Source organism: Trichosurus vulpecula, chromosome 1 (assembly GCF_011100635.1).
Source record: "Trichosurus vulpecula isolate mTriVul1 chromosome 1, mTriVul1.pri, whole genome shotgun sequence".
Taxonomy (NCBI): Eukaryota; Metazoa; Chordata; class Mammalia; order Diprotodontia; family Phalangeridae; genus Trichosurus; species Trichosurus vulpecula.
The window spans coordinates 517,780,475-518,068,832 of record NC_050573.1 but is presented as its reverse complement, the minus strand read 5'-3'; the positions used below and the strand labels follow the sequence as shown (position 1 = coordinate 518,068,832).

The 288,358-nt window shown below is 38.7% G+C and overlaps 2 protein-coding genes and 1 pseudogene across 2 annotated transcripts; 2 read left to right on the top strand and 1 right to left on the bottom strand.

The window, feature by feature from the left end:
* The first annotated feature begins 54,512 nt into the window (after positions 1-54,512).
* TRPM6 (transient receptor potential cation channel subfamily M member 6) lies at positions 54,513-221,595 on the top strand. Its single transcript, XM_036748486.1, has 40 exons — positions 54,513-54,586; positions 55,221-55,248; positions 64,663-64,742; positions 68,082-68,120; positions 78,339-78,519; positions 92,158-92,371; positions 99,771-99,895; positions 102,074-102,245; positions 107,255-107,429; positions 108,263-108,386; positions 111,480-111,552; positions 111,695-111,795; positions 119,112-119,246; positions 121,263-121,316; positions 124,186-124,326; positions 127,492-127,626; positions 130,996-131,276; positions 132,788-133,016; positions 137,382-137,534; positions 143,851-143,994; positions 148,184-148,312; positions 153,592-153,843; positions 157,375-157,549; positions 157,754-157,868; positions 164,457-164,656; positions 169,924-170,056; positions 173,802-174,940; positions 175,147-175,259; positions 177,899-178,019; positions 182,781-182,866; positions 185,361-185,410; positions 187,982-188,007; positions 190,556-190,606; positions 197,290-197,355; positions 202,194-202,480; positions 203,030-203,112; positions 204,211-204,416; positions 212,323-212,374; positions 217,978-218,084; positions 221,462-221,595. The coding sequence occupies exons 1-40, from the start codon at positions 54,513-54,515 to the stop codon at positions 221,593-221,595; spliced, it is 6,183 nt and encodes a 2,060-aa protein (XP_036604381.1).
* Positions 66,644-67,140, top strand: LOC118849509 (annotated as a pseudogene).
* Positions 221,596-257,892: 36,297 nt separating the features above from the next.
* LOC118834201 (ATP synthase subunit delta, mitochondrial-like) lies at positions 257,893-258,458 on the bottom strand. Its single transcript, XM_036741648.1, has one exon. The coding sequence runs from the start codon at positions 258,456-258,458 to the stop codon at positions 257,925-257,927; it is 534 nt and encodes a 177-aa protein (XP_036597543.1). The 3' UTR covers positions 257,893-257,924.
* Between the last annotated feature and the right edge of the window lie 29,900 nt (positions 258,459-288,358).

Below are 288,358 nucleotides of genomic sequence, written 5' to 3'. Positions count from 1 at the left end.
TTATAAAATTTCATAATATATTTATATATTTATTATTTTATTATAATTTTATAAAATTATAACATGAATTTTATTTATAACTTCTCTAACAATTATATACTATATAATTATTTATAATTTTATAAAATTATAAGATGAAATAGAATATAAATAGAAAATGATTTCATAAAATTATAAAATTTTATAAAATGAGGCAAGTAATAAAGGAAGTAGAAGACATGTCATTGCCCTCACTAAAATGTAAGAGGTAAGATACCATAAAGGGCTTGGAATGGGGCAGAATTCTGGGTGCCTTTTGGATGGCTTTAATCTCATTCATTTTTTTTCCCTGAGTAGGCAAAAAATTATCTGAAGCAGCATCTCTATAACTCTTCTTATTCTAGTCAATGTCTGTCCCCATCACTACCTCTTATCTTCCACTTACAATAAGAGTTAAACTTTATACAGCATTTTAAGGTTAACAAAAGTGCTATACATATATTACCTGATGACAGGATTAAAAGACAGATGCTGTTATTATTCTCATTTCACAAATGAGAGTTGAGGCTAATGACTTTTCTAGGGTCATACAACTAATAAATGTCAGAGGCGAGGAGAATTCAAGTCTCTGCCTTCAAATCTGGCATTGTTAGCACCTGTCTTTGTAGGTTCCCCCAGCTCAGACAGTATCCGATATCTTTAAGAGTCTAGTTTCCCAATTAGATTGTAAGATCCTTGAGGACAAACCAGGGCTATGTCATAGAATCCTAGCTCTAGAACTGAAAGGCACCTCAGTGGCCATCTAGTCCAGTTCCCCTCATTTTACAGAAGAGGAAACTGAGACCCATGGAGTTTAAGTAACTTGCTCACAAGCAGTGAGTGTCAGAGTGTTCTCTGACTTAAGAATTGATCCTTTTCCCCCACATACCATCCTTAGATTTCCAGTGACTTTCACATCACAGGTATTAAAAAATATTTTTGCTGTTCACTTGATTATCAGCACATAGAACCTTTGTGGGGTATGGATAGTTGAGGTTAGAGATGGGGGATTTGAGAGAAGGAAGTCAAGTATTCCAGCAGTTCTTCTTCCCTCACCCCTGAAACCTTGATAAAATAAATGCACATAAAGATAAGTGAACAAATAAACACACAACTACCTTTAGCTGAATAGAATTTGTATGTGTAAGAGCTAAATGTCTAGGGAGGTGGCAAGGGTAGAGAGAACATTAGAATGATGAGCCAGTTAGGGCTTGTTCAGAGAGGGGTCATGGAGGAGATAAATTTAGAACATCATTGAAGGAACTTGGCACAGTCTTGCACACAGTATAGTAGGCCATCAGTAAATATTTGTTGACTTGATTTGAAGGAGGAAGGAGAAATGATTAGGACTCAGCTGGAAAGGCATTTACAGTGGAAGGGAAGGCCTGAAGACAGAAGAATTAGAGCAGAGAGCATGGGTTGGGCACCAGAACTCTTAGGTCAATTGACGGTTAACTTTGAAGGTCACAATCTAGACTTATTTTTATGTGCTAGGTAATTCTGAGAAGGGGAGTGACATAGTCTTTAATTCTAGTGACAGTCTATAACTTCAACACTATGACAGTGCTGAGGATGGCTATATTGCCCTGCCTAAGACGAATAAGTTAGAAATAGAAAGGCTAGCATAAAAGTATCTGTTGCAGTAGACCAACAGCAAAGGGGTAAGATCTTGGACTGGGACATTGGTTGTGGAAATGGAGAAGAGGGTTGGAGAAATACTATGGGGATGTGGTAGAATGCGATAAAGTGGTACACAGAAGAAGCAAAGAATCATCATTCTACTGCTTAACATTCCCCCCACCCCCCAGACTCCCTAGACCTCACCTTTTACATTTGCATGCATAATATATGCATTCTTCCGTTTGACATTAGAATATCTCTGTGATCTGACCCCAATTTGCTACCCCACCTTCTATCACTTGCTGCTTCCTAACATAAATCCTTTCTTCCAGGCATGCTGGTCATATCCCTGTACCCCTATAGAACACCAGACTCATTCTTTTTAAAAAATGATTATTAATTTTTATTGATGTTTTCTGTTTCTTACATCACCATAGTATCCCATGTATCTCTCTCAACTCCCTCCCAAAGAGCCATCTCATATGATAAATATTTGTATTTTTTTTTGAGAGGGGAAAAAAATCAGCACACTTGATTAACTGACAAAATCTGAAAACACGTACAAAACGTGTAACACGCATATCTCTACCTCCACTTAGGGGTATGTTGGGTTGTCTTCTCATATCATTTTATTCTAATCCCACTTGCTCTTTATACTTTTGTTACATTTACTTTTGATTTTTTGGGTGTCGCTGGTTTTTCCATTTACATTATTGTAGCTATTTCTTTTGTTGTTGCTCAGTCATTTCAGTCTTGTTCCACTCTTTGTGACCCTGTTTGGGGTTTTCTTGGTGAAGATACTGGAGTGGTTTGCCATTTCCTGCTCCAGCTCATTTTACAGGTGAGGAAACTGAGGCAAACAGGGTGACGTGGCTTACCCAGGGTCACACAACTAGTTAAGTGTCTGAGGCCAGATTTGAACTCCCAAAGATGAGTCTTCCTGATTCCAGGCCCAGCACTCTATCTGCTCCACCACCTAACTGCTTCATTCTGCATCAACTCATATAGATCTTTCCATGCTTCTGTGTATTCATTATACACATCATTTCTTACAGCACAGTAATATTCCATTATATTCACATACCACAAGTTTAGCCATTCCCCAGTTGATGAGTATCTACTTTATTTCCCATTCTTAGCTATCACAAAAAGTGCCGCAATAAATATTTTAGAGTATATGGAGGCTTTTTTTTTCTCCCTTATCAATGGCTTCCTTGGGAGATAAGCCCAGTAACGAAGTCTCTGGTTCAAAGGGTTGTGGGCATTTTAGTCACTCTCTTTGTTTAATTCCAAATTGCTCTTCAAAATGGTTGTATCATTTCGCAGTTCCACCAACAATATGTTAGTGTGACAGCAAGCTCATTCTTGACACAATTTCTATTCTTGATTATTTTCTCCTTGTTAGCAATGCCTCTTCCTTGCTCTGTATCCAAATCTTACCCAACCTCAAAGTCCAGTTTAATTTCCACTTGGTCTGCCGCTCTCCCTTCTCATGGGTCCTATAGAAGTCATCGTCTCTCTCCCTTGGGGACTCAGTAAGATGGTGCTTATACCACCTCCCTCTCTACCAAGGGGACTAACTGTTCTTGACTCATGAACTTGGTGACTGAGTTCAGTCTTTCGGGAAAGAGCATGGCCTGTAATAAGAGAGGTCAGGGCCATTTTCTCACATTCTGTGGCTCTTGATACTTTCACCCTAGAGCGCACAGCACAAGGGATTGGGAAGATAATAAGCATTTATATAGTGCCTAATATGTGTCAGGTACTATGCTAAGTGCTCTCCATTGGATCTTCTTAACAACCCCACTTTATATTTGAGGAAACTGAGGCAAACAGCAGTTAAGTGACTTATTCAAGATCACACAGCTGGTATCTGAAGTCATATTTGAAATAAGGCTTTGCTGACTCCAGCCTCAGAGTTCTATCCATGGTGCCACTAGAAATTATCAGGAAGAACCACTTAGAGTTTAAGTTTTGGTTCATGTTTAGGGTCTAAATATTAGAGTCTTAAATATATAATGCAGGTCAATTATAGGACAATCTTTCCACAAAACAAAATTTTAATACACATAATCCCCTTAAGTGCATATTGACAGAAAACTTATGAAGTAGCAGCAGTACCATAACTACTATTATACTCTCCCTGGAGCAGTGGTGGGATTCAAATAAATTAACAACTGATTCTCCACAGAACCAAGCCAAGGGGCCGCCCCCCCACCCCAACAACGGGTTCCCTGAATTCAACCTAAAATTTGGTACCAGTTCTATAGAACTGGTGTGAACTAGTGGAATCCCACCACTGCCCTGGAGGTAGATTATTGAAACATCAGGCATCATATAATTCGTAGCTCTGACAAAAAGGCATCATACCTAGAGCTCTTCACTGTCTAAGCAATTCTTTCCAGATCCAAGTCTTCTGGCAATCTGGGCCAGGGACTGAGCTTCTTGATGTCAGTGGTGATCTTTTTGGATATAGACTCTCCCCTCGCTGACAATCAGCTCTGAACAAAGGACCTGGGACTTCCAATCCCTCAAACTCGGAAGGCTGCTTCCAAGACTGAAACGTGTCCTTCTTGAAATCGTTATTTGATCACCTATGTCCAGAGAAGGAATGTAAAACAAAGGGCTCACCTAGGGCTCTGAAGTTGAATCTTAGGTTGGCCCACGAAGAACATGTTCTTTAGTTTCCTTAGGTCCTTGCCAAGGGCCTTTCCCTTACTCTGTCATGGGAAGTCTTATGAGAGGGAGAGCCCCTTCCCACATAGTATTGTCCAAGGAAGAGTGAATCAAAAACTTTCCCTTTAAAATCAAATAGCCCCTCTCTCACCATTAACACAGGGATAAGAGACCAATAAGAGGATTGTTTTTTTCATCCCAAAGTACCCTAGTTCTCCTGTACTAAGTCACCACACATCTAGAAGGAAATAGGGTAGTTCTGAGAATACTTGAAGGAATGAGTTACAATTCCCATTATGCATGTATACACATCTTGTCTCCCTAAGTAACTCTTAGAATCTCTTAGAAGGGAAGGACCAGATCTAATATTCATTATTTCTTAATGCTTCTCAGTCTAGACTGACATGCATCATGAACATTCAATGTTTATTCGATGAATGAATTAATGAATAAAACCAAAGGTAGTAGCCATGCCTTGTGGTCTCAGCCAAGTGGAGGTTGGAGGCTGGTTTATCTCTTGAACTCTCGAGTTCTGGAACTCTGAGTGAAGTCAATCATGTCTCTGAACTTAGTTCTTCTGGTGGGGGGGAGGGGTGGGGGGGAAGGAGGGGCCAGCGACCCAAGGCAGATATGAAAAGGAGAAGATCAAAACTTTAAAGCTCCTATGCTGATTGGAGTATTATTGGGCTGTGAATAGCCCCTTCACTTCCAGTCTGGTGGAGTCAGGAAGACCCAGTCTTTAAAAAAAGAAGAAAGAAAGAAAAGAAAAAGGAAATTAATGAGTTATAGGCTTAGATGCTAAGTTCAGGACAGTTGTAGGTGAAAGGAGAAAATAGGGGGCTGAGTGGTAAAAAAGAAGTACTTAGAGATAAGAGTGATAACAAGACATTGTTTAGAAGGAATGTCAACACACAGTTATAAAGTCTAAGATGTTTAACCTTTTATGGTTATAGGAATTCTCAAAAAGTTAAAAGTTCTCCATTGCCCTTAATAAAATCAAGAAAAATCATTTCTCGTACTAGATTCACAGAATAGCTTTTTAGCTAAAACTTTAAAAAAAATGATCTCACAAGCCTATTTCCAATAATTATATTGGAAGGCAATAATATATTTCCACAGTCCTGAACCCTAACAGCTAGGTGGCCTGTCAAGAATAGTGTACTGGGCTTGGAGTCAGGAAGAACTGAGTTCAAATTTAGCTTCAGACACTTACACTAGTGACTTGAGGTGGAGAGAGGTCTCTGAAGCAGACAACTCTCTCTGCCTCAATTTCCTGTAAAATGGGAATAAAAGTACTTTCCTTCCGAGGTTATTTTGAGGATCAAATGAGATAATATTTATAAAAACATTTAGGACGGTGCCTGACACATAACAGGCATTTAATAAATGCTTGTTTCCTTCCTTGCTAGTTAGAAGGTTGCAACTTCTACAATATCACAAAGTATATAAAAGTGCTGAATTCAGTGACAGCATCTGGATTCAAATCTTGAACTAGTCATGTACTACTTGTGTAATCTTGGCCAAATCAATTAACCTCACTGGGTCTCAGTGTCCCCTTTTAATCTGAAGATACTGGAGGTAACTTCTAAATCTACGATCGTATATAAATATCCTTTTCTAATTTCAAAGAACTCAAAACACTGGTCAAATTGATTCAGTAGATACACTGTGAAAACAAAGTTTAAAGCTTTGTCTTTTCAGAGCTGTTAGCTTTAAAAAAATCTGCTATGCCTTTTGATTCAGACAGTATCACATTCTGAAAGTGCTGATTACAGAGGCAGCAAAGTGCTTTCTCAGCGTTTCCCTCGAAGAACTCGAAAAGAGATATTTTATTGGCTAAGTCTTGAAGCAACATGTCTGACTCTAACCTTTGTGCTCCTCCTCTGATAACAGCCTGTTTATGAAGCCTATGGGACCAAAGCAGAGTCACAGGTTTCAGAGGTCTTTAAGTTCTAACCTTTCTCAGATTAGCAAATCTTTCCTGGTTCTTTGAAAGCTTCCCTCACCTCATTCCAAGATTTTCATTTTGTTCTATTTTAATTGGTTCCTGAGGCACTGTGGCTTAATGGCTAGAAAGCAGGCCTTGAATCCAGGAAGACAAGTTCAAATTCTGCTTTGATACATACTGGCTGCATGACATGGACAAGTCAACTTCTTTGTGATCTGATATTATAAATTTCAGAGAAGGTTCTTACCTGAACTGGTTTCTTCTCAAAAGAGTTTCTTCCCTCAAGAATCCCCAATACTAATGAAATCACAGTTCTTATCCCTTGATCAAGGTATAAGAAGAGAACAGATAAGCGTTTACAAATAATACTCTACAGCTGACCATATCTTTCTTTTTTTTTAAAGTCAATTGGGGTTAAATGACTTTTCCAGGGTCACATAGCTAGTAAGTGTCTGAGGCCATATTTGAAGTCAGGTCCTCTTGACTCCAGGGCTGGTTCTCTATCCACGGCACCTAGCTGCCCTCAGCAGACTATCTTGATCATTACACAGCTGATTGAAAGGTACAAAGAACACAAGATCTCACTGTGTTAAATATTCGTTAACTATTTTTTTTATTTGATTAAGCTAAGCAAAATGTCATTTCAAAGACTGTCCTCCACCAAGATGACTCCTGTGTGATAAAATCATACAAAATTCCTTAAAAGATCTAACAGTTTGATGACCTTTGGTTATTGTCAAGGAAAGCACAAAATCGGAAGAGGTACGCTCAGCAAAGGTGTTTGCTACTGTTGCTGAGAATGTCTTGTGCACTTTCCAAAGGGATATCCCAACTTATTTTAAATTTATGGTCCTGAATTACCTAGTGCACATCAAGATTGTTACTTGCTCAGTATTACACAACTAGTATATGTCAGAAATAGAATTTGAACCCAGGCCTGCCTGAATCCAAAGGTAGTCTGTCTCTCTCTCTCTCTCTTCTTTCCCTCTTTTCTTTCTACTTCCCTCCTTCTCTTTTCCTCCCTTCTCTCTTTTCCACAACCTAGAGTTACCCCCACATCACAATGGGGCCTTCAGTAAACACACAGACACATCTCACATACACATGAAGTTATGCTATAGGGAACTCCTGGATGAGAAAACGCCATCTAACAATGCCAGTCAGCACCTTCTCTCCAACTTAGTCTTAATTGTCAGGAGTACTGTGACTTGCCCAGGGTTGACACAGCCAGTATGTGTCAAAGGCAAGACTTGAACCCAGATCTTTCTGACTCTAATGACAATTCTTTAAACACCATGCTATACTGCCTCACTCCTTTCATCAAGGGTACCTTCAGACTTTGAGTGGATTATTCTCAAAGATTTTTGTACTGACATGAGAGTAGAGTAGGTAGGAGAAATGAAGAATTTACGTAAGACCTAGTCCCTACTCCCATGGAGTTTACAGACTAACACAGGGATAAGAAGCTTAATAAGTATAACAAGAATATGAGGCAAATGTATTAGAAAGGTACAAAATATTACCATATGAGAATCAGAAGGGGGAAGTATCATTTCCAATAGAGGATAGCAGGGAAGGCCTGGAATTTGACTTGGTCTTTAAAGGATAGGTAAGAATTTTATGGAGACCAGGTATCAGTGAATGAATGAATGATAAAGCATTTATTAAGCACTTAGTATGTGCAGAAAAACTAACGCAAATAAAAAAAGTAAAACAGTCCCTGCTCTCAAGGGGCTCATATTCTAAAGGGGGAGATAATATTTTGGAGGTTTCAGCATCAAGTCAGCTGGAAGTCTGATGGTCCGTAGGGTGCAGAGGCAAAGCAGATCGCAGTGCATTGTCTTTAATGTTTTTCCATTAATAAAATCATCTTGGCTTCTGATATTAAACTATCTGACAGTGCCAAGGACTTTGGCGATGAGAACTTTCTTTTCTGTGTGTTTAGTTATAGGACTGCTGAGAAAGTAGGGTTACAGCCCGGAGGAAGTTGTCAGGTCTCCTCTTTACAAAGGGTTGCTTCCTCTGACTACGGCTTTGGGACCAGGCTGGAAACAAAGCCAGTGTTCCATGGGGTACTGCAGTTTGTTCATGGTTGGTGTTGGTGGTCATGGGTACATTGGGCCCTTTCTACACAAGAGTTGTTGACCTCAGCAACAGCTGCTAGGGCTAAACTGTAATCAGTGCCAGTGGTCTTGGAGGCACTGCTTCTCCTGGGGTGTTTGAGCTCAGAGTCATGGACTGTCTCTACCAGTGAGTTCCTGGATGGGCTAGAAGCCATTGAGTTCCTTTTCACTAATCAGGGCCACTAGCTTCAGTCAAATCCAGTGATGAGGAAAAGGATAAGATAAAAATCCTTCATCATGTGTTGGGATTAGGGTGATCTTTCTTTTATTCAGATAACTTTTGTTTGTTTCTTCTAAGGGTTGCAAATAATTCTGTAATAGCTATCTACTTAAAAAATAGCTTACTCACATAAGTAGAGAACTCCACTACAGGGCACTGTTACAATATTAATCCTGAATGTTCATAAGACAGCAGAAGACTTGGTGTTGTATACTTCTAGATCCTAATTATGGGCAAGCATTTAAACTTTCTGAGCCTCTATTTCTTTATCTTCAAAATGAGAGAGTTTAAAACCAACAGCCATATGAAAGATTAATAACTAATTAAATAACTAATAATCATAGAATGTAAACTAAAATAACTCTGAGGTATCACCTCACACCCCACAAAGATTGCCGAGGATGGAAATAAAGGATGACGGTGACTTGGGAAAACAGGCCAGGTTGTTATTTGGTTCAAGAATCTGGAGAGCCATTTGGCATTCTTCTACAAATAAAAATAATATAAAATGAACCACAACAACCACCTAAAATGCCCCACATCTGTTGACCCAAAGATGCCATTGCTCATAGTCAAAGATAGAAAGGATGGTCATATAATCATATATATGTGTGTGTGTATGTATGTATGTATATGTGTGTGTATATATATGTATATATATGTATAAACACATATATTACAGCAATTTTTGTGCTGGTGGCAAAAAAATGGAAAGAAAGTAGGTGCTCATTGATTGGGGATTGACTAAACACACTGTGATAAATGAATGACGACTGTGGAATATGAATGAATATTTCTGCACTTTAGTACATAACGAATATGAAAATTCCAGAGAAGCATGGGAGATCTTGTATTTAGTGCAGAGTAAAGCAAACAAAACTAGGAAAATAATATACATAATATACATAGTCACTACAGCAGTGTGAATGAAGAATGACAGTGACACTTTGTATTTACGATGACCAATCTTGACCCTAAGGAAGAGATGAGAAAAATGTACCTTCCTTCTTTTTCGGAGAGGTGGCAGACTAACTAGTGGAATGATGCATACGCTCTCAGTCAATGGCATTACTGAACTTTGTTGTGTGCCTTTTGAGATCTTTGTTACATACGACTAATATGGAAATACGTTTTACATGATTGCACATATATGACCATATCAGGGAGGGGGGAGGTGAGGGAGAGCGGGAGAAAATGTAGAACTCAAAAACTTTTTAAAATTAATGTTTAAAATTGTTTTTCCATGTAATTGGGGAAAAGTCAAATTTTAAAATGTCTGTTACAATGGAAGGATATATATATATACTACATTTATATGTATGTATATTACACATATATATGTATATATATTACACATATGTATATATATACTACATATACAAACATATATACAAAGATATATATGTATATACACACACACACACACACATAAACTAAGGGTGGTGGGAGGAAGACATTAAGGAGCAAATAGGAAGGTGATGTAAAAACAAAAGGTAATACTATCTAACATTTATGCAGCATTTTGAAGTTTGCAAAGTACTTTATTATATATAATAATATATTATGTTATATTATTATGTTATGTTATGCTGTGCTATACTATATATTATTATATATTATATTGTATTGTACTGTACTGTATTGCATTGCATTGTGTATTATATTATATTGTATTATATTATGTTGTATTGTATTGTACTGTATTGCATTGCATTGCATTATATTATATATCATATCATATCATATCATATCATATCATGTCACAAAACATTGTGAAAGAGGTGCCATTAGCCCCATTTTACAGATGAGGGAACTGAAGCTGAGAGAGAGGTTAAGTGACTTTCTAAAACCTTTTTTTTCCTTAAGAGGGGTTTGGCTATAAAGTTTCTCTAACAGCTCCACATCATACTTCTGGCTTATGGATAAAGAGACATCCTTGCACTTCAAGAAAATGGTGGTGAGAGCTACAAAGGCATGTAGGAAATTCCTGTCCATTTATGGTCTATTCTGGCCCATTAAAGGTTGGGCTTTGGTGGCATGCAGTCTCTTAAGGTTATAAGCACGATGACCGGGTCTGGGAGGTGGTATGATCCTGCCATTTTTTTTAGCACAAACATTGGCTCAGTAAACCCGTTGGGATTGATGTGTGTAATGAGAAGACCCTAATGTTGAGGTGCATTCATTCGTTTACTCAGCGAGTGTTTATTAAGTGCCTCATGTGAGCCAGGCACCACATTAGGCACTCAGAATACAAGGACAATAATAACATTATAGTTCCTACGATCTAGGCTCTCCTACCAATTCACTCTCTGGGCTCAGGCCATTTGTTGCTTTAGTTCTTTATCTTTTAGTACCTTGGTAGTACTAGGATTTCTTTAAAGAAATTGCTGGCTATTGTCTTGTCTCTTCAAAAAAAGAAGTATTTTCAGCCCTTTGCTAGAAATGCCCTTGGTGATTCCAAGGATTTGTAAAAATAGCGGTTAGTGGTTATGCTCGGTGGATAGGAGGTGAAACTGGTCATTTGTACTTTAGAATAAGGGAATGTGAATAGAAAGTTAGGGTAAAGATTTTTTTTCTTTCTCCCAATTCTTGCAACAATTAAAAAAAAGACAAAGGCTCTCTTTTCTAAAGATCATAGAGAATAAAATTAAGTATAAATCAAATTTGCTCATTATTTTCAGATGATTAGAATTTTGGACATTTTATAATTAGCGTTAAAAAAATCCTTTAAATTAAGCAAATTTATATTTATAAGAGATGTTTTCCTAGAAAGGCAGCATGGAGTAGTGGATACAGGCCTGAACTTGTAGAGTGGAAAGACTGAGGTTCATATCTTTACTTATGTAGTTAACTGTATGACATTGGGCATATCATTTAACCTCTTGAGCCTCAGTTTTGTCATCTGTAAAATGGGGTAACATTTACACCACCTTCTTGACAGAATTTTTGTCACATTTTGTCAATTCTCTGCCAGGAGGTAGGTAGTACTCTTCTTCATTCTTGGTCCCCTGGAGTCATGAATTGTTATTACACCCATCTGAGTATTCAAATAACAAGTATTTATTAAGCTCCTAGGTACAAAACACTATGCTGGACGCAAAGGAGAATGAAACAGTCTCAGACCTCAGATAGACTGCATCCTATCAATACAAGTAACTAAACTTGCTCAGCAACTGTTTACATTTAGTATTTCAACACCTAGAAGTCACAAAATTTTTCTATTCCTCCAAGCTTTAATCAGAATCCATAATTTGCTCACTAATTTCTATTTAATTTAAATTTTGCTTTTTATAATATGGCAAACATCAGCAAACGTGAATATTTTCCCATACAAAGAACAAAAAGAGGATCTCACAAGAAGGCATGAATCTCTACGACATACACCTTATTAAAAAAAAGTGACTAGGAGCATAGCGGAGAAAGCATCGACTTGGAGACAGGAAAATGAGTTTAAATCTGATCTCAGACACTTACTAGTGTGTGAGCCTGGGTAAGTTACCTGACCTCTGTGTGCCTCAGTTCCCTCATCTGTAAAATGGAGATATAATAAAACCTACTTCCCAGCATGGTGATGATTAAATGAGGTAATATTTGCAAAAAAAAATTGCAAAGCTTAAAGCACTATAGCCATGTTAGCTTTTATTATTTTTAAATATTTCAAATTTAGCATCTTATTTCTAATATCACACACCCTGTCTGTGTCTCCATTCTGAACTTCTTTCTGCTATTGTATGTGTATATCTTTAATGGTTCGTTGGTTTTCTTTTCTTTCTTTTCTTTTTTTTTCTATTACTATTCCCCTACTTCCCCAATAATTCTCCCCACCACACCCCACAAAAAATACTAACATTAAAAGTCCTTCTTTTTGATAAATAGAGTCAAGCCAAACAGATCCTATTTGGATTAAACGTCCAGTGCTGGGCATTGCACTCCAGGACCAAGAGGGTTCTGAGGCTGGGGGATGGGCAGAGCAAGGTGCTGTGTGGTCATCCAGAGGTCTTAAATTGAATCTACACAAGCCAGCGAGTATGATCCATTTGTCCAATCGTGGGAAGCCTCTGAACCCAGCAACTCTGACCAGAGTGATCGTGTTGGAAGTGGGGAGTCCTGGCTGCCTGCCAAGTCAATGGAGTGTAATGTCTGTTTTCTAAGTCAGGTTTTCAAAGCACTTCCCTCACAATTGCCCTATGAGATAGCATATTGTTATCTCCACTTTACAGATGAAGAAAGTGAGGCTCTCAGTTAAGTGACATGCCTAAAGACACATAGCTAGCAAGTCTCAGTCCCATGATTTAAATGCAGGCTGGGGGGAATTGGGGTGAGGGTAGGGTCTAAGGCACTGGCCACTGGGAGTTTCTGTTGTCAAGGTCAGATCAGAACCAGAGCAAGACCTGATGCGAAGTGCATAACCCTTATAGCCCTAGCCTTCTTGTTTCTTATTTCATCCTCTCTTCGTCTCCCCTATTCTCCCCCATCTCACTTCCACCAGGATTGGCCCAGAAGTGTGGGATGAGACTGGGCCTATTAGTGGGGAGTAAGAAGAAGGGCTTCAATACCTGTCATAATTAGAGGACATAGTCTCAGGTACTAGACTGAGAAATATTCCCTTTTCTGCCATCTTTAAAAACTACCTTTAAACCCTGTCAATCTCTCTTTGAGAAAAATACTGTCACTTTCATTTGATACATGGAGATTATGATTTTTTACATTGCTCAGACAAGAATCAGTGGTATTTGATCGCCTAACTTATTGACAAACAGGAGAGGCAGTATGGCGTAGTGGGTAGAGGCTTGGGGGCAAGACCAGTTGTGTTCAGTTCAGCCTCTGGTACATACTGACTGCATGATCCTGGCCAAGTCCCTTAACTAGTCAGGGCCCCCAGGCAATTCTCTAAGGTTCTAAGCTGCACAACCACTGCATATCCGCGCTGGCATAGGGAGATCCATCGAGGTGCTCTCTACACCGTTGAAATCACACATCTGGGCAAAGCAACAACAGTGACAAAACCTTGGCATCCAGAAGCTGTGTTCAAATCCTGCATCTGACTAATGCTAGCTGTGCTGCCATTTGCCTCTCTGTATCTCAGCCAACTTTTTAGAGACTTTACGTTCCAGGAAAGTTTCCTGGCTTCATCAGTGTAGGATGTTTTTCCATACCGTTTTCTCTACATAGAAGAAATCACACATCTAGGGGCAGCTAGGTGGCGCAGTGAGTAGAGCACCGGCCCTGGAGTCAGGAGGACCTGAATTCAAATCCGACCTCAGACACTTGACACATGTACTAGCTGTGTGACCTTGGGCAAGTGACTTAGCCCCAATTGCCCTGCCAAAAAAACAAAAAAACCAAACAAAAAACAGAAATCACACATCTAGGCCAAAAATCAAGTGAAATAGTCTGTATTTGTGCAGCCCTAAGTAATCAAAATGTTACCTGTGGCCCAGGGTAAGGGTGCTTCCCAGAAATAAAAATTTTGGACGTGGTTTGTATCTAGGATCTCCCCAAAATAGATTAATGAGGTCCTTTCTAGAAAAACTATTCAGTATATAAAATGGATATATAGTACAGTTCTATCTTCCACCACCAAAGAAATGCTTAGAACATAAAAGACTCCTAAGCGTACATGAATATATGTGTCACCATAACAATAACAGTAATAAAAATACAAATAGCTGCTATTTATATATTACTTTAAAGTTTACAATATACTTTGCCAATATTGTCTTTTTTTATCCTCACAACCACCCTGGGAAGTGGGGGCTATTATTATCCCTATTTTACAAATGAGGAAACTGAGGTAAACAGCAGTTAAGTGACTTGGCCAGGGTCACACAGCTAGGAAATGCTTGAGGCTGGATTTGAACTCAGGTCCTCCTGACTCCAGGGCTGCTGCTCTACTCACTGCATCACCTAGCTGCCCCCATTTCACTTCATTTCAAGCCTGCGCTGTCTGAGCAATTCAAAAGGTCCAGACTTACTGGCAAGGCAGGCATTGGCTATTTGGTCCATTCAGGTTCAGGATGGACCTATCAATGGTTATCTTCTCTAAGAAGCAGTGTGCGGGAATCATATTCCACCAGAGAGCCAGAACCAACTCAGGAACCTAAGAACTCTTGAACTCCCAAGGTCAAGGCTGGCAGCACCCATCTCTGCTGCAGGTTGTAGGCCTGTGTTCAGGGAAGAAACACTGAGCAGAAGAAATGCTTTGAGGAGACTTGAGGTCTAGGCTCAGGCCATCCTAGGCAAGCAATATGCCAGGAACTCTGTGATTGTAGCTGTCATTGACACTGGAGGGGAAAAATATTTTTTTTCTCCTGTCACTGGAAGTCCAAGGGAGAAGTTGACAAAAATCCCAGAATACACCAGAGAATTGGAGACCCTCATAGCTCTCTTATAACCTATTGGGGTGGGAGGAGGAGAAAGGAAGATTGCCTTTCAAGTGAGTTCATCTCTAATGACACTCTGGCTAATCCTCTTTGATACCACCCCAGTCAGAGATACCAAGGCACTACTGTTCAGGAGTTTCTGATTTGTGCATATGAGTCCTTAGCAAGGGACCAGGCCCATGACCAGCTCCATGGGAACTTCTCTAATCCACTCCTGCTACAAAAATTTCACTTTTTTTTTTTTATTTTTGGTCAAAGCAAGGATTTTCACCAGGTATAGCTTTACTGGGGGCATGGCTGATCTCTGCTGAAGTTGGGTCACTATAATACCAAACTTGAGGTCTGGTTCTATAAGGGTCCTCCTTCCCCCACACTCTAACTCCTCAAGCCTTTGAGAATTATGATTCTCAAGAGTCTCGTCTGTGTCTCAGCTTCCAGAGAAAGAAAAAGAGGGAAAGTATAGAAGAGATTGGAGATAGTTGTCACAACCAATTCTTAAATCCACTTTGGAGAAGTAGATGTAGCTTTCATTCTATAGCGACAAAGGCAACAGCCTGGAAATCTTTAGCGACAACAATTCCAGACTAGGTGTTTGGAGACAGGTTTTTGTCTTGACTCCTCTACTAACTAGCTGTGTAACTTTGGCTACAACTCCTGACCTTTCTGGGCGTCAAGTTTCCTAATCTGTAAAATGAGAGGGTCTGAACTCTGATCTCTAAAGCTCCATTTATCTGTGACTTTTAATAAGCAGTAGCAGGCCAAGTATGGCAAGCAATTAGCAGGTGCACCCTTGCGCCATGCAGGAATTTAATGGGACAGCTGAGTGCTGGCCTGTGGCTGTCCCTGCCATGACGTGGGTGGACCGCCCTTGTTTTATTATTAATAATGATAGCAACAATAATAACCGCACCCTTTGTTTGCTGAGTGTTTTCTAGTTATATTGCACTGCCGAGAGATCTGGAATCTTCCAGTGCATCTTTTAGACCCCTTGCTTCAATGAGCCTTTAGGTTGGAGGGAAGAATGTCTTCAGAGTGGATGGGGGAGGGATTTCAGGCCTCCACCCCTTTGCTTTTTAGATCTTCATTTTCTAATTCATCATCCAATGGAGGGCCCTGGAGACAAATAAAACAAACCAAGCCAAACCTTGAAACGTGAGTTCACAGTCAGAAAATTTACTTGACATCAAATTGAACTATGGAGTTATATGCTTCACCTGCCTATGAAGTTGGATTGGTCCCAGATCCAACTGGGTGGGGCTGAGCTACAGGTAGGGGTTTAAGTGGCCCCAGATGTGAGGATTGGCATTGGGCAGGGAGCCAGGCAAATCACTGAGTGTCTCAAGAGGCAGGCATTACTTTTTTTTTTCCTCCCTTTGAGAATGTGTCTCTGGTATAGCCTGCCAGAATAAAATTAAGTTGTGTTAGGCAATCCTTGCTTTGCAAAAGTCTTAAAAGGTTTTCATTGTTATGTCTGACTCTTTGTGACCCCATTTGGGGTTTTCTTTGCCAAGATACTGGAGTGGTTTATCATTTCCTTCTCCGGCTCATTTTACAGATGACGAACCCAAGGCAAAGAGCATTGAGTGACTTGCCCAGGGTCACACAGCTACTAAGCATCTGAGCTTGAATTTGAACTCAGGTCTTCCTGACTCCAGGAAGTACTGTATCCACTGTGCTATGTAGCTACTTATAGGAAATGATACAGTCCCTTCCAGTTTTGGAAGCTGCCATTCTTGGGCTTCTTGAGACAAATTGTTATTACAGAGCTTGAATACATCTCCTGATCCTACCAAGATCATAATCCAGGAATTATTTCCTCCTATTGAAGTTATACTGAGAAATGAATGTGGTGTGAAGGAAGGAGAACCAGAACGCTATACAAAATTGGTGCAGTTATTGCACAAGGAAAGAGTCGTGACTGAGATGACCAACCTTGGCTTGGGACATGAGAGGAGGAAGCATCTCCTCTTTTTTCCCCCAGCAGAAAGGTGGGGAACTCTCTCATGACAGAGAAACAGAAGACTAGAGGTGCAGAATAAGGTATATACTTTTAGACATGGGTGGATTTGTTTTTGGATAATTATTTATTACAAGGAAAGACTTATTTAGTGTGTGTGTGTCTGGGGAGGAGTTGGTGGGTATGCTAGTGATGCAAAAAAAAAAGATGAAAGAAAAGAGTATGAAAGAAACATTTTTAAAGTATATAGAAAAGAGGAGAGTGGGGCTTGGAAACTGAGAGATACAAGTTGGGGCAGCTAGGTGGTACAGCGGATAAAATACTGGGTCTGGAGTCAGGACTAGACCTAAGTTCAAATCCAGCCTCAGACGCTTAGTAGCTGTGTGACCTTGGGCAAGTCAGTTAACCTCTGATCACCTCCATTTTCTCAACTATAAAATAAGGATAATAACGGGATAATACCTCCCAGGACTACTGCAAAGTGCTCGGCACACAGCAGGTTCTTAATAAATGCTATAGCGGAATAAGTGATGCAAGGTCATTATTGTGGTTACTTTTACTTAACTGTTGTTGCAAAAGAAAGTTCATATGGTGCTGGGGGAATGTATTAATGATTGTGCTATAAAAAACAAAAGATCACTAAACCTTATTTAAAAAAAATAAATTACCCACTATTCCTTCTGAAAATGTATCTGTAGGAATAGGAGTGAAAATTATTTTAGTCAATATACTAAAGAAACTGATGGATTGGATTTAAAGGTAAAGGCTCTAAGTACGAGTCAATCAGTGCCTTCAGTGAAAGAGAAGCTCCCTATGAGTTTTGTTTTTAAGATGACCTTTGTCGTGGAATGTATTCTCCTGACTATGATAAATGGGGGCAGGGATGGGAGTGGAGACTAAATATACAGAGAGTGATGTCACTAAGTTTAGAGAATTGAAGCAGCAGCCTGAACAATACTTACTAGAAGTGATGAATTCTGCCTAGAGTCCTGGCACCTTCTCTTCTAGGTTGTACTGTATGCTCAGACTTGCAGGGATGGGCTGGTAAATGTTTAATTCCAAAAAAAGTACTAATGACATGCTTTTAAGTTTAATCTGCATCACATCAACATTTTCTTCATCATTTTCTTAAGTTTAGACATTCAAGAAAACAACAAAGGGAGCCCTAATGTGGAGCATTTGTCAATTTCTGATGTAAATGTTTACAACAATATTTAACAATCAGATCTCTGGAGCCTGTAGATGATTACTCCAACATGTTCCTGGAAGGTTTCTCTCTCTTCACTTTTTGATTTGGACATTTCTAGTTTCTTTTCCCTCAGACTTTTGGGTACGTGACTATCTTCTATGCCATCACCTTGAAATTCCACCTGAAGGAAGTTTTCCACTTCTCTTAGCACTCCGAGGAAACCAGAATGCTCCAATCCAGTGGTTCTCGAGCTTTTTTTGCTCAGGGCACACTTTGCAATGAGGAATGGGGCATCCTATGGAAACTCACAGATGCCATTTTAAGTGGAAGTTCCACACATTTTGAGGAGGCTGCATGCACGTGAAAGAGGTGTATCATTTACGTCCATTGAGAACAACAGCTCTAGTCTGTTGACTCTCATCCTGTGGGCTGGGAGCTCTAGCTAGGCTCTGTAGAACTATTCCCAAGGGACCTCAAATCAATACACCCACTGTGGTCTCCATCAGTCTGTTAAAGACTTCACAGTCTTAGAGAATTGCCTCAGGCTTTGAGGAGTTAAGTGACTCTCCCAGGATCAGAGAGGCAGCCTATATCAGAAGCAGGAATTGAACCCCAATCTCTCTACTAATAATATTATTGTAATCTCTAACATATATCTCTTTAAAGTTTGCAGAACGATTGACATCTATTGCCTTTTTAAATCCTTGAAACAGTTTGGTGTGGTAGATGTCATTATCCCCAATTTTTACACATGAATAAACTATCTTCTTACATCTTACTGAAGGATACTCTCAAGAACTTCGGAATTGATTTGTGACATGGGAGACATCGGCACAGAACCACTCGGCATGGCATGCCCACATCAGAGAAGGTGCTGTGCTCTATGAGCAAAGCAGAATTGAAACAGCTCAAAGGAAACGCAGGATGTGCAAGTTAGGAGTATCCACTCCAAATGTTCACAAGGACTATTTGTGCCCAACCTGTGGTAGAGCATTCTGAGCTCGAGCTTGTATTGGCCTGATCAGCCACAGTCAGACATGTTGAATCTTGACTCTAGAATACTGATATCATTTTGGTCCTCTTTGAGAACAAAGGACAACAACCAACCAACTCCATGGCCGCGTAGTCTTCCAGTGACACTGGTGTCCTGCTGTTCCATGAACAGGACACTCCATCTTTTGGCTCTGGGCATTTTCTCTGGCTGTCCCCTATTCCTGGACTGCTCTCCCTCCTCATTTCCTTTTACTGGCTTCCCTGGCTTTAAGCCCCAAATAAAATGCCTCCTTCCACAGGAAGCCTTCCTCAACCTCTCTTAAATCTAATGCCTTCCCCAGTTAATCATTTCCTACTTATCCAGTAGACAGCTTGTTTTGTATATATTGGTTTGTGTATTGTCTCTCCCATTAGATAGTGAGCTCCTTGAGGGCAGGGAATGTATTTTGTCTCTTTGTAACCCCAGAGCTTAGCACAGTGCCTGGCATGTAGTAGGCACTTAATACATGTTTTATTGGCTGATTGGCTGGAGCTGAGAGATTGGGACTTTCCCAAGGTCACATAGTTAATAAGACTCTGAGGTCTGATTCTACCATCAAATTTCCTGACCACATAATACTGATCTATAAGAAGCACAAATTAAAATATCATTTTTTGGAGGAAAGATCTCAATCCTTCAGTCAGGATATTAAGTCCTCTTCTGAGCTTTCATTCTAATATGGATGTGAATCTGCCTTCTCAAAAACTACATCAGCAGAGAGAAAGGTCTAGTTGCCTACCAAGATGGAAAAGATTAGAGTATAAGCCTCTGTGCTCATCATTAGACAGTAACCTCACCAAGTGCGGGGACATTCACCAAAGGTAACATTGGCATATAATTTCTCCTAACTTTCCAATAGAGCAGGGCATTCTTAGTATGATAAGAAATCCTCTTTTTAGGGAATTGGCTCTGTTTTTTTTTTTATTTTAAATACATTCCAGGTACTTAGACATCTTTTTTTAAGAACAATTTATCCCTTTTTTCAAGGTGGAGAAAACAATAGTAAATATATGACTATCTCTTGGTATCAATCAATCAATAAACATTTATTAAGCACCTACTATGTGCAGGGCATTGTGCTAAACTCTGGTAATATACAAAGCAAAGCAAAAGGCAATCCCTGACCTCAAGGAGCTTAAAAGGAGGCAACATGCAAATAAATATATACAAAGCAAGCTATATATAAGATAAATAGGAAATAATTAAAATAGGGAAGGCACTAGAATTATAGGGGTTGGGAGAAGTTTCCTGTAAAAAATGGGATTTTAGTTTGGACTTAGAAGAAGCCAGCTAAGTCAGTAAGCAGAGTTGAGGAGGGAGAGCTTTCCAGATATTAAGGGCAGCCAGAAAAAAAATGCCTGGAACAGAGAGATGGAGTGTCTTGTTTGTTGAACACCTAGACTGAAAGGTCCGTATCGTGGTAAGGTATAAGACGACTGGAAAGTTAGGAGGGAATTAAGTTATAAAGGACTTTGATTGACAAACATTTTGTATTTGTTCCTGGCGGTGATAGGGAATCATTAGAGTTTATTGAGTAGAGGGGTGATATGATTGGACCTATGCTTTAGGAAAACCATTTTGGTACCCGGAGGACAGATTGAAGTAGGGAAAGACTCAAGGCTGGCACACTCATCAGGTGATGGCGGCTGGCACGAGAGACGTGGCCGTGTCAGAGGGGAGAAGGAGATATATTAGAGAGATATTCAAAAGGCGAAAATTGACAAGCCTTGGCAGCAGAGTGGATATAGGGGGTGAGCGATATAGCGAGGAATCCAGGGTGACTCCTAGCTCTCAAGCCTGAGAGTCTGGGAGGATGGTATTGCCCTGTACAGTAATAGGGAAGGGGTGGGGAGGGTTTAGGGAGAAAGTGAATGAGTTCTGTTTTGGACAGAGAAGATTTCTACTGAACATCTAGTTCCAGATGTCAGAAAGGCAGTTGGAGATCTGAGACTGGAGGTCAGCAGAGGCAGGATAGGCAGATTTGAGAATCATCAGCAGAGATGGTATTGAAATCAATGGGAGCTGATGGGATCATCAAGGGAAAATCATATAGAAGGAGAAGAGAAAAGGGCCCTGGATAGAACCCTGACAGTCACCAATAGTTAAAGGTCATGATCTGGGGGAGGATCCAGCAAAAAAAAAAAAATCAGAAAAGGATCAGTCAGATAGGCTAAAAAAAAAAAAGGAGAAAGAAAACCAGGAGAAAGTGGTGTGAGGAAAACCTAGAGAGACATGAACATCAAGGAGGAGAATGACCAACAGTGTCAAAGGAGAATGAGAATTGGGAAAAGGCTATTGGATCTAGCAATGGAGAGATTTTGGTATTATCACAGTAGAGCACTGGCCTTGGCATCAAGAAGACCTTAAAGCCTAATCACATTATCTAAAACTCAGTTTTCTCATCTGTAAAATGTAAAAATAGCTATAGCACTTACCTAGAGGTTCCAGTGAAGCAGTTCATGTAAGTGCTATGAAAATGCCAGTTATTTGTCTTCTTTGTGATCTTAGAGCGAGAGACTGCTCTGCCTGTCACTTGGCTGGGGACACCTATTTCTAACAGATATTGTCTTTTTAGTTGTTGTTCAGTCACGTCCATCTCTGTGACCCTTTGGACCATATTGTCCATGGAGTTTTTCTTGGAAAAGATAATGGAATGGCTTGCCATTTCCTCCTCCAGTGGATTAAGGTAAATAGAGGTTAAATAACTTGCCCGTGGTCCCACAGCTAGTAAGTGTCTGAGGTCACATTTGAACTCAGGTCTTTCTGATTCCAGGCCCAGTGCTCCATTCACTGAACCACCTAGCCACCTCCAGATGTTGTCCTATAGAGCACCAAAGCAGCATGCCAAAAAATCAGCCACAGCTTTCAGTTCTCCCTAAGTCATTGGTGTTTCTTGTCCCTGAGATCCATTTAGAAATATGAAAAAAAAAGCCAATTTTTATTTTTAACCTTCCCCCCATCCTTAACCCTAGTACTTCCTTTTCTTGCTGTACATCCTGGCTACAGCAAGCAGACGTTACATTGTCCGTAACTACTTCCAGAGATGTACTGGTAAATATTTAACCCCTGACACTTTTTTTGGGTGGGGATGGGGGGGATGTACACAGGACACACTTTTTAGTTTAAACTGCATTATTAACATTTTGTCTATCACTTCCTTAAGTTTAGACAATCAACAAAAGAGCAAGTGAAGCCTTGTTTCGTATCGTTTGCTGATTTCTAAGGTCTAAATGCTCATACTGAAAATATAACAATTGGTTCTCTAGAACCAGTACTAGCTGGCTTTAGCATGCCTCTAACTGCTTTCCTTCCTTTTAAAAAACAAAAACAAAGATTTCGTTTTGTGCCCTAGAAATATTGCCCCTATGGCAGTATAATCTTTTTAAATTTTGCTTTTCCCTCAAATTTACCTTTAATATTTTTCCAATTAATGAGTGTTTATTTTCTTTCCCTCCTAGCACCTCCACCCCCCAGCTGAACAATTTTTAAAAAGAATAAATCCTTTATAATAAATATACATAGTTAAACAAAACACATTTCCAGATAGGCAATGTTTAATACTGTATCTTATTCTGCATTTTAAGTACATCACCTCTTGGGCAGGAAGTGAAGCAGCATGTGCTTTACCTTCCTTCCTCTGAAATTGTGGTTTGCCCCTTTTTGATTTTGCAAACTTGTCAACCTTGGTAGCTCCAGTGGACAAAAAAAGAAAATTTTATAATGTAGGAGTAGGCTGATTGTAATCAGTGAATATTCATTTTATATAAATATTAGATAATATAACAAATTCTGGGACAATGTCCCTGAAAGATTACAAAAAAAATCCTGAAGGTGAGTGAAAATAAATTGTTTTCTTTGTAGAGAGAAGTGTTTTAACTTGTAGAATTTGAACTAAATGATTGGGTATCTAATTCCATTAAGGCCAGGACCAGATAGAAAAGTTTGATGACTAAAACAATAGCCATCATAGTATAGGAGTACTGAAGTTCATCATTCATTGCCTATGTAGACCTTAAACTGATTTGTATAATGTGCAGCCCAAGCCTTTTAAATCTCCTTCACTTGTGGAAGTCCTCCTAGGCTTTTAATAATTTCCACTGCCTTTCTCAGAACCTTTCATTCTATTCCCTCAGCCCCATCCCCCACCCTCAACTTTCCTTCAAGTGAAAGTGAAGTTAGTCCATTGAAAGTGAGTACAATTTATTAGATTCAGATCAGTTCAACCAGCACCTGCAAACACAAAGATAAAGAGGCTCCTGACTTCAGAGTTTCTTTTCTACTTGGGAAACAGAAAAGAAAATACATAATTTGAGGGGGGTGGGAATACCTATGACTAGGGGAATAAAGGCAGGCTTCCTGTAGGAGGTGGCTTAAACTGAGTCTTGAGGGAATCAAAAATTTATATGAGTCAGAGGTGTAAAGAAAGAATAAGATTCTTTCAATATATCCCATGTGCCTGGGATTTTTTTTTAGTCCTCTTTTTCAAGTGGAGGAAAGAAGAATAAATATATAACTCTTCCTTGGTACTATCAGAAGAGATAAAAACATACTATTCTGCAGCAGCATTTTTTTGATGATGCAAATGTTTCCGTCTAAAATCCTTTTATGGATATCTTTTCTTTTTACATAATTTTGATTTTGAAATTTATTTTTCTCTCTTCCCCTGCCTAGTGAACTATCCTTGTAAATTCCAAGATTGTGATGGAGCCAGCTAGAACGGTCTATGGAAAGCTGATGGTTACATGTTCCGTGTGATCATTTTCACCTCAGAAATAGGCAAATGTTACAAAGCAGGCTTGACTTGTCATTCTATTGATTGTCTAGACTTAAGAAAATGATGGGGAAAATATTAATAAAGTAATGTTAATTGAACTTCAAAGTGTCATTCCCCCCATACACTCCATGCCAGTTGTTGAGCGTTTGCCAGCCCACCCTTGCGTGTAACAACAACAACAAAAAATTAAAAGACAAAAAGCAACTTGATAAAATTGACCAACACATGAGTGTCACGACATCCAATGTTCCACATTGAAACGCAATTGTTTTCATTCTAAAAAATTTCTGAACTGAAACACTAAATAAAATAAGCATTTCCACATACATAGTGTAAGAGGAGAGGATTGCACATGAAATTATGAATATCTCCCATTGTTTTTCTATTAAAATACACAACAAATTTAACTTATAATTTTCAAGGCTCTTTTGCCTGTCTGAAATTCCTTCTGATCTTCCTTTTTTTGGAACCTTATCCCTACTCACCTCCTTTCTCTCTCCCCCTCCATCCTCCCTCGTTGAAAAGAAAAGCAAAACAAAACCCTTGTAACAAACGTACAGAGTAAGCGAAGCAAATACTCGTACACAAGTACGAGAGTATCTTAGTCTTTGATGCAAATATGTTCAACAATGTTCTCTCTTCTTATTGCTAAAAAATAACGTTTTATCATCTCCCCCTCCCTTTTCCCTTTCCCTTTTCATATTCAACAAACTTCTATTCGTATTCAAAAGAAAAAAACACCAAAACCAAAAACACCTGAGGATGTTTATCCCACTGTATATAGCCCAGGAATTAGATATCATTATTCATTGGGTCCTCTTATGACTGGAAATGATTATCAGCAACAGAAAGTTTTGTAAAAGTTTTCAAGATGTTTATCTAAAAATCGATGAACAAACGTATTGAGGATTTACTGTTCACAAAGGGCTTTATGCTAGATTCTAGGGATACAAATACAATGAAACAATCCCTTGTCTTAGAGAGTTTATTTCCAAAGGGAAATAAGTGTATATGTTTGTGTGTATATGTATGTGTATATATATTGTGTCTGTGTATGTGTATATGCATATACATGGAATATATTCTATAGATAGTTAAGGTCTAAGGTAGTTAAGGACATGGTAGTTTGGGGGAGGGGACAGGAAAGTCTTTTGCAGAAGGTGGTGCTTGAACTGAGTCTTGAAGGAAGAGAAGTATTCTATGAGGTGGGCATGCATTCCAAGCATAAGGGTGGGTGGGGGAATCGGGGAAAGAAAGGGAAAACCAGTTTGTCCAGACCTCAGCATAGAAGGGGAAATAATATATTGGAAATAAAGACAAATAAAAGAAATGAGAATTTGGGTTTTATAAAAATACAATAACATTTCAACTCCAGAAAATTCAACAGTATTTGGGTTAGCATCATGGCGTCAGGAAGCTTTTTAGTAATCTCCTGCCACTCTTGGAAGACCTGGGTTTAGACTGTGTGAGGACTAGGACAATTGGAACCAAATCATCATAGAAACAACTTTTATTAAAGGTAATGAAGATTTAAGGGGGAAGTTCATGCACTGAGCAGCAGATGGAAGCCCTGGGCAAAGACTATATATGTACAAAGTGGCCACCCATACAGAACCCCTCCTCATGTCACTGGCTTGCTCCCAATGAAGGCTTCAAAGAATCCATGATATCCCTTTTATTCAGACTGCCCTTAGGTTTGCTACCTAGAGAGTCCCATTGGTTTTGCAGGCAACTGTCAAAAATAAGACAGTGCTGTTGGTCATTCACTGCCTGATGGAGTAGGTGCTGCATAACATATTACTCTGCTGATCAGCCTTAAAAAGGAGTAGCTATTAGAGCTGAAACCACGAGAGAGGCCCATTGTTCACCTTATCTTTCAGGATAAAGTCTGACAAATTTCCTGTCTCCTGTAACTTCCAGTACCACTGGTTCGATGGCAGTGACCATAGGTGCTTCTGGAACAATTAGAGTGTAAGTAGGAGGGGGAAGGGGAAGGGAGAGGGTTTATAGGAGAGAAGAAAAATACAAGAAAAAAGGAAGAGGAAGAGAGAAAGGAGATTTGAGAAGAGAAAAAGGTATTTTTAAAAAACTGAATTGCATTTGACCAAATACTACGAGATCCTACTGAATGACCATTGATATCCTGTCTCTTCATTTCGAACAGTCATAAGGAGTGGTGTAGTATATAGAATACTGGGTCAAGGAAAATTGAGTTCAGATTTGTCCTCAGATACTTAGTAGCTGGGTGACCCTAGGCAAGTCACTTAACCCTGTTTGCCTCAGTTTCCTTATCTGTAAAATAAGCTGAGGAAGAAAATGGCAAACCAAAAAACCCAAATGGGGTCATGAAGAGTCAAATACAACTGAACAACAAAACCAGAAATGGTCAACAAATCGAGTCCCTAACTGTGTAATCTAGCACAGTGCTTCTTAAACTATCGATCTTGACCCCATATGGATTTGCAAAGAACTGGCAACAGCAAAAGGTTTCTGAATGTGCCATGCCCAAGAATTAATTAAAAATCAAAAGCGTGATGAATCGGAGATGTTTCTTGGCAGCACTCTCCCGTGTTGCATCATGCAACTTCACTGCAACCTTGGTTTTGAACACAAAGCATTGGCACTTTTCAACATGCATGCCCTCAAGCCATGCAACTCCAATGAATGTTGCAGAAATGGGAAAAGTGGTCAGGTGTGTAAAAAGTTTAAGAAGCCCTGTTTTGGCACACCTTTTCTAATCTCATCAAATTCTCACCCTCTGCATTTACATTATGGTAACTCCCTTCCTGGGATTACCATTTTAAGAAGGTATCCATGCTTCATCTCACTTGCCCATACACACTTGGACTCTCTTTGGAATTCCATGCATTATCCTTACCAGCATTGCCCATCAGGTGCCTTTTCTCTCCACTTTCTCATTCCACCTCCCCCTTTACTTGTCTTTTTCCATTGTGGAGGAAAAACAACCCAGTTATGGAAATGTGTGTATGTGTATGTGTTTTTTATTAAATACATCATTCTAATGCAAACTAAATATGCTAAACGTGACTGAATACCCTATTCTGCATGAGCCTGAATGATAGAACCAGACTCAAGTACCTCAGTTAATCAGTTAGTCAATAAATATTTAAGTACCTACTACAAGCTGGTGCTGGAGATAGAAGCACAAGTTTTATAAAAAAAAGGCAGTCCCAGCTCTTGAAGGAACTAACCTTCTGATGGGGGAAACACACAAAAGAAAGCTAAAAGGCAGGGGGGTTGGGGAAGGGGGAGGGGGAAGAAGGAGTCAGGCCAATTGGTTTGAAACCATTGTGTATTCAGGAGGGTGATGTGAAAAAATCTGGGAAGGAAGGCCAGTGCCAAACTGTGAAAGGCTTTAAATACCATTCTAAGGAATTGCATTTTATCCTAGAAGCAATATTATTAAACAGGGGATTATAAAATGGAGAAACTATTAGCTCATAGTACTGATTCTGGCACCTGTGTGGAAGATGATTTGGATCAGTTGATCAACAGACATTTATTAAGTGCCTACTATGTGCCAGGCACTGTGCTAAACCCTGGAGAGGGGAAAGCCTGGAGGTAAACTGCAATTAGGGGGAGATTACAATAACCTCAGTGAAAGGTGATAAGGACTTGAACTAGGACAATGACCCTGTGAGCCATCAGACTGAGAAGCAGTTGAAAGACAGGTAGTAGAAGAACGAGGTCCCAACAGCATCACAGCCTCTGAGGATGGAGAGTGCTTCTAGGAGTACAGGATGGGGTCAGCTTGCAAAGGTTGTAGATGGGTCAAGAGAGAGAGAGCTCCCAAGTGGCCATTGGATTTGACAATTAAGCAATCAGATGTAACCTTGGAGAGAGCAGTTTCAGTAGAGTGGTGAGGTCCCAAGGCCAGGCTACCAGGGGGTTGCAAGGTTAGCTTGAGGTGAGAATATAGAGTAGGGAAATCAGGGACCTGGGGCGAGCTTAAGCAAGTCCCTGCTTTCCAGCCGCCATCTTGGCTCCACCCCAAGTAGGGAAATCAGGAAAAGCTTCTACGTAGATCATTTTTTTTCTAGGACTTTGGTTTTGAAAGGGAGAAGAAATATGAGATGATAGCTTTAAGAGATGACAACACCAAGTGGATTTTTAAAAGGAATTTGAAGGAGTGATCTGGGATTGTTCATAGGCAACTAGGAAGGAGCTGGAAGTGACAAAAGAAGCTAGGTGGTGAAGTGGATAGAGAGCTGGACGTGGAGTCAGAATCTAGCCTCAGATATTTACTAGCTGTGTGACCTTGGGCAAATCATTTTATCTCAGTTTCTTCAACAATATAATGGGGATGGTAATAGAACCTACCTCTCAGGGTTGTTCCAAAGATCAAATGAAACTATATTTGTAAGAAGCCTGGCACATAATAGGTGCTATGTACATATATATATATACACATATATATTATATATATACACATATAAATATAAAGTGCTAGCTATTATTATTAGATATTATATTAGATATTTTAGATATTATTATTATTATTATTATTTGACAAGGTGAGATTGAAGATGAGAGACATGAAATGATTAACTAGGCAGGGCCTGGGTTTCTGGGTACACATAGTGGGGCTGATCTCGCCAATAGGGGCCGCTTCATTAGAGATGGGAACATACAAGGAGAGAATAGATGATGATATAGAAGAGTATTGAGAAAAAAAATCTCTTGTAACAAATTAACATAGTCAATTAAAATAAATCTGTGCATTGGCCATGTCCAAAAATGCGTGTCAATTTTTTTCATCTTCAGTCCATCCCCTTTCTCTCAGGAGGTGGCTATGTGCTTCATCATAGGTCCTTTGGAAACATGGTTGGTCATTGCATTAATCAGAGTTCTTAAGTCTCTCAAAGTTGCTTTTTCCTTTCTTTACAGTGTTGTTGTCTTATATAAATTGTCTGGCTCGCTTTACTCTACATGAGGTAATACTACCCAGGATTCTCTGAAGTTGTCTCTTTGGTCATTTCTTATGGTGCCATAATATCCCATTGCATTTGTGTGTGACAATTCATTCATTCATTCCCCAACTAGATGGACCCTCCTTTATATTTTAGTTAGTTTCTTTGTTTTTTCTTTTTAATTTCCCCTTCAGGATGAGGAAGTTTGTTTTGCTTGCCACTATTTCCTCCCTTTTAACCCCTCCCCTTTCCCTATCCCAACTAGTTTCCTTGATTTTGATTTATTTCTGCGCCAAACTGTCTGTGGATGTGTATTCAACCCTCCTTTTGTCTGTTTCACATAAGTGTGAGGTTCATATGATGTCCTTCACCCCTTTCTCCCTGTTTATTTTCTCTACTTCTCACCAATGTTAATTATGAGGAATAATAAATTCCATCCTCTTCTTCCTTTTTATACCAGTGTATTCCTTTTACCCTCCATTCTCTTTCCCCTGTTAAAACACTCAGTAGGGTACCAATCTACCCCCAGGTCCTCTGTTTTTCTCTTTAACTCCTGTTGAAAATATCAAGGTTCTTAGGGTCACTTGTTTCTTCTCACCCACAAAAATGTCAACATTACATTATCAGCCCTTTCCAATTGCTCAAATAAATTTAGTTTTTTAGGTTTCTCTGAACTCTTCTTTGTATTTCAAAGTTCCCATTCAGCTGTGGTATTTTCATCAGGATTGTATGGAAGTCCTTTATTTGATTAAAGGTCCTCTCTCCCTCCCCCACCCCATAGGATAATATTAAGCTTTATAGAGTAAGTTATTCTTGCTTGTAAGCATATATTTTGCCATTTGGAATATTATAAACAATGAGCTATTTGGATTAAAAGGAAGAAAGACAAAAACCAAATTACCGGCATCAAAAATAAAATAATTTACAAGTGAAGAAGAAATAAAGGATATTGTTAGAAATTGTTTTGCTCAACAAAACTGGCAACTTAAAGGAAATAAATGAATAATTACAAAAATATAAATGCTCAAATTAACAGAACAAGAAATAGAAAATTTGGACAATCAAATTTCGGAGGAAGAAATTGAGCAAGCCATAAATGAATTTAAGGGGACAAAAATCCTAGGACCAGATGGATTCACAAGTAAATTCTATCAAACATTCAAAGAAAAATTACTTCTGATATTATATAAACTACAAATTGTTGTGGTTTGTCCTTCATTTCAATAGCTCCAATGACATCGAAAGAATGATGTTTTGACTTTTCCCATGAATTGGATTTAAGTGAGACAGAACTAAATAACAAAAGAAGGAATTCTACCAAATTCTTTCTAGGACACAGATATAATCTATTGATTTTATTTTTTTTGCTACTTTATTTTTTATTTGCACTTAATGCTGTTTTTCCCCAATTACATCTAAAGATAATTTTCAACATTCATTTTTGTAAGGTTTTGAATTCCAATTTTTCTCCCTCCTTCCCTTCGCCACCTAAGACAGAAAGCACTATGATATAGGTTATATATGTACAATCATGCTAAACATATTTCCATGTTAGTCATGTTGTGAAAGAAGAATCAGAACAAAAAGGAAAAACCATGAGAAAGAAAAAACAAAAAAAAAATGTAAAAAAGTGAAAATAGTATACTTCAATCTGCATTCAGACTCCATAATTCTTTCTTTGGATGTAGATAGCATTTTCCATCACCAGTCTTTTGGAATTGTCTTGGATCATTGTATTACTGAGAAGAGTTAGGTCTATCATAATTGATAATCTTGTAATATTACTGTTACTGTGTACAATGTTTTTCTGTTCTGCTTACCTCACTCAGCATCAGTTCATGTGAATGTTTCCAGGTTTTTCTGAAATCTGCCTGCTCATCATTTTGTTTTTGTTTTTATTTAAATAACATTTTATTTTTTCCCCAATTACATAAGAAAAAAATTTTAGCGTTCATTTTTACAAGATTTTGAGTTCCAAATTTTTTTTTCTTCCTCCCTCCCCTCTTCTGAAAATGGTAGGCAGTTTGATATAGTTTATACAAGTGCTATCATACAAGGCATATTTCCATATTCATTCAAAATATGCTTTGATTTTCATTCTGAGTCCATCAGTTCTTCTGCATATGGATAGCATTTTCCTTCATGAGTCCTTTGTACTTGTCTTAAATTGTTGTGTTGCTGAGAAGAGCTAAGTCATTCATAGTTGATCATCACACTATGTTGCTGATACTGTGTACAATGTTTTCCTCGTTCTGCTTATTTCACCTTGCATCAATTTGTACAAGACTTTTCAGGTTTTTCTGAAATGTGCCTGTTCATCATTTCTTATTACATAATAGTATTCCATTACTTTGATATTCCACAACTTGTTCAACTATTCCTCAACTGGTGGGCATCCCCTCCATTTCCAATATTTTGCTACTATGAAAAGGGCTGCTATAAATATTTTTGCACAATAGGTCATTTTCTTTTTTTCGATGACCTCTTTGGGATACAGAACTAATAGTGGTATTGCTGGATCAAAGGGTATGTAGAATTTGGTTACCCTTTGGGCATAGTTCCAAATTGCTCTCCTAAGTGATTGGATCAGTTCACAACACCACCAACAGTGCATTAGTGTCCCAATTTTTCCAGATCCTCTCCAACATTTATCATTTTCCTTTTTTGTTATATTAACCATTGTGATAGATATAAGGTGGTACCTCAGAGTTGTTTTAATTTGCATTCCTCCAATCAAAAGTAATTTAGAGCACTTTTTCATATGCCTATAGATATATTTGATTTCTTCATCTGAAAACTGTCTGTTCATATCCTTTGACCATTTATCAATTGGGGAATGGATTATATTCTCATAATTTTAACTTGGTTCTCTATATATTTGAGAAATGAGGCCTTTATCAGAGACACTTACTGTAAAGACTGTTTCCCAGATTTGTGCTTTCCTTCTAATATTGGTTGCATTGGTTTTGTTTGTACAAAGGGTTTTCAATTTAATATGATCAAAATTATTTATTCTACATTTTGTGATGCTCTCTGTCTCTTGTTTGGTTATGAATTCTTCCCCTTCCCATAGATCTGAGAGGTAGACTATTCCTTGCTCTTCTAATTTGATTGCTTCATTGTCTATGGTATCTTTTAGCAAGATGTAGTTTCCTTCTTTATCTCTTTTAATTAGGTCTAATTTTGCTTTTGTTTTGTCTGAGATCATAATTGCTACCCCTGGGTTTTTTTTACTTCAGCTGAAGCATAATAGATTCTGCTCTAGCACCTTACCTTTACTCTGTGTATGTCTCTCTGCTTCAAATGTATTTCTTGTAAGCAACATATTGTAGAATTCTAGTTTCTGATCTACTCTGCTATCTGCTTCCATTTTATGGGAGAGTTCATCCAATTCATATTCATAGTTATGATTACTACCTGTATATTTCTCTCCATCCTATTCTTCCTCCTGTTTGTCCTCTCTCTCCTTTCACCCTTTTCTACCTCACCAGTGTTTTGCTTCTGTCTACCACTCCTCTGATCTGCCCTCTATTATGTCTGTCTCTCCTGCCCCTCACCTTTACTTAGTCTCCTCCCCTCCTACTTCCTTGGTGGGTAAGATAGATTTCTATATTCAACTGACTGTGTGCATTCCCTCTTTGAGCCAATACTGATGAGAGTAAGGTTCAAGTGATGCACATTGTCCATCGTCCCATCTTCCCCTCTACTATAATTTCTTACCTCTTTATTTGAGATAATTTACCCCATTCTACCTCTCCCTTCCTTCTGTACCCCTTGTAATCCTCTTTCTCATCCCTTAATTTTTTTTGTCATTCCCTCAAATTCACCTTATGCCTGTATCCCCTGTCTATGCATATCCCTTCTATCTGTACTGTTAGTGATATAATTTTTAAGAGTTATAAGTATCCTTTTCCTGCATAAGGATGTAAACAGTTTAACTTTACTGAGTCTCTTATGTTTTTGTTTCCCTTTTTACCTGTATGTGCTTTTCTTGGGTTTTGATATTGGAGGTCAAATTTTTGGTTTAGTTCTGATCTTCTCCTCATGGAGGCTTGAAATCCTTCTATTTTGTTGAATGACCATTTTCCCCCTTGGTATATTATGCTTAATTTTGCTGGCTAAGTGGCTTTTGGTTATAATCCTAAATCCTTTGCCCTCTAGAATATCATATTCCATGACCTCCAATCCTTTAAGGTTGCAGCTGCCAAGTCCTGTGTGATCCTGATTGTGACTCCCTGATACTTGAATTATTTCTTTCTGGCCACTTGTAATATTTTTTTCCTTCACCTGATAGTTCTGAAATTTAGCTATTATGTTCCTTTGGGTTTTTACTTTGGGTTCTCTTTCCTGAGGTGATCAGTGGATTCTTTCAATGCCTATTTTGCCTCCTGGTTCCAGGACATCAGGGCTCTGCTCCCAGGGTGAAAGGGGCACTGTCTTTGGCTTCTTGTGCTAGTGGTTGCAGGCTCTGGCAGTTTACCTGGTGCTGCACCGATGTTACCCTGGGGCTCACGATGGACCCTTGTGTCTGGTGCTGGAGTGATGTCGGGGTTGGCTGGCACTGCAGGAGGTTTTAGGGGTCTGGTTGCTTACCTGGTGCTGAGCTGGGGTACTAGTGGTGGTGTCTGGCATGTGCTGAGGCCTGGTGGGGTGTTTCCCAGAGACTACACTGAAGCACATGGGGTCAGGCCTCTGGCAATTTCCTGTTTGCCTGGGACTATGCTGAAGCATGTGGAGGTCTGGATGCTGGAGGCTGCCTATTTGCCTGGGGCTGCACTGAAGCTTGATGGGCATTTGCTGGCTGGAGGCTGCCTGTTTGCTTAGGCACCTGTAGGGTAGGTATTTACCTATTTGCCCAGGGCTGTTCTGAAGTAAGTGGAGGCCAGGCTGCTAGAGGATGCCTGTTTGCCCAGGGCTACATTGAGTCATGTGGTGGTTCTCGGAGTCCCCTGGCTGTGCTAAGGCATGTGGGGGGGCAGGGTGTGGTCTTGGTATTGTTGGTGTTTGACTGCTCCAGCACACTCAGGATCTCCCGATGGTTTGCTGAGGTGAGACTTGCTGCTGGCTTGTTGGGATGTCTCCTGCCCTGGGCTGTACTCCCCTTTTACCTAAATGAGATGGATCTTTCTTGCTGATCCTCCCAGTTTCTTGGGCAAAAAGACTGTTTTATCCCTTCCTTTTGCTGGTTTTGCTGTTCCAGGCTTTGTTTTGGGGTTCTATTTTATGATTGTTTGGAGGTGAGTATGGGAGTATTGCAGTGGTTTACTTCTTACTCTTATCATCTTGGCTTCTAGAAGTCCCACAATTCCCTGCTCATCATTTCTTATAGCACAATAGTATTCCATTACATTCATATACCACAACTTGTTCAGCCATTCCCTAATTGATGGGTATCTCCACAATTTCCAATTCTTTGTTACCACAAAAAGAGGTGCTATAAATATTTTAATACATGTGGGTTCTTTTCCCTTTTTTATGATTTCTTTGGGATACAAGTGGTATTGCTGGGTCAAAGGGTATGTACAGTTTTATAGCCCTTTGGGCATAGTTCTAAATTGTTCTCCAGAATGGTTGGATCAGGTCACAACTCCACCAGCAATGTATTAGTGTACCAGTTTTCCCACATCCCCTCCAACATTTATCATTTGCCTTTTCTGTCATATTAGCCAATCAGATAGGGGTGAGGTGTTACCTCAGAGTTGTTTTAATCTTCATTTTTCTAATCAATAGTGATTTAGTGCATTTTCATATGACTACAGATAGCTTTAATTTCTTCCAGATATAGTCTTAATATATAAAACAGGGAGAATCCAAAAAATTAAAATTATAGACTAATATCCCTAATGAACATTGATAATTTTTTTAAAATAAAACATTAGCAAATATTTAGCAAGGAGGCTAAAACAACACAATACAAAGACTATACACTATGACCAGGAATTCAAGGTTGGTTTAATATTAGGAAAACCACAAGCTGAAATAGCCATATTAATGGCAAAATTAAAAAGTTGTTGATAAAATACAACTATTTCTGTTAAAAATGTAAGAAAACATAGGAATAAATTAGTCTTTCCTTAAAATGATTTACTGTATATATCTAAAACCTAAACCTAACTATTGTACATATCAGAAATAAACCAGAATCCTTTCCAATGTAGTCAAGGGTGAAGCAAAGATATCCATTGTCATTACTTCTTTTTTGACATTGCACTAGAAATTCTGGCTGTAGCAATAAGGCAAGAAAAAAAAGTTGAAGGAATATGCATGAGCAAAGAAGAAACAAAATAATCCCTTTTTAATAGATGATATGATGGCATACTTACCCTAAAGAGTCTGCTAAAGAGTAAGTGAAGCAATCCCTTCAGTAAGCTTTCATGATATAAAATAAACCCACTAAAATCATTATTATTTATGTATAGTAGTATTAAAACCCAGCAGGATGATATAAAAAGAGGAATTGCATTTAAAATAACTACAGAAAAATCCCCACCCTTTGGGCATGGGATTTGGTGGTGGTTCCCCCCTCCCCTGGCTTTTTTGTTTTGTTTTCTCCAAATAAACCTAACCTTTAAAGTTAAAAAAGAAAAATAAAAAAAAAAACTACAGAGCATATAAAATACTTGTGAATCTACTCTCCAAGATGCTCAAAAGAACTAGTGTTCCAAAGGTCTTGTCTTAAATAGCTTAAAATTGTACTGAGATCTTTGGGACACCCTATATAAATACAACTACAAACCATTGTTTACGGAAATAAAGACAGAGCTAAATAATTGGGAAAATATTAATTGTTTGTGGGTAGAATGAGTCAATGTAATAAAAAATGCCAATACTATCTAAATTAATTTACTTATTCAATGCCATGCCATACAAACTACCAAAAGATTACTTTATCTGATTAGAAAAAAATAATGAAGAAATGCATGTGGAGGCAAAGAAGTTCAAGAATCTCAAAGGAAATAGTAAAAGTGGGAAGGAAGATGGATTAGCAGTACCAGATCTCAAAGTATACTACAAGGCAGTAAATCTCAAAATAATTTGGTCCTAGTTAAAAAGTGGAGAGATTTATCAGTGCAACAGATTAGTTACATAACATACAAAAGCAAATGTATTAGTAGCCTAGTATTTGATTTAAAAAAAAAAACCAACAAAAACCTACTACTGGAATAAGGACTCACTATTTGATAAAAAAACTGCTAGGAAAATTGACAAGTGGTATGGAAGGAAAGACTTGGGCCAATGCCTCACATGATATACTAAGATTAACTCCAAATGGATACATTTAGGTATATATAAAAGGCCATATCATAAAAAAAAATTAGAAGAAAAGACGGAAAAAAATACTTATCAGTTCTATGGATAGAAGAAAAGACCGTGACCAAATAAAGGATGGAGAGTATCACAAGATAAAATGGATTATTTTGACTATTTAAAATAAGAAAGCTTTTGATAAAACATTCAATAAAACTAATATTAAAAGGGAAACATTTAACTGGGAAAAAATCTTTGCAGCAAGTTTTTCTGATAAAGATCTTATTTCCAATATACATGAGGAATGGAATCAAAATAATTAGAATAAGAACCATTGCTAAACGGTCCAAGGATATGAACAGGCAGTTCTCAGAGGAAGAAACCCAGGCTATCTATAACTATATGAAAAAATGCTCCAAATCAAAGAAATGTGACTTAAAGCAAATGTGAATTTTGTCTCATATCTATGTGATGAGCAAAGATGGTAACAAAGAAAAATGACAAATGTTGGAGGGGATATGGGAAAATAGTCACATTTATGCATAGGTGGTGGACCTGTGGAAGAGTACCACCATTCTGGAAAGCAATTTGGAGCTCTACTACTGCTAGGCCTATATACAAAAGAGGTTAAAAAACTAGGAAAGGGTAATATATATATATATATATATATATATATACACACACACACACACACATATATATATATATACATACACACACACACACACACACACATATATATATATATATATACATACACACACACACACACACATATATATATATATTTCTAACAGCTCTTTTTGTAGTGGCAAAAAAACCCTGTAACCTAAAGAGATACCCAACAATTGAGGAATGGCTGAATAAGTTATGGTAGCTAAATGTAAAGGAGCAATACTGTACTTTAAGAAATGAAGATAATTTGAAAGAAACATGGAAATACTTATATGAAGTGATGTAAAGTGAAACAAGCATAATCAGAAGAATAATTTATACTATAGCAGAAGCTTTATCAAAATAAACAATTTTGAAGAATTTTATAAAGTAGTAAAGAATGAAATGGGCAAAAGTGGAGCAATTTATATAACAATGACAATGTAAAGACTAGTTTTGAAAACTGTAAGGCCACTGATTAGTGTAATGACCACCCATGAATCCAGAAGAATTATGATAAAACATATTATTTATCTCTCGACAGAAAACTGATGAGATAAATCCATAGATAGCATATATAAGTATAGATAAATATTTATTTGTACATGTACATACATATATGTACACATTTGTATACAGCTAAGGGGGGGATTGATTTCTTTTTTTGGTTAACTATACATATAAGGAATTTCTTCCTCCCCCCCTTCAATGGTGTAGGGGGTGGGAGAGAGAGAAAATGAATTTTTGTTAATTAAAAACACTTTAAAATAATATTGGGGGCTACAGGTGTAGACTGTTGCATATACTTCACACAAGGATTCCAATGACTGAATTATTTGTCTCAGACCTGTTTTCTAGATCAATTTTATCTTAATATCAAGTATCTCTTATTTTCTTCTATTTTTGATTTTATTTATTTACTTTTGATTTTATTACAACATTTTTTACTCTTTCATGGAGTCACTGACTTCTCTTTGATTGATTTCTTGTATTCAGTTAGTCTAGTACTTGTGTAAGATTCACCACTTACTCTTCCGAGCTAGGTGTTCTTAGCCTGAAGTCTGTGAATTTTTTTTTTTGTTTTGGATCTGATAACTGTATTTCAATATAATCGGTTTCCTTTGTAATCTGTGTTTTGTTTTATGCCTTTAAAATATTATTCTGAGAAGTGGCCCATAGGCTTCAACAGATTGTCAAAGGGTCCATGACACAAAAAAGGTTGCTACTGTTAGATGATATCTATTCTTCCAAATCTGGGACCATGTCCAGCACCAGCCAGCAGAGGGCCCTGCAATCTTCCCGGATCAGCTGCTCAACCCCTACCCTGTTGTTGGGGTGCACAGTTCCTGAAGCTGAGGCTGCTACCCCAAGGCTGTTGTTTTTTGATTTGGGTGGTATATGCCTGGAGATATCTGCACTTCGATCAGACCAGACCGCCACCCCAGGAAGTCAGGTCTTTCCTAATGTCCTTCCAAGTTGTCTTAGGCCGGACAACTGCTTTACCATGACTTTTAATTATTTCTTCCACTATAAAGTTTACTTTGAGGCATTCTTTTATTTATTTATTTTGTGGGGGAATTTGGAATAGCCAGGTAATTTCCCATCTTATTCCGCCATCTTCTCAGAATCCCCTCATGTAGTTCTCGTGAAAAATCAATTTTCTTCTTTGAGACTGATCTTGTAGTAATGGAGTTACTTTCTACTTCTAGGATGGATTTTGGGGCATCCCTAGGACTACAATAATTTTTATACTGGTTGATGTCTTCTTTGTTTTACTTACATCTCCAGCTTTAACTCCTGAATTAGGACTTTGTACAAAGGCCAAGCTCCAATCCCTGCTGCAATATGGGGTGGGATGGTTGGCTCTCCTTAATCTTACCCTGAGTCACCCGGGTTCGTCTACCTCCCAGGGTTAGATCCCCTTTGATTTTTGAGGTTCAAGATACCAGACTTTCAGGGCCCTCTATTGTATCTCAGGGCAGAGCACTAGGGATCTGGGGGTACTCCTCGTTTCCAAGGTTCCTTCTGTCAGTTTCTGACCACCATGGTAATTTCTGACCACCTTGGGGATTTGCTGGAGGAACATTCTGATCTGTTTGCCTCAGGACACAGTACCTTGCAGGCTATATTTGTGTCTTCCTTATCTTTCGACATTCTTGGAGGTTATTGACTTGTTTATCTGTTTTGGTCCTGGTTTTGCTGATGGCCTCCTTTCCCATTGCTGGTTAGTGAATGGCTTACTTTTCTGAGCAGCTCTGGTGTGGAAGAAGTCACTTATTGTAATTTTAAATTCATAATTATTATTCAGTCATCTGTGATTATTCAGGTTTTTGCTCTAGTAAGTGGGAGTTGTGTGGTCTGGCTCAAATATTGGATGTCATCATGTCCAGAAGCCCCAGTTCCTGTGATTCTGAACCCTCAGATGCCAAGGTACAAACACTGTCCTCTAGCCCCAATTGCCCACTTCATCTCAAGTCTCAATAGAAGATGGAAGGAGTGAGGAAGGAAAATAAATATTTAGGATCAAAAGAAATATGTTCATCATACAGCTAAAATTCCAGAGGGCATTGCAGAAGGGATGGTCAGATCTGGAGTAGAACAAAACAGTGAATAAACCCCTGACTTGTAGCATTTGCTGATTTCTGAGGTATAAATGCTCATACTGAACATGCATCAGTACAATCCTGATTTCACCTTATTTTTTTATCTGATCTCACTATTACACTTCTGGCTCTCTCCACACCATTCTGCTTGCTTTCAGCCTCCACTTTTGTCTTTCCTTCTCACTCCCCTACACCCTAGACTTTCCAATTCTACTTCTGGGAATAGAAATTAAATCAATACTAGCATTCCTGATGAGGAAATCCCAATCAATTGCCCTATTGCTCCAATAACAACAACAACCACCACTCGCATTTATATAACATTTTTAACTTTGTAAAGGTCTTTACAAATATCTCATTTTATCCTCATGACGACTCTGGGAGATAGGTGCTATTGTGATCACCTTTTTTTTGCAGGCAAATAGAGATTAAATGACCTGCCCAGGGACATGCAGCTAATAAGTATCCCAGGCCAGATTCAGAATCAGTTCTTCCTGACTCCAAGTCCAGTGTCCTTAGTCACTGCACTATTTCTAATTACCATGATTTTTTACTTCCCTGTCCAAAATATCTCATCCCTGGACACCATTTGTGTGTGTGTGTGTGTGTGTGTGTGTGTGTGGTCTTCCACCATTAGAATGTAAGCTCCTTGAGAGCAAGGGTTGTCTTGCTTACTTGTATTTATACCTCATTCATTCATTCAAGATAATGGAGGTATTTGGAAGAATAAAGTTAATGTGTGTTTACAGGTAGAAAGAATAACAGGGTAACTTATGTAATGTCACAGAAGAGCTTGAAGAGACAAGTGTGTGAGCTAAGTGGGCAGAAGCCAGGGATGGGCAAACTGGATGGACTCCCTAAAATTTTTTAACTCAGGTAGGTGGCAGAATAGGAGTGTCTACTAGTTTTATTCACAACAACAATAATAACACAAGTACCAACCTGCCTGAGTGATTGTGAAGGCCAGCTCTGCAACATGTTAGGATACACCCATAATAACTGACCAGGCCATTTATCATGACTCTCCTGTACTCTGTGCAGAAGTGTAAATTATACAATTCAATAATTCACTTCGTAAGATCAAAGATTTGTGTCTCAGAGAAGGGAACATGCATTTATACAGTGCTTGGGAGGTAGGTACTGTTATTACAATTGTGGAAACTGAGGCAAAGAGAAGTTAAGTAATTTACCCTGGAGTCACAGAGCTAGTAAGTATGTGAGGTAAAATTTGAATTCAGGTCTTCTGACTCCAGGCCCAACCCACCGTACATTGCCTTACCCAGCAGCCTCAAGGGAGCTTAGAGGTCATCTTGTCTAACTCTTCCCCCACCCTGCCTCATTTACAGATAAGGAAACTGACTTTTAGTGCTATCCAGGAAGTAAAGTAAAATATCTTTCCCATCCAATGCCTTTGAGTCACTGATGAGAAATTGGTTTTCATTTTCACTGGTATATGATAAATTTGGTTTCCACAATATTGTAAGAGGAGAACTTTATTATCTCCATAACGAAGAAACTTTGAAATGATTTTAAGAGGCATTTTTAAAAAGTAAAAAGATAGGATTAAAAAAGCTTAAATGTAAATTTTTTTTGCAGCATGAAGATCAGTTTGCCTTTGCCACTATCATCTGCAAATATAGTTATGAAAAATGAAACTTCCAACCTGGTAGAATTTCTTTCTTTTTGGTGGCAATCAGGGCTAAGTGGCCAGGGCCCAGAGCCACACAGCTAACAAGTATCTGAGGCTGGAATTGAACTCAGGTCCTTTTAACTCCAAGGCTGGTGCTCTATCTACTACACCACCTAGCTGACCTGTAAATTTTTTTCAAAAATGATAAAAATAGTAATTTTGCTAGTACTATACTTCTGCTCAGAAACTGCCTCAGAATAGAATTTGACCTGCATTTAGACTGAGGGAAAAACAGAGTTAAATTCAGCAAACATTTATTATGTACCTATTATGAGCAATCAGTGACCATTATTAATCCACTATATTCCAAGCATTGTGCTGGGGTCTGAGAATACAAAGAGAAATGAGGCAATCTGTTCCCTCAAGGAGTTTGCATTCTATGGGAGGCAGGGTGGGGAAAGAACTTGTGTCCACATACATTTTAGGGGCAAAGGAGCCCAGGAGAACACAGCAGATCCATAGTGCTGTTTGGGTAGGGCACAGTGAAAAGCAGTATTTGGTCATTTGTATCTCTTACTTTTGAAGAGAGACCTTTGCAGTTTCCCTCCTCATTAGTTTGTAATACCTGAAGGTAAACAGAAGTAAGTTGATGTGGATGGTATCTAAGGCAGCCTCAGGCCAAGTGGAGAATCTGGGAAGACAGAGGAAGGAGTGGACAGAGAAGATTGGTGATGACGTCTGAGACCCTGCCTGACTAGGACCAAGTTTCTATTTAAGGAACCGTGTTGTGCGGGTTCGTAATCTGGAGTTCTTAACTGTGGGTAGATTTCAGGGGAAGTGTGAAACTGAATGGGAGGGAAAATAACATCTTTATTTTCATTAACTGCCAACTGAAATTTAGCATTTCTTTAACTTATTAAGGTAGGCAATGAATGTGATTCTGGGGTCTCACAGGCTTCACCAGACTGCCGAAGGGATCCATGACACAAAAAAAGGTTAAGAACTCTTGGCCAGGGTCAGGTACCAGGAAAGACAAGAATTAGAAGAGCGATTGCTGGAGAAAGTCCCGAAGGCGGGGGTGCCCTGGGAAGAGCTCAGGGAGGTATAAGAGGGGAATGGGAGGGACAGTGAGGAGTCATGGCTCATGAAGCTCAGAAGAGCCGAAAGGAAATATGAAAGAAAAGGTACTGTTCTCCATGCGTGTGAAGACAAGTCCCAGGAGAAGGAAACTGGCTGCAGGTGGAGAAAGCCCTGGAGGTTGGAATCCCTGTTAAGCGGCGATTGCTGTTTTCTCCACTGGGAGGAGGAGGCTTGGAGAGACGTGGCAAGCGTCCAGTCTGGCAGGACTTCCCGGCCCTGCGCATCACACCAACCTCTGGAGAAACTTGGATTGCCCTGACGCGATGAGGTTTCAGCTCGAGGTAATCCCAGACACTTGGAGATCTAGTGCGAGCTGGGCGGAGGGCGGACTTGGGGAGAGTTGGCTTTGCATCGCCGGCAGCTTTACGTCGGGGCGCTACTCTGATTGCGAGTCGCTAGACCAGAGGAGACGCTCTTCTTTTCCTAACACTCCTGCTCAGCCCGGAGTCTTTCAGCGAGTGGCTGCAAAGCTCGGGGAGGGAAGGGGAGAAGGGGGAAGGCCCGGGGTCTCGAGTCTCCACCCCGAGATCTTTTAGCTTGGGTCCAGGAAGCGCTTTTGAAACCAGATGCTTGGATTGAGAGAAGACTCTTAAGGAATTGGAAGTGTCTCTGCTACGCTCGCGATCGTGGGCTGTAAATTTTAAGTTAGGCAGGTGCTCACTTATATCAAGAAGTACTAATTATAAGGATGATAATGATGAAATTTTGCTTGTTTGGAATTCAAAATTCGATTCAATTTCATATTTATTTGGCTTTGAGTTAACCAGAATGGAGCAGAGATCCCCCGATTTGGAGTCATAGTACGTGGGTTCGAATTCCACGATTTGAGTGCGCTAATTGTACCCTCAGCCCTCTGGGTTTCCTTTCCCTCCTCCCAACACACTTAGAATAGTAACACTAAATCTTAAAGAGTTTACTTTATTAAAGTCCGGAAATGTACCATGGAATGAATGCTCTGCTGTTAACAAACTGTCACCAGGGGCAAGTCACTTAACCTCTCTGGGCCTCCAGTTTCTACTAGAGCACCCTCCTTGTATGTGTGTGTGTGTGTGTGTGTGTGTGTGTGTGTGTGTGTGTGTTCCCATTGTAAAGCTAACCACAACAAAAGATTTTGCGGTTGGATGAATTTCTTAAGAGGTCAATTAAAGCAATAATCCATAATTAATCCATTATCCAATTAAATTGATAAGGTGTGCTCCTGAAGTCTGGAAATCCAGCCCCAGAAATGCAAGCATTTTCCCCTTGAGTTATGTATGTATACATGCATTTCTGTGTGCATATATGTACATATGATAATAGCGCACACATTTAATACTTTATGTATACAATACTTTATACATGTGTGTAACTACATATTTTTGCACCTGTGATTTCTTCAATGGAGGGAGCTCCCCTTCCAGAAACTCCCTCTACCCCTGAATACTTTGAACTACTATGCATCTTAGGGAGTTGCATGAGGTCACTAGGAGGTTTTAAGTGATTTGCTTAGGTTTACACAGCCAGCCAGAATATATCAGAAGAACTAGGCTATCTTGACTCCTGAATTTCTACTTAATATCCCCAGCTGTCGCTCACAAGACTATATATTTTCATATTGATGTTCATGTAAATATTGATGATGTATTCAAGAGAGATTCCCTAGAGATAGGGAATTAGGGTTTACTTTGTTTTCTGCCTCCTTCCTCCTGTGTGAAATATATGCTGAGATGTGTGTTTGGGGGGGATAGTTGAGATTTCTCTAGAATTGATCAGGGTTTGCTCACGTGACTTGGATGGAATGAGAGTCACCCCTCCCCCACTTTATTATTTGCTCTGCCATTGCTTCCTTAAGTTCCCCTCAACTTCTCTGACTTCATGGCTAATAGACCTCTTGAGCTGTCATCTGACCTTCTGACTTAATCTACAGAATCTGGGACAACACCATCTGTCTTTTCTTTTCACTTCGTCCCTTGTCTTCCCAGCTTTTTTTGCAAGTGGCCTGGGGCTGCCTTTAGATACCATCCAAATCAACTTAATTCTGTTCACCCATATATAAAAGCATGATCTTCATGGTATTTTTTCCGCAAGATTAAGAATAATTTTTTTTTTTGTATTTGTGGGGCTGGATTTCCAGGTTGCATGACCATACCTTATCAATTATGCTTTAATTAGGTTATGGATTAAATATGGATTATTGCTTTAATTGACCTCTGAAGAAATGTGTCCAGCTACCAAGGGACTGTCTTGCTTTTCTGCTTTTATTCCCAGGGCTTGATACATAGTAAATAATTAATAAATTTTTTTTATCCATTCATTCACTGCAGTATAATTGCCTTTGTCCAATCACAGGCACTATTTTCCAAGTAATTTTCTTAACTGGAATCTTTGCTAGGTCTCACAGATTTCATTCGATTTTTATCTTAATTGAGTTAGTGCTACAAGCCATCCATGAAATCTTTTTTTTAAAAGGCATATTTTATATTGCACATACTGTGTGCCAGACACTGGGCTAAATGCTTTGCAAATACTGTCATTTGATTCTCACAGCAATCCTTTGTGGTGTAGGTACTGTTATTATTTCTATTTTACAGTTGAGGAAACTGAGGCAAACAGAAGTGAAGTCACATATTTATTAAGTGTCCGAGATCAAATTTGAACTCAGGTCTTCCAGACTCCACACCCAACAATCTATCCAGTGAACCCATTTAACTGTCACTGTCCATAAAATATCAAAAAGATTCAGAAGTAGACCTCAGTTTTGCTGGGAAGTTACTTCTATGGAGGATTTATGGAGAGATGTGGAGAAAAAACGGTTAAGTATGAGAAAATGTAGGTGGGTTGGAATCTGCATTGATGGAGAAGTTAGCCACAAGAATAAAACATGAAGTCAGCTTTTTAAAAAAAAATAACCTTACCTAAAAATTAAAAAAAAAACACCAAAAACTCAACTACCTCAAAAGCTGCCAATCAATGCCATATTTTATCTTTATATGTAGTATTATTCATAAACCTCACTTCCTTCCTAGAAGTCATAGTCCTCCAAGACAACTCCAAAGGACTCATGATGGAAAAAGCTAGCTACATCCAGAGAAAAAAACTGTGGAATCTGAATGCAGATTGAGGCAAACTATTTGTTCTTTCTCTTTTTTTTTCCTCTTTTTTTCTCGGGTTTGTTTCTTCTCTCTCATGTTTCATTCCATTGGTCATAAATCGTCTTTGCAACTTGACTATTGTGTAAATAAGTTTAATGCGAAGGTTTATGTAGAATCTATATCCGACTGCATGCTGTCTTGGGGGGGAGGGGGGAGGGGAAGGAAGGGGAGAAAATTTGAAACTCAAGAACTTGTAAAACTAAGTGTTGTAAACTAAAAAATCTAATTAAAAAGAAGTCATAGTCCTTCCAATAACACATAATTAAGCTTCTAGGGTCTAATATAAGATTTTATAGAACATTCAGAGAGTAAATGGTTCAGGACAAATTCCAAAAAGGATCAGCCCTGAAAAAATTTAATTTGTAAACCAACTCACTCTAGTCCTCTCCAATTTGCAGTAATATAAAGACACTATAGCACCCAGGTCAGTCTTGAGAAAGCTCAGAGAGAGTGTGACTAGAAAGGTAAGGAACATTCATAGGGAGCCAGGATGAGATATTTCTTTTTCCTCTAAATGGCTAACTCTCATGCCTAGACAGAGGTGAGACTTGCAGCATTATGGTGTGTGTCTGTGATTACTGCCTTTTGATGACTGGACTTTCTTTTCTGCTTGTTTTTAAAATAATTTTTTTTACATTTATGTATAAAAATGTGAGTGTATAAATGTAAAACCTTATCTATAGTTCCAAATGTATTTTCTTCCTACCCTACTCCAGAAGGCTATTTCTTATAATAAAGTATGGAGAAAGGAAAAAAAATGAATTCCACAAAACAGAATTTAAAAATCTGTTTTCATATGTGATATTCCAGACCTATGCCCCAGCTTTTTATCTTGAAGCCCACGCCATACCTGGAATTCACATTGGAAGTACCCACCCACTCTGTAACCTCTCCCTCTGATTGGATGGTTCTTCCCAGAAAGGGAGGTAGTTAAAGAGGGTGCCCAGGCATTCAGGATTTTCTCTACGAATCTTCCACCTTTCTGTTTTCCTTTTTTCATCTTCCTTTTATATGTTGTCTTCCTCCATTAGATTGTAAGCTCCTTGATGACAGATAGTCTTTCTATTTCTATTTGTAACTTATCACAGTGACTGGCACATAGTATAATGCTTCATGACCTGAACTGACATTGTTCCCCCATCATGGCAAAGAATTGAGGTAGATGTCTTCCCATATCTCTTTTTGGGGCCAAGCTTGATTATTATATTTTTTGCAGCATGTAGTTTTGATTATTTTGTTGTTTTCTTCATTTACGTCGTTTCAGTCTGTGTTTACTGTTTTCCTGGTTTTGCTTATTTCACTTTGCATCAGTTCATAAGTCTTACCATGCTAGACTGTATTTGTCATGTTTATTATATAGCAGATCAATATTCCATTTCATTCATATTTCACAATTTGTTTAGCCATTCCCCAATCTGTGGGCATTTAGATGACTTTCACATTTCTCTGACTTGAAATTTGGAGGGTTTTTTCATTAATGATTTTGGTGTACAAGAAGTTGGCACTATCTGAAGTGAACCATTAAAAAATCATAGCAACATCAAAGAAGTACTGGTTTGATAAGATCCCAGATTTAGAGGAATCTTAGAGGCCATCAAGTCCAACTAGTGAAGAGAAAAGTGATTGGAAATTTGTTAAATGGAATACATTTCATATAATGTATTTATTGTATGTATTGGGGCAGCTAGGTGGTGAAGACACATCTTTTTCAAATCCAGCCTCAGACACGTACTAGTTGTGGGACCGTGGGTAAGTCACTTAACTCTGTTTGCTTCAGTTCCCTCATCTGCAAAATGAGTTGGAGAAGGAAATGGCAAAGCACTCTAGTATCTTTGCCAAGAAAATCCTGAATGAATTGGTGGAGAGTTTTTCATGACAGAAACAACTGAACAAACTTATAACCTGGTTCCAGGTACCTATTTTTCTAGGCGTATTATACTTTACTCCTCTTCATATATCCTATGGTCTAGTCAAACTGCCTGTTTTTGCTTTTCCTTACACAAGGACACTTTATCTCTGTTTCTCTACCTTGGCACAGACTGTCTCTCATATCTGGTCTTCCCCTCCAAGACTGAATTTTTTTTTTTTTGACTAGGTAAAAGAGGCCATTCTTTGCCTCATTTCTTACCTAGCCTTAATCATTGAATGGGTATTTTTTTTTTTCAGACAAACTGTGACCTGGGAAAGACTCTAGCTTAAAAAAGCCATGGTCTACCACTGCATTTGGGGCCATTTCCAGTCGTTCTGTTCTGTTTCTTGCAACTGGGCCCAGATGGCTCTGGAAGAGAGAGTGAGGCTGGTTACTTTGCACAGCCCTGCCTCACTTAAATCCAACTCACTTGTAAGTCATGACAGCACCTTCCAGATGTCATGATCCTCTTCCAGAAGGAAGGACAAACAATAACAAATGATTTTCCCTCATATCTGGACTGCACTCTCTTCATCTCTGCCTAGTAGAATCCTTTGTTTTCTTCAAAGCTTAAATCAAGTTCTGCCTCCCTCATACCCAGGCCTTTCTTAATCCCCTCCCTGCAATAACTACTCCCTTCTCCTTCACCAAATTACTGAGTATTTATTTTGTAAATGCATTATTTCCCTGATGGAATGCTGGCTCCTTGAGGAACTTTTATCTTTGTAATTTCTGTGCTTAGCTTGTACTAAGCACTTAAAAATGAATTTTGATTAATTGATGGCTAGAAATTACCTTTGGGATCGAATGTGAAAGTATCTTTTTAAGGCCTTTCATGGGTGGGGACCAGCTTCCTTGTCTGCAAAAAACAAAGAAATCAGTCTAGTTAATCCTTAAAATCCCTTTCATCTCTATATAAATGCAAAGGAAAGGAAAAGGGAGTCCTTTGAACCCATTTCTAGGAGAAGTAGGTAGGCACGCTATGTGTTCTCTTGCTTCCTTCTAGGTCTGGTTTTGTTGAGTAATTTGGAAATTTAGATGGGTTGGTTGAAGTAGTAGGATGATTGAGGTGGAAAAAGTTTTAGAAATTCCATCTTGGAGGTAAAACCAGGGAAGCACAGAGCTCAGCTAGGGTTTGGCTGGCTCTAGGCAAACTCTTCTCTCCCCTTTGGTGATGCCAACAATATGGAGTTAATTCATTGTTATGCTGGAATGAATGTTATCTAGGCTAAACTCTGTTCCTTACACTCAAACCAAGCCAATAGAGAAGTTAAAAGGACCATTCATTGGAATATAGGAGTATATATTTTTTCAATGAAAAATATTCTTTGTGTTGGGAATTTAACTGTATTATTAATTAGGGTTATGTTTATTATAATTAATTAGAGCAAGCCCTAAAGTGAATCTTTTTAAACCTGGGGCAGGGAACTTAAAAAAAACACCAACTTTGGTAATTGCATTTCAGTATAATTTATTTCTTTGGTAATTTTGTATGTCTTATTTTATGCATTTAAAGCTATTATTCTGAAAAGGAGTCTCTAGGTGTCACCAGATTACCAAATAGATCTATGACGCAGAAACAGTTAAGACTTATCTACTTTAAGATTATAAATTGTAGGAAAGTTGCTGACTTGGATTGAGTAAGAGAATTTTCTAATCCAGGCTGGGGGTTCCCTCATCAAGGAAGTCACAAATCCCACCCCTATCCATTCCTAGACATTAGGGAGTGAGGCATTCCTAATGCATTGAGTAGATAGGACTTAAGGTACTGCAGCCCAATTTGACCATAGGCAAGTCGCTTGCCTCTAGGTGTCCCGGGCAACTAACTCTTTAAAAAGATTATAAATTGTAGAACAGTTGCAGAATTGCATTGAGACAGGTAATTTTCTCACTGAGGGTTCCCTATATCAATGAACTCTAGGTCCTGTTTAAAAAAAAAAAAAGATTAGCTTAGCAAGAAGTGTGGTGTTAACTAAGAAAGAAACCTGAATTTGAAGACCGAGGTTCAGTTAGCCTAGTGAAGTGTGGTAAGTCTCTAAGCCTCTGCTTCCTCATATGTAAAAAGGGGATGATTACAGCTGTATTATGTAGGTCATAGGGCTGTTGTGAGTTTTGGGGTTTTTTTTGGTGGTTGTTTGTTGCTGTGTAAACCTTAAAGCTCTTTTTAGCTGTCCGTTGTTCACTGGGATTGATCTTTGTCAGGCTTTTTCTAGGAAAGAGGAGGCACAGAAGTAGCCCACCTGACTCTGGAAACACAGCTTGCTGAGCTTGGCATCATGGGCAAATGCCCATGGGTAGTACCCTACCCACTTTTCAGGGGCAGTACAAACTGTTTTCACTTTATCTCTCTGGAGAGCTGAGTATTTTTATTTCTGAATAATATCCTCACTGCATAGATTTTTCTTTTTAATTGGGCCTGTGGTGTTTTTTTGTTTTGTTTTGTTTTTTGGTATAGGGAACTCTCTGGGAAAAATTTCCCTGTGTCAAAGCATATCTTCAACTGCTCTGTAACTCATAGTCTGAGAGAGCTGCCTGGGGGGGGCGCACTTTGGGGTTAAGTGACTTGCCCAGTGTTAGAAGCAGGACTTTAACTGAGGTCCTGTCACATGAGCTATGCCTGGCCATCTCATTCCCTAGTTCGCAGGGACCCCAATAAGGACCGGGCCTGTGATTTCATTGACATGGGGAGCTCCCAGATGAAGAAACTACCTCTACCAGTGCAAGCTGGTACCTTCTCTGCAATTTATAGTCTCAAAGAGTTGCCTTGAGCACTGAGACTTCGACGGACTTGTTCATGGTAGAACAAAATGTCTTCCCGATTCTAAGGATAGCTTCTCTCTCCATGAATCCCTCACTGTCTCTAGAGGCAGCTAGTAGAAAAGTGGACAGAGTGCTGGGCCTGGAGCCAAAAAGACTTGAGTTCAAATATAGCTTGAGAAACTTCCCGGCTGTGTGATCCTGGACGAGTCACTTAAATTACATGTCTCAGTTTCCTCTGTTGCAAAATGGGAACGATATTATAACCTATTGGTTATTGTGAAGATCAAATGAGATAACATTTGTAAAAGTCCTTAGCACAGTGCCTGGCACATGCTATATTAAAAATGCTTGTTCTCTTCCCTAATTCATAATACGCATAAAATCCCATCATGTTTGTTTCAGAACTCCGCCGTTTCAGATTTAGCCCTGTGTCTCAAAGTGTCCAACAATAGAATGGAGTTAAGAACTCTAGAGTCGTATTTTTACTTCAAAGATCTGTGACTTTCTTTTTTTTTTTCCTCTCTTTTTTTTGAAGCAGGGAAGACATGGCAATTGGGGTTAAGTGACTTGCCCAAGGTCACACAGCTAGTAAGTGTGTCAAGTGTCTGAGGCAGGATTTGAACTCAAGTCCTCCTCACTCCAGAGCTGGTGCTCTACTCACTGAGCCACCTAGCTGCCCCGTGAGTTTTTTTTTTTTGTTAGTATGAGTACTTCCTCCATGGATTGTAATCATATGACTAAGGAGATTGGAAGATATCTTAGAAACCACTTAGTCCAATTCCCTCACTTTAGCATTGAGGAAACAGAAGCTTGGAGAATTGAAGTGACTTGCCCAAGGTCATGACAGTAGTTATCGACTGGACAAGGATTCACACCCACATATGTACCCTCCCTTCAGATCCAGCCCTCCTTGCATGGTGCCAGGCTGCTTGCCCTCAAGGGTTATTACTGCAATGGAAAATCTTATTCACTCTCTTCCCCTCCCCAACATCCAAACTGGTCATGAACTTCTTTAACTTGGTGAAGCTAGTCTTTTTTTTAAATACATTTTAGTTCAAATATGACCTCAAACACTTAGCAGCTGTGTGACTCTGGGCAAGTCACTTAACTCTGTTTATCTCAGTTTAAAAAAAAAATAAAAAGAGGAAGAGAAAAAAAAATCAAAGTAATATGTTGCAAAAAAAAATCTGAAAATAGAGGTCATGTTGCTTACCTGTGGACCTCTCACCTCTGCAAAGGAATTGTGGGGAGGGTGGGGTCTCTTTTCCTAGCTCTTCTTTGAAGCCATATTTGTTTTTTGGTTGCTGTGCTTCCCATTTATGTTGTTGTAGTCAATGTCTTTATTGTTTTCTTGGCTCTGCTAATTTAAGTCTGCATTGGTTCATCTAAGTCTTTCCAAAATCTCTCTATTCATCATATTTGTTATTTCTTACAGCCCAGTCATATTCTATTATATTCATGCATCACAGTATGTTTAGCTATTCCCCATGTGGCACAGTAGATAGAGTACCAAGCCTGGAGTCAGGAAGACTCATTTTCCTGAGTTCAAATATGACCTCAAACACTTAGCAGCTGTGTGACTCTGGGCAAGTCACTTAACTCTGTTTACCTCAGTTTCTTATCTGGAAAATGAGCTAGAGATGGAAATGGCAAACCGCTCTAGCATCTTTGCCATGAAAACCCCAAATGGGGTCACAAAAAGTCAGAGACAACCGAAACGACTTAACAACAAAAATTCCCCAAACAGTGGGTATGTACTTTGTTTTAAGGTCTTTGCTGCCATCAGAGATGCTGCTATCAATATTTTTGTGTTTATGTAGACTTGCTTTTTATCAGTGATCTCCTTGGGGATCATTAGGTTGCTCTTCTGATGATGTGAGACCTAAAGCTCATCAAAGGGTTCCAAGCCTTTCCACCTTGAATCTGCCAAAACATACTCTTTACTGGTGTCACATTTGAGAACCCAGGATTACCTATCTACTACAGTGAAGCATAGGAGTAGAGAGAGCCATAGTTTGAGGCATGTCCAGTGTGGGAATTTGTTTTGTTAGACTATGCATGTTTATGAGGTTTTAGTTGCTTTTGTTCAATGGCGGGGGAGGGAGGGGGTTTGAAGGGGAGGAAAAGCAGCGGGAGGGACAGATTATAAGTGCATTAAAAACAAATAGATGAATTTTAGAAATGAGACATTGAAATAGGAATTGAGGAATAATAATCATAACCACCCAGAACTATTCAGCATTCAAAGAGAGCCTTCCTGACGACAATCCTGTGAGGCAGGTAGTCCAGGCATTATTATCTCAGTGTTATAAATGAGAAAGCTGAGACCCGAAGAGGAAAATTGGCTTGTAAGTCATGTGGCTAGCAAAGGCTTGTCAGTATTAGAGCCAAGATATAAACTCTATTTTTTTTTATCCAAGCCTGGCATACTGACCTTCATTCTGAAGTACTAATTATCTCCATGAGAAATCCAGGACCTGGATCTTGGGAATAAAGATGATGAGAGGCATACAGGCCTTTGTATTTACTTATTTTGTAATGTAAAACATAAAAATGTAAAAACATTTTGTGTATGCTCTTATGACATCACATTAATTTTTTTAACATATCCTTTCCACCTTCTATAATCAGTGAATCTTCTTTTGTAACAAAAAATTAAAAGAGAGAAAAAGAAAGCAATTCAGCAAAACCAGCTAAGCCATCAGTTGTGGCTGACAGTATGTGCAGTCTTCCACGCTGGTAGAACCCCACCTTGTGTAGAACTTGTCTCTCTTTCTGTCTCTCTCTGTCTCTGTCTCTGGCTGTCTGTCTGTCTCTCTCTGTCTCTCTCTGTCTCTCTCTCTGTCTCTCTCTCTGTCTCTCTCCATCCATCCATTTATTTATTGCCTTGCCCACTTTTTGATAGAGAAGAAAGGCAATGAATAGCTCAGATAGGACACTAACAACACATTTCTATTTTTTCTCTGAGGGTAGTTTGAGCTGTATGGTTCAGCAGGAAATTTTCCTTTCCTGCCTCACTGATTTTGAATTCACTTGAGGAAGAAAAGACTGAATCTAGGAACAGGTCTCTAAGACAAAGGCTAGAATGTATTTTGAATAGTCAGGCAGGCCAGGCTGATGAGTTGTGGAGTTTGCTTCTCCAGAAATCCAAAAGAACTGTCTCTAAACAGAAGGGACCTGGGAGGATGCCTTAGGTTCAGTTTTTTTTTCTTTTTTCCCACTCTGTCTAGAGTAAAAGGGTCTGCTTATGTATTTTCTCTCCCCAGTTTTATATATTTATATATATGTATATATATATATATATACACACACACATACATATATATATTTTTTTCCCCAAATCCATTAAGCAAAGAAGGCTTTTGCATGACTGATAGCAATGAAAACCACCCACCTCATGATGTGAGTGATACTGAGGTTCTGCCTACAAACATAGACTGCCACCCGCCATCCTCAAAACCCCCTCACTTTGATTCAGCCATCCTTGCTACATCTCCTGTCTTTAGTGGCTAACCTTGAGAAAGCTGTCTACAATAGCTGTCTCTACTTCCTTTCTTCTGACTTTCTTTTCAACTCTGTAGTCTGGTTTCTAACCCCCATCATTCAACTGAAACTGCTCTCTAAAGTTACTAATGATTTAATTGACAAGTTCAATGGCCTTTTCTCACTCTTCATATTGACCTTGACCTCTCTGCAGTCTTCGACACTGCCTTTGCTACTCCTTTCTTGATTCTCCTCCTAACTATCTGACCAGTGCTTTTCAGTTTCTTTTATTGGATTCTCAGGTCAGTCCCACTAACCTCAAGGCTCTTTCCTGGTCCCTTTTCTCTTCTGTCTCTACTATTTCTCTTAGTGATCTCATTGGTTCTCATGGTTTCGATTATCATTTCTACCCAGATGACTCTCAGATCTGCTTGCCCAGCCTTTAACCTCTCTTGTGAGCTGCAGTTTCACATATCCAACTGCCTGTTTAACTGTGTTGAACTGGATGTCGTATAGACATGAAGGTTCCTGTTAGGGGGTATGCTGTCGATGTCTGGAAAGTCAAGAGGCATTTGGAGGAACTTACTACTGAGAGAAGGGGACAAGCATGGTGGAGGAACAGAGTGGCTGGTTTTTTTTTGGATGTTAAATACCGAAATATTTATTTAAAATGGACAATTTTAATATTTAAAACTGCATGCTAGAACTTTTTTTAACAACTGGCATCAAGAGGTTACGTTGTGGTAGAGGCATGGGTTGGACTCTGATGGGCAACTCTACGAGGTCTGAAAAATTCGCTTTCTTCTATGAGAATCATCATTATTATTCCAAGAGCTATAGCAGAGAAGCCAAAGCAAAAACCAATTGATCGCAGCAAGAATTTTTCAGAAACATAGCCACCAGCAGCAAGTATGAAAATAATTAATCCAGTTATAACCATTATTCCTCCGATATAGAGAATGATGAGGGGTTTTTGGTATTTGGTCCAGAAAATTACATCTTGCCTTCTCCGTTGAAGACTGACTGGTGGAGCAGCACAGTTGTCCGTAGCTTCCTTTGGACTTTGTGTTCCTAAGAACCACATGAGCGTTTTGCCTGGTTTACTTTCTGGAGATGACTCCATGAGAGGAGACTCAGCTGTGAGGGAAGCTCAATGGTAAGACTGTAGCGGAGGCCTGGTGTTGATGTCTTGAAAGGTCTGAAAAGAGACAAAGATTAAGGTTTCACGTCAGGAAATGTCTGATCATTAGAACTATCAAAAAGTCAAATAGACTTGGCTCTAGAGGCAGTCTGGAGGCAGGCTTCAAGCACAGGCTAGATGACTAAACAATTCATTAGTCAATTAACAAGCATTTATTAAGGTCCTAGTATGTGCTGGATAACAGTCTCTGCCCTCCTGGAGCTTATATTCTATTGCAGAAAACGAATGTATGTATGTAAATGTGTTTGTATAATAGAAACAAAGTACATGCAGGGTGATTTCTAGGAGGAAACACTGGTGGAGAGCAGGAAAACATAGAGAAAATGTTTGTTTGAGTTGATAGGTGAAACAAACTAGGAATTCTAAGAAGTGGAGGACAACAGAGAGTAGGGGTCAGCCTGTATAAAGGAACAGAGACATAGAGGGGATGTTCTGAGTGAGCAAGAAGACCAATTTGATAAGAATGTAGAGAGCTTGTGATAAACTTAGAAAGGTAGGCTGGGGCCAGATTGTGCCAGACTTTAAATGCCACATAGAGCAGTTTGTAGTTGATTCTTTAGAATCAAATTTGATCCATATTGCCTAATAGGGAGCCACTGGAGGAGTTTATTGAGCAGGTGAGTGAAATGGTCATCCCTGTGTTTTAGGCAGGGGTGTGCTTGGTAAATGTTTAACAACCAGCTCACCAAAAAAAAAAATGAATAAATAAATAAAGGCAACGAAGTGGTCTTACCTTCAGGAAGGAAAGATAATATGCTAATAACTAAGTAACAAATGATATAGGACGGACAAATTGGATACAATCTCTGAGGGAAGACATTAGCATTTTACAGATGACTTTCAGAAAATAAGGGTAAGGCTAAACCTTGAACATAAACAGCACCCCCCCCCCCCCACCTATTTGAGTTTTGTAAAAATGGGTCTTTTTTCCACACGTGGTATTTTTATAGGACAAAGTGGACCTGTGTCCTACATCTTTTCTCTCTATAGGAAATAGAAGGCACTGTCCATCCACAACGGATTTATTTATAAAATAGGTCCACCTGGTGTTCTTAAGATCTTTGGCCTGGATCAGTTGTTAACATTTGTGACTACTGTCAACCTCTGCTGTAGCTTTATAAACAAACAACCCACAGCAGGTTTTTGTCCTCATCTTGGTTGTTACACACAGGCTGGCTTACTCTTTGACCTGATGGTAAACAAGTGAACATTGTTGGATTAAGAAAGATAAGTAGGAGAAAGCCCTAAAATTCAGATCTTGGCACTATTTGGAATTCTCAGACCAATATCTAAGGCAAATATAAACTAATTTAAGCTTTTAACTGTTAAGATGTTAAACAATCGGGAACAGAATTCATAGGTAAATACTAAGCAGTACAAGACTGGACCCTTCCGTCTGGCTAGTTTGCTGGAGAGTTCCTTAGCTTTTATAACCAGTGACTTTAAGAAAGAAAGAAAACATCTTTGTCACAGGGACTCCCTCTTTATCTTTTTCACAGTTTGACAAGTACTATTATCATTCTAGCGAATTGAATACAGTGAGTTTTATGAGAAATACTCTTGATAGAATATCAGCTCTTTGAGGGCAGGGAATTTTTCAGTTTTTTCTTTGTATCCCCAGCACCTAGAGCTGCACATGGCACATAGGTGGTGAGTAGGCTCTTAATAAATGCTTGTTGATATCTATGTCAATCTATATAAATCTCTTATCTATCAATCTATCATCTGTCTATCTAATATGTCTATGACATGGGGCATCCCATTTACCCAGTGGAAAAACTTTTCTGTAGTCTACAATTTCTTTTTATAGATAGATACGTAGAACATTTATTAAAAGTGCTTACTATGGGGGCAGCTAGGTGGCGCAGTAAGTAGAGCACCCACCCTGGAGTCAGGAGGACCTGAGTTCAAACCTGTCCTCAGACACTTGACACACTTGCTAACTGCGTGACCTTGGGCAAGTCACATAACCCCAATTGCCCTGCCTTCTCCCCTCAAAAAAAAAAGTGCTTACTATGAGCCAGAAACTGTGCCAAGAGCTAGACATACAAAGCTAGGCAAATAAGACAGTCCTTGCCTACAGGAAGATTACCCTGTTGAGGAATTAGCCCAAGTTAGATTTTTTTAACTCTCATTCAGGTTCTGAACTAAAGGATGTTGTTTTTTATTAATTTTTTTTCATATTCAAGAGTATTTTTCTTTTCAGAGCTTAATGCCCTATAAAGATTTTTTTCAGCTTGTAGTTTGTATTTCATCTTTTGAAAGCCACTTGTTTATACTCTCTGGCCAGGTGGCATAGTGGAGTGTTAGACTTGGAGTCTGGAAGACTTGAATTCAAATCCTACCTCAGACACTTACTGGTTGTGTGACACTGTCACTTAACTGCTCTCAGCCTCAGTTTCTTCATCTGTCAAATGGGAATGATAACAGCCTCTCCCTCTGAGCATTGTCATGAAGAAAATAATTTTTTTTAATGGAAGGGCAGGGCAATTGGGGTTAAGTGACTTGCCCAAGGACAAACAGCTCATAAGTGTGTCAAGTGTCTGAGGCAGGATTTGAACTCAGCTCCTCCTGACTCTAGGGCTGGTGCTCTACTCACTGCGCCACCTAGCTGCCCCAAATAATTTCTTTCTATATCTTACTTTGTAAAACTTAAAGCACTACATAAATCCTAGTTACTGTTATTATTGTTTAGAGAATGACTTAATCTGATAGATTAACATCAATTCACTATAGATTTTAGATATCTTGACTTTTATTAGAGTTGTTTAATGAGAAACTTTCCCCAATCTATATTTTTCCTTTTAATTCTAGTTACATTGATTTTATTTATGGACAACTTTTAAATTTAGATGATTGAGATAGTCTATTTTGTCTTTCTTAATCTGTGTAGTTTATCATTCTTCACCATCCATGTACATTAAAGATACAACCTTGTGTTTTTCTCTTAATTTTTAATGGTGTGTCTTTTAGATTTAGATCATTAATCAGTTTTCTGAAATTTATTTGACATAATGCACTTAACTAAATCTGTTTTCTGCCAAAATGTTTCCTAGTTTTCACAATAGTTGTCTTCTAAAGAGAGAGACCCAGTAATTTCTTGCATCATTGATCAAGGGTATTTGCTAACAGGTATTTTTAATCCAATTAATTGATTCCAGTGTCATAGTCAAAGTGGAACCTAAAAGAAAGTTGATCTTACACACATTTGATAATGCATAATAGCTTTTGTGCTTCATAACATCAGACATATATGGCACAGTTTAGTACACTAATGCAGAGTTGTCAATCATGGAGCCTTACAGGCTGCATGGTGGACTGAACCAGATTAAAATACAATTGGAAAATATTTAACAAAATAAATAAAAATACATTAAAAACAAATGTAATATTAGTATCTGATTTTTCTTTTTAAAAATTATTTTTATTTCATTAAATATTTCCCGATTATTTTATACATCTTTTAAACATTCATTTAAAAAAATTTGAGTTCCAAATTCTCTCCCTCCCTCTTACCCCTTTCTCACCCATTGAGTATGTGGTTTTCTAAATAAAAATATGTGTGTGTATTTATATATACATATATGTACATATGTGTGTGTACGTAGAAACACAAAAAGATGCCCACAGGGATCCTGAGGATGGTCTAGTTGTCCCCATTTCTATTGGAATTTGATACCACACTTTTCTAAAAGACCTGTGAACTTGTCCAAAGAGAAAGATGATGATTCATCTGTACTTGCCCATTCCATCCAACTATTGTCCATTTTTTCCAAAAATTTACCAAAGAGGGTCCCCCTAGCACCCTAGGGGCCTTCTTTTAGTTCTCTTGATGTTTCGTGGATGGCTTTCACTGTTCTCTCCCCCTCACTCTTGTTATATGATTTGCCTACATTTTCATCAGTCATACTCTGATGATATTCCTTATACTTCTGTGTCATTATCTGCTTGTAACGTGTTATCGTCTGCTTCTGCCCACCTTATAACCACTTATATGTGATGCACCATGCATTGCTCTTTGGGTGATACTCAGCTTTATTTTGTTGGAGTCTGCAGTATTTCAGATGTTGTAGTCATATGCTATCAGCAGAAGAATATCAGTGTTAAAGAGAGTGCATTTGGTTTAGAAAGAAGCGTGGACTTATTAAATGAAGTGCACAATTACCCAAAGGGGGTCCAATCTTCTCTCATCCTTTTCAACTCTGGACTCAACTAATTTTTTATTTTCAATGCCTGTCCAAAGTAATGGACCAACTGGATGCATTGTTTATCCAGTTGCAAATCATAATCTGGACCAGGGGTGGGGAATCTGCAGCTTTAAGGCCTCATGTGGCCCTCTAGTTCCTCAAGTATGGCCCTTTGGCTGAATCTACACTTCACAGAACAAATCCTGTTAATAAAAGGATTTGTTCTGTAAAACTTGGACTCAGTCAATCAAAAGGCCACACTTGAGGACCTAGAAGGGCACATGTGGCCTCCAGGCCACAGGTTCCCCACCCCTGGTCTAGACTTCAGGTGTTCTTTTTAGAAAATTAACTTTAAAAATTCTGAATTTAATGAACATGTCCAAAATTGTATGTCTTGTTTTATACTTTGAGTATATCATCCAGCAGTCAGCATACTTCGCTCTCTCTGGAATACTGGTTGGTTACTACATTGATCAGAGTTTTTAAATCCTTCAAAGTTGTTTTTCTTTATAATATTATTATCATCAGAGAAGCTGGTCTCCTGCTTCTGGACTAGGAGCTTTTTAAATCCTCTTGTTTCTCCCTTAGTAAGTGGTTGGCCCAACCTCTTTTGAATGGTTATAGATCTTATTTATGAGGCTCTGTGGCATTCTGGGTTTTCACACAATCTACATATACAAAGTCATCTATAAAACAGGAGCATCTGGAGGGCCTCACCAACTCTAAGGATTCCTTCTTCCATTTGGACTCTGCACTGGACCTTCTTCATGACAATGGTGGAAACCTTTGGCTAGTCTATTTCTTCTCTTATACCTTGACTTATATTAATATACTTAGGTCATTAACAAAATTATCTTTGTTGTTACATCTTACAAGGAATCATGTTGGATTTTGGCAAGTATGGTAGCCACTTGTTGGAGGAGAACCTTTAGGATTGTGTTTTATGCGACTGAAACAGATACTTTGTTGTAGTTAGCATAAAATAAGCATAGTGAGCCCTTTATCTCTACTGTTCTTTCAAGTGTGTAGATGTTCAGATGTGGTCTGCTGTGGAATACAGCCTCTAAACATGTGGAATCTCTCCAGACCTGAAAACAAGCAACCCATGAGATAACCCAGATCTTCCTTTCCTCCAAATATCTGTCCTAGTTCCCTCCTTCCATATTTCTCAAAGAGTTATCTCTACTCTTTCCTTTCACTCCCTATTTCTTTAAGATCACAAAGCACCTAGATAAGGCAAGATAAGGCCCTCCGAGTTTAACTGACTTGAAACTAATCCTAGACCTCCAGACTCCAACTACAATGGTCTTTTCATTGTATCATGCTGTTTTCCTTCCTTTCTTTCTACTTCCTACCTCTCCACTCCCTTCCTCTCCACCAAATTGATGTTTTAACTTCAGAGTGATTTTGGTCTAAACCAAAGCATTTGAATGAAAAGGAAAAAAATCAACAACTGAGTTGTCTTTGTAGTCTTTCCTGCATTCTGATTGTGTTTATTTACCATGGGTTGGTACCTCCTTAAAACATGTTTGATAAGTGGAGAAAAAGAGATCTCTTTACTTGAAATTCGCTATAGGACTGTTGCAATAAAGGCCTTCCTTAACTAGTTGGAGGAGCTTCTTGTAAGCTTCCTTACAAGATTCCATATATAAATGTATATGCATAGACACAAATATATGTATATATGTATGGATATACACATTTTTTTTTCATGGTACAAGATCTGGTAGGTCACTGCTTAATTAGTCCTGTTCAGTACACTTCGGGGTCTCCACGAAGACTGATACTTTTGTAATACTTAATGAAGTCCTGATTGTCTTTAAAAGAAAGAATTTCTGTTAATTAATTGATACGTTTTGGTTTGACACAGCAGACCTGCCCCCTACAAACTCACGATCACCTTTAAAGTCTAATCCCTGAGGATTATAAAGCAAAACTATTTAAAAGAGTGAATGCTATTAATAGTACATACCAGTTTTTACTTTCCTAGTTGGCTGTTACAGGAAAGGGTGTGTATTTTCATCTGAGCAATTTAATGTCAACATTATTTAATGTGTTTGACCTGATATTAGTTGCTGTTTAATGTTGTCTGCTTTTACGTAGTGGTAGTCAGTGTGTTGTCTTTTGGTTTGTTGTTTTTTTTTTGTCCATTCTGTATCACTTCATGTTAGTCATTCCATGTTCTTCAGAATTCTACACACTCATAATTCCTTAGAACACTAAGCCCATTCAATTCATATTCCTTAGTTTCCTCGGCCATGCTCCAATCATGGGATACATAGTGTGTTTTAAACTTTTTTGCCATTACAAATTGTGTTGCTATGACTTTTTGTACAGGTAAGTCTTTTCGTTCTGTCCTCAGTCAAAAACTATCAAGTGCCTATGGTGTGCCGTATACTATGATGGTCCAAAGACAGTATTAGAACATTTGATTATTCAACATCTTTGGGTTATAAATCCAGTCGTGGCATCGCTGGTTCAAAGGCTCTGAACAAATTAATAGTAAATGTCTATTTTGAGAAAGCAATATTGCCAATGATTAACATTTTCTTCTTCTTCTGGCAAGAAAATGGGCTACTGAAGTGTCATGTCACTGATACTCCCTTAAAAATGTGGAGAACTCAGCAACTATAAAAGTCTGCTTAAAAAATTCTGCATTTCATGGGTATTTTGTGTTTTCTGCAGGGAGTATTGCTAAATGTTACTTGCCATGAATGCTGTTCAGTAGCAACTTAATCAAGGGTCCCTTGAAAGTTAAAGACTTACTTTTATGAGCTTTATTTCTTAATTAATCGGTATTTAGAAATTTTTTCCTTGGGCTTGCTCTTGGGTCAAGTGGACCAGATTGGGTATTTGTAATATTTTGGAAACATTCAAGACCCCAAAAAGCCAAATCTGACATTTTCTTCTCCTAACCCAAATGTGGTTTCCCCTTTCTACGGAGTTATTTTGTCTCAAACTGAGAGAGAATTCATCTATAATTGGAGAGGCCAATCAATATGAATTTATATCCTGAGGGAAAACGAGTACCAAATGTGTGGGTTTCCATGGAAAATACAAATGTAAGATTTGGATGCCATTTTGGGATTCCAGCTAATTCCATCCTGCCTAGATGATAGTAGAGGCCTAATAAATACTTGTCAATTGATTGATTTCAATGGTAGGGCTCATCCAGATTGTGAGGTTTACTTCGGAGCAGGCCTGCTTAGTGCTGGACTGTGCTAATATAGAAAATCTTTTTTGCAAACGGGGAAGGGGCAGGCAAAATATCTATGGCACTCACATCAGGCACTTTCTGCTCTGAATTTTTCCCTGTTACCTGAACCACCTTGCCTTTTTTTTTTTTGAAACTTCCATGCCTCTTGATTGTACGGCTAGGCCTTTCCAGATTCCCTGACTGTAGAAATAGGAAATTAATCAGACATACTTGAGTCAGAACCCTCTCCTTATTCAATAAATCCCCAGAGTGCCTTATTACCAGCTGAGTTATTGACATGTTCTGAGTCAGACAGGATGAAGGATCCAGATTATCATATATATGTGTATATATATGTATATGTGTGTGTGTGCATATATATGTATATACACATGTACATACATATGTATGTATGTATACACATATATACGTACACACATATATGTATATGTATGTGTGTGTATATATATACATATATATATATTTATATTTATATTTATATTCTAGGAGGAATCACTGAAGATCAGCAGAAGGTTGTTGTGCCAAGGAAGGCAGAAAGTGCTCTCTTAAGGATGTAGAGATTTCCCCTCTCATTCTCTTCCTTCCCTCTCCCTTGCCCCCTATCCTTTTCCTTCTGCCGTGGCTCTGAAGGTCTCCCTGGTTGTGTTTCTCCCCTTCCAAATCTTAATCTGGGATGTTTTAACTTGGGACAAGGAGTTTTCTTTGTATGAACTACATGTGTACCATATTAAAGGATCTTTTTATATTACTGGCCTATTTGACTCTTGGGAAAATGAATGAATGAATGACAGAATAGCTATTTAAGTGCTTTCCTCCAAATGCTGGGATAGATTGAGATGGGGACTCTCTCTTTCTCTGTGTTTACATATGTATGCATGTATATATGTATATACATATAGTTATATATGTGTACATGTATGTGTATATGTATATATGTATTACACACACATACTTTTACACATATCTTTTATTTAGGCATTATTGAGTTTTACCAACTTTTGTTGCCTCTTCCCACACTCTGTACTTTTCTAAGCTTTCTAGAAAATTCCTTGTCAATATATAATTTTATGACTTGGAAACTTTTCAGTTTAATAAAACTCCACATCCAAATAAGCTCCATAAGAGTGTATTTCAAGGTATAGAACTGATCTTTTGGTATCCTTAAGACACTCACTTATTTCTTTATATACCTTGTGTAGCTTGTGCCAAAGTATTCTCATCACTTAAGGTGAGATCATTGTTCAATTAACTTTATTTACAATTTAAAAAAAAAAGTATTTTCTTTCCCACAATTACTTGTAAAAAAGTTTTTTTTTAAATTCTTTTAAAAAATTTAGAGTTCCAAATTCTATCCGTTTGTCCCTCTTCTCCCCCTCCCTGAGATGATAAACAATCTAATATAGGTTGTACCTGTATAATTGTGTAAACACATGTTCAATTAACTTTAAAAAATTCTAATTTATTAATTCTTGGAATATGTTTTGTTTTGATACGAGACACTTCTCGTTCAACACTCAGACAAACCTTCCCACAAAATTCATTTCTTGAACACATTTATGGAGAACCCCTAATGGAATGAGTGTGACTATATACCATGGTAGTAGTTTAATCACTATTGATGGAGCAGAATGTGTTTTGATTTTGATAGTCTGCCACCAACATTGTCCATTGTATTTGAGTAGGGTTGTAGCTGCTCTGCATTGTGTTTATTTACATTGAATTTGTTATTCTTTCGGCTCTGATGTCTTCACTCTGTATCACTTCCTACACATCTTCTGATGTTTTTTTGATATTCATAGTACTGTTTCCAGCATTTTGTTGTCACAGATAGTGTTGCTGTAGATGTTTCTACGTGTGTAGGGCTTTCCTTGTTGTCATTACCACCTCTTTTGGGCCATGCCAGGACCTAGATGAGCTATTACCGCTATTTAAAAAAATCTACTCCCGTGTCTGTCTGGCCCCCTCAGAACTTCTTTGCTTGGTCTGGAGTTTGCTTATTTGTGTTTTTATTTTGTTTTATTATTCGTGCTTTGTTCTAAAGCTTGAAAATGAAAGTCTACAGGGTTTGCAGACTATGTTAACTGCTCCTGTGGCTATTGGTGGGTCAGTGTTTGGTGCAAATCTGGACAGGGAGGAGCTCTCCCCACATCTAGATAGTTGGCCTATTGATGATCCAGGTCACATGATCTCTTTCAGCAACCCATTCATTAGTGGAATCTCTAGGTGAAAAGACGTGAACTGTTTTATACCTTTTCTTTCACAATTCGAAATGTTTATCAGACTGGTTATATTACGTCATATATACTGGTTACTCATATGAACTACCAGCACTGAATTAACATGCTTGTCTTTCTACAGGTAACTTTGCATAATGAATTAGTTGAATACTGTTAGTTTTTCATCTGGTTATACAACCACTTCCCTATTAATAGCAGTCAGTTAGAGCTGCTTACTTTAAATGTTGTAGAAACCTGTAAACGCTCAGCTTTCAGTTGTTTGGCTTTAGTATTTTAATTGGTGTTGATGTGGTTCAATGTATTTCAGGATTTTTTACCTTTCTGATCCATTGATACCATGCTACATTTTCACTCCCACAGAATGAGACTAATAGTTATTTTTCTCTTTAGTCTCAGAAATCCTGGATTGAAGGAGTCTTCGAAAAACGGGAATGTACCCGAATTATACCCAGCTCAAAAGATCCTCACAGGTATGATGTTTAATTATAATTTTTATATGTGAATAACCCAAACATACTATTTAGGACATTAAACAGCAAAGATGGAGACTCATTTGAGAACTTAGCTGTGTTTGTCTTGAATATTCAGAAATATTTCTGGAGAATTTAGCCAGGGGGGAACATATTTGAAATTTTGTGTAAAGTCATCCTCTAAAGAAGGTGTACTTTATCTTACCTTAAGCACTGACCCAAAGAAAATAGATTGAATCTTCTCTGTATATTTTTCCTCTGGCTACTAGAATCTTTGTTTCTATTTCAATTCTATTTTTCTCCCTTAATAATAAGAAATTATCCCAATTATTGGGGCAGGCAGGTGGCACAGTAGATAGAGCACCAGGCCTGGAGTCAGGATAACTGAATTCAAATGTGGCCTTAGATACTTACTAGCTGTGTGACCTTGGGCAAGTCGCTTAACCTTGTTTGCCTTGGTTTCCAGGTCTGTAAATAAGCTGAAGGAGGAAATGTCAAACCACTCTAGTATCTTTGCTAAGAAAACCCCAAATGGGGTCACAGTGAAAATGACTAAACAGCAACAGTGTCATGCTCAAACAGACAGTCACTGTAAAAGCATGGTGTTGGGGGACGGAATGTCAGCCTCTGGGACGCTACAGAGTTTGGGTAGTCTACCAGGAATGTTGTTTCTTGAAAAATTGAGAAGAAACTTTATTTTTCTTAAAACAACAACAACAATGCAACAGTAGATAGAGAGTGTAGTCCAGTGTTTTGCCTATGACTACCACTATATTTTTAGATTCATTCGGCTTTTTGGGCAGATATTCCATTGTATTCTCTTTGAGTATTATGTTACTATGGCTCAGTGCAAATAGAACTTTTTCTTATCTTCTTGAGTAGATAGTTGAGGGTGTCTTCTTAGTTACATATTTACTGGTCACACCCAGTGACAGCAAGTTCATTTTACTTAGCCTCCAAAAAAGTTTCCAAAGTAACTCCTTTCATCTCCCAGTAGTTTATGGGATGCTTACAACTCTGAAAAGAAGACTGGAGTCTTGTGACTCCTTCTCTTCCTATAAAATGTGAGATTGCTGTCGTAGAACCTTGACCATTGACAAGAAGGTTTAAAATGATGTAAATTACACATCTTCAGCCCTAACAGGTCAGAAAGTATTATGTTGCATGCATGGTTCAGTATAGGCGACAGTTTTTATGAAAAGGCGATTATTAACTTCTTAGGATCCCACAAGCACACATACACAGACACGGAAACAAACAGATTAACAAGAGTTGGAGCTTAATATGATTTACTGTCCTGGAGTTAGGAAGATCTGATTTCAAATCTGGCCTCAGATACTTACTAGCTGTGGGACCCTGAGCAAGTTACTTAACCCTGTTTGCCTCAGTTTCCTCATCTGTAAAATGAGCTGGAGAAGGAAATGGCAAACTACTCCAGTATCTCTGCCAAGAGATCCCCCAAAGGAGTTCACAAAGTCTGATGTGCCTGAAACGACTGAATAACAAAAACAATCTCACAAAACACGAGTCAATTAATATAAACACTTCTCCCACCTCAACTCTTTACCTGGTAAGCATTAGTCAGCTTAATGATGAGACATGATAAATGAAATCTAAAGATAGTCCCAAGTTCTGCTTTTTGGGGCATCCAGGTGCTGCAATGAGCACTGGGCCTGGAGTCAGGAAGATCTGAGTTCAAAGTGACCTCAGGTACTTGCTAGTGGTATTACCCTAGGCAAATCACTTAACCCTTGTTTGCCTCAGTTTCTTCATTTGTAATATTATGCTACTACTACTAATGATGATGGTAATTACATAATAGTATACACTATTAATAATAATAATAGTAGCACTTTCTAGCCCGGGCTCTGTCTAGAGCAGCACCCGCCACCGCAGCTGAGATGTTGATGCCCAAGAAGAACCGAATTGCCATCTATGAATTCCTTTTTAGGGAGGGAGTAATGGTAGCCAAGAAGGATGTCCACATGCCAAAGCCCCCCGAGCTGGCAGACAAGAATGTGCCCAATCTTCATGTCATGAAACCATGCAGTCTCTAAAGTCTCGTGGCTATGTTAAGGAGCAGTTTGCATGGAGGCATTTCTACTGGTACCTCACCGATGAGGGCATTCAGTACCTCCGGGATTACCTTCACCTGCCCCTTGAGATTGTGCCTGCCACACTCTGAAGAAGTCGTCCTGAGACAGGAAGGCCAAGGCCCAAAGGTCTGGAGGGCCAGCGACCTGCCCGGCTCACTCGGGGTGAAGCTGACAGAGACACATACAGACAAAGTGCTGCTCCCCCTGGTGCTGACAAGAAGGCTGAGGCTGGAGCTGGGTCAGCAACAGAATTCCACTTTAGAGGTGGATTTGGTCGTGGACATGGTCAACCCCCTCAATAGAGACTGTAGAGATATGTTTCATATTGAACAAAATATGGGAAAAAACAAAAAAAAAACAAACCAAAAAAAAAAATAATAGTACCTACCTTCCAGGGTTGTTGTCAGAATCAAATAAAATAAAGATTGTAAAGCATTTAGCACAGCACCTGACACATAGTAAACACTATATAAATGTTATCTACTATTGTTGATGTTAACTTTGACCTCCTTCTTCAGCAAACCTATTCATACATGATAATGAGAAAATCTAAGTGATTTCATTTTCATAAGATTGTGTGATTGACCTTTGTAGTCACTTGGTCAAACCTTTTCATTTTGCAGATGAAGAAACAGACCCAGGGAGAGGAAGTGACTTAGCAAGGTAGTGGAGGAAATGTAGGAGAATGGGGGGATTTGAAACCAGATCCCATATATTTTTACTGAAACAACCTGCCTCTCCTCTTTATCCTTTCTTTTCTTTTTTTTCACCTTTTGGTTGAGATTGAATGGAGAAACATCTAAAAAGTCAGGCAGTTATCCATGTACAGCCTGGACAAAGGTTTCCGAATAAACTGTAATCCCTTGTATCAGATCTCTGGTGTCTGGCATTTTTTTTTTTTTTTTTGGCCACTGTTCTTTGTTAGTTGAGATTTCTTTCTTTAGAATTCTATTTGCAAGCTAGTTAGAGTAAGCTTCAGGAAGGAACATGTGATTTTCAATTGAGTTGTGGTATGATGTTTTCCTGTATTCTTATCCTCTGAAGATAGGTAAATCAGTCTTTGATGGGTATATTGATACTATTAACTAGAATATGAGATAAATTCTTTACACACCACACAACAGAGAGTTTACTGTGTATGTGTTCCTAAGGAAAAAACATTTGTACCTATCTGAAAGCTTCATTGGTCTTAAAATTTATGGATAATTAATTAACGCTGTTTTCATCTGTTTTTTTTTTTTAGATGCACTACAGAATGTCAAGTGTGCCAGAATTTAATAAGGTAAGATTAAAATAAGGAATAAGGAATCACCATGTGACTTGGGATAAGTCATTTTAACTTGTTCCTCTGGTAGTGAGTGTTTGGTAGGTGCTAGGTGATGCCATAGTGCACAGAGCACCAGGCCTGGAGTCAGGAAGACTCATCATCCTGAGTTCAAACCCATCCTCAACACTCACTAGCTGTGTGACCCCAGGCAAGTCACTTAACCCTGTTTACCTCAGTTTCCTCATCTGTAAAAATGAGTTGGAGAAGGAAATGGCAAACCACTCCAGCCTCTTTGCCAAGAAAACCCCAAATGGGGTCATGAAGAGTTGAAAATGACTGAAAAACAACTAAACAACAACAAATGTGTTTAACAAATTGTCACAGGGTAAGTGTAAAGTGGGTTTGCCTTGTGCATGTTATCCTTCTTCCCCTACTGATGGAGCACATAGCTTTTTTAAAGAAAGAGAAGCTTTGGGGGAAGGAAGCATTGTTCAGATGAAGAATTAGTTAAGAATGGCCAACAACAATCTTCCTCAAGAGACCTCTACTTATAGATTTCCTTTTAAAAGATCAGATTTGCAAAGTATCTGTTTGAACCATGAGGAATTTTTTTAGGCATAAAACTATATTAGCTTCTAGCTGAAGAGAATGACAAATTACACAAGGAAAGAATGCTTATGAAGATTTCTGATGTTATTGGTAGTATTCTTTTTAAATTAAACATTTTTTAATTAAAAATTTTTTTCAATTGGCAAAAATCTGCCTTCTCTCCTCCCTTCACAATGGAAAAGGAAGAAAAACACTCCCCTTGTTACAAACCTACATATTTATTTAATTTTTTTTTTGAGTTTTAAGTTCTCCTACACTTACCATCCTCTTCCCCATCCATCAAGAAGGCAAGGAACATGATACCCATTATATACGTGAAGTCATGCAAAACATATTTCCATGTTAGCTGAAAAATAAATTTCTACATTGGCCATTGTCAATAAGAAGAGACTCATTCTGTACTTTGAGTTGTTCATCTCTGTGTAATGAGGAGGGTGTTTTTTGTTTGTTGTATTTTTTGTTCAGTTGTGCCTGATCTCCGTGACCCAATTTTGGAGGGTTTTTTTGGCAAAGATATTGGAGTGGTTTGTCATTTCCTTCTCTAGCTCATTTTAGAGATGAAGAACTGAGGCAAACAGGGTTGTGATTTGCCCAAGGCCACATAGTTAGTAAGTACCTGAGGCCTGATTTGAACTTATGAACATGGGTCTTTCTGATTCCAAGCCCAGTGTTCTATCCATTGGGTCACCTAGCTGCCCAATGAGAAGGGTAGTTAGTCCTCTGGTATCCTGGTTGGTCATTATGCTGATCGGTGTTTTTAAGTCTTTCAAAAGTCATCCACTGTGATTTTTTTCCCCTGGATTTCCTGACCAGGACTTGGTTTGATTCTAACATTCTGTCTGGTGCATTTTCTAAATCTGCTTGGAGGTGTGTAGTTTTTTTTTGGGGGGGGGTGGGGAGCAGGAGGGAAACTCTCTATACTTATTCTTGCTCTAGAATGGGAAAACGACACTTCTCAAGTTCTGGGCATTATTTAAAATTAATACTATGTATTGCACCAGTGTTAGTTTTTTTATGTTAACGTTTTTGTGGATAAAATATCCAGAATTCACAGGCTAGAACTAACAAGAATAATTTGCAAAAGGGAACGTACCACCTAGAGTTATAGAAGGGAGTAAAATGTAGGTTAAAAAAGGATGTCATTGTTTGTCCTTTCTCTAACCTACTTTGCAGTGTCCCTTACTCCATGAGAAGCCCTTTAAAACAAAGTAAAACAAATTAAACAAAACCAACAAGATAGCCTCATCTGAAAGTGCATGCAACATTCCACATATGTAGCACCCTCTCCCAAATCTTTCTTAAAAAATATTAATGAACAGTAATCTATTTTCTCACCCTTCCAACCTCCTTACAATATTTAAAAAAGGTGAAAAGAAAAATAAATTTCTTATAACAAATGTGAATAATCAAAACAACTTTTCTAATTGGATGTACACGAACTTCTAGGTCTATTGATATAGATATGTGTGTGTATAATTTTGTATGCCAAACCTATCACCTTTTCTATTCAGGAAGGAGATAGTATGTCTCATTATCAGTCCTTTATAGAATCATGGATGGCCACTGTATTGATCATAGTTTTTACTTCTTTCAAAATTGTTTTTATGGTGCTGTTACTATATGAAATGCATATGACTATATTCATCGCTAATAAATTTAATCTCATTAGACTCAGCTCCATGAAGCCTTTTTGAATTCCAATTCTGTCATCTGACTTTTTAACTATCACTTCTAGATCTGTGGGTTTAGCAAATCTGATAAGTAGGCTATCTGTGCCACATTGATAAAATGAGAAACAAAATAAGAACAAAGACAGACCATTGTAGCACTCGAAAGAAGACAGTCCTCATCATCAATCCATTAATTGCCAGTCTTTAGGCCTGATCATTCAACTACTTCTAAATCTGACTAACTGTATTAATATTCAGTTCACATCTTTCTGTCTTGTCCACAAAGATTTCAAAGGAGACTGTCAATTGCTTTGCTAAAATCCACATATACTGTACTAAGATAAAAGAATCTCAGTGCCAAAAAGAATATCAGAGACTATCTAGTCTTTTCCCTTAAAAAGTATCTTCTCTACAAAATACCCAATAAGTGGTCACCTAGGTGTTGTTTGAAGTGAGGGGCAATCCACTACCTCTGACTAGTTAAGATGTTTTTCTTTTGTCAAGCTTAAATCTGATTTATTCTTTCTTTGCAGCTTTCACACTTGGCATGTTTCTACCTTCTAAGCCCAAGTAGAACAAGGGAAATCTCTTTTCCAAATGACAGGCCTTCAAATACTTGAAGAAAGTTCTCTCATGTCTCCTCTGTCTTCTTTTCTTTAGATCAAACATTTACAGGTTCCATGACATGATCACAAGTCTTTTTACATTCTTTTTTTTTTTTTTTTGAAGGGGGAAGGCAGGGCAATTGGGGTTAAGTGACTTGCCCAAGGTCACACAGCTAGTAAGTGTGTCAAGTGTCTGAGGCCGGATTTGAACTCAGGTCCTCCTGACTCCAGGGCTGGTGCTCTACTTACTGCGCCACCTAGCTGCCCCACTCACAAGTCTTTGTAGTATCCTCTGGGTGCTCTCCCTACTGTCAAGGTCCTTCCCAAAATGGGGTACCAGAGAATTGAACACAGTACTCTAGATGAGGTCTGATAGAAGAACATGGTAGAACAATCCTTTAATTTTGCGCATCATGCTTCCCTTAATATAATCTAACATCGCTTTAGTTGTGTTTTTTTTGGGGGAGGGATAAGGACTCCTTTATCGTAGCTGACTCATAAGAATTTGTAATCCACTAAATTCCCTCTAGATCTTTCCCAGAAATCAGTGGATAGAGTACTAGATTTATTAGAGTCAGGAAGACTGGATTCTTTCAAATCTCAGGTATTTACTAGCTCAGGGCAGTTTATTTTAACTCAGGGCAATTCACTCAAATCTCTCTTAGCCTCATTGACCTCAGCTGTAAAATTGGTATAATAATAGCACTTACCTCATGGAGTTTTCATAAGGATCAAATGAGGTAACATATAGACAGTACTTTAAAAACCTTCATGTGCTACATAAATGTGATGATGATAATTTACTGCTGTGTAGCTGAATTTCTCTAATTTCATTCTACTGAAGTTATTTTTTTTAATCCAAGTGAAAACTTTACATTTAATCTCATTAAATTTTATCTTTTTAGGTTTAGCCTAATGAAAATTTTTTTGGATGAAAAATAATTTCTTAAGCACTTTGTTTATGGGAAGCACTGAACCAAACACCAGAGTTATAAATAGAAAAAAAAGGGAGTTCCTGCCATCTTGAAGGTTACCTCCTTTTTAACATTCTTTAAAAATATTTTTATTGATGTCTTTTGTTTTTAGTTTGCCTATGCTTCCCCTTTTAGCCTTTCAGAGATCCATCCCTTATGACAAAGAATTTAAAACAAAAGAGGAAGAAAAGAATTTAACAAAGCCAATCTGTCTGTCTATCTATCTGTCTATCTATCTATCTATCTATCTATCTATCTATCTATCTATCTATCTATCTGTCTATCTTTCTTTCTATGTATCTATCTGTCTGTCTTTCTATCTATCCATCTATCTAATCAATTTTTCTGTCTATCTTTCTGACTCTATCTTTCTATCTCTGTCTGTCTGTCTTTCTGTCTGTCTATCTATCTATCTATCAGTGTTTCTACTGATGTTTCACACCCATGAATTCACGCCTCTGAAAGAAAAGTCTCCTATCTCTTCTTTGGGACCCAATTTATTCTTCACAATTTCATAACATCGACTTTTGAATGTTTTGTGTTTCTTCTTTCCATTTATCCGTAGTCATTCTGTATATTGTTTCCCTGGTTCTGTATACTTCACTTTGTATTGATTCATGTAGATCTTTCCATGCTTCTCTGTACTAATTATGTTCAACATTTTATATCACAGTAGTAGTCTGTTATATTTATGTACCATGTTTTGTGTAGCCATTCTCCAATCAATGAACATCTACATTGTTTGCAGTTCTTGGCTATTACAAAAAGTATTGCTGTTAACATTTTGGTGTATATGGAGTCTTTCTTTTCTTCAGCAACCTTCTTGGGAACATACACCTTGCAATGGGATTGCGTCAAAGAGTATGGACGTTTTAGTCATTTTAATTCAGTAATTTCAAATTGCTTTCCAGAAAGGAGAGCATGTATCAGTTCACCAGCTAATTCACCAGTTCCACCAACAGTGCATTAATTTGCCTGCTATTCTATAACCTTTCCAACAGAGAAGACTATTCCCTTTTGTCATCTTTGCCACTTAGCTGGGTGGGAGGTGAAACCTCAGATTTATTTTGGGTTATATTTTTATCGCTAATGATTTGAAGCATTCTTTCGTATGATTGTTAATAGTTTGGAATTCTTATTTTGAGAACTCTTTGTTCATATCTTTTGACCACTCTTTTTTGGGAATGGCCTTTGGTCATATGTGTTTCTGCTAAGGGGATATTTTTGAATCCTGTTTCTGTCATCTGCAAATTTGATAAGCATGTCACATACATCTTTATCTGAATCACTGATAAAAATGTTTATTTTTAACATTCTTTTTTTACATTTTGTGTTTCCAAATTTTTTCCTTCCCTTTAGCTCTTTTCCCGCCCACCAAGAAGGCAAACAATATGATATCAATTATTCATGTGAAGTTATGCAAAACATTTCCATATTAGCCATGTTGCAAAAAAAAACAAAAAACAAAAAAAAAAAAAAACAAGAGGCAGCTAGGTGGCATAGTGTATAGAGCACAGGCCCTGGAGTCAGGAGGACCTAAGTTCAAATCTTACTAGCTATGTGATCCTGGGCAACTCACTTAACCCTGATTGCCTTGCCAAAAGAAAAAAAGAAAAATAAAGTGAAAAAAGTATGCTTAAGTCTGCACTTAGAATTCATTAGTTCTCTGGTGGTAGGCAGAACTCATTTTGATGAAAAATGTTTAGAAAAAAAATTTTCAACCATCAAGGGCTACTTTCTGTGTTTTGTCATTCAATTAGTTCTAAATCTACCAATCATATTTTGCCATCTCGCCCATAGGAATGGTATGAAAGATCCTGACAAAATTTTTGCCAAAGACCAGGACAGTTATATCTGCAGCATTTTCTGACAATCTAGTAACCTTATCAGAAAAGAAAATCAACTTAGTTTGGCACTGGCTGTTCTTTGATCTTTATCTTAAAATATATATTTTATTGATACCCTTTGTCTTCATGTCACAGTCATTTTCCTCCCTCCACCATGTTGAACCCTCCCATGAGAGAAAGAAAAATAATTAAGTTTAAACATTTGATCGTGTCTAATAATTATTACCTATTACGGATCAAACCATGCTGCCTCTTGGGTATCGCCATTTTCATTTCTACAGGAATACTAGCCATATTTATAGTAATTTGTCCTAGAACCTTATAAGATATTAAATTCAAGTTCACTGGCCTGTGGTTTGAAGATGCCACTCTTATGTCCGTTTTTTTCCAGTTTTTGTCAAGTGTGTCATCTCTCCCTTTCTCCGTTATCTTTCAAAGATCGATATCTACCAATTCTTTCAAGATGCTGGGGCCTAGTGACTTGAACTTAGCAGAAAAGTTAGGTGAAATAAGTAGAATGCACATGGCATTCTTCTAATCCAACAGTCTTGAGAGTGGCATAAAAGGAAATGAAGTTAGCCAAACTGTACTTGTCCCTGTTGAACCTACACTGGCTCGTGGTAATCACCACTTCCCTTTCTGTCAACTCAGACCCACCCAAGAAGATATAAATCAGAGCAGGCAATTACTTTTAAGGGTAAATACGAGAAGACTAGTCAGGCACAGTCAAGCTTAGCATGACTTGAGGTTTAGGATAAAGATTACAGACAGCTTTGTTAGCTGTGTTGAGGTAAAGAGGAAGATTAAAAAAAAATCCCTTTGTTGACATTTTCGACAGTAAAATTTTGCCAGATATTAAAGTTAAGCTCAATGACTATAATAGTTTAAACCCCCCCCTTTTTTTTTTTTTTGAAAATCATGAGACCATTTGCTTGCCTCTGGCCCAGACATTCTGACATTTTCCACATTTCTCAGACATAACCAATTAGAAATCACAATTGCAAAGTATTTATAGTACCCCAAGAGAGATTTCCTTCAGTGTTTTTTTTTAAACTTCTTCAGGAGAGTTAAGTGCTTTCCTCCTCTTTATATTATATCCCTTTTAGTTTTCTTATTTAGTATTTCCCAATCTGAAGACCATTCTCCTTGATAGAGGAGTGCCCTGGTGGCATGATGGATAGAGCACTGACTGGGCCTGGAATCAAGAAGATCTGAGTTCAAATTTGACTTCAGACACTCATTGGCCATGTGACTCTGGGCGGGTCACTTAACTGCTACCTGCCTCAGTGTCCCCATTTGTAAGATGGAGCTGATAGTAGCATCTATCCCTCAGGGTTGTTGTGAGACCCAAATGAGACAACATGTGAGAAGTGTTTAGCGTTGCCTGACACATAGTGGGTACTTATTGAATGCTTATTTCCTCCCTAGAAAAACAAAACAAAACAAACCAGAAACAAAATAGGAGGTGTCCATTGTAGAGAAGCTGGCTGCCAAAGGAGAAATGACATAATTTGTCATCATTGTGTCAGCAGTCCTCAGGAAGCAATCCTTAGCTAAGTGCCTGGCATATAGTATATGGCACTATATAAGGGCTTATTCTCTTCACTTCATCCAGCCTCTATTAAATAAACACTTTCTCCTTGACCTCAACCTGGCTAACTAAACTTTTTGTAATATTCCTTCCCAACCTCATGTCATTGTAAACTTTGTTGTTCTGGGCTAGTCTTTTAAAATTTCACCCCTACTGAGATTCATCCTTAGCAGCATTTAACTGCCCTTGTTTTAACTTTATTTTTTAATTTTATATATATTTTATTTATTTTAAATATACTTTATGCAAACTCCTCTGTCATTCATAGCCTTTTACAACTGGCTGTAGCTGATCAAAGTGGCTGTTTCTTTTCTTTTCTTTTCTTTCTTCCTTCCTTCCTTCCTTCTTTTCTTTCTTTCTTCCTTCCTTCCTTCCTTCCTTCCTTCCTTCCTTTCTTTCTTTCTTTCTCTTTCCCTTCCTTCCTTCTTTTCTTTCTGTTCCTTCTTTCCTTTTCCTTCCTTTCTTTCTTTTCCTTCCCTCCCTCTGTTCCTCCCTTCCTCCCTCCCTTTCTCTTTCTTTCTTTCTTTTCCTTCCTTCCTTCTTTCCTTTCTGTTCCTTCCTTCCTTCTTTCCATTTCTTCCTTCCTTTTCCTTCCTTTCTGTTCCTTTCTTCCTTCTTTCCTTTCTATTCCTTCCTTTTCCTTTCTTTCTGTTCCTTCCTTTCTTTCTTTTCCTTCCTTTCCTTCCTTCCTCCCTCCCACCCTCCCTTCCTTCCCCCCTTCTTTCCTCCCCCTCTCCCTCCCTCCCTCCCTTCCCTCCCCTTTTCTGCTGTATATGACAGATTACATTGCATCCTCCATCTCTGTGTCTTTGTACAAGCTGTTCCCCATGCCTGGAATGCTCCCTCTCCTTACCTGTCTCTTGGAATCCCTTTGTTGTTGTTGTTCAGTTGTTTGAGTTCTATCCAGCTCTTGGTGACCCCATTTGTGCTTTTCTTGGCAAAGATACTAGAGTGGTTTGCCATTTCCTCCTCCAGCTCATTTTCCAGATGAATAAACTAAGGCAAACAGGGTTGAGCGACTTGCCCAAGATCACACAGCTAGTAGGTGTCTGGAGCCAGATTTGAACTCAGGAAGATGAGTCTTCCTGATTCCAGGCCTGGTGCTCATAGCTTGCCTCAGGTGCCCTTTTCTACATGAAGGCTCTCCTGATCCACCTACCTGTTAGGGCTGCCTTTCACAAAATAACCTTGTACTTTTTTGCATATATTTTGCACCTACTTATTTTATATCCACTTATATATGGATACAAGATACGTACATGAGGTCTCTCCTGGTAGACTAGAAGCTTCTTGAGGGCAAGGACTGTTTCATTTGTCTTTGTATTGCAAGTGCCTAACACAATAGCTGGAACATAATAAGTGTTTAATAAATGCTTGCCTTGAGTCTTACAAAGCTCTTTCCTCATGAATTAAGTCCTGTGAGGAAAGTATTTCCAGAATTATTTCTCTCTTTTTAATAGTGACGAAACTGAAGCTCAGAGAGATGAAAAGTTAGCCCAAGGCCACCTAACTAGTCAGTCCCAGAGGTCAAATTGAGCCCTTCTCATTCAGAATCCAGTGCTCTCTCCACTACACTATGTTGCCTGGACCTCACCATCTTTATCTCAACAGCCAATGTTGCTGTTCCATGGTAACGGAAGAGGTTAAAGGAAAACATATGACCGAATCAATGTGAGAGGTGCTTTATATAGTCTGATAACTAGAATAATAGAACTCTGTAGAATTTTAAACAGTATTTACCTTCAGGTAATCACAGTTGGCTTTTATGTCCTGAAATATCAGGCCTCTAAGATAACAAGATTTTGAATCATAAAATTCCCTTAGTTTTTATCTATTGATTTTAGTTTGCGCTTTAATTTTGAATCAACATTCAAAGTTCAAAGTTGCCATGACTTATTTGCCCTTTCCTTTGGCTTATTTAATATAAATTCTCTCATGTTATTCTCATGCACATCCACAGTCTATGGCTTTCCATTTTCTGATAATGTAATTTAATTTTCCATAATTTCTTTCTGGGCAGCTAAGTGGTGCAGTGAATAAGAGCACTGCACCTGGAGTGAGAAAGACCAGGATTCAAATCTGACCTCAGGTGCTTACTAGCTGTGTGACCTTGGGCAAGTCATTTAACCTCTGCCCTCATAAAATTGGGGTAAAAAACACAACAGAACTCCAGTATCTTTGCCAAGAAAACCCTGTGGACAGTTGGTCCACAGGGTCATGAAGAGTCAGACATGACTAAGCACCACCAACAAACTTCTTCCTGGTTGTGTATATGTGTGTGTGTATGTATATACATATATATATGTAGATATTTATCATGTAAAAATGAGACATCCACTCTTCTGGTATACATTTTTATTCTATTTATGGATTATTTATTATCCTCCCCGACTTTAGTTCTACAGATGACTAGAACTATCTAGATCTAGATCTGTGTCCTTAATTCCTTCATTAAGGACTCTGATTTATTTAGCCAGTCCCCTTATTTATTTAGTCATCAGGGTTGTTTTTCTCTTAGTACCTTATCTTCTAGTATTACTCATTAATAGATAAAGAAATGTCCTCCTATTTTTATTTAATCAAGATTTAATACTTATAAAACAGTGAAGGTGGAAGGAATAGATCTGGAGTATCAATTTAAATCTTAAAAATAAAAAAAAATAAAAAAATAAAAAAACAAAACAAAAAAAATCTTAAGAATCATTGAGTTTTAGAGTACTGTGGGACCTTGTAGGTATTCTAGTAGAGCACCTTCATTTTACAGTTGAGGGTACAGGCCTCGAGCTTAAATGGTTTATCTAGTTAGTCGTAAAACTCTAGGTAGTTGATTTTATCAATATTCACTGTGCATCATCCATAAAATATAAGTAAAATTTGGAAAAAATTGCATAATGTGTTATCACTGATTCTATATAATACAATTTGCTTTAATTTTAGGTGCTATTGTGGACGATTGATTGGAGACCACCATGGGATGGCGTATCACGGGGCTGCCTCTTCAACTACGGAGGGCCATGAAGAGGAAGAATGGTCTGTGGAAAAACACACAAAGAAAAGTCCTACAGATACCTTTGGCACTATTAACTTCCAAGATGGAGAACATAGCTACCATGCCAAGGTTTGTTAATAATACTAAGATTTTAGTCAGCTTGAATCAAGAGTAACCTTATTTATTTATTTATTTTTTTAGTACTCTAACACAAAGAGAAAGGTTGATTATAAAAAGGATAGTTACAGGTAGATTTTTAGGAGGCATGTTTAGAGATGGTATCTATCCTACTTCAAGTGATCCCTGATATAGTAAGGAGCAGAATCTCCTCTTTTGTACCTAAGAATATCTAAGGTCAGCCCTCCCTCACTTGGATCAAAGTCAACCACAAGTCACGTGATCATTTCCTAGATGCCATGGTCCTCTTCGAAAACAAAGGACAAACATAATCCAAGGTACAGTGAGCTCTCCCAGATGTGAAGTGGGAGAGCTCATTGCCTCATGGCTAGATGCTTTTATTTAGACAAGCTTGTCTCTAATGAAGGAGAGTTCCTTGCACCCATTTGATTGGGGGACAAAAGATCTTTCTTTTCTAAAGTTCTGCAGGAAATCTTCTGTGGAAGAATAGAGTAGTGGCTGAAGTATAAGTATTAGAATTTCCAGTCATTTCTAAGCAATCCAGTTCAAGGATCACTTATTAAGTGTGGACTGCATGCTTCTTGGTGCTAATGATGAGGGTTTGGGGTGAGAGGTGCTCGACACCCCAAAGTACTGACACACCGGGTCCTGCCAAAAGAATTCAACTCAAGCTTTCTCAGCCAAGGGAAAAGATAAAGTTTATTAAGAGTTAGCCAAGTAGGCCTGCCCCAAGAGATCCCACCCCTTGCGATGCCTGTAAGGAAAGAGGGCCAGATCAATCTGAGCTAGATTGGACCTGACCCCCTTCATGGAGGCAAGATGGAGATTATATACACAAAGGTTGTGGGAGGGATTGAGGGGTGGTCTGGGGTGACCAGAGGAGGGGTTTAGGGAGGGTCTTGAGGGGAAGTCTAAGGAGATTAAGGTGGGGTAATGGGATTAAGGGTGGGAAGTAGCTGATATCAAGGGTGGGGAAGTAGCTGGACAATAAAGGGCAAGGCTAGGTAGAGATTTGAGCCTAATGATAATGTGAGGCTTGTGGCCTTAGGGGAAGGCCAGATCCAGTTGGACGATTCAAGGACAGTTCAAGGGGGCTCCCAGAGACTGTATTCCAGATTCAAGGGGGTTCCCAGAGACTGTGCCCTCATCATTCCACCCTCAAACAAATAGGACCCAAATTCTTTTGGAGTCAGGGACGAAGATCTCAGCTTCTGAAACTGCTTCCTGCTGGCAAGGGGTGTAGAGCTGGCTTGATGGGTCCAGTTCAAGGGGTACACAGTCATCTGGAAGTTGATGGCTTGGAGCCTGGAGGAGACAAACCTGGCAAGGAGGTTAAGCAAACAACAAAACAGACAGTACAGGAGTACAGAGAAAGGACAATATCCCTGGTGGGAATTAAAGATGACTATTTCATACCTAGCTCCCCTAATCACTTGGTCTGTGTACCACACTGCTTCGGGGTTCAGGAGTGTGTAGCACATCCAAATTAGGTCAGGGGTGTCTAAGAGCAAGGTTTGATATGTGGTGAGCCTGTGGTTAGCCAGCCACTGGTGGCCATCTGCTTCCAGTATGATCTGAACTCTATGTGGAGTCAGAACTTCCAGGGGCTGGCCAAGTGTAAGTTTAGAGGCTTCCTCAATTAGAGTGGCTGTAGCAGCTATGGCCCTGAGGCATGCAGGCCATCCAGTAGCCACAGAGTCTAACTGCTTTGAAAAATAGGCAACAGGTCTGGGGTTGGGTCCTAAAGCCTGGGCTGGGACTCCCAAGGCCTGTCCTCTCCTTTCATCAACATAGAGAGTGAAAGGTTTTTCTAGATTGGGTAGAGCTAATGCTGGAGTGGTGGTCAGTTTAGTTTTCAAAGTCCCAGAAGCTTGTGCTAGGTAGGGGCCCCACTCTAGAGGGAGTGAGTCAGGGCCTTGAGTAGCAATTAATGGTTGCAGTCCCTCCCAAGCCTTGGACTTAATTGGATATTGAAGGCTATGGAGGGGAACTATGGCTAGGGTGTCAGAAGTAGCTTGCCCAGGAATTCCCTGATCCCAAACAATTGGCTCAACCTTCTCCCACACCTCTGAGGGAACATGGGGAGGTCTGGTAAACAGAGGGAAAAGGGAGTTAAGAGGTTTAACTATAGAAAACTGGCTTCCCAATTTCACCATCAGGTCCCTTCCCAAGGGGGCAGGGCCAGAGAAGGAGTGTTCAGACAACAGATCCTTGATGCCCATGACCTGATGGGTCGAGGGGCATGTGGGGCCAGAGCCACAAGTTAAAGCAAGAGAACATAGCCGTGATAAAGTGGGTAACCTTACCTTCTGCCTCGATTTTGCCCAGGGCTCCGCGAGAGAGGTGGAGAAAGTGGGAGCACAGCCAAGCCCCAGGCTTTCCCCTCCTTCTGAGTCTTGAGAAGACTGGAGGACAGGGTACTGGGAGGAGGCTCTACCACTTTTCCAGCCTTGGGGACAGTCCTTCCTCCAATGCCCCTCCTGGTTACATGCTGGGCATGGTCCTGGGGGCCTGGATCCTGGAGGCTTCTTCCAGGGGGGCACCCTAGAGGGGCACTCCTTAGACCAGTGACCCTCCTTGTGGCATTGAAAGCAGGTTTCCCCACTGCCCAAGCCAATGGGCTTCCAAGGGGTCTCCCTGGAGGGGTGCTCCTTGGGTCTTTTCCTGGCCATGGCAACAGCCAAGAATTGAGCATGTTCTCTGTCTCTAGCTCTTTCTCTGCGTTTTCTTTCCTCTGCTGCAACCAGGTCTCTATTGTTGAAGACACCAAGGGCCAAACCCAGTAATTGGGCCTGAGGTGTTTGGGGTCCCATTGCCAATTTCTGCAGTTTCCTCCTAATATCTGGGGCAGACTGATTAATGAAATACATGTTAAGTATTGCCACCCCTTCAATAGAATCAGGATCCAAATTTGTATACTTCTTAATAGCTTCTACTAGCCGGGCTTGGAAAAGGGCAAGGTTTCCTTTTTCTCCCTGAGTAATCTCCCTAATTTTTTGAAAATTTATTTGCTTTTGAAATGCAGTTCTTAGGCCTTCTAACAGGCAAATTACCATATGGTCTCTCTTTTCTCTATCCTTACTCCTTTGATAATTCCATCCTGGGTCACTAGTGGGAACAGCAGCTGTTCCTGGGGGATATTTTATGGGGTTATTGCTAACCAAACTGTCCCCAAATTTTTGAGTGTGTTCCCATATTCTCCTCTTCTCTTCAGTGGTACAACAGGTAGAGAAAAGAATATGCAAATCACACCAAGAAAGTTCAAATTGTAGGGACAGATCCCTAAAACCCTCAGTAAACTTAGTGGGATCTTCTGAGTATCTCCCCAGTTTTTCTTTAATTTGGATGAGATCTGAAATGGAGAATGGAACATGCACTCTCCTTGTCCCAGCAGGGGAGGCAGGCATTTCCCTCAGGGGAAAAAGCCTTGAAGGCGCTGTGGGACCTGGAGCTTGGGGCTGAGGTAGATTAGACTGCAAGGCCAGGGCATCTGCCTGGCAGGGGAGATCAGCTAGTACCTGAGGAGCGATAGAGGTCAGAGGGGAAGACACCCCAGAGACCCAAGTGAGTTCTACCTCAGAGAGAGGGGCTAGGGGAGGAGATATTGCCGTGTGGGCAGGGCCCGAGGCTGGAACCTGAGTAGGGATTGCCTTGGGGGTAGGGCCCATGGTGATAGATGTTGCAGGGTCTGCAGCAGAGGCAGGCCATGAGGCCAAAACCTGAGTAGGGGTCCCTTCGGCTGGAAATTCCTTCCTCCTTAGTAAAAGAGAAGTTAGGAGTAATTGTCGGGAGACAAACAAAATAAAACAAGAAAACAAAATATACAGAAGGTACCTGAAACTTTCCCAAATTCCCAGCGCCGAAACAACTGAAAAGATCTGGCACATGCTTCCGGATGGGACATCTGTCCATGTCCTCCATGCCTCAGAAGCCATGTTTAGGTTCATGGCCTCCGACATGACCACTGGACCGAGAACCACCTGATAGTGTCAGGTTGAACAGGACAACTGCCTGGCTGTCCGACCCACTGGGACCACTGGACTGAGAACCACCTGATAGCGTCAGGCCTGAGAAGCACCTCCAAAATGCTTGGAGAGTGAGGAGGGGGATTGGGAGAAGGGGAGGCTCACATACCTTCAGTCTTGGCTAGAGAAGAACTTGAGATTAGCAGTTCTTCCTGGTTCAGGGAACCATAAATGATGAGGGTTTGGGGTGAGAGGTGCTTGACACCCCAAAGTACTGACACACCGGGTCCTGCTGAAAGAATTCGACTCAAGCTTTCTCAGCCAAGGGAAAAGATAGTTTATTAAGAGTTAGCCAAATAGGCCTGCCCCAAGAGATCCCACCCCTTGCGACGCCTGTAAGGAAAGAGGGCCAGATCAATCTGAGCTAGATTGGACCTGACCCCCTTCATGGAGGCAAGATGGAGATTATATACACAAAGGTTGTGGGAGGGATTGAGGGGTGGTCTGGGGTGACCAGAGGAGGGGTTTAGGGAGGGTCTTGAGGGGAAGTCTAAGGAGATTAAGGTGGGGTAATGGGATTAAGGGTGGGAAGTAGCTGATATCAAGGGTGGGGAAGTAGCTGGACAATAAAGGGCGAGGCTAGGTAGAGATTTGAGCCTAATGATAATGTGAGGCTTGTGGCCTTAGGGGAAGGCCAGATCCAGTTGGACGATTCAAGGACAGTTCAAGGGGGCTCCCAGAGACTGTATTCCAGATTCAAGGGGGTTCCCAGAGACTGTGCCCTCATCACTAAGAATACAAAGAAGAAAGGTGATGTGGTTCCTCCCCTCATGGAGATTATAGTCTTCTAAGGGGATTAAGGCATGTACACAGATAAGTATAATACAAGATAGAATGTGATGGGGCAAAGGAGATCCAGACAAAGTGACCTAGCAAAATTTATTAGGATGGATATGGATCAAGGATATCTTCTTTTTTTTTCTTTGGAGGGGAGAAGGCAGGACAATTTGGGGTTAAGTGACAAGGATAGCTTCATAGAGGAAGAAACACATGACCTGAGTCAGAGGAAGATAAAGAAGGAAATGGATTGCAGGAATCCATGGGGGTGATCTTCGTAAAAGCATAGAGACAAGAGATCCTTTCAACTTTAAGCAATAGGTGGAGTCCAGTTTGCCTGGAATGTAGAAAGTGTGATTATGGAAATAAAAACAATAGAGTGGAAAGGAAAACCGGGAGTCAGGGGTGTGGAAAGTTGTTGAGGAAGGAAGGAGACTGATATGGAAATCAGTAGATGTCACTGCAGAAAGGATCTGAACAGTAAAATAACATGAGGTGATATGTTCTTAAAAGAAGGAGTGGTTGCTGAGTTATGATGACATGAATGAATGAAGAAAGCATTTATCCTATGTGCCTACTATGTGCAAAGCATGATGCTAATCTTTGGGGATATAAACAGATAAGTAAACTAAGTACCTGCTCGAGGGACTCACATTCTAATTGGGGAACTAACCCATATGGAAAGTTCCAGAGGCAAAGCAGATGATAATGTCTTATAAATGTCACTTCTGCTGATAAAATCATTTTGGTTTCTGATGTTGAATCATCTGAGAGTGCCAGGCACTTTGGTGGCAACAGCTTTCTTTTCTGGGTCTTTTAGCAGCTGTGACCCTAGCACCTGCAAAAGCAGTTGCCAGGTTGCATGTGTCCACAGGGGTTGCTTACCACGGTGATGATTGTGGGCACTAATATGGAAGCATTGTTGTTCTTGGGCTCAGGGTCCCTGGCTGTTTCCATCAGAGTCAAAGGCAAGATGGTCATCATGGTGGTGGTGATTCAATATGCCTGGCATATGCTGCCTCCTGTCTCTTTCTCAGGATGTTTTGGAGGGAGGGGTCTCTGTAAGTAAGACTGTAACAATCAGTCTGCTGACTTTTCTTTCAGTTTGTGTATTTGGGGAGTGGGAGGACATTGTTGAGACACCATTTGGATAGGGATTATTCAATTATTTAAAAATATTCTTCTGAGGATGGGTCTGTAGTCTTCACTAGACTGCTAAAGAAGTCCATGATACACAAAAAGTTAAGAACCCCTGGCATAGATAAAGAACCCAGAAGCAGAAGGGATGGTAGAGAGAAAGAACGGAATTTCAGTTTCCTGGAAAGTATTTTAAAATAGTTGTTGGGCTTTGAGAGCAGTAATTCAATAATTTAGGTCACCCCACTGGAATATAGAGTTGACATTAAAGAAAAATTTCCTCGAAGGTAAAAAGGACTTGTTGAGATCAGCGGGAAGTACCTATCAAAAATGAACTAGGAAATGAACTAAGATAAGAAAGTGAATTAAATCACAGCTTCTAAATCTCATAATTGGAGTGATATCAAATGCTCCCTTGAGCTCGAAGAATCTTTAATTCATTGTAAGCATTTAAAGTCTTGTAAATTGTAAAAAGCTGATTTATAGTTACATTTTATTTTATAATTTGCAAAAATCATTTTTTCTCTCTCCAAGCCTTTAATGTTAAAAAAAGAAAAACAAACCCATTGTAATAAATATGCATAATCAAGCAAAACAAATTTCCACATTGCTCATGTCCAAAAATATATGTGTTGTTCTGTTCTCTAAGTCTACCATCACTTTTCTGTCAGGAAGTAGGTAGCATGCTTCATTATCAGTCCTGTTAGTCATCGTATTGATCGATTTTCTTAAAACTCTCAAAATGTTTTTAAAATCAGCATTGATTTTTTAAACTATAAAAAGAGATGGAAAACTTTAATTCTTATCTATCTGTTTTACTGATTTTGCGCATTATCTGTGACACTTAAAAAAACCCCAAACCAACTAGTAAATTGCTATATCTACTACCATTGGCTATATGGTTATAGACGATAAACTCATTTTCAATATTAGGCTCAGCTGACTGTTATGAATAAGCTATTTCATCTGCTGTGCAGATTATATAAGTCATTCTAAAATGAATTTTTGGAATCTATGTTCTATTCTTGTATTTGGAAACAAAACAAAACAAAATACCAGAAACAATGATCCAGAATAAGATTCTCAGATTTGAAAGGTAGCTCAAGTGCTATCTAGATGCCATACCTGAACATGAAGCCCCTCTATAACACAGCTAGGAAGTAATCTTCTAGCTTTTTCTGCAAGATCTCTAATGAGAGGGAACCCACTGTATCTTGGGGCAACCCATTCTAATTCTGGACAGCTCTAATTTGCCACAAAATTTTTCCTTACATTAAACCTAAATTTATCTTTCTGCAACTTTACTCGGCTCCTACTGTTGCCCTCAGGGGCCAAGCAGAAGCCTAATTTTTTATCCACTGGGAAGCCCTTCACATATTTGAAAACCAAAGATTATGTCCCCATTAAGTGTTTGTTTCTCCAGGCTAAACATCTGTAGTTCATTCAGCTGACCTTCATGTAGTATGATCCTAGACTATTTTCCATCCTGATAACTCTTCTGTGGATGCTTTCCAATTGACCAATGCCCTTCCTAAAATGGAATGACTGGGAATTAACATAGTAGTCCAGATGTGAACTAGGCAAGGCAGGGTGCATTGGTAATCTAACCATTTAGCCAATTAACACCAATAAGCTTCTACAAAATGATGTTTAATTTGAAGATATAGCAACAAAAGAAGGACAAACACGTTCCTCAACATCTGAGGACATTCTCTTATAACAACTTGGTCTTCGTGGAGATTAAGCTCAGCCTTGATCTATTTTTAAAAAATTTAACAGGATTGGTCCCACTGAATTTCATGTCCAAATTTGGCATGGCCCCTGGATGAATCTAAGTCTCAGCTGCTGCGCTGGATCTCAAAGGTTTTTCCTGGGGCCTTGATTCTGGACTGGCTGGTGGCAAAACCCATTGTGGACCCTATTCTTGGACTTCCTGGTGGCTTGTTCTCCTGAACTTTCAAAGGTTACAAGGTCATAAATATCTTTATTTTTCTTCTCCTAGAAGGAAGATAATGATGTCAGAAACAAGAGCAAGGCCATGCCCTCTGGGCTTCATGCTGGCTCCAAATGAGAAGGAGTCCCAAGCTCCACCTTTACTCAGAGGCCCTTAGCAGCTCAGATTCCCTCTCCAATGCCAGCAAGTCTGGAAAAGTGCCCAAACCAAGAACCTACTGCTTTTTTTTAAATGTACCCCAGTCTTGACTACATAGCCCATTAAAGAGACTTTTCTTCATCATGTGGGTAACAGATTGGAACCAGCTATAGCATATAGACTCATGCCACAGTTTTGTTAAAGGTACTTTCATTACAAGTTATCATGGCTTTCTGAAGTAGGCTCCCCAGCTTTAACCTCACTGGGAATTCTCTCTACCAATGAAATCACAGGGCTGATCCAAAACAAAATAAAACAAACAAACAAACAAAAAAAAAAAACAAGTTGGAAAGCACCTAGAGTAAGTTCTCTTAGAATTTTCCGTGTTATGAACTTCTTTAGCAATCAAGAAAAGCTTATGGTTTCCTTCATAGAATAATATTTTTAAATGCTTTAAAATAAAATGCATAAAAATGGAGAAGAAACCAATTATACTGAAATGCAGTTATCTAGAAACAGAACAAGTTCACAGACCCCAGGCTAAGAACTCTTGATGTAGAAGTTGACTGTGATGTCAAAGGACCTGAAAGCATCTTGAACAATAATTGGTCAAAAGGAACTGGGGATGGTAATCTGGAGAAGAGAAAATTTCGTTGGAGGAGAATAAGGTTGTTGTTTTCAAATATTTGACATATCCTGTGAAAGAGGGAATAAATTTATTTTGGTTGGTCTCATAAGGTAGAATTAGTGATGCTGTTATAGAGTTAGATTTTGACTTGGTATTAGCAAGAACTTCCTAATAATTAGAGTTGTTCTAAAGTTAGATGATCTGCCTTGGGAAATTATGAATTCCTTCTTACTAGTATATTTCATTTAGTGTTGGATGACTCTTGGTTAGGCATATTGTAAAGAAGTTAATGCATCAGATAGGTGATAGGTTGACTGACTAATGCATCAGATAGGTAGACTAGTTGATATCTGAGATCCCTTTTCATACCAAGAACCCATGACCCTAAAACAAATATATATTATTTTGGGATTCCCTGTTGTGGATTTTTTTGTAACATTACCACATTTCATTAGGTATAAAAAATTAATAGCTAATAACAGGGTAAAAAGTGTTAATTATGTTTTCCCATAATACTCTAATAGGAATTATAAATAAGAAAATTTTAGATTTTAAAAAATTACAGAATTTTAAATTTCATAGCATATTAGCTAAAAAGATCATACTTGTATCCCTTATTTTAACTCATCTAAATTACTAGGCTACGCAGCATCACTTTTGGGGGTAGCAAAGCACTGGAAATAAATTAGATGTCTATCAAATGGAGAATGCCTAAACAAATTGTTGTACATGAGTTTAATGGAATATTAATGCTGTGTATGAAATATGATGGATACAGAAAAGCTTGGGAAGACTTATAGGAACTGATGCAATATGAAGTAAGCAGAATTTAAAATATATAAACAATAAATATAGTAATGTAAATGTAAAGAAGAACAACAAGACAATCAGAATTAAATTCTGTGAAGTGATAATGATCAAGCTTGGCCTGAAAGAAGTAATTTGAGAAGACACCTTTATCTATTTCTTTGCAGAAGTGGGAGACCATGGGTATGAGATACTGCTTAGAATATTACACTATTTTGAGGTGTTGTTAAGTTTCATGGGACTTTTTTCCTTTCTTATTTTCTTCATACTTAATTGTAAGAAATGACTCTCTGGGAGGGGGAGAGGGGGAAAATACAGTGGGAAATAGATGATATAGAAACAAAAGGTAGCAAAAAAATTATTTTCCAAATTGTGTGGTTGTGTATAATAGTCCTATGAACAAAGGCAACAAAGAAACATAACCTAATCTCTAATCATCCATATTTACTAAAATTCTATTCCTTAATTTTATTTATACATCTGCTAAATTGATTGGTTTGGGGGGGGCAGAGCCAAGATGGCGGCTGAAAAGCAGGGACTAGCGTGAGCTCCCCACTGAGTCCCTCCAAAAACCTATAAAAAATGGCTCTGAACCAATTTTAGAACTGCAGAACCCACAAAAGAGCAGAGGGAAGCAGCGCTCCAGCACAGGACAGCCTGGATGGTCTCTGGGTGAGGTCTCTCCCGCACGGAGCTGGGAGCGGAGCAGAGCAGAGCCTAGCCTGGGTGGCGCGGACCAACCAGACCAGGAGCCGGGCGGAGTGTGCCCTAGTGCCCCAAATCAGTGAGCTGCAGCAGTTACCAGACTTCTCAACCCACAAACACCAAAGACAACAGAGAAGGTTAGTGGGAAAAGCTGCGGGAGTGGAAGGAGTTTGTGGAAGGAGTTTGCGGTTCAGCTACCGCCCCGGGGGCAGCGGAGGTGGGGCAGCTACAGAACTACAGCTGCAGTTGCTTCTGGCCCCAGGCCCACCTGGTGGGAAGAATTAAGTGGCGGATCAGAGCAGGAGTGCACAGCCTGCTGAAGATCTAAGTCCAGTCCGGGTTGGGGGTTCTTGGGGAAGGAGGAGTGTTGGTGTGGCAGAGCTGGCGCATCCCCCCAAGCTTGGAACATAGAACTCTTTAGTCTACAAGCAGTCATACCCTGCTGAAAAACTCAAGGGTCAAGTTAGTTGGTTGGGAACATGGCCAGGCAGCAAAAACACACCCAGATTCAGTCTCAGACTTTGGTGACAAAGAAGACCAAAACATACAGCCAGAAGAAGTCAACAAAGTCAAAGAGCCTACAACAAAAGCCTCCAAGAAAAACATGAACTGGTCTTAGGCCATGGAAAAGCTCAAAAAAGATTTGGAAAAGCAAATTAGAGAAGTAGAGGAAAAATTGGGAAGAGAAATGAGAAGGATATGAGAAAACCATGAAAAACAAGTCAATGACCTGCTAAAGGAGACCCCCCAAAATGCTGAAAAATACACTGAAGAAAACAACACCTTAAAAAATAGACTAACTCAAATGGCAAAAGAGCTCCAAAAAGCCAATGAGGAGAAGAATGCCTTGAAAGGCAGAATTAGCCAAATGGAAAAGGAGGTCCAAAAGACCACTGAAGAAAATACTACCTTAAAAATTAGGTTGGAGCAAGTGGAAGCTAGTGACTTTATGAGAAATCAAGATATTGTAAAACAGAACCAAAGGAATGAAAAAATGGAAGACAATGTGAAATATCTCATTGGAAAAACCACTGACCTGGAAAATAGATCCAGGAGAGATAATTTAAAAATTATTGGACTACCTGAAAGCCATGATCAAAAAAAGAGCCTAGATATCATCTTTCAAGAAATCATCAAGGAGAACTGCCCTGATATTCTAGAGCCACAGGGCAAAACAGAAATTGAAAGAATCCACAGATCGCCTCCTCAAATAGATCCCAAAAAGAAATCTCCTAGGAATATTGTGGCCAAATTCCAGAGCTCCCAGATCAAGGAAAAATACTGCAAGCAGCTAGAAAGAACCAATTTGAATATTGTGGAAACACAATCAGAATAACCCAAGATCTAGCAACTTCTACATTAAGAGATTTAAGGGCTTGGAATACGATATTCCGGAGGTCAATGGAGCTAGGATTAAAACGAAGAATCACCTACCCAGCAAAACTGAGTATCATGCTCCAAGGCAAAATATGGATTTTCAATAAAATAAAGGACTTTCAAGCTTTCTCAGTGAAAAGACCAGAGCTGAATAGGAAATTTGACTTTCAAACACAAGAATCAAGAGAAGCATGAAAAGGTAATCAAGAAAAAGAAATTGCAAGGGACTTACTAAAGTTGAACTGTTTTGTTTACATTCCTACATGGAAAGATGATGTATTGATGTGTGATGTGTGATGATGATTCATGAGATCTCAGTGTTAGGGTAGCTGAAGGGAATATTCATATATTTATATGTTTATGTATATATGTATATGTGAGTGTGTATGTATGTGTATATATGTATGTGTATATATATATATATATATAGAGAGAGAGAGAGAGAGAGAGGGGGGGGGGCACGGGGTGAGTTGAAGATGAAGGGAAGATATCTAAAAGAAACAAAATCAAATTAAGGGATGAGAGAGGAATATATTGAGAGAGGGAGATAGGGAGAGATAGAATGGGGTAAATTATCTTGCATAAAAGTGGCAGAAAAAGCAGTTCTATAGGAAGGGAAGAGAAGTCAGGTGAGGGGGAATGAGTGAATCTTCCTCTCATCAGATTTGACCTGAGGAGGGAATACCATACATACTCAATTGTTTATCTTACCCCACTGGAAAAAAGAAGGAAGAAGAAGATAAAAAAAGGGTGGATGATAGAAGGGATGGCAGGTGGGGGTGGAGGTAATCAAAAACAAACACTTTCGAAAAGGGGCAGGGTCAAGGGAGAAAATTCAATAAAGGGGGAAAGGTTAGGAAGGAGCAAAATATAGTTAGTCTTTCACAACACGAGTATTGTGGAAGGGTTATACATAATGATACACATGTGGCCTATGTTGAATTGCTTGACTTCTTAGGGAGGGTGGGTGGGAAGGGAAGAGGGGAGAGAATTTGGTACTCAAAGTTTTAAACACAGAGGTTCAAAAACAAACAACAAAAAAGTTTTCGCATGCAACTAGAAAATAAGATACACAGGCAATGGGGCGTAGAAATTTATCTTGCCCTACAAGAAAGGAAGGGAAAAGGGGATGGGAGGGGAGTGGGGTGACAAAAGGGAGGGCTGACTGGGGAACAGGGCAACCAGAATATACGCCATCTTGGAGTGGGGGGGAGGGTAGAAATGGGGAGAAAATCTGTAATTTAAACTCTTGTGAAAATCAATGCTGAAAACTAAATATATTAAATAAAAAAAAATAAAGTGATTGGTTTACTGTAGTTGACTGGAGTGTTGCTGTTAGCATATCCTCTCAAGAATCTTAATAAAAATGCTTTGGGAATGGTAGGAGGACTGGGGGAAAGAGAGGAATTGACTTATAGTTCCATGAAATAGATTAAGTGTGTGTGTGTGTGTGTGCGTGTGTGCGTGCACGTGTGTGCGTGTGTGCACGTGTGTGTAGTAAACAGCTCAGTGGAATGAAATATATCACTAACCCTCTCTGTTCCTCAGTTTTCTCATCTATAAAATAGGGATAATTATAGCGTCTACTTCACAGGATTGTTTGTCAGAATCAAATGCACTAGTGTTTGTAAGAACACTTTGCAAACCTTAAAATGCTGTATAAGTGTTATCTATTATCAATAATAATGATGATAACTAGGATTATTACTATTTACACTTAGCATTAATAACCAATTGTGACTAGTTATAATAACAATAATTAGCCCCAATATATTATAATATACAATTATTAAAATTAATTACATATAAGTAATATATGATATACTATTAATATGTATTATAATATGATTATATCATAAGCTATAACAAATAATATGCATTATAATATGAACATTTCATAACATGCAACATACAGCATGTTATTAAGAAATGATATCAATATAATTAATATATGATGCAGAAATATATAATATAATAATTATTATTAATAATTACAGTCATATTAAAAGGCTCACTGTTTTTCTAACATTATGCTTACTGTTACTATTTGTTTTATTTATATGTCTATATTTATATTTCAGTATATACGAACATCTTATGATACAAATTTGGAGCAGCTATTACATCTAATGTTGAAGGAATGGAAAATGGAACTGCCAAAGCTTGTGATCTCTGTTCATGGGGGCATTCAGAACTTTGTGATGCCCCGCAAACTGAAGCAGGTTTTCAGTCAAGGGCTAATGAAAGCCGCAGAGACAACAGGAGCATGGATAATAACTGAAGGCATTAACACAGGTAGGGCCCACTGGCCTTCATCTGCCCTCTTCATTTCCTCCTTCTCTCTTTGTCTGGTCCATTCTGGGCACGATGTCATCCACCTTTTGTAGAAATCCTAGAACATGTGGTGTTTGGTGAGGGGTTAAGTTACAAAGCTAAGTGACCTGAAAAATCAAACTGGGAAGTATATCTCATGCATTGTCTGGAAAATACTGGTAGCGCAAAAATGAAATAACTGGATGTTAATTTTTTTTTCTGTCATAGAAGCAAGGAAAAATAAAACACTATTCTTTCCTGAGTCTCCAATTATGGAAGGATTAAAAAAAAAAGAAATTTTTAGTTCATGCAGTCTCCCTTACAATTGTGTCAGCACATATTTTCGGCAATTCATTGATGCAGTCATGTCCACGTTTTGGGCAATTCATTCTAGTGAAATGTATTGCAATTTTATTGAATATATTGCATCTGATTTAAAAAAATATTATTTTAGCATTTTTTAAATCAAAATAGATCATTGCTGAGGATTCCTATGCCTCTCTACACTTTCACTTCTAACCTTCATAATCAATACTTATTTACTATATGATTTTACATTTCTGGCATCTCTTCCATGAGTCCTCCTCTCTATTCCCACAGCCAGCATCCTTGTACCAGCCTACATTGCTACCTACCTAGACTACTGCAGTACCCTTCTAATAGGTTTTCCACTGTCAAATCTTCCTTTTCTGCAATACCATTCTTCTTCTAAAACATCTTTATTGTCTCTCTGTTGATGCTCAAGTAAAGTTCAAATTTCTTGCCTGCCATTCAAAACTCTCCCCAATCTGTCAATATCCTGCCTTTCCAGGGTACTCTCAAATTAAAATTTTTACTTCCCTCTCTTTACTCTCCATTCTACCCAAATTAGATTACTTTTCTGTCCCCATCATGCCCTGGAATTTCCCACTCTTGTGTATTTGCTCATGCTGTTCCATATGGCCAGAGTGCCTTTCCATTCCCCCTTCATTGACTGAACCACCCGCAGTCTTAAAATTGAATTCAGTAGTATTAATTATATATGCTTTCTTCAAATGAAAATTTATTGATGTATATTTTAATCCTCTCATATTCTTCTGTGCACATGACAATGCTTTTTTTCCTTTTCTTTTTTTGTATTATTTTAGTTTTAGTATTTGTTTCTTTTTTCTTTTCTTATTTTGTATTTAATTTTAATTATTAAAATAATACAAATGAAAATAAATTAATAGTCACAAAAATGGAATTCAAATGCCGTCTGCCTCATGAAGGATTCCCTTCATGTCTCTTTGTTGTTAATAACCTTACTCCTTAGACTTTCTGTTGTACTTTTTTCTTCCTCTAATGCAATTATCATGAATTATTACGCATTATAGTTAACTATGTATATACCTTATTTTCCAAGTAGATTATAAGCTTCATGAGGGCAAAGTCCATGCCTCATATAACTCTGTATTTCCCCTAGTACTTAAGAGAAATGTTTATTAAACTGAACCAAGTTTACCTGACCCACTCACCTTTTTCTGACCTGCCTCTAAATTAACTATGCCACATGATCCTTGTCCTCTACCTCTCGTAATACTCTTTGTCTCCTATACTGATTTCCCTTGCTCTTGGCCTATTAAATGGGGGACGTTTTAAAATATTCCATTCTTAGTTCATTTCTCTTCTCTTCCTCTCTCTTTTCCTCTGATGATTTCATTTGCTCCTATAGTGAATATGTGTGTGTGTGTAGCTAGATAGATATAGACACCTATCTATATATCTTTATCTATCTATCTATCTGTCTGTCTGTCTGTCTATCTGTCTGTCTATCTCTGTCTCTCTATCTGCCTATCATCTATCTATCTATCTATCTATCTATCTATCTATCTAGATAGATATAGATAGATAGGTGTCTATATCTGTCTGTCTATCTATCTATCTATCCATCTATCTATCCTCTATCTTTCATTTCCATGCAGATGACTCCCAAATCCATGTATATAGACCAGATCTCTTTTTTGAGCTCCAGCCCCACATTTCCTATTGCCTGTAGCAAATAATAGTTTCTTAGCCAATTTTTTCATAATTCCAGCCACTTCCTCTTCTAATTTGTTCTGAATACATGGACAATACTGGTCAGTGAACATTTATTAAACACTTGTGCTACATGCTGGGAATACAAAGAAAGACAAAAACTCATCCTTACTGTAAGGAACTCACAGTCTAATGGGGAAAGTAACATACAGGCTACTATGTATGAACAAGATATATTTAGGATGAACTAGAAATAATCTCAGAAAGAAGGCACTGACATTAAAGGAAGATCAGGAAAGACTACTTATGAAAGGTGGGATTTTAGCTGGGACTTGAAGAAAGCCAGGGGAGCCAGGAGATGGAGATGAGGAGGGAGAGAATCCCAGGTATTGGGGAGTGACAATGCTGGAGTTGGGAGATGGAGTGCCTTGTGCCAGGAACAGCAAAGCCATGAGGCCTATGGAGGAGAGGTGCTTGATATTTTGCTTAAAACAAAGGTGACAGAAGGAAAAGGTTCATTTGTTCTGAGTTTACAAATACTACAAATGACAGCTTTAATCACGTAACTTTAACCTGTCAGTGGATCTACATTGCTTAGTTTAGAATTCTTTAGCTTATTATTCAAGGCCCTCTAACATTTGACTTCTATGGGGCTTTCCAATATTATCTTCCCCTCCTCCTCTAATAAATATTTTGTACCCGAAAGCTCCATGTACTTTGATATTTCTGACAGTTATTTATACTCTTCCATCTCTGTGTCTTTGCTTATGTTGCTCTGTTTGCATTTCCTCCTCTCTTCTCTGCCTATCAGTACTTTCCATTCTTTTTGATTTGATTCCCATTCTCCTTAATGAAGCTTTTCTTAATTACTACATTTGGAAATAGCCTCCTCTTTTGAATTATTGCTCATTTATTTGCATATTATTAGCATATGCTGCTTTGTATCATGTTGTAGTTCATTTTTTCAAGCATTTTGGAGTGTGTACAAGGCATTTAGAGACAGTGTGGTATAATGAGCAGAGAGTTGGCCTTGAATTGAGAAAGAGCTGCGTTCAAGTTCTCCCATTGACATATACTGGTAGTGTGACCTTGGGCAAAACATTTAACCTTCCAGTGCTCTAGGAAACTTCTCTATGACTATAAATTGCAGGGAAGGTGACTTGTTTTGGTGGAAGGAGTTTCCCCGTACTTATGCCAGTGAAGTTACAGGTCTTTAACGAATGCATAAGGCACTGTACTAGTCAATATGTCAAATTTAAAGATAAATAACACCTGCTTCAAGTCTGACATTACATCCCTGAAAGTCGTGGATTCTTAAAACATAAAACACGTCTACTTGTCCAAGACTAGTCAGTCTAGGGCTATGCTTCTCTTAGCAGTGAGATTGCTAGCACTGAGAGAATGAGTAAGGACTATAGAAAGGGATTCTGATACTGTTGAGGAAAATCATCAGTTTACTTTGAATCTAGCAATTTCTCAGGTATGATGAAGTATGTAACAGGGAAATGTGAGACGGTTGCCACTTTTAAGGAATTTGCAGCTTTGCTGAGAATCACTCAGCTATGACATTTGATACATATATGTTCACTACTGATATTACTTCATTGTCTGTGGAACCTTTTTAACAAAATATTACTGTTTATCTCTTTAAATAAATCTAATTTTGCTTGTGCTTCATCTGAGAAAAAAATAGTACCTGCTTCTTGCCCTCAAGGTGCTTACTTGTATTCTAATAAGACAGTTGAAACTTACAAAAAAACTTACTTACTAATACAAGGTAGATTATGTGCCACAAAAAAGCTGTAAATAAAATGCTGCTATATTTCAGAATAATATATTTCCTACTAGATTATCAAGTACTAGATGGTTTTGTTTCACAAATGTGTACCTAGCACAATGCCTTATAGGTGGCCAGTTCTCAATAAATGCCCTTTGGATGAATATATAGAAAAATTGCCAGAAGTCTGATGAAAAGGAAGTAGAAGATTAAGAAAAGGGGGAGGTTTTATCCTGTCATTTATGGGTGATTGAATGGTGCCTTTTCACATTTTCCTGGGGTATATTCTGTTCACATCTTTATAAGGAACAGAAAATTGTACTTGATTTCTAAGTCATTTTAAACTGGGTATTTTATTTCTACCAAAAAGATGGAGGAGAAGATGGAATTTGGGGAATAAAAGAAATAGATGAAATTGAGCAAGGCTTTGTCTGAGGTACATGCTTGAAGTTTTAAGATCTTGGCAATGATGAAGATAGTTTACTTTAGAGTGACTTTCAAAAAAGATCCCAAAGAGTAGAGCCAAGATGGAGGAGTAGGAGCAGAAACTCACCTGAACTCTCCCAAATTCTCCTCCAGACAGCTTTAAAATAATGGCTCAGATCTAGTTCTGAAATGCTGAACCAACAAAAGGTCGGATGAAATAATTTTCCATCCCAAGACAACTTAGGAGTTTGACAGGAAAGACCTGCCTCACCAGAGTGGTGGTGGGCCTGGAGCACAGTGCAGGCACACTACCACACCACCCGCAGGCCATGGATGTGTTACATGAGCAGCAGCAATAGCTTCAGGAGCTAGCAGCCCACAGATGGTAAAGGGATCAGAAAGAGATTACAGAAGATCCTCTGTGGATGCTGGGTTCAGGACTCTGTTGCATTGCCCGTACGCAGTTCCAGGCCACATTCCTAGAGTGAAGAGGAGCACTAGTGCTTGTGGCTGAAAGAAAACAGGGGTCCTGGTCACAGTTCGAGGGTAGAAAAGAGTGCTTGTGATCCCTTACAAGGCAATTAGGTTCTTGGTTTCAATTCCGAGGCAGAAAGGAGCATTAGTGATTGTGGTGGCAGGAGACTAGGGGACCTGGTCACACAGTCCCAGGACCAAGAGGAGTACTAGCACTTGTGGTTATAGGGGAACAATGTCCCTTCCTGAGTAAAGACCAGAATATAGGCCAGGAGAGCAGTGACCACACCCCTCCTTAGATCATACCACCCTGGAAGCATTAAAAATTTATAGATCCCAAGAACTAGCTCTGAAAACAGAAGCATGAAAAACCTGAAGCTTGGGACAGTGCCCCCTCCATGCCAGGAGTAGAGCCCAACTTTAACATGAAATTAAAAGTCAAGAAATAGGCTGGAAAAATGAGCAAAAAAAGAACCTGACCATAAGGAGTTACCATGGTGACAGGGAAGCTCAAGAAACAAATTTAGAAGAAGACAACAATGTCAGAACAGCTACAAGAAAAGCCTCAAAGAAAAATGTGAATTAAACATAAACTCAAAAAGAATTCCTGGAAGACCTCAAAAAAGATTTTAAAAATGAAGTAAGAAAGGCAGAGGAAAAATTGGGAAAAGAAATGAGAGGAATGCAAGAAAATTATGAAAAGAGTTGACTTCTTGGTAAAAGACACACACACACACACACACACACACACAAACCTGAAGAAAACAACAACTTTGCAAATCATAATTGGCCAAATGGTAAAAGAGGTACAAAAATCCACTTAAGAGAAGAACTCCATAAAAAGCAGACTTGGCCAAATGGAAAGAGGTACAAAAATTTACTGAAGAAAATAGCTCTGTAGGAAGAATTGGCCGAATGGAAGAAGAGGTACAAAGGTTCACTGAAGAAAATAATTCCTTCAAAATTAGAATTGGGCATATGGAAGTTAATGACTATATGAGACATCAAGAAAGAGTAAAACAAAATAAAAAATAGGAAAAAATTGAAATATTTCATTGGAAAAACAACTGTTCTAGAAAATAGATTGAGGAGAAATAATTTAAGCATTATTGTATTACCTGAAAGCCATGTTCATAAAAAAGAACCTAGACATCATGTTTCAAGAAATTATCAAGGAAAACTGCCTTGATATACTAGAACCAGAGGGTAAAATAAAAATTAAAAGGATCTACTGATCACCTCCTAAAAGCAATCCCAAAATGAAAACCCCTAGGAATATTATTCCAGAGCCCCTAGGACAAGGAGAAAATATTGGAAGTAATCAGCAAGAAAAAATTCAGATATTATGGAGCCATAGTCAGATACACAAAATTTAGTAGCTTTCACATTATAGGATTGGAGGGCTTGGAATATGATATTCTGAAAGGCAAAGGACCTAGGATTACAACCAAGAATAACTTATTCAGCAAAACTAGGTATAATCCATTGGAGAGAAAATGGATATTTAATTAAATAGAGAACTTTTAAGCATTCTGATGACAAAAACAGAGCTCAATAGAAAATTTGACTGTCAAATACAAGACTCAAGAAAGGCATAAAAGGGTAAACAGGAAAGAGAAATTATAAGTTATTCAGTAAGGTTAAACCATTAACAATCCTGTATTGGAAGATGTTAATTTTAATTCCTAAGAACTTTATCATTATTAGGGCAGTTAGAAAGAGTATCCATAGACAGAGGGCATGGGTGTGAGTTGACTATGATGGGATGACTTAAAAAAAAAATTAAGGGGTGAGAGATAGAGATGCACTGGGAGATGAGGAAGAGAGAGGAAGAATGACAGAAATTATCTCACATAAAAGAGGGAGAGCTCTGAGGTAAAAAAGTAGTATGTTTCCATACAACTTTTATTTGAAATGGGGGTTTGGGTGCAGAGGAATGAAGGGAAGTCCAGTGCCTGAAAAGAAGACATGGAAGGGCATACTTATAATGGTTTTCTGTTGAGAAAAGGAAGTGGTGTAGCAGATGGGTTCTAGATTTGAAATCAGAAAGACCTGGATTTGAATCTTCCCTCCAACAATTACTATGTGACATTGGTTAAGTCACTTAACCTCTCTGGGCCCCAGAGGGGCTGCATAATGAGGGGATCAAATTTGAGAATCCGTGAGGTCCCTTCCAGCTCCGAATCTGTAATCTCATGGTTCTAGTGGGGATATGACATGAAAGAGTTAAGGTAAGCAAAGGACAGAAGGAGAATATTGAGCGTGTGGATCAGGTGTCCAGTGAGGAAGGTGATACCAACACAAAGAAGGCTCTGAAGGAGGATTGGGATAAGGGGGAGAAACTTACTTCATGAGAGGAAGAGAACCTTGAAAGGGATGAGGGGAAGCACTGGATTAGATTTGAGCTCTTTGAGGGCAGTGACTGTCTTTTGTCTCTTTTTGTATCCCTGGTACTTAGCAGAGTCCCTGGCACATGGTAGGTGTTTAATAAATGTTGATTGATTGATTGGGAGAAATTGAAGGTGCTGGGGGCCACCTACTTGAAACATCTGCTTGCAAGGGGGAACAATGTATAGTCTCTCTTTCGTCTTCCTCTCTTCAAACCACTGTGTTCTACATTAAAGTCTAAAGGGGGTTTGGGAGGTAAAAGGACACAATGAGAATTAGCAGGACTTAATGTTTGACCTTTGAACTGAATATTTATAGGAGTCTCCAAGCATGTTGGGGACGCCCTCAAAGCACATTCCTCTCAGTGCCTCAGGAAAATCTGGACAGTTGGAATCCCTCCTTGGGGAATCATTGCGAACCAGAAGGATCTTATTGGGAAAGATGTGAGTAAAGTAAGCCTTTAAAAAAGTTAACTACTTTTTCTTGTTTTTAATGGTGATAGGATGAAGAAACCTATTTTTCTTCTCATAAGAGAAAAGCTTTCTTGCTAGTGAATTATTATGATTTTGATTATGAAGAGTAATTGTCAAATAGTTTTCTACTCTGACAAGACAGCAGTAATTGCGTTGTTAAGAAGAGCACCTTCTTGTAGATTGTTAGGATGTCACACTTCTAAAAATGTGTAATATTGGCTGTCCTAGTGAGTTCTTATGTCTGAGTGTTCCTTGAAGTATTTAATCCTATATAAAAGAAAATATTGACCTGAAAACAAATAATCACCAGGGTGGTTCTGATTGCTTCAGTTCTTTCAGATGATTAGTTTTTATCAAACTCTAGGTTTGGTAGTTGCTGAAGTAGTTTAGGTGAGAGTTGTATGCATAGTAGGTTCATAATAAATGTTGGTGTTTGGGACACATCAGCAGAAGGTTCAGCCATAGCTACTTATAAAGGATAGCATCATCATCACCACCACCATCATCACCATCATCATCATCATCATCATCATCATCATCGCCTTCTACTATTACTACTACTATGACTACTACTACCACCACCGCTACTGCCAATAACTGATATTTATATTGTGCCTTAAGATTTTCAAAGTCCTTTATATCTGTTAACTTATTGGAATCTCTGTCCTGAGATGTAGACACAGCAACCTTGTGAAGTGGATACTATAGATATATGATTGTCTCCATCTTGCAGATACGGAAACTGAGGCTTAGAATGGTAAAGTATCTTGCCCATGATAAGACAGCTAGTAAGCACTGGAGATAGGATTTGAACTGAGACCTTTCTGACTCCAGTTGTAGCACTCCATTCACTAAAGCAGAGAGGGAACTGAATGAGACATTATATAGTTCGGTCAATCAAAAACTATTTATTAAACACTTGAAAACAAATACAAACAGAAAGAAAGACAGTCCTTGACTAAAAAGAGAGAACATACCACATAGGTGGAAGCTGAACAGGGAAGGATGTCATGGTAGAGAAAATCCCTAGAATGAAGACATATTGGGACTGGGTGACCTTCTTAAACAGAAGTTCTGGGAGGAGAGGCCCAGTGGAGGCTATTTCTAGTGTATAAAAGGACTGGGAAGGATTGGAGTGACATGTACTGGGGAAAAGAATTTCTACATCTGAAAAAATCATGGATCCTTGTATAGAATTACTGAAGAAGATGATGCTTATGTTTTCTATAGGGTAAATTGCTATTTCATCTGTTTATGGCTATTCTTTTGATTTGGGATATTAATTGACTGGATACACCGGAATTGAAGTAGCAGAGTTATTTTCATTACTAGGAATCGCTGGGAGTTATGATTTCTTTAATGTAGGTAACTCCAAATCTATGAGCTCTATGACTTTAGTAGATAAGTTCTATAGAATAGCCCAAGGCACCTAGAGGTCAAGGGACTTGCCCCAGGGTCAAGTCAAAAGGCAGCAAGCACTAATTAAGCATTTACTATAGGTCAGGGGTCAAGCTAAGCACTGGGGGCAGAAAGAACTGCTGAGCTTGGATTCTAGAAGATATGTACCCGCCTCTGTTACTTAACTTTGTGATTCTGTGAGAATGTGAATTCCTGAAGTGTGGAGACTGTCTAACTTTTCTCTGTGTAGTACAGTGCTTTGCACACAGTATGTGCTTAATAAGTGCTCATTCCTTTAATCATTCAAAACCAAGATTTTCTGTCTTCTTGAGTCCAAGCCCAGCACTCCATCTGCTATACCATGATGCTTCTATTATTATAATTATCATCATTATTGTTGTTATTATTCTAGTGAAACAAGAAGCTTCAGGTAAAGGCACTCAGGTTTCCATATTTTGTATATGTTTTTCATTTTTTTTAACTGGACCTTGTCATTTTCCTGGTTAAAGGGATTCTTCCCATCTCCAAGTAATTTCTTCTGCCGTTGTGGATTGGTATCTTATCTTCAGTCGATGGTCTTAAAGAGTTGTGTATCCTCTTGCTTTGTGTATATCTGAGACCTTCCTATAGAGTTCGTTTGGTTTTGGAATTCATTGGGATTCATTCACTTTACAACTTTATGATTTTCACACTCAGGTTTGGACCTTTGTAATCATTCCGGATCGCTTTTTGTTCCCTTTAATCACTCAGGGGGTCCGCCTGTATCAGACTCTGGGCAATCCTCTTAGCAAGCTGACCACCCTCAACACCATGCACTCACATTTCATTCTGTCGGATGATGGTACCGTGGGGAAATATGGAAATGAGATGAAACTGAGAAGGAACCTAGAAAAACACCTGTCTTTGCAAAAAATACATTCCCGTAAGTATTGCTCGGCTGTTGGTCAACAACTATTTATTGAATAATTTATTCATACTATAGTATGAGCAAAGAAGGTGCCGTGGAGCTTATCGGATCATAGACGTAGAGTTGGGAAAAAACTTAGAGGCATCAAGTGTAATGCTCTCATTTTTCATATGAGGAAACAGGCTAAGAGAAATTAAACAACTTGCTCGTGTTTATGTAGCTAGTGTATGTCTGACATAGAATCTAGATTCAATCCTTCTTTACTTCCAGGCCAAGCAGTCTATCTACTATACCACCACCTGTCTGCAGTAAATAGGAAGAAAAGGGAACAAAACTAATATGCATTCGATCACAGTGAACAGAATGATATAGAATGTATTAGTGGGAATAATGAATTCCCCTTGAAGTGGTCACATTCAAATTTGCCCTGAGTATTTCCATTGGATTGGCAACAGTTGTCATAATTTGCATATTGTGACAATACATATTTACAAGTTGGGACCTAGCTAAATGCTTAATTATGTGGTATAAAAGTTTATAAAAGTCTATAAAAGTTTATAAAAGTCTATAAAAGTTTATAAAAGTCTATAAAAGTTTAGATAGATAGGGACGTGATGGGATATATAAGTTCTTGATAGTAAAGTAGTGAAGGCATCTGGGAGCCACTGAAGATTTTTGAGTAGGGGAGCAGAATGATCAAAATAGTGTTTTAGGAAGAATAGTCAAAGATGTAGGGGAATTGAAAAAGAGCTTGGAGTCTAGGAGATCAGTTAAGAAGCTACTGTAACAATCTAGCAGGGAAATAATAGGTCTTAATCAAGGTGGTGGCAGGGGAAGTGAAGCTTTTAAATTTAGGGGAGGAGCTTCGTCCTTTTTTCCTCCATAGCCCATGAAACACGAAGCTAGGTGGCACAATGGTATGAGTTCAAATAGGACTTCAGATGTTAGATGTGTGGCTTTGGGTGAGTCACTTAACCTCTGTCTCAGTTTCCTCATCTGTAAAATGGAGATAATAATGGTATCTAACTCTAAGGGTTGAGAGGATTAAAAAAAAAAAGAAAATAGTTGTAAAGTTCTTTGCAAACCTTAATGCCCTACGTAAATACTAGTTGTTATTTATAGTTATGTTATTATGGATATAAAAGAGATCTCACTGGAGAAATACTAGAGTTACTAATATAATCGTTACCAAGAAGTAATCCTGGAAAGAAGACCTTATGTTCTTCTAGACTAATGGCATATGCTTGAAATCTCTTTAATTTTAGTTTTTGATTCTTCTTAAAAACAGAATTTAGGGCAACGTATTATACTGGATATAGAAAAGGAAGACCTAGGTTCAGGTCCTGCTTCTGACACACAAAGGTTGTATCACCCTGGGGAAGTCAGCGCACATCTCCAGGGCCTAGGCAACTCTCTAACGCTCTAAGTTGTGAAACAGTTTCTGTTTGATATTGGTTGAAAGGGTTTCCATGTGGGTAGTGGACTTCACCAATGAAATCACAGGTCACAAAGAGCAGAACAAACCAGCCCCCACCTCCCATGACCTTAGAAAAGTAATGAGTAAACCGCATCAATACCATAGGATGGATGAAGGAGCTGAGGGGTAGGCTTCGATTACAGAAGGGAGATGAAAGTTCCTGGAATGGCTGGGGTGGTGGGGATGAAAGGGAAGAGAGGAACCCACTAGGGGAAAAATGGTACAAAACTGTGGTTCTTAAGATAAATGTAATCTACTTAGACATTTTGACGGAGGCTTACCTGTTGGAATACGCAAGGTTCCCCATAGCTGTTGTTGCCTGTTTCCCCGCATCACCCTATACTCAGCTAGGTGGCACAGCAGATAGAGTGCCAGGCCTAGAGGCAAAAAAACTTATCTTCCTGACTTTAAATTTGGCCTTAGACATGTACTAGCTGTTTGCCTCAGTTTCCTCATCTGTAAAATGAGCTGGAGAAGGAAATGACAAACCCCTCCGGTATCTTTGCCAAGAAAACACCAAAAGGGGTCACAAAGAGTTGAACACAATTGAACAAAAACAACAAAATGTGTGTAAACAAAATATGTGTACATGTTGTGACCTACTCCATGCCCTGTCCCCAACCTCTTTCAGGGCAGGGAAGTCCATTTGAAACTCCTTAGGCATAATGCAATACCTGACATACAGAAGGTCCTTAATAAATTGCTTACTTGTATATGTTTTTTATGAACAAATAAATTGAACTATGCATGCTAAAAAAAATAAATTACTTACTTGTTGGTTGATTTTTTTGGCTGAACTCTGCAGTGGGCTTTCAACAATTCTTCCAGGCTCATTGGTATAATTCTCTAATTTCCTGTGAAGTTCCCTTGGATTTATATGTCCTGTATAGCCACAGACAGAGATGTTTCCTTCAAGGACTTTAAAACTTCCAAGATTTCATTTTGGAAATCAATTAATTTTAGTTTTTGATTTCTAGTAAAAACAAAATTTAGGGCAGTGTGATATAGTGGATGTAGCACAAGAAGACCTAGGTTCAGGGTCATCTTCAGGGTGCTGTTCTTTTCTTTAATGATGGGGTTGATCCAACCGTACTTTAAAAATTAGTGGTTGCAAGGACGTTGTTTTTAAAAAGCATGGCATAAGCATTACTCAGAACACAGAGCTGGTCTCCTTACTAAGGGACAAGGCACGCTGCGCAAAGGTACTATCATATTGTTTTCTTTTGTTCTAAAGTGGACAGAATGGGAATGCTATACCAACCATTCATTCATCCATTAGTGATAGGATGACACCTTATTTCTTTGTGTTGCTCCCTCCATTGCTTTTCAATCAGGCAAATAAGAATTCTTGATCGTGGCTGGGATTTGAGGAAAGAAACTGAATAGACCACTTTGTACTGAGACCTAATACAATTAATGAAATTGCTAAAAAAAAAATTCAAATGGCTGTAGAAGTCACTAGGTTCAACTGTTTGGAACACAGCCAATATAGCTTAGTTTCTTTTCCAAAACTGTGTGCTGACGGTTTTGAGTTTGAAGGCATGGATTATAGTCGTTAAGAAAAAAACAAAACAAAATACCAGCCTTTCTACAATCTAAGTCTCCCCAAAGAGGAATGGCTTCTCTCTTGTGTCTTTACTAGTGTTACAGGAGACATTTATTTTGATAGTCTCATACTGTATGTGTGATCACTCCAGCGACGCATGAGTTCACTTTACCATGACCCTTCAGAAATCAATCCCTTAAAAAAAAATGCCTATGATGGATGCAAACTAATGTCCACAGTATTGGCAGGACACCTAGGAAACAAAAATAAATGTTTTTCTCTTTAGAGGGATTTGAGTTTTTTCTGCCACATAAAAATTCGAATAGCAGTGTTCTCAGGCTTTTTAATAACATAATACATTTATGAGATGATTTGTCCCTTTTTGGGGAGAATGATGTTAAAAATCATAGTTACAGTAACAAATAGTTTCATGTCTTTATTAATATGATAATAGTTATAGTAAAAGTATCTGGTTCCTATTTTGAAATAAAAAGCACCATAGTGATAGAATTTTGAAAATATAGAAAATGTTCTGTTGGTGATACAACAGTATGGAAATAGCTAATAGAACATACAAGTAATTCTACTGTATTGTCTATAATATCCCAAGGTCTTAGGGAGTTCCTAGTAGGTCACAAAGGAGTTAAAGCTTCAGATCATACATGATGGTGTTTTGGCAGTGTCTGTCTGGATTTAATTGTTCTGAATATTTAAATCATCCATTATGTCAGCATATAAAATAAACCTGAATCGTTTGAAAAGTCCAATTCACTTCAACATCTGAATGATGTTGCAATTTTCATTTATTCATTCATTAATTCAACAAGCATTTTTGAAGTGTTTACTGTGTGCCAGGCACTGTTCCAGGTGCTGAGGCTACAATGATTACAGTGAAACAGTCCCTGATACCAAATTGGGGAAATCTCATTCATTTTGAAGGAGGAGAATGAAAGGGAGGAGTGCAAAGAAAAGACTCAATGGTATGATTTTTTAAAAATTGTAGTTTGCCATTTTTAATTAATGCTGAGCATATTTAATAAAAGTGGACATCAAATTAACACGTATAAATTAAAAAAATAGAATTAAATTCACAAAGGCCCATATTACATAACAATATATCATAATCATAAAAATCCTTTAACTTATTAGAATCTCTGGATACAAGGGTCAAAGGCATATGAAAAAAAATCATTACTTTTTGACTTCTTGGTTCAAAAAAAACTACTGATTTTAGGGGAAAAAAAGTATTTAAATTTTTAAGTGCGCTCAGTGTTTTCTGTAGTTTCGTCGAAACTGTTTATGACTTGATAGATTAATCCTAGAGAGTTGCCTGAGAAACAGAGTATTTAAGTGGTTTGCCTATGGTCACACAGCTAGTGAATTTCAAATTGGGATTTGAACTCAAGTCTTTCTGACTCTCAGTCTAGTACTCCATCCACTCTACCATTCTGCCCCTACAAACTTTTAATCAAGACCCTAAAAAAGCGGAGGAAGAAAAATTTTCAAACCCATCATTCACTGTCAGTGAATGACAGCTATGTCTTTGTTACCAAAAATGTAGAAATAACACAATTTTTTGAGATTTTGTAATATCAGGAAATAACAAATTCTTTACCAGTGCTGCTCTTTTAAAACAGTAAATAGAAGTGAATTGTAATCCTTAAAAAGTAGTAACCAGACCTTTAAATTCTTGGACCCTATAGAAATCAATACAGTATACAAAATAGAATTTGAATATATTTTTCAATTTCCTTTTTTTCCTTTTTATTTTTGTTTAGCTTTTTAGAAGATGTATTTCACTCTGAGGACTCTGATATATATCGTTTTAACTTCAAAGTCATCTTGTTTGATCTTGCAATACCATGTACACACAATGTGATGAATAGGTGGAAAACAGATTGGCTGGCTAACAGTCCTGTCTTTTAGGAAACAAATTCTGTCTTTTGGTTGAGAACTGTACCTTGCTTGGGTAACAGTTTGGTTTTCTGTGTTCTGAAACAGGAATGGGCCAAGGTGTACCAGTGGTGGGTCTGGTGGTGGAAGGAGGCCCTAATGTGATCCTTATGGTGTGGGAGTTTGTCAGAGAAAGCTCCCCAGTTCCCGTGGTGGTCTGTGAGGGCACAGGGAGAGCTGCTGATCTCTTGGCCTTCACTTACAAACACACAGCTGATGAAGGGTGAGTTTGATGTCTGCTCATTTGCCAGGGTTATTAAGCAACTGAATGAATTGGGCAGGATAGACATTTATATAGACTTTAGGATAAAATAAAGCATGGGATGATAGAACTGGCAGAGGTCTTAGGGGTCAGCTAGTTTAAGCCCTCCTTTTACAGATGAAGAAACTTAGGTGGCAGAGTATCTCCTAGATCAGGAAGATGGGAATATTGACACTAAAGTTTTCATTCTGAGGTTTTTTGTGTTTTAGTTGGTGCCAGAATGGCCTTTGAAGGCTTAAAGAGGTAGGATTTAGGATGTGGGAGTTCATAAAAATAACTCCACAAAAAGAAGAAATTGGTTTTCCCCTCTTTCCTAAACTCAGATGTTGAGAATTATAGGCTGCATTTATCCATAGTGGCTAAATGGAGTATTTATCTTTTCCCATTTCCCATTTCTCTTTTCAAACAAATAGGGAGCCTTGATTTGCCCACCATTAAATTTAGTGAGGTATTCTGCCAATGCTAGAAGTGTAGAAAGTTTACTGTTCTTTTAAAACCAGGGTCCAGGGAAACAAAGCCAGAGCTCCAGATCTGAAATGAAAAGTATCAACTCCTTACCTTGTCCAGTGCTCCTAGAGAATTTTTTAATGATACTTACTCCCAAGATCTGGGTACCCTGTGCCCATTTTGAACTTGTATCACACTTACTTCAACCGTTGGATTCATTTTGTCCCTGGCATACTCAGAGTCTCAGAATAGGTACTAGCAGTGCTATTCTTAGTTATATTTCTTCTGTTTCTGATTATTTCCTTCTTGGTACTGTGTCAAATTATATCCATTTGTCTTTCTCCCAGGGAACTCCGCCCTTTGGTGAAGGAAGAGATCATTCATATGATTCAAAACACTTTCAATTTTAGTCTTAAAGAGTCCAATCACCTTTTAAAAATTCTGATGGAGTGTATGAAACATAGGGAGTCTGTGAGTATGGTTAATCAACCTGTTTTCTTTTTCTTTTTTAAAGCCGGAAACACTTGACTTTAATAAGTGTGTATCTTTTTTTATCCCCCCCCCAACTTTCAGTTTTCAGTTTTTAAAATTATAGTTACTTAATTTATACAGTTTGACTCTCAGTCCTTCCCTGTCCTCCTTATACTGCTGGCTTCAAATCCAGCTGATTATAAATCATTTAGGTAAATGTGAATTCAGTCATTCCATTCAATTTGACATTAATTAAGCATCCATTATGTGCATGGCACTGTTAGATGCTGGGGGTGCAAAAAACAATAAGAGGAGCTCTTACCCTCAAAGTGCTTATTTTCTGTTGTTGGGACAGAACTTGTACTCACATAAGGAAATAAAAGATAATTTAGGAGGCTAACACGTGACTTAACTTGGCTACATCAGCCATACATTATATTCATTTAAAATTTTATTTAAAGTTTTACAGGTATCTTTTGTTTTCATATTACCTTCATTTATATCTTTTCCCCAAGAGCACATCCTTTGTAATTAAAAATAAAAAGAGAGGGAAAAAGTTAAGCAAATCCAACCGGCATATTAACTGAGTATGAGTCTATGCAAAGTTCCACATCCTTAGTCCTCCACCTATGCAAAGAAGAGAGGAATGCAGACATGCATTTTAATACCAAGATCTGTTATGAGAGCCAAGAGGAGAGCAATTTCAAGACAGCATCCTAGAGAACATCAAGACAGTACTATATGCTTTTGCTTCATCTGTGGTGTGGTAGTGGGGGTAGTGGGGCAGATTTCAGATAGGAGCAATAATACAGCCTAATAGTCAGTAACTACTCATTAAGTATGTACTGAGTGCCAGGCACTGTGCTGAATGTTGGAGATACAAAGAAAGGCAAAAAACCAGTTCCTATCCTCTAATACTTGGCCTAATGAGAGCCTGAGATAGGTAGATCTTGAAATCCCTTAATTATTCACATTTCATTTTTATCCAGCAGTTTTAATACATCAATCATGAAGCTTTTACTTGAGATCCTAAGAAGAAAAATTTATTAGACAATTTTCCAGGGTGGAAATGATCTCTATGATAAGGCTTTCCCCCATGCCTACACAATGTGCATATTTTCCAGCTGGAAAATCTGAAATATTAGATGTATTTAATACTTGGATTTGATAATAAGATCCTGAATATTTGAGAGTTAACTGTGTTCATGCATATCTGAAATTCATCAGATGCATGGAATCAGTATAATTATGATTAGAGAATCCTTAGAGTTATTCTAGGCCAATATTCATTTTACAGATGAGGAAACAGGCTCAAAGGATTTAAGTTGCTATTTTTAAATTAAAATTTCTTTTCAGTGAAAATCTACCTTTTTCTTCCTCCCACACCCTCACTAAGAAAGCAAGAAAAACAAAACTCCTGTTATAAACTCATATCATCCAGCGAAACACAATTCTCCCATTGGCCATGTCCAAAAAGGAACATGTCTCAGTTTGTACCTGAAGCCATCACTTCTGTACATATGGATAGCATGTTTCATTATCAGTCCTCTGAGACTGAGGTTGGTCATTATGTTAGTAAGAGTTCTAAAGTCTGTTTCAAAGTTGATTGTCTGTGTAATTTTCTGCTCATTTCACTCTGCCTCCATTCTTACAAGTCTTTCCAACTTTCTCATTACATTCCTATACCATAACTTCAGTCATTCCTCATTTGATGGGCAAAGCTTCAGTTTCCAATTTTTTGCTATTGGAAAAAAAAACTGCTTTAAATATTTTGGTATATTTGGATTTTCCCTCCTCTTTCTTTGATCTCTTTTTGGTATATAGACCTGGTAGTGGTATTGCTGTGTCAAAAGGTATGCACAGTTTAATAGCTTTTGGGGCATAGTTGCAAATTGCTTTCCAGAATGGCTGGGCCAGTTCACAGCTACACCAGCAGGGCATTAATGTACCTATTTTCCCACAGTCCCTCTAGCATTTGTCATTTTCTTTTTTGTTCAACTTTGCCGATTTGATGAATGTGAGGTAGAATACTGCTAAGTGACTGTGTTAGGGACAGTTAGTTTGTGACAGGTATAGTTAATTAGAGAACCGAGACTGAAATCAGATCTCTTGACTGTCAATTCAGGGCTTTTCCCCTACTGCCGTAGTCAGTAGATGTTTCATCTAGAAAATCTGCAAATATTAGATGTATTCTTTCAAAATGAGAAAACTCTTAAAAAGTTTTATTTATTTTTACAAGCACTTACTTATCATCTCTACTTTCCACTTTCCCCCCTTAAACAATAAAAAAAGAAAAAGTAAACCCTTTTAACAAATATGCATAGTCCAGTAAAATAAATTCCCATATTGGCCTTGAGAGGTCTTATCTCTTCTATTGACTCATCTTTATCTTTCCCATCAGTTTCAGTAATGATAATGGCTCATATTCCTGTAGCATAAGTTTATAAGGCAACAATCCCGTGAAGTGGTCAGGTAGTGAAAAGTATTATTCCCATTTTGGAAATGTTGAAACTGAAGCACAGAGGCTTAGGTTACTAGCTTCGGATCATGAAGTTGTGTTGGAGCTAGGGTTCAAAGCCAGCTCTATTTTGACTTTAAAGCCCAGAGCTATTTCTATTATACCATACTGCTGTTTCCAGGAGACATTAATGGTATTCCAGGAAACAGATGTATCTGATGCCACAAAGATTTTCTGTCTGTCCCCTACTTAGTACCTGTCTTAGGTATTTTAAGGGGAGTGGATATTTGAAATAACTACTTTTTTTTAGATCACGTTAATAGAATGATCTAATCTGTTGTCCAACTGAAATTATAATTGTTTATTTCTGAACTTTGAGATACTGTCTTAAGAAATCTCTAATTAAAATTTTCCCCATGATACATTCAGATCTTTAGTTTTTACCTAAATGGCCATGACTTTCTGTTACCTGCTTAAGATATTTTCAGGGATAGAAAACTTTTAATCCTAGCTTTGTCTTTAACTTTACTGAGAAGATGACTGATGCTTTATTGGTGGCCTAAAAGAGAAATTTGCCTTTCATATTTCTCCTAAATGTATGTTATTCTGGTTTTTCTTTTTAAAACTTGATCCAGATCACCATATTTGATGCTGATTCAGAGGAGCAACAAGACCTTGATTTAGCAATCTTGACAGCCCTGCTTAAAGGTAAGGGGGTCTGAACAGGTTTTAAACCTGTTTGCTAGAGATTTTTTTTCCAGGGATGGATAACTTCTTTTCACTTTCTCTTTCCACCAGGGCAAAATAGGGAGTTTTTTGAGTTTAACACATTCTCTTTCTTTCTTCCCAGGTACAAATTTGTCAGCCTCAGAACAATTAAACCTAGCAATGGCCTGGAACAGGATGGATATTGCTAAGAAGCAGATTCTAGTGTATGGACAACATTGGAAGGTGTGGTGAAAGTATTTCATTTGTGCGTCAGTTTGGGCCCTGATAAGAGAGCCTCTGTTATGTCTGTTGTTGAAGTATCTAGATTCCCTCTTTGGTCTTCCTTGTCCTCTTCCTCACCTGAGTGGTAGGAAGGGGCTCTAAGGAGCTCTGCCAATTTGGTTGGAAAGGGCTGGCTTGGAGGGGGAGGAGGAAGGGGGCACAGGGTGTGGGAGAGAGGACCGATGGACTGCACTTAGATAAATGATGTCTGCTCCAGAAGACTGTGGTTGTAATGTGTCTTTCTGTAAGGGTCACCACTTTTTCATAGATACATTCCTGGGTTTGAGACACATGGAGTCCCAGTAAGGTCTGATCTAACACTGCTCCAGGGACCTATTTCATTGTTGGGGTTTGGGTATTATCAGCGAAATGGTTTTAGGAAGCATTTTGGCATTCCTTGACCCATGTGTATGGATGTGAATTTGGAGTCAATGGAGTTGGATTCAGATTTTGACTCAGACACTCCTTGTGGTGACTTTGGCAAGTTTTTTAACTACTTTGGGCCTCCATTTCCTCATCTTTAAAAATCTAAGTCTTCTTTACAAGGTGACCTCGAAGGTACCTTCCAGCTTTAAATCTATGATCCTTTTTTGTCTGATTAGGTCAGACAGAAGAGTTCATCAGTACCTAAGTCATTCTGTGGTGATGTTAGGGAAGCACGTAGAGAATCTTTAGTGTCTATAGTCGTTAAGTATCAGATAATAAATGGTTTGGGTGGTTCTGAGGATCAGGGTAGCTTAATGAATAGAGAACTGACCTCAGAGCCAGCAAGATCTTGGTTCAAATCTTACTTCCAGCACTTACTGGCTGGATGACCCTGGCAAGCATCTCTGGCAACTCTTTTCAACTATGAGTTGCAGACAAAATGCCATTTTGATTGGTAGAAGAAGTTACTAATTAACAGCATATACCTATGAAATTATAAGTCTGGGAAAAAATAATACTATGGATTATAGGATCACCTAAAAGGAAAGTGGATATTTAAAAAACATATTTCCTTCAGGTAATATGACACTCCTGCGCCACTCAGTTGGCTTTTATCCTTTAGGTTTTGTATTGATTTCCTGTTTGGAAACTTCTACATTAAAAGTTTCATTCAGTTATGTTTAATTAACATTTATTCTTCACATCTTCAGGTCTTTACATTCTCTTTCCTTTCTTTGTCCATTTCCATGGGAATAGAGTTTCTGGGAGGTATGAGGAAGACAAAATAAATGGAATAGATAGTCATCAAATGAGATAGTATTTGTGAAGTGCTTAGCATAGTCCCTGGAACTCAGTAGGCACTATATAAATGCTTGTTCCCTTGTCCTCCTTCGTCTTGCCCCATCCGAAAAGTGTTTTGAAAACCAACAAGAAAAAAAAAAGAAAGCAAGAAACTTTAAGAGCTGATGTGTATATGATTAGCCTACAAACAATTCCTGCCTCTCCCTCTCCCTAATCATTAAAGCAAAGGAAAGTGAATGCATGTATTCTCCTTCTGCTCTCACTTCAGGCTGGCCCTTCCTGACTTCTTTTCTCCTTTAAGGCTACCCTTAATGATTTTGAATGACTCTGTTTATTTCATGGAAATTATTCTAGCGAAGAAGGGAGCAATTTAGATTTTCTTGGACAGCTTTTTATTTTCTTTTAAAAGAATTATTTAGTATTTTTCCCCAATTACATGTAAAAACAACTTTCAACATTTGTTTTTAAAATTTTGAGTTCCAAATTCTCTCCCTCCCTCCCCAACATCCCTCATTGAGAAGGCAAGAAATTTGGTATAGGTTATTTATGTGTAGTTGGACAGCTTTTTAAAGAGAGATAACCATTCATATATTTCATTTCCCCCAAGCCCTTCTAAACTCTGAGAACACAGCAACACCATTGTTAATTACTATTTTGATGTTTATGACCAACTAGTTTTAGACATGGTTAATGTATGATACAGAAGCGTCTGTGTATATTGTATATATGCTTAAATGGTACAGTGGAATTCTTTGTATTATTGTTTAAAGTTTAAAAAAAATAAGGTGTATTTATAGTCACAGGACTTCTGTAAAGTGAAAAGAGTGTTGGATTAAGAGTCATGAGACTTTGATTCTTATCTTGTCTCAGCTGCCAATAAGCTCCTAAAATGCAGGTCTGACCATTTTTCTGCCCTCCTAGTAATAACGGTCAGGAGCTAACTTCCTAATTACCTTCAGGATCAAATATAAATTCCTTTTTTGGCTTTTAAGGCTCTATACAACTTAGTCCCATCCAACCTTTTGAGTTTGATTACACAGACCAAGCACGCTATAGTCAAGACATAGTGTTCTCTTTGCCCATTCCTCTCACGTGACACCTGTCTCCCATTTTTTTGCCTTTGAATTGGCTGTCTCCCACATCTGGAATGCTCTCTTTCTGCTCTCCCTCCTTTCTTCCATGTCTTAGAGTCCCTCTTTTTCTCATAGTTCACTTTAAGGACCATATTCTGCATAAGGACTTTTTCAGATCCCTCCATCTGCTCATGCCTTTCTCTTGCCGTATCTTGAATGTATTTTGTACATGTGTATGCATATATGTATATATATGCATATATATATTTATATGTCAGGAATTCTTAGCCTTTCTTGCATAACAGACTCTTTGGCCAGTCTGGTGAAGCCTATGAATGCCCTTCTCAGAATAATGATTGTTTTGTTGCCTATGTTCATAATTGAAGGAAAGGCCACATTTTAGTTAGAAGTGAGTGAAAATAATACGTAATTTTTTTCCTCATCCAAATTCATAGACTCCCCTTGAAGTCTGCCCAGGTTTAGAACACTTGCCATAAGTGTATGTTATCTCCCTCATTAATAATAGTAACAGTAGCTAGCACTTCTAAAGTGCTTCAAGGTTAGCGAAGCATTTGCATATGTTAACTCATTTGAATGGAAGCTCTTTGAGTGTAGGGATGATTTTACTTTTGGCTTTGTTTTCCTATGGCCCACTCCAGCACCTGGCACAAAGCAGGTGCTTAATAAATGCTTGTTCATTGATATATAACCTGGAGGCAAGTTAAGTTATTTAGCATACATGCACTTCAGTTTCTTTTTTCTGCAAAATGAGAGAATTTGGCTAGAGGTTCTCCAAGGCCCATTCCAACTCTGACGTTCTTAGGATTTAGAGTGTGATTTTTTTCTACTTTTAAATGATGATAGAAATTCATAGTGGTTATATCTTTTATAAATTTTTATTAGTCATGCCTATTATTGATGGGTTACCAAGTTCCCTAGTTATGCAAACAGAATCTTCTGACACTCCTTGATGTCTCAAAAAAAATGACATGATGTTACTGTTGGGCCTCTTTTTCCTTCCAATAGGGATACCATATTACCATTGGTCCTCCTTACCTCCCTTTCCTCTGAGGGAAAGACTAATGTCAATGTCATAGCATTTACATGTATTTTTTGAGTTACTAGGGTGTGCAGTACTCTGTGAGCTTCATACTTGTGTTCTTATGCCTTGTCTCTTGGTCAGGAATATAGCCTTATTCTCCACCCCCCAATTCCCAAGTCATTGTTTTCATGGGAAAATAGGATCTACTTTATGACCTGTGTTTAGGAACATATTATGTAAAAAACAGAAGTTTCCTGAATTTACTTTATCTCTCCATTACAAAGTGCCTTTAATACAAAAACTGAATAATCTTGTTCTTTGTATTACCCACACTGCCCAACAAGCCTGACTTGTATATAATAGGCTTTTTTTAAAAAAAATCAAATTTTATTTTTTTCTAATTATCATTTATTTTTTTTCTCCCACCATTTCTCCTCACTGAAAAAAGAATAACAAAAACTCTTATAAGAAATGAGCATAGTCAAACCAAAAAAAAATCACTATATTGGCCATATCAAGAAATGAGTGTTTTATTCTGTATCCCCTCTTTGTCAGCGCATGGGTAACATTTTTCATCTTTGGTCTTCTGAAATCATGATTGAGTATTACATTGATCAAAGTTCTTAATTGCACTTGGTAGACTCTTAACAGATATTTACTGATGCTTAATAAGGTCACCATATTGATTTTCCCCTTCCACAAGTCCTATGGCAATGCTTCATTGGGCTATGGAAATGAGCCTGGGTTCTTAAAGCAGTGCCCAGTCTCAGTCAAGCCCTTTCAAGTTGGAAAATCTTTGAGTTATGGGCACGGTGGTAGATTGTATCTGCTCTCTGGACACCAGCCTTATTAAATAAGGAGAAGCTCATTATTAAAAGCTCGATGTTTTTAAATTAAAAAAAATTGGCTACACCAACCTACGAAATACTTAAAATGCAAAAGTCTCCTCTGTCCTACATGGTTCCCTTTAGCTTCTGAGTGACAATGATTGAGGGTTGGCAAAGGAGGGCAGAGGTAACTAAAGATCACACAGGTCTTAGACCATTTGCAAACATTAATTTAACTGTATATAGTATTCTTATTGGGAGTTCTTCACCAGTGACCAGTTGATACCTTACTGGAAAAGTGAACCACAGCCACATAGATAATTTTTTACTATAAATGAAACTAGAATTTATCAAGAAGTTACAGGTCAATAGAAAGGTGGATGGCATATTTTTCTTAGGCAGGCAAATTAAAGAGTTGAAAGAGCTGGTTTCAAAGGGAACACTGGTCCCCTTATTTTGCATTGCTCACGATGAATCTAAGCCAATGTACCACAGTCATGATAATTACAGATTATGTGCCAGTATTTGTTACAAAAGATGAAGAAATAGAAAAATTCTATAAAAAGTCTGACAAGGTGCTCTGAGAACCATGGCACACCAAAATCTTGAATTAAAATTATAGGTAACCCAAAAAACAATGGAAAGATCCATAGTGAGTTAAGTAGGCAACAGAAGAATGCCAATAATGCCTTATTTGCAAGAAGTGGTATAAGAGCAATGAATGACATGGATAGTCAAAAAGGGGGTAAGTTATAAATGCTATAAGAGTGGAATTCAGCAGCCTAGGGGCTATATTTGTGTGCCATTTAGAACCTGAGAAAGGCTTCTGAAATGTTGGATGGATATTCTGTGAAGACTTTATAGACGGACTGGGACAAGAACCACATAACATTATGCTGTGTGAAGGGGGTTGTGCTCTGCCCCAGCAGAAGGAGAATACATATGCGAATGAGTTTCATTGGTTCATAGGATTTAGTTCCAGAAGAAACCTTAGAAATATAACTAGGTCCTAATTGGTGTGAAAAATAAATCCTTGAAGTGGTTGCATTTATTTGAATTTACACTATTGGAAGTTATAATTATGCAAAATATGTTAATTGGTTCCAGACCAATGGAAATATGCAGTGTGAATTTGAATAATATGTCCACTTGGGGGGGGTTCATTGTGGGGTTCCATTATTTGGAACCTAATTGTAGTCTAATAGTTCAACCTCTTCATTTTACAAGTGAAGACAGTGACTGTTCTAAGATCATATAGGGAATGAAGTAGGGAACCCAGCGTTTAAACCCAGGCTCCTGACTCCAAACACAGAGCTCTCTCCATGACACTATGTTTCCTTTATTCATCTAAATTATCTGGGTGTTAATTTCCTCAATTTTACTCCCATTTCCTGACATTCATTCGAATTACCTCCTGATTTCCTTTGTGCTTATTTTCTTTTCACTTTCTCCCCCTCCTCCAATTCTCTTTCATTTAATTGAAGGAACCTGTTTTGACATAATATGGACCAGAGTATGTTCTTGTTATTTTAGTATATTGAAATAGTTTTGATGACAGCTGGATCTCCTAGAAACAAAGGTCAGAGCATAATTGCTACCACCATTAAGTATTCATTTACTTTAAGTCACATATAGCATCCATGCTTCTAGCCCAGTTGGAAGCAAGGTAGCTGTGTATAGTGCTTTCCCCTTCTCTCTTTTTTTTAAATATCCCCAGAACAGAGCACAGTGCCTGGTGGAGAGAAGGCACTTGATAAATGCTGGTTGATTGATTCATATCTCACCCACCCCAATCCAAAATTTATGTCCAAATGATTTCCTGTTTTAAGGAAAGAGTGTCAGTGAATCAGTTTAAAAAATAGACAATAGAGAGCAGAAGGAAGTTCTGAACGAGACACAGAAAAACTGGACAGAATTGGAACTGCCATGTTAAATTTTAAATACTGTATCCCTACCTCTGCAGTTGGACACAGTGTAGATCCAAGATTTTGTAAGTGGTCCACTTTTTCTGGTTTTCCTTTTTTATGGGGAGATGTTCATGTTTGTTGATATTTCTCAAGTTTATAAGAATAAAAAAGAAAATTTAAAAAAACAGAGGTGATGTGACACTTTGGTAAGAGCTTGATTTTTATATAAATTTTTTATCAGTTTATCGTTAGGATTATAGATGCTAGAACTCGAAGAGACCTCAGAGGCCAGTTAGTCCAATCCTCTGCTTTTACAGATGAGGTTACTGAGGCTCAGGGTTAACTCAATTTCTCAAGATCAAAAAGGTGGTAAACATCAGAGGCTGGATGTTCGCCGAAGTAACTCTTGTAAGACTGTAAGTTGTAAAGGAGGTGCTGACCTATATTGGTAGAAGTAGTTTCCTCATTTACCAAAGATAACCCATAGTTCTCAGACCCATTGGTAAATTAGGGGGATATCTATGCCAAGCATACTTCCCTGGTGGAATGGGAGGATGAGAACAATTTGTTCCAATGGCCATGGAGGTGGCTGAAGCAGGCACTGTGGAGCGCTTAGAGATTGGTTAGGCATCAAAGATGCCAAGGTCATCCACTGCATCCTGGGCCATTGCCAGCTGTATTGACTTTTGTCTTGCCACTGGACTTCAATGATTCTGGAAGAGAGAGTGAGGCTGAGGACTGTGTGCGGCTCTGCCTCACTTAAATCCAGTTCACATACGAGTCAAGATGTTACCTGTGGTGTCCTTGGTCCTATTTGAAGATGAAGGACAAAAAACAATACCAAAGAAATCACATGGCTGTTTTCTGTCTATATCTTCTGACTTCAGAGTCAGTGGTTTTCCACTGTACCATGCGGTTCTCCCTCAGGTGCAAAGATAAATGACAGCCATCATTCCCATTTAGATAAAAGCAATATTTTGATTTTTTTTTCCCAAACTGAGAAACTCTAAATTGCATTTTGAACTGTACATCATATTTCCCTATGAAAATGCCTGTGTTTCCAAGTCTCATCCATGTGATTTTTTTTCTTTTTATATTACTTAGTATCATGGTTAGAGCTGGATAAGACCTCAGAGGTCTGGAGATGAAAGGTGTCATATTTCTCTTTCTTGATGCTCCTTGTTTCCTTTGTACCTTGAAGCCTGACTCTTTGGAACAAGCCATGATGGATGCTTTGGTGATGGATCGGGTAGATTTTGTGAAGCTCTTAATAGAATATGGAGTGAACCTGCACCGCTTTCTCACTATCTCCAGGCTAGAAGAGCTCTACAATACAGTGAGTATTGCAACTGATTTCATCTGCCTTAGGATCCAAACACCCTGTTCTGGGACCCATAGTTAATACTTCAGAAGATATATAGGAATTAAATTAGGATGGTTTGTTGAAAGATAGAATTTTGTGTGTAAGGTGAAAACTGAGTAGAAAATTCAGTTTTCCACAGTGGTAGATTTTTTATTTACTCATTTTTTACTTTGACAAATGAGCTTGAATAAAATATTTGGCTAAGAATAGTGGTGCACAGCTGCAATCCCTGTTACTTGGAGAATGAGGCTGGTGGGTTGCTTGAGCTCTGGAGTACTGTAGGCAATAAGGTTAAGCTGGCCTGGTGTCCATACTGTTTGACATTGATGTGGTGAGGCCCTGGGAGCTGGGAGGCTACTAGATTACCTAAGGAGGGGGTGAACTGGCCCAACTTGGAAACAGAGCAGGTTCACATTAGAAGGACCAGAGGTGTCATTACATAATAATTTTCTAGGTCCTTTGAGATATTCTTAAATTTCATTCCTTTTTTAAACTTGCATTATAGTCAGCAGTGAGATCATCCCAACGGTGGCCACTGCACTTCTGGCCTGTGTGAGATAGGAAGACTAAGTCTGAAAGAAGAAAAGAAAAGAAAATATTTGCATTATGTTCTCTTTGTGTTGAAATGAACCATTAGGTGACTAAAATAAATTTATTACTAGTAACACTTTAAGATCTTGTATTACTTCTGTACTGAACATTCTACTGCTCCTTGACCAAACCTGCTACTCTTTGTCTACTCAACTGGCCTCTAAATAAGCCATGTGTGTTGTCCTGCTCTGAAACTTCGCTTGTGTCATTCTTTTAGATTGGAATGGCCATGCCATTCCTTTGAGTTAATCAAAATCCTTCCTTTCTTTCAAAGCACAGTTTTAAGTTGCATCTCTTCCATGAAGTTTTTTTCTGACCCCCCCGATGCCTCAGTGCTCTGAAATCCTCTGAATTCTGAACTCCTGCTTATGAGCTATCCCCATCCTGTAACATATACTCTCTTGAATTTTAAAGTTTTATTATTTTCTTTTGAGACGTCTCCCTATTTCACCCCAGCTGGAAGTGCTGCCTTCACTCACAGCCCCATCCCACTGATGATTGGAATGGAATCTTTGTCCAGCTGTATTTCTGACCTGGACTCCTTAATTCCCTTTTTGGGGGCTCCCCACAATGGTACTGGACTTATTTGGATATTCTGATTGGCTTAGTTCATTGCCAGTCAGAATTCTGAGCTCATAGGATCCATGGCCTTCTAGTAGCAGAGATTACAGGTGTGGGCCACTGCACCCAACTTTTTTTTTCTTTAAATTTAGGCTGTTAAGTGGCACAGTGGATAGAGTGCTGGATTTGGAGTCAAGAATACTTGTATACATTCTAGCTGTGTGACCTTGGAAAAGTCACTTAATCTCACAGCCTCTGTTTCCTTGTCAGTAAAATGAGGATAATAATAGCACCTACCTGACAGGGTTAATGTGAGGCTTAAATGAGAGAATGTATGTAAAGTACTTTGCCAATCTGAAAGTGCTCTATAAATGCAAGCTATTATGTATGTATGTATGTAGATTACACACAAATTAAGGACAATGTGGATCTGATATTATGTGCTCTTTTCTCTCTCTCAGAACCTAGCTCATAACAATGTCCTTCACCGATAGGAAATCAATGAATATTTATTTACTGCTTAATTTATGTATTCAGATAAGCTATGTGAAGAAATTAATACGATGAAGGGTAATAACATATTAAGCAGAACTGTTCTCTCTTCTAATATGTGATTAGTTTCTAATTTTTGATATATTATTCTTGCTTTAAAATGATTATTTAATGTAATTATCTCAGTACTTAGGAAGCATAGACAATAGAATCATCAATTTTAAGTAAAGGCCACTGAGAGTGTTTAATATCGTCACGTGTGATTTTCCATTATGATAACATATTTTTCCTTATTGCATGTTAATTTAAAGCATACTGATTTGTAATTCTTATTCATCATTACAGAAACAAGGACCAAACAACATGCTCTTGCATCATCTTGTTCATGATGTTAAACAGGTAACCAGATGTTCTCCAAGGCCTGAGAAATGCAGAAAATTTCTTAGTATGATGCAGGGTTCACAAGCTTTAGAGCTGGAAAAGATCTTAGAGTTCTGGTCCTACTCACTCATGTGACTGATGAAGAAACAGTTCTGGGGAGAGAGGTTTGATGCTTGGCCAAGGGCTAGGGTTTAACCCCTAGGCCCCCTCAGATCTAGCATACTTGCTAACATACCATGGTGGCAGTCATCAGTAAATGCAAAGTTATGTACGCTTTGTACAAATTATTTTATATATGGAATTTTTGTTGTTTTTTTAAAGGGACTTTGGAAAAAAAGACGTAGAGACAATTGAACTAAATTTGTTTTCGTCCATTTACTTTTTAATCATTGAACCCATTATTTGCTTACTCTTTATTGCTTTTATGAATTTTTAGCACCCATTTCCTTCCTTTGTACTCTGAACTTCTAGTTTTATTTACAATGGCAAAGTAGGAGTGCCTTTCCAAATATGTAATTATTATCCTTCTTTTTTAATAGCTCATTGTTTAATACTCTCCCCTTCCCATCCCCCATCTCTTGCTCTATGAAAATTATCTTTCTGAGATCAAATATATTGATGGGAAGCTCTGCTAGATTTTTTTTTGTGCTTCATGGTGAAAAGAATTTGTAAAGGATTACAGTTTGGAGAAGCACTGGACAAAAGGGGTGTTGGTACTATACATATTTGCTTATAGGCACTTTCTTTGTCTCTGTTATGTTGCAATGGTGTTTATTCAATTCTTCCATTAAGTATACTAGATTTTTGTTATGTGACATACCACAGAAATGAATAAAGTAGGTGAGTAATGTTTAAGGCTGTCAGGGGAGAAAAACATTATCTTTTGTTCCGAGTACACAAAGGTAAAAAGACAGTGAGAAAAGATCAATGAAAACTTTTTATATTCTTTCAGTCATAGTGCATCACAAAAGTAGATTGCCTTATGTCTTATTCAAATTAGGTGGATTTTATTCAGAATATGTTCATTTCCGTGGCCACGTTCAGATCTCCGTGTCATTTTTTTCCTATTTTATTAAAGATAAATGACAACTTGAAAGTGGAAATTTTTAAATTCAGTACTGCCACAGCAAATAAACTGAATCATTCAGTATTAGGCTTAGTGATGAGATTTATTGGAAAAATAGATTAATTTCTCAAGTAAGTACTTGGATAATTTGTTGACTGGTATGAATTTTCTCTTATCAGCGAAGTACCCCTGTTTGTCACAGGTTTATATACCTTATCGAAGGACTTTTCAAGAATTTTAAGCAGCTATTTCAAACTACAAAGTTACCATGTTAAAATTTCTAATCAAGGACAAGATGTTGGTGTAACAGAAAGAGAAAAGAAGAAAAAGATATATTTTTGATAGTATATTGAGAATAATTAGCAATATGTAGCTTCAATATGGACTCCAGTATGAAATAAAGGTGTGGCAAATTGCAAATTAATTAGCAAGCATTTTTAAAGCACTTGCTATGTGCCAGCCACCATGCCAAATGCTGGAGATACAAGTGACCATTGAAACAAACTACTGTACTATTGAAAAAGAGGCATAATTGTGTCTAGCTGCATAACGGATATTGTTGGTGTCATCTGACACCTTTCAGTATGTGTGAGCCTGAGCCATTAATTTTGTCAGTTGCTGATGGTCCAGTTATTTCAGCTATAGAATTAAAGCCTTCACATTAATTTACTTATAAGTTTGAGACTCCAATGCTTTTCTCTGTGTTTCTATGGTACAGTAGGGAAATATCAAACCCCAATATGCATTAGCTTTCTTGTTTTACTTTCTTCACATTTCTTTATTTCAGAGATTTCAGAACATATATTTATTTACTTCTCTTTTTTGTTCTGGGCTAAAATCTATTGCCATCTCAGTCAAAGGAGCCAAGCACCATTGTACAATTTTAACTATCATTCGCTCTGTACTCTAGACAGTAAAGATTTTACGTATAGAGTATGAGTCTTGTTTGATGGTGGAATCAAAGGGCCCCAAAACAGGATTGTAAATCTCACTGATTATCTTCATGAAATTTTGCCACTTGCTTCCTATTATGTTTTGCCTACTTCCTTATGGTATTGGATAATCCCCAAATTCATCAGAACTGATCATCTAATTCTATCTAGTGAGTGAAACACCCACTGGTTAAAAAAAAAAAGACTTGTTACACCAGAAAACAGAGGATTTGCTGCAATAAATGGATATGATTGAACCCTATGGATTATTCTAGATTATTTTTTTCACTAGTCATTGGAGCCAGAAACCAATGAAAGTTATCAGAATGAGACTGATTCGGTGTTCTAAACAAGAAAAGCATTGCATTCTACAATGACCAAAAGAATGATTTCCTAGTTTTTTATGCACAAAAATATTTGTAGCAGCTTTTTTTTTAATGGCAACTATGGGGATCCCCATCAATTGGGTAATGGCTAAACAAATTATCGTATATAAATATAGTGATATATTATTGTGCTCTGAGAAACAGCAAAGGAGACAAATTTAGAGAAACCTAGGAGGACTTGTGTGTACTGATGCAGAGTGAAATCTAGGGGCTGATACTTGAATTTCAACATTCACAATTTAATCATGATAGCAAAGGTGTCCCCAAAAACTTTGCTAGGAGTGAATACATACATATATATGTCCTTGCCTGTCTTAACAAGCAATATTCAATACATATTCAGGTTACTTGACCAATGCACAATCTATCCTAAAGGTGATAGAATATAATAGCTTGATTGCTGCAGTTCATTTGGTTATAACACAATAGAAGAGAGGAGATAATATCAAGAGAGTGAAGTGAGGGAGAACATATATTGATGTGCTTTAACCTTTGCTTTATAGAACAATCTTCCTTCAGACTATAGAATCACGTTGATTGATATTGGATTGGTGATAGAGTGCCTAATTGGTGGAGCATATCGGAGCAGCTACACAAGGAAGACTTTCAGAGCCCTTTACAATAACATCTACAGGAAACATAAGGTAATGTCACTGAAGTGAATCTGAGTAATGCCTCTATCATTGCCTTTGGTGACACTGCCCATAAATAAAATCAATGGCCTTGGAGGCCACTGAGTTCAACTCGCTCGTTTTATAGATGAAGACACTGAGGTCTGGCCAAGGAAGTTAAGTGACTTTCTCAATGTTCAAAGGTCGTGTCAGAAGTAGACTATGAACTGAATCCTTTGGATTCCAGGATCAGGACATTTTCCATTATGTCATACTGCTTTTTCATGTTGAAAATTCTTCTGACTCACCTTTTAGTTCTTCTATCTTCTTGACTCCTGTGACTTCTGTCCCCACTTTGTCTCAGCAATCTACAGGCGTGGTTATCATCCAAAACTCTTCCACCTCCCAGATTGTCAATTCTGAAATCCCCTCCCTTATCACAATCTATCCCTAGCCCATTGCCTTACTACTCCAGAAACCAAAATTCATCTTCATTGGACTTTTATTCCCGTCATCCCTTCCTAGTTTATCAGTGTGCTTCTGACTTCGCTTCCCTCCTCATACTCTCCCCTATAGTAAGAAATTTTAATAGTACAAAGTCCTCTTCTTTTAAATCCCTGGTTCTCTGGCTGCCCCTGTTTGTATTCTTGTTGTTGTTCAGTTGTTTCAGTCATATGTGATTCTTCAGGATCTCTTTTGGAGTTTTCTTGGCAAAGATACTGGAATGGTTAGGCATTTTCTTCTCCATCTCATTTTACAGGTGAGAAAACCAAGGTAAACAGGGTTCAATGATTTGCTCAGGGTCACGCAGCTAGTAAGTGTCTGAGACCAGATTTGAACTCAGGTTTTCCTGACTCCGAGCCTGGCACACTATCCACTGCACCACCTCAAATATAGGTCATTGCCAAAGTGTCATTGCCAAGCTGTCAAGGAATACTGCTTGAAGCACCTTTGCTAGATGAAAACCTTCAGTGCTGAATGAAATTTTAAAAATTAATCAGTAATTCCCTTTCACATCCCTCATAGCAGTTGTTCCAGACTTTTTCCTCACTCCTTGAGGCCCCCCGTTCCTTCTTGCTTTTTCCTCAGATACTTTTATGTCTTGTTTTAATAAGAAGATTGAAGCTGTCTGTTATAAGATCTCCCTCCTCATTTCTCTCCCAACATACACCTCTATCTTCATCTATCCTCTTCTCAGTCTCCATTCATCTGGTCTCAGAACATTAGGTGGTTTTCCACTTTGTCGAGGCTAACCCCGTCCTTCATTACCTTCATCTCATCTTCTCTCACCTCTTTTGAAAGTCTGCCTCATTAATCATTCCCCTTAATTCTCTTCTCTCCATCTTTGCTTCTCTTCCTCTTTCTCTGTCTTTGTCTATCTCTATCTCTTGCTCTCTCATCTGGCTCCTTCCCCTATGTTTATTAACACACACAAGTCTCTCTGCGTAAAACATGTTTTTCTCAATTCCTCCCAAGTTATCATTCTGTTTCTCTCTTCCCCTTCATTATTAAACTTCCAGGAGAAGTATTCTACATTATTGCCACTTACATTTGACTTACTCTTTCACCACCCCCCAGCAGTCATTAAAAGAAAACAAAACAAAAGCTATTACCTGGAGTTTGCTAGGAGCACTTTTATGGAATAAAGAGAACCTTGGTCATGGTGTGAGCCTTAGGGGAGTTAGCCCTGTAGGATCTTTCCAGCTCATTAAGGGATAGAGATTGTTAGAGGAAAGTGATGGTTGATATATATTTCTATTCATGCCTGTGCCTTCCAGGGCAAGTTCACCTATGTCTCTGCTGTAGACATTGGGGATCTAGTCAGAACTGGAACTGAGATGTGGTTGTACTTATTGCTATCACTAAACTAACAGCAAAACTTAAGAGTCAGGGAATAATAAGTTTGGAAAAAACCCTAGAGATCATCTAATTCAGATTCCTCATTTTACATAAGGAGAAAAGGAGGAGAGACTTGCTCAAGGTAATACCAGAGTTAGGACTAGATCCCAGATGGTCCTTCAAAGATCTCAGATCTTGTCTATGATAATCCTCCCAATGCATTACGCTTGGACCCCCAATTGGCAGATTGGCCCCATGAGAGAACATCATGGATTTGGGATGGGAAGCACTTCAGTGAGTCTAATCCCTTCATTTAAAAGATGAATAACTGAGGCCCAGAGAGATTAAATAACTCATCCAGTGTCCCACACTAGCAGGCATGACAGAAAGGATCAGAACTTGAGTCACTTAGCCTCACTTTTTCTCATTTGCAAAATAAGGGGATTGGACTAACTGGCCTCCACCTGTGATCATAAGACTTTTTACTGGGTACTCCTGCTATGCAATGCTAAAGGCCACTGAAATTGCTTATGTTAAATTTATCATGCAGTCAAAGAATGTGGATTTCCATGAATAGTACAAGCATGTAGTCACTGAACTGTGTAAACTACATTGTATTATCCTTTTCTTCCTTGATCCATAATACTCTTATGTCTAATTTTTAAAAAAATACGAAGCATGTAAGTTTCATGAAAATGAAACAAAATAAGCCATGGGTAAATGATTTAGAATGCTAAATATTTTTTATTATGCCTACTTTTACACCATTTTGTTTTAGGTTTTCTAATTAATTAAAAATGAAACAAAACAACTCCCAACCCTCGCATATGGAAGCTGAATGATGTTGCCACAGGGTCCCTGCACCTGGATTTCAGTGGCGATGCTGTATAACCCCTGGAGGAACATTCTAACTTAACCTTGAAGTTGCTTGTGTACAGGATTTTTCTCTTATCAGAACTTTGAATCTTGATGACATTTTCTGAAATTGTTCCAGCTATGGAACTTCCATTGATGTTAATGCGAATTTCCACATTGAGAGTAAGCCTAGAATACGTAAGAGGGCATAGGAGTGGAATTGTTTGCTGAGATTTTAAAGAAAGAATATTGTGCTTTCTTAAGAAGTGGATAATGTTTTGTTCTGCCAGGTACATTCAGCTCTGGGGAGATTCAATATTAATCATGGATGAGAAAGTGAGTCTATCACTGTTTTGCAGGATAGAACTTCATCTAGGTAGAATTCAGTTTCTAGGGTAATCCAGAAATGAAATACTTATTGTCAATAATTTCATCTCAGCCTTTTCCTTGTTTTGTCTTTTCAAACAACGACAACCACCACCACCGACTAACTGGGATAATTAGAGAGTGGGCGGCTTCGTTCAGAACTTTTCTCATCCTTCCCTTCACCGGATCAGTCATCCAGGAAGCCAGGTTGGATCTGCTGAAAATACTTTGCATTCCCAGTTCATTAGAACAGCACAACCTTATAAAGCCAAGGTGGTATCTTTAAAAATATACATATTTATATATTTTGTTTTTATGTCACCTATATTTACTACTTGTATCCCAGCTTCATTTCCTCCCAAAGTGTTATCTTTTGTAATTAAGAAAGACAAAAAATAGTTCTACAAAATCAGTCAACAAGTATATATTAAGCAGTACCTGTGTGCCAGGGATTATGCTAAGAGCTGCGGGTTCAAAGGCAAAAACACAGTCCCTTCCCTCAAGCAGCTCACATTGCAATGAAGGCGATAACAAGGAAACAGCTATCAACCTATATCCATATCTTTATCTATATTTATATTTGTGTATCTGTAGTAGATAGTAAGTAATCTCAGAAGGAAGGAATTTGCTGTAGGGTGTCGGAGGAGAGAGAGGGAAAGGCCTCCTGCAGAAGGTGGGATTTGAAATGATTCTTGAAGGAAGCCAGGGAATATAGTAGACAGAGGGTATTCCAGGCATGGGAAAAAGTGTCGTGTCAGAAACAACAAGGAAGCAGGTGTTGCTGGATTGCAAAGTATGTAGAGGGGAGTGGGATACAAGAAGACTGGAAAAATAGGAAGGGCTGAGGTTTTGAAGTATATTAAATGCCCAACTTCAAACATTTTTATTTGACTCTCAAGGTAACAGGAGCCATTGGACTTTACTGAGTAGAGGAGTGACAAGATCAGGCTTATGCCTTAAAAAAGTCAATCAATAAACATTTATTAGGCATCAATTATGTACCAGGCACTGTGCCAAGGATACAAAAGGAGGTACCAGACAGTTTCTGCCCTCAAGGTGGGGATGGGGGAGGACAACAAGTTTTTTGCTCACAAGCAGATTTTGTTCAGGAAATTCTAAATTGCCATATGTTCCAATTTTCAAATTCAGAATAAAAGGAAGTTAGGTCTGTCCATAAGTTTTGCATGTAATTGTGATATTCCTAACGTGCAAGTGATTCCTTTCCTCACTAAACTCCAGTCATTTCCTCTTGCCTCTAGAACCACACATGGACTCCTTTCTTTGGCATTTAAAGCCCTTCTCAATCTGGCTCCAGCCTACCTTTCCCCATGGCATTACTCAGCTCTTCCTTTCCTGGCTTCACATGCTCTCTGATGGTACAGCCAAATGGGCTTCCCTGATGTCCCTCACACGTGGTATTTCATTTCTTATCTTAGTTCCTTAGAACTTGGAATGCACTGTCTCCTTACCTCCTCCTCTTAGAATCCTTAGCTTCCCTCAAAGTTTAACTCAATTGTCATCTAAACGAGGCCTTTCTCAACCATCCCAGAAATCCCAGCTCATATACCCCATTTATTTGGCAAATGTTTTATGTCTACGTATTGTCTTCCTGATGGAAAGTAATAGAAAGTAATAGTTCAAAGAATGCTTCATTTTTGGGTTTGTTTCTCCAGAATCTAGCAAGCCCTTGGCACAGAGCTGGAATTTAATAAATGCTTATAGATTAATTGATTAATTGATGCACAATTCAGAAGCTATATTGTGCTTTTTTCCTAACTTTAACGGTAAGGAAAGTCTTGTTGGTGCCAATAGAAACATAACCTTTCTCATCATTGTCTTTATATACTTTGCATACTTTTTCCTTCTCCACCTTATTTCCTCCTACCTCTCTTATGGTTGGAGAGTGACTCAAGGAGGAAGCCCATGAACTAATCCTTAAAAAAACCCAACAAAAACAAAACAAAACAAAACAAAACAAAACACAAAATCCCCTGAGGTTTTTAGTCATAGTCAGCCTAGGATAACCTTCTCTTCAAAGGCGGTTGAGGAGAGAGTCCCTCTTCTTACCCATAAACCTTAGGGTTTGACTTATTGTCCTCTTCAAGCCTTCACTGGATGTTAATTTTTAACTTGATTTGTCCCTCGTGAAAGTGTTGTGGGCAAGAAGCATATGGAAAATGACCTGTTTTGGGCTAACACTGTCCTCATCAGTCCAACCTCTACCTCTAGGGGTCAATCCAGTTCTGAGATGTCATCTGTCTGTCTATCTATCCATTCATTTATCCATTTATCTATCTTCATTCATTTATCCATCCATCCATCCATCCATCCATCCATCCATCCATCCATCCATCCATCAATCCACCCATCCCTCTGTCTATCGATCTATCTATCTATCTATCTATCTATCTATCTCTCTATCTGTCTGTCTATCTATCATTTTGACTCTTAACCTTGAGCTGAAAGAACCTTTCATATTTCTGTGGTTAAAGATGCTTTTTGTTAAAAGTTACCTCTAGGGGGGAAAAGTCATTGCCTATCACTGTGGATTAATACAATTTCCATTGTGATGAAGGAAATAAAAGAAACTATTTAGAATTTCTGTCATAATTTCAACACTGGGGAATAAAGTGAAGTTGGTGTTGATCTTTAATGTCATTTATAAGGTTTTCTTTCTCAAGAAGCAATACAAAGACATTTTTCTGTATGTCCCAATAAAATTTCAGAGGGTAGAAAAGTATTTTGTGTTTTCTCAGTTTTCCTTGGTGTTTTGGCTGTTGAATACAGTCAAATCTTAGTTATTTGATGGTTGATGAGAGTTGGTCTAGTTTGAATATTATCCATTCCATCCTCCTTCCCACTTAGCACCTCTCCTCTACTCCTGCCTTTTTAATACATGAGAAAAATTTTCAGGGCCATATAAGGTGGTTTCAATAAAAGAAGTTTCAGTAACACTCCTAACATCATCATTGGAGACTTTACTATTCTTATTGACGGCCTCGTTTTCTCATCAGCCCCCAACTACTTAAAGAAACTACATTTAGATTGTTTCCCTGATCTGTATCCCCTAAATTAGGAAGAAGGCAGAATGTGAGCAGAGTAAGAGAACAGACAGGAAGCTCTGATTATTGTATTGGATATTTGTTAGCAACTTGGGTGAAGTTTTTATGGGGAAAATGTTGAAATTGTTGACTGAGATGGTGTTTGGAGACCAGGATTTTTACCTAAACTGTTGGTTAAGATGGTGTTTGGAGATCAGGATTTTTACCTAAACTGTTGGTTAAGATGGTGTTTGGAGACCAGGATTTTTACCTAAACTGTTGGTTAAGATAGTGTTTGGGGACTAGGATTTTTACCTTTGTAATATGATATATTTGCTTTGCTACCATGAATACTTGAAAATAGCATGGGTGAGTAGTGGATCTATTTCACATCCCAGTCTAGATATCAGAAAAATGGAACAGGCTGATTTACCAGATTTAAGTGGTGGTCATTACTTTCCTGAGGCACTACTGATGTGATGCTCTGCCTTTTTAGTTTGTCTTTACCAAACCCAGGAATATTATCAGTTCAGAGCTCTATACTACAAACATCCTGTGAATCTGATAGACAGCAACTCATTCACATTTTGCCTACCAACAGGACAAGTCACCAGGCCTTCATAAATCAAGAAAGAAGTCAAAGGAAGAGCAAAATTTACCAGAAGACTCAGACTCTGCTGGCTTTATTTACCCTTATAATGACTTGCTGGTTTGGGCAGTGTTGATGCAAAGACAGAAAATGGCCATGTTCTTCTGGCAGCATGGAGAGGAGGCTATGGTTAAGGCAGTGGTTGCTTGTAAACTGTACCGGGCAATGGCCCACGAAGCCGAGGAGAGCAACATACTGGATGGCACCTCAGAAGAGTTAAACAATTACTCCAAGTAAGAGATCTCTCTTCTCTTTATAGTAAACTTTAACAATATTTAGTACACTTTTTCTATCTTTCAGCTTCAAACTCCTACAATAAGCATTCATACTGTTATGTATTTTTTTTTTTTACCTTTTCTTTATCATCAGGGTCTTTAAATATCCCAAAGCAGTATGTTTTGGCTCATTTTACTCAATGAAGAGGCAATATGGTTTAGTGAAAAGAGTGCAGGATCTGGAGTCAGAATCTAGACTTTGCTACTAACTAGCTATGTGACTTAGCCTAGTCACTAAAAGTCTTTGGGCCTTAATTTTCTTATCTAATATTAGGATTCTAGGGCAGCTAGGTGGCGCAGTGAGTAGAGCACTGGCCCTGGAGTCAGGAGGACTTGAGTTCAAATATGACCTCAGACCCTTGACACACTTACTAGCTGTGTGATCTTGGGCAAGTCATTTAACCCTAATTGCCCTGCCTTCCCCCCTCCAAAAAAAGACCATTTAAAATTAGGGTTCTATATTACATGAGCTCTCCAAATCCCTTTAATTCAAAACAACTTTATAATTCCAAATTGAAGGCAATCATTCTTAATATGGGGTAACCATAGGTGTGAGAAAAATAAATATATTACATTCTACAAAAGGTTGGAGGAGAATCTTGGTGTGATGTGTAAAGGAAAAGATAAATTCCTTGTTTTATGATCCTTGTCTTCAAAACTTTAGGTTGCTATGATGAGGTAAAAAGGAGACCTGATGGAGGAAAAAACTATCCTTAGTGGAAACATATTTATTGTCTTGCTCAATGTGTGCTGAAAGTTTCTGAGATGGAAGAGCATCTGTGTACTAAGAACAATGGCATTTATAGATAAAAACACAAAATCCTTGGACTGAGGAGGTATACTAGCTCATGTCCCTACCTTCATGTGGGACCATAATAAACTATTTAAAAAAGATAATAATCTATTAAATTTTGAAATGGCTTAATGGAAAGTGATTCTACAACCTTCCTTTGTCATTTGTCTCAAGTACTTAGCAGTCTTTTTTTTGAGGTTGCTTTTCTTGGGTCTAATGTAGGTATCCTCACCCAAATGATTTCTCATGGACCTTTACTAGGTTGGTTATGGGGAAGGAGCTGCTACCAGTTCCCATTCCTGTGGGTCACATGTGCATTTCCCATTGTGGAAGAGAATAGAGTCCTAAACATCTCTCTATCTTTTCCTTTTTCTCACTCATGGCCTTGATCATCAGTCTCAGTGTTCAGAGAAATAAAAAAAAAAGCATATTCCTTTGAAAAGTTTAGGTAACCAAAGCTAAAACTACATTTCTTAAGCTATAGCTTAATTTTTTTCATTTTGTCCTGTATGGGTATGGAGAACGCTAGTCGTTGTCTCCCGTGTAATAATTTCTAAAGACTTTTAAATTTCTTTCTGCAAACTCTTTAAACCCAGTAAAATTGACCTTGAAGTCTTTGTGAGTCTAACTCATTTTAGGACTTTGATTCATGTTTTTCCATGTTATTGTGTAATAGAGAGTTTGGTCAGCTTGCTCTGGATATATTGGAAAAGGCATTTAAGCAGAATGAGAGAATGGCCATGAAGCTGCTGACCTATGAATTGAAAAACTGGAGTAACTCCACCTGCTTGAAACTGGCTGTGTCCGTGGGGCTACGATCTTTTGTTTCTCACTCTTGTACTCAGATGTTACTGACTGATATGTGGATGGGACGCCTGAAAATGACAAAAAATTCATCGTTAAAGGTAATCATTATAATAAGAGTTCTTATTATGCTACCTTAATTTTGTGTATTATTTACATCTTGCAAAGCATTTTCATGTATGTGATTTTGCTTGATGCTTATAGCAACCCCACAGTTGAAAGTGTTCCAGATGCTCTCCTGATTTCACAAGAAAGGAAACTGAGGCTCAAGAAGGGAGGGCAATTGGGGTTAAGTGACTTGTCCACGGTCACACAGCTAGTAACATGTGTCAAGTGTCTGAGGCCAAATTTGAACTCAGGTCCTCCTGACTCCAGGGCCGGTGTTCTACTCACTGCGCCATCTAGCTGCCCCAGGCTAAATATTCTGAATAAGATCACAGCTAATATAAGTAAGTAGTAAGTTAGACCTGATTTCAGTACATTTTTAAAAATTTTTCTGCCTCTTTCTGTACATTATTCAATCTGTTTCTTGGTTTTTCTCATGTCTAAAATGCCTATCCTATATTCCTCAAAGGGGTGTTTGAAGGTCAAAAGTTGCATGTAAAGTCACCATAAAAATGCATAATCACTGTGGATAAATGAAGTTCAAATGCTGGTTAGGGTTTTTTTTTTTTAATAGATTCTACCTTAATTTCGATCTCACTTTTTTGTTTGCTCATTTGTTTTTACCAACCTGTTAAGCCCTGCAGGAGGTAAACAACAGAAAACAAAATGAAGTTTGCAATATTTTCTACTCACTAATTATACTGTATTTTGCTCTGTATGAATATATTACATTGTCCAGAGCTTCACCTTTTCACCCTACTGATCATCTCCAACATCCAGCCCAGTGTAACTCAAGGCAATTACAGCCTAGAATTTTTAAGGGTAATTTAACCAAGTCTTAATTACAATTGGCCTTTAATTTTCTACCCTGGCCTTGAGCTTTATTGCATGGTTGAAATTAATAAACACATGTTATTGAGTTCAGTGAAAAAGGACAAATAGCAACTTTTATAATCAACACAACACTCTTTCCTCCCCTTCTTTTATTTTCTCTTTCCTTCCTGTTTCCCTAATTTCATCATCATTGTGGGATGGTTTACAAATTAAAATGATCTCATTTTATAGTCACAACAGTTCTGTGGGTTAGGTTCTCTTATCCGCATTTGATAGATGAGGAGGCTTAGTCTAAGATAAGTGACTTACCCTGGATCACACAGCCAAGCAAGCATGCAAGACAGGATTCATACCTGTGTTTCTCTAACCAAGTCTAATAACTCTTTCTTCCATGCCACCTGCTGCCTCAATGCAGGTCTGCCTCATCGTCTCTTTTTGTTGTTAGAAGCTGACAGTAAATGTCTTTCTCAGTGTCACACAGTGAGCCAGTGGTGTTAGTTTGGCACGATAACAATAATAATAGCTATAATTTATACAGTGCTTTTAGGTTTCAAATCACTTCATAAAATGTTAACTCATTTGATTCTCAAAACAATCCTGGGAGACAGGTGATATTACTACTCTCATGTTATAGGTGAGAAAATGGATACAGATAAAAATTAAGTGACTAGCCCAAGGTCACAGAGCTAGGAAGTATCAGAGACTGATTTTGAACTTAGATCTTTCTGACTTTACTCAGTCAACTAGCTGCTATATCATAGCTACAATTGTGGAGGCAGAGTAGGTGCACTGAACCATACTCTTTATTAGCCAGTATTTTAACTAGTCAAATACATAACTTACTTTCTAATTCATTAGTGGTTGGACTCTGTGTGTTGAGTCTGAGTTTGGAAAGAGCATTAAGTTATCTTGGGTAGTAAAATTCTTAGATGATGAGGACAAATTGCAGGAAGAGCTCAAAAATAAGCTTAATTATAAGAAAATAAAGGAAGATGCTTAGGAAAGAAATAATCCATATCCCCAGAGTCCAGTGGCAAGACAAAGGGCAAGGTGATTGGGGGGATGGCCCAGCATGTAGGGGATGACCTTGGCCTTTCTAAATTAAGGTCTTTTCCAGGGCTCAGTTTGTCTGAAGCCACACCCATTCAATGACTAGGGGCTAGGTAAGAACTGAGACAAAAGATGATCCAATTTACGATCCCAAAGATATCAGTCAGGGAGGGGAGGACTCTTAGAGTTTCTGACCCAAAGAGAAAACAATTGCTATTTACACTTATTCTAAGCCATCAGAACTAAACTGAGCCTCAGAGGCTTGGGCTGGGCCTATTTTTGACCATTCAGTGAAAGCCAGAATTATTGGGGTTTAGCTGAGAGGATAAGGAATGGTTTCTAGAAGAAGGTGGGGCTAGAGCTGAGATTTGACAGAAGTCCAGGAAACCCAGTGAGTGGGCTTAGCTTCCCAGGCCTGAGGGATAGCCACTGCAGAGGCACAGATAAGAAATGGGGTATTGTGTTTAAGGAAGTCCTTTAAACCCAAATCACCGGGAATGGGATCTTGACCTTTGTCTTGCCACTGGACTTCCCATGACTCTGGAAGAAAGAGTGAGGTTGATGTGACTTTCCCCAGCTCTGCCTCACTGAAATCCAATTCATTTGCAAGTCAAGACATCATGCTTGTGATGCCATTGATCCTTTTTGAGAATGAAGGATGAACGATAACCATATCAGTAATCCTATCATAGTGATAAGGTGAAAGGATCAGAACTAGTCCTGAAAAGTGGATTTTGGAGTTATTGTAGACTGTCCTCTGAAGACACTGGCCCAATGACCATTTGTGGCCTCAAAAGCCAACACAGCATCAGGAAGAGGATAAACAAAAACATGTAATCCTACTCTACATGAAACCATGGTGTGTCTATGGGGAGAATATTACACATTGTTCTATACTCTACATTAAAACAAAACAAAACAAAACAAAATAACAACTCTACTCTTGAAGTTAGCAGAATTAGAGAAATTCTTGCATGGAAAGTCAGACTGGAAAAACTAGCTTATTACTTGAAAGATGAAGGTTGAGAGCGAAGATTTGGCTATAAAACTAAGATTATCCTTCATTCAAAAGTATTTTGCATCTACTCTGTGGCTGTATATTATACTGGATATAAAGATACTTCTGAGTCAGGACACTCTGGGTTCAAGTCCCATCTCAGGTATATATTGCCCGTGTCAGCCTGTAAAGTTAAGTCATTTCACCTCCTAGTGCTCCAGGGAACTGTCTAAGACTATAGGTTGCAAGTCTGCATTGGGAGAAGAAGTTTCATTACTGAGAATTGCCTATGTCCTTGAAATTACAGGTCCTAGTCAGGAAAAAAATAATTCTAGGTCCTTAGGAGACAAAAAAAAAAAAAGTTGTCCCTGCCCTGAAGAAGCTTTTGGTTTGGTTTTTTTTTCCTCCACCAAATTCCAGAATAACTGTGGAAGTCTTTACCCTGAGTTTTGCTATATGCTGAATGATACAGCTTGAAAATAATAGTTTTTAGAAAGCTTTAGATAGATTCATGGGTAATATAATACTTAATGGATTTAGGTAGGTCAAGGGAGATAAAACCATGCCCTTCCTCAACAAATCCATTAGATTGTAGGCTCCTTGAGGGCAGTGACTGCCTTTTGCCTCTTTTTGTATCCCCAGTGCTTAGCACAGTGCCTGGCACATAGTAGCCACTTAATAAATATTGATTGATTGATTAATTGCACATATCCCATGGTGCTACTATCAGAAAAAACAATGATCTGGATGACATTTTGTACCATGCGTTCATAATGGTAAGCAATGTATTACCCTGGAAAGGGTAATGTGTTTGGAGTTTAAAGACTTTGGTTCCAGGCCAGGCCAGAGGGCATCTTTTTCTTTAATCTTGTCTCTCAGGCTTTGTGGGCACTTTGACCTTGAAGGAGAGAGACCAACAATACACAAGTCAAAGAGGCTCCTCAACTGGGCAGGTTTCAGAAATAATCTGGTTTTAGTTCTAAAGATGGAAATGACATTGATTTGGGGGATTTTCCAAACATTGTAAAGCTCATAAACAAAATAATACTATCTCATACAAGATGAAAAAGTCCATTTATTAGCAGTGTGATCTGGGACAAGTTATGTGGTCTTGATGAGCCCCAGCTTCCCCACCTGTAAGTCAGGGCTAACACTTGCACTACGTTACTTAGAGGGGGGCAGTTGTGTGTTTGTAAAATGGGAGGTGCCATAGAAAAGTGAGCTAATGATAACTAGCATTTATGTAGTGATTTAAGGTATGAAAAATACCTTACATAAATTCCTTCTTTTGATCCTTATATATCCCCATTTAATAGATGAGGCTCAGAAGGATTGTGACTTGTCCAGGGTCATATAAAACTAACATAACATAACTTGTACTCAGATCTTCTTGAACCAAATTCCAGTGCTCTAGCTACTATGCCACATAGCTATTTCTTTTGGTGTTGTATTAATTTTTCTGCTTTGTTTTCTTTTAAAGGTCATCATAAGTATACTTTTACCCCCCACCATATTGATGTTAGAATTCAAAAGCAAGGCAGAAATGTCACACGTTCCCCAGTCACAGGACTCTCAGTTTGCATGGTATAATGGTGACCAGACTTCCAGCAGTACCAAAGAAAATGGCTCAGCGGTAAGTTTGGGATGGAAGTGAATTGAATTCTCAATGTTGTTCTCCCTTCCCCTACCCCAACCCCCCAGGAAGCTCTATTTTATGACTTAATGTCCATCAGAATTCTATTAACCAAAACTTCTCAGCCTTGGCTGAGGGATTATTTATATTCACAATAATGATCCCAAGGCGTGACAAGAGGCTGAAATGCCTTTTAAATCTTGAGCTATAATGAACAAAACAGTATTTTTGTGTCTCCCGTCCTACTCCGGCCAGGATTCTAGTTAAAAATTTGTAGTTGTCTGGATATTGTATATATAATAATTGTTAATACAAATACTTATTAATCAGAAGGCTCCATGTTCTAGTCATGATAAAGAACTGAATGTTTTTCATGTCTAAGTAGTTAAGCCTGACTTTCCTTTTGCTGTGTGTCTGGCAGAAGGGATTGCTTTAACACTTCTGAGTAACCATTGGTGGGGAATCCCCATATTTCTGGACTAGTTGATTACACAATTGTAGATTCATACTTTTTGTTGGCATCTTCTCCATTTCACTCATCCAAATATCTGCATTTGTTTTAGTCTAGCAATACTGTTGGCCTTTCCCAGTCTTTGTTCCTATTAGTGTTTTCCCCTGGAGATTATCTCCAATGTAATTCTGTCTATGTTTTATTTGTGTATAGTTGTTTGTATGTTGTCTCCTCCATTGAACTGTGAGCTCCGTGAGAGCAGGGACTGTTTTTCCTTTCTTTGTATCCCTAAGGCTTAGCACAATGCCTGGCACTTAGTAGGTGCTTTATTGATCTTTGTGACTTGCCTTGCCTTTACTTTTTATCTCAGATGGACTCACCTTGTTAACTTACGTTGCCATTTCCCTCTTCTTAGTCCATCTTCAGAGGGGGATTCACCATCTTGCTTTACTCATATTTTTTATATTAAATTCTTGGCTTTGTGGTTGTTCAGTCATTCAGTCATGTTTGTCTCTTCGTGACCCCAAATACCATTACACTTCAGATCCTTGTATCCTCCACTGTCTCCCAAAGTCTGTCCAAGCTCATGTTCATTGCTTCCAGGACACTATCTATCCATCTCTTCCTCTGCTGTCTCTTTTTCCTTTAGCTTTCAATCTTTCTCAACATTAGGGTCCCTTCAGATATCATCTATCTTTGAGAGGGTAGTAAGCATCTTCTATAACACTTAATGCTTTTAAATTATCTTGCATTAAAATGTATTTATTATATTGTATAATAATTGGATCATATGTAATTATTTATGTATTATGTACTATAGGATACATAGAATTATTAATTATATAAATACTTGTAATAATATATTAATAACATATTATACAAATTGGGACCAAATGAAGCCCAGACATTCCCTTTAGAAGTGTGCAGAGTCTGGCTGCAACACAAAGCCGCAAACCGGGAAGTGATTTTGGAAGAATGAATAAACAAAAAAGAACTCTCTAAATAAACAGCTATTATGGTGATAGAGACACCCAAGATACAAACACAGAAGATAATGACTGCAAAGCCTAGTAGAAGTCACAGGTGATGGTAGAACAAAGGCAGGTTAGCATTACTCTTCCTACAATCCCCAGGAAAAATGTCATGACCTGGGAGCCACCTAGGACTAAGAAGGGTCTCATGGGTCTATACCAGCAAGATTACTTTGCAACTCACAGGTCTTTAACTTCTGTAGATCCCAGTTCCTACTCCTTCTGCTCCAGAAATCTTAATCTCCCTTTCCCCTTTCTTCTGTACTGCAGGTAATGGAGGAGAGGGGAAGGAAGGTTCCAGATCTTGTAGTATGGGTGCTGGGGTCAGAGAGAGGGTATTACTAGCATCCTAAACTGGAATGTTCTATAGCTCTTCTGTAGAAATGTGGTGGTTAGATGATACAGTAGTGTACTTTGGATATCTCATGGGTTAAATAATGATAATACTATCTAGCCACATGTAGCTTTTTGAGCTTTACAGAGCTCTTTCCTACAATAACCCTGTTAGATAAGGAAATACATACACTATTGCAATTGAGGAAACAGAGGCACAGTGAGGTTGAGTGACTTGCCATGGTCATACAGCCAATAAATATTGGAGTTGAAGTTCAAACCCTCGTCTCTTGACTCCATATGCATTGCTCTTCATTGTACCATGATTATGTTAGCTGCCCAGAACACTTTCTGAGTTCTTCTGAGTTCCAAAAGTGTTTACAGTTTAAAAATTTTTATTGATGTAAACATTGGAGTTATTTCTTCTGAATTTTACTCCAGTCTGTGCGCGCGTGCGCGCATACACACACACACACACACACACTCTTAAATGTCTCATTCCTGCTCCCTGGAGAGTTACTACAAATAAAATAAGCACATGTTAGCTAGCTCCTAAGAGTTTTCTGAAGAATGCTAGACACACTTACCTCTTGTGGTGCTGGTAGTAAATTCAATTAAGACTGAGATTTTTATTGGTTAGATAATTGCATTATTACAGTAACGACTCTATAATTATTTGTAGTAGGAGATTTATGCAATTTAGCTAAAACAGTGCAGGAGAATTGGTATTTACCTTTCCTGTAATAAGTCCTTCAAATATAGGAGGCATTCTTTGCTTCGGAAACATTCTGCTTAGATTTATGCTTATTTTGTACTTAATATCCCTTGTACTTCACACAATAAAGGGATTTGTTGAAATGAACATCAAAGAAAACTATTTAAGGGTGTATAATGGCAAAAAAAAATGTATTTACATTTTCTTTCAAGTGTTAGGCAAAGAGCACTTTGTGAGTGTGTGTATGGGAAACTACAAGGCAGCCTCTCAAAAGCCATTTCTTTCTCAAGAAGGAAAAACTTTTAGCAGGTATGAGGAGAATTCTGGGAAGCCAGATCCTTCCACCAAGTGCTCAGTCTCTCAGGACTCTGAGGCTGACAGTTGCTCACAAATGACTCCTTTCTTGAATGGCAATTAAATTTGCTTGCACAGATAATAGATATGAAACACTTCCTCAGACTCTTTGAATAACTGAAATTTGGTTATAATATAACTGTGCTCAAGTCCTGGCTTTTCTGGTTAGAGTTTGGACCTGGCTAGATGGAGGTGGTCCAGAAAACATAAACGACCAACTAGCAACGAGGTAGTTGGAGCAGTCACCCTTGTTTGTAACCATGGAAGCACCGTCTTCAATGTAGCCCTGATCATTGTAATAGGATTTTTATTTTATTTTCTTTTTTTGCTTATGTTGATATATGACAAAAAAAAAAGTGGGCTAAGGAAGTTTAATGCTGAAATTTAAAACACTGCATTATACTAATGTCTTTTTAAAGTGAAAGATAATTGTCATAACCCAAAGGAAAATAAGAATTATGCTGTAGTTTCTCCTTTCAAGAAAAAGAGGGAGAATTCTCCCCAGTGGAAGGAATGCTGTTGACTTAAAAAAAAATTAACCAAGTATTTTTCCCACTAGTTACCATTTATTTTCTTTTTCCTTTTTCCCTCCCTCCTTTCTCTCCCATGAAAACAAAAACAAACAAACAAATAAAAAACCCAAAGTCCTTGTAAACATATGCATGGTCAAACAAAACACATTCACACTTTGTCCTTTTGCGTGTTGAGTGCATCACTCCTCTGTCTAGAAATGGGTAGCATGTTCTACTAACTTTGGGAGTCAGAGGATCAGGGTTCAAATGTTGGCTCTGATACCTGTGTAATGTTAGGTCAGCTACCAATTTGGACTCTTAGTTTCCTTATGTGTAAAATGAAGGAGTTGGGTTAGGTGGCTTCTGAGGTCGCTTTCAGCCAGGAAGTGTGTCAAGTGTCTGAGGTCGCATTTGAACTCAGGTGCTCCTGACTCCAGGGTCGATGCTCTACTCACTGAGCCACCTTTAAGTATATTTCTTACAACAACCCTCTGAAGTAAGTAGTGAAAATGCTATTTTCTCCATTTTACAGATAAGGAGACTGAAACTCAGAGACCAAGTGACTTGTTTATACTCGGTTGCTAAAGTTGGAACTCCAGCTCTGGCCTCCTGTTTCTTATGGTCCAGTTTTTCTTTTTTTTTTTTTCCACTATAGTTCTGGACTCTTTCTCATGGCAGTTTACTCCTGGGAATTCAGCATTCTTTCTAGGGATAGCATCAATTAGCATTTGATTATCTCTACCAAATTGCCATAATAACCAAGGGCAATTCAGATCTGATGGAATGCTACTGTAGAAAACATAATAAAAACATGAAGTGATTTAATAGGAAACTCATTACCACAGTTACCTACTGAGCTCTTCCCAGGTGGTATTTATGCTATTAAGATCTCTGTAAGTCACTGATTTTCTAGGCTATTCTGACTGTATTTTGGCTCCAACCTGCTAGGATTCAAACTGATTCTTCTGGCTCTAGGCACAGTTCAGGACTCAGTATATCAAAGGAAGTAGATAATTCAACAATAATTTATAATTATTTAGGAAATACAGATAATTCATCTGAGTAGTCTAGGTCACAGAATCATATCTCTTGAGGTAAGTTATTTAGATGATTAAAGCAAAGGCAGAGATTGTTCTTTTGAACCAAATAACTGACTAATTTTCAGCTGTGTAGGCCTGGCTTTGAGGGATATTTTTGTGATTACTTTGGAGTGATAGAATGGCTTATTGGTCTTAGTAGAGAGAACTCCTAACAAGAAATAAATGAGAAAGAGAGAGGAGAGAGAAAGAGAGAGAGGGAGAGAGAGACAGAGAGAGAAGAGACAGAGAGAGAGAGGAGAGAGAGAGAGAGAGAGAGAGAGAGAGAGAGAGAGAGAGAGAGAGAGAGAAGGAGAGAGGGAAGGGGGAGGAGGAGAAGAAGGAGGAGGAGGAGGAGGAGGGGGAGACAGAGAGAGACAAAGAGAGACAGAGACAGAGACAGAGACAAAGAGAGACAGACAGACAGACACACACACACACAGAATGAGAGAGACAGAGAGAGAGAGAGAGAGAGAAAGAGAGAGAGAGGGAGAGAGAGAGGGAGAAAGAGAGAGAGAGAGGGACTGACATGAATAATTCCATTCCAGAATAAGCTTCTGTTTCAAGTGGAAATGGGGAGTCACATCTAACCTTTATGGTTTGCATCCTTTCACCCCAATACTTGTATAAGGACAACCAAGATGTAGAATCTATCCTGACTCATAATTCTAAGGGCTAATAAAAGGCTAGGAGATTAGCCAGTCTGTTTCTCCTCCCTTGAAACACAATGAGCCGCCCCCAAGGTCAGTGGCTGACCAGGTGAGAATCCAGTAATAGTGTTTACGTATGCTATAAGTATTTGTGTGAAATGGATGATACCAGCAGCCCTCTTGTCCCATAAAGATACACTTCTCTATGTGCCGATTGATAACATCTCCTTGCCTGGGTTTGTGAAACACTTACTGCAGTTCTAAGCCATTAAAGCTTAACACTGCATTAAGACTTTTGGGATACCATGTATCCAGGATAAAATCTATTATTCGCTTGTATTCTAAATTGTGATAAAGATTCCCCCCTCTGCCTACCCCCCCTACCATACTGTGCACTTGACTTTTTCTGTGACAGTGAAAAAGACATTAAAGTGCTCTGTGGATCAGTGTTCTCTTTTGCGTGATAGAGATAACAAAGGGCATAGTGCTATAAAGCAGTAAGAGATAGCATGACACAGTGGATAGAGAGCTGGATTTATAGTGTTCTGTCTCTGATACATATTAGCTATGTCACCATGAGCTAGTCAATTAACCTCTTGGTGCCCAAGGCAATTTAGGAGACTAAAAATTACAGTTGCCGATCTGTTTTGGTGGAGGGAGTTTCCACAGAAGAAGTTCCATCTGTGAACTGCTAGTTCCAGACAAAAATAGATAGAGTTTTGCATGCACAGTTTCCTTCTCTTTACTCACTGAGTTGTGAATGTGTAATTGAATCGATGTAGGATGCTGACCCTCCCACAAACATGAATCAACAATTGTTCCATAACCTAGAAGTCTAAAGAGTAACTGAGCACACTGAAAGAATATATTACTTGCCTGGGATTATACCAGTGTATACAATGGGATTATGCCAATATGTGTCAAAGGTGGGACTTAAACTCCAAGACCATCTCTATTCCCTATGTCGACTGCCTCTTGTTGTTCATCCTTTGTTCTCCGAGAGGATTAATGACTTGCAAATGAATTGGATTTATTATCACAGGGAAAGTAGATTCAGTAATTGGTTGGTTTCCAGGAATAACAAATTGTCTTTTCAGGCTGTTTCTTGTACCAGGGTATTCAGTGGAATGGTATGTTTCCAGATAATAAAACAAAGGCTTTTCATCTTTTTTCTCTCTCTCTTTAAACCCCCAGGATTACGATTTTGAAAGGGGATCTGATGAGAAACCTGATGATAGTCAGAACTTTGCCTCACATCGTGGGCCCCAAAGCCTTCCTAGTACCAGAAAAGTCTACGAATTCTACAATGCTCCGATTGTCAAGTTCTGGCTTGACACGGTTGGTCACTGCTCCAAGTCATATTCACAGTAGTCATCAGTGATTACAGAAGTGCTAGTAACAGCATTGTTGGTTTATTACTTTCCTTCAAGAAGAAAGGAATGTGCTGACAAGGGGAGGAAGCCCTTTAAATGTTTGAAATGATGATGCAGAGGATGCTGATAAGTGTAGGGAAGTAAGGGAGAGGAAGGAATAAAACTTTCAGGAATGGAAATATAAGCTTTCTTTCCTATTAGATTTTAGCAGCTCCTGGTCATATCCCATGGCATTGGACCCTATGGACCACCTAAGAGGACTTTACAATTCCTGGAATGCCATGTTTTCTCAATGTGTTTTTAAGAAAATCATGTTGGATTAGATTAATTGGGACCTAGACTGTAGTGGTAGAAGAAAGAACACTGGACTGGATTCATAGGGCTGGTTATGGTAGCTGGATGGCTAAATGGAGAGTGTGCTGGGCCTGGAGTCTAGAAGACGGGAAGTGAAATCCAAGCCTCAGACACTTCCTGGCTGTGTGGTCATGAGGAAGTCACTTAATCTCTGTCTGCCTTAGTTTCCTCGGCTGTAAAATGGGGATAATGATAGCACCATCCTGACAGTGTTGTTGGGAGGCTCAAATGAAATAATATTTGTAAAACACCTAGCTCAGTGCCCTTCATACAGCAGTTGCTTAATGAATGCTTCTTTTTCCCCCTTCCTTCTCCTCTGTGGCACTAAACTAAATTTGACATTGCTCAAGTAATTTACTTTTTCTGGGTCTTGATTTTCTAACTATAAAGGATGGTTGAAATCAATGATTCCTAAGGATGCTTGAGTTTCTAAGGGTTTTTAGGATTCTAAGTCTATGGAAAGAACTTTAAGACTAAAGTATGTGTATGTCATATTTTTTTTCCCATGAAAGCCACCATTTGTTTACATTAATTCTTGAAACTAATTTCTTCCCTGTGTATAGAAGTCAGATATAAATTCTAATTCTATATTTGGCTCAGATTCTTGGAAAAAAGAAATAGAAGGGTAATAGTATTTCTTAGAAAGTCAAAATTTCAATAAACAGTTACAGTTCTATTTTGGATGGTGGAAATGCTGAGAAAAGAGAAATTTTGTAGTTTATAGGTATGCACAGAACCTTTGTCTAATTTGCTTAGTTTTCTAAATCAGCAAAAAGGCAGTGTGTTGCAGTGGGTATGGAGCTTGCCCCCTCAGCAGGAGGTCTTGAGTTCGAGTCCCAGCTGTGCTCCATACTGGCTATTTGACCATAGACTGGTCACTTAATCTCTCAGGGGTCCATGGAACTCTCTAAAATTCTTAAGTAATAGAGAGGTTGCTGACATGCATTGGGAGGACAAGTCCCTCAATAGAAGTTCCCTATACATCAAGGTATGGAAAAAAAAAAAAAGCAATGATATGCTTTTCCTAATAATCATAACAGAACTTAAGCATGCCCAATGAGTACTCTTCCCTTCCCAGTAGTGAACCTGAGAGGACCTATATTTATTCCAGTGCTTCAGACATTGCTCCTAGTATCTTTGGAACATGGGCTTTGGAGACATTTATGAGCCACACACAGAAACTATCAGTCTGCTTGTTGTAGGTTTTGCTAGAGATCTATGCCATGTAACTTGTTCACTCCTTCTATTGAGTAAATGAATCATTGAATGATTTAAAATTACTGCTTCCAAATATCTTTATATTCTATCAAAAAATCAAATTTGCCCTAAGAAGATCAAGGTTTGCTGCCACTGAGAATATTCAAGATTATCTGGTCAACTTCAGGACAATTCCCAAAGAGGAGTTATAAAAATGTTTTGTGTCATGGGAATTTCCTTGGGATAAGGGGATAACCTCCCAGTGTGACTCCCTTGAAAGATAGTACTCCTTTATCTGGGTAAGCTTGGACATGTTTACTTTAAAAATCTGAATGAATAATAGTGATGCCCAACATAAAACATTTATTTGTGCTTTCCAATGATTATCTCATTTTATCCACACAACAATGTTGGAGGTATGTTTTATTAATCCCCATTTTACAGCTGAGAAAACTGAAGCAAACAGAGGTTAAGTGACTTGCCCAAAGTCACACAGTTTGAGGCTGGATTTAAATTTAGGTTTTCTTAATTCCTGGCCCAGGCCTCTATTCAATGTACCACCTAATTGCCTATGAATGAAATGAATAGAAAACATGTATTAAGTACCTATCAAGCACTGTGCTAAGTTTTGAGGATAATAAGACCGAATTGAAGGCAGTCTACACCCTTATGGATCTTCCATTGTAATGGGGGAGACAACACATATAGGAATGTGGCATTCAGGGAGGGATGTTTTGATTTAGAAAGTTATAGGGATGGTGAATAGAACTATAGGGGAGTAAATTAGTACACCCTTTCCAAGAGTAATGATGTAATTGATTTGATAATGGAGGAGGGGAAATGGGAAGAAAGGAAGAGAAGGGGAAGAAAGAGTGTGGCAGTATGGAAGCTAATGAGGAGGTGGACAAGGAGTGAAATGCTATTACTTTATAATCATACCTTGCCTGCCTTGGAAACACAGTATATTGTCTGAAAAAAAATATATGCACACACATATATGCATGTATATATATGTGTATATATATATATGTGTGTGTGTGTGTGTATATATATATATATATATATATATATATATATATATATATATATATATATATATATATATATATATATATATATTAGATTATGGCTATGGAGTTGTTTAGACACATTTCAAAATAAGGAAAGGTCAGATTTGGAAAGAAAAGAACTATATTGGCATCTCTGTAATGGGTATAATAAAACAGGGAATATACTAACTTTAGAAAGCAATCCTAGTTAATACGGTGTTACTTGGGAATTAAAAAAAATAAAGACTGGAAAGAAGACTACTTGTAAATAGATGCTAAAGTAAAGTACGTAGTTGAGAGGAAGTGTGGTGTGGTGGCTAGGGAACTGGATTTGGAGTGAGGAAGACCTGCCTCACTGAAACCTATATAAGTCATTTAAAATCTCCATGTCTTAGTTTCCTCGTCTGTAAAATGAAGGAGGATGAACTCGATGCTTTCTATAGGCCCATCCAGTTCTAAATCAATGATAGCAATTAAATCAATTTTTAAAAAAATTTTCTGATTTCAATAATTTAAATAATTGGCTTTAAGAATCAGAATAAATAATTTTAAGATAGATGTTTTAAAAAGCATGCAAAATAGGCAGTCAAAATTAGGATAGCTTGGTAGAAGATAGCTAACAGGGACTGTTGAACTTGGAAATATTATGGTAAAGAATACCCAAGACTAATGCCTATCAGGCTTATACATTTCATTTTTTGCAGTTTGTTTGTTTGGTCCAGTGTCTAGAATATGTGTCTGAAGGTGGTGGCAGTGATGGTGTTTGAACCTCAAAGAAAGGCCCAGGACCATTGAACTACTCACTGACACTGTTTTGAGGAAGCCAATGGTGACTGCCACTTAGCTCAATTCCAGCCTTGTCAGTGCTCCTTCCTCGTTTACCCAGGGGACTTCCACTGAGACTTTGACGTTGAAGACTAAATGGCGCTGGTGGTGGTGGTGGGGGCAGCTAGAGTGCTTTGAACCTTACCTTCAGTTACTGTCTTTATCCAAAACTCAGGATCCTCCAGTTTCATCATGTACATATGAATTTTAATCTTAAGGAATTGATAAAACAGCAAATTAATTTGCTAGAAGATCCTCAAAGGGAACCTTCACATTTTACAACTTAAAGTAATATACCAGATTTAACTCTTCCCCTCAGTTCTTAAGTGAATACAGCTGATAGTCATACAGTACTTGAAGGTTCACAAAATACTCTGCGTAACTTATCTCAATTAATTTCATTAACTTTGTATTACTTAGGATCAGAATGATGCTTGCCACTTAATCAGATGATAGCTTTCTATTTAGAAGTTCAATGACTTTTCTAAGGTCATACAACTAATAATTGTTAGAGCTGGAACTTGACCCCAGATTTCCTGATTCCAAGGCCAGTATGCTCTTTCTTCCTCTTCCATTTGTCTTTCTTTACCAAGATAGCTATTTATGTTTTTAAATATGAGATGATTCTTGATTCTAATGTTATTTAAAGGTGTTCCAGCTCGGTCTGCTTTTCTAATTCTATTATGAGCTCACTGATCCCTGTGGTATGTGTGTATCTCTCTTCCATAGATGGCATACTTGGCATTTCTCATGCTTTTCACGTATACCGTACTGGTGGAGATGCAGCCTCAGCCCACAGTGCAAGAGTGGCTTGTTATTATCTACATTTTCACAACTGCCATTGAGAAAGTCAGGGAGGTGAGTTCTTACATTTCACCCCTTTCTATAAACCCTTGTTTTGGTGGAGGAAATCAACCCTTTTTAAAGGAAAATAGGACACACACACACACACACACACACACACACACACACACACACACGTGTGTGTGTGTGTGTGTATGTGTATCTGTATGTATGTATATCTGTCTGCCTAGGAAGGGAGCACCTACTATATACTGTGCTAAGCACTTTTAGAAATATTATCTCGTTTGGTCCTTACAGCAACCCTTTGAGATAGGTACTATTATTATGCTTGTTTTGCAATTGAGGAAACTGAGGCAAATGGGCTAAGTGAGTGACCCAAGGTCACATGGCCATTAGCTGTTGACCAGATTTGAACTTCAGTCTTTCTAATTCTAGGCCCATCACTCTGTTTACTGTGTTACCTAGCTGCCCCATTAATGAAATGAAAGTGCTTAACTTGATTTCTTTTAATTTTTAATATTTAAAATGCTTTTTTGGTTTTTATATTACCAAAATTTCCCCTAGTATCTCTCCTCTCTCTCCAGAAAGTCATCCAATTATAATGAATAGTATTTTAAAGACAAAAAAAGAAAAAAAAATCAGCAAAACTCTTGAATACACTAAAAAAGACTGAAAGAATGTGCACTGTACCACACCCATGGACCTCTCACTTCTGCTGAGGAATGGGATGTAGGCTTCTTCCCAGTCTGATTTCTCACCTGTGGTGGCTACTATATATGAAGGGTGGCTTCTTAGGGGAGGAATCACTGACAGGATAAAATCCCCTCATCTTTAGCTGATTGTTCCAGCTCCTCGTTATTCTTAGGGAATTCTAAGGTCATTGTCTTCTACAGAAATTTCTTATTATCTTTCCCATTCACGGTCTTTGGGGGACAGGGAGGAAGATTGCTTCTTCCATTTGACATCATTGAACTACTAATAAACCTATCTGCTATTTGTGACTGCCTACACACATTGTCCCTTTGATGCCAATTGTTACAGCCTACCATTACCTGACTTCTCTTCTATTTGTCTCTTCTCTGTTTCATCTCATCAATGCTTCTGAAGTGGCAGAAGTTAGGCAGTGTGTGAGTTCATTTATGGCTTTCCAAAGGTTATCCCAACATACCTTATTGACTGAAACTAAAATTCCCCCCAGGGTACTTTTTACAGAAACAAAACAAATATTCCTTTCTAGCTAAAAAAAAATATTTTCAGTTCCAGATTCTTTCTCTCCCTCTACTCCAGCACCCATTGTGAAAAGGCAAGAAATACAATACCCTTTATATGTATGAAGTCATGCAAAATATATTTCCACATTAGCCATTCAATTTGCCTTTTAAAAAAAAATGGTGTTTTCCTGACAAGCTTACAACATGCAATTACCATCAGACACAATGATGTACTTTTATAGGTTTCAGGAAACATGTTTCTAGGTCTTAAATGTCACATGGAGTCACTTTCATTTATTTCTTCCTGCAGACAACTTGTTCAGTATTACTAAGTAAATATATTTTTAATATTATAGATATATTGTTTGTTATTGGCTGTACTGGAACTTACTATCTCTTTTGGGAAATAAGACAGAGGGAGGGATCATGTCTATGCTGTCATCTTCAAGGCTTTGGGGAAAATAATTTTATTACAGTCTCATTTCACCATTTGTTAGACATTATATCATTCAGGTAAAATTTCATGGTGAATGCCATTATAATAAAGTGTTTGTTATAATAATAAAGCTCATTCTATGGAGCAGCAGATGGCCTATAACAATAGTACATGGTTGATTTGGTTATGATAAATGATCAGCTATAATAACCTAGTATGACAGATGTGTTTTCTAGTACTGGTTCTAATGAGAGTCCTGATCTATAACAAAAGTCATTGATTGTTTGTGGTTTACTAATTATTTCCTATTCACTGATACACTAGGAAAGTTAAATTAAAATTGATGTTATAGCATCAGTTTTATAAGTTGAGCACTTTTGGAGACGTTTAAAAGCTGATGAAATGACCAGAATCAGGAGACCACTTTGTGTACTAACAACATTATAACCACAAACAGCATTGAAAATTGGAAGAACTCTGATTAATGCTATGATCATTTCATGATTCTAGAGCATTGTGGATGAAACATACTGTCTATCTCCTGGCAGAATGGTAATGGAGTCAGGGTGCAGAACGATGCATAATTTTTTTTGGACACAGCTAATGAGAGAATTTATTTTGCTTAACTTTGCAGTTGTTACAAGGAATTTTTTTTCCCTAAGGTGGGAGGAAAAGGAAGGACAGAAAATAGATTTCTATTAATTAAAAAACAATTACAGTGAGGATGATTTGTAACTCATTCATTGCCATATTTAACAAAGACTTATTGCTTACCTTGTTACTAGGTCCTAGTATATTTAAAGCAGTATCCTAGGACTTTAAGAGGATATGAATGTATATAATGGTTCTGTGTTCAAGGAGCTTATAGTTTCAAAAGGGGGATCAAACACACGTTGAATTGAGCATAATGTAGGGAATAAGATAAATACCAATAATATGCTAGGAGAGCTACAAAGAAGCAGATATCATTTCTGGCTTCTAAGTCATGGAAGCCTCCTTGAAGAGGTAATATTTGGGTAGGGCACTGCCCTTGTGGGTAGTATTTCACCAGAGAGAAATGGGAGTGGAAAGAGCAGTCCAGACGATCATGTCATGATGGAAGGTGTAAAGATAGAAAAACCTGAGATGCGTTCATGGAACAACAAGGATTCCATTTGTCTAGAGCAGGGTATATGAAGCTGCATAACATGAGATAAGACTGGTGCCAAATGGTGAAGGTCTTGAATATGAAGCTAAAAAGTGGAGACTTACTTTTTGTAGGCAGCGGCTTGTCCCTAATGTTTCATGAGCCAGGGAAGTGACGTGATGGGAAGATTAAGCCTGCAGTAGTGAGTGGGATGGAATGCAGATGGGTAGAATGTTAGGAGGTTATTGTAATAAGACTAGGTGAAGGATGATGGGATCTTGTTTTAGAATTGATAGTCTTGGTAAGCAAGAGAGACCATATGTTTATATGAGACCTTCCGGAAGGAGGAGAAAATGAGTGTATCAATAGAAATTTTAAGGTTTGGAAGGGAGACTTTGATCACCGTAGTAATCACAGTGAAATAAAAGGTAATGTCTTCTGTTGAGTTTGAGAGGCATGGATGAGGGTAGTCTTGAGAGCTTGAGGAGAATAGAAAAAGACTGAAATAGTTACTGTGGGGAATGTGACAGGACTTCCTCAGTGAATAATGCCTCCTTGATATGGCAATTCTCGATAGTTATGTTATCATGGGTACAGAACCCACTTTACCCTTCCCCCCAAAAAAGTAAGGGACCAAGTGAGGTTCAATAGTATGAATTTGTGGTTTTTGAATTAAATTTTTATCTTTTTAATTATTGAAAAATCAACTTCTCTCCCTCTTATCCTCTCCCCTTGAGAAAAAAAAAAGAGAGAAACAAGCCCCCTGTTACCAAGCAAAATAAATTCCTCCATTGGTCATATTAAAAAAAAAAGTCTGTACTCTGAGGCCATTACTCTTCTATCATGAGGTGGGTAGCATGCTTTGTTGTGAGTCATTGCATTGATTAGATTTTGGAAGTTTTTCAAAATTGATTGTCTCTACAATAATGTTATTGAATAAATTGTTCTCCTAGTTCTGCTCACTTAACTCTGCAGGAGTTGATACAAGTCTTTCTGGGTTTTTTGTTTTTTGTTTTTTTTTTTTGAAATTGTCTCCATTATTTCTTGTAGCATGATAGAATACTTTATTGTCATTCCCTATTTGATGAGCATTGCCTCCCTTTCAAATTCTTTGCCTAGAGCTACTATAAATATTTTTGTCCATATAAGTCCTTTTTTCTTTTATCTTTTAAATGTAGAACTTGCTATTGGTGTTGCGGGATCAGTGAGTACGCACAATTTAATATAATAACTTTTGCATAGTTTCAAAATATGATCTCAACGAAGTGGGTTTCTCCAGCAGGCAACCTGAGACTAGGAACAGGGAAAAAAAAAGATAATGGGAGGAATCTTAGGATTAAAGATTGTGATGATGGGCCAGGGAAAAATTCAAAGGAGCTAACAATGGAATTCAGATTGGGTATGGAGATACATAAAGCCAAGGGAGGAACTGGTAGAGTAATGAGAGGCCCTAGAATTGAAGGTCGAATGTAAAGTGTTTCGGTAGGAGAGAACTGATTATGATCAGAGATGTGGTATTTCTGAGCTTTTTGAAACTTTTGGTCTGTTTTAGTTAGATACCAATAAGCATGAAATAGCAAAAACCCCTCTCTCTACCTCAAGCCTCCTAGTCATCTCTGCCTTTAAAGCCTATCTAATGTTCTATGTTCAGAGCATTTCTTTTCCCATAATAATTACTACTGAGAACAGATGAGATTCTTTTCACTTACAATCCCTGTAGGTTGAGAATGAGGTTTCTAAAAACGTAGTCATATTATAACAAAATTCTTTCAAGCTTAAAAAGAGTGTATACCTCTTTAAAAAATGCACAGAAGAGAACCAAAGGAAGTTCAGAAGGAAACACAGACAAGAAGGACAGCTTTGAAAATAGCATTTTGAATGTGTCATACACTTAAAACCAAAACAAAACATGATCCTAACAGAGATTCTTAAGTTCATGTATAATTCTCTTTTTCTGTCTGACTTTGTTTATGGAAACATTTTTTTTTCTTTTTGGTGGTAAGTTCAGAGTTTTTTTTTTTAAATGCTTTTAAGTCTACCACAGAATTTAACTTATGTTAAGTGAATGCGAATATTTCTTCTCTGTTGCTTTTTGTTGCTTTAGAGTCAGTGGCAGTTAGAAAAGCTCCATGTTTTTGATGACATATTCACAAAATTTTTTGCCAAACCATTTATCATCGTTGCTACTTTCAGCAATATCAAAACACATTTATTGAACCTTTGCTACAGGCAAGTTCCCATCTGATATATGGTCCATACATTGAGATTAATTTTGGCCCCTAAAATACCTGGGAGATGGGATGGGTGATTAGTATAGCAGAGCAGAAGGAGTGCAGGAGTCAGAGAATCAGACCTGGGTTCACATCCCAATTCTGCTATTTTTAAACATATGACTTCAACAATTCGGTTCTCGGCCTCATTTTCTTTCCAGCTGTAAAACGAGAGGGTTAGACTAGAGGACTAGGGAGTTCCCTTCCAGCTGGTGAATCTGTGATCCTAGGATCTCATGATCGATGTTAAGTAGTTCCAATAACATTTCCCATCTCTTTTCCCTCTCTAGATATTTATTTCAGAACCAGGGAAGTTCATCCAAAAGGTGAAGGTGTGGATTAATGAATACTGGAACTTAATAGAAAGTATTGCCATCAGCCTGTTCACAGTTGGTTTTGGCCTTCGGTTGGCTGATCCTGCCACGCAAATAGCTGGAAGGTTAATTTACTGCATCGATATCATATTCTGGTACTCACGACTCTTGGACTTCCTTGCTGTGAATCAACATGCTGGTCCATATTTAACCATGATTGGGAAGATGGTGAGTATTATCTGGCCATAGTCAGGGATTTTTCTTCATAAAAGATTTTTTTCAATTAATTAAAAAGTATTATTTTCTCTCCTTTCCACCTCCTTCTATTGTTAAAAAAAAAAAAGAAAAACAAAACAAAACCCTTGAAACAAATATGCATGGTAAGCAAAACAAGTTCCAACATGTCCAAAAATGTATATCTTATTCTGTATCTTGGAATCACGCCTCCTTTCTTCTTTACCAAATGTCCTGATAAATTTCTTTCTAAAATTATTTCAGATTTGGGGGTTTATTCTCATGAATGACAACCACTCTATTGGTGCAATGACCAACCATGATTCCAGAGGACCAGTGATGAAGGGTTGCCCACCTCCTGAAAAAGAAGTGGTTACACTTGTTTTATTTGTACAAAATAACCTTCATTAACCTTCATCACTGGTGTGACTCCCTCCCCTCCAGGCTCTGGAAGGTTTATGTTATGTAGAATTTAAACAAGGATGCCTGCATGTGAACCACATGGTTAATTTGACCAAACCATAAAGGAGACCATAATACAGTTTTAGGTGGACCCATTGCATACCCTGGGTGTGGTAACCCAAAGCAAGAATGATTTGCTTGGATCCAGGACCTGGGGAAATCCAAAACACCTTGTAGCTATCTGTAGAATTGCTAGAGAGCTACTGGGATCCGGTGACATTCTGGGTGTGGACGTTCTTTAATCACATAATGTTAGATTTAAATGGTAAAATAATTTTTCCAAACAACATAATAAATCATTTTCCCTATCAGTTAAGTCTTTCAGAGTTGTTTGTCTTTCATTGTTATTGTATAAATGGTTCTCTTGATTTTTCTTTCTTATTTCACTTTGTGTCAGTTCATACAAGTCTTCCTAGGTTTCTCTGAAACCTTCTCTTTCAACCATTTCTTATAGAACAATAGTATTCTCTTTCATTCTTATGCCATCATTTGTTCAGCCATTCTCCAGTTGGTGGAGATCTGCTACAAAAGTTTGGACAGATGGAACTTTTCCCTCCTTTTATCCCTTTGGGGTATATAGATCAAAGGGTATGTACAGTTTAGTATCTTTTTGGACATTGTTCCAAATTGCTTTCCAAAATGGATGGACCAATTCACAGCTACACCAACATTTGTCATTTTCCTCTTGTCAACTTTGCTTATCTGATGTATGTGAGGCAGAATCTCCAGGTTGCTTTAATTTGCATTTTTCTAATTCCTAAACATTTGGATCATTTTTAAAAATATTGTTCTTAATATCTTGGATGTCTTCCTATGAAAACTACCTGTTCACACACTTTGACCATTTGTGGGGAATAGTCTGGTTTTTGAACAGGTTTCACATAGCTCTAAGATTAGCTTATATATACTTTGGGGAACATTAATGGAAAAGAGTTTACTCTCACCACGTCACTGGTAATTAATATTTATTATTTGCTCCATCCCATTAAATAGAAGACTGGGCTTGGAATTGATGGGGTTCTAATAATGGACCCCTAAAAGGAAAGTACCATTTCTTCAGGACCTGGACCCCAAAGCCCCGGAACCCAGATCTCTGGCTTTCTCCTGAGGCACATGGCCCATCCCAGTCAAAAATCCTTTTAACTGCCCTATCCCTGGGGCTCTCCTGACACTTAACTCCTCCCCTGGTTTGCACCTGGCCCCACCCCAGGTTCCTTGCCACTCCTTAATCCCATCCAGATCTTCCCAGAGTCTTTTTGTATAAAACACCAACTTTATCCCCATCAAATGCTCAGATTCTTAAAATCTGGCCCACTTGTATTGGCGTCACAAATAGTGCAGATGCACTAGGAGTCTCGCCTGCTTCTATTGGTGTTACAATAAACTTTGTTACTTGAACTGAAAGAAGGCTTAAGTGGTTGAATTCTTTTGAGGCAGACCCCCCCCCCCCCCCCCCCCCCCCGCCCGTACCCTTGCACTTTGGAGTTCCTAGGAACCTTAGCGAGAAACAGAATCAGGAAGAGACTCATCTTACCAAATTAAAATCTGGTTGCAGACACTTACTAGCTGTGTGACCCTAGGCAAGTCACTTCACCCTGTTTGCCTCAATTTTCCCATCTGTAAAATGAGGTGGAGAAGGAAATGGCAAACCACTCCAATATCTGTGCCAAGAAAACCCCAAAAGAGATCACGGAGAGTTGGACACAACTAAAAAACAACAACAGCAGCATTTGCTCTATGGATACCATTCTCAAGCTGTGTGCCAGGTGATGTTTGAACTAAGTAAAAGGGGAAGGGAATAAGCATTTATTAAACCCCTATTGTCTGCCAGGCACCATGCTAAGTATATTTTATAAATATTATCTCATTTGACCTTTGCAACAAGCCTTTGAAGTAGGTGGCATCATCACTATTTTCAGTTGAGGAAATTGAGGCAAACTGAGATTAAGTGAGTTGCCCAGGGTCACACAGCTAGAAAGCATCAGAGACCAGATCTGAACTTAGATCTTCCTGATGAGGCCTGGGCACCATTAAACTTCCACAAATGAACTTTGAGTTTGTGTATAAACATGAAGTTCATATTCTTTTTAGTTCACCTCCATGGTGTTTTCTGGACTAAAGTGGCTATTCGTCCCTCTTTTTTTCCTTCCTAGACTCTGTGTGGGAGGGGTTTTAGTTTCCTTCACCTAGTTTTTTCTATTTGAGTGAACTTAGGTTCTCTCTGGAGAGAGCCTAAGCATACTCGGATGTCTTTCTGAATCCAGTCCTTTCTGAGACAGCTACTAGTCCTGGGGTGAGAAAGGTTTGGGTGATGATATTGCACTGAAATGGAGGAGAGGGGCACGAGAAGAAAAATGGATAAAACCTAGTAGACAAACAGCCTTTTCACAATTTTGTCTAGGATCAGACTGCTTTGAGTATGTTTGCTTTTGGTGAATTTGGCATTTTATGTGGTAATAAAATGGATGGAATAGATGTCATTTTGGCAGTTAAAATGAAAACTTGGGCCAAACAAATTTACCTAATGTGAGTTCCTGATAATGATACTACAAAAAAAGAATGAATTTTACTAATATTCTACCCAGCCTCTTTGTGGAATATTACTAATGAGATGGTAAACCCCCAAGAGCTGGGCAGTCAATGCAAGGAGAAGACAGATTTCTGAATGAATTATTAACTGCAGGACCATTCCTAAAAACAGTTAAAATTTAGTTTTGTTCATGAGACTGGTGTGACTAATTTAATTCCAATAGAGAAAGGACAGACAGATTATTTACTCTCAAAAAGGTTTTGTTTGACAGTGGGCAGCTTTGACCTAAGACATTCACAGAATAAAATAACACTAAAATAAAAACAATAGCTTTGGGCATACTCAGATGAAGGCATTTTTCAAAAATCAAGTACAAAAACTTAAGAGTCAGACAATTATGCTGATAACAGATGGATTTTTTTCTTTTGCCATGGTTAGCTTTTATTAGTTATAATGTTGCGTTCCATGTTTAAATGAATATCGTAGTTGCAGTCCCGGGTCACAGCTGCTTGTATCTGTATTGTATTTTTCAGACAGCAAACATGTTCTACATCGTAATCATGATGGCCATAGTGATCTTGAGCTTTGGAGTGGCGCGAAAAGCGATTCTTTCCCCGCACGAGCTCCCATCTTGGACACTGGCTCGCGATATTGTATTTCAGCCATATTGGATGATGTTTGGGGAAGTCTACGCCTCAGAGATAGACGGTAACTAGACATTTTTACTATTTTTGTAGGAACTAAAATTTTGTAGGTTGTTAGAATGAGAGAATATGTGAGTTTATGACCTGAACTTTTGAGATGTAAGGCATGTTCATGGTTACATATAGTTAATGTGATAAATCGTGCTGTGTTAAATAATGCCAAAACGTGACTTATATTTTCTGTTTTAAAAATTTTCTTTATTTGTAGTTTGTGAAAGCGACAAAAACTGCCCTCCTGGTTCCTTCATTACTCCATTCCTTCAAGCTGTCTATCTCTTTGTCCAGTATATCATCATGGTGAATCTACTGATTGCTTTCTTCAAGTAGGTGCCAGTTTTACATAGTTAGCACAAACCAAAATGATTCTGGGAGGATTTGAATAAGTGAGGAGTTATTTCCTCTCGGTTACATTAGTTTCCCACGTGTATGGATGACTGAGGTTTTGGTATTATGTTTTAAAATGGAGAATTCTTAACATAAACACAAAACTCCTGAACGGAGAAAAGGCAAAATGGTGGGAGGAGACAAGTAATGATGAAGGGGGAAAAATGAAATAGATGAGGGTTGGGATGAAGGGTGGAGACAGTAACAGTAAATTATAGTAGGGAAGAAGTACTGAGACTCAAGCTTCAAATCAAGGTGGAAGAATCAATAACAGGTCAGGGTGATCCAAATTTTCAGTCTAAGACAACTTGGGAGTTTGTCAGTAAATGCCTGTCTTACTGGGGTGGTAGTCAGGCCTGGAGCACATTGAAGCACAAGTTGTGCCCAGGTGAGCCATCAGTGGGCCTTGGGGGTGGCTGCATTGGAGCCAACTTTGGGAGTTCTTAGCCCACAGATGGTAAGGGGGTTGGACAGATGGTCAGAAGACTTCAGGGGACCCTTTTCTGGTAGTGGGTGCAGGACCGTGGTTGCATTGCCCATATGAAGTTCTAGGTTGCAGTCCCAGGGCGAGGAGGAACCCATTAGTGCTTGTGGCTGCAGGGGAGCAGGGGTCCTACACTCAGGTCCAAGGCACAAAGGAACACTGAGCCTGAGTCACAATTCCAGAGTCATAAGGAGGGGAAGTGCTTACCGCTGCCATGGAGCAGGGACCCTGGTCATAGTTCCAGGGTGGAGAAGAATGCTCATGGTTGCTCACAGACAAGAGCACAGGCCAGGAGATCAGTAACCACACCTCTCATTAGATATATCACCTTAAAAGAATTGAAAACTTACAGACCCCTATAACATTGCTCTGAAAAGAGAAGCACAAAAAACTTGAAGTTTGGGACAATGCCCCTTTCACCCACGGAGCAGAGCCCATCTTTAACATAAAGTTATAAGTTAAGAAGGGGCAACTAGAGGGCAGTGGATAGAGCAGTGGGCCGGGAATCAGGAAGACTCACTTTCATGAGTTCAAGCCTGGTCAGAGACACTTAGAAGCTCTGTGACCCTGAGCAAGTTACTTAACCTTGTTTGCCTCAGTTTCCTCATCTGTAAAATGAACTGGAGAAGGAAATGGCAAGCCATTTTTAGTATCTTTGCCAAGAAAACCCCAAATGGAGTCACAGAGAGTTGGATATGACTGAAACAATTCAACTGCAAAAAATAAGTCAAAAAATAGGCTGGAAAGATAGCAAACAGCAACAAAAAAAGAACCTGCCTAGATAAAGTTATTATTGTGACAGAAACTCAAGACACAAACTCAGAAGAAGACAATGAAAACACCTATATGTTGTTGTCCAAGGGAAGAGAGAGAAAGAGGAATTTCATTTAAAATAACTGTAGACGATATAAAATACTAGGGAGTCTGCCTAACAAGACAGACACAGGAACTTTATGAGCACAATTATGAAATAATTTTCACACAAATGAAGTCAGATCTAAATAATTGGAGAAATATTCATTGCTCATGGGTAGGCCAAGCCAATATGATAAAAATGACAATTCTATCTAAATTAATTTATTTAGTGCCATACTAACCAAACTACCAAAAATTATTTTAGAGAGCTTAGAAAAATAATAACACAATTCATCTGGAAGAACAAAAGGTCAAGAATATCAAGGATATCAATGAAGAAAAAATGAAGGAAGGTGACCTAGAAGTACCAGATTTCAAATTGTATCATAAAACGGTAATCAAAACCATCTGGTGCTGGCTAAGAAATAGAGTGGTGGATCAGTGGACTAGATTAGGGACACAATGCACAATAATAAATGGCCAGAGTAATCTAGTGTTTGACAAACCCAAAGATCCAAGCTTTTGTTACAAGAACTCACTATCTGACAAAAATTGCTCGGAAAACTAGAAAAGTTTGGCAGAAACTAGGTATAGAGTCCAAGGTAGGGGAAACCTGTGGCCTCGAGGCCACATGTGGCCCTCTAGGTACTCAAGTGTGGCCCTTTGACTGAATCCAAACTTCACAGATTCAAAGGGCTACACTTGAGGACCTAGAGGGCCACATGTGGCCTCGAGGCCACAGATTCCCCACTCTTGATAGACCAACATCTCACACTGTATACCAAGATAAGGTTAAAATGGGTACATGATTTAGGCATAAAGTGTGGTACCATAAGCAAATTAGGGGAGCATGGAAAATTTTACCTGTCAGATCTATGCAGAAGGAAAGAGTTTGTGATCAAACAGGAGATAGAGATGTTCTGGGATGGGAAATAGATAATTTTGGTTATGCTAAATTTAAAAGTTTTTGCACAAATAAAACCAGTGCAGTCAAGATTCAAAGGAAAGCAGAAAAGTGAGATTTTTTTAAGAAGAAAGTTTCTATGATAAAGGACTCATTTCTCAAATATATAGAGAACTGAGTAAAATTTATAAGACTGTGAGTCATTCCCCAATTGATAAATGGTCAAAGGATATGAACAGGGAGTTTTCAGAATGAGAAATCAAAGCTATCTATAGTCATATGAAAACATGGTCTAAGCACTATTGATTAGAGAAATACACATTCAAACAACTCTGATGTATCAGCACAGAAAAGGAGAATGACAAATGTTGGAGAGAGTGTGGAAAAATTGGGACATTCGTGCATTGTTGGTGGAGTTGTGAATTGATTCAATCATTTTGGAGAGCCATTTGGAACTATGCCCAAAGGGCTAAAAAGCTGTGCCATACCCTTTCACTTAGCAATACCACTACAAGGTCTGTAAGAGATTTAGAAACAAAATGGAAAAAGAGCTATATATTAAATATATATGTATATGTATATGTGTGTATATATATATATCAGCTCTTTTTTTGTGCTGGCAAAGAATTGGAAATTGAGGGGTTTCCCATCAACTGGGGAAAGGCTGAACAAGTTTTGGTGTATGATTATGATTGAATATTATTGTGCTATAAGAAGTGAGGAGCAGGATGGTTTCAGAAAAACTTGGGAAGATTTATATTAACTAAGGCAAAGTGAAGTGAGAAGAACAAGGAAAACTGTGCAGAGTAACAGCCGTATTGTAAGACGATCAACTGTGAATGACATAGCTGTTTTTAGCAATAGAGTGATCTAAGGCAATTCTGAAGGACATATGATAAAAAAAAATATCAACCACCAGAGAAAGAACTAATGAAGTATGAATGCAGATCATAGCATACTTTAAATTTTTAAAAAATTTTTCTTGTTTTTTTTTTCCTTTGGTCAGTGTTTTCTTTTGCAGCATGGCTAATGTGGAAATATGTTTTTCATGATAGCACATGTATAATCTATATAAAATTACTTGCCTTCTTAAGGAGGTGGGAGGGAAAGGAGGGGGAGAATTTGAAATTCAAAATTTTAAAAAAGGAGTGTTAAAATTGTTATTATGGGTAATTAGAAAAAATAAAACAAAATGTTTTCACTTTAGAAAAGAAGTATTGGAATCATGGACAGAGAAATTTTGGAGAGATGAGGATTAGTTAAGGCTTCAACTAGGAATAAGCATAAGATGTGAGATCTTAAGTGGGAAATGGAATTGGTGGGACACAAGAGGGAAATAGACTGTTGGTAAATGATGGTATGGAAATCATTTGGTATGTTATTTCCATAGATTAATACTTCAAGAAGTTATTAGGGATGGGGAATGTAGAAAGTCTGTACTTGCCTAACTAGGTAAATGGTACCTGTTACTTCTAACAGCTGATCAAATCTGTTATGACTTTATGCCCTGGGACCTCCTCAAATTGCCTTTGGAGCAGAAACCATCTTTTATTGCAAAGGCTTTTCTTATAATTAGAGCTGTCAAAAAGTGGAATGGAGTACCTCAGGGTTCTCCCTCACTGGAACTCTTCAAGAAAAGACTGATTGATCAATTTTTGGTATTTACCATAAATTCTTGTTTACTTATAACTGATATGACTTGTTCAGTTGAACTAATGGAGCTCTGAGCTATTTTTACATGGATGTTGTGATTTTTCTTTCCTATCATTTTGTTGTCCCTAAGACTCAAAAGATCCTGAAGTTTTTCTGTGATCATCTATAGCAGATATTTAAAAAAATTCCTAATATATACAAGAAGATAATTCTCAGCATTCACAATATAGGAGAGACAATGATCTTTGTACTTTGATTCCTCAACTGAAAATTGTACCATTGTTAAAACTGTGATCACAACAATGAGACTGATTGTTTTTTTCCTCATAAAAATCTATCACATGAATGTTGACAAATTTACCTCATCGGTGGCAAGGTGCTTAAAATAAGCATTCTAGATATATTCACCTTTTCGTCCAATAATCTGTCGATCAATAGATATAAAGATATATCTAAATAGCATAATTTGTGTAAGTTTTAGGAAATATCTAGCTGGTTAAAAACATGTATGTTGGGGGGGTTATGATATCTATCTGCAAATATTTGAAAGGTTGTTACATAAGAGAGTCAATACTCAAAGTAGATAGGGTGCTGGGCCTGGAGTCAGGAAGATCTGAACTCAACTCTGTCCTCAGATAATTGCTAGCTATGTGACCCTGGACAAGTCATTTAACTTCTATTTGCCTCAGTTTCCCCATCTGTAAAATGAGGATAATGATAGCACCTCCCTCCAAGGCCTTTTCTGAGGATCAAATGAGATCCTAATTGTAAAGCACGTAGCACAGTGTCTGGCACATAGTAAACACTATATGAATGTTAGCTATTATTAGGGTCATTATCATTATTATCCTGTGGATTTGGATGATAGAAGAAATGACTGGAAGTTATAGAAAGCTATGTTTAAGCTTAGTATATGGAAGAGTGTGTCAGCAAGGCAAAAATCACAATATAGATGATTGTCAAAATGCCTATGTGGTTTTGTATCACAAAATATAAGAAACTCTCCATATTGAAGGTAAAAGAAGTAAACCATTTATTCAGACACCGAGAACCAGATCCCAAAACCAATAAGCCCGATCCATCACAGCAGCAAAGAATTCAATGCACAATATCACAGCATAGAGCCTCACCATCCCAAAACCATTCGCCCCTCTGCTGGGACCTTCCCACAAGCTCACTCACGGCACAGCACAACACGTCTGCTCTCTCCCTCAGTTCTAACTGTTCTCTCAGCATTTCCTGTGACACAACTCCCTTTCCCTCTCAGCAAGCCCCTCCCACCACATATGACTTAGGCTTCCTATGAGGTAAACAGGTCACATGCCCTATTAATGGGTGGGAAAGATCTTCAAATCTAAGTTGTCATTACAAAGAGAGATCTCCAGAAATAGAATGGGCTGCCTTATGAAGTACTGAGTGAGTCCTTCATCATAAATCAGAGGTTGCGTCTTGGATGTTGCAGAGTAGATTTCTACATTGGGTAGAATTTTGGACTAGATGGCCTTCCAGTCTGAAGATTCCATGACTCTGCTTATTGAGTGCCTTTACCATTCAACAAAACAAACATTTATTAAGCACTGGCTATATGCAGTTCTGGGGATATAAAGACAAATAGGACACAGTGCCTAGAACTGTGCTAAAAACACGTGCCTGGAAATGTGTGAAATTTGGCCCAGGCAGGAGTGGGAGAGAGAAGGCTGCAAATGATATATGGATTATGCCTCCTGCCTTTGAGAAACGTAGACTTTTGTTGAATAGGTAGGATAGGCATTCATGAAACAAGTGGTGGACCAAATAATAATTTATAATAAAGTGCTAGGTGAGGTGGTTCAGACTCCAAGTTCCATTAAGTTAAGTAGTTAATTTAGGAAGCTCAAATGTGGTATAGTTTTGGAGACAGAAGGGACCTTAGAGGTCGTCAAAATTGTAAGTTCCTTGAGCAGGGACTAGGGCATTAGACATAATACAGCTCAACGCATGTTTGTTGAATGAATGCTAAACGAAGCAACTAGTTTAACCATTTTCACTGTCTAGGTGAGAAGACAGAAGCGCAAAGCCTTTTCCCATTTTCCTTTCATACAAGAAGCTCTCTCAATCTGACCTAATTTTGTGCCATTACCCATAAGAAATATCTTTTCTCCTGGGGGCAGTTCATATCATTAAATTAACTGCATTAAAATAATTAAATTAGTAGTGATCATTTGAGTTTGGATTAATTCATGCAAGGGTTACTAGGTAAGTGGAACTCCTACATTGAAGATTGTGTAAATGATTTAGTAAATTTCTGGTCTATACTTCTCTCTCTCCCCCCTCCCCCCCCCCAAACAAATTTCAGTCAGATGAGTTTTCTTTAAGTTAAATTGATGCACAGTGAGGACTAGAGAGTAGTTTTTGTTCAGGATATCGAAGGTTTAAAATAGTTCCTCTCTGTGCGTAGTTTCTGTCCTTCGCATATCTTCCATACTAATGTGCTCTCGGGCTTGACTGGTAGACAGGAGAACATATAAGGCCACCGGGCATTTGTTTCACTCATGTTTTTAGGGTATAATGAACCAGCTCTCCCATAAATATTGGAAAACAAATAATTAGCTTGAATTATGTCAGAATTGCCTCTCTTACTTCCTTTCACAGCAACGTTTACTATCAGATGAAGGCCATTTCAGATCAACTGTGGAAATATAATCGCTACCGTTACATCATGACTTACCATGAGAAACCATGGCTGCCTCCACCATTCATCTTACTGAGCCATATATTTCTCCTATTCCGTTGTGTCTGCCATCACCGAGCCCCAAATGAACTGGACCAAGAAGAGGGTGATGTTGGGTTAAGTAAGTATCAGCTAGCTTTCTGACTTGAAAAGAAAAATGAAAGGCAGTGAGACAAGAGGTATGACATACAGCTCATTGCAGATGAAATTTAGGCATGTAGTAGGAGGATAATGGGTGGTTAAATGGTGATCAGAGATTAGCAACATCTGAGTAAATCTGTCAGATTATTTCACTATGGGGTGTATGACCCATTGGTGATGGCTCAATGAAGAGGAATTCTTTATAGGAAGATGAATGGGCAAGACTCAATTATACTGGGATAAAGAAAGAAAATTGTAATAAATGTTAAATCTGTGTTTGTAGGCAAAGTACTACTGATTTATCTGTGAACATAGATTTCAATGTAGCAATAGCCATAGTAATTGTAGTGGTAGTGGTGGTGGTGGTGGTGGTGGTGGTGGTGATAGTAGTAGTAGTAATAGTAGTAGTAGTAGTAGTGGTAGTAGTAGTAGTAGTAATCGTAGTAGTAGTAGTAGTAATAGTAGTAGTAGTAGTAGTAGTGATGGTAGTAGTAGTAATAGTAGTAGTAGTGATAGTAGTAGTAGTGGTAGTAGTTAGTAGTAATAGTAGTAGTGGTAGTAATAGTAGTAGTAGTAGCAGCAATAGTAGCAGCAGTAGTAGCAGTAGTAGTAGTAGTGGTAGTAGTAGCAATAGTAGTAGTGGTAGTAGTAGTAGTAGTGGTAGTGGTAGTAGTAGTAGTAGTAGTGGTAGTAGTAGCAGTAGTGGTAGTGGTAGTAGTAGTAGTAATGTTAGTAGTAGTAGTAGTGGTAGTGGTGGTGGTAGTGGTAGTAGTAATAGTAATAGTAGTGGAAGTAGTCGTGGTAGTAATAGTAGTAGTGGTAGTAGTAGTAGTAGCAGTAGTAGTAGTAGTAGTAGTAGTAGTAGTAGTAGTAGTAGTAGTGGTAGTAGTAGCAATAGTAGTAGTGGTAGTAGTGGTAGTAGTAGTGGTGATAGTAGCAGTAGCGCACCAACATCAGCAGCAGTGGCAGTAGAAAGGAGGAAAAGGAAGAACAGAAAAAGGAGGATTAGGAAATGAAGATTCCCTCTGAAACCCCAAAGCTTGTTTTATCAACATCCCGGACTCAGGGAGTAATATCTATGACTCGCCTTGACTTTCCTAAAAAGGAAGAGGCTTTGAACAGGCAGAAGCGAGGTGAAGATATAAGGTAGAAATGGGGAAAATGGAGAAGCTAAACTTTGTTCAGTTTTTGCTAAGTGGAGAATCTTATTGTTGGGTAAGGGCAGTATGGTGCAGTGGTTATAGAGGGCCAGTAAGTCTGGGGCTGGTTCTGAAAATAGTTCTTGTGTTTAAGGGTATATATGTTAGACACTTTCTGGCTGAGAACCAGAAATGCACTTCTAGTTACTCCGTAGATACAGATTACCAGTTGTCACAGAGCTTTTATGGACCTAAGCACAGGAAAGGTTTACCTACTGTATCCTGTGTCGAAGAATCCTGCCTCAGTTAATTCTGGTTGGGTATCCTTGCTGGACTTTGAGGGGAGGGAAGAACCAAGGCATCGCCTCCACATAGCTGCCAAAGTGGCTTTTCCAGTGTCAAGCTGTTGCCTTACAACATGATTAGCTATTTCCCAACTGGCACAGTGGACAGGATGCCGGGCCTGGAGTCAGGAAGACTCATTTTCCTGAGTTCAAATCTGGCCTCAGACACTTATAGGCTGTGTGACCCTAGGCAAGTCACTTAACCGTGTTTGCCTCAGTTTTCTCATCTGTAAAATAAGCCAGAGAAGGAAATGGCAAACCACTCCAATATCTTTGCCAAGAAAAACCAGATGGGGTCATGAAGGGTCAGACCCAACTGAAAATGAATCAAATCTAAACTCTTCGGCTTCGTTTTTGAAGCCCTTCACAACCTAGCCCCAACTCACCTTCCCAACCTTGTTGTACTTTGCTTACCTTCTTAAACTCTAAATCCTGCCAACGTGGCCATCTTGTTGCCCCTCACAGATGATAGTTCATCTCTCATTTCTTTGCACTTTACCAGTTCTTTTCCATGCTTGGAATTTCTCCCACCTTGTCTTAACCTTGTAGGCTTTCCTGTTTTCTCTAAAACTCCTCTCACTTGCCACTTTCTACATGAATCCTCTCCTGATCTCGCCTCTCACCACCCCCACACCCATTTATCTTGAATATATTTTGTATTTGCTTAGTTGCTGTTGCCTGTTATTTCCGTGGATAGAATGGAAGCCCCTCGAGATTGGAGAGCTTTATTTTTGTCCTTTTATTCCCAAGGGCCAGTGAGGTGCACATAATCAGTTCTTAATAGATGCTTTTTGATTGACTGGTTCCTGAATGGCTTTCCCCTGAAGTGTGTATGGTTAGAAATTCCCCTTTCCCCCAAAACAAAATAACCCAGAACCAAGAACCTGTCTGCCACTATACATGTGGTTCCTTCAAGGCTAACCCCTGGATAAATGACATTTTTGGTGGCTTCAGTTTTACCGCTCTCCAGGAATAGTTTCCCTGCTGTGCCCTGTCCTGCCAGCATTTCAGGGCTAGGTCCCTTATTTATACCAGCCTGGGAGCCTGAGGGCTGCTAAGTTATCTCCCTGTAAGAATTCTCCAGGAAAGCTCCATCATTTTTATTTCCTAGATTAGAACATTGCTCATAAGATTTGAAGTTCTGATCTCAGTGGCTCTGCTGTGGCAGACAGAAATTTGCTTTCTGATTGGAGGAACAGCTGTTGTTTGGTAGTCTACAGTGTTTCTTCTGCAATGCGTGGTGTATAGGGAGAGAGCGATGCTTTAATTATTCTCATTTATCCCTTGTCTGTTTATGATGGGGAAGGATCAGGTCCTGAATGAGGCTGATCATCCACACATCCCTTTTCAAGCTTTCACAACCATTCAGTCCCACTGAACAAATGTTTAAATCTCCACTGTGTGCTATGCACTACGGTAGGCTCCAGACGTTCCCTCTCCCACCCCTAAAAAATTGTCCCTGTCCACAAGGAACTTCCATTCTACTGGGAAGGGAAAAAAGACATAGATATTAAATAAATAGAGGATTAATACTAAATTCAAGTCGTGCTCTGTTTTGGCTTCTGTTTAGCCATGACTTTGGGCAAGTCACTTAAATGATCTGTCTGGGTCTCAGTTTCCTTCTTTATAAAATGAAAGAGTTGTCTTGCCCTACAGGAAAGTAGAGGGGAAGGGGATCAGAGAGGGGGGGATGATAGGATGATAGAAGGGAGGGCAGATTGGGGGAGAGGTAATCAGAAGGGAGGGAAATGTAGTTAACCTTTCACAATATAACTACTATGGAAGTGTTTTGAATGACTACACATGTATAACCTATATCGAATTGCTTGCCTTCTTGATGAGGGTGGGTGGGCAGGGAAGATGGGAGTTTTAAAAACAAAAGTTAAAATGTGTTTTTACATGCAACTGGGAAATAAGACATACAGGCAATCGGGTATAGAAATCTGTCTTGCCCTACAAGAAAATAGAAGGGAAGGGATAAGAGAAGGGGGGAAGTAATTGAAGGGAGGTCAGGTTGGGAAAGGGGTAATTAGAATGCATGCTGTCTTGGGATGGGGGGAAGGAAGAGATAGGGAGAAAATTTGGAACTCAAAATCTTGTGGAAGTGAATGTTGAAAACTAAAATAAATTAAGTAATTAAAAAAATAAAATGAAGAAGTTGGATTAGATAATCTCGGAGATCCCTTTCAGTTGTAGCTGTGAGTTGGCTGAGAAGTGTGCTTGAGTCAACAGGAAAGAAGAAGGTAAAATTGCTGGAATGATTTACCATTTCTTTCTCTAGCTCATTTTATAGTTGAGGAAACTGAGGCAAACAGGGTTAAGTGACTTGCCCAAGGTCACACAGCTACTAAGTGTCTGAGGCCAGATTCGAGTTCCGGACTGACTCTCTATACGCTGTGCCGTCCAAAAGTCCATACTAACATACTCTTAATGCTCTCAGCCTGTAATTCACAATTCTGAAAGAACAAATGTTTTGAATTGAAATCAGTGGCTTGGGGTTTTAATGAGACATGGACCTCATTCTGCAACTTCTTGTTTAAAGGGGACAGAGCTAGGATCCTTGGCTTCCTGGTAGGGGAAATTTGTTCCCACTGACTCTGTCCTGCTCTCCTCCCCCAACTCCCTCCAGTCTTGGAATTGCTGGTTTCATTTAGAATTCAACACCCCGCCCTTGCCCCTCCCCCCCCCCCCCACGTTAATTTGAAGGTCTTTGGATCTAAGGCACATGTTATGCTCCAGCATGGAGCAAATCCAGTGATTGGATACAGAACAGTTCCGCCCTTCAGGGGTTAGGTGGATTAAGGCTGCTATAGGAATGTGTCAGTCAATGACTTGAGGTCCTTGCTTGTTGCATTGGGTGGGACTGGGTCAGGTCTAGATCAGAGCATGTGCTGGGCCCTTTATGGTCAGGGCCCCTATCCCATGATTGTGACATTTCTATGCCACCAAATTTCAGCCTATGTATAGTCGTGCTTGCCTGGACAGTTTCTCTTGTACATTCTGCATGTTGAGCTTGGCTTCTGACTACTAATCGTGTAACTAATGTTAAACGCAGGACTATAGTGCCACCAGGTGGACATTAACCAGAAAACATGCTGTATCTTTCTTTCCAGGCTGCTGATATTGGGAGACCCCAAGGACTTAGTTATGACACTTCCAAATGTACTTTCTGACTCAGCTGGTATTTCTCAACATAAAGAGAAGCCACGGAGGATTCTCTTTTAAAATGTCTCATAATTAATCCTGTAAATTCTTACTATGGATGAGTAGAATTTTTATGCTGAGTTGTAAAAAACTTCCTCCTCATCCTTCCCTCCCTCCTTATTTTCCTCCCTCCTTCCCTTTCTTATTCCTTCTCTTTCTTCTCCCCTCCCTCCTTCCCTCCTCCCTTCCTTCTATTCTTCCTTCCCTTTTCTCTTTTCTTTCTGGAAAATTTAACAATCCCAAATATTCACCTTGTATTTTATTATGTAATTTTTAGTTTTAAAAATATGCTGATATATGAATGTATTGAGGTGAAATATCTGATCTCCATTATTCCATTGTATATTACTTCATCTGTTTATAGAACAAAGCAGAAAGCATAGCTTGATGGGGATGGTCCACCCCAGGAAAGAGGTGCCAAAGAAAAAAAAACTTTTAGTAAATAACATTATCTCTATTCTCAGAAGAAATAACTCCCCAAATACATTATCAGTTTCTTTAAAAGGTGGAGAAAGACCCTGTCTATATAATTGGTGTTCTATATTATCTCATTTCCTCAGAACTCTACTTAAGTGAGGAGGATCTCAAGAAGCTCCATGGTTTTGAAGAACAATGTGTCCAGGAATACTTCCATGAAAAAACAGAGAGCCTGAATTCCAGTTATGGGGAGAGAATACGAGTAACCTCTGAAAGGTAGGGTTTAATTTTTTTTTTTTTTGCTTGAAACAAAACTTGATGATAGGTTGTACAGGTTCCAAGACAATAGTAAGACTGGTTGTAAAAGGTTTATCGGGCTCCTGATATTTTAAAGCTTCCCAGTAAAACACAATATGAATGCACTGGTGCTGGTCTTTGAGCAGTGTGCAGATGAGGGCAAGGCCACAATGCTTATCCCTGGTCTATCCAAATAACTTTGCTTTAACCATGGACACAAATTGCTTCCCTCACCTTAACTAATATTGGAAATCCCCTTATCTTTTACCTCCAACCTTCTTAACTTCCCTTTCATTGTTGAGAGTATCACTATTCTCTCACTCATCCTGGCTTGAAACTCCAGGTGTCATTCTCATCATCATTATACTGTTCCTGTTACCGTGTACAGTGTTCTCCTGGTTCTGCTCACTTTTCTTTGTATCAGTCCATACAAGTCTTCTTAGTTTTTTAAACCATCCCCATCATTTCTTCTAGCACAATAGCATTCCATCACAATCATCTACCACAACTTGTTCAGCCATTTCCCAATTGATGGGTATTCCCTCCACTTCTAATTCTTTGCCACCCATGAAAGCGCTGCTGTGCATATTTTTATACATATAGGTTCTTTTCCTTTTTCTTTGATTTCTTTGGGGGTATCCCTAGAGTTTAACATAGTACCTAGCACAAAGTAGGCGCTTGGTTAAATGCTGCTTGACTTATCCCCAACAACTTGTTTCTCCTTATTAATGAGAATAAGATTGGGAATAGAATTTCCTCTTGTTTTTTCCTTCTCCATCTTTTACAGGAAGGAATTATCAATACGGCAAGTCAAGAATTTATTTGGTCCTCTCTGCTTTTGGTGGGAGGAGAGAAGGACATGCAGACAGACAGACAGAGACAGGGAGAGGGAGGCAGACAGAGAGACAGGGGCCCAGAGACAGAGGCAGAGACAATGACTGAACGATTTAAGAAGTGTAAAACACTATGCTAAGTCCTCAAGATTTAGAAAGAAAAATAAGACTGTCTTTGCTCTCAAAGAGCTCATGTTCTAATGGAGGCAACATATTGAATGTTTCAGTTGCAAGTTGGATGGAAAGGTTCCCATGATCCCTAGGGTATAGCAGCAAAGCAGATAGTCACTTAACCCTGTTTGCCTCAGTTTCCTCATCTATGAAATGAGCTGGAGAAGGAAATGACAAACTCCAGCATCTTTGCCAAGAAAACCCCAAATGGGGCCACACACGACAGAAAAATGACCAACAACAAAAAGAAGACGGGAAAGGAGAAAGAGGGAATGTGTTTCTGGGGTAATTTTTGCTAAATTTGGAAGAGAAATGGGAAGGAAATAGAGGCTTAAAGAGGATATATATGTATCTGGTAAGAGATTGTCTGAGGTGGAATGAACTGGGTTGTGAGTTGATAAGGAGTGAGGAAAGAGGGAAACATGGTGTGAATGAAAGAAGCAACGGGTCAGACAGTTTCTCTTAGCTTGGCTGTTCTATGGAGTTGGGTGTTAATGGTAATGCAAACCCCCCCCCCCCCCCAACTTGGGGTAGCTAGAAATCTTAGGATCCTAGATTGAAAGCTGGAAGGAAGTAGTTCTCTATATAGCTATATGAAGCATCATTTTGCCCACAAGTTTCCTTTTGACTCTGGGTGTTTGGTCCAGTATTCGTTTTCCTGTTTAATGAGTGGCTTTAGTCGTTGTCATTTCTTTATCAAGTTATGCACAATGACATAATTCTTAGGTGAGCTATTTTGCTCATATTTTTTAAAATAAAAAAAGAGAGAGATAGAGAGATAGAGGTAGAGAGACAGAGAGACAGACAGAGAGACAGAGAGACAAAGAGAGACAGAGAGACTTTCCCAAAGTAAATACAAGGAGCCACTAGGTGAGATCCCCCTGAGACATAGCCTCTCATAGAGTAGAAGCAGAATTGAAAATAAATACAAGAACAAATGCTTCAGAATATCAATACAGCTAACTTTAATAGTGCGTTGACTCAAATAAAAGAAGAGCTGTATTTAATTAACACATCTGGGGTATGCTAATCTAACTAAAATGTATTTCACAGGACATCAGAGCTTTTAAATATAAATGTCTCTAAAAGCAGGAGAATACATTGTAAGGGTAACCAAGTTATCCCTCTAGCAGGTCTATATTGTACATGTTATCTGTGGCTGCGAAGAGTTGATGGTTTTGATTGTATCCATTAAGTATGTCTGCTGCTAATGGGACTTAATGAGTCTCCATTAACTGGGCTTCATATTGTACTGGTTTTGAATTGCAGGAGACAGTACCCTGAATAGAGAGGCACTAATTAAGTGTATTTCTTGGAAAGGGATTTGTGTCTGTCTGTGGTGTGTATTTCTTTTTTAAAGGACCCTTCTTTCCCCACATTCTGCCCTGCCCCCATTCTACTCTTACTATTAGGACAAGGGGGCATTTATTAAGCTTTCATTGAGTATAGAAATTCAGTTTTATGACAAAAGAGTTATAGGAAGGGCTCAACCCATCTATAGTACAGTAAAATTTGCAAATGTCATGGTCTTCATTTTTATTTCCCCAATAATTACTTACCAATCTCCTAGGCATGAGAAATAAGTGGATTCTTTTCTATTCACGAGAACTTTGGGATAATCAGAAGTAGGAAAGACTTGGCAAAATTAATGTATAGGAATATCCACAGTGTTAAGGTTCCAGACAAGAAGTTAATTGAAGTAATAAGGAAATTATTTTGAAAGGGGGAACAAATAAGGAAGGAAATGAGAGAGAGCATTTGGTCAAACTGAGTCTCCGTAACAACTCCCCCTACAATAACTCATGACTCATATGTTTATTTTTCTTAATTATTTGACATTTTGGATTTTATCATTTCACTGTTTGGGAATTGATTTACTTATTTTGAATAGTCTTCACTGTCTTATTCTTATTTTTATTATTGTCAATATCTAGCACATCTATAGCACTTTGAGGTTCAGAGAGTACTTTATATTCTATCTCATTTCATCCTCACCACAACCCTCCGATGTAGGGACTTTTATAGGACACCAGGGGGTACAACGGATAAAGCACTAGGCCTGGAATCCGGAGGACCTGAGATCAATCTGGCTTCAAACACTTACTAGCTGTTTGACCCTGGGCGGTCACTTAACCTCTGTTGGCCTCAGGGTCTTCATCTGTAAAATGGGGATGATAATAGCACCTATACTCCAGGATAAAATGAGATAATCATTCTACAGCGCAGTGCCTGGCATAGAGTAAGCACTACATAGATGTGTGTATTATATACATAAATATGTAAATATATAAATTGTTATGTATCGCTTATAAATAATATACATATATTATTATTGTTGCTTCCATTTTACAGATAAGAAAACTGAGGCTGAGAGGGTAAGTGAATTGCCTAGGGCAGGGCTGTCCAAAATATGGGACCTTCCTACAAGCATAGAAATTTACATCAATGCTTTAGTAAAGCCGAGCTAAGGCAGAACTCTCACTAAAATGGCAAATCAAAATATATTGTCTGTTGTTGCAATAAAAACCTAAGGTCGGACAGCACTGGCCTACGGTAACACAGCTAGTAAGTGTCTGAGGCAGGATCTGAACTCAAACCTTCAGGACTCCAAGTCCAATACTGTATCCACTAGATAGAAAGAAAATAAGGTGGGCATAGCCCATTTTTTTGGTAGTGGTTTGTTTTATTTGTTGGTATTCTTCCCCTCCTCCACCTTCCAGGGTTACAGAAGTGTGTTTCCAACTTAAAGAAGTGAATGAGAGAGTGTCCTACATAAAGGAGTCTTTGCTCTCTCTGGACAGCCATGTGGGACACCTGCAGGATCTCTCTGCCTTGACAGTAGATACATTGAAAGTACTTTCAGCCGTTGACACCCTTCAGCTAGAAGAAGCCATGTTGACCAGCTCCAAACATGCCACTCGTAGAAAACTCCCCCATAGCTGGAACACTGTCATCTGCTCGGGGATGCTGAACAGCTTAGAAAACTGTGGGAAGAGGGACTGTCAGTATTACAGCATGCCCCAGTCCTTGTTTCAGAGCCGGATGAGAAGCCACCACCTCTCTGGAAGGCAGAAGCATTCCCTTGCAGAGATCGTGGACAGTCAAGAGGAAGAGGACCAAGAAAAGAAAGGAACACCAAATGGTCCAGTTACTGTGTTCCTTGACAGCAAATCACCCCCGAAGCTTAGTCAGTTTCTCTTGGTTTCTCCCAGTCCAACAAGGGCTTCTCTTTCAGCTGAAGCTGACATGGCTCTGTCTCCTACAAAACCTGCAGCTGAGCCTGGGTTGGGTTGGTTGCCAACGGAATCATGTGACAATCAGAAAAATTGTCCCCTTTGTCTGAATTGTCAGACTTCATCTGCAGTTGATAAAGAGTCAGTTGAAGATTCCCATGAGCAGTGTAATCTTGATGTAAATGGATCAATGAGAAAGAACAATGGAGATCAACTTCTGCCAGCCAGCTCTTCTGTCTCCCAGTCAGTGAAAGTGACTTCACTTCCTTGCCCAACAGACAGTTTAAGAGCAGGAGGTGGCTATGTGAATTGGGCATTTTCAGAAGGGGATGATGAAACTGGCGTGTTTAGCACAAAGAAAAAATGGCATTCACAATTGCCCTCCAGGTGTAAGTTGGACTGTTCAGGCAGTGGTGACTGCCAAGTCCAGATGGGGACAACCAAATCCCTTAACCACAACTCAGCAAAGTCCCTCCAATGCAGTAAAAGTTCAAAGTCAGAGTCATCACTCCAGCCAAACACAGGCATTTGGAACAATCCCCTTCGTAGAGATTGGACCTTTCTCCAAAATGGCAGCTTTAGATCCCACAAAGAGAAGAGATTGATGAAGACCAGCAAAAGTAAAGGCAAGAAAAGGATATCTTTCCATCTATACTAAATCACCTGTCTAAAACATTCCCAGATTTTCATGAGAAGGTCTTTGACCTTTGATTCCCCCTCCCCCAATCTTTCCTGTGTTCTAGTTCTACCTTATAAAAATAATTTTTTTTTCCAAAACAATGACCTCAGTCTTGCATGTCCTGTTTATTGCATTCAATCATGTCTTCCACAGATTTTTCAGGACCCTCAGAGAGGTCCCAGTCAGTGTGGGCCAAAGCAAAACTTCGAAGTAAGGAAAGGAAATTGTCAAAAGAAAAGAAAAAACCGCAGCCATTTCAAGTTCCGGTAGGTGTGGACTAACTTCTAAAGCCACATTTTCTTCTGGTTTCTCTTGGTTATTCTTTTGTTGTGGTCACTTGCCTAAGCCGTGCTGTTCCTTATTTCAGAGTGCCACATACAGTATAAGAAAGATGACCCACAAAAGAGATGTTATATGTAATAGTGTGAGGAATTGAAGGGAGCTTCTAATCCACTTTTGTAATATTAAGATTAATTTCAAGATCCTATAGCCCTGTGCTTTGGACTCTTCCATGAGCAATAGTGGGGAATCTATAGCAGCAGAAATACTGTTACTCCTAAACATGTGTTGAGATCATGAGACTCCTCTCTATTCCTGACTTCTTTTATTGTCTTTGTTTTCCCCTCCCTATTCCTTTCAGTGATACCCGCTCTGTCACGCTGGGATATGGCTTAGGCTTATTCAAACAGATACCATTTTGCCATTTATGCATATTGTAGCCTCGTCTCTGACTAGGTCACACAAAACACAAAATATGAATTCGTTTTCCAAGGTCTCCAGTTAATTCTTGCTCTGTAGAGCTGATCAGAATTTGCAAATCTCATTGACTCTCAAAGTAGCTCTATTCATAAATAAACAACTGTGGGAGGAATGGGTGCCACTCATCAATCAGTAAACCTTTTTAGGTGCCTACTATGTGCCAGGCATCGTGCCAGTGATTCTTTTGTTCTGAAGATGGCACTAAGATGAGGGAAATGACTTAAAACCCTAAAAGAATTTTAGCTTTTTCAGTCTTAACTAAGATATGATCCTAAAGGTGTTTCTTTCAGCCTCTTATAATTATATGGTTTTGTTCACGTTTTCTTTTTTACCCCTGGGGAAGAGAAAGAGTACTTGATCTCAGAACCTCGAGTACAGTATTTAAAAATATAGAATATCCTTATTCCTTACTCCTTGGAAACAAAAATTTGAGTTATAGATCTTGGGGTATGGGATATGATGCAGTTTAATTATACTGTGAAATGTCAAGGCTGTAGAATTGATCTCTCTTTCCTTTGAAACCTGGTGACAGAGTACAAGAGGATGTTGAGTACAGTTTGATTGGCATTTCATATTAACTCCCCCTCCTCTCATCATCCCCTCCCAAGAGCTATTGCTGGTGTTTTTATTAATACAACATTAATGTTGTCAAGAAAGTATAACTTTAGATTGTATTTATTGACTTCAGAAAGTAACAGACGTAACATAAAGGATAGCTGGCCAAATATTTACTCTTCCTTTATAATAGTAATCTATTTGGAGCACCCATGTTGCCATCTCATTTTAGTGTGAATCCATCAGGGATAACCAAGGGACTCTGAGCTTTATTTTGAAGACTTGTCTACAAGTGATCTAGCAGGATAACGCTACTCTCCTTCTTTGATGTAGATTTTGAAGACGGGCTCCACGGTCCACATGATCATTCAGACCTGTAAAATCTAAATTTAGCCATAGAATCAGGACCATGGATTTGGAGTGGCAAAGGACTTTTAAAGCCTTTGAGTCTAAGTGGACTCATTTTTAGATGAGGAAAGTGAGCATCTACTAAAAGGTTAAGTGATATGTCTAGAAGAGTCACGTAGTTAGGAAGTCGTCATCGGAGGCAAGATTTGAAATCTGGTCTTCCTGACTCCCATTTCATTGCTCTATCCACCATTTTCATGCTGCCTTAAAAACCATTTACATGGTTCCACACTCATTTATTGGTCCTCCTGTTTCTTCTCTTAATTCTCTTCCTTTTCTTCCAGAAACAGGTTTGTATCAAGGGGGTATGTATGGTTATACATACACACACACACATATATCTATACATACATACATATATGTGTATATATGTGTATGTATATATATGTGTGCATGTGTGTGTGTGTGTGTGTGTGTATGCACAATGTTCCTGTATGGAATTTTTGGAACAATATCTGATTACCATGGTAGCTGTTGCTCTTTGTGAGGGAAGACTTCTGAACAGAGAAGAGACAGCAACATTTTTTATCTCTAACCATTAGAAATTCAGTTTTACTTGGGATGGCAGTACATTTTTCTTTATCTGAACAGTTTTGGGACAGTCTGTATTAAACAAGCGTAAGATTGGACTGCCCTGGTCAATCTGGAACAACAGGAAATATATTCGGGTTTCTTTTTTTTAAAATTTGAGACAAATATGTAGACTATGTCTACATGGTATAGTTTTATAGAAAATCATGGAATTTTCTACCCAATTTCTGGGTTATCTAATTTCTCTCTTAAGTGCTTTCTTGCTTTCTGTAAATGCCATGGACTTTATGCTAGGCAAATATGATTGTCCATTTTTCTGAGAGCTGCTACACATATAGATTGTCCCTAGTGGCCATAATGGCCCTTCAGAATTTGATAGCAAACTAGCACAAGTTTCTTAGCCTAATTATTATCATCATTACAAAAGAAATTTAAAATTTTAATTTTTAGAGCATGGTCTGTGTCCGTTAGGAAAATCTAGCCTAAGATGAGCATATAAAGTTATATTTATATAATGAAGCTACTGTAGTTGGCACATCCAGTCTCATGGCTATAGATAGACTTGGGTTTGGAATAGTTCAAGTGGGCTAGGTGATAAACAATCATACTTTGAGATGAACAGTTCTTTGCCAACATCTGTCCTTTTCTCCAGGTGATAACAGTGAATAGCTGCAGCACACAGATGAATTCAGAGCCAGCAGAGAAAACGTTTTCAGGGGAAGAAAAAGAGGATGATAAAAACCACCTTCTCATCTCCGAATGTAGTCAGATAAGTATGTAATGACCAGTGCAAATTCCAGAACTTTAGACTATATATTTAGGGGTGTACTCCTATGTAAATATGAACCCTGACTATTGAAGACAGTGAATGTTTATCTTATCATGGACACTTAATAGAGAAAGCTAGGCTAAGAATATACCATATGGTTCAGAAACTGACTCAGGATTGAGTCATCTATGGATAGAATGAAAAGCATCTGACAGACTAATACTAAAAATGATTAAAGTATTTGGAGGAAGGCCAGAAGGAAGGTACTTTCTTGTCCTCCAATAGTCTTTCCAGGTTTTCCTGAAGTCTGCCTGCTCATTATTTCTTATAGAACAATAGTATTCCACCACATTCACATACCACAACTTGCTTAGCTATTCCCCAATTGATGGGCATCCCCTCAATTTCCAATTCTTGGTCACCACAAAAAGAGCTGCTATAAATATTTTTGTACAAGTGGGTCCTTTCCCCATTTGTATGATCTCTTTGGGATACATATCTGGAAGTGGTATTTCTGGGTCAAAGGGTATGCACAGTTTTAGAGCCCTTTGGGAATAGTTCCAAATTGCTCTCCAGAATGGTTGGATCAATTTACAATTCCACCAACAATGCATTGATGTTCCAATTTTCCCATGTCTCCAACATTTATCATTTTATCATTTTGTCATGTTAGCCAATCTGATAGGTGTGATATGGTGCCTCAGAGTTGTTTTGATTTGCATTTCTCTAATCAATAATGATTTAGAGCTTTAGAATGACAAGTCCAATAGTGGGAGTTGGTGATTTCCTGCTGAAGGATACTGAAGCAGCTTTCTTTAAGCCTGATAATAATCATTATGAAGTCTTCTGGCTTCCATAGAACATATATCTGGAGAGGATCTGGGAGAGTACAGAGAAACTGAAGATTTAACATACTGGATGACAGCTACCCGATTCTGGTAAAAATACAAATGATGTGACCAGATGTAACCTGGAAAGCATTGCTAAAGGTTGAGATAGAGTGGGTAAAGTGCCAAACCCAGAGTCAGGAAGACTCATCTTTATGAGTTCAAATCCGGCTTCAGACACTTAACTAACTGTGTGACCCTGGGCAGGTGACTTAACCCTGTTTGCCTCACTTTCCTTATCTGTAAAATGGGTTGGAGAAGGAAATGGCAAACACTCCAGGATCTTTGCCAAGAAGACCCCAAATGGGGTCACAAAGAGTCAGACACAACCAAAAAATGACTGAACAAAAAAAGATTAAGAAGTCTTGAGAAAGAAACTGAAAATCTCTAATTATGAAATAGCATTTTCAGAAGAAGAAGGGAGATTTTTAGAAGAGAACAGCTAATTAAGAAGATGGCATCCAGTATGGGTTTTGAATATCTCAACCACAACTTAATATAATTACTGGACAGGTATTTGAGGGATTTGAGAAAGTTAATTCTCTTAGTTTTCACAAAAAAAGAAGGAGAAAGGAACCTTTAAACTATGGGCCAGTGAACAGTTAGACATTGGAGAGAGTTAGTTCTGTCTGAAGCAAATGGGGTGTTTGTTGAATAGTGGGAAATAAGATTAGGTAAGTAGGGTGGGGCCAGATTAAGAGGATTGAAAGTCTGACAGAGGACATTATAATACTTGCTTTACTTAGCTCACAGAGTGGTTGAAAGGAGCAAATAAAATTATGAGTGTAATATTGCTGTTGCTAAGTCAATTGAGAAATAACACATGTATATATGGTATTGTTGTTCAGTTATGGCTAACTTTGTGACTCTTTATGACTCCATGGACCATTCTGTCCATGGCAATTTCTTGGCAAAGATACTGGAGTGGCTTGCCATTTCCTTCTCTAGTGCACTAAGACAAACAGAGGTTAAGTGACTTGTCCAGGGTCACATAGCTAGTAAGTGTCTAAGGGTAGATTTGAACTCAGCTCTTCCTGACTCTAGGCTCAGTGTTCTATGCACTGAGCCTTCTAGCTGCCCCAACGTGTATATGGTGCTTTTTAAACCTTCAAGTACAATAGAGTCCTAAGTTGTCATTCTTGTTATTCCAGATGCACTAGGGTGGTAACAAGCCATGTTTTGGAGCAAACTATCGTAAATATAAAATAATCATATTTAAAGAATACTTCCTTCTAAAGTAAGATTTGAACCCATACCCTCTGACTCTAAAACTAGTGCTTTTTTCCACATAGTTTCATTAGAACAGGTCCTGTCAGACTAACCTAATTCCTTTTTTTAAATATAGTTACTGAATTGGTAATAGTAGCTAGCATTTATGTATCACTTTAGAGGTTGTGAAACACTTTGCATATATTATCTCATTTGAGCCTCACAACAACCCCGTGAAGTTAGTGCTTTTACTATCCTTATTTTACGGATGAGAAAACTAAGGCTAAGAGGTTAAGTGACTTGCTCAGGGTCATACGGCTGGTAAGTGTCTGAAATAGTACTCCCCAAGTCCCGGTGCCATGCTCTTTGGAGGTGAATCAGGGGAATGCTACCTAGATGTCAGTAAGGGGCAGCTAGGTGGCGCCATAGTGCACAGAGCACCAGGCTCTTTTGGTTGAGTTCAAGTCTGACTTCAGACACTTACTGTAAGCTATGTGACCCTAGGCAAGGGTCACATGACAGTTTCCACATCTGTAAAATGAGCTGAAGAAGGAAAATATACTCCAGTATCTTTGCCAAGAAAATCCCAAATGGAGTCGTGAAGAGTGAGACACAACTGAATAACAAAAAAGTCAAGCACTTGATTTGGTCTGTTGTGCTATTGTGTGTGTGTCTATTGTATGTGTGTGTCTGTATATCTACATAGATGTATAGATAAAGACAATATGAGAGTGTAATCATGTGGGTTTGGAAGTGGCTGAATGGCAAGACCCAAACCCTCGTCAGTGCCAATATGGGGAGGCAGCATGGTCTGATGGAAAGGGTGACAGATTTGAGGCAGGAGGACGTCAGTTCAGATCTTGATGCTCCCACTTACTTCTTGTGTGACCACGAGAAAGTCATATAATGTCTCTGGGCCTCAGTTTTCTTAACTATAAATGGGGTTGGACGAGACGGCCTCTGAGGTCCTTCTGTCTCTAAATCTAGATACGACTCTTTGGTCATATGCGTTATTAGATTCCTCATTTGGTCATTGGGTGATGGGTTTTTATGTTCATACCAACTTCTAGAATTATCTGCTAAGGCTTGCTTGGATCAATTGTGATCTATATAGGTGGAATATCTAGCTATTTGGGGAAGAAGTAATTTACCACCATATTTACCATGGATGAGAAAGATGCTAGGAGGATCTAATTAAGGCCAATGTCAGAAGGCGACAGGAATCTAGTAGAATAAAAATATTTTATGTTATATTATAATATTATTATAATAATTATATTTATATATTTTAGATAATTTATTGAATAGTGGGAATTTATAATTTATATGATATATTCGAATATAACTATATAATTTGTATAATTATAAATACTATAATAAAAATATCTAGTAGAAAAAATAATTATCTCAAGATGCTCCAAATTAGGAACTTAGGTATCATTCAACTAATTCATTAAACATTTATCACATACTTCCTAGGTCCAGAGCAGTGAATTGTCATTGAAGAAGAGATAAAACATAATTAAGAAATGGTTTCTGCCTTCATGGAGAGGATAGTTTAGTGAAGCACATATCATAAATAGAAATAATTATAATAGCATATATAATAAATGATGCAAAAAGGTACTAAGTGACATTTTAGGCAGGGGGAGGTTTTGGAGGGAAAGGTCATAATTTACTCAAGGCGTCGAGGGAGACTTCTTGAAGAGGACGTCATTTGAGTTCGGCCTAAAGAATGCGAGTTGTATGACATAAGGCTAGAATGGTAAAAGTGATGTCAGATGGTCATTTAGTGATGTCAACCAAATCAGAAAATCTAGTTTTGGAGCATTTAGGAAAAAGAGAAAGGCTCACAAAAAATTTTCTGAAGGCATGTTTAAATACCATCAGTAGATTTCTGCAAAAATTGCTTGGGAGAGTAAGACTCCTGTTTCTGACTTTCCTAGTAGGCACTTTTTTTTTTTTTCTGATTCAGAATAACATATAAGAATTATGTCTATCAACAATACCTCCTCTGTTATTGAAGGGAAAGTGGGCCTTTTGAATTTCCTACTCACCTCTTCTGTTTAGAATAGAATCATTAGGAAAAAAAGCCCCAGTCACCTCTAGTGTTTTGCTAATGACTATTAATGAGAGATGTTTTCAGACTAACATCATCCACCATTTTATTTTAAATTTTTTGATATATTTTTATTTTTATTAACCTTCACTTCCAAATGAATCCTTCCATTTATGTTTAATGTAAAATTTAAAAGCCATTTTGGGTGAGGGTAGGTCTTCAATAATTTCTTCATATTCTCCCAACATCTGCAATAATTATGCAGCATATTAAGTACGCAGCATTGTGCTCTGTCATAGAGCTTATAAATGCCTACAGTCTGAATCTAAAAATTAAATAAAACCCAATTTTTACTTGATACATGTAGACTTTATTCCTTAGCACTTTTTATTTTTTAGTGGGGAGGAGTGAGACCTGTATCTTTGACCTAAATTTCTCCCAGCCCTGTCAAGTAAATATACTGTTTTGAGGTGTTTTTTTTTTCTTTCAGCTTCTTGCTTCTGATCCCAGAGCATACAAACACTTCTAATTCTCTTCTGGGAAGAAAAGAAATTGTTTAAGTGAAAAAAATACTAATATGTGCTTTAATTTTCTTTTAAATTACATTTAGAACCACATATTTACCAGAAAATGAAATCTCAGAAAATTGAAAGATATGCCATATGCATCAGTGACCATCTGAAGCAATCCCATGAGGTAAGAAATTTTATTTGACAAGTGACATATAGAGATAACTTTTCTAACTTGTCAACCTCATTAATTTCAACTTTCTGCCCTATCATTTACTCTCCCTCATCCCCTACCTTAAATTTATTTTCTTTGCTCTTTATTTTGGTACTCTAATTCTTTTTTTATTTTCTTATTTTGGTATGCTAATGTTTGTTTGTTTGTTTGTTAAACTTGTCTCATTCTTTACCTGTTTTTTTTTTGTTTTTTCTTTTTTCCTTTTCTACTTGCTTACCTTTGTCCTTCTTTCCTTCATGCAATTCTATTCAACAAATACTTACTAAGTATGTATCCTGTATGAAGCACTGTGCCAGGCCATGAGGAAACGAAAAGTTGAGGAGCTTACAGTCTAGAGGGAGAGACAAGATTTGGTCACAAAAAAGTGTAATATGCAGGGAAAATGTTTTTATTTTCATTGAGGCCTCTTATCTCCCCACCTTTCTCTATTCTCCCAGTTCATTACATTTGTTCTGATCTCACGTCTGTCTTTCACAGTCTTGATCTTAACATCATGCTATATGAATGAAATGAATGAATGAGAAAGCATTTATTCAGCGTTTACTCTGTGCCAGGTACTGTGCCGAGAATACAAATGTAAGCAAACGAGGTAGTCCCTGACTTCAGTAGCTTACTTCTGATGGGGAAAGACAGTGTGTAAGGGGAGCTAGCTGGAGGGAAGAGCATGTGTGGTAGCTTGGTTTGAAAATGTCAGAGAAGTAGCATAGGTAGTCTAGTAATGGGTAAGATAAGGTAGAAACTTAACTCTTAGAATACAGGACCCAAGGGGAATGGTCTGAATTCTGGTGGGAAGCTATGAGGAAAATTTGCCTTTTATACCTTGTCACTTCTCCTGTTGGCAGTCATACCTTGTCTAACACCAAGCCTAAATTATCTCTACTATCCACTGGCCCTCCGTCCATCCCGGTCTACACACCATAATCCAGGGGATCAAATTCTTTGGAGAAGAGACCAGACATCCAAGCAATTGCCAACCAGTTGTTACAGATGGGGCCAGCAAGCCAGGCTAGCTGAAGCAACAAGGCACTATGAGGGAAGAGACAAGAGGGAGAGATAGCATGTAACAGGAAAGTTAAAAAAAATTTACCAAAACCACTTCCACTCATACCCCAAAGGCTGCAGCTCCAAGAGCGAGCTCCCTCAGCTTGGGCCCAACAGTTACCTTCATGAGGAGCAACGCTTGTGGAGAAGAAGCCTATCATCCTTGGCATGACATGCTGGCCTATGGCACTGATGAGCAGGCAAGCCCAAGAGCTTGGGCTATGGCAGTGCCTTCCAGACCGCTGGCCCAGCTTCCGACCCAGGCCAAGGAGCCATCATCCGAGGAAGCAACTCTTGGGGAGGCATGGCCTGGCAACTATTTCTACAAGTCCTCCAGCCCACGTCTCCTCAATGGTCAAAGTTACCGATGACCCAGAAAAGAAAGTTGCTGTTGTTGAAGGATTGGGCGTGATCAAATGGTTCAACACCAGAAATGGATACAGTTTCATTAGTGAAAGTGACATTAAAGAAGATGCATTGCCTTCTACCTTGCTACTATACCCTAAAAACTACTAGACCTTTCTGTGTGACTTGTAGCTGAAACCTCCTGTTATTCTGCTCCATTAGAAAGCGATCTTCTTTAGAGTAGGGATTTTCTTGCTTTTCTCTTTCTGTCCCAATACATAGCACAATGCTTTTCACATGGGGTTAGGGACTGGATCTGTGAATTCACTGCTTTAAGGAACTCCCATATGAGGAAATTACCCTCTACCATTGTAGAGTCAGCACCTTCTATGCAAGTTACAGTCTAGAAACTAGAGCACTGGGAGGCTAAGTGAACTGCTGAGGGTCGCACAGCCAGTTTCAGAGGCAGAAGGTTTTTTTTTTTTTATTATAGTTATCCCTTTTACATCACAGAGGTTAGGAACCTGGTGCCCCCATAATCTGGAAAATCTGCGTAAAAACTTTTGGTCCTCCCTTTAATTTTTCTTTTTCTATTATGTGGTATTTAGAGTACCTTATTGTAAAACCTGGGTTAAGTATTTAGTCATAGGCTCTGTGTTGTCTGCTGGCCTTTGCTTGTCATCTGCTGCTTCCATAAAACTCCCCCAAAATTCCCACTTAATTTCTTAATCTGACCTTTGATATATTGAAACTGAGATAGGGAAAGTCATGATGTGAAAGGGATAACTGCATTTTATCATTATCATACCATAAAAATCACTTCATGCTGTTAAGTTTCTGGTTGCATCTCGATCCCTACTTGTTTTTTAAGCTTATTATGTATCTCCTCAACTTGCATTGTAAGACTTTGGAAGAAAAACGTGGTGCGATGGGGGAGAGGCAGGGAGGATCAGGATATAAAAGTTGCTTATCATAGGTTATGCTTTGATCATGTTCTTCTGAAAGCATAGGGTTATCACGTGTATTGCATATCCATAAAGACATCTCCTTCTTTTTTTAGGATTTGAGCACAAATGCTCCCTGGAAGACGAGTCAGAGCAGGAGCTCACTGTGAGTGTTTTGAAGTCAAGTGAAATGCATTGCTATCAGTATTTTTGATTTTCAGGTTGCTAGGCAAAGGTTTTGTCTTCACAAAAATGATTAATATGGGCAAAGGGCCATATTTACCTTTTAGTATCAGAAGGGTAAGAATTGTTGAGTAATACACAATTTTTACATTTTGGCACAAACGCCTCAAATCTGCCGCCTTTTGGTCATGTGATATGGCTGAATTTGGACTTGGGTTCAAATCCCAGCTTGGCTAATTGCTACCTGTGTGATTTTAGGCAGGATGATTTATCTTTCTGGGACTCAGTTTCCTCAACAGCAAAATGAGATAGATTGCACTAAATGATGTCTGAAGTCCTTTAATTTTTAACATAATAGCCAGTAACTATCACTACTGAGAACTTCCCTTCCTTCTGTTCTTATAACCACCTTGGTGCTGAAAGATTCTCTTAAAACTAAGAAAAAAATCATTGATGTAGTTTCTTGTGGAGACACTTGATCTACCAATTTGGAATCCATTGAATGTGAATCATACAGTAGAAATAACTCTTTGGCACCTTCTAAAAGCAAAAAAAGAGACTAAACTAGACTGAAACTAATTAAGCTTATGTATCTTATTTCTTTTCATTTTTTTGCCCTTCAGTTTCTAAGAGAATCTTTTTCTTCTTACTCAGGCTTCTCAGCAACACTCTAATTCTCTTTCTTAGGAACAGCTCTGATGATAAAAGTATAAAACTTAGGGATTTTAGTGGATTTCTGGAACTTTTGTTATCCAAAAGAATAAATGGGGAACTGAAGTGCGAAGAATATTTTATTTAATTGTTAGTGTTTTCTGGATGTCACCAGTTAAAAGTGCTATGAAATGAATTGGTCACCCAGCAATAGAGATTAACCTTCAACACCAGTATCTCCATTAAACACTGGGTTTCACCAAGTGAATTAAGTGTCAGTCATTTGTGTTGATCCTTAAATTCCCTCCAAAGTAAAGTCTTATCTGCAGAACTGCTTCTAAACATAGAAGAGTGTGACTGTCTTCAGCCTCAGTTTCCTCATCTGTGAATCACAATAACGGGTAATATATATGCACATATATATGTTACTTTAAGATTTGTGAAGTGCTTTACATGTGTTATCTCATTTGATCCTTATAACAACTTTGAGAGGTAGGTGCTATTATTAGCCCCATCTTACAGGTGGGGAAACTGAGCCTGAGAGAAGTTAAGTCACTTTCCCACAATCACACAGCTGATAAATGGTGGAGTCAGGATTCAAACTCAGGGCTTTCTGATTCCAAGTCCAATTCCCTAACCACTAGGCATCCAATCCATGATGGTACTTGAGTGATAATGCCCATACTACCTTCCTCATAGGCTTATTGTGAGGAAATTAACACGCAGACCTTAAATTGCTTAAATATATGAGTTACTCTTATTTTTTTCGTTGTGAGGGTGTGAATTTATACAGATACATAAATAGGATCACAAGTGGCATTGCACTAAATTTAAAAAAAAAACAGTTCCCTGAAGCTATAAAAATCAAATACTTGTCCAGAGAAACACGGTGCGTTATTTGTAGAATGAATAACTGACTTTTACGTTATAGAAAGGAGCTCTTTGGTTTATTTGTTCTGAAGCAGCATGGATACAGAAATACATTATATGTGATCCACAGATGATGAAGAATAGAGACAGAAGTGAAAGATGAATATAATTACCATGATACTAATAATAAAAATAGTTAGCATTTATATAGTGCTTTAAGGTTTGTAAAGTGCTTTACAGTTATCATTTCACAACATCCTATCATCAAAACAACCCTAGGAGGTAGAGCTATTATTACCCACATCTTCAGACATTTAACCAAGGTTAAGTAATAATAGCTATAACTGACATTTATGCAGTCTTTACTATGTGCCAGGCACTATACTAAACACATTATAAATATTATTTGATCTTCACTACAATCCAGCGAGGTTGAGTTCTGGTATTATCCCCATTTTACAGATGAGAAAACTGAGGCAAACCGAGGTTAAGTGACTTGCCCAGGGTCACAGCTAGTACTTGTCTGAAGCTAGATTTGAACTTAAGTCTTCCCGACTCAAGGTCCAGTGTTCTGCGCACTACGGCGCTACCCAGCACCCTAAAGAAATACAGTAACTGACAATATGTAATTGTAATGAACATTTTATCACTCAGTAATTCTTACTCATTGATTCTGTTTTTAATTCTTGGCCAGTGATTTCATGTCTAGAACTGAATTTTCTTAAGTCTTTTTTTAAGGTTTTTTTTGGGGAGGCGGGGTGGGGGAGTGAGGGGTATTCCTTAGGGTCACAGTTTATCTGTGGTGGCTTTGATCCAGAAAAATGACTTTATGGCGTTATATCATTTATGTATTTAAAGTTCTTGCTCACTTCCAAGTGGTACCTTGCCTTCAAAATATTTAGACGCAGTATTTTATGAGTTGTAGCTGAATCTCAAATGCATAGATTTTGTTGTGACCGTTTGACATATTTATTAATATTTTTGATTAATGAAAATGTTAAAGCATTATCTAAATTATTTCATTTTAAAACAGGTCAAGAAGTTTGGAAGGAATCGACAGTAAGTCTTAAAATTTTTGGAATTTTTTTTTATTTTAAAGATCCCCAGTAGTCATCCAAGTAGTAAAGAAGAAAAATTATGTTTGGGGGTGCTGAGGTGGAGCTTGATATCTGGATACTACTTCAGTTCTTCTCTTAAATTTATTATGTGTAGACACAGTCACAATGCTCATTTAACCAATTTTACAAATATTCTTCAGTGACCTCCTCTAGCCATTCTTTACATATGGTCTGGATAGCAAACCAGGGAGCCCGTATTGTCTAGGATTTTCCCTCTCACTGTCTCATAATAGCACTATCACTCTCCCCTCTCCAAACTCCCCAAAGCAACCATCATTCCTAATAGAGGTAACTGGTGAAAGAATCATGATGCCACATCCCTTTCAGGGAAGGCCCGAAAAAAGGTGGTATTTTTATCGAGTAACTGAGAGCCTAAGATTTTCTTGGAATTAGACACATCGGGTTATTGGTCTTTTGGTTGTGAACTGTTAGTATGAAGTTAGTTATGTTAGTATGAAAGGTAGTTAGGTAGAAAGGTAGTTTGTTAGTATGAAAGGTATTGTGGTGTGGGGCAGGCCTGCACAACATATGGCCCTCAGGTCACTTTCGGCCTGCCAAAGGATTTCAGGTGGCCTGTGAAAAATGTAGAGAATGTAAAAGATATGACAAGTGCTTTGTTCATGCCCTACTTAACCTGCCTTCCACTAATCATTATCGTGCCTGGTGTATAACTTGGTGACTGGGCTGCCACTGTACTTTCTCCTGTTTGTCATGTGACCCCTGGCAGCCAACCATTGTCAGTCGGTCTCTAGTGACTAGGCTATTTGTGGCCCTAAGAAATTTAGCCTATTTTAATTTTGGCCCCTACATACTGCCAAGTTGTATAGGTCTGGTGTAGCAGGAAGAATTTTGGCCCTAGGTGGAGTCAAAAGAAACTGGAGTCAATTCCTGGCTTGAGATATTCCTGTCTGCATCACTTTTATGAGTCTCAGTTTCCTTGTTTGTAAATCAAGATGAAATAATACAAATACTACCTGTATCAAAGGTTTGTAGTGAGGAAAGTGATGGAATCTTTAAAGTTTGACAATAGGGCTGCTTCTTAGTCTTTTTTTCTGTCTTGTATTTTTATCAAACCTATGACTCCCTTTTCAAAATTGTGTTTTCAAATGCATAAAATGTACCATACGGGTTTACTAAGAAAACAGTTATACTGAAATACAATGATCAAAATTTTAAAAATTATAAAATTATAAGTCTTAAAAATTGCTTTAAAAGTTCACTCTTCCCAGATTAAGAACTCCTGTTATACATTATATAAATGAGTTACTAAAAATAAGTTTCCTGAGTCCATTTTGCTTTTATGAATCAGCAAAGTAAGTCTATTGCTAAAATAGTTTTTATGTAGTGCCTTCCTCACACTAACTCTCTGAGGTCGTAGCAATAGTAATAATGATGATCATAACGATAATGATTCATCAAAAAAGATGAGAAAGGTCATTATCATAGTTGACTTTTATGTTGCATATTATCGTTCATTCGTTTCAGTTGTGTCCAACTGCTCATGACCCCATTTGGGGTTTTCTTGGCAAAGATACAGAAGTGGTTTGCCATTTCCCTCTCCAGCTCATTTTACAGATGAGGAAAGCGAGGCAAACAGGGTGAAGTGACTTGCTCAGCTAGTAAGTATCTGAGGTCACATTTGAACTCGGATCTTCCTGACTCCAGGCTCAGCACTCTATCTGCTGAGCCACTTAGCTGCCCCTTCATGTCGTACTTTAAGGTTTATAAAGCACTTTCCCTGAAAGAAAGTTAATATGCAAGAGCTATTGTCACCATTTTAAAGGTGAGGAAGCCTGAGGTACAGAAGGTTAAATAATCTTCCCTCCAGTCACACAGCTAGTGGGTTATCAGGACTTTTGCACTACACATTGCCGTACTCTATATAAGGCCCCAATGGTCTTCCACCTTTGGACTTGAGCAGTTAGAAGTGGCCCAGTTAGACTAGAAGGTACCCTGATAACCCTGTTCCATGTGCTTAAGGTAACCAAACAAATTCATTTGTGTTCTTTTACCCCACTCTCTGTCCCCATCTTAATGTTTGCCCCTTTAAGGGTGTATTTTGCTTTGGTATTCTAGGTCAGAGAAGTTGTCTGCCTATAACTTGTTGGTAATAACATAGTTATGAGAATATCATTCCTTTGTAGGGAGCTGGGAGAATTGGGCTTGGGGAGTGTTGTAAGTGTGATGGGCAGCCGAGCGCCTTTTACAACCCAGAGCTGTAATTGGCTCAGAGAAAATACATCTCTGAGGCTAATATTACTTGTCTTTCTTCAATTCCCCATATAAATATGTTTGGAAATATTACATTGATGATTGGAAGCTGTCAGGGTAGTATGCACAATAACGCGTTTAAAGGATATTAGCAATCTTTTCCAAATACTGGGATGAATGAAGCCGTTCAATAATAACTTTGAAAACAATATATTCCTAAGCACGTATTTATTTATCAGTAACCAAGTAATTAAAATGCCAATCTTTTCTAATTTCAGAAATCTCAGACTCTTTAAAAACTACTCAAGATCTGCACCATCATTATTCAGGTGAGAAGAGTCTTTGTAAAATAACTAAATTTATTATAGTGCTCTAAGGTTTGCAGTGTACTTTATATGTGTTATTTCATTGGATCCTTACAGCGACTTTATAAGGTAGGTACAGTTATATTATCTCTATCTTGTAGATGACAAAACAGAGGTTGATAGAGGTCAGGTGACTTGTTCAGGGCCATACAGATAGCTTGAGGTAGAATTTGAACTTATCTTCCTGACTCTTGAGTCAAGCTTTATATCTACTGTGATGCCTACTTGTGTATGTCATGTGAGCTAAAATTTTGTGGTTTTGTATCTGAAACTTAACCATTGGTGATTTCCGTTTGACTAATATTGCTCGCAATTTCTAGTTATGTTCATTTGAATGAAAAGGGCTTTTTCTTTGCTATAGAATAAGACAATTTTTTATCCAGTTTTCTTCAGGTTTTGGCTACCTACACAAATATATTTGTCCAAATGATGAAAAAGATGATTTTGAAATTTAATCCATTGCATAACCAAAGACAGCCAACCTTAGACCTAAGTGTATGATGTCATCATCATTGAGGGTATTCAGAAGGACATTACTTAGTTTCTTAGGAAGCGACTGTTATACACCCAGTAGATACTGTTAGTCCATGGGGAGTTTTGTGAAGTGTGATGGGCAGCTGAGTGCCTTTTACAACCCAGGGTTGTATGTACTGTTACGCACCCAGTAGGTATTCCATGATGTATGGAGTAACAGCTTGGAGAATGGGCTAAACAAGGATGTCTGCTGCTGTCTGCAAAAGGAGCTGAGGCTCCTGAGGCTGAGTGAGGCTCCTGACTAGCACTTCATTGGCCAACTGAAAAGGGTGGCCCTGACAGCCAAGAGATCAGTGAATAATACTGCCCACCATTGCCAAGATCAGTAATTCTTGCCCATTGATTCTGTTGTTTATATCTTTCTACTGTTATCTCTGGTGGCTTTGATCCATGCCTCTATATTTATAGGGGTAAATTTCTCCTCTCCCCAAGGAGCTCGCTGAACTTATCACAGAGGTCAATGGATTCACCTCTAGGCAGGGCCTGTACCCACCCCTGACCTTTCATGGTATCTTCTTTCCACTCTTCATCACTAAATCATGGATGATCTGGCAGAAAGATCAATTCAATGAACATCGATCCCCTTTAATTCCCTTAATATCTGTTCAATAAAAACTTTAAAATGCAAAGCACTGTGCTGAATGCTGGGCATCTAAGGGTATCTGTGCCACAAATCTTGCTCTTAGTAATTGTAAATCACATTTCTACAGTGTTTTAAGATTTGCAAAGCGCTGTCCTTAGACAGCCTGTGAGGTAGACAGTAGGATAGTGACTTGGACTGGATCCATGATTTCATTGATATTGGGAACTTCCAGATAAGGAAACTCCCTCAAATAGTGTAAGTAGGTACCTTTTCTTCAATGTATGGTTTTAGAGAGTTGCCTGGAACACTGAGAAATTAAATGAAAAGTTAAGTGAGGGGTGAAGTGGCCAGGGTCACATAGTATGTATCAGAAGTGGGACTTGAACCCATATCTTCCTGGCTCTGAGACCAGCTGTCTATTATGTGGCACTGTCTCTCAACAAGATAAGCAGTAACATATTATTGCCCCCAGTTTGTAGTTGGAAGAAACCAAGGATCAGAGACACTAAGAGATTTGCCAGCCATTGAGCAGTTAGTAAGCATCAGCGCCAAGATTCAAACCCATGCTTTCCGATTCTGTCTCTGGCACTATACCACTGACTCCTGCTGTCTCTGGGAGCTCTCATTAAATGCAATAATACATTGCAGGGTAGATTAAATACTTAAGAGAGGGAAAGGTCATTTTCTCCTGAAGGGTCACTCAGAGAAGGCTTCATGGAGGAAGTGGCACCTAAGCCAGCCTTGAGGGAAGAAAGGGACTTCAACAGGAGGATATTGGTTGGGGGAATTTATTCTAGAGGTGGAGAAAAGAGGGAACAAAGTGTGAAGATGGGAGAGGGATGTTTGAGAATAGAAGATGAAGATTAGTTCAGTTTAGCTGGCAGAACAGCGATGTTTTACATAAAAGTTAGGGAAGAAAAAAGGATTTAGAGATTTGATGATTTCAGTTTTAAACATGATCACCTTGAGGAACTGGTGGAACATTGAAGTAGAAATATTTAGCAATGGATATAGCAACAGCTGTCAGGATGACAGCCCCAGAACAGTGGGCTACAACAACAGCTGGGATAGATTTCAGGGAATGGTGTCTTTCGGGGGGAGGGGCAGTCCTCCATTCTGTAGAAGGGAATTGACTAGCCCCAGAAACAGCTGTGAGCACCCACTTTATATCTTAACGGTGGGCTCTGAAGAAATTCATTGGACTTGTTCAACATCCTGGCTCAAGTGGAATTATTTCCAGAGACCCACCTATAAAAGTGCAGGCAAACTGGACCATAGTAGCATTTTTGGTCTTGTGGGTTAAATGTTGGCTGACCTCTAAAAGCATGAGGATTACTCAATGTTTGACCAATTCGAGGCATTCCTGCAGGTTTTCTGAGTCATATTTATTTAACATGGACCAAACCCACCAGATCTACCATATCTAGGAGAAGTAAGTATCTCTTATTAGACTATAAATCTTCTCAGGGCGGAACCATTAGTATTGGATGAAGTTGCAAAGATGCAAATTTAGGTTCAATGTAGGGAAAAATTTTTTAATAATCAAAGCTATCACAGAGTGGAATGGGCTACCTACCAAGGTGATAGGTTTTCCTTCTTCAAAAAGAAGCTGGATGACCAAAGGTTGGCTATATTGTAGTGGGAATATTTTTTTTGGTGGGGGGAATATGGATTGGAGTAGATGGCTGTTATAGGCCTTTTCCATTCTAACTTTGTGAGCCCACAAGTCCAAGGTCTAGACTTATGCAGGAATCTACTTACATTCATAGCTTAGACTTATTTGATACTTCTGGGCATGCGTTGGCTTAGATGGCAATGACTCAGACCCTACTCCACTCTCAATCAGCAGCGTATCTAGAATATCTGGGTTCTACTATTCTTCTTTCATATTGGTGCCTAATATTGTCTTGCATTGCCTTGACTCTCTCCCTCCATCATTTGACTCAACCAATCAGCAAGTATTTAAGTGCTTACTCTGTGCCGGGCACTGGGCTAGGCAGTGGAGATAAAAATACAGTGAATGAAACTACCTATTTGAAAGGAGTTTATGTACATACTGATGGGGGAAACAAGCGCACATATGTGTATACAGAATAAATATAAAGAGAATAAATACAAAGGGGTTTAGTCCAAGGTGATTTGAGAAGGGAGGGCACTAGGAGTTGGGGAGATAAGGAAAGGTCTCATGTAGAAGCTGTGTCTTGGAGGAAGAGGGGGATTCTGTGAGGTAGAGTTGAAGAGGGAGTACAGTCCAGGGACCACCAATACAGAGGCACAAGGAGATAGAATGTTATATGTGAGGAACAGAGAGAAGGCCAGTTCGTTTAGATCAAAGAATGTGGGAAGGGAAGTCATGTCCACTACTGGAAAACTAGATTGTGGTCACCATAACAAATATAATAATAATGAAAAAGTTTGAAATATTGTGAGAATTGTCACAATGTGACACAGAGACATGATGAGAGCACATGTTGTTGGGAAATGACACTGATAGACTTGCTTGATGCCTGATTGCCACAAACCTTCAATTTAAAAAAAAATGCAATATCTGTGAAGTGTAAGAAAGCACAGCACAAGAAAAGGCAGTATGGCTGTAGTCAATGGGGAACAACTTGAATCAAGGAGGCCAGCGAAGAAGCTTTTGTAATAATCTTCTAGCTAACAGCCTCAATCTCCCAGCTACCATAAAATCCACACCTTGGATCTAAAGTTTCCAGGAGGCCATGGTGTGGTCTCTATGCCACTGGTTTCCATCTGTGACACTAAAGTTCTGAAACCATTAAATACTCTACCTAGGCATTAATTATGGGGTTCTGGGAAATTCTTAGGCTAGATACACAGGTGGGAAACCTGTGACCTCGAGGCCACATGTGGCCCTGAATCCAAACTTCACAGAGCAAATCCCCTTAATAAAAGGATTTGTTCGGTAAAACTTGGACTCAGTCAAAAGGCTGCACGTGAGGACCTCGAAGACTTCATGGGGCCTCAAGGCTGCAGATTCCCAATTCCTGGCTAGAATCTTGCCTAGCAAAAACAAGTACTATCTGGGCAACAGTAGTATTAGTAGTAGGTGGTGTAGATGTCTGTCCACTAGCATAGAACCAGTGGCTAGTGAGATCTGACGTGCAGGTTTGGCTAAGAAAGCACTATGAGCTCCTTGTTTTTTATATCATCTCTTTCTACTATTTCCAATAGTTCTGGGGGATGGTGGTGTATTTATTAACTGGACACAATTCAGACACTACTCTCCACATAGAAGGGAGACATTTCTCTCTCTATTGCAAGCAGATTACCTCCAGCTGCCCATGCCCACTGGAGACTGAGGAGCATCTTCTACTCAGTACCAACAATTTTGTGAGATCTTTTATACTGGACAAAGATGGAAGAGTTGGGGAGGTATTCCTTACCCATGACAAGCTGCACCCCTCCCATCTTCCAAACTTAAAAGGAACCACACAATTATGCTAAACCTGGTTTTCATCTCAGCCAGCTAATTAAATTGATTGACCAGACCTGGAGTTCAATTCAAATAAATTTAATAAGCATTTTTTAATCACCTACTACATATATGCAAGGCAAAGAGGAAGCATGGCATAGTGGATGAAGGGCTGGCCTCTTAGTCTTATACCATCCAATGGGATTTAGTGAATAGAGAACCAAAAGAGTCTCATTGTAGGGCAATGAGCCCCTAAAGACAGTATTATACCAAAGTCGACAAGCTGCTTTCCTAGAACAACAAAATCAAAACCAAACACTGTGTTAATTCTAATGACCAAGTTTGGCCCCAAAGAAGAGATATGCAGATGTACCTCTGTCCCTTCTTTGAAAAAGTCAGAGACTTTGTGTGTGCAACACTGTTTAGTGTGAGATTGGAGCCAAGAAGAGCCGGAAGATCTGGCTGTGACTGTGACTGATGGGGAAAGGGCAGCTCCATCAACTTATCGATAATTTGGTGTCATTTTACCCTTTGATCTTAATCTGTTTATCTTCCTTGGTTGACCTGTGACTTCACTCTTAGGCCCAGATTGAGCATAAATACTTTAGCTTGACTTTTCCTCTGACTCCCTTAAATAGTTTCTCTGTTAGTTATGCTCCTGTGGATACCAGGGATTTTGACATCTGCATCCTTATTGGTTAGTCTTGCATTTCTATTCAGTTGATGCTATGGTCAAGGCACTACCCCTAGTCAAACACATCCCTAATTATTCAGGAGCTTCCTCTGGATCAACCCAGATGGGTCCTGTCACTCATTAGTTACATAACGATTCTAATTTAGTTAGCCTCAGTTGTTTCAAGTTCAGAATGCACATAACCATACTTCACTTTCCCAAGTGATAGTGTACTTAGGGAACAAGAGATAAGGAAGTCATTTTTTAAAAACTTTTTTTACCTTTATTGATCTTTTTTTTTTCATCACCTTCATTCCCATTATTTCCTTCTTTTCCATCTTATCTTATGGATAAATAATAAAATAATATAAAATAACATAATAAGAAGAAAGAGGAAAAAAGTAGTTCAGCAAAACTAACCAATATATCAGCCCAATCTCACGCTAAACACAGTGTTGCACACACAAAGTCTCTGACTTCTGCAAAGAATGGACCGAGGTACATCCACATGTCTCTTCTTTGGGGCCAAGCTTGGTCATTAGAATTAACACAGTGTTTGGTTTTGATTTTGTTGTTCTAGGAAAGCAGCTTGTTGACTTTGGTATAATACTGTCTTTAGGGGCTCATTGCCCTAGAACGAGACTCTTTTGGTTCTTTATTCACTAAATCCCATTGGATGGTATAAGACTAAGAGGTAGACTGAGTCCTGCTCTTTAGTGAATCATGGCTCTACCAATTCCGTTTGACAGTATTTTGGTGGATCTCAGGGTGCCGTCCATTTATTTTTGGGGCTCTGAGTTTAGAATATTAACACTGGTTACTTAAGTCCAATAATAATCTAGCACTTGGTCTATGGCTGTAAAATTAGAAAAACTTTGCAGGGGAATACTATATCGTTCTGACATTGATGGACTATAACAGTCTTCTGGACTTAACATGAAAATGCCGATAGCCTGTCTGTAATTAAAGCTGCAGTGTTTAGTTCCCTCTGGAAAAGAAGGTGAAGTGTGCAGACTCTAACAGCAGATGTCCTCAGAGTCTACATAGTACATCGGATTTGCTTTAAAAAAATAAAAAAGGCTACAGGGAAACCAGGGTAGTAACACCATTGACTGAAATAGGTGCTAACAATATGCCATGTATGCATTGGATTTACTGTTTGTAGAGAGTAGAAACATCATACCTGCTTTAGATCTTGTTATATAATTTCTTACAATTTGTTATTAATTCGGTGGTATCCTTTTGAATGAAGATATTTGTTCTCATAATAATTGTACTGATTTTAGATAGACAGATAAAATACAACATTAACATTATTTGAATAAATACTGGTTTGGAGAAAGCTTTCTATTAAACTGACCTGATGATGCATACTAAATAGAGTAAAATTTTCTTTCTTTCTTTCTTTTCTTTTTTGGCAGCTGTTGAAAGGAACAATTTAATGAGGCTTTCTCAAACCATACCATTTACCCCGATACAACTCTTCGGTAAGTTGAGAATCTATCATTATTTTGTGATGTGTGAATTCAGTGTAGTAATGGACGAAACCTAGCAAGAAGCCATTTTGGACTCATTTCATTGTGAATTGGGTTGCCACTTAATCAGATGAATAGCTTGATAGCAAAACCCAAAAACCAAACAAATAAACAGAAACTCTTGTTAACTTGTCAGACTAGACATCTCTGGTCTAGCTCTAAGAGCCTGTGGCTTAGGCTTGTAGTGAGTAAGCAGCGGTTGGGATGAGATGCAGCAATTCTGCACCTGGCACTCCATGATTCAAGGCTGGAAGTAAGTCAGAAAGAAAAGAACAAACCAACCATGCTTAATAAACACAGAGAAAGGCGATCAATGTCAACATGGTGAAAGCCATCAGAACTGTGAGAGAAATGCTGGGTGTATTGTTTTTTATTTGTTTGTTTTCTTCCATGCACACTAATTGCTCTTAGCTCAGAAAGGAAATGTTGGTTTTTAAGGCTGGTATACAAGAAGAAAACAAACCCTCATTAGCCAAGGCTACTGAAGCTTTGCTAGTAGAAAGCATGAAGAGATTAACAAGGTAGGAAGGGTTGCTACTTGAATATTCCTCTGGATTCAAGATTTTATAAATTTGGGCACTCCCTTCAGTCATGCAGATCAACTCATCCATGACTTATTCTTTTGTGTAATTCTTGTCCATATTCTCCATTAAGAGCCAACCATACTAATGGGAGGCCTTCATCTGGTTCTTTGACTATTTCAAGCTGTAACGCTCAGGCTCTCCATTATGCCTCACACAAGCAGTCCTCCTCTTTTTATTGCCATGCATATCCTTGAAGATGTTTTTTACTCCATTGATTTTGCATAAGACACCATTAGAAATATGTTGCAGACTATTTGCACCCACTGTCCTCAGACTTCATTGATCCTGTTCTTAAAATCTACACTGTTTGCATGGAGCTAAACCCTTCACTACTATCCTTTAATAGCTAGTATACACTTGCTCCCCTTTTGGCCCTAAAATAGTGTTTGCTAAAAAGTCTTAACTTCTCTAGGCCTCTTATCTTCAGACACCTGTATCCTTCTAAGCACTTTGATTATTTATCATTAAACATTGATTGAACATGGCATATTTATATTTGAATACTTTAACAGACCTTGATTTTTTCAGTATGTGTATTTCCTCAGTTGATGAAAATCTCAACCCATTTCAACCTCAAGGAGTCTTTCTGAAATGCTGTGGTTGAGAATATTCAGCACCTGGTAGCCAGCTTTTTGCTTATGATCCAGGATAACTTTGTTAAATGGTCTTCTTAACAGTACAAACCAAGTCATAAAACATGGAGACATATGTTCCAGTTCACACTAATAGTGTGAATTGATAGCAGCATTTCAAAGAATGGAGACTGAATCTGTATAAACACTCATGCCTGCTATACATTTATCCCCACCCCATTTTTCAATTTCTTCCCTTCTCTTTCCCATACTTCTAACCCAGGGCTCAGCATGATTTGAGTGTCAGCTCTTATTAAGAGATCTTATAGAATTTGTTTGGGCCAACCTTCATATAAGCCTCTAGCATTTTTTTCTGCTTATTTATTTTATTGAAAAATAGGTTTTAATTGATGCTTTTAAAAATTACTTTAATTTCCCCCTTTATCCTTTCTTCTCTCCCTTGCCTCCCGGACAGCCATCGTTTGAAACAAAAAATAAAAAAGAGCAAAAAAAGAAAAGAAAAAAGTTTAGTAAAACTAATTAACGCATCAAAAAAAAATCAGATGTTATATATAGTGTTTTAGACTTGGGGACCCCCAGCTTTGCAAAGGAGCAAGTGGACATGTCTTTACCTATCTCTTTTTTGGGGCAAAGTTTGGTCGTTTTAATTTCCTAACATTCAGTACTGAGTTTTGTGGTTGTTCTTTCCATTTGCATTGTTACTGTCATTACATTTATTGGTTTTTGGACTCTGCTTGCTTCAATTCACATCAATAAGTCTTTCCATATTGTTCTCAATATTCTTTATCATTTCTTATAACAGTGGTAGCAAATTCAAATAGAAATGGGGTCATACATAAGGATCCCTGAGGGCTGCCTATTGACTTAGAAAAGCACATATTAACATTATCTGTGTTTTATTTTATTTTATTTATTGAAATATTTCCCAGTTGCATTTTAATCTAGTTCAGGGTTATACTTGGCAGTGTTGTGGGCCATGGGCTATGTGTTTGACATTTCTGTTTTACAGCACCATAATATTTCATTACATTACAATACTTCCATTTAATTAGTCATTCCCCAGTTGATGAGCCTCTAACAATCAGGACTGAAAATTTAAAGAAGGACTGATATTTTTAAGGTTGAATTTTTAGGTGGAAAGTGTTACACTTGAGTTCTGAGTATCTACACTGTATCTATCAGATTCTTTTTTTTTTAAATTTAATTTATTTCTTCAATTCATAAAAACCTTTTTGATACCTCCTCCCCTTCCCATTGAAAAGAGTGAAAAACCAAAATCTCTATTACAGATATGCACGGTCAAACAGAACAAATTCCTGCATTGGCTATGTCCAAAAATTATGTCTCAATCTGCACTCTGAGTCTATCACTTTTCTCTTGGGGGGTGGTGATGGTCTGGGGGAACATGCATCATCCTTGGTCCTCCAAAATTGTGGTTGGTCATTACACTGATTAGAATTCTTAGGTCTTTCAGAGTTGCTTGTCTTTACGATATTGTTATTACAGAAATCATTGTCCTGGTTCTGCTTACTTCACTTACTTCACAGTCTATTAAGTGAAAGAAGCGTAGTGGATAGAGAGCTAACCTTAGAGCCAGGAAGACCTGGGTTACAATAATTTTTTTTCTCTGATATGTATTATGTTACCCTGGGCAAGTCATTTAACCTATAAATGTTCTTAGGCAGCTCTCTAAGACCATAAATTTCAGAGAAGGTGATGACATGTGTTGGCTGTTTCTCATCTGGGAGCTCCCTATACCAATGAAATCACAGACCCAGTCCCTCTCCTCTTATTAAGTGAGCATCACTGCTTTAAGAGAAAAACAAGCACATGCCAAAATAGTTTTAACTTTTTCAGTTAAACACCAGTGCCACCTAGGCAAATATGCCACACCTTACTGGCTCATCATATTGATTTTAAAGAGGAATCATTGGAGTCCGGACTGGAAAATGAAGAGACAGAAGCTTTTCTAGTGTGATTAGAAAGATGGGCCATTCACATGTTAAGAAGCAGCTAGGTGGCACAGGGTATGGAGCTCTTGGTGCTTGGAGTCAGAAAGACCTGAGTTGTAATTCTGCTTTAGGCCCTAGCTGTGTGACCCTGGGCAAGTCACTTAACCTCTATCTGCTTTAGTTTTCTGGGGATAATAATAGCACTTTCCTCCCAAAGTTGTTATGAGAATACGAGATAATATTTGTGAAGCACTTCGTAAACCATAAAGTATCATAAACTTTATATAGAATACGTAGAATCTTGTACCATTTGTTATTTCTTTTAGGAGACACTAGGCTCTAACAATGAGCTATCCCAAACCAATTAGATTTTCTCCATATTCAGTTAAATAACTCAATTTGCATTGCAATCTGGAATTAGGATAATTGAAACTCTCTTTTACCAGTTAAGCAGAGAAAGTTTAAGATTCTGATTTCACAGCTAAAGATGAGAATAAAAATGTTTTTAGCACCTTTAGCAATATATTCTAAAGACACACTCTCATTATAAATCATTCAGGAATGCTTAACTTCCAACAGTGTTTTCTTTCTTTTTCTTTTTTTCTTTGTCATATTACACTTTACTTCTGACTTATTTTTGTGCAAAAATATCACTGTGTCCTTTTGTCACATGCAATTTTCCTTTGATGAAAGGGTAACAAAAATGGTGTCAGGTACACTGTTTCTTGATGTTTTGATTCTTTCTAAGTGTGTAATATGAATATATCTGTTGTGCCATACTGCTGAATCAGTGTCGATAGGACAAGCACTTGAATTGTTTCTCCAGTCGGAGTTATATATTATTCTGAGCCCAGGTCCCTAATGATCTTTGTATCTTCTGTAGAGACAACTGGCTGGCTGCAGTTAGGATTGTGGTCGTTGCCTGTGGAAGTTATTGTCTGTAAAGATTTTTTTTTTAAATTTATTTCAATTAACAAGCATTCATTTTCTCTCCCTCTCATCTCCTACCACCCCCTTAAGAAAGAAAAAAAGAAACAAAACCCTTGTAACAAATATGTATAGTCAAATAATACTGGCTCCCATATTAGTCATATCCAAAAATGTACATCTCATTCTGTATATTGAGTCTATCCCCTCTCTGGCAGGAGGTGGCTGATATACTACATCAGTAATCCTCTGGAATTATATTTGGTCTCTGTAAAGTCCTGAACCCTTAACTTTGGCCTTATAAGTATTGCATTTTAATCAAATGACCATAGGTTTTCTTAGAAAAATTTCCTTTTTTTTATTTTGAAAGAGATGAATCTATCTTAGCTACTTTAATTTTTTTACTTTTTGCTTTGCCATACTATAGATAAGACATATGACTTTGGAAAACAGTCCTATCCTTTATGCCCTGGTGCTTTGTCCATTTTTTATGTTTGTTTCTTTGTTTTTATTGAACTCTTTTGAATGAGAAACGGCAAGACCTAGGACCTTTGCTACGGATTGTGTTAAGTTTGTTAAATTAGAATTATTTTGGGATAGATTGGATATTCAGTAATCTTTTGGTATCATTGGGTTGATAGAGTGTCCTTATAAAATCTAGTAATGCTGGACAAATTCCTTGATGTTTCCCTCCACACTTCCCCCTTCCCCTTCCCTGCCACCCATCTCTCTAGCTGGAGAAGAAGTGACCATCTATAAGCTAGAGGAGAGTTCTCCTTTGAATCTCGATAAAAGCATGTCCTCCTGGTCCCAGCGTGGAAGAACTGCACTGATCCAGGTCTTGTCCCGGGAGGAGATGGATGGAGGGCTCCGGAAAGCCATGAAAGTAGTCAGTACGTGGTCTGAAGATGATGTGATCAAGCCAGGGCAGGTCTTCATTGTCAAGTCCTTTCTTCCTGAAGTGGTACAGACTTGGCACAAGATATTTGAAGAGAACACTGTACTGCATCTCTGCCTCAGGGTGAGTCTGGCTTCTGAGAGGAGGTATGGTATAGCGGAAGGAGCCCTGGCTTTGGAATCTGTCGACTTGAGTTCAAACCCTGCCACTGCCACTTACTACCTATGTGACCTTGGGCAAATTACTCAATCTCCCTTTGCCTCAGTTTCTATAAAATCTATAAAATGACAAGGTTGGACTAGATGGTCTTCAAGGTCCTTTCCAAGTCTAAATATATGATCACATATTGGATAGGTTGAGGCTAAAATGGTGGACCTTTCCCCACCTAGTGCTATCATTTCCAATTAAAAGCGTGGCCTTTTTGAATTTCTTTGTTTTGAAGTTAAAATAAAACAAAACAAAACCTCATGGATGGTCTAAAGTAAACATTTAAGGGAAGCCCTCTGAACTATATGTTATAATTGCTTTTAACAAATATCAACTTAATGTTCTAATTAATATATTCAAGCAGAAGATATTCCTTTTTTTTTTTTTTTTTTTTTTTTTTTTTTTTTTTTTTTAGCATTCCAACTAAACCAATCTTGATAAATTTATCCTGGTTTTTTTTTTTAGGAGATCCAACAACAAAGAGCTGCTCAGAAGCTTATCTATACCTTCAACCAAATGAAACCACATACTATTCCTTATACACCAAGGTAAGAAAACCTTTTTATCTCTGCAGTTAAATCTGTCAGACCAAACAGGATCTGCTCTTCCTTGTGCCTGTTTTATATAACCTTAATAGTATTTCTCAACAGAAATACTTCGGTTTCTGAGTAAATGTCCCACTAGCCCACGCTTTCAATTTTGTTCCTAGTTTAGCTGCAATATGTGTTTCTCTCCACTATAAGGTGGCATAGTATAAGGGAAAGGACCCTATCTAGAGTTACAGTTCAAATCTTGACTCTGATTCTTCTCCCTCTTGGACATGGTCAGCCATCCTGGGCCTCAGTTCCTTCATCCAAAAAATGAAGATATTATAGTAGATGACTTCAGAGGTTACTTTCAGCTCTAGCCATATGACATGCAATAGTAAATAGATGTTGTTAGTGTAGTCTGGTATTGCCATGCAGATGCTGCCCCAGAATCCTCCACCACTGATATAGTGAAAGTAGGGGATTGTGGGTCTGTTTCTGAGCTGGAGGTTGTAGTGGTAACTTGCCTTAATTTATTATACTTTTTACAGAGGTTGCTTATCTCACACTAGGTGAAGAAGAGAGGTTGTTTAGGAAAGGGGTCCTGGCTGGTATTGGATATCTAGCTCACGAGTAACAATATTATGCAGATAAAACCATGAAAGAAAAGTCATCTGGCTTTAAGGACAACTTTCCCATTACTGCATAAAAGGAGGGAGCATTGTAAGAATTCACAACACTTTTAGTATTTTATTTGAGTGTTCTTACACATCTGTATTCATCTAATAAGACTGATCGTAATTTGGTACTGAAGACTTAACTGTAAAGTTTTATTACTACTTTTACAAGGAACTTTCAGAGCACGACAAGTAATGTTGGGCACAGTACTTATTGAGTACAGGAGGGTTCTTCAAAGTGAAAAGGGGATGTACTTCAGAACATACCCTCACTCTCATTCTTAGCCCTTCTGGATTCAACAGCTATCTTATTTGGATTATGTTCTACCCTCTGAACAGTCTTGCCTGTGTTACACCATGGGTGGGTGGGGCAGGAGAGAGAATCCAATTTTTTTGCCTTCTGTTGCCCCATGATGGTCAGCATCCTTCCCATCCCCCACAGGTTCCTGGAGGTCTTTTTAATATATTGCCATTCAGCCAACCAGTGGTTAACCATAGAGAAGTACATGACTGGTGAGTTTCACAAGTACAACAACAACAATGGGGATGAAGTCTCTCCCAGCAACATCTTGGAGGAGCTGATGTTGTCTTTTTCCCACTGGACCTATGAATATACCCGAGGAGAACTACTTGTTCTGGATTTACAAGGTGATTGGCAGTGTGGACTATGGTGTATCTGAGACCTGTAAGACTGTTTCTGGAAAGCGAAGCTCTGGTCTTTATCTTCTTGCAGATGTCATGAGCAATTGATGTCTCTCTCCCCCCACCCTCCACCCACAATAGTCTAGGCATTTTTTGTGATCATTGCCATTGTTATGGGTTTTTAATGGTAACACCCTCTGACATCATGTGCTTTTAGAAAATCCATTTCAAAACAAATATTATCGCTTAAACTATGCTTCTTTCTCTGTCTTTGTCTCTGTCTCTCCTTCTCTATCTCTGTTCAATTATTTCATCCAACAACCAGATATATTTGTATCTGTATGTGTATATGCATATATGCATTTATATATGTATGTGTTTGGGTGTGTGTGAAAGGTTACATGCATGTTTTAGAAATTTCTTTACTGATCCAAAGAAAAGTGATATTGAGTACTTAAAATTTTTTTTATTGCAGCCTTAGAATCTCAGGGGTTGCGAAAGCACCTTATAGATGAACTTGTCCAAACCATACTTGAAGAAGAATTCCATTTAAAACATGCCTGACAAAGTCATCCAGCTTATTTGCTCAAAGACCCCCTCTCCCCCACTCCCCTGCCAGTGTTTGGCAACTTACCACCAAGGTAGTCCATTGCACTTTTTAACAGCTCTAATTGTCAGCAAGCTTTTTCCTTATGTAGAGCTAAAAATTACCTGTTTGCATCTTTCCCTCATGGCTGGTACTTCTGTCCTCTGGGGTCAAGAAGAAGTCATGTCTGAAAGCTCTCCAGCTATTTAGAGGCGATAATTATGCCTGCCTTAACCTTCTTCTTCTCTAGGACAATTATCCTTCTTTTCTTCAACAACTGTAGCATGGGTTTCAAAGTTCTTCACCATCCTGGTAGCCCTCCTGGGACTATGCTTCAGGATGTCACTGTTCGTCTTTTCCTAGTACATGGCCTCCAGAATTGAACACAATATTCTGCACAGCAAGACTATCGCCTCCATTTCAGATTCTATGCCTTCCCATTATACAGGCTCCGTCACTGTGTCATATCATAGTTTTAGAGCTGAAAGGGAAATTAGAGGTCATCTAGTCCAAAGTCCTTATTTTACAAAGAGGAAAATGAGGCTTGGAGAGGCTAAAGTCTCACAGGTCGTATGTGGCACAGCCAAGATATGAATCCCAAGTCCCCCAACCTCAGATCCAACACTGTTTTTACTGATGCTTAACTTATTTGCATTTCATGACATTTACAATTTTGTGCTGCATGAAGCATGATTTTCATCTTGAGCTTTCCAACTTCATGGCCTTATCACTGTCATTTTCATAATTGGAAGAAAGTACAGTAGAAATTTAGGGGAGATATTTTCAGAATTTTGAGATTGCCAACTTTGCAGTTCATTGTTTTAACTTTTGTTTACTTTTTGATTTTCTTAACTTTTTATGAAGTTAACTTTCTTATGAAAGAGAAAAATCAGATTAAAACAAAGTGCTCATGCATGTTAATGTCACAGGATCATCCAGGCGTGGTTCTAGAGCTAGAAAGGATGTTTAGAATGTAAGCATCTTGTGAATAGGGATTGCTTCATTCTTTGTATTTGAATCACCAACATATAGGATAGTGCCTTGCACTTAAAAAAATACCTGCTAATTGCTTGACTGATTGGAGGTATTCCAGACCAGTACTTCTTAAACTGTGTGTTTTGACCCCATCTGGGGTTTGCAAAAAATTTGGCAACAGTAAAAGGTTTCTGAATGAGTAATGCCCCAAAATTAACTAAAAATCACATGTGTAATGAATTCGAGGTGTTTCTGGCAGTGCCTGCCCGTGATGCATCAAGCAACTTCACTGCAGCCTTGGTTCTGAACACACAACATGCACCCTTTGCACTGTGCATGACCTCAGGATAGGCCAATGCCAACTAATGCTGTTGAAACCGAAAAGGAATGGCGAAGCCCTGTTCTAGACCAATCTCTTTGAGGAAATTGAGACCCATCCAGAAAGAGAGAGGGGGGGAAATGACTCACCCAAGGTCACGTAGATACTTAAATATTTATTGATTGATTAGAGGTCATCTAGTACAATCTCCTCATTTTACAGATGAGAGACAAAGAGAGAGATGGAGAGACAGAGACAGAGTAACAAAAGGACTTGTACAGTTACATTGGTAATAAGTGGGCAATAAATACCTGTTGAAGGATTGACTAGAGGTTATGTAGTTTAACCCCTTCATTTGCTCCAGAGTCACATAGGTAGTAAGTAGCTGGACTGAGACTTGAATCCAGTCCTCTGACCTTAGATCCAGGATTATTTCTACTATACCATGCTGCTTCATGGAAAATTTGCTTTTAATTTTAAAGCAGTACAATGTCTTCAGATTTTCCATGTCTTCATGGGAGGACCATGGGAGGCTCTGCTGCAGCATCCCAGTCATGTTACAGTCACCTCTGGAGCTGTTTGCTCACTTGTGACTCTCTCCAGACTTTTGTCATCTTGGTTTTAATAGTGACTACTTAGGGGCATCAGGGAGGGCTGGCATTAGACAGCAATTCTGACAACAATTCATTATTGACAGTGTTTGAGAAGACTTAGAAAATCTTCCTACTCTGACCAGCCCCTGTGTTATTCTGTCCAGAGATACATAGCCCTTTTATCCATAACATGTGTAATTATATTTATTGAAAGTGCTTCCGTTGATGGGAATGAAATACACCTTCTAGCCTCAAAAACGCTATAAGAACCCAATAGGTAATATAAATGAAGTTAAAACAGTCAAGCCAATTCAAATTTTAAAGGAATATTTGATCTGTTAAAATCCCCCAAACTAATGCCCAAGGCATCTGTTGTGTAGCTCAAGTTTGGAGGTTAATGATTTTCATCTGTATTTGAGTGCTTGTACTTTGTGTTTGGGGTGGAACTGGCCAGAACAAACAAACAAAAAAAAAAAAGGAAGAAAGAAAATAAAACAAACAACCACCAAGAAGCAAAACAGAACAAAACTTTAAGGAATTAATGATGACTCTTCAGTGGGTTTTGTATTCCACTTGAATAGGTCTTTGTTTAATACTGTTTCTGTTTGGGGATTCCATGTCTCTTAGTAATCCAGAGCACCAGTAAAGACAACAAATGCTGTGATTATAGTATTAGGAAAAAAAGAAAACTAACTTTAAAAAGGTTTTTCTTTTACTAGATGATTATGTCGATTGTCAAAACATTGACTTTCAATGTAGTAGTTAAACTTAAGCATCAGAATTGAACATGAAGAAACAGAGATACACATCTAAGATTTTTGGCTTGCTGGTAAGGCATGAACATGTCACATGATGTGTATATCTTCCAAACTAGATAGGGAGGGGAAATTGAAGAAATTTTACTTATCTTCAAATCTGTAAAAGTGCTTAAGAGAGTCTTGGTGCAGTGTTTGTTCTGCTTGTATGGAAAACAAGCTCTAAGGTGCTGATGAAGAAAAATCAACAAGCATTTATTAAGGACCTACTGTGTGCTTACTCACAATAAGTTGTTATGTTGCTGGAGAGTAGCCCTGAAAGAAGACTTGCCAGAGCTTGAAGTCTCAAATTGTGCCTGTGCTGCAGGGAGATTACATCCACTGGCAAGGCACTAGGTTTTCCTAGCTGTCTTGGTGGGGGGTACATCGATGGAATAAGGGATGCCTGCTGCTTTGCCGAGGGAGTGGGAAGGATGGGATGAGTGGGAAAGGAGAAGGAAGTTCTAAGAGCTTCATCTTCTGACTTCTCGTATAAGCAGCAGTGCCAGTCAGATATCATACAATCATGCCCAACTGTGGGAAGCTGGAATCCACAAGGACTAGCTTACCAAAGTTAATGATCTGTTGCCTTGACTCCATCCTGATTGAAATATCCTGCAGTTTCCAGCCTTTTTGCATTTAAAAATCAAATAAATGAGGGCCTGAATCATTCCGATTACACTTGTGATCCAACATCAGAAGCTTAGCATGCTCCGAAATGGGAATTAAAACAATTGCATTTCAAATAACACTAGTACTTAGCATTTATATAGCTCATTTTATTTTCAAAGTACTTTGTGGTTATTAATTTGTTCTTTCACACAGTACTCTTCAGAATAGGTCAGTGGGATTTTTTCCTTTTTTCCTTTTAACCCAGGCAGATTTATCCAAAGACTATCTGTGATAATCAGGATTGGAATTCATGACTCAGTTTCCCTTGGGAATGTACTTCATGTTGTTCACTCTCCTATGGGATCATAGATTTAGATCTGGAAGGAACCTTGGAAGTCATCAGTTTTACATATGAAGAAACTGAGCCCCAGAACAGTAAAGCGATTTGCCTACAGTCATATGACTAGTTAGTATGTGAGGGGACATTTGAACTCAGATCTTCCTACTTCCAAGCTCAGCGCTTTATTCATTATACCACATGGTCTGTCAGTTAGTTAACAAGCATTTCCTCTTATCTTGCTATGTGACAGGTCCTATGCCTGTGCTGTAGGTACAAGGAAAAAGAAATAATGTTATGGTCCTTGCCTTCAAGGAGGTCGCATTCTATCAGCGAGAATCATATTTTACTTTTAGAGTTATGAGTAGTTTTCAGTAGTAACCCATTTTCTCCATCCCATGCAAATGTTTATCTATGGAGTTGTGTGGGTAAGAGTTGCACACTTGAAAGGAGAGCCTGGCTCTGTCACATGTCCTTTGTGACCTTAGCTTCCCTGGACCTTGGGTTTCTCATCAGTAAATGAAGGAGTTGGAAGAGGATGCCCCTAAGGTTCCACACTGCTTTAGCTAAGGTATCCTACTTTCTACTGAACCACTCTGGCCTCAGTTTCCTCATATGTAACAGGAGAGGGAGAAATGGATTGGACTAGATGACCCGTAAGGGGCATTCTTGCTTTAGATCTATGATCTAAATGATAGAGGCAGAATTCAGTATGCTGAAATAAAGTTCACCTATTTGGTGACCCTTTTGTTTTTTGCTGTGTTGGAGCACAACAGCCGTCCAGCTGACACTAGCCTAATGATGGTTACTCAACCATAAGCCATTTTAGAATTTGTTGGCTAGAATGTATTCCCAGGTCGTTAATCTACTTTCTCCTATATTTAGGATGTCATTTCTTTATATTTGCATAAATATCGTTAAGTATAGTATTGTGGGTAAATCTACTAAATTTGGAGTTTGGAGACCTGGGTTTTAATTATGACTCTAACACCTAGTGCCTATGTGACCTTAGGCTAGTAACTTCACCTCTCTGGCCCACAGTTTCCACATTTTTAAAACAAACTAGAGAATATTTCATGTTCTTTTCTTCTCTAATTGAAACGATTTACCCACTGCCAGACTTAGTTCAGAGGAACAGAAAGAAACCAAGATCTGGAGAGGTCAGGTTGCCCAAGATTACAAGGCTAGTAAGTTTCTGACTAAGGTGGGATTTGAACCCAGTGGGTCACTGTCACTTGAGATAAATTTAACCTGATTAATATCAACCTCTGAGAAGCTGGAGTGACCCTTTGCAGTGCTGGGTTACAATTGGAAGGAATTGCCACTAGGTGGCATTTTTTTCACCAAGTTGTAGTCTTTCAATTTGGAGCTTTCCAAATAATAATGATAATGATAATAATGATTATTGTTATTAATAAAAGTGAGCATTTATAGAGTAGTGTAAGGTTTGCAAAGCACTTTGCATATGTCATCTCATGAGCCAAAGTAAAAAGTATATAATTTTGTAGGCTATAAGAAAATAATCTCTTTTTAATGAGCCATATAACTGTGACAGAATACAGATAAAAGGATGAGGAGTGAGATTTTAAATAAGCAATAACCTGCTTTTAATATTTTTTTTAATTTCCTAAACATTACCTCACTCAGTTGCTGTTATAAATACTGACATACTTCCCATTTAGACTGACAACTGACTTACAAGTCACACTGAAGTATTGGGCCTCGCATTTCTGGGAGGCCAAATGTACCAGAAGCTGGAGGCATTCAGCACCTAGGATAGTAACATAGGCAGCACATAGTAAGTGCTTAATAAATTCTCACTGGATTGGATTGGCTTCCTATGGTGGAAATTTGAGCAAGTTATATGTGGCAACCTCAAATATCAATAAACATAGTACTTGCACCCCATCTATCAGAGTAGTTTGTTATTTATACCTCAGAAGTCCAGAGCTTCTCTTAAACTTTTCTCTTTTTACTCTCAGAAATAAATTTAGAAGGGCAAGAGCATCAAGGCTGTCTGGCCCGCTCCATTTCCTATGTGGACCTTAGGCAAGTCAGTCAACTTATTTGGGTCTTTTTTGCCCTATCAACGAGGATTGAGCTCTAGAGAGAAACCCAGGCTTCCCTGCCTTCCCTGAATATTTAGCTCTACCATACTTTAAGGCTCCTCTTCCTGATCCCCATTCCCACCTTTCCAAATCACTGTGCAAAGTGAAACAGCAGCTGGGCTTAGCCATTTAACTATCTAAAGTAGCCAGTTCCTTTAAATACAGATTCACCCAAAGGTATTTCTTTTGTTTTCTTTTAAATACCTTAGCATACTTTTAAATACAAAATATAGCAAAGATAATTTTTTTTTAAAAGCAGACAACAGACTGGTTTCTCTGTGAAGTAGACAAACCTAGATTTATGTGAAAAAAAAATTCCTTGTTATTTTTCACTTGCTCTTCCAGTAAAGTTGGTCACTTTTGGGAAAGGAAAAGCACCTACCATATGTAAGATATTACTGGAGCTCTAAGACTTGAGTCAGAGATTGCATAATTACGCTACAGGGTATGATCCTGTGAACATTAGCACTTCATAGAAATGTCCCGCTCTCATTTGACATGTGTAAACAATTATTCTAATTGTCTAATTGTTCATTACAATAGCAGGATGATTGTTTTCCCCTACTCTGATTAATTATGAATCTTTACCTGTATCATCTCTACAGCTAGGACACATATATGATTTCTTCCCCTGGGTTGTGAAAGCTTTGTTGTTGTTTGTTGTTTTTCAGTCATGCATGTGACTCTTTGTGACTCCATTTGGTGTTTTTTTGTTTTTTTTTTTTTTTTGGCAAAGATATTGGAGTGGTTTGCCATTTCCTTCTCCAGTTCATTTTACCGATGAGGAAACTGAGGCAAATAGGCTTAAGTGACTTGCCCAGGGTCACACAGCTAGTGAGTGTCTGAGGCCAGATTTGAACTCAGGAAGATGAGTCTGACTTCAGACCCAGCACTCTATCTACTGTGCCACCTAGCTGTCCCAGTATGTGATCTACGTGTTACTTATTCATTAAGTAAAAAATGAGTTCCCTGTGGTGGTGAAGAGAGTGTGTGTGTGTGTGTGTGTGTGTGTGTGTGTGTGTGTGTGTTAGGCTGTAGTATGAGGGGAGAGGGTTAGGCTTCATGGATCTAGAGTCAGATAAGAACTTTGATGCTATCTAGTGACCCTTTCATTTTCACACAAGGAAGGGGAAGCCCAGCGAGATTAAGTGATTTGCACGAAGTCACACAGTAAATGACAGGGACAAAATTCAAACCCAGGTCTCTCTCACCCCTGCCCATAAATCTATCACAGCAGCTTTTTTTCTTTTCATTTCTTGTGAGTGAGTGGGGCATAGGTATTTGGAAGGACGGTTATCATAGCTGAAGGTTATATGGCATATTAAGCTCCACATCCCATTACAGTCTCATAACTAGTACAAGATGCACTTGTTATGCCCCCTTTGCTAATGAAGAAAAGGGTTCCAACGTTAAATGATTTACACACTCTCACACAGGTAGTGCCTGTCTCTGCTCTTCCTGACTCCAACTCTAGCTCTCTCCGCTTCCTGATGAAAAAACTAAGGAATGAGCCAATTTTATTTTGAAGAATTTTGGGTAAAAATGAAAAGCCTCATTTAGCTAATGTATTTTGTATCTTTTTTTGGAGGTGTTGGAGAAAATCTGACAGATCCATCTGTTATTAAACCTGAAGACAAACAGTAAGTTTCTTTTGATTTCTCTGTTGTCATTTAGCAAACCCTGAGATTGTAGTAGTTGCTAGTTTTGGCAGGGATGAAGATATAGTAATAAATATGATATGGAAGGGGTAGTGAGATAGGAATACTTAACTCATAACAGTCTGCGCTCTTGCAGTCCTCTTCTTCTTCTGATAAGGTCAGACCCTTTATGGTCTTAATTTCTTTCAGCGTCACCCCTCCCTCCCCCCCGCCCCCATGGAAACCTTTCAGCTTTGTATCTTACAATAAAATGGCATTCTTCCTGATAAGGTGACCTAGAATGCTTTACAAACTCATCCAATGGTGTGTAGGAAAAATATGTACTGATCTCACGAATGTGGTTACTTCTATTTCTGTGCAGATCCCAATTCTTCTTTGCCATTTGTAACCTCCATTGAGGAATTTGGAGGCCTTTCTTTGGGTCTTTTTAATATCTTGTAGTTATCAGTATTGTTATTGTTATTATTAACTCTCCTATCAGACTGTGAACTTTTGAGAACAGGGATTGTTTTTTACCTTTCTTTGTACCCTCATTCTTTGGCATAATGTTAGTTGACCAACCAGCATGAGACCTGTCTCCATCCTTTGCACTTGTTACATGACCATCTCACCTCATGTTATGTCACATGTACTTGATATCTTATTTTGCCACTTCTTTTTTTGTTTTAATTTTAATTTTTTGGAGGCGGGGAAGGCAGGGCAATTGGGGTTAAGTGACTTGCCCAAGGTCCCACAACTAGTAAGCATGTCAAGTGTCTGAGGCCGGATTTGAATTCAGGTCCTCCTGACTCCAGAGCCAGTGCTCTGCTCACTGCATCACCCAACTGCCCCAATTTTGCCATTTCTTATGTCTAAGTCATCATTCACTATGTGTTTTGGGTCTTTCTTTGCACTTTGGGTCACTTACACTTTCAGTTCTTCTGAGAGTACCAGCTAAAATCTTACCTTCTACCTTCCCCAACCTCTCCCAACTCCAGGGCCTTCCCTTTATTAATTATTTCCTTGTATCCTGTATTTTAATTGTCCTTGTATGTATTTGTTTGCATATTGCCCCCCCCCCATTAGATTGTAAGCTCCTTTAGGCCAGGGATTGTGTTTGTTTTGTTTTTTTTGTATCCTCAATGCTTAGCATAGTGCCTGGCACATAGTAGGTGCTTAATAAATGCTCATTAAGTGATTGATGATAGTGTTCCCCAATTCTTAAAATATACACAATGCTACGGAAAGTAGTCACACCTTATAAAGGGAAATCTGTAGTTCTGACCAGCAATAGATCTTGTGTTGGAACTATTTAGTTCTGTATCTTTTGATAGAGATACATGGTATAATTATGAAAACTTGTGTTGGCCTTTGGGGACAATAATCTATAAAACAGAGTAATAGGTATATGACGGATTCAGGATTTTTTGGGAGGATAAAAGAGATGGTGTCTATACCTGTGATTTTGTTGATATGAAAATGAAAAAATTCCATCAGTGTAGATTGACATCTGCTTTGCCACTTATAGCCTTGTTTGTCTGGGGAACTGAGAAGTTACATGACTTGGTCAAACTCACATAAGCCACATGTCCAAAGTGGAATTTAACTCTAAATCTGCCTTGTTTTCTTCAATCAAGAAATACTCCTAAGATAAGGCTCACCCACTTATACACACACACATACACACACACACACACACACACACATACACATACACACACACATTCTGCCACATCCTATATTCCTTAGAAAAATTTTATAGGCCATAGAATTCATTCCAGAGCCCATGCTATGTTCTTGAGGAGAGTGTATATAAATTTCATTGCTTTTAGCTAGTGCAGGACTTAAAAAAAATGTGCTCTTTTTTTTTATCTTCCCAAAGCTTGCGTTTGAACAACAGTAGGTAACAGTTGTCTTATGGTGCACGCGTTGTCTTTTTGGTTTTGTAGTAAAATTCTTTTGTGTGTATCATGAGCTAGGTATAAGTGTACTTTGGTCACCAGTTAATCAAATTTTAGTTTCCATAGCTCTTCCTTTTTAGATTCTCTTGGCATTTATATCTTCCAGGATTTTCTGTAGGTCTGGACTAGCGCAGAGGATAATTGTATAATTGCCCCAGAGCTTGTGAGATGACCTTGACTTTTTGAAGTTTTAGCTGGGAGTGGGAGAGACTGTCATCTGGCATCCTGGCTTTTGACTGGCAGTTGTGTAGATTATCTAACATCCATTCTGTGTCTACTGGGTCAAGAGTATAAAATAAATTTTTCTTTGTGGGGCACAATTGTTTTTCTTTTTTTGTTTGTTTTTTTTTGGAGGAAGAAGGCAGGGCAATTGGGGTTAAGTAACTTGCCCAAGGTCACACCGCTAGTGTGTCAAGTGTCTGAGGCTGGATTTAAACTCAGGTCCTCCTGACTCCAGGGCCGTGCTCTACTCACTGGGGCATGGTTGTTTTTCATGGAAGAGCAGTGCAGTCTAGACTTAGAAGTACCTCTCTCTGGTTAGATACCCGTGTATCTTTCTCCATAAACAATGTGAAATGGAAGGTGGACCAAGTATTCCAGTAAATGTGACTGTGACTATAGAATAACCATTATGATGATTTAGACCTTAAACTGTCTTTTTCTTTACTGGTAGAAGGTTATCCACTCTATCTTCTCAAGATTCCATTCAGTTTAATATTTATTCTGTGTGATTAGGCAGTGTGCTATAGTAGATAGAAAGTTGGCCTTGAAGTCAAGAAGGCCTGGGTTTAAATCCTGTTTTGGATACTTTGTGGTCTGGGGCAAGTCACTTAAAAAGTGCTCGAGGCAATTCTCTAAGATGGTAAGTTACAAAGTCTGGTGCTGATCTTTATTAATAGAAGAGCTCCCTATACCATTGAAATCATGGGTCCAGTCCAAAAAAAAAATGTATATGTGAAAGGCAGAACAGAAGACTAGATGGAAGGCCAGCCTTGATGTTAGGATGACCTGTATTCATCAAGTCTTGCCTTTGACATATTCTAACTGTGTGATCATGGTCAAGTAAGTCATTTAATCTCTGTGTCTCAAGCAGCTAAGTGTAAACTGCAGAGGAATAGCCAGCCTCCACAGTGGAAGTGAATTTCAGTACCAGGATTTTCTTAAGCTGATGAAATCAAAGGTCTGGTCAAAGATAAAGCTAAAATCATGCTAGGCACAATGGTGTTGGGGGTAGGGCAGTACAAAGACAAAAATGACCAAATAAACGCATAAATAAAAGTGTATAGTCAGAGTAGCAATAGAAAGTAATTATCTTGATTTTAAAAGTGCTAATAACTACTTCTATGTGGTAGTCAGGAAATGCTTTGTATAGAAAGAACGTGGTCTGGCTGTTTGTCTTAACTCTGTAGATCACCTCCCTGGGTTGTGGTCACCTAAGTTCACACTGGTTCATCTCTAAAATGTGATATATTGGTAACTAGCAAATGTATCTTTTGTATGTTCTTTGCTTCGTTCATTTTTGACATTTGACAAATATGAAGCGATGATGTGATGTTCTTTAGGAAGGCTATGTATAGCTGGCACTAATTAACGCTCACTTGCACGTGGAACAAAACTACCACCTGCTTTTCATATGTTTGGAGGAATATGAAAAATAACAAGTCTTGAGGAGTGGTAGGGTTTTTTTTCTTTCTTCTACTTCTTTATCTTAGGCTGTGAGGCCATAGACATGTTGCAGGATCCAAGTGCAAAGCTCTTTAAAAGTCACATGTAAGCCAATGCCCACTTAAACACACATCATCGGGAAATGTTTTAATCCCTTAGATTTATTTTACATTAAGGTTCTGAGGCACTTACATGTGCTTTTGTTAAAGATTGTGGGAAAAAATATTAGCTTATGTACGGCCACACCTTTTAAATTCTGAGAAATGGTGTCACCTCTTTGGAAATACTACTCTGGACAAAGAAATTTTAGGTATTTAATACATAAATGCTCTCTACTCAAATATTGCATTTGGGTCATGCTGAAGAGATAAACAGAAAGGAACTATTCAGTTTCTGAGACTAAAATAGCACTTTAAGTTTCCATTTCTTAGGCACTATGATGTGTAGTCATCAAATTTGGAATAATTCTGCTGTTTCCTCCTTCCCTCCCTCCCTCCTTCCTTCCCTCCTTCCTTCCTTCCCTCCCTCCTTCCCTCTTTTCTTCCTTCCTTTCTTCCTTCCCTCCTTCCTTCCTTCCTTCTTTCCTTCCTTTTTTCCCTTTTCCTGCTTTTCCCCACCCCCACCAGTATTTTATTACTCGCCATAGGGACTAATGGATTGACGGTTAAGAAGATGGTTAAGAAAGACTAATTTATGCAGCTTTGTAAATACCACCAGAGCTGGACTTTGTAAATCAGGTTGAGTGACCAAGAAAGCTAATCCTAGGTGTTTGTTAGCTCTGAACTCCCAAGGGATTTCCTCTACCTCCTTCCCTTAGAGCATGGAGGCAATCTGAGATGAAATTGACATCAACCCTTCATCTGAGTTTGGCACATCTTCAGAGCAGTGCTGTTGTTCTGCCGAAAGGAAGTGGAAATTGAGATAAATGCTTCAATACTCAGACGTGGAAAAAAAAAACCCATTTTTACACTGTCTTTTTTTTTAAACCACATTCCTTAGAAGTGAAGTTTATTGTTTCCTTTTGTCATATTTTGATGCTCTCCTGCCTCTTTTTTTTCCCCAGGACTTGGCATTTAAGAGCCATAATTGAGTTCAGATTTTTAAAATGTGTTTTTCTACTCTGCATGTCATTAAAATAAAATATTAGCTTTCATTGAATTTCTTTGGAAGGATTTCTGGTATTCTGTGTTCTGGGATGTCTAGAGCATCAATTAAATTTTTAAAGAATAGTGGTCATGTGGTGTTATAATTAATGAATATTGATCGTAGAAACTACATTAAGAATCTGTTGTAATTATGTGGTACTCCTTAAACATGCTTAATATATCCATATTCTTTTTATTATTTTGTCACTACATTTAGAATGTGTGGTTTCTTTCCATCAGTGAGCTAAGAGAAGTAATGCATTCCCAAGAGGGAGACTAGCTATGGAAGTTAGTACAGTAGAAGGCAGCTTTTAGAATCACTTGTTCATAGAGCTCTTAGAGCCCTTTGTCAGGTATTTCTCTGAGATGACATAACTCATGTTTTGGAAGTTGTGTTTGTATTTGAAACCCTGCATGTGAGTCCAGTTAGTAGGTGTGTTCTAATAGCAAAACTAATTTTATTTTGCAGCTTATCTATTGGGTACTCTGGACGAACACTCTGTAATGAATGTCATTCCTTTCTCCCTCGAGCATTCAAAAGGGGCTCTCTGTACTTTGTTTTACTATTGTGCATAGAAAATTCTCTCTTCGATCAGATTATCGTGGAAATGAATTTCACAGTAGTCCACAGAGTTGGGTACAAGGATTTAAGTGCATTTGAATTTTAAATGTGCAAACCTAACATTGTTACTTCTCTTCTAAAAGTTCTCTGTTCTTTGTTGGCTCGCACAATTTTACTGGGTTACTATGGGAGACTGTTAGGTATCTTAGAGAATCTGAGTCGGGCTCCTTTTTCTTAACTGTGATCTAATTAATATTCTGATATTTCCTCTAGATCAAGAGGGATGGTGTTTGGACCGGCAAATTTAGGGGAAGATGCAATTAGGAACTTCATTGCAAAGCATCGCTGCAATTCCTGTTGTAGGAAGCTCAAACTCCCGGGTATGGCCCTGAACAATTTTATTTTTCTGTAAACATAGGGTCTCTTAGAACAGTATGTATGGTAGCCTGGAATTGAGTGGAAAAATTACAATCATATTTTTGTCTCATTAAATTTTAAAGACACAAAAAGGATGAAAGGATGGTGATTGATTTTAATTTCTGTCAGTCTGTGATCAAATAACATCATGTTAGACGCTCATCCCATGCAACTTTTGAAGGATAATTCCCACAGAGGAAACAGGGTGAGAATTTGACTCCAGGGCTAGTCTGTAATTCTCTTCCCCAAGCCTTCCCCATTATCCATAATTTTTTTTCTCCTTATTGATTTTCTGGTCACCGGGCTGTATTGTCTGGCATCTCCCTACGTTGCCCTTATTTACCTGTCAGATGCTTTGGTGGGGGTTGGGATGGAGTGACTGTGATGGGGTACAAAAAACCAGCATCTGTCTGTCAAGTCAAAGTGCTCTGGTATTCATTACATCAACCTGTCACTTTAAACACACATGCTATTATTTGTTTTTTGGAGTTGATATGTGACTCTGTTTCCAGTGGGACCTACATTGTTACTACTACAATTACTTCTAACATAAAGGCAAGCAGCTGAAGGAATCCTCCCCCCCCCCCCCCTCCTCCCAAAGACCTTACTCAGATCAGAGAGTTCTTGCCATGTGATTTTCCTTCATTCCAAGGAAGGATGCTTTTAGTTTGGGTCACTGTCCTTAGGGTTTGATTTTTCTCTTCCAGTTCAGGCACTAAAATGTTCCTTAAAAATAGGGTATTTTCTACTCTGAGGAACTTTTCCCTGCTTATAATAAGGTGACTTGCCCTCCTCCAAATAATATTTCTTTTTGACTCAATGTGGAGTAAATTTACAAGCTCAAAGGGTCATTCCTACTCCAGTTAGAGAAGAATAAATAAAATCTCCTCTTACGCTTGGCACCTGTGTTTTTTTAAGAAATGCTTTTAATGAATGCTTTTGCATTCATTCATTCTAAAAATTGATATGACAGGCAGTGTGTCATAGTGGATAGAAAGCTAGCTAGCCCAAAGTCCGGAAGACCTGAGTTCAAATCCAGCCTCTGACACATATAGTTGTATGACATTGGGCAATGGGCTTAACCTCTCAATGCCTTAGGGAATTGCTTAAAATTGTAATTGCAGAATAGTTGCTGGTACGCATTGGTAGAGAGAATTTTCTCACTGGAAATTCTTGGTCAAATGTGGTCATCCCAAATAATGTAAAATGCTTCAGTCCTGGATTAACTTCAAACAGATGTCAAAATAATAGTAAGGATGCAGTAGTAGGTAGGAGTCACTGGGACATAGAGATATAATGAATAAGAGTGGTTGGGGCTGATGAAGGTATCCTACATTGACTTTAGTGGAGAGAAATCGGACTAAGGTCATCTGCTTTTATATTAGTACCATGTTTTCCAGACCATACAGTCTCTTGGTAATTAGATATTTGAAGTCTGCTTCATTTTGAAACTGGCCAGGCCAGTCTCCAGAAACTTAGGACACTGGGAGATGTCTGATCCAGCAAAGTAGAGGATTAAGCCAATGCTTTATGCAGCTTGGTCCCTGAAGACCATTGATCTGGATTAATCAAAGGAAAAGAAATGGTTTTCTCTATTATCCCATGTCACCTCCCAATTTATGTTTGGGGATTTTTTTTGGTGGGTCTGAAATGTTGGCTAATTATCTAACTCTCTAGGCACAATCTGTTTGTATTTACCCGCCCAGCAACATCTAATTGCTAACTCCAAACACTCATATTATTCGGTAATCTTGGCACTTTGACTTTAATAGATATTTTCAGAAAATAATCAAAACTGTATTTTTGTTTTAAACAAAAGAAGCCACAACAAGGGTGGCCATCCAAATGGAGCCTTCAGGTTGCCAAACCTCAGATGCACTTTTGCAGTAAACTGTTGTTTGCTTGTGCTGTAGGAGAGAGAGAGAGAGAGAGAGAGAGAGAGAGAGAGAGCTCAGGCCTTGGAATCAGGAGACCCGGGTGACTTGTGGCAAGTCATCTGAGCTCTCCTACCTTTGGTTTCCTTTTTTATCTATAAAAAGGCAGTCTCATTTGCACTACTCATCTCTTGGGATTGTTGTGAATAAAATGTTTTGCAAACTTTAAAACGTAATATCCCTATATGTTTTTTAAATCAGACCTATGATTTCATAGCATCACAGATTCAGAACTGGAAAATACCTTAGAGGTCACTGAGTTTACTTGCCCTGCCCACCCCACCCCATTTTATAGATAAGAAAAACTGAGGCCCAGAGAGTTTAATGGTCTGTCCAGGTCCACAAAGCCAGTACACTACAGGTTGTGTTTGTCCTTCATTTTTGAAGAAGGCCATGACATCAGGGAGATGATGACATGGATTGCAGCTGACTTTGATTTGAACGAGGGAAAGCTGTGCAAGGTCACTAGCCTCACTTTCTCCTCCAGAGCCATCTAGGTCCAATGGCCTGATGTCAGTATATCTCAGAGGTTGGACAGGTCTTCCCAATGCTGAAGTCATCTCTTAATTCGCCATGCTTCTCGAGTTATTATTATTTTTTATTTTCTTCCATTCTAGGAGGCAGTGCTTTTCATCTGGCTCATTCTACTTAGCATTGGTTATTTCTCCTCTAATTCATCCATCAAACAATTCCCTTCAAATACCAGTTCTTTTTTTTTTCTATTCTGAGGAAATTTTCCCTGCTTAGAATATGCTGAATTAACCTATTATTGAGTGATAACATGACATAGCGGAGCTTATTTTAGAGCCAGGAAGGCCATAGTTCTAATCTTGTCTCTGATACATTCTGGGTTTGGGACCCTGGGTAAGTCATTTATCCATTAAGTGACTGGCAGTTCTCTAAGGCTGAAGGTGCAGAATACTTGTAGATTCTATTGATTGAGGAAGTTTTCTTCTCAGGAATGCCCTCCAGCAATAAAATTAAATCACCAGTATTTTTTTGGAGATGAAAAACATCAAAACCCCAACAACAAATAACAGATCACAATTATTATTTTACCATAAGTTCAATTTGAGCTCAAATTCTTAGCTCTGCCATTCAAAGATGTCATTGAAAGGTTTCCTTTTTATTGCTAACTATGTCAAATAATCTTCTGTCCTTCCCTGTCCTTGAGAAGGCAACCCTCAGAACCAGCCTTGGATGAATCAGAGTAAGGACACATGGAGGTGTTCCTCGCAGTCTGTGGTCGAGAATCACCCTGAAGTTGGGCTCGTTAAGTTTGTGGCTTTGGACTGATTCCTAGCAGAGGAGCCTTAGTCACTTGCTGAAGCCTGACTCAACCAGGTGAATAGACAGCTTGCCTTTGAGGTTCTTCTGTAACCATTTGACTCATCTTCTCCCCACAGATCTCAAAAGGAATGACTACAGCCCTGGAAGAATCAATTCTACTTTTAATCTCCGGAAAGAAATAGAATCAGTCAAAGAGACTGAGGTAGAAGAGGGTGCTGGTGACCCCAGAGAAGATCTCACACGCTTATAATGGAGAAGAATGGGGAAAAGGATCACTGCTGGTCCTCTGAACTCTTGTGCAAGCTCGATGTAAGACAACTTTGATACTTGTGCATATTCTATTGCACCTTAGGCACTGACTCTGGGACTCAGCTTCTCAGATGTGTATGCGAACAAGCCGGTGGATGCTTGAAGTATGCATTCCTATAGTTTTTCACCCTCTGTGCATTATTGTTTTCCATGTATTCTTAATTCTAACATTTGCAAAAAGACAATTGCAAGTCATGTTGGAATGTAGTTCATGTATACCTCTGTTCCTTTGCTGGTCACTTGGAACCTTTGCAGTTAAATGGTGGATAGCCAAGAACCAGTGGGCTTCATTTAATTAATTTTCTTTATTTTAAAGACCAAATTTCAAAACTGTTACTTAAAAGTTCCCTTTTATTATATTGAATTCAATAATACTTTTCTAGACATTTGTAGTTTTTCCAGGAATTATTTGGTTATGATCATGTCATCTGTTTACAAGCATAACGCATATTTTATAGAATAAGATTCTGGACTTTCTACAGTGCAAAAAACCCCAGGCAACTTTCCTAGGTATAGTCTATATGCTTACTTTCAGACTGCCAAACTTTAATTCAGGTTGTTCTTGAAAGCTAAAATATGCAAAATATGCAAATACCTTTTACAAAAGTATGAAACTAGTTTATCAAGAAGAAACGAAGCTATCATTTTTGTTATTCTTGTTGAGGAGAGAAAACATCCTCAAGATTCCAAATACATAACAATGATAAAAGATTATGCAAAAGTGTACTGTTTACATACCTAACTTTTGGTCCCAGCAACCACTTCATTTCATTTATAGGTAAAATACATGCTCTAAGTTTTCTGTCTTTTTGGTACTATTGCCAGACTCGATACTTGATGCTCTCAGATAAATAGTTAGTACAATGTTTGACAAAGAAAAAAATATTTTCTTTAGCACTATGAATTTTGCCTATATTTATAAAAAAATCCACGTGTATGCTGTAAATTTTATTTCCTATTGTGAGCCAACTTTTATATTTCAGTTTAAGATCTGGTAACCAAATCAACAGTATGACATTTGCCTATTTACAGTTTAATTAAGAAGATTATATTAGACTAGTCAAAGTAGAATCTTCTAAACAATTTTTAAATACAAAATAATTGTCAGGGCACTTCATCTGCCATTTTTTATAAATATGGTATTTTTCAAAAGTATAAGTTATTTTGATTGGATCACCTATGACAATGAGAACAGCAAAAAGTGCCCTATTGTCTTTCTAAATAGAAAGGAGGTTAATTTATAGAGCCTAGAAAGCCAACACTAGACACAGTAGGCTTGATTGGCTCTCGGTTACTTACAGTGCATATTATGACATCACACATTTAAGAAGTTTTCTGTATTCAGCTTAGAAGATGTTTCTTCCCAAGGAATTGAACTTTTCTGTCAAATGCACTTGATTGAATTGGTGAATTTGGTTCCTAAAATGGATTCATTGCAAACTTTATATATAAATCATAGACATCACTAAAGAAGTTCTTTATTCCATCTTGTTTTACATTGTGAAGCATAATGAATTTCATATGGCCTGCAGTAACGAAAGCAGAAACAAACCACTCATTGAGTTTGTCCACAGTTTTCAGGTACATATTGCTAGACAGCCACTATTTTCGTGTACTAGGTCAAGGGCTGCATGAACCATGAACTGGTTCAGAAGATGGCGATCATCCTGTGGGAAGGATGAGGCCCTGACCGCACCAACCACACTCCTTACTCAGCCTCCTGGTAATTTTCTTAAATGTTCTCCATGCTGCTGCTCATCGTCACGAACGGTTATTGTATTTATTTATATATGGACAGAAAGCAGTTCTGCAGGCATTAGCTCCTTCTCCTTCCTCTCCAGAACACAGGAGGGAGGGAGGGAGGGAGTGAGTGAGTGAGAGTGTGTGTGTGTGTGTGTGTGTGTGTGTGTGTGTGTGTGTGTACTGGCAAAGGGGAAATAGAGAGAAAACTGGAGTACTATTTGCATAGATTGTAGGACACCACTGATGCACAGAATGATTAGAAATTTAGAGCCCTGTTGAAACCTGGATAGTCTCAAGGTGTTGTTTCTGCACTGCATGATACCAGGAAATTTCTGGTTTATAAGGAAGAAGGGAGAGGGTAAATGGAAAACAGATTCATTTGTGCCTCATTCTGAGTACAAAAATAAACTGAACTGGAAGATACCACAATTGTCTTTCCCTCCTCTGAGTTTGGGGGGAGGGGATGTCAAATAGATAAAGGAAGGTTTACCAAATTGCCTGCCCAAACACCCATTCCTTTGCTAGTTTCTTGTACCACACATGTAGTGTCATTGTGGGGGAAACAACTGTGCGTCCAACCCAGTGGGTGAAGAGATGACTTCTGGTTGAAAACACTAAAACAACAAGAGAGGACTGTTTATATTTTTAAAGTACAACCTGAGAACATGTAGTCATGAAGACAAAATGCACTGAGGCACAAAGAAAAAAAAAATCTGAAAGCCAAATTACACAAAGTATTTTTAAGGTCAGGAGATTTGCTTATACTCCCTAGACCGAATTTCCCTGGACATGCTTTTTTTGGAACAAACTGTGCATGTAGATGGGAGATGCTTAGCTAGGGAGTGGTATACTGGAAAGGGCACTGCTTCAGAAGTCAGAGGATATTGTTTTTGTTATTTCAGTTGTGTCTGACTCTTTGTGACCCCATTTGGGGTTTTCTTGGCAGAGATTCTGGAGTGGTTTGCCATTTTCTTCTCCAGCTCATTTTACAGATGAAGAAACTGAGGCAAAACAGGGTTAAGTGACTTGCTCAGGGTCACACAACTAGTAAGTGTCTGAGGTCAGATTTGAACTCAGGCCTTTCTGAATCCAGGCCGAGTACTGTGTCTACTGTGCTACCTAGCTGCTCCAAGAGGAGCTGGGTTCAAATATTCCATCTGATACTTCCTCTGTGCCCTTGGGAAAGTTACTGAAACCTTCGTGTGCTTCAGTCTCTTTACCTGTAAAATGAAGTCAGACTAGATAGTCTCTGAAATCTCTTCTAGCTCTCAATCTATGATCTTAAAGAAAGAAGATTGTGAAAATCTGGCCTCCCTTTAAAACGTTACCTTCAATGACTGCGAATCTCTTGGGTCTGGAAATCTCTAGGTTATCTTTATCCTTGGCTCTTGGCTTAGCTGATTTGCTGTGGAACACTGATTTTCAATACTTGATCCTTCCAGCATGGCAGAGAGCTGGATTTGGAGTCAGGAAGACCTGGGTTTGAATCCCATCTCTGACACTAACTGGCTTGTCACATAACCTCCTTGGGTCTTGGTTTCCTTATCTGTAAAATGGGTGGGGTTGGGCTCAACAAACTTCAGGGTCCCTTCCAGCTCTAAATTTATGACCTAATGAATTCTTACCCTGGAAGAGTGAGGATGCCATGCATACAGAGATATTTGTCATGTATACTATTCTGGATACTTCTGCAGGAGTGTGAGGAATGGCATTTTTCCCTATATGCTTTTTGGTTGGTCACAGATGGCATTTTAGTTGATTTTTGTAAGGAGGTAAGGAAGGTGGAGGGTAAGCAGGGAGAGGATCTCTGCCAAAATATTCATTTTTTATATGTTTAACTAGTTTGAAGATCTATAAGGGGTCTGATGCTTCTCATTCCTGTGCTTGGTGCTCTCAGGTGCCAAACTAGAGATAGAAACTTCAAGATGAAACTTGAAGACAAATGCAGACTGATTCCGCACTTTTGTATTATGCTGTTGCTGTTTTTTTAAAAGCAAAGTCAATAGTATTAGATTTTTTTAAGGTAAACTACAAGGTGAAAATAATTTTGGGGACTGCAAATATGCAGTTATCTGAGCCCCAGGGAGAACTATCTGGGGGACTGATTTATATTGGGAAATTAAGTTATCTGCCTTTCACTTCTATCATCAAATAACACTTTTCTCCTTAAAGGCTTTGATACCCTCTTAATCTCTACTCAGGTCAGTAGTTCTTTATGTCAAGACAAGATTTTGCATCAAGTTAGCCAAATGGTGTTGCCTGTGTCAAACACAAATAGAAATGGGGCCACTAAACCACACATAAGGATTCCTAAAAGCACTTATCAACTTAGAGAACCACATATTAATGTTATCTATGTTTTATTGTATTTTTTTTTATTTTGTTAATTGTTTCCTAATTACATTCTAATTTGGTTCTGGTCTTACTTGGGAGTGTTGTGGGCCTCTGGGGCCCAGTGGGCTGTATGTTTGACACCTCTGCTCTAAACAAGTACTTAAAATTACAAGTTGGAGTAAAGCTGTTGACCTGCTGGATGGAAGGTTGGAGTTCCCTATGCCAATGAAGTCCGATTCTTCTCCCTCTGTCTTATGAACCCAATTTTCAGCTAATTCTGAGTTTAGTTAGCCAATGTAGTGTTGATAATGCCACACTATCGGTTTTTTTTTTCATTCTCCCCAGCCTTGAAATAGGATGTTAATTCCCCAGAAGCCCTCTAGAAATCATCATCACTTTATTCCTCTGAAAAAGGAGATGGATTGAAAAGTCATTTGAAAGATGGGTCGTTATCAAGATACAGTACTGTTTTTTTTGACTCGCATCTCTCCAAAGCATGAGAAAGGCAGAATTATTCTCAAAGGTTGGGATTTGAAAGCTGTGTGTTTACCTCTTTGAAGTCTTGGTATTTAATTTTCTGTAGTCATTTCTTGGGCAATTTTCTAAGAAACTCGTTGAAGCTAATTTATCATAAGTTAAAGTCAAATGACAGAAAGGATTTTTTTCCCCCTTAACAACATTCTATTCCACTGAGGTTAGCTTCTGAAGAAAAATGAGACTTAAAGAGTATTTCAGATCTCTTGCAAAATGGGTGAGTGCATCGAATAGAAAGGGATCTGGAAACCACACTGATTTAATCTTTGGCATATAGGAAATTATCATGTGATCTTTCTTCAGAGTCCCTGATGTGCTGATAGAACTTCGCATTTTTATGATGTGAAAAGTTTTCCTTGAAAATAATTAGATAAATTCCTTAATATTTCAAGGAGGACTAGTTCTGTACTTAGAGCAATGGAAGTTAGAAGCCTTGGTCTCTCCTCCTATTTCTTTCTCAGTCTTTTGGGTATAATTGTATAATTCACTTAACCTTTCTCTTTCTTCCAACTGTGAAATGTAGAAAATGATACTTCTTCAAATGAAGGTGAGGAATAATGAAATAACAGTTGTAAAAATCCTTTGAACTTCATTTTAAAGGCATTTCATAAGCATAATATGCAGGTCAATAAATAAAGAATTTTCGTGTTTTGATATTACATTATTTATTAACAATATTCTGGTCTAATGTAAGCTCTTTGAGACTGGGGAAGATTTCATTTTTGTTTTCATAACTTCAGTGTCTTATCATTGTGCTTATCACATAGTGGGCACTTAAATGCTTTTTGAATTGATTGGATATTTACAGGAGTTGTGTGTCTATTTTTTCCTCTCGGATTTTCTAAGTATGAACAGACACAAATTCCCACTACTGGCTCTTTCAGATGATTTGACAGTCTAGAGGGCCTTGCTTTACTGCATTAATGTGTCTTCAGTCACTGTGTTGGGCCATTTTGGTGTATCAAAAGAAAATCCTTGGGCTGTTATAATACATCAATGTTCCTTGCACTCCTTCATACCCTTTTAACCAGAAGGATTGAGAGTGGCAACCATGGTAGAGATAGGTGGAAGAACAGATGAATGTGTGTTTAATATGGATGAGAGGAAGAAATGTATTGGGTATTGGCTGGGTCGTATTCCACTGACTGCCCAGGTAAGGTTGCAGGTGTGTCAGACTGAAAAGGACTACAAGACAAATGTGGGCAAAATACTTGAATTATGACAGCTGATAGAAGCTCTTTGTTGAAGTAATAGATTACACTTAGATTTTTTTTTGCTTAAATCACCAAGCCAAAGTGAAGCAGTGCCATTAAGTCTATGAGCCTAGAGAAGAGAGAGGCTAGGACAAATCATAAGTTAATATGGAATTCCATTAGCTGCTAAGCAAGAGGTAGCATGGTGTACTATGTGGGAAGAGTCCTGGATTTCGACGTAGAAGACCTGACTTTGAATATGAGCTCTGCTGCCTGTATGTGCCTGTATGTCCTTGGTCATATTATTTGAATATTTCTGAGCTTCAGTCTTCTCATTTTTAACATGAAAGGGATGGATGGGATGATCAAGGAGTTGCTTTCTAGCTCTGAACCTGATTCTTAGACATTGTGTGAGTGTAACAAGTCCTAGCTCTGGAGACAAAAGGGATGGTGAGGCCATGGTGCTGCCTAGCTTAACATCTCTGAAATGATTATCTCTAGACCGGGGTGGAGAATCTGTGGCCTCAAGGCCACATGTGACCCTCTAGTCTTCAAATGTGACCCTTTGACTGAATCCAAACTTCCCAGAACAAATCCCCTTAATAAAAGGATTTGTTCTGCAGGACTTGAAGTCAGTCAAAAGGCCACATCCAAGGACTTAGAAGGCTACATGTGGCCTTGAGGCTCCCCAATTCTGACCTTTTTTCTAAGGAAGATGGTTTTGTGGACCATTCTTACTTAGTACCATCATGAGGTATATAAAAGAACATAAGTTCCCTTGTAGTCTGTCTCTCTTCTATACATTACTTTTCTGGAGGAGCTGTCTGAGTACAAGCCCTTTCATTCAGAACATCTTTCCCAGTTGTATTTTTTTATATCTTTCTGAACAATTCATGCATCAGCCATCAAAGGCATGCTTGAAGTTTGGTAAGATATATTACATACATTTTCCAATTCTTGATCCAAACAGCATAATGTAATGTAGCACAAAGGTTTGTAGGTATAGACAGACTACCATAATTTTTATGGTAATGTACCAAATTGCAGAGTCTCCTAAATAAGACTGATAACTACTCATGTGAGTTTGGTCTAATGATACATACTTGAAAAGCCAAGTGATAAAGAATGAATGTTTGCAGACTATGACATGAAGTTGGATAGACAACCCATGGTTTTGGTCTATCAGTACATTCCAGTTGTACAGAATTGTGGGCAATGAGCTAGGCCTAGAATTTAACAGGAGAGCGGGTTAAATTGCTTTTGGAAAATTGTGTAGCACATTTTTCTATGTGTATGACCCTATCTTCTCTTTGAAACTGAGGCCCAACTCTCAATATTCTTTCTGGCTCACAGTAGGAGCTTAATTAGTGCTTATCGATTAATTGATTCTGATGATGTTATATGACTGAATTGTGGAATATCATTATTTATGGAGAATTAATGTTATGGATCACCCAAAGTGTGATGGAGAAGGAAGGAAAGAAAGAAAGAAGGAAGAAAGGAAGGAAGGACAGAAGGAAGAAAGGAAGGAAGAAGGAAATATGGAAGAAAGGAAAGAAGGAAGGAAGGAAGGAAAGAGGGAAGGAAGGAAGGAAGGAGGGAAGGAAGGAAGGAAAGATGGAAGGAAGGAAGGAAAGATGGAACGAAGGAAGAAAGGAAGGAGGGAAGGAAGAAAGGAAAGATGGAAGGAAGGAAGGAGGGAAGCAAGAAAGGAAGGAAGGAAGGAGGGAAGGCAGAAAGGAAGGAAGGAAGGAAGGAGGGAAGAAAGGAAGGAAGGAGGGAAGAAAGGAAGGAAGGAAAGAAGGAAGGAAGGAGGGAAGGAAGGAAGGGAGGAGGGAAAGAAGGAAGGAAGGAAGAAGACAGTGGGGAACTGGGAGAGAGAGAAGACTGTCATGCATTACCAACCAACTATTGTTTAGAAGTAGCAAAGAAAGGTAAGCTTGTTAGAAAGAGGTAGCCTTGTTATGAAGGTAGAAGGCAGACTTGTTACGTAGCAAGAGTCAAGGCTAACTGATGGACAGTTACAAGTACCATTGGTATTGGTGCAATACAAGGCAACTTAGAGGAAGGCCCCTGTTATCTCAGGCAGGTCCAATTATGGGGGATTTATTTGAAAAGGCATGAGTGGATCATGACATACATAGCTGAAAAGAATAACTGATAAAATCATGGACCCTTTGAAGTAATAGAGTAATGAATGTTCCAGATGCTCCAGAAAAATAATATGGAGGAAAAATTTCAGGTCTTAGCATGTGAGAGTTGGAAGCAGCCTTTAAGCTCATCCATGCCTCATTTTGCAGATGAGGAAACTGAGGCTTAAAGAGTCAAAGCAACTTCTCCAAGGTCACACAACTAGTTAAGTGATAGAATGAGGTTTCTAATCTAGGTCTTGACTCCCAGGCCAATGCCTTTGTTTCTAATTACTGTCATTCCTAAAATCATTCAACTTGAGTGGGATCTTAAAGAAAACTTTTGCTTTCCTTCCTAAAGAATCTTTCCCTATTTTTTTGGGGGGGGGGGTGTGTAACTCTCTAGGCACTATGTGAGTAGATTTTAAATTGGCAAGCTTTGATGCTCTTCCCATTGAGATGGGCCAATTGAGATTTAATCAGCTATGACCTTCAAAGGGGATAAACCCTTAGAACTATGATTTCAGAATTCGACTTCATGAAGAGACTATAAGACATTTGCATAGTGATGGCATAAATCAAAGTCTTTAAGAATTCTGTTTGCTCTTTTCTATAACGGCATAGAAAGCAACTATTTAAATATCATTTTTGGGGTGACCTTTAAATACTATATCCAGTCTTATTCCATGTTATTCTTCATACACATTCCATTCCAGTCAAACTAGTTTACCAGTTGTTCCTCATACACGCCATTCAATCTCCTGCCTCCACACCTTTGCCCAGAGTGTCCTCCATTCCTGGAATTTGTTCCCTTTTCACCTCTACCTTGAAGAATTACTATTTCCCTTCATGGTCCAGCTTAAGTGCTCTAAGGAATGTACTGGTTTCTCTTCCTCTCCTGGAACATACTGGCTTACCCGTGTACATGTTGCATCATCTCAGTATTATATATCTTAAGCACATAGCACAATGCCCTGCCTAGAGCACGGGTCTAAGTTGAATTGAATCAAAGTGTCACAAACTACTTGTGTCCTCACATGATACTGAATTGCTAGGTGTCCTGCTATCATTCTGTATTGCCATAAACCTTTGTGTCTTTTCCGTGTGACATGTCTTGAGTTTTTCCAGAAAACAATTTGATCTCTTTAAAGCCCGGGAGACCTATAGTTGAGAAGCAAAGTAAAGTGAGTAGATTTAAAGTCAACAAACTGCCTTTTCAACAATGAAACAAAATGTCAATCACTTTTTTGGTTGGCATGGATTGGAAGAATATTTTTTCTCATCTTTGGCAATATTTAAGATATTTCACTTTAATTTAGGAGTGCTTTAAAGTTTGCAAAGCACTTCAGATATGTTATCTCATTTGATCCTCCAATCCTGGAAGGAAGATATTATTGTTGCTGTTTAACAGATAGGGAAACTGAGGCTGACAAGGTTTAAGTGACTTTCTCAGAGTCACATCGCTAGTAAGGATCTAAGGGCAAGATTTGAACTCAGGTATTCCTAAACACAAGTCCAATGCTTTATTTGCTATACCACCTAGTTTCTCCTCTCTCACCCACTTCTTCCCTGAACCCAAAAAACTTGCAGACCTTGTTAATGATTTTTCTTTTCAATTTTCTATAAAACAAATAGCCTTTCTGCAGCATCATTATTTTTCAGTGGCTAATTTAGTATAACCCTCCCCTCACCCCCAAGAGAAATATAAATGGGATGAGGGACTGTTAGTTTGGGGAGATTTATAAGAAGCATGAGTAATATATCTTTCTTCCCTGCTGTCTGCCCGACTCCCCACCAGCCCCCACTTCTTCCCCACCATCCCTCTAAGCAACGTCATGTGAAATCAAACGTTCACCGTCCTCCTTTCTAAATTGGATACAACCCAGCTAGCAGGCAAATAAGCAGTGATGTAAGGGTAACTATTTACACAGGAAGCCTATTAATATACTGTACAAATGAGGTTCCTGTGGAGAGTGTTAATTCATTTCCTACACTGAGTGACCATGATCACTATACATTTTCACCATGTCAATAGTTAAGTTCAAGGCGAGAGACTGGCTGAGTCTTGTGTGTACTCCAGTTCTAAATCCAATGACCCTCTGAAAGAAAAGATTTCAAATGAACTAATTGCAACCGATTTTTCAGTTGGTTATTGAAGAGCTTGACAGATGCCCTCATTTTACAGCATGAAATTATAGTGAATGAACATTTAGGAAGTAGTTACTACACGCCAGGCACTGTGCTAAGTGCTGGGGAATATAAAGAAAAACAAAGGAGGGTTCCTGACCTCAAGGAGCTTGCAGTCTAATGGAGGAGACAATATGCAAACAAATATGTAAAAACAAGCTATTTACAGGATAAATAGGAAATAAGAGGGAAGGTTCTGAAATTAAAAGGAGGTGTGGTAGGTTTCTTATGGAAGATAAGGTTTTAGCTGAGGCTTGAAGGGATCCAGGGAAGCCAAAGAAGTAGGTGGAGGTGAAAAGTAAGCACGTTCCAGGCATGGAGGACCGATAGAGAAAATGTCCGGGGCCAAGTGAGAGTATCTTGTCCCTGGAACAGCCCCGAGGCCAATGCCACTGAATCGAAGAGTGTGTGGCACGGAGTAAAGATTAAGAAGCCTGGAAAAGTGGTAGGGGGAGGCTAGATTACGAAAGGCTTTGAATGTCGGAGAGGATTTTGTATTTGATTCTGGAGATGACAAGGAACCACTTGAGTTCACTGAATATGGGTTGGCATGGTAGGATCTACACGCTAAGAAAGTCACTTTAGCAGCTGAATGAACTAGAGATGGGGAGAGACTTATGGCGGGTGAAGCCACCAGCAGGCTATTGCAATAGTCTAAGAATAAGGTGATGAGAGTGGTGGTAACATCAGATGAGAGAAGGAAGCATAACTGAGAGATGTTGCAAAGGTGACATGGATAGGCCTTAGCAATAGATTGGATATGGGTGTGGAGTAGAATTAGTAAAGGGTCAAGGATGGCACCTAAGTTGTGAGTCTGGGAACTTGAGAATGTCCTCAACAGTAATAGAGAGTTTTAGAGGAGGCTTTAGGGGCAAAGATAATGAGTTTTGGACACAATGAATTTAAGATGTCTAATGGACATTTAGTTTGTCAGTTGGAGTTGCAAGATTGGAGATCAGTAGAGAGTATATGTCAAGATAGGAAGATTTTAGGATCATCTGCGTAGATGTGATCATTAAATCCATGACAACTAATGAGATCTCTAAGTAAAGTAGTATAGAGGGAGAAAAGAAGACAGCCCAGGACAGAGCCCTGTAGGACACTTATAGGTAGAAGGTGTCACCTGGATGAGGATCCAGCAAAGGAAACTGAGAAAGAGTGCTCAGATAGATGGGAAGAAACCCAGGAGAGAGTGGTGTCCTAAAATAGGAGAAGAGGGTGATCAACACGGTCAAAAGCCAAGAAAGGTCAAGCAGAATGAGATTGAGAAAAAGCCATTGGATTTGGCAATTAAAAGATCATTGGTAACTTTGAAGAGAGCAATTTCCACGGAATGATGATGTTGGAAGCCAAATTATAAGGGGTTAAGAAGGGAGTAAGAGTAGAGAAAATGAAGATATCTTACGGCCTTCTCCTGGAGTTAAACCACAAAAGGTAGAGGAAGAAAGGAAGAAAAAAGGAGGAAAAGTGATTTGTAAACTAGGATCATTGCTCTAGAGCCAGAAGGGACCTCAAAGGCCATCCAGTCCATCTTCCCCCTATTTTATAGAAGAAACTAAAGCAAACAAAGAGGTTAAAGTGACTTGCCCAAAGTCATACAGGTTTTAAGCACCAGAGATTAAGTTTGAACACAAGTCCTTCGACTCTACGGTGAGTACTCTTTCTAACAAAGCTTGCTATTTTCATCATAAAACACAATGTAGATAAGAGTTATTTGTTATAGAGCAGAAAATAATCTGCCTGGGTCAGTATAGTCATTCCTCTGAGGGAATGTTCCTACTTAAGGTTTCAATATTTCAAGTATTTTTTAAATGAAGGCTTTTGAAGAATGTCCATTAGGATTCATAAGCCAATGCTGGAGAAGTGCTTTGAAAGCTTCATAGAAAGAGAGAGGGTAGTCTGAACATCAGATGGCCTCCTTTTTTTTTTTGGTTTCGTTTTTAAATTTATTTATTTATTTTTAGTTTACAACATTTAGTTCCACAAGTTTTTGAGTTCCAAATTTTCTCCCTCCCTTTCCCCTCCCCCCTTCCCCAAGACAGTATTCAATCTGATATAGGCTCTACATATACATTCACATTAAACATTTTCACATTAGTCATGTTTCAAAGAAGAATTATAACCAATGGAATGGACCATAAGAAAGAAGAAACAAAACAAAACAAAATAAAAAAGAGAGAGAGCAAATAGTATGTTTCCATCTGCATTCAGACTGTAGTTCTTCCTCTGGATGTGGGTAGCATTTTCCATCATGAGCCTTTTGGAGTTGTCTTAGAATCTTGCATTGCTGACAAGAGCCAAGTCCATCAAAGTTAGTGATCACACAATGTGGCTGTAACTGTGTACAATGTTCTCCTGCTCCCCTCTGCTCCCCTTGCTCAGCATACTAAGTCTTTCCAGGTTTTTCTGAAGTCTGCTTGCTCATCATTTCTTACAGTACAATCGTATTTCATCATATTTGTATGCCACAACTTGTTCAGCCATTCCCCAATTGATCAGCATTCCCTCAATGTCCAGTTCTTTGCCACCACAAAAAGAGCTGCTATAAATACTTTTGCACATGTGGGTTCTTTTCCCATTTGTATGATCTCTTTGGGATACAGCCCTAGAAGCGGTATTGCAGGGTCAAAGGGTATGCACATTTTTATAGCCCTTTGGACATAGTTCCAAATTGCTCTCCAGGATGGTTGGATCAGTTTACAACTCCACCAACAATGCATTAGTGTTCCAATTTTCCCACATCTTCTCCATGGGATGGCCTCCTTGATGAATAAAATGTGATCGAGAAAATGTTCAGGCTCATTTGACCAACTATAGAAATGTTTCTAGAATCATCCAATATTTGTAAATTCCCTATTCAAAAGATGCCTACATCATTTTTGTTCATCCTTCATACTTGAAGAGGTCCAATGACATCACAATGTTGGGGTCAAGGTACAGTGTATTTGACTATGACTGATCAGTCCAAGATGAGTTCAGAAGGCTCTACCACAGGTCAGGCACAAATAGTCCATTAGAACAATTGGGATGGAGATGTCTAGATTTGTACATCTCGTTTCCTTTGTGCTACTGCAATTCTGCTTTGCTCATAGAGCACAGTGCCTTCTCTGACATGGACATGCCATGCTGAGCGGTCCTGTGCCAGTGTTTCCCATGTTACACAATCAATTCCAAAGTTCTTAAGAGAGACCTTGAGAGTGTCCTTGTATTGCTTCTTCTGACCTTTGTGTGAGCCCTTGCCTTGTGTGAGTTCTCTGTAAAACAGTCTTTTAGGTAAATGCATGTTTGGCATTTGGGCTACGTAGTCAACCCATCAGAGTTGTGCTCTCTGCGGAAGAGTTTAAATGTTTGACAATTCAGTTTGAAAGAGCACCCCAGTGTTCAGTACCCTTTACTGCCAGGAAATCTTCTGAATCTTTCTAAGACAATACAAATGGAAGTGGTTTAATTTTCTGTCATGGTGCTGGTGGACTGCTCAGGTTTCATAGTCATACAACAATGAGGCCAACATAGCAGCTCTGTAGACCTTCAGTTTGGTAGGCAGTCTAGTAAATCTTCTCTCTCACACTTTTTTTTTTGGAGCCTCTCAAATGCTGAGCTGGCTCTGGAAATGCATGGGTCTACCTCATCATCTATGCATATATTCCTGGAAAGTATACTGCCAAGGTAAATGAACTTACCCACAGCATTCAAAATTTCTCCATTTGCTGTAACCAATGGTTCCACATATGGATGGTGAAGTGTTGGCTGGTGGAGAATTTCTGTTTTCTTAGTATTGATTGTCAGGACAAAATTAGCACAAGAGGTAGGGAATCGATCCATGCTCTGCTGCATCTCAGCCTCAGATGTTTCATTGAATGAACAATCCCCTGTGAACAAAAAGTCATGCACCAGCTCTCCCTTCACTTGAGTCTTGACTTCTACCCTTTTCAAGTTAAATAGTTTGCCATCAGTGCAGTAGCTGATAGGGGAACACAACAAAACTAGGTGGCACAGTTTACAGAACTCACCAACCAATGTTGATTTAAAAAAATGTACAGAAGACAGAAGAAACACCAAGTGATAGAAGATGAATACGAGTATGGCATGGTCTTGTAAAAATATGTGTTGTAGTGGGGCAAGCACTGGAGCTGTAGTTAGGAAGACTTGAGTTCAAATCTGGTTTCAGACACTTACTAGCTGTTTGACTCTGGGCAAGTCACTTAACCCCCGTCTGCCAGAATTTCCTCGACTATAAAATGACAGCACCTATCTCTCAAGAATTGTTGTGAGGATACAATGAGATAATATTAGCATTTTTTAAAATCTTAAAGTGCCAAGTGTCAACAATGCATAAATATGGAATGAAATCAAAGAGAATAAATAGATATAGATACCAAATAGCTAAGTACGAGGTAGTTTGAGAGGGATGGCACTAGCAATTGGGGGTATCAGAAAAGACTTAATATCTGTCTTGCAGAAAGAGAGGGATTCTTAGAGGCAGAGGCATTCCAGACACAGGACATCTAGATGGGAGATAAAGCATGTATAAGGAATAAGAGGAGGACAGTCTGGCTGGATCTCAGAGTTTTGGAGGGGGAATAATGTTAAATGAAGCTTGAAGGATAGCTTGGGGCCAGGTCATGAAAGGCTCTGTTGTTTTTGTTGTTGTATTTGTCCTTCATTCTGGAAGAGGACCGTGGCATCAGGGAAATGGTGACATGATTTGTAGTTGACTTTGATTTGAATGAGGGAGGGCTATGCAAGGTCATCCTCACTTTCTCCTCTAGAGCCATCTGGGTCCAGTGGCCTGATAGTCACCAGGATGACTGGAGATGGCCTGGGATGCATTGGGAGACCCTGGCTCTTTCACGCTAAGGTCTTTTAAGTATCTCACTTTGAGTGAGTGAAATGCTTTAATAACTAAACAAAGGAGTTTGTATTTGATCTGAATATTAGTGCCCCTAGGTTGATTGAATAGGGAAGTGACATAGGAGATTTTGAATCCTGCCAGGAGGGGAAGCAGGGAGTTGGTGCTGGAGGCTACTCTTCTCTCCTCATAGAGAGGAGGTATCAGCCTAGAATTATATCTATCTGCTCTCTTAAATATTACAAACCTAGGAGACATAATCAGGTTCAATTTAACTTCTGATAGCAGTTTCTCAATACTGAGGGGAAGCATGACTCCAAGCTCTATATCCAAGTCTTGAGTCTCTTCCCACTGGATACCAGCTCCACAATGAATACACATAGCAAATATCAAAGAAATCTAATTATCCAAACCACAGCAAAACAGAAATCAGAAAAGGTGAACACAGGAGAATGTATATCAGACAATGAAGAACATGAGAATAACTCAGTTCAACCGAGGGAGAGAGTCCTAGATTTCATCCGAGGAGGAACTCCCTGAAGTCTCTGCTGTTGCAAGTTCAGGATAGAGACAGAATAGAGACTACCAGCTCCTCTCATGTCTTCTGAGAGTCTTTTCCTTCAGCAGCCTGAAGTGGGGCTGGCCGCTTTCATCTTCCTTCTCAAAGCTGGAAGCCAGAACAAAGTGACTTGAAGCTCCAAGACTGAATGGTAATTGAAGCTCTCTTCCTCTCGCCAATTCCATCTCACCTCTCACTAAGGGCAGGGCATTCATCTCTGCCAATAAGGAGAGAGTTCCATACCCATAGGCTTTCGGACAGGAGTTACACAAGAATTTGGGTGACAACAGAGGCCTGCTGAGAAAAATGAAATGGAAAAGTATCTCAGAATCACAAAATTTGAGAGCTGAAAAGGATTTCAGTGGTCATCTAATTCAACGCATACCTGAGAAAGTCCCCAGTATAACATAACTGTCAAGTGATCATTCGGCCTCTGCTTAAAAGAGGGGGAACCCACCATTTCTTGAAACAGTCCATTCTACTTCGAGATGGCTCTAATTGTTAGGAAAATATGTATTTATCTGTATTTCGTCGTTAAAAATTATATCAAGTTATTCTTATCACCCTTGTACTAAACCACCCCCCCCAATTCATTACAAAAAACCTTTCCATCGTTCATGCTTTTTCTTTTTTTGTGACTTCACTGTTGCTTCCCAATATATTTCCTCAGTGAACTCTCCTTTTTAATAAAAAGAGTTAAATATAACCAATTGACAAACAGGTTAGTCTTACAATATATGAAACATTCTGAATCAGTAGGCCTCCATTCTCCGTACTGAGAGGCAAAAGTATGTTTCCTAATCTGGTCTCCAAAACCAAGACTGTTTATTTAGTTCAAAGGAAGCAACATGGTATGGTATAGAGTGTGCGCCATTTTGGAGTCAGAGGATCTGCGTTTCAATCCTTGCCATTTCTGTGACTTTGGGCAAGTCATTTGACCTTTTTGTGCTTCAGGTGAATCACCTGTGAAATTATGGTGTTGGAGAAGATGGCCTCTAAGGACCTTTTAAGTCCTAAATCTATAATCCTATGGATTATTGAGTTCATCTACCTTGCAGTGTTATTTACCTTATTGTAGTCTTTGTCTGTATTCTTTATATCACTTCATAAAATCTTCCCATATTTCTTTGAATTTTTCATAGCCTTAGTTTCTTACCGTGTAATTTCCCCTTACATTCGTGTACCACAATTTGTTATTATATATTCTATAATTTTCATATATGGCAGTTTGTTCAACTATTCCTCAATCAATGGGAACCCATTTCCCCTCTAGTTTTTTACAATCATAAACCAATTCAGTTCTCTACAGAGGAAAAAAAATCCATAGGAAATATAAAAGTTAGAGATTTCCCCCCTAAATAGGAATTTCCATTATTCTGAAGTAGATTCTCAGGATCCCCTCATGTTCTGAGTGCTCCTTCTTTTGGCACAGGCAATAAACATTTATTAAGCACCTACTACATACCAGACATTATGCTAAGTGCTGGGGATATAAAAAGAGGCAAAAGAAAGTCCTTACCTTCAAGGGGTTTACTATCTAATGGAGGAGAAAAAAAGCAAAAATTATATACATATACATATATATCTATCTATATATATACACATGCACACTCAAACAAGCCTCATACAGGATAAATAGGAATAATTAACAGAGGGAAGGCCCTGGGATTAAGAGGGGCAGGAGAAGGCTTCCTGTAGAAGGTGAGATTTTAGTTAGTACTTGGAGGAAGCCAAGGAGGTCAGTAGTTGGAGTAGAGGAGGGAGAGCATTCCAGGTCTGAAGAGAAAATGTCTGGAGTGGAGAGATGGGAGTGTTCTGTTTGTGGAACAACCAGGAGGCCAGTGTCACTGGATCGAAGAGTATATGTGGGGAAGTAAGATGAACACTGGAAAGGTAGGGGTTGGTTAAGCTGAATGCAAAACAGAGCATTTTGTATTTATTCCTGGAGGCCATAAGAAGCCACTAGGGTTTATTGAGTGGGTGACTTGATTGAACCTATGCTTTAAGAAAATCAAGAAAATTAAGAAAGAATAGTGGCTGAATGGAGGATAGATTGGAGTGAGAGAGACTTGAGGCAGGCAGACTCACCAGTAGGCTATTGTAATAATCCAAGTGTGAGGCGATGAGGTTCTGTACCAGAGTGGTGGCAGTGTCAGAGAAGAGAAAGGGGTATATTGGGGAGATAGTGCAAAGGTGAAATCACCCTGGCAACAGATTGCATATGGTGGATGAAAGATAGTGAGAAATCCAATACGACTCCTAGATTTTGAGCCTGAAGGACTGAGAGGATGGTGATGTCCTCTACAGTAATAGGGAAGGTAGGAGGAAGGGAGGGTTTAGATGGAAAGATAATGAATCTATTTTGAATATATTGAGTGTAAGATGTCTACTGAACATCCAGCCCTAGATATCTGAAAGGCAGTTGGAGATTTGAGACTGGAGGTTAGCAGAGAGATTAGGGCAGGATGGGTAGATTTGAGAATCATCAGTGCAGAGATGATAGTTAAATCCATGGGAGCTGATGAGATCACCAAGGTAAGTAGTATAGAGGGAGAAGATAAGAAGGCCCATGACAAAAACATGAAGGATGCCTGAGGTAAAGAGGGCATGATGAGGAAAGGAATCCAGCAAGGGAGAAAAATAAGGAACTGTCAGATATGTAGGAAAAGAACCAGGGGAGAGCAGTGTGTGGAAAACCTACAGTGAAGGGAGCATCAAGGCGGAGAGAGGGATCAGTAGGGTCAAAGAGGTCAAGGGGAATAGGGACTGAGAAAAGGCCATTGATTTTGGCAACTAAGAGATCGGAGTAACTTTGAAGAGACTAGTTTCAGTGGAATTGAGGCCAGTTTATAAGGAGTTAAGAAGAGAGTAAAAGGTGGAAGCACCTATTGCAGAGGGCCTTTTTGAGTTTAGCTACAAAGGGCAGGAGAGATATGGGATGATATTGGGGATGGAAGGATCAAGTAAGGGTTTTTTTTTTCCAGGATAGGGGAGACATGGACATATTTATAGACAGTAGGAAATGAGCCAGGAGAGAGGGAGAGACTGAAAATAAGTGAAAGAGTGGGGAAGAGGGGGTAATCTATCAGAGGAAACAGTATAGAATTGAACAAGTGGAAGGGTTAGCCTCAGTAAGGAGTAAGGTTACCTCATCACATGAGACAGAGGTGAAGGAGGAGAGGGCAGCCTCCTTTCACTCCAAATCTAGGAGTGTGAAAGGTTTCACTATTTTCACTTTCTTGGCAACAAAATTTGTGGTTTGTTGCCTAGGGCACTAGAAGTCCAGGTAGTTGTTTTTAAAGGAAACAAAGAAGATATAAAAAGCCAATCAGTCCTTACCTGAAAATCACAAAAAGTGATCACTAGGGAGCCTAGTCTGTAGAAAGATGATTCTCTCTGGAGTTGGAGCAGCTGAGTTCAAATCCCATGTCTGATTCTGACTATCTGTATGACCTTGCCACTTCACATTTACTCTTCAATTTTCTCATCTCTAAAGTGAGAATATTGGACTTGTTGGCCTCTGAGGTCCCTTCTAGATCTACAATCCCGTGACTCCATTGCTTTCCCTGCCCCTGAAGCATTTTCCAGACAGGCTGTTTCTTTAGTTATTTAGCTCTGTGCCCATCGGCTCCAGACTCAGTGTATTTGTGTTCACTGCTTTGAGACCTGTTCACTATTGTCTTCGGGCTCTCCCTTGACTCTCCCTGCACAATGAATTCCTAAATCCCTAGGTTGAATAAATTTTGCATTTCTACACTGATAATTCTTTGACTTTCACAGCAAAATAGCTTTCCTTGAATACTAAAGACTGACAAAAAGCTCTGAGTTTGTTACCACAGTGAGCGATGGTTTACTAAAGGGTCTGGGCTCCCCTCTTAGCCACCTCCCTCCCTGCTCTCTTGTCACCGCCCCATGAAGGACGCTTTGGTGCCCTTAGCCAGGAACATGCTTGCCAAAAGAAGGCCACTTATTGCCTGACATTGCTAGCAGAGAGCCCCTCATCTCCACTGACACAGAAAGCTTCTATGCCCTCTCATCTTATTTTTGGCCTCTCTCAGGTACAGTAACCTCCTGCTGCTCCAGCCGAGATAAAGACACTTAGCCCAGCCTCAATCATGAGACTTGGCGGCCCCAGCTAGGATTTGAACTCGCGGTCCCTTAGAGCAGGATGGATTAGTGCATGGCGCTCCCATGCTGACTCCATCAAAGGTTTCCTCCACACAGCTCCATTATCTGAACAGCTCTGTTAACCAAACCTATTATCTTTCCCCCTTGGTTTTCAAGTTGAGAAAGGGAAAGCAACTTCTTTAATGGCCCACAGATTGATGATTAACATTTTACATGTCCCTGCTGCTAAGTAAAAGGACTGCTTTGTGGACAGTGAAAATGCCTAAGAGAAGGAAGCGGGAGTCAACTTGGTTTATTAAGTTGTGCTGCTTCATTAATCACCATCTTTTTTTATGGCAGTGCTTAAAGCCAGATCCATTGTACTTCTCGGGAATGTGTTAGATCAAAAAACAAGTGCTTTTAATGCACCTTTGACATCTGGCCTAGCAGCTGGCTATCTGCTATATTGCTCTTAAGAAGTGTGAGGAGCTGCATTTACTGTGACCATTCCAGCCCCTCTGATTTAAGCTACTGCAGAGGGCAATGAATTACCTTAAAGGAGCTCCACCGACGAACTCCAAGTTTTATGCTGGACCCCTGCCGGCCTCCCTACTTTATGAGTATGAACAATCAGACAATTGAACTGATTTGACTTTGCCACTCCTGGAGTTTCATTGCCTTTAACCTGGGGATGTAATGATGGTAATGCCATGCTAAGTGCCCCCCTGACTAGGGGGAATGCGCCCATCCCATCAAGTAGGGCACCCATTCTTGTTAGCTGAAAACTGCACTGATTTGCAGCAAAGAGGAAAATAGAGCTGATAAAATCAGATTAACTCAACTTTGGATGTTAGTTATCTTCCTTCTAGTATGAGGTGAGCTAGGTACTGTCCTGATTTCTTGACCCCTCTTCTCCCCTTTTAAAAAATATGATAAATTCATTAAGAGGCTATGTTATTTTATAGGGAGTCAAAGTGTCCCCTTACAAGCCACCACTATAAATGGGGACCACATGCATATACGTACCCAGTGCTAACCTTTTATCGTGCTCAAATCTCCCTATTACCACACAGAAGGGTCAAAGTCTAATTGGTCATCTTCCAAAAAACAAGTTGGAATGTCTAAAACCTAAGATTTGCTCAGGACAATAGATTGTTCTCCTAATGCCTTAGTGTGAAAATGCCTTCAGTGAGGTCATATGTTTTATTTTTTTTCCCTTACCTTTTCTGGATAAAGTCCTACCCTGTTCCCGACTCAGAGATAACTCCTATATAGATTTTCTTAAAAATCAATTCAACAGCTTCCTTTAAGAGTCATCTCATGCACCAACCTTTTAGGAGGACTTTCCTGGTCCGCACAGCTGGTTGTTCCTTCTCCTCTAAGTCTATCTTCCATGTAGTCTGTATTTATTTTATATATACTGATTGATGTATGTTGTATACCTTATTAGAATTCAAGTTCTATTGTTGTTGTTGCTTTAAATTTGTATCCCAATGCTTAGCAAAGTATCTGGGCTATAGTAAGTTCTTAAAGATTGGTTGATTAATCAATAAAGAAATATTTATCTCTTAAAATAGAATTTATTTTGTTCTTCATGTAGTAGTTTGCTTTTTGACATGTCCAATGCTTGTTCTTTTCTGGAAGTTCTATGACATGGAAGCATGAACTTTTTGTCTATAAGTCAATATGTAAGTCTTTGTCCTCTTTCAATCTTTCTCCCTATGCTTTTCTCCATCTCCATCTCCATCTCCATCCTATCTGCATCCATATCTATATCGAATCTGTATCTATTTACCTCTGCCTCTGCCTCTACCTCTCTCCATCTCCATCCATAGAATTTGTATCTATTTATATCTACAGATACAGACATGTATCTGTATGTGTATGCATATATGTATCTATATTACATTCAGGTGGCCAGCTTACTAGTGATATGCCCCTCTATAGTAAGTGAGGTAGGTACTTGAGAAAACAGATCTGATCTGTTATGAGGTCCAAGCCTTGCCAGTGTGGTTGGTTCAGCATGGTAGGATCTGCCAGAGTCTTCAGGACTCCACTTCATGATGAGGCATCATAGCAGGACTTTATAGATGAAATAATGATATAAAAATTGGTTAGTACAAATTACATACGAAGTAAATGCAAAGTAATTTTGAGGAGTAGAGGAGAGGGGCACTAGTAGATGGTAGAATCAGGAAAGGACTCATGTAGAAAGTGGCACACGAGTTGAGTGAGCTTTGAAGAAAGCTAGGGAGTCTAAAGAGCAAAGGGGAAGGGGGAGTGTATTCCAGGCATTGGGGGAGAGCCTATGCAAAGACAGGAAGTCCTAACCAGGAGGTGCGAGATGGAACATCACGTACAGAGAATAGCAAGTCAGCCAGTTTGGAGTATGTGAGGGTGAGGGATGTGAAATCATTTTGTAAAGATAGGTTAGAGCCAGATCATGAAAGAGCTCATTTTTAGTGTTTTTTTTTTAAATAAATAGCAAAGATGACAGTGTGAAAACAGCGACTTACCGGAGTTCTTTTTCAAACTCTTTCTGATTAAAAAAGTGAATCTGAGCAGATTTGAGAGAGGCAGAAGATACTAAGATACTGAGTGTGGCAGACTTCAAGGCCAGGAGAGTCCCCAGGGTCGACTTGATGGATCTGTGGGCTGAGAGAGAACAAGGTGTGGGGAACTATACCCAACCACACCAGAACAGGAGCAACAGCTGAACTCAGCCAGCAAACCGGGCTAGGAGAGCATGGAACAAAATCATACTGGAGCAAGAGCAGGAGCAGGCTCAGGGCACAACTGCCTGCTGCAGTGGTGAACCCCAGGCCTCTCAGCCTAGGATGGGAGTCTGTTGGAGCTACGTGAGGCAGCAGTGCAGACCCTGCTGCTGTGGCAGAAGCTACTCCTGAGGCTTTTAGCCCACAGTCTAAAGTCACTTTCTTGAACTTCCAGGAGCCATGATGACTGGGTAAAATGACTCTCATCCCTCCCTTGAATAAACTCAGAGAATACTGCCATAGGAGAAATCCTGAAATGGAGGAGCCAGAAGTGGAGGTTCAGTCATCTTATAGCTCAAGAAGCTAGGGAAATAGCCTCTCTTGTGGTGGCAGAAGGAGACCAGTGCAGGAAGGGAGGCATCCAAGCAGGACCTATATTGGCAGATCAGTGGGAGTTCCTGAACCTTAGTGGGGTGGAGTTGGCAAACACCAACACCAGGACTCCGGGTGTGCCTTTGCACAGCCAGGGGAATTGGCAGACACCAGGGCAGACAATGGCTGAGACCAACCATGCTATAGCGCAGCCCTAGGGGAAGAGGAGACCTCCAGCAGTAAGACCACCCCTCCCCTACACCTCACACGGTAAAACCTGCCCCCCACCGCCTGCCCAGGGAAACTCAGAAAGACCTCACTGGGCCTAAATCCTTAGCACTCACCAGCCAAATCCAGCTCAGCCCCAAGGTGAGCAGCAGCACTAAATAGCCTCTAGCTGACAAAAATCAGAGGCCACAGCACACAAAGTCAGTAACCATGCCCCCAATTCCAAGCCCAAGAAGCTTGGGATAGAGTCCCCTGGGCCCCAGAAGCAGAGATAGACTTAAAAAGCCAGGAAAAAGGCAACCACCATAAAGAAGGAATCTAGAAAAGTTAAAAAGACCTTTGAATCGTATTATGGGGACAGAGAAGATCAAAATACGAATTCAGAAGAGGACAGCATTGACCTACATCTGAAACCTCAAAAGGGACTATGAACTGGTCTCAAGCCCAAAAAGCATTCCTGGATGAGCTCAAGGAGGATTTTGAAAAACAAATTAGAGAGGTAAAAGAAAAAATGGAAAAAAAATTCACTGAGAAGAACAAATCTTTTAAAAGTAAAATTGGTGAAATGGTCAAGGAGGTTCGGAATCCAATTGGAGGAAATGACTTTTTAAAAAATAAAATTAACCAAATAGAAAAGGAGGTACAGAAGCTAAATGAAGAAAACAACTTGTTAAAAATTAGAATTGGCCAAGTAGAACTAATGACCGTATGAGGCAACAAGAATCAGTCGAACAAAATCTAAAGAATGAAAAAATCGAAGAAAACATCATCAGAAAAATAGCTGACCTGGAAAATAGATCCAGGAGAAACAATCTAAGAATTATTAGTCTACAAGAAAGCCATGATGAAAAAAGAGCCTGGACAGTATCTTCCAAGAAATCATCAAGGAGAATTGCCCCAAAGTCCTAGAACCAGAGGGTAAAATAGTTATCGAAAGAATCCACCAATCACCCCCTGAAAGAGATCCCAAATTGAAAACTCCAAGGAATATTGTAGCCAATTTCCACAATTATCAGATCAAGAAGAAAATACTGCAAGCAGCCAGAAAGAAGCAATTCAAATATCATGGAACTACAGTCAGGATCACAAAGGACTTGGCAGCTTTTACATTAAAAGACAAGAAGGATTGGAATATGATATTCCACAAGGCAAAGGATTTTGGACTACAGCCAAGGATCAACTACCCAGCAAAACTGAGCATAATTTTTCAGGCAAGGAGATGGACATTTAATGAAATAAGAAAATTACAGATCTTCCTGATGAAAAGGCCAGAGCTAAATGGAAAATTTGATCCTCAAATACAAAACTCAAGAGAGACATAGAAAAGTAAACAGGGAGGGACAAAAACCCCTTGTTATTCAATAAGGACAAAATGTTTACATCCTTATATAGGATTATATTGTTTCGTATAAGTTATATATATGTTAATCTTGAGAACGGTAATCAAAAGTGATATACATAGACAGAGGATGTGAGTACAAATTAACTGATGTCATGATTAAAAAAACACAATTAAGGGGTACACAGGGATGGTTCTGGGAAAAGCGGTAAAGAGGTAGTAGAAAAGTGTAAATTATAACACATGAAGAGGCAAACAATATGTTATAGTAGAGGGAAAGAAGGGAGGGAGAAAAGCAGTGTTTGAGCTTTACTCTCATTGGATTTGGTTCAAAGAGGCAATAACGTACTCTGATAAGTATAGAAATCAAACTTGTCCTACAGGCAGTAAGAGAGGATAGAGGAAAGAAAAGGGGGGACGGTTAGAAGGGAGGGAAGAAATAGTAAGGGAAAAAGGGTAAGATAAGGCGGGGATGGAAAGGGAGGGAATATGAAGGGAAGTGGTGGTCAAAAGCAAAACTCTTTTGAGGAGGGGAAGGGAGAAGGGAAAAATAAAAACATAAATGGGGGGAGATAGGATGGAAAGAAAGACACAGATAGTAATCATAAGTGTGAATGTGAATGGGATGAACTCTCCCAAAAAACGGAGGTGGATAGCAAAATGAATTAAAAACCATAATCCTACAATATGTTGTAAACAACAAACACATTTGAAACAGAGGGATATACACAGGGTAAAGGTAAAAGGCTGCACAGAATATGTTATACTTCAGCTGAAGTAAAAAAAGCAGGGGTAGCAATACTAATCTCAGACAAAGCAAAAGCAAAGATAGATCTAATTAAAAGAGATGATGTAGGAAACTATATCCTGCCAAAAGGCGCCACAGACAATGAAGTAATATCATCACTTAACATCTGTGCACCAAGTGGTATGGCATACAAATTCTTAGAGAAGTTAAGGGAGTTACAGGAAGAAATAGACAGTAAAACTATACTAGTAGGGGACCTCAACTGCCCCCTCTCTGAACTTGATAAATCTAACCTCAAAATAAACAAGAAAGAAGTTAAGGAGGTGAATGGAATTTTAGAAAAGGTAGATATGATAGACCTCTGGAGAAAACTGGATGGGGATAAAAAGGAATGTACCTTTTTCTCAGTGGTACATGACACATACTCAAAAGTTGACCATGTACTAGGGCATAAAACCCTCACAATCCAGTGCAGAAAGGCAGAAATAGTCAACATCTCCTTTTCAGATCATAATTCAATAAAAATTACTTGTAATAAAGGACCATGGACAGATGAACTAAAAATTAATTGGAAACTAAATAATCTAATCCTAAAGAATGAGTAGGTCAAAAAACAAATCACAGAAACAATTAATAACTTCATTCAAGAGAATGACAATAATGAGACAACATACCAAAACTTACGGGATGCAGCAAAAGCATTTCTTAGGGGAAGTTTTATGTATCTAAATGCTTACATAAAAAATAGATAAAAGGGAGATCAATGAATTGGACATGCAACTGAAAAAGCTAGAAAAAGAACACATTGAAAATTCCCAATAAAACACCAAATCAGAAATACCGAAAACCAAAGGAGAGATTAGTAAAATTGAAATCAAGAAAACTATTGAGCTAATAAATAAAACTAACAGGTGGGATTACAAAAAAAAACAATAAAAATGATAAACATTTGGTCAATTTGATTTAAAAAAAGGAAGAAGAAAACCAAATTACCAGTATCAGAAATAAAAAGGGTGAATTCACCTCCAGTGAAGAAGAAATTAAAACAATAATTGGGAATTATTTTGCCCAATTGTATGACCATAAATTTGACAACCTCAGGGAAATGGATGAATATTTACAAAAATATAAATTGCCCAGGTTAACAGAAGAGGAAGTAAAATACCTAAATAACTCCATCTCAGAAAAAAAATTGAGCAAGCCATCAATGAACTCCCTAGGAAAAAATCTCCAGGGCCTGATGGTTTTACATTTGAATTCTATCAAACATTTAAAGAACAATTAATTCCCATACCTTGTAGACTATTTTGGGAAAATAGGCAAAGAAGAAGTCCTACCAAATTCTTTTTGTGACACAAATATGGTATTAATACCTAAACCAGGAAGAGTAAAAACAAAGAAAGAAAATTATAGACCAATTTCCCTAATGAATATTGATGAAAAAATTTTAAATAAAACATTAGCAAAAAGATTGCAGCAACTTATCACAAGAATAATATGCTATGACCAGGTAGGATTTATTCCAGGAAGGCAAGTCTGGTTCAATATTAGGAAAACTATCAGTATAATTCATCATATCAACAACAAAACTAGCAGAAACCATATAATTATCTCAGTAGATGCAGAAAAAGCTTTTGACAAAATACCACACCCATTCCTATTAAAAACACTAGAAAGCATAAGAATAAATGGAGTCTTCTTTAAAATTATAAGTAGAAGCTACCTAAAACCATCAGCAAGCATTATATGTAATGGGGATATGCTAGATGCATTCCCAGTAAGATCAGGGGTGAAACAAGGATGTCCATTATCACCCCTATTATTCAATTTGGTTCTAGAAACATTAGCTGTAGCAATAAGAGAAGAAAAAGAAATTGAAGGAATTAGAATAGGCAAAGAAGAAACTAAGTTATCACTCTTTGCAGATGATATGATGATTCACTTAGAGAATACTAGAGAATCAAGTAAAAAACTACTTGAAATAATAAAAAACTTTAGCAAAGTTGCAGGATATAAAATGAACCCACATAAATCCTCAGCATTCCTATATATTACTAACAAAGCCCAACAGCAAGAAATAGAAAGAGAAATTCCATTTGAAGTTACTGTAGACACTATAAAATATTTTGGAGTCTACCTGCCAAGACAAACCCAGGGCCTATATGAACACAATTACAAAACACTTTTCACACAAATAAAGTCAAATCTAAATAAATGGAAAAACATCAGCTGCTCATGGTTAGGCCAAGCTAATATAATAAAAATGACAATTTTACCTAAATTAATTTACTTATTCAGTGCCATACCAATCAAACTACCAAAAATTATTTTACAGTGCTGGATAAAATAATAACAAAAATTATCTGGAAGAGCAAAAGGTCCAGAATATCAAGGGAATTAAATTTTTTTCCTTCTTTTTTGATTTCGTTTCTTCTTTCTCATGATTCATTCCATTGATTATAATTCTTCTTTACAACTGGACTATTATGTAAATAAGTTCAATGTGAAGGAATATGTGGAAGCTACATTGGATTACAGGCCATCTTGTGGGGGAGGGAGGGAGAGAAAATTTTGGAACTCAAAAACTTGTGGAACTGAGTGTTGTAAACTAAAAATAATAAATAAATTTATTAAAGAAAAGAAATAGCTACAAAAAACCATGCCATCTAGGTTGAAGGATCTAGAGCTAGAAAAGACCTTACTGAGAGGAAAATGAGGCCAGGAGAGTTGAAGTGACCTGCCCAATATCACTGCAGGACCTGCTGGGCCTGGAGTCAGGTAAACTCATTTTCCTGAGTTCAAATCTGGCCAGACACTTCTTAACTGTGTGACCCTGGGCAAGTTACTTAACCCTGCTTGCCTCAGTTCCCTCATCTGTAAAACGAGCAGGAGAAGGAAATGGCAAACCACTCCAGTATCTTTGCTAAGAAAACCCCAAATGGGGTTGTGAAGAATTGGACATGTGTGGAATGACCCAACAACTATGACAAGAGTAATAACAACCACCTCTGACTTTAGAGTGTAAGCTCTTTTCTACCATGCACGTGAAAACTATTGGGGGTACATTTAGAATAATTAAGATGGGCACATATACAAACAGATTCATGATTTAAATCAGGGCTCTCCAACCTTAGGTTTTTATTGAAATGATAGACAATATATTTCGATTTGCCATGTTAGTGAGAGCTCTGAGGTAGCTCGGCTTTGTTTACTAAAGCATTTATGTAAATTTTTATGTTTTTAGGTGGCTGCATAAATCACACTGAGGGCTGCATGTGGCCTGTGGGTCGCATTTTGGACAGCCCTGATTTAAATCATAATAAATCAGAACTCACATTTTCCATTATAGGCTAAGAGTCATTTATGTAGATAATAAACATGGCCTGAATTTATTTATTTCATAAATATATTTATTCTTAAAGACTTCAAGAATAATATTATTGTAATTTTATTTTATTTTTTTTTACTTTTTAAGGTTTCTTTTATTTATTTATTTAATATTTTTAGTTTTCAGCATTGATTTTCACAAGAGTTTGAATTACAAATTTTTGCCCCATTTCTACCCTCCCCCCATGCCAAGATGGCATATATTCTGGTTGCCCGTTCCCCAGTCAGCCCTCCCTTCTGTCACCCCACTCCCCCCATCCCCTTTTCCCTTACTTTCTTGTAGGTTAAGATAGATTTCTGTGCCCCACTGCCTGTATACCTTATTTCCTAGTTGCATGCAAAAACTTTTTTTTTTGAACATCTGTTCTTGAAACTTTGAGTTCCAAATTCTCTCCCCTCCTCCCTCCCCACTCACCCTCCCTAAGAAGGCAAACAATTCAACATAGGCCACACATGTATCATTATGTAAAACCCTTCCACAATACTCATGTTGTGAAAGACTAACTATATTTTGTTCCTTCCTATCCTATCCCCCTTTATTCAATTTTCTCCCTTGACCCTGTCCCTTTTTGAAAGTGTTTGTTTTGGATTACCTCCTCCCCCTATCTGCCCTCCCTTCTATTGTCCCCCGTTTTTTATCTTCTTCCTCCTTCTTTCCTGTGGAGTAAGATGCCCAACTGAGTGTGTATGGTATTCCCTCTTCAGGTCAAATCCGATGAGAGCAAGATTGACTCATTCCACCTCACTGGCCCCCTCTTCCCTTCCTACAGAACTGCTTTGTCTTGCCACTTTTATGTGAGATAGTTTACCCCGTTCTATCTCTCCCTTTCTCCCTCTCTCACTATATTCCTCTCTCATCCCTTAATGTGATTTTATTTTTTTAGATATCATCCCTTCATATTCAACTCACCCTGTGCCCTCTCTCTCTCTCTCTCTCTGTATATCTATCTATCTATATCTATATCTATATATCTATCTATATCTATATCTATATATATACATGCATATTCCCTTCAGGTACCCTAATACTGAGGTCTCATGAATTATACATGTCATCTTTCCATGTAGGAATGTAAACAAAACAGTTCAACTTTAGTAAGTCCCTTGCAATTTCTGTTTCTTGATTACCTTTTCATGCTTCTCTTGATTCTTGTGTTTGAAAGTCAAATTTTCTATTCAGCTCTGGTCTTTTCACTGAGAAAGCTTGAAAGTCCTCTATCTTATTGAAAATCCATATCTTGCCTTGGAGCATGATACTCAGTTTTGCTTGGTAGGTGATTCTTGGTTTTAATCCTAGCTCCATTGACCTCCGGAATATCGTATTCTAAGCCCTTCAATCTCTTAATGTAGAAGCTGCCAGATCTTGGGTTATTCTGATTGTGTTTCCACAATACTCAAATTATTTCTTTCTGGCTGCTTGCAGTATTTTCTCCTTGATCTGGGAGCTCGGGAATTTGGCGACAATATTCCTAGGAGATTTCTTTTTGGGATCTATTTGAGGAGGTGATCGATGGATTCTTTCAATTTCTATTTTGCCTTGTGGCTCTAGAATATCAGGGCAGTACTCCTTCATAATTTCTTGAAAGATGATATCTAGGCTCTTTTTTTTGATCATGTCTTTCAGGTAGTCCTATAATTTTAAAATTATCTCTCCTGGATCTATTTTCCAGGTCTGTGGTTTTTCCAATGAGATATTTCACATTGTCTTCCATTTTTTTTCATTCCTTTGGTTCTGTTTTATAATATCTTGATTTTTCATAAAGTCACTAGCTTCCACTTGCTCCAATCTAATTTTTAAGGTAGTATTTTCTTCAGTGGTCTTTTGCACCTCCTTTTCCATTTGGCTAATTCTGCCTTTCAAGGAATTCTTCTCCTCATTGTTTTTTTTTTTGGAGCTCTTTTGCCTTTTGTGTTAGTCTATTTTTTAAGGTGTTATTTTCTTCAGTATTTTTTTGGGTCTCCTTTAGCAAGTCATTGACTTGTTTTTCATGGTTTTCTTGCATCCTTCTCATTTCTCTTCCCAATTTTTCCTCTACTTCTCTAACTTGCTTTTCCAAATCCTTTTTGAGCTCTTCCATGGCCTGAGACCAGTTAATGTTTTTATTGGTGGCTTTTGATGTAGGCTCCTTGACTTTGTTGACTTCTTCTGACTATATGTTTTGGTCTTCTTTGTCACCAAAGAAACATTCCAAAGTCTGAGTCTGAATCTGAGTCCGTTTTCGCTGCCTGGCCATGTTCCCAGCCAACTTACTTGAACTTTGAGTTTTTCAGTGGGGTATGACTGCTTGTAGAGTAGAGAGTACCTTGTCCAAGCTTGAGGGGCTGCTCTGTTGTTTTCAGAGCTATTTCTACACAGCAAGCTCTGCCACACCAGTGCTCCTCCTCCCTCAAGAACCGGCAACCCGGACCTGACTCAAATCTAAGCTGGCTCTGCACTCCTGCTCTGATGTGCCACTTAATTCCTCCCACCAGGTGGGCCTGGGGCCAGAAGCAACTGCAGCTGTAGTTCTGTAGCTGCCCCACCTCCACTGCCCCTGGGGTGGTGGCTGAACCACAAACTCCTTTCACTCTGTCCCAGAAGCTTTTCCCACTAACCTTCTCTGTTGTCTTTGGTATTCGTGGTTTGAGAAGTCTGGTAACTGCCACAGCTCACTGATTCAGGGCACTAGGGCCTGTTCCGCCTGGCTCCCGGTCTGGTTGGTACAGGTGTGGCTCACGCTGGGCTCTGCTCCCAGGTCCGCGTGGTAGACCTTACCCAGCGACCACCCAGGCTGTCCTGGACTGGAACCCTGCTTACCTCTGCTATTTTGTGGGTTCTGCAGTTCTGGAATTTGTTCGGATCCATTTTTATAGGTGTTTGGAGAGACCTGGGTGGGAGCTCACACAAGTCCCTGTTTTCCAGCTGCTATCTTGGCTCTGCCCCCTCTATTATTGTAATTTTAAAAGGAAGCATGTTGGAGTGCATAACCTGATGTCAGGAAAACCTTTGCTTAATTTCTATCACTGATGCTTACTTGCATGGGCAAATCACTTAACCTGTCTGATTCTCAAGTCATTACTTCTTTTATCTCTCTATACTCTCTCCTTTACTGACCACATTAACTCTCATGGCTTCTATTATTGCACTCATACAGATGATGTCCAAATCCATTATTTCTTACCCCTAACGTAGATTTTTTTGTAAATTTTTTATTCATTTTAAACTTAAATACAAAATAAGAAAAGAAAAAAAAGGAACATTGCCACGTACACAGCAGAACATGAGACAGGATTCAGAATAAAACAATAAATTTCTATTTCAAGAAAACCTATACAATAAATGCTGCATATTGTTCTCAAAGCTACCCAGCTTTTTTTTCCTTCCTCATAGGTTGTCTTTTGCTCTCTGCTCTGCACTTTTTGCTTTATTTTTCTCCTTCTCTCCCCACCTCAAAGAAGTTCATAATCAAATTCAGATTTTACATACACACACAGACACACACACAGATACACATGCACACACACACATGCACACACATGCATAGATATCTATATAAGACCATACTATGCACACTTCAACCCATCACCTCCTTCTCTGAAGGTGGTGGACCACATCCTTCCCTGTTGGTCCAATTAAAAATCAGTTATGATCTCAAACATTAGTCATCTTGTGAGTTTCTTTAGAATGCCAACAGAAAATCTTTCGATCTTCTCTTACATAACAAAGCATGTTGTTTTCCAAACATAGCTTTGAAATGATTATTACCTTGTCTCAAAAAATCAAGATATTCCTGGCAGAAAAATATTTTGAATATATAGGATTAACAGGCCATCCCAATCTTTATTTCCTGGTAGCTATAACTTCTCACTCAAACATGCTGAATGGGAAGCTACAGGGAAAGGGAAATGAAGAGACTTTACTTCAAAAGAAGGGTTTTTATCTGAACAAAAGTTATCTCTTTCTTAGGAGCACTGAAAAAAAGAGATGTTATGGCATTTTCCAACCCAGAAACAACATGACAATTCAAAAATGGGCTTGTCAACTGAAAGTTCTACATAGAAAGCAGTTGTCAAAATGCAAATAGCATTTACATTGGATATTCTTCCATGTGAACGAGTGCTATCAGATTGGAAAATAAGAAACTCAGAAATTACTTGTTTTCATAATTAGTCTTACCATATCTTCTGATGTCAAATTCAGCACTTTTCCTACTATGTCATATAGCATTTGATCTCTAGGATAATCCAGATGTATGTTTTTATATTTCCTTATTAGTTGATAAAATTTCAATATATTTTTTCAGTATTTCAGATTTCAACACATCAGAGCCTTTATTGTTGAAACATCAAATACTTTTTATCAAATAAAGTGGTGAAAACTCTTTTCACAATACTAGTTGCTTATATTTCTCTTCATATGAAATTCTTAATCTCCTAGGATTAAATATATTAAATTTGCCAAATATATAATTTTAAAATAATTACTCCATTAATAAAACAAAGATACAGTTTTTTTTTTACGATATTTCAGCTGTGAGAATGACCATGACTGTATTCAATTCAAACCTTTAATTTTTCTTTATTTCTTCTCATCACACAGTCCTATATCATTTGGTTCATTCTGCATAAAAAAGTGTTTCTTCAAAGGAATTCTCTTCACTTTCTCTCAAGCCAACACCCAATAATTTCTCTCTAAACTCATTCTACATAAAAGTCTCTTCATGATGTTTGTTCATGAAAGAACAATTGAGACAGTTCTGACAAAAAGAAGCTTATCCTTACCTCCTTCTCTCTGCCTTTCCCATAGTTTTTTTTCTTAGATCCTGATAGATTGAAGTTAAAATTACAAACCCCCTGAAATGCTTCATAAAATGGCACTTAAACCTGTAACTCCTGGCTTCTATGCTCTTTAAGGGATGATCATAGTTTTGGAAGGAGAGACTTTTGAAATAGTTATTACATTTATTTATAGATTTTACGGATTCTGAAAGGAGGGGAAGGAACTTAGTACTTTTGATTAAAACCCTAGACACTAACATTAATGAATTTATTTTTTTCCATCTGATGAAATTGATTGAGCACAATTTGGCCTTGAATTCAAAGATTTAAAGGCTTAATGTTTGTGAAGTTAACCATTAGAAATCTTGTCATCGAAGCTGATGATCTGGAAAGGCAGAACTGTGCCTCATCGTTATGACACAAGCAGTCTGAAATGAACCTTAGGAGGCAGAATCAAATTATATGACCTTCAGAAATGTTTATTGGGAATCAATAGTTAATTGAACCATTATGTATGGAGATGTCTCACTTTTTTGCCCAGACCATTGTTGTGAACAAACATTTTCATATGTGAATTTTATAAAGATCAAGTTGAGATGTCAACTGACCAATGTAAGTATTGAATCATTCCTAGAAACAAAAAGCACATCTTGACTTTGAGCCTATTGATAAAGAAATGGCAAGACAACATTACACTGAGTAATGTATTTTATTTGTTCATATAATATTATTAATTCATAGCTAATAGTTATTTAATGCAAATTTATTTCAATTTACTTCATTAAATATTCATCAAATGCCTATTAGGTATTGTGATATTTAGGAAAAAATGAGAATTTCTGCTCTCAAGGAGAACCTTTGTATTTAAAACTTTTTACAGCCCACTTCCATCCTCACCAGTCCATCTTTCTTACATATTATTCTCCACCAGGTACTTTATAGTGCATACTGTATGAGCACTTGCTGTTCCATACACATAATACCTCATATCTCATCTCCATTCATTTGTGCTTACTGTCCCCTCTCCTTGTAATATTCTTTTCCTCACTTTCATCTCTTAGAATCCCTGTTTGCCTTCAAGACTCAACTTAAACATCCCCTTCCACATGAGGACTTTACTAGTCCCCAGCTGCCTTCCCTTCCAAGGTTACCTTGCGTCTGATTTATAAGTTTTGCATATATGCACACATATGCAAATACGTGTATATACACACATGTTGGCTCTCCTTTTAGAAACTCAAGGAGTTTAGGCCTCAAGTCCAGGGACTGTTTTGCTTTTATTATTGTATCTCTAGAGTCAAGCACAATGCTTGACTCATAGTATTTTGTGTCACATAATAATGTACAATAATATTAATAATATAATTATTAACCATATGTTTAAATATGAAATTTATTAAATAATATATTAAGTAATAATATAATGATATGTAATAATGTATTAATAAATTCTTGCTTGTTTGAGGTATACAAATAAATGTGTCAGAATGAAAAATAGAGAATAGGAGAAATTAAAGAGAGGCTCATGAGAGACCAAGGAAGGAGGAATCTTTTGAAGCTTGTATGAATGAGGTGGGGTTCCGGGAAAATTTCCTGAAGGAGGAGGCATCCAAAGATGGACATTGAAGGGAATTAAGCTCTTTAGCAGATAGGGACGTGGAGAGAGTTTATTCTAGACATGGGGGACAATGTGAGCAAATGCATTGAAACTGGTGGTTGGAGATAGGATGGGATGGGGTCACGTTTGGAGTCCTGTTTGAGTGGAAGTTAGAATTCATGAAGAGGACTAATATGAAATAAGCCTAGAAAGGTAGGATGAAACCCATTTGAAAAAGGGATTCAATTTGATCTGCTGTGCCCCAGAAGGAAGAATGAGAATTAATTCATAGAAGTTACAATGAAGCCTTGATTTAAAGAAATTCTTCCCAATATTAGAGCCAGTTATAAATAGAATGGCTACTACAGGAGCTTGTGAGTTTCTTCTCCCTGGAGGTTGTTAAGTGAAATGTTGATGGCCATTTTTTAGTATGTTGTAGAGAGGATTTTTTTGTTTAGTTGTAGGTGAGTTAGATGGTATTGAGATCTCTTCCAACATGGAGGTTCTGTGACTCTATAAATTTGAGATAAGATCTTATGAGAAAGGTTAGGGCTAGAAATAATGGATTTGGGAGTTTACTGCAAAGCTGTAATGATTGCAGTCATGGGAGTTTATATGCTCACCAAGGGAAAAAAAGTATAAAGAGTTTAGAAAAGTGATGCATTTATTTTTCAAATATTAAATCATCAGTTGGCCTTTCTGTTTTATTAAGTTCTATAAACCAAGTGAAATAATACATACACCGGGCCAGATGGTATGAAATATGTCACATTTAAATTAAAAATAAATATACATCAGTCTTCATATAGACCATACTTCTCCATCCCCTCCAAATAAAACAAAAAGCAAAACCATTTTATATAAAAAATACATTTGTGCTTTCATATATCCACAAAATCTTTGAGTGTAATATTTGTTTCAAAAGTCTCTCATAGAACATTTTGTACAGTAACAGCAATATTGTATGATGATCAACTATGAATGACTTGGATATTTTTAGCAACACAGTGATCCAAGACAGTTCTGAAGGACATGATGAAAAATGCTATCCATCTCCGGAGAAAGAACTAAATGCAGATTGAAGCATATTTTTTCTTTACTTTCTTATTTTTTGATGTTTTTGTCTGTGTTTTCTTTCACAACATGACGAACATGGAAATATGTTTTGCATGATGGAATATGTATAACCTATGTCAAATTGTTTTCCTTCTCAAGGAGGGAGGAGTGGAGAGAAGGAGGGAGAGAATTAGGAACTCAAAACATTTCTAAAAAGAAATGTTAAAATTATTATTATTTTTTAAAAGTCCAGAACCCTTGTGGTTTTTAATCTGGGGGTGGAGGGCAGTGGGGGGGGGTAGGCAGGAAGGGGCACTGGGGGGTAGGCGTCCTCTTCCTTCCTGGGTATTTCCTGGTCCCTTCAGCGCAAGGTGAGCGCCACGGAGCAGAATGGCCACACCATCTCTGGAGGACTCCAACGGTTTGGCTCCCCAGCTCATGATTCCAGCGCTTTCACGATAGCTTCATTGGCTTCTATCCTGATCTGAACCTCGGCCCGGGCTGCCTCATCTGATGCCCCCGACAGGTCTGAGTGTGCCTTTTCCAGGTTGGATCTGGCGGCCGCCACGTCCAGCATGTGCAGAGCCACGGCTTCTTCTGCCAGCAGCTGCACCGAGGAATCTGCATTCACTGTGACAGAACCACTGCTCACAAAATACTTGGTGGTGGTGCCATCCTCGGCATGAACGGTCACCACGCCGGGCTTCAGCACCTGCAGGGTGGGGACGTGGGCAGCGAGGATCCCAAAGGCCCCACTCTGGGTTGGGGCATCCACCTGCTTCTCATTGGCCTCGTTGAAATACACCTGCGTCGGGGAGGCGAAGGTGAAGGACATCTGGCCGGGGATGCTGGCGGCGGCTGCCGGAGCGGCCTCGGCGTAGGCGCGGGTCGGAAGGGCCGCAGGGGCCGGGACGCGGGCTTGGCGCAGCAGACGGGGGCCGCAGCGGCGGAGCAGGGCGGTGGGCAGCATGGCGGAGGCGGCGGCGGACAGGCCGGGTGCAGCGCAAGCAGGCAAACGGGCTGCTGGGCCAAGGACGGAGAGGTGGGCCGCGCAGTGGAGCCTGGGAAACTAAAATTGTTTTTACACGTAATTGGGGAAAAATAAAATATTAAGTAAAAAAAATCCCTTCTACCAAAGCTAAGATTATACCTTGAAGAGCATTGAATTCAGGAGTTATAGGTTTACTAAGATCCTAAGACCTGATAGCACCTACCTGCCATGATGGTTGGGAAGATGAAAATGAGGTAAGATTTGTAAAGCCCTAGGCAAGTCTCTAAGCATCCTATAAATGCTAGCTATTATTATTATTAATGTCTTGTTCTTAGGTTTCATTCTCAATTCCTCACTTTCTCTCACAATTCCTTACTTTCATTGCACCCTTTCCTCACCCCCATCCAATCAGCTGTCAAATCTTGTCATTTCTAGCTTGGTAAAATCTCTTGTATGTGCTGCTTTCTTTTCTCTGACAGTGCCACCACCCTAGGGCAGGCCTTCATTGCCTCACACCTAGACTACCGCAATATCTTGCCAGTTGGTCTTCCTGCAGTCCATCCTCCACTCAGCAAATTGATTTTTCCTAGAAAGCACAAATTTGAACATGCCTTCTTCCCCCACTCAGTCAACTCCAGTGACTCACTATTACTGCCAGAATCAAACATAAAATCTGGTTAGCTTTTAAAGCCCTCCAAAACTTAGCCACCCTCTACCTTTCCATTCTTTCTACCATACTCCCTTCTATGTTCCCTGTGATCCAGTGACCTTTGTGTTCCTTGAACTAAATATTCCATCTCCTGACTGGCCATTTTCACTTGCTGATTTCCATGCCTGGTACTTGCTCCCTCCTTATATTCACCTCCTAACTTCTCTGGCTTCCTTCAAGTCTCAGCTATAAACCAATCTTCCCTAGGAAGACTTTCCTGATCTTCCTTAATGCTATTGTCTTCCCTCTGTTGATTATCTCCAATTTTATCTTGTAAATATCTCGGATGTGCATAATTGTTTGCATACTGTCTCCCTATTAAGAATGTAAGCTCTTTTAGGGCAGGGACTGAATTGTGTTTTTCTTTGTATCCCTAACACTTAACACAGTGCCTGGCACATAGTAGGTGCTTAATTCTTGTTGACTGTGTGCAAACAGGAACATCTAGAGGACCTTAACTATGTGGAATCTTTCTTTGTGTATTTTTTTTTTTTATTTAGCATGGGATGACAGTGGCAGACATCTTTGGTGAACATTTCTACCTCCTTGTTTTATGCTATGCTTGATAATTTGAGGTTCATTAACCAAAGTTATTTGCATGGTTGCATCTATGAAAGAATATCATATGATCTTGAAAATATAAAAGTGAAACCTTGTTGAAGGAGAACTTTTCAAAGCTATGTTTTGACTCAAGTCAAATGATTTTAAAGTAGAGATACAGTGGGATCGTGTATTTTCTAAATCTTTTAGTCAATTTTCTAACTTTGAAGATATATAGATATAGATATATCTATCTATAGAAATTTCTATAGAAAACCATTTTTGAAAGCCTTCCTATTTCCTTCTCATATTTTCATCAAAATATGTTCAATATATATAGATATACTGATCATTATAGATCATTCTCAAAAAGATTTTGTAGAGTTGAGAATATTAGCATATGGTTTAGTAGTTTTTAATGTCCTTGTGATTGCCTTTTTTAAAGATAGATAAAACATTTAATAAACATTTACTATGTGCCAAGCACTGTGTTAAATGCCAGGAGTACAAATCCAAGCACAAAACAAACAAATAAAAAGATAGTCCCTGCCCTCAAGGAACTCAGAGGCTAATGGGGGAAAACAACACATAAAAGGTAGCAAAAATTGGACAGGTGAGGTTGGAAGCTACTGAGTTGGGGCATGGTTAAGAAGTAGGTCAAGGAGTCATGGGCTGAGCCAGATTTGGAATGAATAATAATGCTGTCTGTGATTTAAAAAAAAAAAAACAGGACAGTGTCTCCTTTTATACATCTTGAAGATTTATCCTTCAGTACTTTTAAAGTTGTTTTGGTTTCAGGACAGATATTTTCTTTCTATATATGCTCTAGCCTAGTGCAATTGCTTTTTCCATCTTTATCTTCTTTAGTGTCATTTCTACTAACTCATATGGCACAATAGGATTTAACTATGGCATTTAAATATAGGATAGTATTTAAATATAGTTGTTCAATTGTCATCGATGATGAAAATAGATAAAAATAAACATGCTGACCAGTCTATTCCATTTTCATCTATTTGTTGTCCTTTCAGTTTTACCTAATAAATACTCTCAGGATGCTCTGGCTTAGTTAATTTTCTGCACACATTTTCTGCTCCACTTTGCTTTGTGTGCGTGTGTGTGTGTGTGTGTGTGTGTGTGTGTGTGTAGTTACACTGTCATAATCATCTACCATCTTATTCTGTAATATTTTAGAACTGAATTTATAATTACAAGTTTACCCTTTGGCTGCTTCTTTTCCCTGTTTGGCAAGGAGAGCAAGTGTTTGTTAGCCGAGGCAATTTCTGGGCTCATTTGGTCTCACTATTGTCGTCAGTGCTTTGTATCAGTTAAAGTTAAATATTTATCGGAAATGAGCACAGCATATGTAAAAGTAATTTTCTTTGTCCATTTTTCATATTTACTAGCTTGTTTGAATAGACCGGGTTGGAGCCATTAGAAAGGATTGCTTACTTATCTTTCACTCAAATTTATTTTTTTATTTTGATGGCAACAGCTAAGGGATATGGATTTTATTCAGTAGTAGGGACAAGGAACTGCCAATTAATCACTCATCCTCATCTGTTGAGTACATTACCCAGTGGTAGAAGGCTCCATGGGGTAACTGCTAAGTTGTTTTTTCTTTTTACTTAGAATTGAGTAGGCTCATTACCTTTAGCTGTGCTTCTTTGTGGACCATATAAATTTTCTCCCCTTGGTCTAGGTCTATGTGGATCATCCAAAAATATCACTGCTAGTTTCGTTTCCATCTTATTTTAGGAAAACTCCTTTTTGTCCCAGTTCCCACCATGTTTTCTAATTACTCAAGCCGCCATACATAGTTAGATTGAATGTTTAACTGGAGTGATAAAAGCATTAAAAAAAACCAAAAGGGTCGATAAGGATCATTATTATTTCTTATTCAACTGTTCACATAACTACAGGCTTTAATCTCCCAACCACCAAGCATGGACAAGAGCGATTGAGTGTAGATGGAGCTTAGTAAATCTATTTGCTTCCTCATTACAGAAGATATAGTATCTGCCAAGTCTGGGAAACATTTTTCTTCACAGGAACCCAGCTTGATAAGCCTTCCGGTCAGTCTCTGCTTGTGCTTTCCTGATCCTTTCTTCTCTCTACTCAGGTCACCTCTCCATTTGCTGCCATAGCTCAGGATTGCTACCCCTACCTCACTTGTCTTGATATCTTCACCACTCTCACTTGGGTCTGGCTCATGTCCCATAGGACACATGGCTTCATTTTTTTCAATTTGATTTTTCTCATGGACAAAAATCTATTTTCTACTTTCTACTTCCCCCATATTACAGGAGAAGGGGGAGAGGGGATCCCCTTGTAAAACATTTACATAGTCAAGTAAAACAAATTTTCACATTGGCCATGCCCAAAACTATGTCAACATGGACTCTGAAGTCTTTACTTCTCTGTCACGAAATGAATAGTATGCTTCGTCATTCTGGTCTTCCGGAATTGTTTTTCATCATTGTAGTTATCAGAGTTCTTAAGTCTTTCAAAGCTGTTTGTCTTTACAATGCTGTTATACAAATTGTTCTCCTGGTTCTGCTCACTCCATTCTGAATCAGTTAATTCATGTCTTCCCAAGTTTCTTTGAAACCATCCTTTTCATCATTTCTTACAGTACTTCATTCTATTCATATACAATGATTTGTTCAATTATTCTCCAATTTATGGGCACTTCCCCTTAATTTCACAAAAATAGTTACCTAAATGTTTTTGTACATATAGATCTTTTCAGTCTCTTTGGGGTATAAGTCTAGTAGTGGTCATTTTCTAGGTCAAAGGATATGAAGCTTAGTAATTTACAGGCATAGTTACAAACTGTTTTCAGAAAGACTGGACCAATTCATAGCTCTACCAACAATTTATTAGCATGCGTGTTTTCCTGCAGTCCCTCCAACAGCTATCATTTTTAGGTTTTTTTGAGTCAATTTTGCCAATCTCCTGGGTAAGAGGTAGATTAAGGGAAGGAGCTCTTTTGCCTCTTTTTATATCCCTAATACTTAGCACAGGGCAGCTAGATGGTGCAGTGGATAGAGCACTGGAAGATTCATCTTTATGAGTTCAAATCTGGCTGCAGTCTCAGGCTAGCTATTGTGACCCTGGGCAAGTCACTTAATCATGTTTACCTCAGTTCCGCATCTGTAAAATGAGCTGGAGAAGGAAAAGGCAAACTATTCCAGTATATTTGCCAAGAAAATCCCAAAATGGGGTCATCAAGAGTTGTATGTTACTGAAACAACAAAACAGGACAGTTCCTGGCACATAGTAGGTGCTTAATAAATCCTTATTGACTGAAGTCCATTGGGGGAATGACTCTTATTCTTATACATTTGAATTAGTTCCTTATATATCTTGGAAATGAAACTTTTATCAGAAAAACTTATTGTAAACATTTTCCCTCAGGAGTTTCCCTTATAATTTCAATTGCATTGGTTTTATTGCCAGAATTTTTTCCTGTTATATAATAGAAATTTCTGCTTTATCTTCTGTGATCCTCTTTATTCCATGTTTAGACTCTTTCTCTATCTCAAATGAAATAACAATTTTTTCATTGTATTTGACTTATGATTTTATTTTTTATGTCTGTCATGTATCCAATTAGAGGTTATAGTAGTACTTGGTATAAGTTGTTGCTTTATAATCTACTTTCTGCCATATTGCTTTTTGATTTCCTATAAATTTTTGTCAAATAGTGAGTTCTTACTCTTATTGGGATCTTTGGGTTCATGAAAACTAGGCTGCTGTGTTGTTTTGTGCTTCTGTATGTTGTATATGTAATCTGTTCTGCTGATTGACTTCTCTATTTTTTTTTCCAGTACCAAATCATTTTGATGAATACTATCTTGTAGTCAAGTTTGAGATCTGGCACAGCTAGGTCTCCTTGCTTCCCGTATCCCCCCATTACTTCCTTTGAAGTTCTTGACCTTTTACTCCTCCAGATGAACTTTATTATTTTTTCACAGCCTCATTTAAAGTTTTAGCACAGGTAAGTGAGAGCTTAGACAAGACTTATGCTGGTCATTTTTTTGGGGGGTGTCGCTCATATTCATCTTTAAAGATGTTTGAACTCTGGCCTTATGTTCCATGTTCCTCCCTGCATGTGTATCCTTCTGACTCCAAATCAGGCAAGTGAAATTCATGTTAGTGTAACATTGATTTTCTTGGCTCCCACTGTTTGAAGGTCATGTATTTTATATCTCACCTCTCTCTTGGGTTCTCTAGTACCTTTAAGGAGGTCTGGGGGTGACTAGACTTTCTGCCAGTGGCTCCAGTCCCCTCTCATGATGCTTTCTCAATTTTAGGGGGTAGGTCTGTACTGCAGTTCGATTTAATTGCTAACAGTTGGATTAACTTTCACAAAGAAGTATTTACTTAAAAGTATAATAATAAATATACAAACTTACTCCCCAACATGTGAGTACCACCTTAGTATCTGGGGAGGGGAAGAGGATTAAGTTCATAGCTTAGATCAGTTTCTATAGAGCACATACTTTCAGTTCCAAGTCCAAAGCCCTTAGCTTGGCTTCGAATCCCAGGCACCCTGGCTTCTTCAGGCTTCCTTGTTGGGCAGGCCGGTTGCACCCATCCCACCTGTAGTTCTGGCTCCAAGGTTGCTATGGCTTAAAACTGGCACCCAAAACTGAGAAGGACAAACAACACAGAACAGAAAGAAACTCCACAGGGCCATTTTTCAGAGCAATAAAAGAGAGGGGAAGAAGGTATCTTCCCTCCTGGTTCAGTTTATGGCACCAGGCTGTGGGCAAACTATAATCTTCATTCTCTGGAAGCAGCAGGAGAGCCACAGGAAAGAGACTATTTTCATCTAGCCAGTTTTAAAGATGCAGCCTTTTCCAGATAAGCAGCCAATCAAAGGAGGTCACATATACCCATGTGGTAGGGAAATTCACAGAGTAGGGTACTTCCATATTAGGTGATCTGGGTATGTACTGGCAAGCCTCCTTACATTAGTACCACTGGAGCTCAGCTATGTTTATGACATTAATGTTAGTTCAAGTAATTGATAGTTGACTGTGTACATTGTACCTTGCACCAGAAATGGCTCTCAAAGCAATAATCAGTCATTTCCTATTGGTCAAGATACAGCTAATAAGTGTCAGAATCAGTACTTGAACTCAAGTCTTCTGACTTCAAAGTGCTCTTTCCCCTCCAGTATAGACACAATGAAAGACTAGAAATAATTACAGTTATTTTGTTGTTAGCATACTCTTTGTTGTACTGTTAAACATGTTGTGATGTTTCTTCATGTGCAGCAAGCTGGTGCAGTGGATAGAGTGCCAGGCCTGGAGTCAGGAAGACTCATCTTCCTGAGTTCAAATCTGGCCTCAGATGCTTATTAGCTGTTTGATCCTGGGCTTAATCCTGTTGGCCTCAGTTTCCTCATCTGTACAATGAGCTGGAGAAGGAAATGGCAAATCACTCCAGTGTCTTTGCCAAGAAAACCTCAAATGGGGTCATGAAAAGGCAGACATGACTAGAACAAGGGAATAACAACACATGTTAAACATGGATTTAAGTCAAGGGACTTGGGTTTGAATTCTGGCTGAAACAATAATTTGTGAACTTCTTGAGGGCAAGGTCTGTATCAATTTTTTTTGTCTTTGTATCATTAGCACCTAGTTCAGTATTAGCATCTATTAGTCACATAAAGATGAATGAATGGATATAGTCAACTTTATTAAGAAAGATCTTTTGTAGTTTGCAATGTCTAGAAAAGTTGTATTTCTAGATAGTCTAAAATCTGTGTAATTGTTAACACATTCTCCCCTCCTTTTCATTCTGTCATTTTTACTGAAGTAGAGGGTAGTCACACAGGTTTGAGAGTTCCCTTATGTTTTCCCTCATTTTATAGCTTGCTATGGTCAAAAAATTCATCACCCAAAGCCATTCTATTGACTTACCTATCTATGGTCGTTCTCAGACAACAGAGCATCTATTGATGGGACCACACTCAAAGGCTTTTCATCTTAGTAGACCTCCAGAGTTTATATTCCCTTGCACAACTTTCAAGAAAAAAGAATTATCTACATGCTACAATGAGGCATCTGCATATTTTTTTTTGGAAGTGAAAGATGTCATTGTAAAATACAATTGGAAGATTGGATTAGTATTAACCACAAATCCTCTAACCTCAGAGAAAGTATGGTTCACTTATTTGTTAAAAGTATTTCTTATCTTGCTGCTTTCATAGCTTCTATATGAGCCAGAGGCGATGTAAAAGGATATTCTAACTTTTCCTGTAGGAAAAGAAGAATTTCTTTGTAGTTCTGAATTGGATACACTTGGAAATGGAATTGCCCATATGATTAATTGATTTTGAGGAAAAGATAATATAATACCCCTTCTAGGCTGTTCCCTCTACTTGGACTAGATGTCTGGGGTCCCCAGATGTTGGCTGACTACTATATCTCAGGATCCTAGGGATAACCCTGTGTGCTGGGTTTCTAATACTGTTTTTCACAAGCCCCTATCCTACTTTCCTTTAACAATCAGCCAGTTGACTCACTTTACTTTTATTAATGGTATTTACCAAGATGGGCCAGCTAGGTGGCACAGTGAATAGAATGCTGGGCCTGAAGTTAGGAAGACTCCTTTTCCTGAATGAAAATCTGGCCTCAGACACTGATTAGCTATGTGACCCTGGACAAGTCACTTAACCCTGTTTGCCTCAGTTCCTTATCTGTAAAATGAGGTGGAGAAAGAAATGGCACACCCCTCCAGTATCTCTGCCAAGAAAACCTCAATGACTGAAAAGACTGAACAACAGCAACATTTACTAAGATGGTTTAGTAAAAAGAGTTGCTATAAAATATTCACCCCAAAAGCCTGGGACCTAGTCTTGCACAAGCACACACAGGTCCATGAGAAATATGGGCTCAAACTAAGAACACAATGACAGTGAAGCAAACGTAGGATATATGTTTGGTAAAATAGTAATTTACAGCTCTTAGTATTTTATGGCCTGGAGCTGTTTTCTGGAGTCCATAGCCAGCATTCTTCTCTGGGGGTCATGGTCCTTGAAGCTGTCTTTTTCCTCAGGTCTTTCACCATCAATTTGTCCTTGGTACATCACTCTACTCCCATCACCTATTGGTCCAGTCTCTCTGACCATAACTGAATACATTGTCTGTTTCTGGCCCAATAGCTCTGAGGGCATGGTCAAAGGAGAGGAATTGAGGAAGGAGAGAGAGAGTGAATTTCCTCTCTCCAGGAGCAATTTCCCCTCAGGGATTGGTTTCAATTCTGAACATGGAATCCTCAGCACATGAACTTATAGAAGTCTACCACTGGACTATTTCACCATTTGACATAAGCATAGAAGTCTGATTCCTTTAGTCAGTTGCAAGATATTTCCTATGTGGTCTCATCTGCCTTTATCCAGCAGCCAAGGCCTTAAAATCCTTTCATATTAATTAAAAGCTTATTCACACATTGTGGTGAGCTCTTAGGAAAATTCCTTAACAACTAGTTTACTTTATTGATTCATTTCTTGATTCCTCTGAGGGGTCTGGGTCTTCTTGGATTACATTAATTGAGGTGGGGGTGGAACCCCTACCCTTGCCAAAATAATAATGCCAACTCATTCATAGAGCATAGATATTTTAGGGTTGGAAGGAAAGTGAGAGGTCAGTGGCTTGTTAGTGTACTTATAACAACCTGTAAATATTTTTATCCTTATTTAAAGCTAAATAAAGTGGCTTGCCTAAAGTTACAGAATTAGTAAGTTTTAAAGCCAGAGTTCGAACCTAAGTCTCCTAACTTGAAGGCCAACCTTTTCCCCTCTATGCCACGCAGCATCCTGGAAGTAGATTAGCTCTAAAACCACATATTTCCTGGTGACTTTGGAGTGGTGAAATGTAATGAACATTAAACTTGAAGTCAGAAACTTGAATTCAAGTCCTGACCCTGCCATTTACTGGCTGAATTACTCTAGGGAAGTCTAACTTACTCAGTTTTTTTGGTCTATACAAGGATGGTCATAAAGTTCCCTCGCATCCTAATGATAAATGATTTATTTCTCAGTTTCCTTATGACACATCCAGCCAAATATGATGATACTTGGTTTAGATCGTGGGATAAAGGTTGGACTGGATCCTAAGGATCTATAGTTCACCCGCTCATTTAAAAATAATTTTTTTTAATGAACAGAAATCTATTTTCTCTCCCCTCAACACATTAAAAATAAAAGAAAAACAAATCCCTTGTTAACAAAGCCTAGTGAAGCAAAACGAATTCCTTCATTGACTGTGTTCAAATATATTTGAACATTTTCATTTTGCATGATGAAAATTCTTTCTGTCAGGAGGCGGATAGCATGTTTCATCATCAGTCCTCTGGAATCATGAATGTTCATTGTATTGATCAGAGTTCCTATAGCCTTCAAATTTTCAAAGAAATGAGGAAATGGATGATTTCCAAAAGACATGAAAAGACTTATGTGAACTAATGCAGAATGAGGTGATAAGAACCCAAAGAAAAATTTATAACATAACATCAAAATTATATCAATGAACAATTTTGAGGACTTGTACAACTAATAAATAAAATAAGCAGATCCAGAAGAATAATTTACACAACAATAATATTCTCCTCTTTTTACAGATGAGGAAACTGTGGACCAGAGAGGGAGGTGACTTCATCAAGACCACACAAACAACAGAGCAGATACTGAGATTCTTTGATTTCAAATCCAGCACTCTTTCCTTTACAGTATTCTACCCCCAAAATTGAACTTTGTATTTTACAGTCCCTCATCTTTTTTTTTTTAGTTTCTTTGGACTTGATTTTTTTCACTTTGCTATCACTTTTCAAGACACCTCATTTCCTCTCTCTCCTTGCCCCCACCTTCAGATCCTTTCCTTGCCACAAAGAAGTACCATGACTAAACAAAACAAACTGACCAGTTCATCATCTCTGACAAGAGATGCCTCATTCTGGATCCACAACTTCTCTAATGAGAGACAGGAAGAATGTCTCATTATCAGGACTCTTAGGGAGAAAGCAGTCAGCCCAGAACCAAATTTCGATGTCTGTCATTATTTTCTTTCACATTATTGGGTTCATCGTATAGATGGCTCCCTTTAATCTGCATACTTTGCTTTGCATCAGTTCAAAGACATTTTCCCAGGCTTCTCCAAATGGCTTACATTCATTGTTTCTAAGAAAAGATATGATTTTCAAGGTGAAAGAACATTTTAATATAGTTATATACCACAATCTGTGCAGCTAGTCTGTAATTGTTGGGCATCCACTTCATTTCCAGTTTTTTCACTATTGCAAAAGTGCTGTTATGAATATTTTGGTACATATAGGTCTTTTCCCTCTTTCTTTTACCTTCTGGTAGGATATCTGTCCAAGAGAGGTTTCTAACATTCAGATCTGCTAATAATAGGAAGACGAGATTCTTTTTGTATATTTTGGGAATGACAAATGTTTGCCATCATAGTAGAGTTTATTCTTCACTTCTCTGGCATGCTAGTTACATGTTTTGTGGTTTGGTTGTGATGTGTTTGGCATGAAGGGTCAAAGGATATAAACAGGATATAAAAAAGGATATAAAAAAGTTTAGCCCCTTGAATAGAGTTCCAAATTCTTTCTAAAATGGTTAGATCTCTTCACAGTTCCACTAATTGTGTATTAGTGTTTGTCTTTTCACAGCCCCTCCAACATTGATTAGTACTATCTTTTACCATCTTTGCCAACTTGTTACTTATGAGGTGAAACCTCCGAGTTGCTTTCATTTGCATTTATCTCTTGAAAGTAATTTGTAATTATTTGAATACAGTAACTAAAATGTTTATACTGTTTTTTTACTTTCTTTTGGAGTGGGGAAGGCAAGGCAATTGGGGTTAAGTGACTTGCCCAAGGTCACACAGCTAGTAAGTGTGTCAAGTGTCTGAGGCCAGATTTAACTCAGGTCCTCCTCCTGGCCGGTGCTCTACTCACTGCGCCACCTAGCTGCCCCCAAATGTTTATACTCTTTGACCCAAGGATTTCACTGCTCGATATATACCCCAAGGAAGTCAATGTCAAAAAGAAAGGCTCATTACATCAGAATATTTATTGTAGCACTTTTTGTGATAGTAAAGAACTGGAAAAAATAGGTGCCCATAAGTTGGGAAATGGCTAAACAAATTGTGGAACATGAATGTAAGGGAATTTTACTGTGCTGTAAGAAAATATGAAGATTATGATAGAAACAAGCATTTGCTATGCCTATTTTATACTAGGGACTTTACAAATAGTATCTCCATTTCATCTTTATAACAACCCTTTGCGGTAGGAGCAATTATTATGCCCGATATGTAACTGCAGAAGCTGAGGCAGAGACTAAGTGACTTGCTCAGAGTCACACAGCTAGTAATTATCTGAGGGTGAATTTGAACTCAGGTCTTCTGGATTCTAGGCACAGTGCTCTCTCCGTTGTGCCACCTAGCTGCCTAGAGTAACCATCACACAAAATAGTTCTGTATTACAAATACAGAGAAGCGTGAAAGGATTATATGAACAGAAGCAAAATCAAGTAAGTAGAATTAAGGAAACAACATACACAATGACTAAATAATATAAGTGGAAAGAACAGTAGCAAAATGGCCCAAACCAAGTGCTTTAAAATTATAATGATCTAGTTTAACTCTGAAGAAGAGATATCAGAATACACCTCTCTTCATTTTCTTTGCAGGGGTGGCTAACTATGAGTACAATGCACCTGGGTACAATGTCAGACTTTAAAAAAAACATGTTGGCTAGTTTTGCAGAACTTTTTCCTATTCTTTATTATAAGGGATAGCTTTCTGGAGGGGTTTGTGGGAAATGCAGCTGTATGAAAACAAAAGATTAATTTTTATATTGTTATTGATAATTTGCTTTCCTTCCTTTGCAAAATGTTTGGTCTTATCCTTTAACCAGCCTCAGGGATGGCACTTTGTCTTAATTTATTTTTAATTAATTCTCCATATATTTTGGATATCCATCAATGAATAAACTATTCAATGAATAAACTATTTATGTCAGGCACTGTCCTAGGTACTGAAGATACAAGATAAAATGAAACCATGCTTTTCTCCAAAAACCTTACATTCTCTTTGAGGATGCAATAACACATATGCAAAATAAATACATAAATACAAGGTAATATTTATTTTTAGGGGGTAAGGTATTAGTACCTGGGGAGGATTAGGAAAGGTCTTATACATGAGTTCACATCTGAGTCCTTTTTCCAAAGATATTTGATTCAATTTTTTACCTTGTCTTGTCTTGATCTTGTTACATTAACACTTCTTATTGTGCATGAAGTAGTGATATAAACTTTAATTTCAAGGCTTGGTGAATTTCCCAGTTTCCTTACTTTAATGCCACATCAAGTGTGTGTACACTATAAACATATGATTGACTTATCTATATCTATATATTTTTGGCAAATAACAGTGCCTTACAAATGCTTTTGCTCAGTAAGTATCGATTGGTTTCATTTCATAACTTCTTCCACCATCTCCAAAATGTACTTTCCTCTTCAACTGTGAAAGTCCTTTCGTAGTGTGAGCCTAGGGAACCAGCTTATGTATGGGAAGAATTGATTTGGAGCCAAAATCGAAAACACTTAGCTTTCTTTTAAAGGCCAGCATTGGTGGCTTTCCCCTGGCTGATACCGACAGGGTAATCCTGGACTGCAGGCTGCCCAAAAGCCGTTTGGACAAAGACAAGGATAAGCTGATGCTTCTTCCAGTGCCCACCACCTGGCAGACCTTGGACTACTTGGCACAAGCCTTCTGAGTGGGGAATCTGAGCAGCACATTTCATTCTAGTTGATGGCAGGATTATAGGGAGGTGATTTCCTCTGAAGTCCAAGGTTTGTAGTCCCACCAACCAGAATGGGATGCTCAGGGCTTTGTATTAGTCAGGAACTAGGCATGTAAGCCAGGAGGTGAATTATAGAGCTAAGCTGTTTCACCAGCTGGTGAGAATTTCCAAATTCAATCCAATCAGGTAAAGGCACATTCATTAACTAAGTAAAGCCAGAGAAGCTAGAACAGGCTTACAAAGAAGTAGGAATCTATTGCCAAGATGCGCAGAGCAGTTAGTAAATACCCATCTCCTTGTTTCTAGGGTCCAGCTACTGGGGAAGGTCTGTCCCCCATCTACCCCAAAAGAGCCTGGGCTGAGGCAGAAGACTTGAGGGAACCCAGCCTCTGCAACACCTTTTTGGAGGCTGTGAACTTTGTTATTCATCTAATGCTCACTCCTACCTATGTTAACTATCTTCTGCCTCCTGTTTCTCTCTTCCTCAATGCTTGCTTTGATAACTAGAGGGCATTAATATTCCCAATGATACTCCCTCAAACTCTTTAATCTCTCACTTCCTCAGTCTTCTGAAATATAATGCCCACTACTCATTTACCCCATATTAACCACACAGGGATGGTTACACAGTAGATCTCAATATAACCCACAAAAGTGTACTTTCTTAATTCAAAACTAGCATTCCTCTGTCTGATCATAACCCCCTATTATTTCATCTCTCCCTATACTTCATCCTTCCTAGATCTATTCTTTGCCCTCTTCAAGACCTCCAATCTCTCCATCCCTCAGTGCTTTCTCAGGCCATTAGCCCTGCTCTGACTTGCCTTTCTTCCTTTTCCCACCCCTATTTTGTACATAGCCTGAGATGCAGATAGATGGTGCAATGGAGAGACTGCTAGATCTGGAGTCAGGAAGACCTAAGTTCAAATATAATTTCAGATTCTTACTAACTGTGTGACCCTGGGCAAGTCATTTAACCACTCTCTGCCTTAGTTTCCCCATCTGTAAAATGGGGACAATAACAGCACCTACTCACAAGGTTGTTGTGAAGATTGAATGAAAGAATAGTTGTTAAGTGCTTAGTACCTGGCATATTATAGGCATTTAGAAATGCTTATCACCTTTCCATTTCAACTCTACACTGTCTTCTCTGAAATCTCTCAATCCCTTGTCCTGTTGCTATTCATGTCTTGCCATGACTTCTACCACCTACTTCCTCCAGTTCTACTTACTGTGTATGTTATATAAATTCATGTGTTTTTTGGATGTGGCCAATGTGGGAATTTGTTTTGCTTGATTATAAATATTTGTAAATGGGGTTTTGTTTTTTTCTTTCTTTCTCAATTGAGGGAAGAGAAGATGGGAAGGAGACATATTTGTTGATTGAAAAAAAATTTAATTGAAAACAAATTCACATTATCCAACTTCACCTATGCCCTCATTGCAGCAAGGCCATCCTTTTATTCCTTGCTACTTGATTCCCTGGGGTAGCTAGGTGGCACAGTGGATTGAGTGCCAGGCCTGAAGTTGGGAAGACTCATCTTCCTGAGTTCAAATGTGGCCTAAGACACTTACTAGCTGTATGCAAGTCATTTAACCCTATTTGCCTCAGTTTCCTCTTCTGTAAAATGAGGAAATGGCAAACCACTGAAGTATCTTTACCAAGAAAACCTAAATGGAGTCACAAAGAGTCAGACATGACGGACACAACTGAACAACAACTCAGTTCCCTATTTCACTCTTCACAGAAGCTATTCTAAACCTCTTCTGTCTTCAGGCTACTTGTCTTTCTCAGCAGATGATCTTATTTCTTAATTTATGGAGAAAATTGAGGCTATTTAATGTGAGCTCCATCTTTTTACCTTTTCTTCATCTCAACTTCCTTGACACCATCCCCCCCTTCTCTTTTCTCCGATATCTAACAGTGAGATAACCTTTCTTTCCAAAGTTCCTCTAGATGTGGACCTGATCTCCTCCCTTCCTGTCTTCTCCAACAGATTGCAACCTTTATCATTTTCCCTCCCTTTTGTATTTTTAACCTCTCCCTAAAAGAAGGGACAAAAGTCTTTCTCTACTGCCCTCAAACATGCCAGAGCTTCCCCATCTTTTAAAAACCTTCCTTAAACCTTTCTATTCCCTCCAAGCAACATCCTATATCTCACCTCCCTCTCTTGGCCAAACTCCTAGGAAAAAAGCTGCTTATATTCTCAGACTTCTCTTATTTGCTCTTCAACCTTTTGAAAAAATCTGGCTTCCAACTTCATCACTCAACTGAAACTGTACTCTACAAAATTACCACTGATCTATTTAGTGTCAGATCTAATTTTTTCCCTCAGACCTCATCCTTCTCAATCTATTACCCTTGACTGTGCTGATTTATCTTCACCTCCTCATTAATTTATGTTTTCATGACACTACACTCTTTCACTTTATCTCTGTTTCCTTTGTTGGTTCATCGTCCATATTATGGCCCCCAAATCTGGACCTTCCCCAAAGATCTCTTTTAGGACCTCTTCTCTTTTTTTCTATATGTACTGTCTTGGTAATCTCATCAACTTTTACATCAAGTTTTTCCTGATCCCCCAAAATGTGAGTGCCCTCCTTCCAAAATTGTCCTGAATCTAATTAATTTGTATTTATTACATTTATATGTATTGTGTTTATATTTTTGTATCTCTCCAATAACATATAATTTTTCTTTGAGAATAGGGATTATTTCATTTTCTGTAATTGTATTCTCAGAACCTAGAACAGTATCTGGTACATGGTAGGAGATTAATAAATACTTGCTTATTAACTGATTGAAAAGGTAGGTTGGAGCAAAAATGTGGAGGATTTAAACGCAGGGCAAGGATAAGTATTTGTGTTAAGTTCCTAACATCGAAGATGCCCAAGGTCATCCTCTGTATCTCTGGCCCTTGCCAGTCATCCTGACTTTTGTCTTGCCACTGGATTTCAACGACTCTGGAGAGAGAATGACGACTTTGTGTAACTCTGCCTCGCTTAAATCCAATTCATGCACAAGTCAAGACATCAAACTGTGACGTCATTGGTGCTCTTCAAAATCAAGGACCAACAACAGTGAAGCTTCCAAAGACATAAGGCTTTGAAACTGTAGCTTTTCAGGTAATTAAGCTAAGGAAACCCTTGAGAAAAATGGAGATAACTAAGATTAATCTGGTTGGATTTTTTTTGAGAGGGACAAATATGTGGGTCATTACCTTAAAGGATCTATTTTTAAGGATCAACAGTGGAATATTGCCAATTGAGAGAGATTAAAAAGAACAGTTGCTTCTGGGTAAGGTAGAAAGTATTTCATTAGGAACTCATATGGCAGCCTATGAGAATGATATAAAAGCTATGATGTCAGACTGGACTTACTTGATAACATATGAAAACCCTCCATGGAATGTAGATTAGAAATAGGGACCCTGCTGCTGCCTTGAACCTGCAGAGATAATAGATTAAAATTGTGCAAAGGAATTAGATAATTGAATGTTACCCAAAGAGCCATGTCATTTAAGCATGGGAGAGGAGGCCTAGATAAGTTTAGATAAAATTACTTTTAGATAATTTGATTTTACTCTCTTTTGAGGAAAATGCTCATTGAAACTTCAAATAGGAGAATGGGAATAAGAATACCCAGGCTGGGGGCTAGGACAGGGTTTTAGAAAGAGAGGAAGTTTGGTTTTATTCATGAGAAATTATTTGCTGTAATAAAAATAAAGACAGAGCAAGTTTTGGGGAGAAAAATCAAAGGAATGTAGTACTGGAAAAAAAAAGCAAGGGCTGACGGATTATTTTAATCGCTAACATTCCTAGTGACTGTTTTGCTTTCAAGACTGAAACCCTTCAGGGCTTAACAGCTTTAAGCTTATGACAGCGAAATCAACAGCTTCACATGTTCAGCACTTTTAGCTTGGCTGGTACCTTAAGCAGGGGCCTCTGGTGTGTAAAGAAGCCACAGGAAAAAAATCACAAAACACAAGACATGTAGAAAGGGTAGGCCCACCGTTCTACAAGCAGAGTGGATGTGTGGGTGCTTATGTGTGTTGAGGGGAGGTAAGATCAGAAATACTAAACTGTTCCCTTCCTCCTCTCCTCTCCCAGAATGATCACTGTGGCTTTATCGATCACAGTTTTGGCCAAGTCATCACCATTTTCTCCCTTTTGGAATGCCTCATTTCCCCAATGGGGGAAATCCAAATGCAGTTTCCCAGTGTATGGATCAGGAATCCAGCAGCAGTTCAGGCTTGAAGAGTGTGTTGAGGATGGAAATAGCTAATTTCCATTATGGAAAGACAAGAGGTGAGGTGAGGTGGGGGGGGGAGGGTCCTGGCGGAAGTAGGGCAGGGAATGGTGTATAAACTGCCACCATGTCCCTTGACATATGATAATTTTTTGCTGCTGCCAATTTGAGATAAAAAGGGATTTGAAAAGCCTTTCCTACTCCATCAGGGTTAAGTATTTTTAGCTGGCTGTGAGGAGACAGCAATTCTATCAGCCTAAGTTTTAAGGAGGCAGGATGATGCAGTGGAAAGAAACCTGCAATTGACATCAGAAAGCCTGAGTTTGAATCCTGACTGTTGTCTGTGTTGTGTGGTCCTCAGGGGAGAGGATGCTGGATTTGAACCTGGATTTGAATCCGAACTCCACCACTAATTAATTTTTTTATTTAATCAATATTCATTCATATTCTCTCCCTCCCACTTTACCACTCTCCCCCAAAACAAAACAACAAATCTTTGTAATAAATAGGCATGGTTGAGCAAACAAATTTCCCCATTAAATGTGTGTCTCATTCTGCATATACAGGCTGTCACCTCTCTCCCACTTACTCCCTGTCTGACTTTGGAAGAATCACAATGTCTCTGGGCTTCAGTTTCCTCCTCTCTAGAATGAGGAGGTTGAACTAGATGATTTCTTTAAAAAATTCATTCTAGCCTTAAATCCTATGATATCCAGTGAGGCATTTTAATTCTCTAAACTAGGAAAGGGACACCGAGGAGCAAATCGAGATTTGAAATTGAGTAGCTAGTTTTAAATTCCCCTTTTATCTAAGTTCCACCTCAAGGTACCTTTCTTTTTTTAAAAAAATATTTAATTTTACAAGTATTTATTGCCTTTTTCTCCCACTGTCTCCCTCTCCATTGGACAACTAAAAAATGAAAAGTCACAACTTTTGACCAAATAGGCATAGTGCATCAAAACAAATTTCTACATCAGCCATATCTAAAAATGTACATCTCATTCTTCATTTTAAAGCCCACCACCTTTCTGGCTGCAAGTAGGCAGCATATTTCTTTTTCAATTGTCCAGAATTATGGTTTGTTCATTACATTCATCAGAGTTCTAAATATCATGGGTCTTGATTAAAAAAAAAACAATAAAAAACAACTTCCTAAAAATTAGAGCTGTCCAAAAGAAGATTGTAGATGTAGAGGGTACATCAGCTATTATCTACTTCAACCTTCATGCTTTACAGATGTAGAATCTGAGGCCAGGAAGATTAAATGCTTTATCCAAACCTATATAGCTAGTAGGTATCAGGTAAAGGATTTGAACCTAGGGCCCCTGACTTCAGAACTAGAGTTTTTTCCATTGTATCATACTACCTTGGAAGTAGAAGGGGTTGCTCATGAGGGGAAGTTTTTTTTTGTCATTTGGTGAAGTCTAGTGAAACCTATGGTCCCCTTCTCAGAATAATGCTTTCTTTTTTTTTTTTTTAGAAGGTAGAAGAAGTAAACCATTTATTCAGACACCAGAGAACCATATCCCATAACCAAATGCTCAGCTCCCACAGTCAGTCCACTTCATCATAACAGCAAGGAACCCAAAACATTCAATACAGAAAATCACAATATAGAATCTCAATATCCCAAAGCCTCTCAGACCGCCTGCTGGGGTCTTCCCAAAACAAACTCACAGTACAGCTAAGTCAGCCTGTGCAGCAGTTCTAACAATCACGAGGGCAGCTGCTAGCAGCCATATTCTCTCTCTCTCTCCCTCTCTCTCTCTCTCTCTCGCTCTCTCTCTCTCTCTCTCTCTCAGCATTTTCTGTGACGTAACATCCTTTTCCTGTCAGGAATCTCCTCCCACCATGTAACTTAGGCTTCCTGTGACTTAAGCAGGTCACATGGCCCATTAATGGGTGGGAAAGATCTTCAAATTGAAATTGTCCACTGATCCTAGAAGAGCTCCCCATTCAGTAATCCTTTTTTTGGAGGGGTTAAGTGACTTGCCCAAAGACACACAGCTAGTAAGCGTGTCAAGTATCTGAGGCCATATTTGAACTCAGGTCGTCCTAACTCCAGGGCCAGTGCTCTACTCACTGCTCCACCTAGCTGCCCCTTCAGTAATATTTTTGAGGAGTGACTCCAACCTTTTCACTCACTCTTCCCATCTGTTAATCATATTGAGATACTTCTTTCTAGCCCTTTCTCTGACTCCCTGGGCAAATGTGGTAATTGTTTGCACTTAGTGTCAAGAGCATGTGCTTATTTATCTAGATGAGCCTGATACTGAATCTCACATCCTTAGTTGCCTCTTCTACTTTATCTTTCTCTCTTGTGCACAGTTGACCAGACATCAATTCTGAATTGGGTTTTTCTAGGTTGGCAGCAATCCCATGAACTTGAGAGATCAAGAGCTCCTGGGCTTAAGTGGGTTTTTTCCAACAGGAGTTGATCTCTACATCAACTTCTTTTTTTTCTGATTTTATTTATTTAATATATTTAGTTTTCAGCATTGATTTTCACAAGAGTTTGAATTACAAATTTTCTCCCCATTTCTACCCTCCCCCCCACTCCAAGATGGCATATATTCTGGTTGCCCTGTTCCCCAGTCAGTCCTCCCTTCTGTCACCCCACTCCCCTTTTCCCTTCCTTTCTTGTAGGGCAAGATAAATTTCTATGCCCCATTGCCTGTGTATCTTATTTTCTAGTTGCATGCAAAAACTTTTTTTTTTGAACATCTGTTTTTAAAACTTTGAGGTCCAAATTCTTTCCCCTCTTCCCTTCCCACCCACCCTCCATAAGAAGTCAAGCAATTCAACATAGGCCACATATGTATCATTATGTATAACCCTTCCACAATACTAACTATATTTTGCTCCTTCCCAACCTATCCCCCTTTATTGAATTTTCTCCCTTGACCCTGTCCCCTTTCTAAAGTGTTTGTTTTTGATTACCTCCACCCCCATCTGCCCTCCCTTCTATCATCCCCCCTTTTTTATCTTCTTCCTTCTTCTTTCCTGTGGGGTAAGATACCCAACGTATTCCCTTCTCAGGTCAAATCTGATGAGAGCAAGATTCACTCATTCCCCCCCACCTGCCTTCTCTTCTCTTCCTACAGAACTGCCTTTTCTTGCCACTTTTATGCGAGGTAATTTACCCCATTCTATCTCTCCCTATCTCCCTCTCTCAATATATTCCTCTCTCATCCCTTAATTTGATTTTAGATATCTTCCCTTCAACTCACCCTGTGCCTGCTCTCTCTCTCTCTCTCTCTCTCTCTCTCTCTCTCTCTCTCTCTCTCTATATATATATATATATATATATATATATAGGTATATATATATATACACATACATATATAGATACATACATATTCACTTATACACATATATACACAAACATTTATATATGCATATTCCCTTCAGCTACCCTAATACTGAGGTCTCATGAATCATAGACATCATCTTTCCATGTAGGAATGTAAACAAAACAGTTCAACTTTAGTAATTCCCTTATGATTTCTCTTTCTTGTTTACCTTTTCATGCTTCTCTTGATTCTTGTGTTTGAAAGTCAAATTTTCTATTCAGTTCTGCTCTTTTCACTGAGAAAGCTTGAAAGTCCTCTATTTTATTGAAAATCCATATTTTGCCTTGGAGCATGATACTCAGTTTTGCTGGGTAGGTGATTCTAGGTTTTAATCCTAGCTCCATTGACCTTTGGAATATTGTATTCCAAGCCCTTCAATCTCTTAATGTAGAAGCTGCCAGATCTTGGGTTATTCTGATTGGGTTTCCACAATACTCAAATTGTTTCTTTCTGGATGCTTGCAGTATTTTTACTTGATCTGGGAGCTCTGGAATTTGGTGACAATATTCCTAGGAGATTTATTTTTGGGATCTATTTGAGGAGGCAATTGATGGATTCTTTCAATTTCTATTTTGACCTGTGGCTCTAGAATATCAGGGCAGTTCTCCTTGATAATTTCTTGAAAGAAAAAGGCTCTTTTTTTGATCATGGCTTTCAGGTAGTCCAATAATTTTTAAATTATCTCTCCTGGATCTATTTTCCAGGTCAGTGGTTTTTCCAATGAGATATTTCACATTGTCTTCCATTTTTTCATTCCTTTGGTTCTGTTTGATAATATCTTGATTTCTCATAAAGTCACTAGCTTCCACTTGCTGCAGTCTAATTTTTAAGGTAGTGTTTTCTTCAGTGGTCTTTTGGACCTCCTTTTCCATTTGGCTAATTCTGCCTTTCAAGGCATTCTTTTCCTCATTGGCTTTTTGGAGCTCTTTTGCCATTTGAGTTAGTCTATTTTTTAAGGTGTTGTTTTCTTCAGTATATTTTTCAGTATTTTTTTGAGTCTCTTTTAGTAAGTCATTGACTTGTTTTTCATGGTTTTCTCGCATCCTTCTCATTTCTTTTCCCAAGTTTTCCTCTACTTCTCTAACTTGATTTTCCAACTCCTTTTTGAGCTCTTCCATGGCCTGAGACCAGTTCATGTTTTTCTTGGAGGCTTTTGTTGTAGGCTCTTTGACTTTGTTAACTTCTTCTGTCTGTATGTTTTGGTCTTCTTTGTCACCGAAGAAAGAATCCAAAGTCTGAGACTGAATCTGGGTGTGTTTTCACTGCCTGTCCATGTTCCCAGCCAACTAACTTGACCCTTGAGTTTTTCAGTGGGGTATGACTGCTTGTAGAGTTTAGAGAACTACGTTCCAAGCTTGGGCAGATGCGCTGCCACACCAGCACTCCTCCTTGCCCAAGAACCCCTAACCCGGACCGGACTTAGATCTTCAGCAGGCTCTGCACTCCTGCTCTGATGTGCCACTTAATTCCTCCCACCAGGTGGGCCTGGGGCCAGAAGCAACTGCAGCTGTAGTTCCTTTAGTTGCCCCACCTCCGCTGCCCCAGGGGGTGTAGCCAAACCAGGAACTCCTTCCACTCCTGCAGCTTTTCCCACTAACCTTCTCTGTTGTCTTTGGTGTTTGTGGGTTGAGAAGTCTGGTAACTGCTGCAGCTCACTGATTCAGGGCACTAGGGCGTGCTCCGCCCAGCTCCTGGTCTGGTTGGTCTGTGCCGCTCACGCTGGGCTCTGCTCTGCTCCACTCTGCTCTGCTCCCAGCTCTGTGAGGGATAGACTTCACTCAGAGACCATCCAGGCTGTCCTGGGCTGGAGCCCTGCTTCCCTCTGCTGTTTTGTGGGTTCAGCAATTCTAGAATTGGTTCAGAGCCATTTTTTATAGGTTTTTGGAGGGACTCGGTGGGGAGCTCACACTAGTCCCTGCTTTCCAGTGCCATCTTGGCCCCGCCCCCCCAGAATAATGCTTTCAAATACATTTAAAAAATATTGTTGTTCAATCATGTCCAATTCTTCATGACCCCATTTGCGGTTTTTCTTGGCAAAGATACTGCAGTGGTTTGACATTTTCTTCTTCAGTTCATTTTATAGATGAGAAAACTGAGGCAAATATGGTTAAGTGACTTGCCCAGGGTCACACAGCTAGCAAGTGTCTGGGGCCAGATTTGAACTCAGGAAGATGAGTCTTTGTGACTCCAACACTCTATCCACTGCACCATCTAGCTGTCCATTTAAAAAATATACAGGATTACAAAGGAAAACAAATATATGGAAGTGATATTTAACCATAAAGTCATAAAAATCAAGTTAAGAGTGGTTGCTATGAAGGAGTGAATTCAAAGGATTTAGAGCCATTAGTAAGTAGGAGAAGCAGGATTTCAAGTTTTAATTTTGTCCCCAAGTGGAATACTTTTTTCACTGTATCATGTCACTGGAGGGCATGAACCAGAACTGGGAATATTGTAGAGGCCATTATTCTGAGGTAAGAGCTGAACTTGACCTCCGAGGTTTCTTTCAAATCTATGATTGTGATTTTGTGGTTTCCATTGTACCAGTCCCTATGTCAGAAATGATATGTTTTGTTTGGGCTGGCCATTGTTTAGGTTATTGCCGATGTGGTAATGAGTCAAAAGCAGTAATCCTTCCTAGAAAGGTCAATATGCATCATTCATGTAAACTTTGAGTTATTGAATATCATGGGCAGCATTTAAAATAATGATGTGGAGGGAGGCGAGTGTTATGAACTAACTAAAATAGTCTATGTGCAAGCAGTACTATATGTGTACATGTTATTTCCCTGGTGGAATGGAAGATCCTCGAAGGCAGAAACTGTTTCCTTTTGTTCTTGTATTCCCAGTGCCTAGCACAGTGCCTGGCACATAGCAGGCACTTAGCCAATGTTTATTATGTGTTGATTGATTGATTAATGAGTTGTTAATCTGCCTAGCAAGTTAACAGCAATGTGGTATAGTAGCTCTAGCCCTGGAATTGAGGTCCGGGTGACCTGCATTCACATCTTGTCTTCACGCTTCCTCCCTGTATTACCTTGAATAGGCCCCTCAACCTCTCTGAACCTCAGTTCTCTCATCTGTAGAGCAGAGACAATGATACTAATATTGCATATATAATAGGATATGAGGCTCAGATGAGATCATGCATTGGAATACTCAGAAGAATGTTGTGGAGGGGGATTTCTTCCCCTTTAAATTTTGCAAACCTTTAAGTACTCTATGAATATATTTTAAAAATTATTGTTAAAAGATTGGTATGATTAGGTCTTTTTGCTGGACTGTTTTATTCTTCCCTTTGTACTTCTGGCCTTGGGGGTTGAGTTGAACTGAATTGGCTCTAAACAATGAATCACAGAATCACAAAATCTGAGCATTGGAAGGAGGTTTATTTGCCAATTAGTCCAACTCAAAGATGAAAAGAATGAACAAACCCAGCTTCTGGTCATCCAGCCTCTGCTTGTAGACCTCCAAGGAGGAGATTTTGAGGAAACCTATTCCATATTTAGACAGCTCTAATTGCTAGGAAGGTCTTTTCTTGAAATCAAACCTAATTGTGCCTCTTTGAAACAACCACACATTGTTCCTGGTTTCCCTCCGAACAGAACAAGCTTAATCCCTCTTTCATACATCAACCTTTTAAATACTTGAAGACAGCTATCATGTTCCCTGAGTGTCCCCTTTGGCAAGCTAAATGTGCCCAGAAACTTCAACAGATCCCTATATAAGATGGACTTGAGATCCTTCATCATCCTAGTTGCCTGCTTCTGGACTCTCTCCAGCTTATCACTACCGTGGCCAGAATTGACCACAATACTTTAGATATATTCCTTTTTTCTTTATATTGAATATACTCAGTTTCTTCAAAAGATCTTCCGACTCCCACACTAGAACTGTTTTTATTACTCTATGCTTCCTCCAAAGCTTTCGGGATGGGATCCAACTACTCTTGACTGTCCCAGGTGGGTTACTACTTTCTAGTAATCTTCTTTAAACTAGTACCTTCCTTAAAGGGTTATTGTGAAGACCCAAAGTACTATATAAATATCAGTCATTAATGAGGCTCAGTCCCTGTTTGCCCTAATGGAGCTCACAGTCTAGTAGGGGATAGGATATGTCCACCATAGCTCAAACTTTGGTAAGAAAGAGGGAAAGTGTTCACTAGAACTTCTCTTGTTTCTTTTAGGGAGAGAAATTTCTGAAGGGTAAGTCCTGAAGACTTTCAGAGCACTGACTTTAGCAACTCACTTCCCCATTGTTAATGGATCTTTGTCTTATCATCACTGCTGACTGTAAAGGGCAAAGGTCTCCTACACTGGGAGATGAGTTGGCCAATAGTGTTGTAAAGAAAGCTATCATATGACCAGATTGATTCTATCTAAGAATAAAGTAGCCAAGTGGGTTTTTTGTACCCTACTCCAACATGATGGAAATTCCAAAAGGAGAGTGGACCAAAACCTCATTCATTCATTCATTCAATAAACATTTTTTGAGCCTCTACTATATACATTTTAGGTACTGGATCTTATGCAAAGGAATTTTTAATCTACTGGGAAAACTTCTAACTGACCATTTTAGCTCAGTGAATTCAAGTTCAGAAAAGGAAGGGAATACCTGGAGATATTCCTGAACCTCTGAAACACATGCCCAAGGTTGCCCTTCATTTGCCTGACTCACTGGCTACCCTCTGATTGGCTGAAAGGCACATCACAAGGTAGGAAGGGATCACTCCATCTATGATAGGGAGGTAGTTGCCTGCCTTCTTCTCTATAACTCCCCCTCCCCTCTCAACCCTACTCTCTAGCCCAGCCCATTATTGTGAAAACTTGGTCAGAGCCCATTTTAGTTAACAAAGTGGGATGTGAACAGAGGTGGTGTGTGATAGAAAAAATGCTGTATTTGGAGTCAGAAAAATTGGATTCAAATCCCAGTTCTGCTACTTACAACCTGTGAGACCCTGGGCAAGTCCCTTTATTTTTCTGGGCCTCAGTTTCCCAATCAGCAAAATGAAGGGGTTTGGACTGAATAATTTTTGAGTTCTCTTAAACTCTAAATCCTACGGCTAGCAGAGGACTTTGCACTTAGGCACTCAATGAATGCTGATGAGGATATTCCAGGTTGGCACCTGTCAACCCACATGGTGCAGCTTGTGTCATGTAAGATTAGTTCAATTCTAGCCTGGTTCATTAAATATTCATTTGTATGTGCTCTTAATGGCCCTCATTTTAAAAAATCTCTGCCTGAACATTTTCCTCTCTCTTTATACCCCACGTGTCTCTTCCGCCAAAGCAAAGAGGGTGACAGTGTTTCCACATCGCTGTGATAAAGAAGAAGGGTCAGGGCCCTGTTCCATCTCTGCTTTATTCAGGAGTGTTGTGTATAGGGAGGACTGGTCAGGGGATCATTTACTGATGATCAGAGATGAAATGCACAAGTTAGTAAACAATCAATTAACAAACATTTATTGAACACCTAATATGTGCTAAGTGCCGGGGGATACAAAAAAAGGCAAAGGACATTTCCTGCCCTTAAGGAGCCCACAATCTAATGGGGGAGATAAAAAACAGACAAATATATACAAAGCAAGCTAGGCACAGGAAACAATTGACACTAGAATTAAGAGGGGTTGGGGAAAGCTTCCTATCAAAGGTGGGATTTTAGTTGGAACTTACAGGAAGTCAGGGAGGTCAGCAGGCAGAGCAGAGCAGGAAGAGTGTTTCAGGCATGGGGGACAGCCAGAAGAAATTCCCAGAGCTAAGAGATGGATAATTTTATATGTGGAAAAGCAAGGAGGCCTATCACTGGATTGAAGAGTATATGTCAGGGAGTAATGAATAAGAAGACTGGAAAGGTAGGAGGGGGCTCGGTTATGAAGAGCTTTGAATGTCAAACAAAGCACTTTGTATTTGATCCTGGAAGCAATAGGGAGCCACTAGTAGGGATGAGGAACCTGCAGCCTCAAGGTGACATGTGGCCCTCTAGGTCCTCAAGTGTGGTCCTTTGAGTCCAAACTTTACAGAACAAGTCTATTGAGTAAGGGGAAGAGGGGTGACATGATTGGATCTACACTTTAGCTGACCTTTAGTGACCAAATGGATTAGAGTGGGGAGAGATTTGAGGCAGGCAGACCCATCAGCAGACCGATGCAATAGTCCAGGCCGGAGGTGATCAGGACCTGTGCCAGGGTAGTGGCAGTGTCAGAGATGAGAAGGAGTCATAGTTGAGAGATGTTGCAAAGGTGAAATCCGCAGGCCTTGGATATAGGGGGTGAGAAATAATGAGGAGTCCAGGATGACCCCCAGGCTGTGAGCCTGAGGGACTGGGAGGGTGGCATTGCCCTCTACAGTAATAGGGATAGTAGAAACAGGTGGGGTAGGGTGGGGGAAAGTTTTTAGGGGAAAAAGGAAAGATGATGAATTCTGTTTTGAACATATTGAGTTTAACCTGTAACCAACATTAAGGCAAGCAGCTTTGGGAACCAGAAGGAGAGCAGGTCAGATAGCCTAACTGGAGGCAGTTGTGGTCATGTGTCTCAGTACTACCAACAAAGATCAGTACCTGCTAAATTGTTCTAATTCTCAAAATTTTGGAGGATCCCTAATTGAGAAACTGCTCTAGGTCAGGGCTTCTTAAACTTTTTCTACTCCCTGCCTTTTTCAGCAGCTTTCCTTAGTGTCATGTGGCCTGAGGGCATGCGCAGTGCAAAGTGAGCGTGCTTTGCATTCAGAACCAAGGCTGCAGTGAAGTACCCACCAGTGCTGCCAGAAACACCTCAGATTCATTACGTGTTTGATTTTTAATTAGTTTTTAATCGTTGAGCTTTCAGAAATCCATATGGGGTCGAGACCCACAGTTTAAGAAGTGCTGCTCTAGATAATGTACATCAAAATCTTTGCATTACATATTATGGATTAGCTGTCACTATGACCTCTAAAAAGGTAATGTTTAAACCTTAAGGACAGTAGTTTGGAGGAAAAAAAAACAAAAACATGATTCAATTTCATAATGGAAGCCCACGGTTCTCCTTACTCAGTTGTCAAAGAGGCTAGTGACTCATTTAAGACAGCTTAAAGTGTCTTTTTCCTTGACTTACCTTTGCACTTTTATCTTTCAAAATCATTATCATGCTGGGAGGATCTAGTGCCGAAAGAGACCTTAGAAGCTACCCCTTTTCCAAACTCCTTACTTTCTAGATGAGGAAATGAATAGGTTTGGGGACTACCCTAGGGCCATACGGCAATCATCAGAGGTGAGATTTGAACGCAGATCCTTTTGCTCCAAAGCCAATGTCCTTCCCACAAGAGTGTACTCCATTTTCTACCTTCGAAAGGCGTCTCACATTTGCTATTTCATCTGAGCCTCATAACAACCCTGCGAGAAAGGCAGGGTAGGCGGTAAGTCAGTAAACGTTTATTAAGCACCTAGTGCCAGGCACTATGCCAAGCTCTAGAGATACAAAGAAAGGGGGAAAAAAGTCTCAAAAGGAACTACCCTGATGTAAGCAGGTCTGTGACCCTGGGCAATAACTTAGTTTTTTCATCTCTTAAATAGAAATGGTATTTCCTGTCTCTTAATTCTAGTGCCTTCCTTCTGTTGATTATTTTCTATTTAGGTTATGCACAGCTTGTTGGTCCATATTTGCTGGCTTGTTTTGTCCCTCATGAGATTGTGAGCTCCCTGAGGGCAGGGGCTGTTCTTCATCCTTTACACATACATACACTTTAGCTATGCACCTCACTTAGGATAGTAATCACGGGATTAATCAGAGCTAGAGGGAAACCATAGTAGGCATCTAGTCTAATCCTCCTATCTTACAGATGAAGAAATTGAGGCCCAAATGACTTTCTCAGGGTCATACTAGTAGATAACAAATGGCAGAACTGGAATTCCAAACCAAGACCTTTTTGACTCCAGGGCTGTTGTGTTCTTGTTCAGTTGTTCCTTCATTTCAGCTGTGTCCATCTTCCTGACCCCATTTGGGGTTTTCATGTCGAAGATGCTGGACTGTTTTGGCATTTCTTTCTCCAGCTCATTTTTTACAGATGAGGAATTGAGGCAAATGGGGTTAAGTGACTTGCCCTGGGACATACAGTCAGTAAATTTCTGAGGCCAGATTTGGACTCAGGAAGATGAGTCTTCCTGACTTTAGGCCTAGCATCCTATCTATTGTGTCACATTCCAGTACATATCTATTGTATCAGGAGCTGATAACTTATTTTGCAAAGTTATTTCACTATGTTATCTCATCTGATCCTAAAAATGACTCTGTGAAAGAAAAAAAAAAAGACTGGGTCAGGTACTATGATGAGAAGAAGCTAGATGGTGAAGTACATAGAGTGCCAGGCCTGAAGTCAAGAAGACTCATCTTCATTAGTTCAAATCTGGCCTCAGACACTTACTAGCTGTATGACCCTGGGCAAGTCACCTAATGCTCTTTGCCTCAGTTTCCTTTTCTGTAAAATGAGCTGGAGAAAAAAATGCCCGACATTCCAGTATCTTTGCCAAAAAAACCCCAAATGGGGTCATGAAGAGTCAGATACAACTGACAGGATTGAAAAAGGACAAAGATTATTTTTTTTATGGATGACAAAAGTGAGGCTCAGTTCTATTATCTGATTTGCCCCAGGCAATCAATCAATCAATAAACATTTATTAAGCAGCTATCACCAGGCACTGTGCTAAGGCTAATTTGCAAAATGTTTCCTTATGTCAAGTGGGTAAGTGATGCATGTATTTTAATACATAATTAATACATAATTTTAATATGCATTTTTTTCATGTAAGGAAATTAAGGTCAGGAAATTTAAAAACTTGCCAATGATATATAACTTGTACGAAGCTGAACCTGGATGTGAAACAAGGGCTGCTAGTGCCAAGTACAGGTTTCATCTGCTCACTATCTGCACTGCCTCTTGGGGGAACCATAATGACCAGAGCTGAGACAACATCTCAGATTTTGGTTCCTTTATACTCCAGGGGTGGGGAACCTGCGGCCCTGAGGCCACATGTGGCATCCTTGATTTAGTAAAAGGGCTTCACTCAAGGACCTAGAGGGTCACATGTGGCCTCGAGGCTGCTTTATACTAGCATGGGATTTCAGTAGCATTTTAATAAAATACAGCTAGGTGGCTTGCGAATAGAGTGCCAGGCTTGGAGCCAGGAAGACCTGAGTTCAGAGCCTACCTCAGACATT

Bases quoted from the DNA above. Each gene is read 5' to 3' on its own strand.
- TRPM6 (XM_036748486.1), top strand. From the start codon at position 54,513: ATGAGCGTTTTGCCTGGTTTACTTTCTGGAGATGACTCCATGAGAGGA. The intron at 185,411-187,981 runs GTGAGTGTTTTG...ATTTTAAAACAG, and splicing joins AGTCAGAGCAGGAGCTCACT to GTCAAGAAGTTTGGAAGGAA. The intron at 188,008-190,555 runs GTAAGTCTTAAA...TTCTAATTTCAG, and splicing joins AAGTTTGGAAGGAATCGACA to AAATCTCAGACTCTTTAAAA.
- LOC118834201 (XM_036741648.1), bottom strand. From the start codon at position 258,458: ATGCTGCCCACCGCCCTGCTCCGCCGCTGCGGCCCCCGTCTGCTGCGC.